This window comes from Saccopteryx bilineata, chromosome 1 (genome assembly GCF_036850765.1).
Source record: "Saccopteryx bilineata isolate mSacBil1 chromosome 1, mSacBil1_pri_phased_curated, whole genome shotgun sequence".
NCBI classification, from domain to species: domain Eukaryota; kingdom Metazoa; phylum Chordata; class Mammalia; order Chiroptera; family Emballonuridae; genus Saccopteryx; species Saccopteryx bilineata.
Window position 1 is genome coordinate 324,364,503 of NC_089490.1, and position 288,358 is coordinate 324,652,860.

Here is a 288,358-nt window from a genome sequence, read left to right on the forward strand (position 1 = left end):
GTCCACCTGCCTTGACCTCCACCCTCCTGGCTCCACTACCCCCGTTATGCAGGTCCTCGACACTTTCTTTCCTTGCGACCCCCGTCCCCTGTATTCCCTTAATACTCTCCCTTTCTTCAATTCCCCATCCTTCCACAGGCTCCTGGGGAAGAGGCCCTCGCGCCCCTCTGGACCCTCTCGCCGCGGAGCCGCCACTCCCTTGGCGGGCGCCCAGCGGCCGGCGTCCGCGGGGCGCCGCGGGGTCCCGGTGCCCAGGCCCCCGTTCTCCGCAGCCCGAGCGCGGTGCAGTCTGGGGGAACATGGCCGCTTCCGGTCTCCCTCCCGGGCCGGCGCGGGCCTGACCGCGGCCCCTGCCCGGCGCACTCCGCCCTCCGCTCCTCCCGTGCGCGGCGCGGAGGTCGCTGGAGCCGCTCGCCGCCGCTGCCCGGCCGCGCCATGGAGAAGAGCTCGAGCTGCGAGAGCCTGGACTCCCAGCCGGCGGCAGCCCGGCCGCCCAGCGTGGACTCCCTGTCCAGGTAACCGGACGCCTCGGGCCCCGCCCAGCGGCCGCGGGGTGACGGGGCCGGGGGCCCGCGGGGCGCTGCCCCAGCCGGCGGACTCGGGCTCTCCACGCTGCGCCGGAATTCCTGCCCTGGGACTGGAGAGCCACCTCTTCCCTTTCGGGGGTTGAGAGGCTGGAAAAAGAGGTTAAACTCATTGCTTCTCTGTCGCCCCTCCACCTTTTGTATTTCAATCTAGCTGGGTCCCCGGTTGTGGTAGCCCCAGTTCACTTTCTGGATCCCTCATTTCTTCTCAAGTCGTTTTTTGAGACAGCCCTTCCCCCCCTTCTCCCCCCATTTCCTCCCTGCCTTTCTGTCTTTGGTACTCTTTCCCCAAACTGTCCTCTGGTCTTGCTTTCATCAATTTCTATGTCTTTGGGTTTTGGATTCTTGCCCACCCCTTTCCTTTCCTTTACCAGCACTTCACTTCCTAATCGGTTTCATGATTTTCTCTCTGATCCCCTCCCCCCACTTTGGCTAAGGCTGTAATAAAAATGCCCACTGTGCTTCTCTTTTCTAAATCTTCAAGCTGAAAGTCATTGTCTGGGAATCTGAGTAATCCTTATCCCTGAATGAATAGTGAGTGGTAATTTTCTTTCTTCTTGGGTTACCGGTTCTCCAGGTTATTTCTCTTGTACCTGATAAGATGTTTCCCCCCCTGTAATTTTGAGGCGAATTTAGTATGCGGCTTTGGAGAGAGTTCTTGTGACTATGAACTAGACAGGTTTTAGGTGCAGTTATTTTCTTTGATTTTAAAATAGTGACTTAAAATTTTATGAAGAAATAATTAGAGATCTGTATTTGTTATATAGCTATAATGAAATCAGGTTCTTTTCCATTGGAAAATAATGCACACACAATTTACATTTCCCCCCGAATATATTGAAGTTGCTTTATCTTTTTCACTGGTAATTCATTTTGGATTGCGATAAATACGGGTGATGCTGGCATTTTTCTTACTGCTATTAAAGACCTTATTGGGAAATTACTAGCTGATCATAGGCACCTGCCCATCCCTTTTTTGAAGTCCTTAACAAGCGCTGTGTAATTGTTGGTTTAATTGTCTTTTCTGCTAGGTAATAAGCTACTAAATGCAAGGACATTATCTTACTTAGCTTCATATCCCCAGTAGTTAATAGAGACCCTGCATGTCAGAGCTTCTCAGTAAATGTTTTTCTGAATTTGTAGATTGAATTACCTAGAAGAGAATTTTTCTTTGCGTTTAATTATGTATATTGTGCATTTGTTTCAAACATTTTGTGAAATCTGTGCTATTAGTCTGAAATTTACAAAGCTGAAGATTTAGAGGTTCAACTGTAAAGCTAGTCAGAATAGATTGGAAAATTAGAACTTTATGGGAAAGTTACAAATGACAACTATGGTTCAGAACAGAATGTAAAGAAAACCAGTGAGGCAGCCAGTAATCTCATCTAAGCAAGAGGATTTAGAGCCATAGGAGGCAGCATGGTCTTTTAGAAAAAGGAAAGTACTGGAAGTTAGGAGACCCAGGCTTTAAACTTCTTGTCCTAGGTAGCTACTGTATTTGGCCTGTATCACTTAACTTCTATAGTCTGCAGTTTTCTCATCTTTTAAAATAAGGAAATTGATCTAGCCACACCAGCAGTCGTGTTGTGGATAGACAGACGGTCATCCTGGGATTCTGAGGTCCCGGAATGAAACCTTGGGGTTGCTGGCTTGAGCAAGGGGTCACAGGCTGGCTTGGTTGGAGTCCTCCCAGTCAAGGCAGGAATGAGAAGCAATCAATGAACAACTAAAGTGCCGCAACTTGAGTTCTCTCTCCCTTCCTGTCTCTTTCAAAAAAAAAAAAATTAAATAATAAAATAGGGGAGTTGATCTAGCAAATCTGTGAGGTCTTTTAGAACTCTAAAATTCTGTCGTTCTTTATCTTGATAATACTAAGATGAATGCGTTCTTGTCATTCTTTTTTTTTATTTAATTTTTTTAATCAAATGTTTTTGGGTTGACGCTGGTTAACAAAATTATACAGGTTTCAGGTGCAGAGTTCTACAACAGGTCTTTTTTATCAGTCATTCTTAATCTTACTTATCAATTACTTACAATTATGAATGCATTCTTGTTGATTACTGAGTGTATTCTTATCAAATATACCCTTTACAAATAACTTTTGTTATGGATTTCTGAAATTACACTAATAAATGTTGCCTGTTATTATTATAAATTAATGTACCTAATTGTGCCACTTAAGCACATTTGTTTTCTAAAGATAAAGGAAAGTGCAGCCACTGCAGTTAGAGTTTACAGATCTATTTTAACTTTTTTCCCATTGATTTGAGAAAGAGAGAGAGCTCATGCAGATCATTTCACTGTTCCATTTAATTGTACACTCATTGGCTGCTTCTCATATGTGCCTTGACTTGGGATTGAACCCGCGTCCTTGGTATGCCGGGTTGATGCTTTATCGACCAAGCCACCTAGCCAGATCTTATTTTAACTTCTTAAAAAAAATGTTTTTGACAGAAGAATTTGAGAAAATTAAGAACTCCTTGAAAGAATTTTGACTATCAATGTTAGCCTCATCTCAGCCTCTCTGGACAAAGATATAAGTATGGCTTTCTACTTTCCACATGACTGCCAGCTTTCATTGCTTTCTTCTGGAAGGTAGATACCATTTATTGAATCTCTACTGTATAGAATCCACCCTTGCTATATTCTTTTATATGTTTTAGTTCATGAATCATTACACATACTGGTGGCACTCTCGTTAATCAACAATATAGAACAGCTGCATTGTGGACACTTGTTGGAAAGCTTCTATTTAAACTTAATCTGCACTAACAATCACAGGTGATTCTAATACAAAAGCAGAGTGGGCAGCCATGGTAGTTATTAGTGGTTATCCAGATTAAGTTTTTACTTTTGTCAGCATGTGATTAATCAGAATATTGATGTTTGATCTCAGCCTTTTGCAGGAATGTTGCTGTTAAATTGTTGTTTATTTTTATGCTTTCTGTTTTATACAATTAGGAAATATTTAACTTTAGATTTTTAATTGGACAATTGCCTTTTGAATTTGTTTATTTACTTTTTATTTTAGTGAGAGGAGGGGAGGCAGAGACAGACGCCATATGTGCCCTGACAGGGATCCACCCAGCAAGCCCACTAGGAGGTGATGCTCTGCCCCATCTGGGGCCGTTGCTCCATTGCAACCAGAGCCTATTTTTAGTGCCTGAAGTGGAGGCCACGGAGCCATCCTCAGCACTATAGGCCACTGCTGCGAACCAGCGCGTATAGTAATTGTCTAGGTCCTGAGTGATAATAGTGCAGAATGAAAAAGTAAGCTCAGAGAGTAAAAGGATGGGATTGGGAGGTCTCTGCAATGCTGATAGCTTGCAAGAGAAGAGCAAAGCCCCTCCTATCTGCTTTATTATACAGTACAGAGCCATATACAAATAAGGAAGTCTCTGATACAAAGTTATACATCTCCAAGGCAACCCAAGAATTCTCCCAAGTGCAGAAAACCCTCCACACCAGTGGTCCCCAACCCCTGGCCGAGGACCAGTACCGGTCTGTGGGCCATTTGGTACCAGTCCGCAGAGAAAGAATAAATAACTTACATTATTTCCATTTTATTTATATTTAAGTCTGATGATGTTTTATTTTTAAAAAATGACTAGATTCCCTCTGTTACATCCGTCTAAGACTCACTCTTGACGCTTGTCTCGGTCACGTGATACATTTTTCCATCCCACCCTAAAGGCCGGTACGTGAAAATATTTTCTGACATTAAACCGGTCTGTGGCCCAAAAAAGGTTGGGGAGCACTGCTCCACACTACATAACTGAAATCAACCAACATAAGAACAAACAAAAGGTGAGGGGAAGGGCATGTGAATTGCCTCTAGCAACTTAAGCAAGCAGGTGAGGTGGGGAGTGGGATGAGTACAGATACTCAGCTTCATAGCCAATATGGAGTTGTGGAGAAAGAGTTTATTAGCCTTTAGCGTAAGCCTTAAACTGCGAGAGCTTCACCAGCTTGCAGTCTCCAACAGGCTACCTCGCTCCAATCGAGCCATGGCTGAAGAGGGGAGAAGAGAGAGAGAGAGAAAGAGAAGCAAGAGGGGGAGTGATGGAGAAGCAGTTGGGTGCTTCTCTTGTATGCCCTGACTGGGAATCAAACCCAGGACATCTATACTCTGGGCCAATGCTTTACCACTGAGCCAACCGGCCAGGGCTGAATTTGTTTTGATATTTCCTGCAAAATATAGTTGATAGTACTGTTCCATGTGTTATAGATCGCCTTTTACACACTAGGTTTACATAAATTTCTGCTGAGTTTAGCTCCAAGGAAATTGTTTATGCAAAAAATTTTGTATGCTTCCTCTTTGTTTGAAAATGGAAACTGTAACTGCATCATCCTCTTCAGTTTGGCAAAAATACTTCAGATTTGTAACTGAAGTGGGTAATACTCATCTGTAATTTTTTCAAGTACTTCTATTAGATGGATTCTGTTTAAATACTATGTTATGTTTAAATAAATGAATTTGTAAGATGTTTTGGGAAGTATATAAATCTGAAAAATACTACACAATCTCATCTAGTTGCCCTTTCTTTATTTTTGACAATGACATTACATTGAAGTTGGATAACTGCTTCTTGTGAGATCTGCAGTTCACAGTAAACATATGTTGGGTCTTGAGATGTATAGTTATCTGACTTCTTATTGCTTTTAGCTTTGTCTTTTAGGTTGTCATAGACCTGATGCCTTTGGTCACAAAAGAGCAATTTCATTCTTTCTCTTGATTTAAAAAAAATGCAGTTATAGTTGACATTCAGTACTATATTAGTTTCAGGTGTACAACATAGTGGTTAGATATCTACATAACTTGAGAAGTGATTCCCAGTAAGTGTAGGACCCACCTAGCAACATACATAGTTATTACAGTATTATTGACCCTGTGCTATACCTGACACTGTCATGCATATCATTCTTTATATGGTTCCAGATAGCAGTTTCCCAATCAGCATTCTTTTTTTTTTTTAAGATTTTATTTATTCATTATAGAGAGGGGAGAGAGAGAGAGAAGGAGGAGGAGCAAGAAGCATCAACTCCCATATGTACCTTGACCAGGCAAGCCGAGGGTTTTGAACCGGCAACCTCAGCGTTTCCAGGTTGACGCTTTATCCACAGCGCCACCACAGGTCAGGCCCAATCAGCGTTCTTAAGAAGAAAATTAATTTTCTTTGGTGCATCCTGCTTGCTATTGCCCTGCTTCAGTGAGCTGTTCAGCAGCTCTTTTATATCCTGCTATTTATTGTACATTCTTCAACATGTTCAGTCCCACAGAGAGAGTTGTGAAAAAATTCACTTCAGCACAATGATAATCTGGCTGTATTTCATAATTTTATTCTTGTTGCTCTTGCTCTGGTTCTTTTTTTTTTTTTTTTTTTGTATTTTTCTGAAGCTGGAAACAGAGAGAGACAGACAGACTCCCGCATGAGCCTGACTGGGATCCACCCGGCATGCCCACCAGGGGGGCGATGCTCTGCCCACCAGGGGGTGATGCTCTGCCTTTCCGGGGCTTCGCTCTGTTGCGACCAGAGCCACTCTAGTGCCTGGGGCAGAGGCCACAGAGCCATCCCCAGCGCCCGGGCCATCTTTGCTCCAATGGAGCCTCAGCTGCGGGAGAGGAAGAGAGAGACAGAGAGGAAGGAGAGGGGGAGGGGTGGAGAAGCAGATGGGCGCCTTTCCTGTGTGCCCTGGCCGGGAATTGAACCCAGGACTTCTGCACGCCAGGCCGACGCTCTACCACTGAGCTAACCGGCCAGGGCCAGCTCTGGTTCTTGATATAAGTGTGACTTATCCAGGCTATAGATAAAACAATACTGTAGGATATATATGGGAGCTGTCTGAGAGAGCATCAGAATTGTATGAGTTATACAGCAGGATTGACCACTATATTGCTACTGTTTGGCCTTAGTCTGGTTTTTGATTTTTCAGTTTGTACATTGTTAAAAAATGTACTGCTTGAGTGTTTTCTTTACTTTTTAGTATGGATTTTCAAATGCTAATATAGCTGACCCTTAAATAACAAGGGTTTGAGCTGCACTGGTGTACTATATATGCATTTTTTTTTCAAGAAATACCTGTACTGTTTTGATCGTAGTTGGGAGACCACAGATGTGGAGGACCTCTGTATACATTGATCTACACCATTTTATACAGGAAACTTGCCTCTCCGTAGATTTTGGTATCTGTGGAGACTCCTAGAACCAATCTCCTGCAGATACTAAGGGACAGCTAAGTTTTTGGAGAGTCAAAAGTTATACTTGGATTTTCAACTGCTTCTGGGTCAGCACCCCAACCCCTGCATTGTTCAAGGGTCAGCTGTAATATCTAATGCCAAGTATGTATGTGTCCAGTGAACATTTGAATAAATAAATGTTGACTAAATGTTCACTGCTTGTCTTATTTGTTGTTTCCATTGAAAGGATTAAAAAGGATTTCCTTCTGTTGATTTTGGCATATAAAGTCAAAACATCAGGTTTAAGCTGAAGTTATTCTTATATGAAGCTTCTTGACACCCTGGGCCGAGTATATTGGCTGTGTTATGTTTTCTGTGTCTAGTCCTATAGATCTTCATGATACTATATTCTCTTAGGCTATTTGCTTTTCCACCTGCTACTGTTGATTACTCTGTTCTCTTTATCTCAAGTTATTCTGTCAGTCATTTTATTTAATATGTATTTCTTCCGTTCTTTATGTAACTCATGCTGTAGTTATTCTGGGCACCACTGGTTTATTTCAGATTATTTTGGTTTCCCAATTCATTTTTAGTTTATAAATTTATTAGCATTTATGAGCATTCTATATTTACATTTAACTTAGATTAAAAAATCAAAGGAGAGGTACCTATAATATACTAAAAATAATAGCCTCCCAAATGTTTACATTTTTAAATGGCATGTCTTCCTTAAAATGATCCTCATTTGAAAATAGCATATCCTGGATTTCTTTTTTTTTTTTTTTTTTTTCCTGAAGCTGCAAACGGGGAAGCAGTCAGACTTCCGCATGCACCCGACCAGGATCTACCCAGCATGCCCACCAGGGGGCGACGCTCTGCCCATCCGAGGCGTCGCTCCATTGCGACCAGAGCTAGTCTAGCGTCTGAGGCAGAGGCCATGGAGCCATCCCCAGCACCCAGGCCATCTTTGCTCCAATGGAGCCTTGGCTGTGGGAGGGGAAGAGAGAGACAGAGAGGAAGGAGAGGGGGAGGGGTAGAGAAACAGATGGGCACTTCTCCTGTGTGCCCTGGCCGGGAATCGAACCCGGGACTTCCGCACGCCAGGCCGACGCTCTACCACTGAGCCAACCGCCCAGGGCCGGATTTCTGTTTCCATAAATTTTGATGGTATTTATAGCCTGAAGAGGTAGAAGAGTTTTTAAGATTTCTAAGACACCTTTCATTGCAGAGTCTTATCTCTAGTTTTACCTTCCAGGTCACTTAGAGATGTTATTGGTGGGAAGTGTGGTATTGGATTGTTTTTCCAGTAGTGGTGATGGATTTGTGTTCAGTCATACATTCTTACAGGCCTGTTGGCCTGTCTTCTGAAGCAGCTGGCCAGCATGAGTGGTAGTAACTCGAGTTACAGAACAAAGTGAAGCTAACAGGTCGAACCTCCAACCTCGGCCTTATTATTAGCACCTTGAGTTAGACATTGAACATGTTGGTATCTAATAATTACTTATTTTTGGATTTCATTATTCCAAGCCTCTTAAAGAACTTAAAAGTTCTATAAATGAGATCCAGTATTACTATGAACTAATCAGTAATTATTGTGTAGATTTTCTGAAAGCACATTTAAAAAGATTAATTATTACTAATCAAAAGTATGTAAGTTAACGCTAAAGCTGAGAATGGGGCCCATATGTATTTTCTTCTTGTCTCCTCATGCTATCATCCATAGTCTGCTGTTAATGCAGATCCGTAGTTCCTAGATCAGTAGCATCAGCATCTCTTGGGAATTTTTTAAAAATATCTATTCCCTGGACCCACCACAGATCTAACTGAATCACAAACTCTGGGGGTGGAGCCCACAGCTAGTGTTTTGCCAAGCCTTCCAGATCATACCAGCCGATGAAGGGTAATGTTTGAGAACCACTGCCTTCAATCTTTTACTGGTTGTTCCTAGTAACTCAACCAGTATTAGTGGAAATGGACTAAATTAAGATCTATGTTAGAGCTACCTAATATAAGCCTATTATTTGAGAGAGTTTTTGTAAAGCATTGACTGAAGTAGCAGAAAGTAGAAATCATCTCTTGTAGTAGATTTATTATGTCTGCTGGGGAATTTCCCAAGACTTTTTATTTCTCAGCCATGAGTAACACAAATCAAGAATATACAACCTGAGGCTTTTTCAAAAAATAGATCATTGGTGAGATACATTAGTGTGGTAACATGCATTTTAAAAAAGTGTTAGGAAGAGGTAATTCAGGCCGGCACCTGAATGAGTCAAGATTAGGCCCAGAGGGAAGGAAATCGCTCAGATGCAGATGTCCAGAAACCAGAAAGTTTGTTTGGGAAAGCTGCCAGGTTAATGCTATTGTATGTAGACTGTCCAGGGCCAAAGGTGGCTTGTGATTCAGGAGTTGACCAGTAGAAGTTTCTCTAGGTTTCACTATAGAATATTTTTTCCTTTTAAGGAAATTCGTTTTGATAAGTAAAGCACTTTGTGCCCACTCTATGATTTAGTTAAGTTAGTGGGTAGGATTAAAAATTATGGAGGGGTTATAGTTAAGATTGGGAGTGATTTTATAAGCTGCTTTACACAGTATGTCAGGTTAAAATGGAACTATAAAAAGAAAAGATTGGTACAAGGTTATTAAAATGAAAGGGACTAGAGAAGGTGCCCTCTTAATGAAAATAATAACCTCAATTCCCTTCCCTGTAATTTTATTACACAAAACTAATTGTGTTTATCCCTCTTAATGTGTTTCCGTATATGTATTAACACTGTCATCACTACAGACCTCTAATGAGCAAACTTTATAATTCTTCCCCTGCTCAAGTACGTAGTACCCATGGAAATGATTGCTGATGAATGTTCATTCTTTCAAAGACTCTTGCTGGATGTGATTAACTCTTAGGCTTATTAAATACTTTTTAGTCTAGATTAAATAAGGGTCGGTGCAAATTTTCTTATTTTGTTTTACTTATTTTTAATTTAGAAAATAAATTTCATGGAGTGACATTGGTCAGTAAGAGTACATATGTTTCAGGTAAACATCTCTATAGGATTTGAACTGTTTCTTGTGCTGTGTACCCATCATCAAAAGTCAAAGTCAAATCATTTTCTGTCTCTGAATGTTTGTCCCTCTCTACTCCTCTCCCCCGGTAACCACTTCATTTTTATCTGTGTTCATGAGTCAGTTTTATATCTCACCTATTTTTTTTTAATTATTCATTTTAGAGAGGAGAGGGAGAGACAGAGAGAGAGAGAGAAAGGAGAGACACAGAGAGAGAAGGGGGGGAGGAGCTGGAAGCATCAACTCCCATATGTGCCTTGACCAGGCAAGCCCAGGGTTTCGAACTGGCGACCTCAGCATTTCCAGGTCGACACTTTATCCACTGCGCCACCACCGGTCTCACCTATGTTTTTAATTGATATAATAAAAATTAACTTTTAAAATATGTTTTAATCTGTAGATTTCAAAAAAAACCCCTAAATATTGGTACTTGGAAAATTCTTTTTTCTTCTTTATATTATTATTATTTTTGTTTGTTTGTTTCTTCTGAAGCTGGAAACGGGGAGAGACAGTCAGACTCCCGCATGCGCCTGACCGGGATCCACCCGGCACGCCCACCAGGGGCGAGGCTCTGCCCACCAGGGGGCGATGCTCTGCCCCTCTGGGGCGTCACTCTGCCACAACCAGAGCCACTCTAGCGCCTGGGGCAGAGGCCAAGGAGCCATCCCCAGCGCCCGGGCCATCTTTGCTCCAATGGAGCCTTGGCTGCGGGAGGGGAAGAGAGAGACAGAGAGGAAGGAGGGGGGGGTGGAGAAGCAAATGGGCGCTTCTCCTGTGTGCCCTGGCCGGGAATCGAACCTGGGTCCCCCGCACGCCAGGCCGATGCTCTACCGCTGAGCTAACCGGCCAGGGCTATATTATTATTTTTTTAGTTAGGGTTTACATTTATCAGAATATAACAAAAAATCTGAACTAACTGTGGCTTAAAATATTTTTTTTTTATACATGAGAGCCCACAAATAGTATAGATTTGATAGAGTGGATTTGAAGGATCAAGGGCACAGATTCTTTCTAATTTAATGTATCTTATTTTACATTTCGAAGTTACCTTATAAACCAAAATTGTTGTTGGAACTCTAACCACTGCATCTTCATTCTAGTCAAAAGGAAGGAAAAAGGTAAGAAGAAAGGCATGTTCTCTCTCTTGAAAGGATACTTTTTGAAGTCATACATAGTCTTTTAAACTTATACGTATACAGTTGGCCAGAACATGGTCCCATGGCCACACCTAGCCACAAGGGAGGCTAGGATATGTACGTAGTCTCTTCTGGGAGGCCTTGTGCTGAATTAAGAGTTGGAGGCTCTGTGGAATAGGAGAGACTGGTATTGGAGACGAGCAGCAGCTTCGCCTGTGGTGTACTAAGCAAATCATTTTAAAACAAGGAAGGCATTTTCCAGTTAAAGTCTACAGCACTTATGCCGAGACATTGTAAATGCAATGACCAAAATAGAAAATACACTGAAAGAGATGATATTTTGTCCAGACCAAAAAAGAGAACTGTATTTTGGAACACTCTAAACTCCCAAGTTTTTAAATTTCTACCTTTTGTGTGTGTAATATCCTGGCCCAGATTTTTATGATTCTAATCTAGGACCAGAATATAAAAGGGACCCATTTAATAATTGTAGATCATTAAGTAAAAGGCAAGTAGAGAGCAAATGAAGATTGAGCAACTGTGTTATTTCATTTGGAGAGATCAAGGAATTGGATGGTAACTAGTGGTGGTGCTGAGGACGATGGCCAGCAGCCCGTGCTCCTGGGCAGTTGGAGGTTCACTTCCAGGCCAGGTAGCCATTTGTTGTATTTCCCGCAGAACATATACTCAGGCTCTAAGCTATTTTCTCTCATTTCAGTTCTGAAAGTTTGGTCTCCATGAGGGAAATGAAGCTGTTCATTTTGGACCGTCTTATTTTATGAGTGCTTTTGCCAGTATTTTGTGTTTTTATGTCTTTGACCTAAAAATTTGATTGAAAATTCAGAGAAAGCGTTTTAAGTATTTTTATTACCTAACAAATACTAATATTTTAAGCATGTAATGCCAAACATGAGGAGTTGAACATTTGAGAGTGAGTAGAAGAGGGTAGAGAGGCCTTGGTCAGAATTGATACAACATTACTCATCAGCTCAGAGGGCTTAACAGGCAGGAGTCACACATCCATCTCCTTTGTTAACAGAGTTGCCATTACTGATAGCTGCAAGTGAGCAGTTGCTCAGGCAGGACTCTGTTAGGCAGTTGTGCATCTGCAAAATGAGTGATAACTTTGATGATGGGCTAATGATTACAAGACTTAATTCTCTTGAGCTGAGCCAAGATGCTCAGCATGGTTCAAAAATGAGATTTTATATCATATTGATGTCTTCAGTTACTGGTATTAGATAATATTCTTCAATTATAACCAATGGTAGTAGTACTTAAAAATATAAACACCTGAGATAAGTTTTGCTTTTCAAGGAGTAGATTGTTATTGTAGTAATAAATTAATAATAATAATATAAATGATAGCACTGTACATTTATTGAGTTCTTGCTGTATGCTGGGCACAGTGCTAAATTCCTTCATATGTAATATTCTCCTATAATCCTTATAATTATATAAAATAAACAGTATTATTGTTTCTATTTTTCAGATGAGAAAACTGAAGATTAGGGTGAGCAGTTTGGTATTAGACCCCAGACTTGTTTACCTCCAGGCTCTATGTGCTGTGGGGAGCCTGGAGATCTGGTGCTCCAGGCCAGGCCAGTACTTGGTAGTTAGAGGGCCACCCCAGCCTTGGGTGAGTGGGTGAGGGAGACAAGAACATAAGTCTCCTTGACTGATGCACGGCTGAGGAGGAGAAGGAGAAGGTGCACAACACAGTATTGAGTTCAGTGTGTCCGTGTTTGGAGAGACTTTTCTCTAGCTTTGTATTTTTCTTCTTCCCACAGAAAATAGGTTGATTTTCTTTGCTTCATGATTAAGAGGACAGTCTCATTGCCGTTCAAGAGAAGAGTTTTACATCAACTGTCAGATAAATTGTGAAGCAAGTGAACACAATGCCAGAGTTCCTCCCACTACCCGCCCCTGCCTCACCCTCACAGGGTTTGCAGAGTAGTGCAGAATATTTTTTGTAGGGTTCCTTAAATATCTGAATTCCCCTAAGTTCCTTTGTGTTTGTTTACAGTTAATGTGTTAAGAGCCATTGACATTTGAAGATCATCAGAAGTGAAGATAAAACATCTCAAAAATTATAATGTAAGTGAATGGGAAAATTGAATATAAAAAATGGACAAAAGTTAATATTGCCAACATATTTCTGGAATTCATATATTACCATAAATGAAATTTATATGTGTGAATAACCAGTAATTGCAAACTTTCATCCCAAGTTCAAGTACCAGTTCTTAAAAGTTTGTATTCTTTTCTTCCTGGGAAAAACTGAGACTAAGTTTTAGTCATTGGTAATTTTCCATTGGAATTCTTTGGCTTCCGTGTACTGTTTTTTTCCTTTTCCTCATCACATTGCAGTTTGACAAGGGCTCATGCTATATTTAAAATTGTATGTGTGTAAAAAAAATTGTATGTCTGTAGGGCCTGACCTGTGGTGGCGCAGTGGGATAAAGCGTCGACCTGGAACACTGAGGTTGCCGGTTCGAAACCTTGGGCTTGCCCGGTCAAGGCACATACGGGAGTTGATGCTTCCTGCTCCTCCCTCCCCTTCTCTCTCTCTCTCTCCTCTCTCTCTAAAAATTAATAAATAAATAAAAAAAAATTGTATGTCTGTAGAAACTGAAGTATTTGCTTTCCAGCTGCTGATATGTATTTTACCCAATTTTAATTTTACTACCATTTGTATATTTCTTAGTTAAAAATATGACCAGTTAGCTTGCTGGCCTTCTCCCTTCCTTCTCTTCTTTCCTGATCCCCTCCCTCCCTCCCTTCTTCCTCTCTATAAATATTTGTTTAGCATCTACTGTGTTCTGCACAGTATGGTAGATCCAGAATTCCTAAGATCTTGGCACCAAAACAAATTATGTCATCTTTTTATACAGTTAAAGGCATAAGAGATCATTTACTGTGACTAGGACTTGTCATGTCCTCAAGTGTGGCTGAGGATCACCTGCATATTTCAGTCATCTGTGGTGCTTGGTAAACATTTAGTTTCCTAGATTCCAGCACAGACATTTTAAATCACTGAGAGTGGGCCCCAACATCTTCACTTAAAGTGAAAACCACTCATCTAGATACTTTGGGATTCTAGTCCCAACTCTGTAAGTTTGTAAATGTGGGAACAGTCCTAGAGAAATTTCGTAACTTACCCAAAGGCACAGTGAGGGTTAGAAGGCCAGATAAGATTGGTATTGTTTCCTCCAAAGTCACAGAGCTATTATATTTAATGCTGTGTAAGTAGTGATCTCCTGACTTCAGTTCTAGACTTCACTAAGTTACGTACTGATTTTTGTTGGTTGTGACAGCTTCACTGTATGTATATAAAGTCATAACTAATTGATCATTGTTTCCTAAAAAAATTAATTGAAATCACATACTGGTTATCTGCATGAAAAACATGTACTGTTTCTTCATCATGAGTCAGCTATGTGACTGATTTTGATTTTGAAATCATTGGGTGGAAAAAACCCAGGTAGTCCAGGTAGAGGAAAAACACTTTTTCTTTTTACTCCCCATTGCACTATCCTTGCTTGACCTTTACGTTTTATGCTGTTAATTTTATTTTTGAATGGTGGTAGTAGCTAGCATAGTGCTTTGTAAATAGGTGTTTGGTAAATTCTAGTATGAATAGTATATACCGTAGTATGAAAACATATGGATATAGGTAGTATAAAAAACTTTGTTTTTTTCTTTGGAGTCTATGAAATACTATTTGGAGTGGTTTTATTTGCTTGGTACAGAATCTGATGCTTTATATACCAAGCCAGAGACCTTAAATAATTCGAGCTATTTTACATCTTTAGTACTACATTGTTGTGGTTTGTATTCACAATATCACTGAGGGACTGCAATATTCTAAAGTATTTCCTGATCTTTAGGAGTGTGAATTAATTTTGGTATTGTGTATATTTTTTTTACTATACTGTATATAGTAATTTGATAGGTATTGAATTATAACCTTACATTAGTAAATACAGTTATCCAATTTTATTTAACATATTGTGCAATTCTGAAATTTACTGAGTTTAACTATATAATACAATTACCCAATTTTCTGGATATTTTGGATATGTTTTAATTGTAAGATTTAAAAAAGTGACATTTTAAAATCATTTTTAATAAGTTTATTATATATTATAATTACCATTAAAATTTTTTGTCTTTTTTGTAATCACAGACTCAAAATTATAAATATAATAGCTCTAAAAAAGGACCTTACCTCTTATGTTGTCTAATTACTCCATTTTGATGTGAGGACACTAACATTAAGGGATTGCCTGAGAGTGGAAGTATTATGGATGCTAAAATACACTTGAGGTAAAACAGAGACATTGATTGTATTTCTATAATGATATATGTGAAATGCTTTGAAAACCATAGTGTCACACAAATATAATGTGTTATGATGATAATATGTCCACTAGGTTTCCCTGTGATTTAATTAAAAATGTTTATTATTGTTTAAAATCAGAGAGAAAAATACACTGTCACTTGGTTTGTTCTCTTATTTTTGTGGCTCGGATTTACTGCATTTCCTTTAAGCATATGGTATTAGAATAGGTACTTTGCAGATTACTTAAAGTTCTTTCACTGTACTAGTTCAATCCAGATTGTCACTTAATACAGTGTCTCCGTAAAGTCATGGTGCACTTTTGACCGGTCACAGGAAAGCAACAAAAGATGATAGAAATGTGAAATCTGCACCAAATAAAAGGAAAACTCTCCCAGTTTCATACCTATTCAGTGCAGTTCAATGTGGTCTCATGCAGATTTTTTAGGGCTCCTTAGGTAGCTATCCCGTATAGCCTCTACAGACTCGTCACTGACTGATGGCCTACCAGAACGGGTTTCTCTACCAAACTGCCGGTTTCCTTCAACTGCTTATCCCACCGAGTAATGTTATTCTTATGTGGTGGTGCTTCGTTATAAACGCGCCGATATTCACGTTGCACTTTGGTCACGGATTCGAATGTAGCGAACCACAGAACACACTGAACTTTCCTCTGTACCATCCACATCTCGACTGGCATGGCTGTGGGCTGCTCCGCTTTATACACGGTGTTACATCATCATCCGCACATGCGCACATGCTGCCACATCATCCTACAGAAACTGGGAGGGTTTTCCTTTTATTTGGTGCAGATTTCACACTTCTGTCGTCTTTTGTTGCTTTCCTGTGATTGGTCAAAAGTGCACCATGACTTTACAGACACACTGTACAGTGTAATACACAAAGTACCAGAATGGTACTTTTATTTTGGAAGAGTTTTGTCAGCAATTTTCTAAGTAAAAGGATGATTAATGAATGAGTAAATGAGTGATCAATGTAATCAAAGTGGCTAATAGTAATGTTATCACATTTTGGCATAGTTTTTGTAGTTACAAAGCTGTTTAACCTACATCATCTCAGTTATTTATTATAACAGCCTTGTGAGCTAGGTCCTCATTTGACAGATGAGTAAATGAAGCTTAGAGAAGTGACATGGTCCAATGTCCCCTGCTTGAAAAGATGGAACTGGAACTTTGACTCTAAATGCCATCCTGTTTCTACTGCCCAGCATGAATCAAAACATGGAAGTTTCATGGGATAAATGTGTTGGTATTTAAAAGAAATTCTAAATACTGGAAAACTGATGAAAGGTTCATCTTGTCTAGCCAGCCTAATTATTTCGTGTGTGCTTCTCTTTAGAAGACTGACTCATTTTGCTACTAAAAAAATACTTAAAAGAGATGCAGGTATTTTTTGGATAAAATTCTCATTCTTAGCATGGCCACCAGTGTTTGGTGCCTAAAATTATTTGAGTGTTTAAATGTTTAAAAGAGTTATGATTTTGGTCTTTAGAGGTATACTGAACTATAAAGACTCGGAACATAAACTGTGTGATATGATGCAACACAGTGTAGTGAAAAGTCTTGATGATTTCTTAGTCCTGAGTTCCTTAGTTTTGATTCTGCTCCTTACCTGTGACTCTGGATTAGTCACTTGATTTCTCTGAGACATATTTCCTTGTCTGGGAAAAGAGTAAAGTGCTAACCTGCTATTCTGTCTCTATAGGGTTGTTAGCAGACCTAAACATAATGGTTGACGATGACGGCAATAATTTAAAAATCTAACAGCTATGTCGTGTGTACCATGTGGTAGGCACTGTTTTCAGTAGTTGACATTTATTCACTTAAATTGTTATAACAAGCCTGTGAGGTATAAGAATGATCAGTATCCCACTTTACAGATAAGGAAACTGAAGCACAGAGAGGTTAAGTAATTTCCTTAAAGTCACAAAAGGTGGTTAACCAGAATTTAGTACAGGCATCCTAGCCCCAGAGTTGGTAATATATTTTTATAAGGAAGATAATGTATATGAAAGTACTTTAACATTTGTAAAAAAAAAACATGGCTAATGTTAAGTATTAATACTTTAATATTTAAAAAGACAATTTCTTTATCCTTACACAGGTAGCAAAAAATATAAGAAAAAAAGTAGCATCTTTTTATGATTTTACTAAGTATAATGCTCACAATAATTAGAGGATACTTCAAAATGACTATAAAGCGATAAAATATCCCCTAATTTTTGTGAACAGTATAATTTGATAAATAGGGAACAGTATTCAAAATTATGGTGGGATAGATCACTGACTGATGCCAATGCTTTGGATTTTTAACCTAACCTTCCAGGCTAGAGAGAGAAAGAGACAATGAATGATCTTTTTTTCCTATAGAATGTTTTTTAACTTAGTGTTTGGGAACTAAACAAAATACCTGTGTTACCTTGACTTACATGGTTTCAGGTTTGTGCAGAAAAGTTATATCTCATTATACTAAAATGGGAGTGACTGGTTAATAGTAATAATTAGGGATAACAAAAATATCTTTCGGATAGTTTGAAGAATGGCTCTATGACTTTTTCATTTTAATAATGAATTTAGATTTGCATGATGGGTTGAGAAAATTAAACATTTGAGATCATTTATCAAAACATGAATTTCCTTTATTTTCTGTGTTTGTCCAGGTAAAGTGTTTGTTGAGCAAGTGTTGACTGAACAGGTCAACCCGCCTCTTTTAGTGTTTCTGACCTTACATTTCAATTTGGGTTAGAAGTGTTTGTACAAGAAAATGCAATGTCAGAGTGTGTGCTTTGATCTGACCAGTTTAGTATGACATTTTCTCAGTTAAACGGATATGTACATAACATCCCCTCCAGGCTACTTATGAATCCATATGAATTTTCATTTTTGCTCTTGTCTGAGTTTGAGTCGGAGATTTCTGAAGGGGCTCTGAGAGACTCTTTTAAGGGTCTGCTGACAGGGTTGGGATTGATTGTTGCTGGGACCCAAGCTCCCTCCTGCGCTGCCGTTGTTACCCGATCCTCTCTGTACACACTAATTTTGGCTAAAATACTTTGAGTTTTGCCTGTTTTCTTTATTTATGTTTTCAGATAAGATCTTTGAAGAAGCAGTGCTGTTGTAGAAAAAGACACATGTACACTATTTTTTATACAACCTGGTTTTTCAGACTTGCTACTGCATTACCAAATCATATACCTTGACTTTCAGTTTAGGAAATGTAATAGAGTAGATAGACCTTAAAATAATACAACTTAAACTGTGCCCAAGGTCATGTGTACCTCAGGATCTTGGGGTTTTCCAGACTAAGTGTCAACATGCCACAGCTGTCCCAGAGATCAAATCCCCTTTGTTTCTCTGAAGAATACAAAATGTCTCTCATCTCTGTCAGTGATAAGATCATTCATGCCTTCTCTCTTATACTATAGATTGGTTAAGTTAAAAAATTCAGGTTTCTGGGGTAACATTTAAAATTAAGTGTAAGCTGTAAATTAATTTGTTTTGGGGAGTTACTTTTCTATTTTGGGGATTCTGCAAGTAGTCCAACAATAAGTCTTTTGTATTGCAAATGCTTTTACACACTACAGGCCTTTTATTATTTTTTTAAATAAAATTTTCAGCAGAGTGACTAATAGCACATCAACAGTGCTTATGACACTAGTCCATTGTGTAGTATTGAGAGCAAAATTTGCATTGCTGGAAAAGCTTCTTCACAGTCAGAATATAGAACACATGCTTTAATGTTCATCAGCAGACGCATATGTATGTATTCAGGACATTACTTCCAAGAGACTACTTTTTAAAAGAGCCTTTTCTTTCTGTGGAATACTGATGAAAAATTAAATTGGCAGTAGGAGTGAAGCGGTTTAAGTAAGGCAAGTGGTTGGGATCTTACTGTAATGACTAGATGGTCAGTAATGACTGTAAATTGGAGAAATGCAACCTCTCCCAAGTCCTCTGGAGGCATTGGTTTACTATGGTATGAAATATATATGACTTGTTTCCAGATTGTTTTGAATTAAGAGTGTCTAATGCTAGTAATATTTATCTGTATCTCTAATTTTCAGAAATACTTTTTCACTTTTACTAGAAATGTTTTTATTGGATTTTGAGTTGTATCAGAAGAGGAATATAAATATATTTATGGCATCTGTTAGTGCTTGGAATTTATTTTTCTTTCCATTACTGTGAAATACCTCCAAGTGTTATTGGGATTGACAGACAGTAAAGTAATTCCATTAAACATCCAGCCAACCAGCAGAGCCAGACAGGGTCCATGCTTTGATAATGGTTACACTGAAAAATAGTGGTGGTAGAACTGGTTTTGTGATTGAAGCTTTGGGTCAGGCTTCTGCTTGAATATATTAAAAGTTTCATGGAGTATATGTATGTATGTGCTTGGGGGTGTGTGTGTATATGTGTAACATATTTTTTAAAATTTTATTCCTGATTTTTGTCCTTTGTATTAAGTGGTTCCTCCATTAACTAAAATTTTTTTTTTAAGTTAAAAAAATTGTACATTCGGTTTTCTTAGTTAGAGGAGGACATTTTACAGTACAGATTTAAGGAAAAAGTACTTTTAGGGCCAAGTACTTACCTTCGTTTTAATTTAATTAGTGGATTCCTTTTTAAAAGGAGACCTTTATTTCTGTTTTGCCCTGTTTTCTCTTCTGAAGAGGGTGCTCTTGTATTTCTACAGAGCTATTTGTTGAACACTTTCTTCCAGTTAAGTATTTAGTGCTAATTACTTTCTATAGATCATGCTTTTTGATCCTTATTTCAGTCTAATTTTATAAGAAAGAACTCAGATTAAATTACTTACTTGAACTATTATTTGCTAAATGAGGAAACTAAGTCTCTGTGACCCTAAAGCTCCTGTTTCAGCCCCTGTGTGGTCTGTGCTTCGTGCTCTCTTCTGTGTTTCTGGGGCAGCTTTTATATCCCTTCATGCCCACACTGCAGAGTATGAGATACTTAACATGTCCGGTACTGTCATTGGACTGTAAGTCCCTTGAAGAAAATGAATCAGTTTTTAACTCGATCTCTGGTGCATAATACGTTGATGATACTAGTAAATGTCTGTGGAAGAGTATGAAAAAGGAGAGTTGGGAAGTTCCTGTTCCCCAAATGGAAGGGAAGAGTGGGAAGTACAGGGGGGAGGGTGCCTAAGAGGGAGTTGGAGGAAGATGTTCTTAGTCTCCACCTTTCCCCGGCAGCTGAGGGGTGCTGTGAGGCATGGGAGGATGTGGAGATGATGCGTGAATCCCTAATGTCTGGAGACAGACTCTCTCTCTGCCTTGCAGCTTGATGCTTGTAAGGTCAGTAGTACTGAGTCAAGAAATATGCTGTAGTAGGTACCCAGATTCATTTATTAAGACACAATTTTCTTAATATTCAAGATTTTAGCTTGAATAATTCTTAGGAATAAGTAGAACTAAGAAATAAAACTAACTGAAACAAAAAAATAGAAATATAAAAAGTACTTTTATAGTATAGTATCTTAATGATACTATTTTGAAAAGTTTATAATTTTTCTCCTGCTACCAATAATTTGTTTGTATAACTTCACCTAGCTAGTACACTTCAAAATAGTAGAAGTGAGACCAAAAGGGTGGAACATTGCTCATAGGAATAGTGAGCAAAGGGAAAAAGACGTTCTGTTATAATAACAGCAGGCCAGTAAATGTGTGGGAATGACTAAGAGATGATGGGATTTCTGTTTTGATCTTGTGGTGGAAGAAAAACTGTGTCATCGAGGCTGAGATAGTGGAAGGCCTATGAAAAAAGAGTGTGACTAGTGCTGGCCTATATTATGCCTTTCTTACTATCAACCTAAGTTCTGTTCTCTCATATCTAAGTGTGCACCCAGAATTTAACATTTAAGTAATATTGACTTGATTCTTTTAAATTAGGAATAAAGAGAATAGAGGTTAGGATGGAATAGAGAGTTGGTTGAATAGAGGGGAAATCTAGTGAGAGTGACTTTCCATTTACAGGGGCCATGGCTTTGCACATTGGAGTATATGCATTTATGACTGTAAATTGTTTGAATGCTTACATACTTTAACTGCTCTACCTAGGAGTTGATAATCAAAATTTAGTACATTGGAATATAATTGCAGTTTTAGTCTAAGAGATATTTTGAGCCTCTTGGGAAAAAGAGTCTACATATGAATAAATATACATATAAAGAATAATTGATTATTCTTAACAAGAGTATTCCACAGTGCTAGTTATATTTTTTTATCAGTTTTGTTGCTTTTGAGAAAATATTCTCTATAACAACTTCATTAGTTTCTAAAATGTGTTTATTTATAATTTTATAATTTTGTTTGACATAACACACTTGACTAAAACTAATACAGCTATTACTGCTCTTGATGGCAGAAATTAGGTTTTACCTGCCTGTGAGGAATTACCGTGTGATTGTTTTTGTTTCAAAGTACACTTAACTCTTCATTATTCTTATTAACTACTCTTAAATTACCCAGGGCCTGGGGATTTGCTGTGTATTTATGGCTTACATATTTGAATGTTGTCAGTGGGTATTTTTTTTTTCTGGTACCTCTGTTAAAGGATTTAAAAGAACACAAGGGAATCATAATTACAATTTTATTTCTTAATATCGATTAAGAATCGATAAATTAATATCAGATTAAAGGTTTGGGCAGAAAAGTGCCCACACTAAGTAAAAATGAGAAAAGTTCGTGCTTTTGCAGCTGCATGAGGGCCTTTCTGTGGGGAAGGTTTATGGGGTATAGCTGAGAAATGATGTTGAAGGACACGTCTTTGAATCACATTTTCAAATGGGACAATAGTTTATTTGTTTAAATGTGTGTATGTTGGGGGGGGGAGAGTAAATTTAGGGCATTGACTCAAGAGATAAAATGGATATTAAAAATTGTAAAAGCCAGTTTAGCAAGTGTTTCCAGTATTTAGAACTAGAATGCTTCGATTCATTTGTGATACTAGAATTTTGTGTCTGTGCTCTGAATCATACAATCTTAGATTTGAACTTCAACACCGTCTGTGTAACAGTTTCACCCTTCAGCTCTTTCTGACAACTTGAATATCATCATGGCATTGAGTTTACTGAATGTTAACCTTCACAAGGCCCTCACCTCTGGCAACACTCCTGCTCTGTTTTGGAGACCACATATGATAAAAAGCCTTGGATTCAGGAGATGATCCTTTTTGTAGCCTGTCAATTAAAAGGAATATGGCTAATAGAGAATAATTTCTTAGTTTGGATTCATAGCTATATTTTTCAACTAACCATATATTGGGGAAAAAATTATTTAAAAAATTTTTGGTGGCAGGGGTTTAGAGGGAGGTGGCATTTAGTGATTAAAGCAGATATTATGGAAAGGTTATGAATTTAATTTGAATAGTAATACAGTTTTTAACATCTTTACTGTTTGAAATCTCTCTGAAACTTATGAAACTAAGAACTATTTAAAAAAGAGTAGTTGAAACTAATTCTTTATATGTCATCTTTTCATTTGTGTGGCCAAAGTTTATCCACTTTGGCTTTTGTCAAAAATGAGATTATTTGACTTTTGTGATTTTTCCACAAGTCTTTTTTTTCTTTGTAATGATGGATTTGATAATCTCAAATATATATTTCTTTATTTAATGTTTTTCCTTATAAATCAGTTATTCCTTTAACTTTAGTGTGAATAGATCTGGCCTACTAATTTACTGCTATTTTTTAATTTTTAATTTTATTATTTTATTTTATTATATAGTGAGAGACAGGAGGCAGAGAGACAGACTCCTACATGTGTCCAGACTGGGTTCCATCCGACAAGCCCACTAGGGTCAACACTTTGTCCCTCTGAGGCCATTGCTCTGTTGCTTGGCAAAGGAGCTATTTTAGCACCTGAGGCGAGTCCATGGTGCCATCCTCAGCTCTCGGGGCCAACTTGCTCAAATGAGCCATGGCTGCAGGATGGGGGCGGGGAGAGAGAGAGAGAGACTAGAAAGTGGTGGAGAAGCAGGTGGTCGCTTTTCCTGTGTGCCCTGACTGGGAATCGAACCCAGGACATCCACATGCCCCACATGCCGGGCTGGCACTCTACCACTCAGCCAACCAGCCAGGGCCTGTTATTGCTATTAATGTAATGAATAGGTTGTAAAATGCTAATCTCTAAAGAATTCTGATTTTTATTTGGGAAGTTTTGTTGATAAACATTTATTGTTTGTCCATTTTATCAAACTAGAACACATAAACTTGCTTGAAAACATTAGCAAAGAATCTGTAAGAAATAGCTATTAATTAAATAGTAGTGTGGTGAGGGGGACATATTTTTTTCCCTTTACATTTTTCTACACTTTTTTTTCCCTTTAAGTAAGAAGAAGAAGAGATAGAGAGACAGACTACTGTATGCACCCTGACCAGGATCCACCTGGCAACCCTTTCTGGGGCCAATGCTCAAATTGGCTGAGCTATTTTTAGTGTGTGAGGCTGATGTGCTCAGACCAACTGAGCTATCCTTAGTGCCTGGAGCTGACACTCAAACCAGTTGAGCCACTGGCTGCCGAAGGGGAAGAGGGACAGAGGGGAAGTAGGAGAAGGAGAGAAGCATATGGTTAATTTATCTTGTGTGCCCTGACTTGGAATTGAACCTGGAATGTTCAAATGCCAGGCTGAGGCTCTGTCCATTGAACCAACTGGCTAGGGCCAACTCCTACACATTTTAACAGTAACTTCATTTTCCACATATATCATGTGATTATTTGCAGGATGCTGGCTCCTTCCCTTCCCTGACCTCTGGGTTTTTAAACAGAGATATTTACATATAAGAGAATCTTATGGTTTAGATAGCATTTGCATTTGGTTTTTATAACTACCCAATGAGATAGGGACAGAAATATTTTTATCCTCACTTTGCAATATGAAATTGGGGATCTATGAGGCTAAATGACTTTCCATGATTTATGATACCTAATTTTCTTTCTCTTCTCCTAGATTAACTTTACATGTCCTGGTTGGAGTGGGAGAGTCGTTTCATCTGTTAGCATTTACCAAAGTGTCCCTTGCATCATTGTGAAGATGGGTTTTACTTGGTTACATTTAATAATGTACATATTAAATGCTTAGCTATAGTCATCCTTTTTGGTCATGAGATAAAATAGTACACAGCGTTTGCCATGGAAACAGAAAGGATCTGAGTTTCCAACAGAGATTTAATAATTAAAACTGGTTGCTAGAGGGGAGATAGGAAATTTACTTTTCTAGAGAGTATTTTGTTTTCTTGTTTTTAAGAAATTGCATTAAATTTTCTCTGGCAGAGATTTTCTGATAATGGATGATTTAACACCTTTTTTATTTTATTTTTTATTTTTTTTCAGAGACAGAGAGAGTCAGAGAGAGGAATAGACAGGGACAGACAGGAACGGGGAGATGAGAAGCATCAATCATTAGTTTTTCGTTGCGCGTTGCAACGCCTTAATTGTTCATTGATTGCTTTCTCATACGTGCCTTGACCACGGGCCTTCAGCAGACCGAGTAACCCCTTGCTCGAGCCAGTGACCTTGGGCTCAAGCTGGTGAGCTTTTACTTAAACCAGATGAGCCCTCGCTCAAGGTGGCGACCTTGGGGTCTCTAACCTGGGTCTTCTGCATCCCAGTCCGATGCTCTATCCACTGTGTCACTACCCAGTCAGGCAACATCTTTCTTCTTTAAGCATCGAATTGTTGGAGTGCTTTACACTGTGTTGGCTTTTCTGATTGTCAGATAATATATTAAACTCTATGCATTCATTATTTTATTTAGTCTTTATAAGTATGCAAACTGTTGCTGGTATAGTAAGCACTCAGTAAGTGTTAACTAAATGCAGGAGTCAGAAAATAAGTAAAACAAAAAGTATGTCAGATGGTGATAAGTATTATAGGAAAAAATAAAGGAGGAAGGGAATGGAGAATGAGTGGGTGGCTTTGGAGTGGTTTGCAGTTATAAATAAAAGGGCCAGGGAAAATCTCATTAAGAAGGTAACATTTCATCAAAAAAAAGCTGAATAAAATGAAGGAAAAATGGAGATATCTGTGAGAAGAGAATTAGATAACAAACATATTAAATAGATCTTGAAGTCGGCACTTGTCTGGTGTGTGTGAGGAACAGTAGGAGTCCTGCGTGGTGCCAGGCAGTGGAAGGGAGAGTAGGAGAAGGTGAGATAGGTAGGTAAGGGTGGGGGCAGATTGCAAAAGGCCTTAGACTCCATTTTAAGGACTTTGGCTTTTCTTCTTAGTGAGATGGGAAGGTAGTGGCAGATTTATTTTTGCAGAGGAGTGACTATATCAGATGTTTCAAAAACAGTCACTGGCTGCTGTGTTAAGAACAGACTGAGATGCAGAATCTTGGAGACTGGTTTACAGGGAACTGGAATCATCAGGAGGGAGAGGGTGGCGGTCGTGGCTGAAGGGGTAAAAGTGACTGGATACTGGGCATATTTTGTAGCTGCGGACCTCAGGATTTCCTGACTGATTGAACATGTCATGTGCTAAGAAACTTTGAAGATGACTCCAAAGTTTTTGGCTGGAAAAGTTTAGGAAGATATAATTACTATTTGCTAATATATAAGAGCTGGTTTCAGGAAGAAGAGCAGGAGTTTTGTTTGGGGCATGTTAGACTGCCAAAGGAGGTGGTATGTAAATAAATTATTGGAATCTGGAATTCAAGAGAGAAGTCTGGGTTTATCAAGTTAAAGATGTTCAAGCTGAATGAGATTATTAAGAAGGGGTGCTGTACATAATGAAGATAAGAAGTTCAAGGACTGAGCGTTAAGGCTGCTCCACTGTTACAAGGACAGAAGGTGAGAAGCAGTTATTACAGGAGACCTGAGAGAGTATCTGCTGACTGGTGAGGTAGCCATAAGTGTTTGGAATCCAAGTGTAGAAATGTTTCAAAGAGGAAGGATCAGCTGTGTCAAATGCTACACAGAGATGAGGACTAAGTATTGACAATGGAGTTTAGCAAAGTAGAGGTCCTTGATGACCCTGACAAAAGCATTTTGTTGGCCTGATGGAAGTGGGTCCCAGGTGAGGAGTTGGAACCAGTGAACATAAACATCTTTCAAGACTTTCACTACAAACAAATAAGCTCAGAGAAATGAAGTGGTATTTGGAGGGGTTGAGAGAAATAATAGCATGTTTCTATATTGTTTCGACTCCTTGATTGAGTAGAGGGAAGATTTTATGATGCAGGAACCAGAGGGAAAAATCACTAGAGAGATCTTGTGCAGAGTAGAGGAGATGAAGCTTAGTGAAGGAGCTGGCTTTCAGTGAGAGCATTTGTAATTTCTCCCCAGTGAGAGAAAGGAAGGCATTGTAGACGTGCACCAGGTGTGCAGAGCTTATCGTTGGTAATGCTTGGAAGATCTTTGATTCCTTCTGTATTTTTCAGTGAAATAGTCTAGATTATCTACTAAAATTCAGGATGGAGAGGGTAGTAGGGGGTAAGGAGAGAAAAAAAATCTGAAATAGTTATGTAGAAGAATGAGAGGGTATGTGGACAAGGGAAATGTGTGATTGCTGGGCACTGTTAAAGGGAAATGATCATGAATTCAAAGTAAGTCCAGGCCAGATGAGTGTATGCTTCTTTTTTTTTGGGGGGGGACTCTTCAGCTGTGTGGGTGCAGGTCTAGAGTAGGCAGAGTTGGCTTTAGCTAACATTTGGGTGTTGTCAGGTAAGTACCATGAAGCAAAGGCAAGGGAGTTCTTATATTGACAGGCTGTGGGACTGAATAACTGAGGGAAAGAGAGAAGTGAGCACATGAAACAGTCAATGAAAGGTAGTAGAAAAAAATGGAGGTTTTTGTGGGATTGAACAATTAAAGATGTTGGCTGTTATACTAGAGAGAATGAGCTGCTGGTCAGCCAGTAGAATGCTTGAAATTTTAATTAAGGCGGGCTTGCAGTTAATTGGAAATGCCAGTGTTAAGGGGATGATCATGGCCTGAGGTAAGAGTGGAGGACAAGATTGCTGGAGGAGGGTCAAGGAGCTGAGAGGCAAGGGTGTTTGATGCTCATGCTCATTTATATGCATATTGAAATCATTAAGAATTATGGCAATTGTATTAATATTAGAAAGAATGATGATGAGCCTGAATAAGAGAGAGTGACTTAGATGGTGGATCGATGACTTCACCAAGGAGGGTAGTGGGTAGTAAGTCTGAGGACATGAGATTGAATGCTTGGGATTTTTAGACAAGGAAAGGAAGAACAGCTTGGAAATTTGGTAATGAGATACAAGACCTAATTTTCAAACCCACTGGTTAGAGAGGGTCTATGAGGGAAAATGAGGACTTATTTTTTCATTTGAAAGAGCTGTGGGAGAGTCGTGCCCTCAAGGGAAAACCAGGTTTTAGTTAAGAGGGAAAGGTAAAGAGACCACTTAGGAAAGAGGGAGAGCAGAGGAAATTTTGCTGATGATTTACCTTGAAATCTGGAAGCACAAGAGTTGGGGGGAGGGAGGTGGTTAATTGAAGATGGGATCAGAAGAGGGGTTAGAGTCTGATAGTTCTGCCCTCTGGTGTGTGGTGAGACTGAGTGTTGAGGGAGAGGTAAGGGGGAGGTCCTGTAAGGTGCACTCACAGTTCTGGGATTCTCCTCTTCACTTTTGCCAGTGGTGATGGGGAGACCAGGGGAGAGATGGAGGGACAGTCTTACTCCTCTAGAGCACTTGGATGTCTGATACTCCCTCCTAACTTTTGCTGATGGAGGCTGGGTACTGGGCAGGAATGAGTGGCCTTATTTGGAATGCAAGGAGCTGAATAAATGACCAATGATAGGTAGATTCTATCATCTCCATTTTTTACATAAAGAAACTGAGACTTAGAGATGTAGAGCATCCTGTCCAAGGGCTCTTGGCCGCTGAATAGTGGAGTAAGAGGAAATGAGTAGTCTAAAACAGTACAATAGATGAGGAGTTGGAACGGTAACATTCTATGAGATAACAGATTGTCATTGGAACCTTCATTTACTTTGAGATCCTATGGTATCACTTCTATTCATACCGAAGTCTAAATGTGGGATTTGCCTGACCTGGTGGTGGCGCAGTGGATAGAGCGTCGGACTGGGATGCGGAAGGACCCAGGTTCGAGACCCCGAGGTCGCCAGCTTGAGTGCGGGCTCATCTGGTTTGAGCGAGGCTCACCAGTGGTCGCTGGCTCCAGCAAGGGGTTACTCGGTCTGCTGAAGGTCCGCGGTCAAGGCACATGTGAGAAAGCAATCAATGAACAACTAAGGTGTTGCAACGCACAATGAAAAACTAATGATTGATGCTTCTCATCTCTCTCCGTTCCTGTCTGTCTGTCCCTGTCTATCCCTCTCTCTGACTCACTCTCTGTCTCTGTAAAAAAAAAAAAAAATAAATAAATAAAATAAATAAATAAATGTGGGATTTAAAAGTCTTCTCATAAAAAATCTGTTCCTCATGTTTGTTGTTCAGAAACTTAAAAAATCTTGGAAATGGCCCTAAATGTACTGCTTTCTGGTGGGCCTGCTTTTTAACCCACTTCTAAATCCACTAGAGCTTTATCTTCTCTGGGGAGCATTCCGTGCCCTTTCTTAACTGAACTTCGTCTTTGTACAGTGAGCATATGTGATAGAAATCTTTGGGGGTAGTGTGTGTGTGCCTAGTGCATGCACACATTTTATCTCCCCAGTTGGATAATTAGTCTCCTGAGGTATTTCTCCTTTCGGTTCTGTTCTCCCTATCAGAAGCAATGTAATTTAGACAAAAGGGGACCTACTTCTATAGCTGATTTTGCCACTAATTTGATATTATTTTTCAAACCATTCACATCACTTCTCTGGGCTGTACTTTATTTGTAAATGAGGGGAGTTTCACTAGAATGATCTCAGAGGTCCTTGAGAGTTATAATCTGTAATTCACTGGCTGGCTATCAGAGTAATTGGTTAGCTAATGCTGATGCTTGCATTTGAAAGGAATAATTTAAAAAATATTATTCGATGTAATTCTAGTTACTTAGAACACAGCTTAATGACATTGTAAGGGCTGGACTGTAGACAAGCAGGATCACAGACAGAAATAGGGCTGGAGAGAGAAGGTAGGTCAGATGGTAGTAGTAGCAAGTATTTGTGAATGTGGGACCAAGAAGACTAATGATATGTTTGACAATCATCTGCTCAGATATGATAACTGAAGCTATGGGAATCCATGATATTTCGAAGAGAATAAATGCAGAAAACAGCCAAGGTCAGAACTTTGAGTTAAGAGCATCTATATTTAGAGAGCAACTGGAAAACAAGAACTTAGAGTATAAAGAAAGCTAGTACATTTTAATGAAAATGGAAGTTTAGAGAGAAAAGAATCCCAAGAGGGAGGTTGTAACAACAGTATGAGATATTGTGGAGAAGTTAAGGATAAGCATCTGGAGAAATGATCCCTGGGTTTGTTCCTGAGGTCATCAATGACACCCAGAAAGCAGTATCAATAGAGTAGTTAAAGGTTGAATTAAGTGTGTTATTAATGATTTTGACATAGATTCAGCAAATCACTATTGAGTTCTCTCTTGATGTCCAGTGTTGTGTAAAGTGTATGCATGTGTATATAAACACACACCTCCATACTTCTCAAAGGAGACTGGATGGGACAGGATGAAGAGCATAGGAGGAAGGACTGTCCTTGAACCTGAGAAGGGACACGATATCATCTAAGGAAGAAAGAGTAGGTTTGGGTGTAGATCACTTTACTGAGAGAGAAGCCAGAAGTTGAGGAAGTCCATGCCTCATTACCTCAATTTCAAACATTCATATGAGGGTCTTGTTTCTAAAACATTATATAGATTGCATTGACATAATAATTGGTTTATCTTATCCAATAAATCCATGAGATTTTTCTCTTATTTTCTTTGCTCCATAGCAGTACATGCTGTTGGTTACTTATTTGAAACACTCTTCTGAGCTTTCACTAAATGTTTCTCTTGGTACTTTCATCCTGTCTACTTTCTACAGGTCTACCTCCAGTAGAAATGAAAATGAATTTAGTTCTAGTCACTAAATCTCATATCCCTTCTTGCTTTGTATCCTGTTCCTGGGCAACATGATTCAGTCTAATGGATTTAGCTATCACCTAGCTATAACCTCTTCAGGGAATGCCAAACGGGAAAAGTTTTGTATTTCCACTTACTTGATGAACACATACATCCGCTTGGATATTTTGTGAGAACCTCAAATTCAACATTAAAATCTATTGCTGTTTCCGTGTACCCATTTAAAAACGTTTCCTTCTATATTTTCTATCTTTATCATTATGTGGTCTAGTCAATAGTCTATTAAATGAACTAATTCAGTAGCCTATTAACTGATCTCTCTTCCTCTAGAATTTTTTCCCCAATTGATACTCCATAACTGCAGCAGAATATATGACAGTTCTGTTCAGAAATGTGTAATGGCTTTCCATTGCCTACTGGATACAACTTGAACTCTTATCATGGAATTCGTTTCCCCAAATAATCGATTTACTTACACTGTTCTTTCTGGTATGTTTTTACTCTTTCACTCTACCACCAAATCTTACTAACAGGACACTGTACATCAAAAATGACACACATTTCAGTATCTCACCTTTTCCAGTTGCAGTCAGTCTTCTCCTCTATCCCACAGTATTTTTAAACCACTCTTATTGTATTCATCGCAATCAGTTCTGTAGATGGTTAACTAGGAGTCTGCTTCTCCTGAGTCAATAATTTGGGAACACACCTACTATTGCTGTATCACGTGTATATTCACAGTGCCACTCATCCAATATTGAGTAAGCAGTAAATCAACACTGCCTGCCTGCCTGCCTGCCTGAATGAATGAGTGAATGAATGAGTGAATGAGTGAATGCATGATCAGGTAAAATCTAAAACCCTTTGGTCTACTCGAACGTGGGAGCTGCACATTGTCCTCTGGGTGCTTTGATGCCACCTCCGGCTTAAGAATTCCAAGATGGAACTTATTACCTCTTCCAACTACTGACTTTTCTTGTTTTCCTTGCTAACTTAGCACACTGGTTTCTCCCTCAACTGAACCTGGGATCATATTTTGTCCCCTTTCTCTCCCGTTCTCATTGTGTCAAGTCAGTTGCCAAGTTCTGTTGGTTCTGTCTTCACAGTGTCTCTTGTATCCTATTTCATTTTTACTGCTCGTTTGGGTCCCTAGTACCTCTGACTTGAGGAGGTCTCCTCGCAGTCTCCTAACAGGTTTGCTGCTCTTACCACTCATTCTTTGACCTATTGTTAAAATAATCTTCCTGAATCACAGAAGCTTTCAGTATGTCTCACTGCTTCCAGACCTATCAACTTATTTTTCGGGACCTACTTACCTCAGTGTAATCAAAACCTACCTTTTTAGGTTTATCTCTGATTGTGTGTTTTAAGTACCCTGTATTTCAACCAAATTGGTTTACCCCTTAAAGTAGCTTTAATATATGCTCTGAATTTTCCACTTACATCTCCCATGCTGTTCATTTGCATAGTGAAATTGTTGAGAAGGTACTGAAATGTCTACATTCTGACTAACCTCAAGTACAATTTCTTTCTTAAAGCCTTTCTTAAGCCCCTAAATTAAAGCTGTGTTTAAGCTTTTCAGTTTCCAAACCTCGAGGTGCTTTATTTCTCTCTCATTCACTTTTTGTATTTTACATTGTGTTGTGTTTTTTTTTGTGTGTAATTAAGTACATTGGAATGAAAGCTCACCAGAGGCAGCAACTCTGTATTTTTATCTCTGTTTCTCTACAAGTTCTGAGAACAGTAGTATCTTGCATATAGTAGGCGCTAAAGAGTACTGATTAAATTAAACTGAGGTATGGGATAACCCAAGTAATATGCTAGTGAAGGGAATTGAGAATTTATAGCGATTTCAGAGGAATGGTAGAGGCAGAGCCAGGTTGCAATTAAGGAGTGAGTGGGCACTGAGAAAATGGAGGTGGTGTGGAAGGTGACTAAACTCTTAAGAAATGGAATACAGTCCGCAGATTTGGAAGGCAGTTTGTGAAGAAAAACCACATGTACTGTTTGAAAGAAAAATGAGTGTGCTGTCCGAAATGCAAGTGCCACGTTTTACTGCAAGTCATGTGTTTTCAGTTTTCACCTTGGCAGATGAGAAGTACTCCAGCTGAGTCAGACCACTGAAGCTAATATGAGTTCCAGTGTGCTGAGGTCACAAGGTTAGAGACAATGTGCAGATCCCAGAATAAGAAGCTTGTGAACATAACCCTACTGGGCACTGGAAAGGGTGATGTTCCAAGCCAGTTGGGTTTATATTCCTCTGTTCCAGTTAAATCTGATGAAATTATTTAGAAAGAAGAGTTACTGAGCCAACCACTATATCTATATCTATCTATGTCTATATCTATGTACGTATCTATATCTATACCTATACCTATATCATCTGTATGTATCTATAGTTATATATCTATCTACATAGTTATATATATTTAGAGGGTCTGTTCCTTTATTACAGGTATATTTTGAAATATAAATATAAAAAATTATTTACTTACCTTAATTAGAATATTTTTCAAATGTATTTTGAAAGTTATATATAATTTCTAGTAAAATCTCAATATGAGGACAGTGAAAATATTTAAAGAAAGTGTGGCTTATATTTCTCGATAGGATGTCATTTATATTTATCTAGAAGCAGGGGTGTTGTATTTACACAGTGATAGCCCAGAGCTCCTGAAATAAGTGTAGCTATTGGGTTTAGTTTCCTCTTGACTCTATTGTAAGAAACACAACATTGCAGTATTTCTATTTAGTCTTCGAGTCTTCACACATATTCAACTAAGGTTGTGATTACATAATTAGAAAAATACAGCTTAGTGCAAAAGTAGCTTTACAGTTGTGAGTATATGAAATAGTTTATTCTTATATTAATTATTGTATTTTCCATACAAACAACTGTAAACCTCCTTTCGCCCCTCCCTGTATATATAAACACAAACACATATATACATACGCATATACTTTGTGGACAGTTAATTTCAATTTTCAATATTTATCCAGATATTGTGTGAATATTACAAAAGGTAAAATACTCATTTCAGAAGCCCTGAAGTATGTTAGAACTAAAAGGGATCATATAGGCTAGGGTTTTTTTAAAAAAATTGAATTTATTGCCTGACCAGGCGGAGGCGCAGTGGATAGAGCATCAGACTGGGATGCAGAGGACCCAGGTTTGAGACCCTGAGGTCACCAGCTTGAGCGCGGGCTCATCTGGCTTGAGCAAAGCTCACCAGCTTGGCCCCAAGGTCACTGGCTTGAGCAAGGGGTTACTCGGTCTGCTGGAGGTCCATGGTCAAGGCACATATGAGAAAGCAATCAGTGAACAACTAAGGTGTCACAACGAAAAACTGATGATTGATGCTTCTCATCTCTCTTCGTTCTTGTCTGTCTGTCCCTATCTATCCCTCTCTCTGACTCTCTCTGTCTCCGTAAAAGAAAAAAAAATTGAATTTTTTGGGGTTCACAAAAATCATAGGTTTCAAGTGTACAACTCAACCAAACATCATCTGCACAGTGTATCATGTGCAAAGTCTCTTTCTGCCCCTGTTTATCCGCCCCGTTTATCCCCTGCTTTGTGCGTCTCTGCTTACCTCCATCCCCCTTTCTCTTTGGCTATCACCACAGTGTTGTCCTTGTCTATGTGTTATATGTGTTGTGTGTTTATATATATATTATATATATGTGTGTGTGTTTGTATATATATATGTGTGTGTGTAAATGTATATGTATGTATATATGTGTGTGTTGTTTGCTTAATCTCTTCACAAAAGGTAAGATTTTTTTTTGTAGCCAAGTAGTATTCCATGTGCCACAGCTTTTTTATCCATTCATCTGTTGATGGGCAGTTGGGCTGCTTCCAGATCTTGGTTATTGTAAATAGTGCTGCATTGAACATAGGGAAACATATATCCTGTTGAATTAATGTTTCAGGTTTCTTCATACATATTCCCAGGAGGGGGATTACTAGGTCAAAAGGCAGTACCATTTTTAATTTTTTGAGGGAACTCCATACTGCTTTCCACAGTGGCTGCACAAGTCTGCATCCCCACCCATGTGCATAAGGGTTCCCTTTACTTCACATTCTCACCAACACTTCTTGTTTGTTGATTTATTGATGCTAGCTATTCTGACAGGCATGAGGTGGTATCTCATTGTGGTTTTTAATTTGCATCTCTCTGATTAGTGATGTGGAGTATTTTTTCGTAAGTCTATCGGCCATCTGTATGTTTGATTTGGAGAAGTGTCGATTTAGGGCCTTTGCCCATTTTTTAATTGGGTTGTTTGTCTTTTTGGTGTTGAGTTGTACAAGTTTTTAATATATTTTGCATATTAACCCCTTATCAGTTGTATCATTGACAAATATGTTCTCCCATCCAGTGGGTTGTCTTTTCATTTTGTTGATGGTTTTTTTGGGTTTTTTTGCTGTGCAAAAGCTTTTTAGGTTGATATAGAATTGTTTTTTTTCCTTTGTTTCACTTACCTGAGGAGACATATTGGCAAAAATATTGCTACAAGAAATGTCTGAAATTTTACTCCATATGTTTTCTAGGATTTTTATGGTTTCATGACTTACATTGATGTCTTTAACCCATTTCCAGTAACTTGAGTATGGTATAAGTTGGTGGTCTAGTTTTATTTTTTGGTATATATCTGTCCCATTTCCCAACCCCATTTATTGAATAGACTATCTTTACCCTATGTATGTTCTTGCCTCTTTTGTCAAATATTAATTGATAATATAGGCGTGAGTTGATTTCTGGCCTCTCTATTCTGGTCCATTGATCTGTATGTCTGTTTTTATACCAGTCCCAAGCTGTTTTGAGTATTATGGCCTTGTAGTATAGTTTAATATCAGGCAGCATGATACTGCCAACTTTATTTTTTTTCAAGATTGTTGAGGCTATTTAGGGTCTTTTGTGGTTGATATAAATTTTTGGAATATTCTAGATCTCTGTGGTATCCTGTTGATATTTTAATAGGAGTTACTTTAAACCTGTAGATTGCTTTGGGTAGTATGGATGTTTTAACGTTAATTTTTTCTATCCATGAACATGGTAGATGCTTCTACTTATTTATATGTTCCTCAGTTTCTCTCTTCAGTGTCTTAAAATCCTCTGGGTATAAGTCTTTTACTTCCTGAGTTATATTTATTCCTAGGTATGCCTGACTGGTGGTACAGTGGCTAGAGCATTGATCTAGGCCACTGAGGTTGCTGGCTTGAGCACAGGCTCATCTGGCCTGAGTGCAGGCTCACCAGCTTGAGTGCAGGGTCACCAGCTAGAGCATGGAGTCACCAGCTTGAGGACGGGATTATGGACATGATCCCAAGGTTTCTGGTTTGAGCCCAAAAGTTGCTGGCTTGAAGCTCAAAGTCATTGACTTAAGCCTAAGGTCGCTTGCTTGAGCCCTAGGTCACTGGCTTGAACTCCCCCTCACCCATCAAGGCACATACAAGAAACAGTGAACAACTAAAGTGACCCAACTATGAGTTGATGCTTCTTATCTCTTTCTCTTCTTGTCTCCCTTCCCCTCTCTCTCTCTCTCTCAAAAAAATTTACTCCTAAGTACCTTATTTTTTTTGTTGTGATAGTAAATGGAATTGTTTTTTTAATTTCTCTTTCTGATAATTCATTATTGATGTAATATTCAAATGCCACCAATTTTTGAATATTAATTTTGTATTCTGCTACTTTGCCAAATTCACTTATTAGGTCTAGTAATGTTTTGGTGGAGTCTTTCAGGTTTTCTGCATACAGTGTCTTGTCATCTACGAATAATGACAATTTCACTTCATCCTTTCCAGTTTGTATCCCTTTTATTTCTTCTAATTGTGTGACTGTGTGGCTAGTACTTCTAGTACTGTGTAGAACAAGAGTGGTGAATGTGGGCATCCCTGTGTTGTTCCTGATCTTAAGGGAAAAGCTTGTAGTTTTTGCCCATTGAGTATGATGTTGGCTGTGGATTTGTCATAGATGGCCTTTATTATGTTGAGGCATATTCCCTCTATTCTCACTTTGCTGAGGATTTTTATCACAAATGGGTGCTGGGTTTTATCAAATGCTTTTTCTGCATCTATTGATATGATCATGTGGGTTTTAACCTTCATTCTGTTTATGAGGTGTATCACATTTATTGATTTGCAGATATCATACCCACTTTGCATGTCTGGAGTAAATCGCTCTTGATAATAGTATATGATCTTTTTAATGTATTGCTGGACCCAGTTTGCTAATATTTTGTTGAGAGTTTTAGCATCTATGTTTATCAGGCATATTAGCCTATAATTTTCTTTCTTTGTAGTGCATTTATCTGGTTTTGGAATTAGGATAATACTAGCCTCATAAAATAAGGTTGGAAGTCTTTTCTCCTATTGAATTTTTTGAAATAGTTTGAGAAGTAATAGGTGTTCTTTGAATGTTTGGTAGAATTCACCTGTGAAGACATCTGGTATAGGACTTTTGTTTGCTGGGAGTTTTATTGTTTGTTTTTTGTTTTTGGTTTTTTTTTGTTTTTCTCTGCCAGGCTTATTTCATTTAGCATAATACCCAGGTCTATGTATGTGCTGGGAGTTTATTTGATTACTGCTTTGATTTCATTAGTTATAATTGGTCTATCCAGATTTTCTGATTCTTCCTGATTCAGTTTTGGAAGATTATATGTTTCTAGAAATTTATCCATTTCATCCAGATTGTCCAATTTGTTTGTATATGGTTGTTTGTAGAATTTTCTTAAAATCCTTTTGTATTTCTGTGGTGTCAGTGGTTATTTCTCCTCTTTCATTTTTTAATTTTATTTGGGTCCTCATTTTTTCTTCATGCATCTGGTTACAGGTTTATTAATCTTGTTTATCTTTTCAAGAACCAGCTCTTGATTTTATTGATCTTTTGTCTTATTATTATTATTATTATTTTTAGTCTCTATTGTCATTTATTACCACTCCAATCTTTATTATTTCCTTCCTTCTACTTACTCAGGACTTTGTTGTTCTTCTCCTAGTTCTTTCAGTTGTAAGGTTAGAGTGTTTATTTGAGATTTTTCTTGCTTCTTGAGGTAGGCCTGTTAAGCTATGAACTTCCCTCTCAGACTGCTTTGCTGTGTCCCATACATTTTGGGTTGTTCTGTGTTCATTTTCATGTCTCCAGGTATCTTTTGATTTCTTCCTTGATCTCATTGTTAACCCATTTATTGTTTAATAAAAGTTATTTAGCCTCCATGTGTTTGCATGTTTTTCATTTTATTTTTTTTATTGTAATTGAGTTCTACTTTTATACCATTGTTATCAGAGAAGATGTTTGATATGATTTCAGTCTTTTTGAATTCATTGAGATTTGTTTTGTGTCCTAATATGCGGTATATCTTTGAGAAGAATGCATTTTTTTTGCTGCTTTGAGATGAAATGTTTGTAAATATCAATTAAATACATCTGATCCAATGTGTCATTTAAGGTTGCTATTGCCTTGTTGATTTTCTGTCTGGAAGATCTATCCATTGATTTCATTGAGTTGTTAAAATCTCCTACTATGATTGTATTTTTGTCGATCTCTCCTCTTAATGTCCACCAAGATTTTATTTATATGTTTAGATACTCCTGTGTTGGGTGTATATATGTTGACAAGGGTTATATCCTCTTTTTGGGTTGTTTCCTTTAGTATGATATGGTGACCTTCTTTGTCTTTTGGCCTTTGTTTTGAAATCTGTTTTGTCTGGTACAGGTAATGCTACCTCAGCTTTTTTTTTTTATTTTGTTTTTGTTTGTATGGAATATTTTTCTCTATCTCTTCAATTTCTGTCTGTGTCTATTTTTGTTCTGAGATTCTCTTGTAGATACATATGTATATGTCATGTTTTCCTATCCGTTCACCTTCGCTGTGTGTTTTGATTGGAGCATTTAATCCAGTTAGATTTAAGGTTATTATTAATAGGTACTTATTTATTGTCATTTTATTCTTTATATTTATGTTTCTCTCCCTCATTCCTTTTCCTTTTTACTTCTTCTTAAAGCAGACCCTTTAACATTCCTTGCAATACTGATTGTTATACTGGTTTAGTGGTAACTAGATTTATGTATGTATGTAGGTATATATGTATGTATGTACGTATGTTTATCTGTCTTGGAAGCTCTTTCTTTCACCTTAAATTTTAAATGATAGCCTTGCTTGATAGAGTAGTCTTGGTTATAGGTCCTTGCTTTTAATCACTTTGAATATTTCATGCTAATCTCTCCTGGCCTAAAATGTGTCTGTTGAGAAATTAGCTAATAGCCTTATGGGAGTTTCCTTATAGGTAACTAACTGTCTCTTGCTGCTTTTAAGATTCTTTGTTTGCCTTTCACCTTTTCCATTTAGACATGATGTGTTTTGGTGTGGGCCTCTTTAGGTTCATCTTGATTGAGTCTCTCTGTGCTTCCTGAAATGGTGAGACCTTTTCCTTCTCCAGGTTAGGGATATTTTCAGCCATTATTTCTTTAAACAGGTTCTCGATTCCTTATTCACTCTCTTCTCCTTCTGGACCCCTTTGATGTGGATGTTGTTATGCTTGATGTTATCCTAGAGGTCCCTCCAGGATTCTAAACCTTCAAGTCTCTGACATTGTAAACAATTCAGGAAATAGGTTTCATGAGATTCTCAAGTAGGTATGTGCTCATGACAAAGCTAACATAAAATAGTCTAATCATTACTTTTCACAGATAATGAAACTGTAATGGGAAGTGGGGATTAAGTCACTTGGCCAAGGATACTGCTGTTAGCTAGATAGGACTAAAAACCTGTTTTTGTTTTTGTTTGTTTTGTTTTAATTCCTAGCTGCTGCTACTTTAACCATCCCAGTGGAAATAAAAAATAGATTTCCACCAGTTGTATAACGATTATTTGTTATTCACTTAAGACATAGTCTCTTTAAAGGATTATTTTCCCAATTGTGATAAAAGGTTTTAAAATGAAAATGGGACATTATATATGTGTATAATAGAATACATACTCTATAACTCAAGAAAGAAAATTAGACTTTCTATTTATCTCTTTACCCTGTCCTACCCTTTCCCTTCTACCATGTTTCTTTTTCTGTTGTCTTGGATGTTCTTTCCTGGCTTCTGATGAATCTGATTAGGATAATCCCATTTTGTGATCATTCTTTCTCACATTAGTTAATTTTGCAAGTATTTCCATAGTGCCTGTTCTATGCCAGGCACCATGCTATATCCTAGGAATAGAATGATCAGCACATTTGACACGGTTCCTTCTTAAAGTTAGTAGTCTTGAGGAACATAGATATTAATCACACATTTGCAAAGAAATGTAAGAATAGATTTTGGTAAGTGGAAAGAGTGAAGAGCACAAAGTGATATGAGAATGACACTGGTCTGGGACATCTCTCAGGATGTGATGTTTCAGTTGATAAATCAGGAAGGAATTTGGTAAAACAATGCTCCCTGAAGAGAAGCCAGCTAACTGAAGGACTTCATAGAAGGCTAGTGTAGTTGGGCTGAGGATAACAAGGAGAGAGAGATGCACAGGAGGCAGCTAGAGAAGGAGACAGGGAACCACAGTAGCGACTTGAGGCTGTACTAAGGTAAGAACAATGAATGAGGAGAGAACCTTTGAAGGACTTGAAGCAAAGGAATGACTTGGCTCTTTTAGACGTTTTGGCTATTATGAATAGTGCTATGAACATTTGTGTAAGTTCATGTGTTTTTTCATGTGTGGACATTTATTTTCATTTCTCTTGGTTATATATTTAGAAGTGGAGTTGCTGAGTCATTTGGTAACTGTTTAACTTTTTAAAGAACTGTTTTCCACAGTGCCTGTACCATTTTACATTCCCACTAGCAGCAGTGTATGAGAGTTCCAATTTCTCTACATCTTTACCAACATTTGTTATTTTCTGTCTTTTAGATTATAGCCACCCTAGAGGATGTGGAGTGGTAGGTATCTCACTGTGAGCTCCTGGCATTTAGGATTTTCAGTGATCTGGCACCAGATTACCTTTATAGCCTTTTATTTATTTAGTTTGAGTAAACTACTTATTAGCCACAAAATATGCCCTATACTTTCCTAAGTTAAAAAAAAATTTCTTGGCCCTGGCTGGTTGGCTCAGTGGTAGAGCGTTGGCCTGGCGTGCAGGAGTCCCGGGTTTGATTTCCAGCCAGGGCACACAGGAGAAGCGCCCATCTGCTTCTCCACCCTTTCCCCTCTCCTTCCTGTCTCTCTCTTCCCCTCCTGCAGCCAAGACTCCATTGGAGCAAAGTTGGCCCGGGCGCTGAGGATGGCTCTGTGGCCTCTGTCTCAGGCACTAGAGTGGCTCTGGTCGCAACAGAGCCACGCCCCAGATGGGCAGAGCATCACCCCCTGGTGGGCGTGCCGGGTGGATCCCGGTCGGCTGCATGCGGGAGTCTGTCTGACTGCTTCCCGGTTTCTGGCTTCGGAAAAATACAAACAAACAAACAAACAAACAAAAATTTCTTTTGAATGTGTTTGCTTGTGATTTGCAGAGCCTTGATATATGCCTTGTAATCCTTAAAAACCCATCTAAGTTTCTTCTGTCTCCTTCATTTTATTACCTTGAGCTTTATGGAATAGTTGATATTTGACCATTTTAATTTATAAAAGTAGCAATTTCAAGTGGTTCAACCTAATGTATTTCTTGCTTTCATCTTTAAATTACTACCATTTCCTTTGAGTTTTTTTTCTCTATCCCTTGTTTGTCCCTTTCATGGTATTATTGATGGGCTTTTGTGGTATACTCTCTCATATAGTGCTTAAATCCTCAAGGGCAGAGGCCATTCTATAACACAGTGTTTTGTACTTAGTAAGAGTTGGCAATTGTTAAACTTTTTGAAGGAATAATATATAATGAATCAATATAAATAATAAAGAATCACTGTAAACCGAGGACATAAATATAAACATAATTATAACTGAATACAGCTAGACCAGGCAGTGGTACAGTGGATAGATAGTCGGACTGGGATGCGGAGGACCCAGGTTTGAAACGAGGTTGCCAGATTGAGCACAAGCTTATCCGGCTTGAGCCACAGGCTCACCAGCTTGAGCGAGGGGTCACTGGCTTGAATGTGGGAGCATAGACATGACCCTATGGTCACTGGCTTGAGCCCAAAGGTTGCAGGTTTGAAGCCCAAGGTCACTGGCTTCAGCAAGGGGTCACTTGTTCTGCTGTAGCCCTCCGCCCCCTGTCGAGGCACATATGTGAAAGCAATCACTGAACAACTAAAGAGCTGCAACGAAGAATTGATGCTTCTCATCTCTTTCCCTTCTTGTCTGTCTGTCCCTATCTGTCCCTCTCTCTGACTGTCTGTCAAAAAGAAAACAAAAACAAAAAACCCCACAAAAAGTGAATACAAATGCAGACATGTTGAAAAGACTAGACTTACTTGTCAGAAGAGAAGTGTTTGGAGAATAAATTAAAAGGTATTCAAAATAGAAGTGAGGAGAGTCTGATTCTCATGACCAGTGGCAAGGAACAGACTGTCTAGCTGGAGTGATGTATGAGCCTGACCTAGACTTAGGCATTGTAGAGAGCCTTGGCACTCTGAAAGCTGTGATTGAGATTTAATTTGATTTGGTGGCAGTTGGGTGCCAGTGCCAGTTTAAGCACCTTCTATAATGAATACAAATACTAAGTAGTCATTGAACTGATGCTTAAAGAATTTTTTCTTGTAGATTTGAATATAATTTGTTAGATGAGACTAATATCCCTGAGTGAATCTAGGTGAGAGCTGGTTTCATCTTTTTTTTAAGCCAATGCCTACTGAGTTAGAATGAGGCATGAAATGGGAAATAAAAATAATGTTTATTGCAAAAGAAAGAAAGAGGAAAGAAAATATAGACTTGTTTTATGGAAATTACTTTGTGCAATACGAGTGCCTATTAAGTTGGGATAAACAGTTTGGAAAATGTAGTTCCGTAAAAAACAAAAATAGGCATTGTGCCTAAAGTTTGCTTATTTTACCTGTTACTCTAACACAGAGGCATTTAATTAATCAGAAGTTGTCAACAACAACAAAGAGAAAACATTCTCAGCCCATCAGCTTCTCTTTCCTTACATTTTAAAACTAGATAATAGAATTTCTTATGACTGCTCCTTTTTATAATATTATGGGTTATTTGATATAAATAACCATAATCATATTTTGAAATAGTTAATAAAATAAAGAGATGTTTTTGTTTGATAAAAAAATATTAAGTTTTCCTACTGGAATATCCTTTTATCCATTTAAGTAAATTTCTTTTGGGGAAGATGATTTTCATATTATATAAGTACATGAAACATTTTGTAGATGACATGATCTTATATAGAGAGAATTGTAAAGATTAACAAAAAAACTGTTAAAACTAATAAGCATACAGTATTTAGGAAAGTTGAAGGGTACAAAAACCAACATGAATTCACATTGTAGAAAATGCATCTCTATATGTTAACAACAAACTCTTTGACAAAGACATTAAGAGAACACTGATTCAATTGTAATTGCATCAAAAACAGTGAAATAATTAGACATAGAGTTAACCAAGGAGGTTAAAGACCCATGGAAATAAAACTAGAAAATAGTAATGAAAGAAATTGAAGGAAAACTCAAATTAATGGAAGGTAATCCCATATTAATGGATTGGTAGAATTGATCTTGTTAAAATGGTCATGCTACCCAAAGACATTATAGATTTAGTACATTCTCTGTAAAAGTTCTAATGGCATTTTTTTACAGATAGAAAAAAAACGATTTCTAAAATCAGTATGGAACTGATAGAGACTCCAAATAGCTAAAGCAGTCTTGAGTGCAAAGAACAAAGCTGGTAGCATCGAACTTCTTCACTTCAAACTGTATTTCAAAGCTAGAGATATTAAAACAGTATAGTACTGGTATAAAAAACAAACACATAGACCAATGGAATAGAATAGAGAGCCCAGAAATAAAACCACATATATACAGCCAACTTTTCTTTGATAAAGTTGCCATGAATACCCAATGGGGAAAGGTTAGGTTTTTCAAGAAATGGTGTTGGTGCCCCGTCTGCCCCTGCAGCCCACAGCCAATGGACATGTGAATGCAGTAGCTAGAAGTTTCCCTGCCTGTGCTCGGGCCACCATTCCTCTCTGGCACTGGACAGGCGCTGGCTGGGGGGCTGACCCATGCCCTCCCCTGTGCCGGCCCTAGCTCCCATTCTTGAATCACTGCTCTGTCCTCACTCTCTCCTCTTGACCACTATGGTGCATGGTGGCCTTTGCTGCTGCCTGGGACTTGCCCTGGGGCTGGTGCTGGCGCCCTGGGTGCTGTGGGCTAAGTCCATGGTGTGTGCAAGAAGCTCGTGGTGCAGCTGACTTGGAGGCCGAAGATAACCAGAGCTTCCAATACAACCAAGAGGCCATCCTGGACAAGGACAATTTCAAAACCTTTGATTTTCTCATCTCAGAGGAGAGCGAGGGAGAGGCTGGAGAAGACTGTCAATCAAATTGACAGTGATTGTGGAATGACTTTGTCACCAGTGGGGCCCTGAAAACCTGGATTCAATGGGTGCAGAAAAAATATGCCTGGAAGGATTAGGATGGGACAAAGGTGATAAAATTTCCTGGGAAGAACATAAACAAGCCACCTATAGTTACTGCGTAGAAAACCCCACAGAGTTTAATGATTCTTCAGATTATCACACCTTTAAAAAGATGCTGCCATGTGATGAGAGAAGGCTCAAAGCTGCAGACCTCCATGGTGACCAGACAGCCACTAGGGAGGAGTTCACACTACCTTTCTGCACTAAAGGAGTTTGAGCATGTGAAGGAAATGGTGGTTTTGGAAACTCTGTAGGTCATTGACAAGAATGGAGATGGGTTTGTGGATCAGGATGTGCATATTGTAGGTATGTTTTCCCACCAGGAGAATGGTCCTGAGCCAGGCTGGGTTTTGTCAGCAGGAGAGCAGTTTAATGAATTCCTGGATCTGAACAAGGATGGAAAGTTGGACAAAGATGAGATTCACTGCTGATCTTCCTTCAAGACTATGACCATGTGCAGGCTGAGGCCAGGCATACGACGAGTCAGACAAAAACAGGAATGAAAAGCTAACTAGAGAGGAGATAATGGAAAATTGGAACATAGTTGGTTCCAAGCTACCGGTTAGGGGGAAGATCTCACAGAAAATCATGATGAACCTTGTAAATACTCACTGTAATATGGCAGACTGTCATCATTGGTATTCTTTTTCTTGGGTGGATGAAATGGTTGTCTTATTTATTGCACTAGTGTTCCCCAAAACAGCAAGTTTATAACCTCAGATAAGGGTTAAAATTGGTTTCCACTCAAATATTACTGGAAAATAGTCATTGCTATTCCTTCAGTAAAATTTCTCTCCAAGCACATTAAAATCTTGGTAAATCATAATGCCCTGTTGGGAATACATTGCTAACAAATAGCATTTTTCATTAAGTTTAAACTAAAGGTGGAATAACATTTGAAAAAGCCCTATGTAGAAGTTGGGTGGATTGGGGGAGGGAGTATATGGAGTGACTGCTATGTATTTTAACTGCAAATTTTTTACATTTGCCATATTGAATAGTTAGTGAAGGAAAATTCTGATGAAGCTGTAGTGGTATCATTCTACATAGGGTTATTTCAGAACAAGTCTAGTACTTCATTTCCTTTTTAACGTACTCTGAGCTGATACTGTAAATGGTATACAAAATGGTATGCAATTTTCTGTATGGATGTGCTAATATGCACAACAAATACACATCATTTATCTATTTCTTTATTTATTTAGTTAGTTTTTACAATAAGAGCCAATTGAGAAGGATAATGTGAAAAAGAAAGGAATTTTAGAAGTAGGGAAAAGATGAATGCCAGGCATTTGAAGAACCTATTGGAAAATGGTACACACATGATTTACTTGATTTTTGGAGAAGTGAATAGAAATACAATTTTTCCTCACTTATTAATAGGAATGAGGGAGCCTAGGAAAGGCTGCCCACTGGGGTTCTGTGATCATCTTGTCCAGTCCTGGTGATTCCACAACCCTCAGATCTGCTCAAGGACCACTTACATAGTGGAATTAGGACAAGATGATGTTCCAAGCCACTGGCTGACTAGAAGAAACAGCTTTTATAGGTTGAAATGCTGCCTTATAAATAGAAAGTGAAAGAAACAAAGGATCCCCCTGAGGATTTTCTATCGTGAAAAAAAATGGTGTTAGTAAAAAATGGATATCTACATATAAAAGAATGAAATTGGACCCTTATATCACACCATACACAAAAATCAACACAAAGCGAGGTGAACATTTAAACGTAAGACCTGAATTTATAAAACTCTTAGAGAAAAATGAGGGGACCATCTTTGGCACTAGTCTTGGGAGTGGGTTCTTGGATTTGACACCAGTAGCACAGGCAACAAAAGCAAAATAAAGACTACATCAAACTAAAAAGTTTTTCCACTACAAAGGAAACAGTCAACAAAATGAACAGGTGATCTACAGAATGGGAGAAGATATTTTCAAACCATCTATCTGATAAGGGGAGATACTGATCAAAAGGGACAAATTTTCAGCTATAAAGTAAGTTCTGGGGACCTAATGTACAGTATGGTGACTGTAGGCAGTAACGCTATATTGCGTTCTTTTTGGGGGGGGTTATTTTATTTATTCATTTTTAGAGAGGAGAGAGAGAGGGAGAGAGAGAGACAGAGAGAGAGAAGGGGGGAGGAGCTGGAAGCATCAACTCCCATATGTGCCTTGACCAGGCAAGCCCAGGGTTTCGAACCAGCGACCTCAGCATTTCCAGGTCGATGCTTTATCCACTGCGCCACCACAGGTCAGGCCTATATTGCGTTCTTGAAATTGCCAGGAGCGTAGTAGATCTTAAACTCTCTCATCATCCCCCCCCCATGCAAAAGATAACAGGTGATAGATGTTTTAATTAGCTTGATTGTGGCAGTCATCTCACAATGTATTGATATATTATCAAAACATGCTATATACCTTAAAACATAATTTTTATTAATCATATCAAAGATGAAAGATAACCAAAGTGAAAGTGACAGTTTCTTTTGGGGGAGGGACTTTATGGTGGACAAATTTTAAAATGAAATGTTCTTAAATATTATCACAACCTTAAGATGGATTATTTCATCAAAATTACTGAAAATTTTGACTTTTGTTGTGAGGAAGACAATATATTGGGAATGAAGCTTTAGAAAAATATAGTATAGCCCTGGCTGGTTGGCTCAGCGGTAGAGCGTCGGCCTAGCGTGCGGAGGACCCGGGTTCGATTCCCGGCCAGGGCACATAGGAGAAGCGCCCATTTGCTTCTCCACCCCTCCGCCGCGCCTTCCTCTCTGTCTCTCTCTTCCCCTCCCGCAGCCAAGGCTCCATTGGAGCAAAGATGGCCCGGGCGCTGGGGATGGCTCTGTGGCCTCTGCCCCAGGCGCTAGAGTGGCTCTGGTCGCAACATGGCGACACCCAGGAGGGTCGCAACATGGCGACGCCCAGGATGGGCAGAGCATCGCCCCCTGGTGGGCAGAGCGTCGCCCCCTGGTGGGCGTGCCAGGTGGATCCCGGTCGGGCGCATGCGGGAGTCTGTCTGTCTCTCCCTGTTTCCAGCTTCAGAAAAATGCAAAAAATAAAATAAAAAAAAATAAAAAAGAAAAAAAAAAGAAAAATATAGTATATTTTATTATTATTTTTTTTCATTTTTCTGAAGCTGGAAACAGGGAGAGACAGTCAGATAGACTCCCGCATGCGCCCGACCGGGATCCACCCGGCACGCCCACCAGGGGGCGACGCTCTGCCCACCAGGGGGCGATGCTCTGCCCATCCTGGGTGTCGCCATGTTGCGACCAGAGCCACTCTAGCGCCTGAGGCAGAGGCCACAGAGCCATCCCCAGCGCCCAGGCCATCTTTGCTCCAATGGAGCCTTGGCTTCGGGAGGGGAAGAGAGAGAGAGAGAGGAAAGCACGGCGGAGGGGTGGAGAAGCAAATGGGTGCTTCTCCCATGTGCCCTGGCCGGGAATCGAACCTGGGTCCTCCGCACGCTAGGCCGACGCTCTACCGCTGAGCCAACTGGCCAGGGAAAAATGTAGTATATTTTAGACTTCAATTCAGTGTCTGAGATTTTTTGTCATTGATCTTCCTTACCTTAAAATTTTTTTTTATAATATCTTCATTTGTCTTTTTTTTTTTTTTGTGACAGAGACAGAGTGAGTCATAGAGACAGATAGGGACAGACAGACAGGAAGGGAGAGAGATGAGAAGCATCAATTCTTTGTTGTGATACCTCAGTTGTTCATTGATTGCTTTCTCATATGTGCCTTGACCGGGGGGCTACAGCAGACTGAGTAACCCCTTGCTCGAACCAGCAACCTTGGGTTCAAGCTGGTGAGCCTTGCTCAAACCAGATGAGCCTGCGCTCAAGCTGGCAACCTTGGGGTCTCAAACCTGGGTCCTCCACGTTCCAGTCTGACGCTCTATCCACTGCACCACCGCCTGGTCCTGCTCCTTACCTTAAAATTTAATTTTCTCTTACTGATAAAAGGAAATGATGTAAATCATTCAATTTGTGACATAGCTATATTGGCACTGTTTTTGAGTTTAGCAAACAGTGCATATTAACAGTATACACAGGCACTGAAGTAGATTTTGTGGAAAATAAAGACACAATCCTTCCTCTCAGGGTATTTAAAATTTAGTCAGTGAGACAAAAATATATCTGTATCTGAGATCAATAAACATTAAGTGATAGTATGTGAACAGGTATTGAAAGTTTTATAGGAATTTAAGAGAATAAAAGTAACTGTAGAGTATTATTACTTGGTGGGATGGAAGAAGTGGATATTTAAGATAGGCATGTTAAAAATAAAGAATTTGATTTGGTGGAAAAGTACGAGGTACCAAGACTGATTTTTCTTTCCATCTTTATTTTCTGCTGTTCTGCTCATCCAGATCTGTTGAACTAGTTGTAGATTCTGAAACGTTCTGTGCTCTGTGATAATTCTGTAACTTTGCAGTGTTGTGTGTTTTTTGTTTTTTTTTTAAGTTCCCTTACTAGTTTGTCAGCATGGTAATTTCCTCTTCCAAGAGTTGAAATATCATCTCCTTTGTGAAGTCTTCCCTGAACTTTCGAGGTAGAGTTAGGTGCTTCCTTTTCTTTTCTCCCATAGAGTGTGTGTTCATTCTCTTTCTGGAATCATAGTCATTATTACGTTGCATTTATAAAGTTACTGTCTGTCTCAGGCACATGCTGTGAGCTTCATGAACATGGGGATTATATCATATTTATCTCCAGATCATAGTGCCTGGTATAATGGTTTTGCACACTGACCATTCAGTGTATGTTCACTGGACGAAAGAATGGATGAACTGGATAAAAAGAATTAGCCAGGAATGTATTGATGAGGTTCCTGGGAGGTCTGTCCAGAGGGAGCGGGGTTGGTAAGGATACTTAACTATACAGGAATACAGAGTTTGCAGTTTATCAGTATTTGGAGATAAGATTGAATGGGCAAAGTATGTCTAGTTGGCAATAGAAGTTTTGATAGATAATGGAGTTATAATTAAAATTTCTGAAATTGGTTTTTTAAAGCCCCAATTTTTCAAACATACTATGCCTTTTATTTTGTAGTGCTTCCACTTCTCATTCAGAGAATTCAGTGCATACGAAGTCAGCTTCTGTTGTGTCATCGGATTCCATTTCAACCTCTGCAGACAACTTCTCTCCTGATTTGAGGGTATGTATACTGTTTCTTTTTTTTTTTTTTCTCCATTTTTCTGAAGCTGGAAACAGGGAGAGACAGTCAGATAGACTCCCGCATGCGCCCGACCGGGATCCACCCGGCACGCCCACCAGGGGCAACGCTCTGCCCACCAGGGGGCGATGCTCTGCCCATCCTGGGTGTCGCCATGTTGCGACCAGAGCCACTCTAGCGCCTGAGGCAGAGGCCACAGAGCCATCCCCAGCGCCCGGGCCATCTTTGCTCCAATGGAGCCTTGGCTGCGGGAAGGGAAGAGAGAGACAGAGAGGAAAGCACGGCGGAGGGGTGGAGAAGCAAATGGGCGCTTCTCCTGTGTGCCCTGGCCGGGAATCGAACCCGGGTCCTCCGCACGCTAGGCCGACGCTCTACCGCTGAGCCAACCGGCCAGGGCTGTATACTGTTTCTGAGTGCTGATGAAGTATTCTCTGCTAGCTGTTAGTGACCAACACTATCATTATAACCTTTAACTGGGTAAGCAGGAAATATTGATGGATTGTTCTTAAAGACCTCACTCAGTTTTTATAAATATCCCAGAACAACCCAGCAAATTTGGAAGTCTTATTTATTTGTAAAAGAAAATGTGTAATTCATCTCTAACTTTGATAACTTTTTAGTTCTTAGACAAAAGACAAGTAATGAATTTCATTGCGGTATAAAAGATTTTCATGATTACTCCCATAATGACGGTCAGTAATAGCTAACATTTATTGAGTATCTTCTGTGTACCAAGCATTATTCTAAGTGCTGTAATGAAATACCTCTTACAATACTCCTGCCACTTCTGTGTGGTAGGGACAATTATTACTATTTTACACTTGACAATAAGTAAGATTAGTAACATGTCTAAGGTCTCATAGCTACTAAGTTTTATTGCCAGTACAGGCAGTCCCTAGGTTATGAATGAGATAGAGTCTGCAGGCTTGTTCTTCAGTTGGGTTTGTATGTGAGTAGGAACAGGTATATTTCACTATGAAATACACTTGAAACAGATGTTTGTCTTGACATAGTATTTATTTTTACCTTTCTGTGCCTATGAATATTTAAACATTTTCAAATACAACCTTAAGCAATCTTGGATGGTACTGAAGATGGTGGACTTGTTGGAGTGGGTGGGACTGGTGTTAAGAGTCAGGGTTTGATTCTGCTGCTGGAGTCAGTTTCTTGAAGTAGGCATCAAGGGAGGTTTGTACAGAGCTCTTCTTTTTCTCATCTCAAACAGCCCTGTAGCATCTCAGGCCTTTGGTAACTGTACGGAAAACTTGTGAACCTCTCTGGATCAGGATCTTGTTCCTCTAACTTTACCATTCCTGCTTCAATGATACGAGTTAGCATCAGCTAACTCTTTTATAGAAAACATTTTTGGTTCTAGAGTTTCTAGGTCACTGTTTTCCTCCCTAAATGCTATCATCTGCTCTAGTTCCATAAGGTCTTCTTTGGTTAGTTCTTTGCCATGGGAGTTGATGAACTCTATGATATACTGTATTTCCCCATGTATAAGACAAACTTTCTCCCAAAAAACTTGGGGTCTAAAAACTGAGTGTGTCATATACAGTCATTGTAGATTTTTTTACTTGCATTTCCCGCTTTTTCATGTTGTTTCTGCACTCATTGTTGAAGACATGTACTTCATTTTCAAAGGATAATTTCATGTATTTCATTTTCAAAGAATAATCCAACAAATACATATAAGTAGACAGGTTAGAAATATCTGTAAAGGCTTCTACAAATTTGTCATTTTTTGTTAAATGACATAAAATATTAGGTTGGGTATAACATGACTTTAAGCATCACTAAAAATGATAAAAAATTATATTTGATGTTTTCTTTTTCTTCTTTTCTTTCTATGGTTATTTTTTTAATTTTTATTTTCAATTTATTGTGTTGACATGGTTTCAAGTGTCCCAGTCAATATAACACCCTCTGCCTGCCACATCATGCCCCCAGGCCCCATGAAAAGTGTCTTTCCATTCCCATTACATCTATTTTGCCCCCTTCCCCCATCTCCATCCTCCCTTTTCCTCTGGGATTTGCTGTCCTGTTTTCTGTATCTGTGTGTTATATATTTATAATTTGGTTAATCCCTTCACCTTTTTTTTTTTTCAGAGACAGAGAGTGGGATAGACAGGGACAGACAGACAGGAGCGGAGAGATGAGAAGCATCAATCATTAGTTTTTCGTTGCATGTTGCGACACCTTAGTTGTTCATTGATTGTTTTCTCATATGTGCATTGACTGTGGGGCTACAGCAGACCGAGTAACCCCTTGCTTGAGCCAGTGACCTTGGGTCCAAGCTGGTGAGCCTTGCTCAAACCAGATGAGCCCACGCTCAAGCTGGCAACCTCGGGATCTCAAACCTAGGTCTTCTGCATCCCAGTCCAACGCTCTATCCACTGCGCCACCACCTGGTCAGGCCCTTTACCTTTTTTGATCCTGTCCCCTCTTTCCCCTTCCCTCTGATAGCTGTTCATCTGTTCCCTATCACCTTGCCTCTGTTTCTGTTTTGTTCCTCAGTTTATGGTGTTTATTAGATTCTACATATAAGTGAGATCATAAGATGTTTGTCCTTCTCTGCCTAGCTTATTTCACTTAGTATAGTATATGTGCTGCCAAAGTGAGCACGTTCACTTAGCTTAATAATCTCCAGGTTCATCCATGCCATCACAAAAGGTAAGCTTTCCTTCTTTTTCACAGCTGCATAGTATTCCATCATGTATATGTACCACAGCTTTTTAATCCATTTGTCCTCTGATGGACACTTGGGCTGTTTCCAGATCTTGGCTATTGTAAACAATGCTACAGTGAACATGGGAGTGCATATCTTCTTTTGAATTAGTGGTTTGTGATTCTTAGGATATATTCCTAGATGTGGGCTAGCTGGGTTATAAGACAGTTCCATTTTTAATTTTTTTGAGGAAACGCTGTAATGTTTTCCACAGAGGTTGCATGTATCTGCATTCTCACCAGCAGTGCAGGAGGGTTCCCTTTTCTCCACATCCTCACCAGCACTTATTGTTTGTTAATTTGTTAATGAGTGCCATTGTGACAGGTATGAGGAGATATCTCATTGTAGCTTTAATTTGCATTTCTCTAAAGATTAGTGATGTTGAACATTTTTTCATATGCCTATTAGCCGTCTGTATGTCCTCTTTGGAGAAGTGTCTATTCAGGTCCTTTGCCCATTTTTTAATTGGATTATCTTTCTGGTGTTGAGTTTTACAACTTCTTTATAAATTTTGGTTATTAACTCCTTATTAGATGTATTGGCGAATATATTCTCCCATTGTGTGGGTTGTCTTTTTATTGTGTTAATGGTGTCTTTTGCTGTGCAAAAGCTTTTTAGTTTCATATAGTCCCATTTGTTCATTCTGTCTTTTATTTTACTTGTCTACGGAGATAAAATCAGCAAATATATCGCTATTAGAGAGGTCTGAGAGTCTACTGTCTATATTTTTTCCCAAGATTTTTATAGTTTTGTGATTAACATTTAAGTCTTTTATCCATTTTGAGTATATTTTTTGTGAATGGTGTAAGTAGTGTTCTAATTTCATTTTTTGCATGTACCTGTCCAATTTTTCCAGTACCATTTATTAAGGAGACTGTCTTGACTCCATTGTATGCTCTTGCCTCCTTTGTCAAATATTAATTGACCATGAAGGCATGGGTGGGTTTATTTCTGGGTTCTCTGTTCTGTTCCATTGTTCTGAATGACTGTTCTTATGCCAGTACCAGGCTATTTTGATTACAGTGGCCTTATACAATAGCTTGATATCAGAAAGTGTGATACCTCTCACTTTGTTCTTCATTTTCAAGATGACTGAGGTTATTTGGGTTCTTTTTTGGTTTCATATAAATTTTTGGAATATTCTAGATCTGTACAGTATGGCATTGGTATTTTAAAAGGAATTGCATTGACTGTGGATTTTTTTGGGTATTATGGACATTTTAATGATGTTAATTCTTCCTATCCATGAACATGGTATATGCTTCCTCTTGTTTGTATCTTCCTTGATTTCTTTTTCAGTGTCTTATAATTTTTGCAGTACAAGTCTTTTACCTCCTAGGTTAAATTTATTCCTAGGAACTTATTTTATTTTATTTTTTGTTACAATAGTGAATTTGATTGTTTCCTTAATTTCTCTTTCTGACAGTTTATTGTTGGTGTAAAAAAATGCCACTGATTTCTGAATATTAATTTTATGTCCTGCCACCTTGTCAAATTAATTTATCAAGTCTAGTAGATTTTTGTGGGTTTTTTTTTTTTTTTGTATTTTGTATTTTTCCAAAGTGAGAATTGGGGGAGACAGGCTGACAGACTCCCACATGCTCCTGCACAGGATCCACCTGGCATGCCCACCACGGGGTGATGCTTGGCCCCTCTGGGGCGTCGGCTCCACTGCATTTGGAGCCATTCTAGTGTCTGAGGCAGAAGCCATGGAGCCATCTTCAGTGCCCGTGCCAACTTTGCTCCAACTTAGCTTTGACTGTGGGAAGGAGGGAGAGAGAGAGAGGAAGAAAGAGAAAGAGAAAGAGCCCTGGCCGGTTGGCTCAGCGGTAGAGCGTCGGCCTAGCGTGCAGAGGACCCGGGTTCGATTCCCGGCCAGGGCACACAGGAGAAGCGCCCATTTGCTTCTCCACCCCTCTGCCGCGCTTTCCCTCTCTGTCTCTCTCTTCCCCTCCCGCAGCCAAGGCTCCATTGGAGCAAAGATGGCCCGGGCGCTGGGGATGGCTCTGTGGCCTCTGCCCCAGGTGCTAGAGTGGCTCTGGTCGCAACATGGCGACGCCCAGGATGGGCAGAGCATCGCCCCCTGGTGGGCAGAGCATCGCCCCTGGTGGGCGTGCCGGGTGGATCCCGGTCGGGCGCATGCGGGAGTCTGTCTGACTGTCTCTCCCTGTTTCCAGCTTCAGAAAAATGAAAAAAACAAACAAACAAACAAAAAAAAAAAAAAAAAAGAGAAAGAGAAAGAAAGGGGGAAGGGTGGAGAAGCAGATAGATGCTTCTCCTGTGTGCCCTGGCAGGGAATTGAACCCGGGACTTCTGCACGCCAGGCAGACGCTCTACTGCTGAGCCAACTGTCCAGGGCAGGTCTAGTAGTTTTTCTTTTTACCTAAGACTTTAGGGGTTTTTAGGTACAGTATCATGTCATCAGCAAATAATGATAGTTGTACTTCTTTTTTTCCAATTTGGATGCCTTTTATTTCTTCTTCTTGTCTGATTGATGTGGCTAGGACTTCCAGAACTATGTTGAATAAGAATGTTGAAAGGGGACACATATGTCTTGTTCCTGATCTTAACAGGATTGCTTTTAATTTTTGCCCATTGAGTGTGATGTTGTCTGTTGATGTGTCACTTATGACCCTTATTATGTTGAGGTATGTTCCTTGTATTTCCACTTTCCTGAGAGTTTTGATCATAAAAGGGTGCTGGATTTTATCAAATGCTTTTTCTGCATCTATTGATATGATCATGTGATTTTTATCCTTCATTTTCTTTGTGATGAATCACATTTGTTGATTTGCGAATGTTGTACTAGCCTTGCCTCCCTGGAATCAATCCCACTAGATCATGCTCATATTTTGTTGAGAATTTTAGTATCTATGTTCATCATGGTTATTTGCCTATAGTTTTCTTTCTTTGTAGTGTCTTTACCTGCTCTTGGAATGAGGATAATGCTTGCCTCGTAAAATGATCTTGGAAGTCTTCCTTCCTCTTGAACTTTTGGGAATAGCTAGAGAAGGATAGATGCTAGTTCTTCTTGAAGGGTAAAATTTGCCTCTGAAGCCATGTGGTCTAGGACTTTTATTTGCTGGGAGATTATTTATTTATTTATTTATTTATTCATTTTAGGGGGCGGGGAGCAGGAAGCTTCAATTCCCATATGTGCCTTGACCGGGCAAGGCCAGGGTTTTGAACGGGCGACCTCAGCATTCCAGGTCGATGCTTTATCCACTGCGCCACCACAGGTCAGGTTGCTGGGAGATTTTTGATAACTGTTTCAGTTTCATTTGTTGTAATCAGTCTTCTCGGGTTTTTCTTTCTTTTCTTAGGTTCAGTTTTGGAAGGAATTTATCCATTTCACCTAGGCTGTCCCATTTTTTGACATACAATTCTTCATAGTATTTCCTTACAATCCTTTGTATTTCTGTGGTGTCAGTTGTTACTTCTCTTTCATTTCTAATTTTATTTATTTAGGCTCTGTCTTTTTTTCTTAAGTCTGGTTAAAGGTTTGTCAGTCTTGTTTACCTTTTCCAAGATCCAGCTTTTGTATTCTTTTTTTTTTTTTTTTATTCTCTATGTCATTTATTTCTTCTCTGATCTTTATTATTTCCTTCCTTTTACTTCCTCTGGGCTTTAATTGTCATTCTTCTTCTAGTTCTTTTAGGTGTAGGGTTAGATTGTTTATTTGAGCTTTTTCTTGCTGTAATGCTATGAACTTCCCTCTCAGAGCTGCTTTTGCTGTGTCCCATAGTTTTTATTGTTGAATGTTTATTTTCATTTGTTTCAAGGAAATTTTTGCTATCTTCCTTGATCTCATTGTTAATCCATTCTTTATTTAATAACATGTTATTTAGCCTCCAAATATTTGAATGTTTTTCAGTTTTTCTATTTTAGTTGATTTCTATTTTTGTATTTTTGTATTTTTCTGAAGTGAGAAGCATGGAGGCAGGCAGACAGACTCCTGCATGTGCCCAACCGGGATCCCCCCAGCATGCCCACTAGGGGGCGATGCCCATCTGGGACCTTGCTCCATTGCGACTGGAACTATTCTAACACCTGAGGTGGAGACCATGGAACTGTCCTCAGTGCCCAGGCCAACTTTCCTCCAATGGAGCTCTGGCTGTGGGAGAGGGAGAGATAGAGAGAAAGGAGAGGGGGAAGGGTTGAGAAGCAGATGGGTGCTTCTCTTGTGTGCCCTGGCCGGTATTGAACCTGGACTTCCACATGCTGTATTGATGCTCTACCACTGAGCCAGTCAGCCAGGACTGTAGTTGATTTCTAATTTCATGCCATTGTGATCAGAGAAGATGCTTGATATGATTTCATCTTCTTAAATTTACTGAGATTTGTTTTTTTATCCTAAAATGTGGTTACCCTGGAAAATGTATCATGAACACTTGGAAAGGATGTATATTCTGCTGCTTTATTGAAAAATGTTTTGACGATATCAGATAAATCCAGTTGATCTAGTGTGTCTTTAAGCCATTGTTTTCTTGTTGATTTTTTGTCTGGAGGATCTATCCATTGATGTTAGTGGATGTTAAAATCACCTACTATTATTGTATTGCTGTTGATCTCACCCTTTATGTCCATCAAAATCTGTTCTGTATAATTAGATGCTCCCTTATTGGGTACATGAATATTTACAATGGTTATAACCTCTTATGGTGACCTTTGTTCCTTACTATATATAGCCTTTTGTTTTAAAGGCTGTTTTGTCAGATATAATTATTGCTACCCCAGCTTTTTTTCCATTTGCATTGGCATGGAACATTTTTTTCCATTCCTTCACTCCCAGTCTATGTAAATCTTTTGTTCTGAGATAGGTCTCTTGTAGACAACGTATATATGGATCTTGCTTTCTTATCCATGAAGCTACCCTATGTCTTTTGATGGGAACATTTAATCAATTTTCATTTCAGGTTATAATTGATATGTACTTATTTATTGCTATTTTATTCTTGAAACCTATAATCCTCTTTGTCTTTATTTCTTCTTTTATTTCCTCTTCTTATAGGAGTCCCTTTAATATTTTTTGCAGTAGTGGTTTGGTGATAATGAACTTTCTGAGCCTTTTTTTTTGTCTGGGAAGCTCTTTATTTCTCCTTGAATTTTAAATGATAGCTTTGCTGGATAGAGTAATCTTTTTTGTAGCTTCTTGTTTTGCATCACTTTTAATATTACTTTCTAATCCCTTCTGGCCTGGAGTATTTCTTTTGAGAAGTCGTCAGCCTGATGGGAACTCCTTTGTAGTTAATTGCTTTTCTCTTGCAGTTTTTAGTATTTTTTGTCTCTTAACTTTGGCATTTTAATTATGATGTGTTTTCATGTGTGCTTTGGTTCATCTTTGATGGGACTCTGTGTTTCTTGAACTTGTGTGACTTTTTCCTTCATCAGTTTAGGAAAGGTTTCAGCTATGACTTCAAGTTATCTTCCCTTGTTCATTCTCTTCTCCTTCAGGAACCCATATGATGTTGATGTTTCTCTTCATGTTGTCACAGAGGTCTCAGAGTTTCCTCAGCCTTTTTGATCCTTTTTTCTTTTTGCTGCTTTGCTTTTGTGCTTATCTTTATCTTGTTCTCTAAATTGCTGATTCAGTCCTCTGCTTCGTCCAGCCTGCGATTGATTCCTTCTAGTGCGATCTTCATTTCATTACTGTATTTTGCCATTTCTGACTGGCTTTTTTTATGGTTTCAATGTCTTTTTTAATGCCTACTAAATTCTTACACTGATTATCCATTCTTACTCTAAGATCCTTGAGCATTCTAATAACCATTATTTTAAATTCTGCGTCTGGTAATTTGGTTACTTCCATGTCATTGAATTCTTATTCTGGGGATTTCTCTGGTTGATTCATTTCGGTCATATTTCTTTGTCCATTTTGTCTCTATATTTTGTCGCTCTACTCTGACTGCCAAATTTGTTGCGGCATCTTTATGAGGAAGGTGAGCTCAATGGTACTAACCTCCAGATCACCTGAGCTCCTTGCTCTAGGAATGTTTCTTGAGGCTTATATTTATCCTCCTGTTGTATGTGAGTCTTGAATGCTGTTGGCCCTTTTGTGGATGGAGTTACCCTTTCAAGTTGGCTGGCTCTAAGGGTCAACCTTGATCATGTGTATTAGATGCTGTGCAGTGTCTGTCCTATGGGTTGTAGTTATTTTCAGCAGGGTCTGGTGCCTGCTGAACTCCTTCTTTGAGTGTGCCACTTGTGTGTCTAGCTGAGTCTAGTATTGGTGTGATCTGCCACCACTACTGGTTGTGTTTGTTCTGGGTCCTTGTTGGTGGGGTTTAGATACAGGTTGATATTATATGTTGTTGTTTGTTATATGCCTTGGGCTACCTATCTGGAGCTACCACTCTGTTCCTTGTGTCTGCATTTTCTGTGCCAGAGTGTGTGTAGGAGGGGCCGACCTGTATAAGGATCAGCTTCCTCCTTTAAAGGGCCCAAGTTCCTTAAGATTTTCCTCTACTTTTCAGCTGCTCCACCTCTTCTTGCAGCTGGCTGGTCTTTCCACAGATTATTCTGTAGAAAGACTAGTGTGGGTGCAGACTGGCCTCACCCCACCAACCCTTCCACTGGTTACAAGCTTAGTGGGTTAGGGCAGCTAAGGTCGGGTTGATAATGTTAGCGGGACCCTCTACTTTGGGGGTCTGTTGGTCAGGAGCTAGGTATGGGGACAGTGACCCCTACTTAGAGCCTAATCTTTCAGCCACTGCTGGATACTGCTGTTAAGCCTAATCCGGAGGGTCTCGAAACATTGAAGACACGAACAAAATCCGTCGATTCCACACTAAAGCTTTATTGTCTAGCTTGGCCAAGCGGCAGCAACTCTGACAGAAATCTGAGGGAGAGCGTGCCAGCCCTTTGTTTTACCTAGTTTTTATAGTTTTGCAAGTGGGAAGTACAGAAGCAAAAATTGTAATTAGGTGCCCTTTATACCACTATTGGTTATAGTCATATACCCTTTAACATGATAGGACTATGTTTAATTTGCAAGCCATACATCATTTTGGAGAAAAATTTACAAGTCAATACAATGGTAGAAAGATGTCTCTTCCTGCACTTGGCTAGCCTTTCACCCCTTTCCCCACAGGTGTGGTGGAATGTCAGGGAATCCATGTTTTCCTTCCCTTTTGCATTTACAATACAATGCCAAGGGCCATCCTGGTTTTATGCCAATCACACAGTACAGAGATTATTCACAAAATTTCTCTGCACACCTTAACCCAAATTAATAAGATGTTCTTCAAGCCTTTTAAAATATTAATATTGATTCTGTAGCTTTTGGTACTTTATAGCACCTGCAGGTGAGGTGGCGCAGTGGCTTCTCACTGCAATTTTATTTCTCCCCAGCAAGGTGAGCAGCAGGTTCAGATTGAGTGGGGCTGACAGTACCCTCTGCAGAAGTTCTTTCAGCTGGTAAGACCCTTGACTCAGAGAGGACAGTTGAGAGAGTCTTCCAAGGGCTGATTATGTCCCCCAGTAGCTGGTTAAGCCTCTCGATGGTTCCCAACAGTAGGCTCTAAGAAACTGACAGTTTGAACGTCTATGCTCTAAGCCTCTCTCTCTTTCCCCTGTGGAACTTAGCCAAGGGGCGCATAATATCCAGGACTTGGGCCGACTGACTATGAAGTTCTATCTCATCTAATGTTTGCGAGCCACTGAGCAGGTGTTGACCACAGAAAGCAGAATTCACGTCAGCTGGGTTTGGTGCCTCATGCTCTCCTTTTGGATGTGCTGCCAGAAAGACTAGTTGGTATTGCTCTGATGTAATCTGTAACTGGCCACTGTATGTGTCAGTTCTGGGCCTCTTAGGAGGGAACCTGTGCACACCAGTGTAAGATACTGCCCATGACTGGCCCTCAGCAACCTTTTTGGAGTTATAACCAATCCAGAGTTTTTGGCTGCCTTTGCTGGGCTTAGGTGCACATGCAAGGACCAAGCTGCATACGTAGGCTGGCCTTTACCTGGGCCTGGAGGCAAGTCAGCAAAAGGCCCAAGGTTCCCTGAGAATCTTCTCCTGCTGCCTCTGTTTGCTGGCTGCTTGTTGGGCTCAGCCACTGAAAAAAAATCTCTGGTAGAATCGAGACCCTGGGGTAGTTCAGGAATTAGGAAAGGTGGTGAGTGTGGCTCCCACCTCAAGGCCTCAGGTGTCAGTCTGTCCTGAAGTTTTCACAGACCTCAGTAGGGTGTGGTTATCAGGAATTCACAAGTGAGCCTTCTGAGACCCAGAGATGTGGTCTGCCCACAGTCTGGACGGATTCTACTGCTGAATCTCCTGTCTCCGCGAGGCAGAAGCACCAGTCATATTCTCGGGAAAGTGGGGGAAAAGCTCTGGCCTCAGTGCCAGACAACTTCTCACCTCCTGCTTCCTGGCTGGGGCTGCTTGCTTCTCAGCAGGGCCCATTCTCCATAGGGTGGAGCCGGAGAGATTCCCAAGGGTGGGGCAGTTGCTTTCCCCCAGGCTAATGACGCACGGAGGGAACTGCTCCACCCAAGAAAGACTGTGACTGCAATATTGGAGAATGACTCAGCACAGGGGTTCCGGTGGCTGTCCCCCACAGTGTCTCTCCCTGGGCTGCCAATTTCACAGTTTGATCAGCTGACTATAGTCCTCTTAGCTCTCCCCACCGGAGTCCTGGGTAAGTGTCTGTGAATGAGATTTTCTGTGTGGGCCCTTCAAGACAGAGCCTGTGTCTCCCATCTCCTTCTCACAGACAGTACCCTTGCTGCTTTTCACCTCAAATTCTATGTGGGCACCTCTTCTAGGCTCTAGGGCTCTAGGCTGGGGTGCCCAGCCTAGGGGTTAGGACCTGCACCTTTCAGGGCCAACCTCCTCACAGCCAGGTGTCCTGCCAGACCCTCTGCCGCAGCTCACTCCTGGGAGCGGGGCAGCTCCTTCTGCATTTTCACCCTTTTTACCAGTCTTGGTGTGGCCCTGTGACTCCTTGGTTGTAGACTCTTCATTTAGTCCAAAGTTGGTTTTTCAGGATGATTGTTCTTAAATTTAGTTATAACTACAGTTTTGTCCCAGGGGGTAGAAGTTAGAACATCCACCTACTCTGTTGTCATCTTGAAATCCCTCAAAGATTTATATTTGTAATCTGGATATATGTTGTGCTAATTATGAAGGCTTCAGAATATCATTAGCTATTATTTTGAAGCATACACCAAGGTTAGGGCCTCTTGTTAATAGTAGTGGATATAAACTGTTGGGCAGATAAAATATATTATGCTCACTTTGTTAAAGATGGCACCGCCCACATGGAAGCCCTTCGCCCAGGTGATTGCTTTGGGATAGGTGTGATTGTATTAATGTGTGTTGGGGACGGGCTGTGGGCAGGCAGGATCCTTGTAGCTGGGGCTTGGTTTTAGTACTAAGCCTTTCCCACCTTTTTTGATGTGGGGTGGTGCAATCCCATCATGCCCCAGATAAGTGACTTTGTATTAGAGATTTACCTATTTTGTATATTGGATTAAAGGTTTTGATTTCTACACTGTAAAATAGAGGCAGAACGGGAGCTTGTTCTCTCTTGGTTCCTGAGAGTAGCATTAGAAGAGAGAGCAGAGAGGAGAGCAGAGAGAGGCCACGTGGAGAAGACCAGGAGAAGCAGCCAAGATGGTGGAGTGCTGAGTGAGAAGCCACTTATTGCAGAGTTTATGCAGGGAGAAGGAAGGAGATGGGGAACAGAGGTGAATAAGTCTGGTGAGCTAGAAACCTTTGATTCCAGGAAACTCGGATAAGTCAGTAGCTTTGTGAGCACTGAATGAGTGGGTTTTGGAGCCCAGTGTGTGTTTTTACTTGCCTGCTGGGTGCAAGCTAGGATTAAAGATAATGGCCCACCAGTTCTTGGCTCCGTTGTTTCATTACCGACTGTCCGAATCTAATGCGAACCTGCATGGGCCAGGCGGCTGTGATAGTGGTCGCAACCACTGGCTTTATATAAACCCATCATTGCCTCTCATTTTTCTTACTATTTAAAAATACATATTATGCACACACACACACATAGTATATCTTTTACTTATTCATTATATTAATAAAAATTCTCTAAAGGCCTATAGGTCTTATAATAATTTGGAATATTCTTGGCCTACTTCTGGTTAGATCTTATTAGTTATAAATATCATTTTAACCTTATGTTTTTAATCTCATATTGTGACCAATAAAAAACTCATACTGTGAATGGGAGAAGTAAATGTCCCTTTAGCTTCTTACATTATTAATATTGTATTCTACCTGCTGTTTCTTGCCTGATATATTTTAATCCATTTATGTATTCTTGTGAAGGTTAGTTAACTACCCCACTGGGCACACAGGCGGATTGCAGTCCCTAGAGGAGAGGTGAGAGGAGGCCTCCTCTGTCATTGTCTGAAAGTTGACCCTTCATTTCCTTGGGACGCCATATGCCTCCAAAATAAGAGTGACTGTGTACATTGCAACAGCCTAAGGGTCATATTGTTAATCTGTGTATTAAAATTATAATTTGTTTCTTTAAAATTTTAGAGTAGTTTTAGATTTACAGAAAAATTGCAAAGATAGTACAGAGTTCTCATAGACTTGACATTCAGTTTCCCGTATTTATATCTTATATTTGTATGGTACATTTGTCAAAATTAATGAACCATTGTTGATACGTTATTATTAATTAAAGTCCATATTTTATTAAGATGTCCTTAGTTTTTAATCTAATGGCCTTCTTATTATTTGAGGGTTCCAGTCAGGATACCACATTACATTAGGTCATTGTGTTTCCTTAGGTGCCTCTTGGTTGTGATAGGTTTTCAGACTTTGTTTTTGATGACTCTGACAGTGTTGAAGAACAGTGGTCAGGTATTTAGTAGAGGGTCTGATTTTTTACCCATTACTAGATTGGGGTTATGTGTTTGGGGGAAGAAGGTAAAAGTATAGAGCCATTTTTATCACAACATATATGAAGGGTATATATTATCAACATGATTTATCACTGTTGATGTTAACTGTAGTCCATGACTGCAGGAGTTATCCTCATTACTGCCATATTGATTTAGCATCTTTCACAACTTTATGGGGCCCTCAGATCGTTTTTATTAGGGAAACGAAGAGACAGTTGTTAAATGGTAAATTAAGGAGAAGATAGGTTTGATCAACAAAGTTTAAGTACTTTCCATAGTAGAGTGCCTAAAGCGACAGAAAAAAAAAAGAAAGCTAATTGCCTGTTACTTGTTTTCTCATTCCCCCCCCCCCTTTTTGGGGGGTATTTTTTCCAAAGTTAGAAGCAGGGAGGCAGGCAGACTCCTGCATGCGCCCATCTGGGATCCACCCGGCATGCCCACCAGGGGACGATGCTCTGCCCATCTGGGGCGTTGCTCTGCTGCAATCGGAGCCATTCTAGCACCTGAGGTGGAAGCCATGGAGCCATCCCCAGCGCCTGGGCACACCATGCTCCAGTGGAGCTTTGGCTGCAGGAGGGGAAGAGAGAGGCAGAGAGGAAGGAGAGGGGGAAGGGTAGAGAAGCAGATGGGCACTTCTCCTGTGTGCCCTGACTGGGAATAGAACCCAGGACTTCTACACACTGGGCTGATGCTCTACCACTAAGCCAACGGGCCAGGGCCTGTTTTCTCATTTTTAAAGATACCTTTGATAGTTAGATATATCTTGGCTTGAATAACAGTTTTTTTGTCAGTTGTGGGAGGGCAGTGAACATTTAACACAGTAAATGTTAAAATCATTTAAAATGCAGACTATTTCAAATATACGTTTCAGAGGTAGGGTGGGAGGAAGGATGTGCTTCTAATGATTTTTAAAAATCTAGCCTGCTATTGTGATAAACACTTTTATACAACTCATCTGATTAAACTTTCACAATAACCCTGTGAGACAGACATTATTATCCCATTTGACGCAGGAGAATTCTGACCTTCAGAAGAGATGATTACCTCGTGCTTAAAGGCGCAGTTAGGTTTTGCCCTTATTTGGCCTCAGGTTGGTCATTTTTCTACACAGCACAACCTAGAGAGACTATCCTTCCATGATTGTGCTGTTATTTGAAATGCAAAGTGAGATTTTCTTAACAGGAATATCTCTTTTTTTTTTACAGAGACAGAGAGAGAATCAGAGAGAGGAATAGACAGACAGGAAGGGAGAGAGACGAGAAGCATCAATCATTAGTTTTTTGTTGCAACACCTTAGTTGTTCATTGATTGCTTTCTCATATGTGCCTTGACCATGGACCTCCAGCAGACCGAGTAACCCCTTGCTCGAGCCAGTGACCTTAGGTCCAAGCTGGTGAGCTTTGCTCAAACTAGATGAGCCTGCGCTCAAGCTGGCAACCTCCAGTCTTGAACCTAGGTCCTCCTCATCCCAGTCCGATGCTCTATCCACTGTGCCACCGCCTAGTCAGGTGGGACAGAGGTTTTGAAAATCCATCATTCACTGCCCTGGCCAGTTGGCTCAGTGGTAGAGCATCAGCCTGGCCTGTGGAAGTCCTGAGTTGGATTCCTGGTTAGGGCACATAGGAGAAGAGACCATCTGCTTCTCCACCCCTCCCCCTTCTTTGTCTCTCTTCCACTCCTGTAGCCATGGCTCCAGTGGTTCGAGCAAGTTGGCCCTGGGCATTAAGGATGGCTCCATGGCCTCTCCTCAGGTACTAAAATAGCTCAGTTGCCAAGCAACAGAACAACAGCCCCAGATGGGCAGAGCATTGCCTGGATAGAGGGCTTGCCAGGTGGATCCCGGTTGAGCCTCATGCCAGAGCCTGTCTGTCTGCCTCCCCACCTCTCACTTAATTAAAAAAATAAATAAAAAGAAAAATGCATCATTCACAGCAGATCTCCAAACTTTGCGTTTTCCGCAGTGCCTCATCGTTTAACCCTGTAAGCCTCAACATTTTGTAAGTTCCTTCAGTAATAGCAGAAAACAATACATTGAAAAGGTAATACTATTTTTTTTAAATATTAAATCAATTTTGTGTAAGTTTCTGCTACAGGTACCAAGCAGTGACACTTTCCTGAAAGGATAGTGTCTTAGTAGATTAACAGCTGAATGTGAGGGCTTCTTTTAAGGATTTCCTATGCAATCAGGATTTATTGTCTGAACATCAGGAAAGCAGAATGGAATATCACCTGGCATGTAAGACTGTTATAGATATCTTAAACTTGTATTTATTTAAGTGGAAGTCTATTCGTAGTACTTTTTCATCTTGTTAGCCTTATTTATTGTGGAAAAAGTCATATACAAATATAATCTAGTATGTGTATTTCTGAAAAATTGAGCACAAATCCAGGCTTGGTGAATTGGATCATGGTTCCTCAGTGACATAATTATTTCAATAGAATATTTGTCTTTGCTTCATTTACACTTCATTTACTCTGGTGCTTGATTTCTGAGCCCCACATGTATAATGCTTTGAATACTATATGTTTTCCGAAGGCTTTTTGTCTATTGCGCATGATTTATAAATGTTTTTGCATGTAGCAAAGGTTTGCTCTAAGGAGCCTACAAGTTTCATAGGCATCTAAGACAACCTCAGTAGTATTTCATTGATGATACAGGCTGATAAGTGGCAATTGCCCTGAGTGTAAGGAAATTTGACTTAAGATCATTGGGTCTATAATTTTCATACAACTCTTTTGTGGACTGAAACCAGTCCACAGAGCAGCGGTTGAAAAACACTGACTTAATTTATCATATCTAACTTTAACAAAAATTTACAAAGCATTCTAAAAGCCAAAATTGATATATAAGAATCAACAGCTTTCTATTAAAAAAATATCAGGGAGGGGAAAATTCTATTTATAATAGTTAAAAATATATACAGAAATAAACTTAGGATATATGGAGAAACTATATGAATAAACTTAAAAATGGCTCAGTAATATAAAATAATATTTAATAAGTGAAAAGACATATCTTGTTTTCTGACAGGCTCACAGTGGCATACTTTAATTCCTGCTTATTCTGTAAATACTGTGATTAAAATGTTAAAATTTTTTTCCCATTGATTTGAGAGAGAAAATAAAATGAGGGGCAGAGAGAGAGTGAGAGGTGAAGGGGAAGAGAGAAAGAGAGAGAGACAGAGAGAAAAAAAGCATCAACTTTTTGTTTCACTTAGTCATTGGTTGATTGCTTCTCCTATGTGCCATATCTGGGGTTGAACCCGCAAGCCACTGAGCCACTGGTCAGGGCTGTGGTCAAAACCTTGGTAAGCTGATTCTCAAATTTGTAATGACAAGAGACTGGAAACAATAGAAATATGCCTTTTGGTGGGGGGATGATTAAATAAATTATATATTTACAATCAAATACTAATGCAGTGTTTGGAAAAAAAATGTGGGTCTCCATGTGTGGATATGGAAATATGTTTAAGATAGGTTAAAAAATCAAGGACCAAACAGTGTATAAGTTTTCATTTGTTGGGAATTGGGGTGGGGGGGAGTAGATAGAAAAAGCCATGGATACACAAACAGGTGGTAGTAGAAACAGATAGAATGGAAATGAGTTAAACGTGTTTGGAGGCAATTTGAACAATTCCAAGTAAAAATTAACAAAAGGAGTGTACTAGAATAATGACATATGCAGAGTGGAGGACAGATTGAAATAATATATACGTGGATGTAATGTGTTAGAGCTGCCTGAGTGTTGCAGATTAGGGGGAGAAGGGAGTCAAAGATGACTACAAGTTTCAAACTGGTGACAGTTTTCAGTTCACTTTTCTATCTGACTGCACCTCCTTTGTGTATTTTGCTGTTCCTTAGCCGAACAAGGTGACTAATGTATCCTTCATCCCTTGCTTCTCTCCACATCCCCTGGCCTTTCTTCCTTATGCTCCTCCTTTCCCAGGACTTTAGCTGTCACCTCTTTATGGGTGATTCCCACATCTTTATCTCGTGCTGATCTTTCTCAGCCTCTGATCGCTTGTATCAGTTGCACTAGGATGCACTGATGTCATTATCATAGTCTTACTACAGTCATAAATCTCTTCAAGTTTAGCTACTGTTGTAAGGTGTATGACACCTTGGAAAAGTTGCTTAACTTTATAGGGTGTTACCGTACTACAGGGATTCATTTGCCGGTGCACATCAAAGCCCAATAAAACATGAACAGGAGTTTGCAGCAAAGAAGGTAAAGGTTTATTTAAGGAAACGGCACCAAGCCTGGAGACACAGGTGAGCAAGTAGCCTAACCCTGACTCTCCAATGGCTTGTAGGGTATAGGTTATATAGGGGGGGAAATCATTAAGCATGGTGACTACAGGAATTAGTGAGTAGTTGATCATTGAGTATGGTCCTGGTGTTAGTCATGGTGTTGCTTTGTCTGGCTTCGCAAGCAAGTGGTCAGTAGAATAATTTTGCTTTCATGGATCTGGTGCTTAAACAAGACTAATGTCAAGAAGTTATCTTTAATTTGACTGAAACTCTGTTTCTATGGTCAACAGACCTGAGGCTTTGTTTTGAGGGAGTTTAATGATGACCAGAACCTGGGGGCTTAATGATTACGATTAAGGGAGTGGACATACAGCATATGCAAAGGTAGAAGGATCAGGTGGAAGGGAAGCAAGTGAGTCACAATGCTGTTAGAATGGATGAAGCTAGTGGAGAGCAAAAAGTCATTAACAAGGAAATGAAGTTTCTGTGCAGTTGCAATCATCAGTGACCCCATTTATAAACGGGAAGAATACTTTTTCCGGGAGTACTGTGAGCTCTAAATGAAGACTGATCTTCTGAAAACAGTGCATTAACTGAGCCAGGCCATGATGATAGTTTCCCTGGTTTGAGGCAAAGTGAAAATAATTAAGATAATATTTTATCTTTCTACCTATATACTTCTATTTTGGTTTTGGCAGATACTCTGTTATGAGCCATCCTTTTTTGGGAGGGACTTTTCTTTACCACATGATTATATCCTAATTTTTTTTTTTTAAATTTCCCCCTTTTAGTGAAATTGTGTTGCTAATAGATGGTAGTTGTTAATGTGGTTATTTTAATGTTCTGAGTTATTTTTAAAAAGTCTGCAGCCCTATATTATCCCTCATCCCCAGTTCCTTCTGTTGTTTACATGTTATATTAGGCTGGTGCATTTGGTACAATAATGAACCATATTGATACATTAATAATTAAAAGCCATAGTTTACATTAGGGTTTACTCTTTGTATTGCACATTCTGTGGGTTTTGACAAATATATAATGACATGTTTCCATTTTGGCTGCATTGTACACAGTAGTTTCATTGCCCTAAAAACAAGCTGTGTTTCGCCTGTGTACCTTTCCCTCTGTCTCCCTGAAGCCTTGGCAACCACTGGTCTTTTCACTGCCTCCGTAGTTTCGCCTTTTTCAAACTGTCAGAGATGGAATCATCTCATATGTAGCCAGATTGGTTTCTTTCACTCATACCTTTAAGGGTTTTCCATACCTTTATGTTGCTTGATAGATCGTTTATTTTTATTTTTAATTTATTGTGTTGACATGGTTTCAGGTGTCCCACTCAATATCACACCCTCTACACACCACATCATTTCTTTTTATCACTTATCTTCCTTTGTGTGGATGTAATGCAGTCTGTCTATTCACCTATCGAAGGACTTGCAGTTACAAGTTTTAGCAGTTATGAAGAGCTTGCATTTTGAGATTCAAATTTGAATTTTCTCTTGATAGTAGGTGTGTGCATTTCTGAGGGCTGCTGTAGCAGCACTGCAGACACATGACTGGAACAACAGATTTATCTTTTCACACTGCTGCGGTTGGGGGTGTGGTTGGGACTTCAAAGGGCAGGAAGGAAATTCACGTGGAGGTAGAGAAGCAGATGTTCGGTAAATAAATGTTTGCTATACCATCTTTAACAGTGGGACACAGAGAGGACTTTGAACCCATGAGTCTTGCTAGACTCCTCCTTGTCTGTCACACTTAGTTCATATCAAACTGTAGTTATCTGTGATGGTATCTCCCTTCTTAGAGCAGCTTCTCTATCTGCATTCCTTCAGGCAGGTAAAGGAGGATGGTCACAGGCTCTTTCTGAGTCTTTTATTTATTAATAACCAGTTTAAAATTAATATCCCAAAAGACTTGGAGTGGCAAACTCTGCCTCCGTTACTTCTGTCTTAAGTGCTGGTGAAAACCAACAGCCCTGTGTTTTCTTGGCTTGTAGATCCATCACTTCAATCTCTGCCTCCATGGTTACGTGCCTTTCCCGTGTCTGTGTGTCTTCACAGGGCTGTCTTCTAAAGAACAATAGTCATGTGGGATTAGGTGCTGTTGGGCAGATAAAATGTATTATGCTCACTTTGTTAAAGATGGCGCCACTGCCCACGTGGAGGCCGTTGCCCAGGTGATATTAATGTGTGTCTCTGTGGATCGTTGCAGCCTGGGGCTTGGTTTTGGGATTAAGCCTGTCCCACCCTTTTTGGTGTGAGGTGGTACAATCCTATCATGCCTCATAGAAGTGACTTTGTATTAGAGACTTCCCTGTTATGTATATTGGATTAAGGGTTTGGATTTCTACACTATAAAATGGGGACGGAACGAGAGTTTGCGCTCTTGGTTCCTGAGATTAGCATGAGAGAGCAGAGAAAGTAGAGCCAGCAGCAGAAGGAGGCCACGTGGAGGAGGCCAGGAGAAGCAGCCAAGATGGTGGAGTGCTGAGTGAGATGCCAGTTTGTGTAGAGTTTGTATCTGGGATAAGGAAGGAGATGGGGAACTGAGGAGAATAAGGCTGGTTGAGCTAGAAACCTTTGATTCTAGGAAACTCGGATAAGTCAGTGGCTTTGTGAGCACTGAATGTGACTGGGTTTTGGAGCCCAGTGTGTATTTTTACTTGCCCGCCGGGTGCAAGCTAGATTAAAGACTATGGCCCACCAGTTTTTGGCTCCATGGTTTCTTTGCCGACTGTCCGAATCCAATGCGAACCTGCATGGGCCGGGCGGCTGCTCTGATGCTGGCCCTGGCCCTGCCTCCTGGCTTTACAGGTGCCCACCCTACTCCACTGTAACCTTATCTTAACTAATTATTTTGAGGTACTGTTAATTAAGACTTCAACCTGTCTGTTGGAGGGGAGGGTTCAACCCTGTAAAGCCAGGAGCCACGGCCAGGACCACTATCACAGCAGCCCAGCCCATGCAGGTTCGCATTGGATTCGGACAGTCGGCAAAGAAACAGCGGAGCCAAAAACTGGTGGGCCATAGCCTTTAATCCTACCTTGCACCCGGCGGGCAAGTAAAAATACACACTGGGCTCCAAAACCCAGTCACACTCAGTGCTCACAAAGCCACTGACTTATCCGAGTTTCCTAGAATCAAAGGTTTCTAGCTCACCAGCCTTATTCTCCTCAGTTCCCCATCTCCTTCCTTATCCCAGATACAAACTCTACACAAACTGGCATCTCACTCAGCACTCCACCATCTTGGCTGCTTCTCCTGGCCTCCTCCACGTGGCCTTTCTCTGCTCTCCTCTGCTCTCTCTTCTAATGATAATCTCAGGAACCAAGAGCAAGCTCCTGTTCCTCCCCTATTTTATAGTGTAGAAATCCAAACCTTTAATCCAATATACAAAATAGGGAAGTCTCTAATACAAAGCCACTTCTCTGAGGCATGATTGGATTGTACCGCCCCACATCAAAAAGGGTAGGAAAGGCTTAATCCCAAAACCAAGCCCCAGGCTACAAGGATTCTACCTGCCTTTAGCCCACCCCAACACACACTAATATCACCTGGGTGACGGCCTCCTCGTGTTATCTTTAACAAAGTGAGCATAATACATTTATCTGCCCAACACTGATGATGATGTAATGTTATCCAGCTCTTGCTAATTGTGGTTTCAGCTGAAAACCAAATTGTTCTTGGTGGTGGTATGAAAAGAAAAGGCTTCCTTGTGCAAAGCCAAATTATTCTTGGCGGTGTTATAAAAGGACAGGCTTCCTTGTGCTTGAGTTTGAATATGCTACTTTCAAATACATAACCAGTAAGATCCATTCCAGATGCCAGTCTTTGGCTCTACCCTGTTCGGAGTGTTATTTGTATGGTTCATTTGCCTACTTTGTGGTTTGTCAGTTATGGAAGGAAAAGAGGTTCTATGGAAAGTAACTTCACAGGGTGATCTGATCATAAATTCCTAACCGGGCCAGTCTTGTGGGTTGTCATGCCCCAGGCATATAAATTCTTTAGTAAAAGGCTTATCTTTGCCTTAAGCCAGTCGTCTTCATTGTGTCTGTGCACCTAGGTTAACACACCTTTAAAATGCAACACCCTGTTGGACCCTTCTTCTAAAGCAGGAGAGTACCAATTTTAACTATCCTATAATCTCCTGTGCTTTCTCCCACCTTCGTGTAATCTTCCTTCTCTTTCCTTAATTTCAAACGCATAAAAGAAAGTGCAAAACTGTTATTCCTTGCAGCGTTTGAGAACTTGCTACCTGGCATGTCATCAGTTTGGCTCTAATAACATTCATAAAGATTCTCTACAGGTTTAGACATTTCTTACATCAACACAGTCAAGTTGTATAAAAAATAGATTGAAGTAAAATTGATGTAAACAATTTTCTTTAGTAGGGTTATTCAATGAAGAATAAGTTCATTATTTTTTCCTTCACTGTTTTAGTATATAAAAAAACTATGGAGGATCATTTGTAACTTCTATGGACTTTTTACCCTTTCAGATGATTTTAGTTTAGTATTTTGCAGATTTCAGAAAATTTCTTTCCTGTTTTTCTGTCATCTGACATTCCATGTGAAAACTGACCCATAAACTTGCCAACTTCCAGATTATCATTACAGATAAGGTTTCTGAATTTCCTTTATAGTAATTTCCTGATCAGAGAGAAAGGGAGAGAAGGGAGGGAGGTTAAAGTCACATGGAAAGTTACAGGATTTCATAAAAGAGCGCATGGAATACAATGGGGGGAAACCATGGTTGGGGAAGAGAATATGTAAAGCCAGTAGCCACAGCCACCATCACAGCCATCTGGCCCATGCAAGTTTGCAATTTGGTTTGGACAGTAATGAAACAACAGAGCCAAGAACTGGTGAACCATTAGCTTTAATCCTAGCTTGCACCCAGAGGGCAAGAAATACATACAGTGGGAAAACACTTCCCTTTCCATTCAGAGCTCCCAAAGCCACTGACTCATCCCAGTTTTCCTAGAATCAAAGGTTTCTACCTCACCAGCCTTATTCACCTCTGTTCCCCATCTCCTTCTCTCTGCACAAACTCTGCACTAACTGGCTCTTCCTTCAGCATTCCGCCATCTTGGCTGCTGCTTCTCTCTTCCACATGGCCTTTCTCTGCTCTCCTCCTGCATGGGCTCCTCTGCCCTATTTTATAGTGTAGAAATCAAAACCTTTAATCCAATATACAAACAAGGAAGTCTCTGAAACAAAGTCACTTATCTGAGGCATAATGGGATTTCTCATGAAAGTACCACCCCATATCATGCAACAGTCATGGGTGTGGGGAAAAGCTTAGTTTGGACAAGATCTCAGTATTAAAAGGGTGGGAAAGGCTTAGTCTTAAAACTAAGCCTTAGGGCTATAACGACCCTGCCTGATTATAGCCTGTCCCCCACACCCAATGCAAACTATTAGCGAGCAAACATATATATCATATTTACAAACTTATTTGACCAACAGAGTAAAACTGAATTATGTTTTACGAATAAAAAAAGAATTGTAAATGTCTATCTGTGTTTTTTTCACCAGTAAGATTTTAATATGATCTATAGGCTTTTCTTGCTAATAAAAAAAGGATTAAATATTATATTAAATGCCATAAAAGAACAGATCTTGTATAATCTTATTTGTTAATATAACCAGAGCTCCTGAAGCAGGCAGAGGCCTAATGAATCTGATGGGAAATAGATTTGATAGCCATTTACTAACATGATTTTGGCTCAGCAAGAGAAAGGTGTTTTATGTATTCCAGGGGATTTCTCCAGGAGGGGACTGTAAGGCCAGGAGCCGCCATCGTGACCATTCACATGCAGGTTCCCATTGGATTCGGGCAGACGATAAAGAAATGGCGGAGTCAGAGGATGGGGGGCCATCCTATTTATTGGTGTCTCACCAAGACAGGCAAACCACAAAAGAAGACAAGGGAAAAGCAGAAAACCAGCTCTTCCCATGAAGGGCAAGGGATCAGGGGAGCCCCTGCAATTATGATAGCAGGAACTGTGTGTCTGAGCTCCTGGTCTGTCCCACTTTATAGTGTAGAAAACCAAAATCCCTTAATCCAATATACAAACAAGGAAGTCTCCGATACAAAGTCACTTATCCAAGGCATAATTGGATTCCTCATGAGAGTGCACCACCCAGATCATACAATCAGTCAAGGGTGTGGGGAAAAGCTTAGTCCCAAAACCAAACCTCAGGCTACAACAACCTGGCCTGCTTATAGCCTGTCCCCCACACCCAATATAAGTCACAAGCGAGCAAACATATATATCATGTTTACAAACTTATTTGACCAACAGGGACTTTTCTACTCTCATATGGGAGGGTTATGTAACATTTTTCCACTAAAGATATTTCTGTGTGAATGTGGGAAAACCAAACCTAGTGAGTCAGTCCAGCTTTGTGGCCTTAGAATCCCGCCCCTGTTGTGGAAAGGCAGGCTCCTGGTATTTCGCAGTTGTCCTCTTGCTTGATTGTGCCTCTGTAAAGCCAGTAGACAGGGCTACCATCACAGCAGCCTGGCCCATGCAGGTTCACATTGGATTCGGACAGTCGGCACAGAAACAAAGGAGCCAAAAACTGATGGGCCATCATATTTAATCCTAGCTTGTACCCGGTGGGCAAGTAAAAACACACACTGGGCTCCAAAACCCACTCACATTCCGTGCTCACAAAGCTACTGACTTATCTGAGTTTCCTAGAATCAAAGGTTTCTAGCTCACCAGACTTATTCACCTCTGTTTCCCATCTCCTTCCTTCTCCTTGCACAAACTCTGCACAAACTGGCTTCTCACTCAACACTCCGCCATCTTGGCTGCTTCTCCTGGCCTCCTCCACATGGCTTTTCTCTGCTCTTCTCTCTGTTCTCTCCTGTCTAATGCTAAGCTCAGGAACTAAGAGAGCAAGCTCCTGTTCTGCCCCCATTTTATAGTGTAGATTCATAACCTTTAATCCAATATACAAAATAGGAAGTCTCTAATACAAAGTCACTTCTCTGAGGCATGATGGGATTTTACCACTCCACATCAAAAAGGGTGGGAAAGGCTTAATCCCAAAACCAAGCCCCAGGCTACAAGAATCCTGCCTGCTCACAGCCCACAGAGACATACATTAATATCACCTGGGCAATGGCCTCCATGTGGGCAGCGTCATCTTTAACAAAGTGAGCATAATACATTTTATCTGCCCAACAGCCTCCTTTCTTTAAGCCTGCATTTCCTCCATGACTAGCATATCTTAAATGCAATTCTTCACAAGTGAAAAATTACCAGGTCTTCCTCAAATAATTGGTTGTATTTGTTTTTTAAGCCTATGGATAAATTTAACCATTTCTCCCCAAAATATTCCCATTAAATAATTTCTCCCAATCAAATATTCCTTTGTTTCTACTACCACTTTATTTCTACTACCAGACTGATCCAGGATTTTGATATTTCTCTCCTGGATCATTATTGCATCTTCATTATAACCAGTTTTGTGCACTGTTGGGCAAACAAGTGTGAAACAAGCCTGTTTAGGTTTGCTCGTTTGTATTTTGCATTGCCACGGGGAAGAGCCATGTGTGTGTGGTCTGTGGAAGGCAGGGATGGGGGGAGAGAAAGAGAAAAAGAAAGAGAAAGAAGGTGCTAAGGCTGGTTGGGATCTGTGAGTCTGGGAGAGTCCAGAGAATGAGTTGGGGTTTTGGAAACCCTGAGTGAGAGAAGCGAGCGGTCTTCCCTGCCTGTTTGCTATCTGCCATTAGGAGACTAATAAACGGAATGGCTCAACCCTTTCTGACTCCACAGTTTTTCTGCTGTCTGCCTGAATCCAATGAGAACCTGCATGGCCATTGTAAGGCCAGTAGGCACGGCCACCATCACAGCTGCCTGGCCCATGCAGGTTCGCATTGGATTCAGACAGATGGTAATGAAACAATGGAGCCAAGAACTGGTGGGGCATTACTTTTAATCCCAGCTTGCACCTGGCGGGCAAGTAAAAACACACACTGGGCTCCAAAACCCACCCATTCAGTGCTCACAAAGCTACTGACTTATCTGAGTTTCCTGGAATCAAAGGTTCCTAGCTCACCAGACTTATTCACCTCTGTTCCCCATCTCCTTCCTTCTCCCTGCACAAACTGCACAAACTGGCTTCTCCCTCAGCACTCCACCATCTTGGCTGCTTCTCCTGGCCTCCTCCATGTGGCCTTTCTCTGCTCTCCTCTCTGATGCTAATCTCAGGAACTGAGAGAGAGCAAGCTCCAGGTCTGTCCCACTTTATAGTGTAGAAATCAAAACCTTTAATCCAATATACAAACAAGGAAGTCTCTGATACAAAGTCCCTTATCTGAGGCATAATGGGAGTGTACCACCCCACATCAAAAAGGATGGGAAAGGCTTAGTCCTAAAACCAAGCCCCAGGCTACAAGGATCCTGCCTGCCCACAGCCTGCCCCCAACACACATTAATATAATCATGCCCATCCCAAGCAAGAAGGGCAACTAATATCACCTGGGCGATGGGCTTCCACGTGGGCAGCACCATCTTTAACAAAGTGAGCATAATATATTTTACCTGCCCAACAGTCATGATGACGGCCACTGGCCATACATACACTTTTTGACCATGCCATTCACCTCTTATCATAGATCTGCAGTGATTTTCCTTTACTTGACTGGTCAAGTTAAAAAATTTTAATCCCCATACTAATGTTACAAAAATTTCCAAACACACTATTGAGTTGTATGAGTTCATTAAGTATTCTGCATATTAACCTCTTATCAAATAAATGCTTTGCAAATATTTTCTTCAAGTAGGTTGCCTTTCCTCTTCATTTTGTTTATGGTGTCTTTGAGGCCAGGTGCCATGGCCATACAGGTTCTCATTGGATTCAGGCAGATGGTAAAGGAACTGTGGAGTCAGAAAATGGTGGGCCATTCTGTTATTAGAGTTTTGCTGTTGTAAAGTACCGTACCTCACTTCCGCGGGTTTATGTAGAGACACCAAGTCCAGATGAATTTTGAAGGATTTTATTAAAGGAGGAGATTTATTAAATATGCTGGCTGCATATGACTAACATGGGGCATTGCAGACTGTATGGCCAGTAGGCACGGTCACCATCATAGCTGCCTGGCCCGTGCAGGTTCGCATTGGATTTGGACAAACGGTAATGAAACAATGGAGCCAAGAACTGGTGGGCCATTAGCTTTAATCCTAGCTTGCACCTGCAGGCAAGTAAAAACACACATTGGGCTCCAAAACCCACCCATTCAGTGCTCACAAAGTTACTGACTTATCCGAGTTCCCTAGAATCAAAGGTTTCTAGCTCACTAGCCTTATTCACCTCTGTTTCCCATCTCCTTCTCTCTGCACAAACTGGCTTCTCCCTCAGCACTCCACCATCTTGGCTGCTTCTCCTGGCCTCCTCCACGTGGCCTCTCTCTGCTCTCTTACAGCATGGGCTCCTCCTAGAACGTAATCACTCTTCTCCCAGAACAACGTGATCTCTCTTCCCTTTAAAACAGGGGTCTCAAACTCGCGGCCGTGCGGCCCGCCCACCAATTTTGTGCAGCCCGCAGACTAATCAAACTTTGTGGATTAATCTGCGGGCCAGTCTGCGGGCCGCACAAAATCGCGGGCCGCGAGTTTGAGACCCCTGCTTTAAAACCTTTTGACATGAAAGCCTTCCCCCAACACATATTAACATAATCACGCCCATCCCAAGCAATCACCTGGGTGATAGGCTTCCATGTGGGCAGTGCCATCTTTAACAAAGTGAGCATAATATAAAGTCTACCTGAAAGTTCTGTTTGTTTTTATCACAACAAGTGATAGACACATAAGCACATGTTTATTTGGCGCATGGCTCTCTATTTTTATCACTTAATGCATACATACTGACATAGCAAATTAACTAAAACAAAGTTGATTCATGTTAGTCTTATGTGTGAAGGGATAGTGTACCCATGGCTACTGGTAAAGTTCATTTACGCCACTGTAATTTTTATGAATTTCAATAAGGAAGAAATGCTACAGAAGCATGTCTGTCGCATCTACCATAATCCCCGTACTTAGCACCCTCTATCACTTATTTTTGTCCTTACAAAATTTTTTGAAGGGCAAAAAATTCAAAAATGAAGAAGATATCAAACAAGCACTGGTTCAGTTTTTCGCATCAAAAGATAAAACATTTTTCAAAAATGGGATATACAAATTGCCCTCACGCTGGCAAGAAATCATTAATAACGATGGCAATTATATTATTTAATAAAGTTTATTGATGGTAAGAAAAATTTGTATTTTGTTTTATTCCAAAAACGAACAGAACTTTCCAGTAGACCTTATATATTTTATCTGCCCAACACAGACCCAAATCGTGTGTGCCAAATACATTTCAGAGGTTGGTTATATACCCCTGATCACATACGGCTGAGGAGAGCATGACATCATGACAAATTATTAACAGGCTTATAACATTTATTTAGGGGATTTATAAGAACATTAAAACTTTTAAGGTAACACAATCAAAGACATTTACAAATCTTTTAGTGTCTATCTTCCCTCCCTTGCCTAGAGGTATGTTACTCTCAGGATTCCAGGAAGGGAGGAAGAGCCAAAATCAATGTAGGATGGTGTGTAAATTCTGTCTCTTACTGAAAGAGAAAAGTTCCTCAGACAACCTTTATTATATAGTTAAAACTAAATGACCCATTGTCCTTGTAAGTCAGGAAGCTTCTACATTCTTCTCCCTCCCCTCCCCAAGGAAAGGATGGGACAGAAACCTGACCTTTCTTCCTAAAATATCAATATTAATTTTGCAACTTTTTGGTACCTTACCACATTGCAATGGTGGACAAGGAAGCAGGAAGCAGGCAGGAAAAACCACTTCCCTCTCTATCCTGACATTTCAGCAAAACAGATGTGTGTGTGTGTGTGTGTGTGTGTGTGTGTGTGGTGTGGGGGGGAGGACCCTTCCCTGGCAAACAATGGCCCCTCCCAAGCAAGCTGGATATCCAAAATTTGCTATCTGCTGCCCTGAGGGCAAGCACCCGCAGCCTTCCATAGACTATACACACATGACGCTGCCTTGTGCTCATGCACCAGTCAGGCAAAGTGCAAGCAGGCAAACCTAACACACTTGTAACACATTGGTTTGCCCAACAGTTTCCTTTGCCCTACAGAAGCTTTTCAGTTTGATATAGTCTCACTTGTGTTGTTTTTTCTTTTGTTGCCTTACCTTTTGATGTCATCCAGAAACAGTCATTCCAAAACTGATGTTCAAGGGCTTACTACGGTTTCTTTTAGTTTTATCGTTTCAATTCTGATGTTCAAGTATTTAATTCAGTTTGAGTTGATATTTGGTGCAAGACAGGGGTCTAGTTTCACTCTTGCATTTGATGTCCAGTTTTCCCAGCACCATTTATAGCAAAGACTATCTGTTAAGCCAGGAGTCGCCATTGTGGCCATTCACATGCAGGTTCACATTAGATTCGGACAGTCGGTAAAGAAACAACAGAGCCAAAAGCTGGTGGGCCATCATCTTTAATTCTAGCTTGTACTCGGCGGGCAAGTAAAAACACACACTGGGCTCCAAAACCCACTCATTCAGTGCTCACAAAGCTACCGACTTATCCGAGTTTCCTAGAATCAAAGATTCCTAGCTCACCAGACTTACTCACCTCTGTTCCCCATCTCCTTCCTTCTCCCTGCACAAACTCTGCACAAACTGGCTTATCACTCAGTACTCCACCATCTTGGCTGCTTCTCCTGGCCTCCTCCACATGGCCTTTCTCTGCTCACTGCTCTAATGCTAATCTCAGGACCTGAGAGAGAGGAAGCTTCCCGTTTGCCCCCCTTTATAGTGCAGAAATCAAAACCTTTAATCCAGTATATAAATAAGGAAGTCTCTGATACAAAGTCCCTTATCTGAGGCATGATATAATTGCACCACTGCACATCAAAAAGGTGGGAAAGGCTTAGTCCTAAAACCAAGCCCCAGGCTACAAGGATCCTGCCTGCCCATAGCCCACCCCCAACACACATTTGTATCACCTGGGCAACGGGCTTCCATGTGGGCAGCGCCATCTTTTAACAAAGTGATCATAATAAACAGTGTGTTCATAAAGTCATGGTGTACTTTTGACCAGTCACAGGAAGGCATCAAAAGACAATAGAGAGCCTGACCTGTGGTGGCGCAGTGGATAAAGCATTGACCTGGAAATACTGAGGTCGCCGGTTCGAAACCCTGGGCTTGCCTGGTCAAGGCACATATGGGAGTTGATGCTTCCTGCTTCCTCCCCACCTTCTCTGTCTCTCTCTCTCCTCTCTCTTTCCCTTTCTCTCTCCTCTCTAAAATGAATAAATAAAATTAAAAAAAAATGAGAAAACCTTAAAAGAAAAAGACAATAGAAATGTGAAATATGCACCAAATAAAAGGAAAATCCTCCCAGTTTCTGTAGGATGATGTGGCAGCATGTGCGCATGCGCAGATGATGATGTAACACCGTGTATACAGCGGAGCAGCCCACGGCCATGCCAGTCGAGATGTGGACGGTACAGAGGAAAAGTTCAGTGTGTTCTATGACTCAGTAAATTTGAATTCGTGACCAAAGTGCAACGTGAATATCAGCGCATTTATAACAAAGCGCCACCACATAGGAATAACATTACTTGGTGGGATAAGCAGTTGAAGGAAACCGGCAGTTTGGTAGAGAAACCCCGTTCTGGTAGGCCATCAGTCAGTGACGAGTCTGTAGAGGCTATACGGGATAGCTACCTAAGGAGCCCTAAAAAATCTGTGCGTGAGCCCACATCGAACTGCACTGAATAGGTATGAAACTGGGAGAGTTTTCCTTTTATTTGGTGCAGATTTCACATTTCTATAGTCTTTTGTTGCTTTCCTGTGACCGGTCAAAAGTGCACCATGACTTTACAGACACACTATTTTATCTGCCCAACACTATCCTTTCCTTGTACTTTCTTGGCAACTTGTTTTAAATTAGTTGATTATATATGCATAGGTTTATTTTTATGCTCTTTATTCTGTCCCATTGATCTGTGTATCTATGTATATGATAATTTCATACTGGTTTGATGACTATAGCTTTGCAACATAGTTTGAAACCAGGAAGTGTAATAATTCCAATTTTGTTCTTTCTCAAGATTGCTTTGGCTTTTGGAATCTTTTATGGTTTATACAAATTTTAGACTTTTTTTTATATCTGAGAAAATGTCATTGGAATTTTTATGTTTTTAATGCCACAGTTTAGCTCATTGTGTATTCATAAAGAAATTATACTGGTTATAATTATTTTTAATACTCTTTCCTTTAATTTTTATAACATAGTCAGTTAATTCAGCATCCTATTGCATAATTAGGCTTTTCTGAATCTGACTACATATTTACCTTTACTAGTGAGTTTTACATTTTCATGTTACTATTAGCATCTTTTCATTTCAACTTGAAGAATTCCTTTCTGCATTTTTTGTGAGGCAGACCTGGTGGTGATGAACTATCTCAGCTTTGTTTGGCAAAATATTTCTTTTCTGAAGGATTCCTTTGTCAAATAGAGTATATTTTCTAAATACATTAAAAGATTTTTTTTTTTTTTTTGTATTTTTCTGAAGCTGGAAACGGGGAAAGACAGTCAGACAGACTCCCGCATGCGCCGGACCGGGATCCACCCGGCACGCCCACCAGGGGCGACGCTCTGCCCACCAGGGGGCGATGCTCTGCCCCTCCGGGGCGTCACTGTGCCGTGACCAGAGCCACTCTAGTGCCTGGGGCAGCGGCCAAGGAGCCATCCCCAGCGCCCAGGCCATCTTTGCTCCAATGGAGCCTTGGCTGCGGGAGGGGAAGAGAGAGACAGAGAGGAAGGGGGGGGGTGGAGAAGCAAATGGGCGCTTCTCCTGTGTGCCCTGGCCGGGAATCGAACCCGGGTCTCCCGCACACCAGGCCGATGCTCTACCGCTGAGCCAACCGGCCAGGGCCTAAAAGAATTTTTTTTTAGCTTTTATTAATTTTTAGAGAGGGGGGCGCAGGGGAGCAGAAAGCATCAATTCTCTTATGTGCCTTGACCAGGCAAGCCCGGGGTTTCGAATCAGTGACTTCAGTGTTCCAGGTTGATGCTTTATCCTTTAAGGCTGGAGGCCGCCACCATGGCCATGCAGGTTCTCATTGGATTCAGGCAGAAGTGTGGAGCCAGTAAATGGTGGGCCATTTCGCTTATTAAAGTCTTGTAACAGCAGAGGAGCAAACAGGCAGGGGACATTGCTTCTCTCTCACTCAGGGCTTTCAAAACCCCGACTCATTCTCTGGACTTTCCTGGACTCACAGGTCCCCACCAACCTTAGCACCTTTTTTCTCTTTATTTGTCCACCCTTGCCTCTGGATTCTCTCTTCAATCCTCTGCCCAGCAAAACATGCTGGAGGAAAAATAACCCTTCTCCAGTAAACAATAGCAGAGAATCACCCCTCCCAAGCAGGAAGACAATCTGCAATTTGCGATCTGCGGCCCTGAGGGCAAGCATCTGCAGCCTTCAATAGACTATACACACATGACGCTGCCCCAATACAAGCAGCAAACTCAGAAAACATTTGTTTACCCAATATTCCACCCCTTTTGCTTGCTTCACAATCTACACCACAGGTAGAGGTGAATGAGTTATGTGTAATGAATGAGATACATTACATAAACAAACTATAGCAACAGCACAAGTTATACAATTGCAACAATTACAAAGGTGCCCTTCACAAAATCTCCCTAAGGACTTTGCCCAAGGTGCTAACTGGAGGCCCATCTCTAGCCCCCTACTCCATGAGATGTGAGAGGGCCTGTATAGTCTGGGGCTGTGTCCATGGAAACCATAAAGTGTAGTTGGTGCATCTCCAGCTGAATGAGAGCAGCTTTCCAGTGCAGGAGGGCCTCTACCAGAGCTGCCCCCACCCCATCAGGGTGTCTCATACTGTCTAAAGGTCTTGTACCCGTTGCAGTACAAGAGTCAGTCGGCCATGATAGACAGCCCAGTTGTCTGTGCAAATCACCAAAGTAAAGGTCTGTCCCAGTAGAGTCCAAGCTCTACCTTGATCAGGCATCCCTGATTCGACTTCCTTGTGCAGTGGGACACTGCTGCTTATTAGCAGGGCTGGCAGCCTCTTCGAGACTACTCTTTTTTTTTTTTTTGTATTTTTTGTATTTTTCTGAAGCTGGAAATGGGGAGAGACAGTCAGACAGACTCCCACATGCGCCCAACCGGGATCCACCCGGCACGCCCACCAGGGGGCGACGCTCTGCCCACCAGGGGGCGATGCTCTGCCCCTCTGGGGCATCGCTCTGTTGCGACCAGAGCCACTCCAGCGCCTGGGGCACAGGCCAAGGAGCCATCCCCAGCGCCCGGGCCATCTTTGCTCCAATGGAGCCTCACTGCGGGAGGGGGAGAGAGACAGAGAGGAGGGAGAGGAGGAGGGGTGGAGAAACAGATGGGCGCTTCTCCTGTGTGCCCTGGCCAGGAATCGAACCCGGGACTTCTGCACGCCAGGCCAATGCTCTACCACTGAGCCAACTGGCCAGGGCCTCTTCGAGACTACTCTTGAGGTGGCTATGAGGATGCTACTGTTAAGTGCCACCAGAGGAAAGACACGACCGACACACAAATTAGTTGCAATAATCAAATAGGCAGTTTATTACTCACAAATCCTTTTGGCATGCCTGGATACAGCTTAAGGGGGCCCCGTTGGTGTGCCCCTCTCGGCTGGCTTTGGTCAGAGCTCAGAGCGGTGTGGAGACAGTCCACATCAACGTTGGAGTTTGGGCGACTACTGCAGCAGGGGGCCCCTCAGCTTTTTTTTTTTTCTCCGTATTTTTCTGAAGCTGGAAACGGGGAGGCAGTCAGACAGACTCCCGAATGCACCCATCCCGGATCCACCCAGCACGCCCACCAGGGGGTGATGCTCTGCCCATCCAGGGCTCGCTCTGTTGAGACCAGAGCCACTCTAGCACCTGAGGCAGAGGCCACAGAGCCATCCTCAGCACCCGGGCCATCTTTGCTCCAATGGAGCCTTGGCTGTGGGAGGGGAAGAGAGAGACAGAGAGGAAGGAGAGGGGGAGGGGTGGAGAAGCAGATGGGCGCTTCTCCTGTGTGCCCTGGCTGGGAATCGAACCTGGGACTTCTGCACACCAGGCCGACGCTCTACCACTGAGCCAACCGGCCAGGGCCCCCTCAGCTTTAGTACCCTTTCTGGACAGCGCCTTCTAACAGGTGTCAATCTACAGGATTATCACCTCAAACCACCTTTTTGGGAGTTCCTCACAGGGAATCCCCTCTATGTCAATCTACTGAAATGTTTACGTTAAACCACTTTTTAAGATGTTCTTATTTTCATTAATTTACAAAGTTAATGTAAATAACACCAAGCCACTTCTTATTTATGTATAACTTCACACACATACTAACTGGGCTCTGCTTGTAAGTCAGAGTCTGTTTATCACATTACAGTTATGGCACTAAGCCACTATATTAATTCCTATCCAAATTTATTTAATTTTAATAATTATTTTTAGTGTCCTTTTAATTACTTTTATATATCTTCCATATTTTTATATTTCTATATATTTAATTACTATAACCTTATATTACTACAATAAGGTCCATTACAGGCAACTAGGTTTGCATAGGCCCTCGGCCTCCCCCTCATCCCTGCTGTCATGGCAGCTCTGAAGATGCTGCCCCAAGGAGGAGCATGTGCAAGAGTGGCCAACCTCTTCATCTCTGTTCTGGAAAACATGATGCTGTCCACCCCTATGCCCCACAATCAAAGCAAGCCTACCAGGGGGAGGTATTCTTTGCTGCTGGATTTTTACTTTCTGGACAACCATTGGCCAAACTGTGAGTGTGCAGATGGCAGCTTCAGCCCAAGCCTCCTCATCCTCAGAAGAGGAGTTGGAAACACCTGCTCCTACCAACTGAGCGCCACTCCGCCACCACAGTTCCATCTTCAGCTCCTGTGGCTGCTGGCTCTTGGCCTGAAGTTGAACCTGCATTTGTGCCTCCAACAACTGCTGCTGCCTACGTTCAACTTCCAGAGCAAACTGCAACTTGTGAATTCGTTCGACCTCCTTCTCCAGAGACTTTTTCAATTCCAGGCGCTGTTGGTGATCAGCCTGCATGTGCAGCTCTCGATCCCGGTCGGCCTCCTTCTCCAGCTCCAGCTCCATCTCCAGTTCACGCCGTACCTGTAGTTCTCGAATCTGCAGCTCTTCCTGGAGCTTTTGACTTTTGCTCTCGGTTTCCTCTCACAGGGCTGTAAAAAGCAGCCAGCCTACAGTCCCCAAAAGGACTGCCATGGGGAACCATACACTGGAGCAATGACCAGTCCTCTACCCCACTCCAAGGGTGGCTGCGGCTCCATACCAATCTGATCTGAGTCCTGCCAGCTGCGCCAGATGTAAAGCAGTGGCTGCTGCCATGCCATGCAGGTTCTCATTGGATTCAGGCAGACAGTAAAGGAACTGTGGAGCCAGAAAATCGTTGACCATGCGGTTTAGTCAAGTCTCGTAAGGGCAGATGAGCAAACAGGCAGAGAAGATTGCTATCCTCTCACTCAGAGCTCTCAAAGCCCCTACTCATTCTCTGGACTTACCCAGACTCACAGGCCCCCACCAGCCTTAGCACTCTCTTTCTTTCTCTCTCTGGATTCTCTCTGCACTCCTTTTTCTCTTCCTGCAAAACCCAGGCTGGGGAAAAAAAAAACCTTCTCCAGCAAACAGTAGCAAACAATTTTGCCTCCCAAGCAGGAAGGCAGTTTGCAATTTGCAATCTGCAGCTCCGAAGGCAAGCATCTTAACAGCCCTCCAGAGACTATACACACAAGGAACTGCCCCAATACAAGGAGCAAACTTAAAAAAAAATAACATTTGTTTACTCAACAATCCACTGTGCCACTGAGCGGATCAGGCCAAGATAGAATATTCTTGTCTGGACAGCATTTTGAATATATCAATTCATTCTCTCCTGGTCAAGGTATCTGTTGAGAAATCTGCAGATACTTTCATGGAGGTTCCTTTGTGAGTTAGAGGTTTTTTTTTTACTGCTTTTATGATTCTCTATTTTTGAGTTTTGATAGTCTCATTATAGTGTGTCTTAGGATCGTTTTTAATTGAAATAATGAAGTGATCTATGAGCTTCATGCACTTGGATTTTATTTATTGATTTTAGCCAAAGGAGACGTGAGAGGAGAGAGCGAGAGCGAGAGCGAGAGAGAGAAAGAGAGAGGAACATCAATCTATTCCTGTATGTGCCCTGACCAAGGATTGAACCAGCAACCTCTGCATTTTGAGCTGCTGCTCTAGCAAATGGAGTTCTCCGGCCAGGGCCTGTTTGGTTCCTTTTTATGATTTCTCTCTCTGTTGTTTTCTCATTATGTTTATTTACTGTTTTCTTGATTTCATTGAATTGCCTTTATTTTTTTGTAGTTTATTGAGTTCCCTCAAAACAGCTAGTTTTAATTTTTTATTGGATAAAAGATCTTTGTCTTTAGGTTCAGTTATTGGAAGATTATTGTGATCTTCTGGTGATATCATGCACGCTTGATTCTTTATGTTCCTTTTAGTTTTGCATTGCTGATTTGAAATTTGAAGTAGCTGTCACCTCCAATTTTTACTAGTTACCTTTATGTGAGACATTCTTTTTGTTGAGTTAGCTTATATTCTGCAGCTTTCTCTGACCTTGTATGAATACACCTGTTCTACATCTCTTTTTTTGTGGCAGGATTTTTTTTTTAAGTTTTTTTTTTTTAAGTTTTTTTAAATTTTTATTTATTCATTTTAGAAGAGAGAGAGAGAGAGAGAGAGAGAGAGAGAAAGGGGGGAGGAGCAGGAAGCATCAACTCCCATATGTGCCTTGACCAGGCAGGCTCAGGGTTTTGAACCGGCGACCTCAGCATTCCAGGTCGACGCTTTATCCATTGCGCCACCACAGGTCAGGCTGTGGCAGGATTTTAAGCTGTGTCTTATGATCATCTTACAGTGAACTAGGCTAGCTGTTGGGAACCTTTTTTTCATTGTCCCAAAAGTGGCAGTACAACCCATGTTATGGTTTCTCCCTTGCCCACAGATGCTGGCTCTTCTGCACACATTTCCTTTACCTGAGCTGGCTCTTGCTATTTCCCTCTGGAACATGTACAGGAGCTGGCTGCAGAGTGGGGAGGGTGTGAGTTTGGCATTTGGGAATTTGGGGGTTCCCATGGGTCAGGTTAAGGGCTCCTTGAGTGAGGTTTTTCCAGCAGGTTATGAATGGGCTTTCTCCTGGATTCTGGAACACAGAAAACTTCATCTCTTTAATGCTTTCTGATATTCTCTTCCCCCCCCCCCCCCCCACTTTCTGATATTCTTATCTGCCTCTTTCCAGAATCCATACCTTTCCCAAGCAATGGAGCTCTTGCTTTAATACTCTGGGTGCTGTGGGTGAGAGATGGAAGTTCCACAGCTGGGGGAGTTGGGTGCTGGCTCACTACTCGCCCTTTCCCCCCACATGAGGCATCCCCAGTTTCCTCTTTCTCTAAGCTGTGCTACCTCACAGGCAAGGGTGATGCTGGTAAAGTTCTTCTTATCCACGGTGATGCATCCAAACATGTGTATATTTTTTGCTCCATTGGGAGTGCTGGAACTTCTGTAGAAACCTGGGTTTCTATTAAGGCTTCCTCATCTGTGAGTAAACACTCACTTAGTGTTTCCAGGTGCTGTAGGCAAGAGGGGTTGGAGTCTGTTCACAGGCTCCTGCCGGTTCCACAGCACTTACCTGGGTTTGTCTGCCTATTACCTGATGCACTGGTCGGTAAGACTCCTCCTGGACCCTATGGTGCTAGATTATATAGCTCCTATGGAGATCCTTTTGTTTATGGATAGCTGCCAAATTTTAAAAGTTAAAGGGCAATAAAAATGAGGGACATCTTATTGCTTTCTTTAGAATAAGATGCTCTCTATTCTATAGCTAAATCTAGAAGTCAGTAGTTCAAGAGTTAGAGAGATTTATGGTTCTCTTTATGGCACGTTGTTTTAATACTAATCCCTGTGTATTTTATATTATGGAGTATATGTAATTGTTTAGGGCATGTGGAGGTATTATGTTTATTACTATTAGATGAATGCAATTCAAGCATTCATAAGGTGTATTAATTTGTTTATTTTAGGGCAGAGAAACAAAGCACCATGTGAACAGGCCATTGTGAGAAAGATAATGAAAATTTCTGTTGATGCTTCTCTTTTTTTTTTTCCTTTTCCTTTTTCTTTTTACAGAGACACAGAGAGAGTCAGAGAGAGGGATAGATAGGGACAGACAGACAGAGAGAGATGAGAAGCATCAATCATTAGTTTTTCGTTGCGACACCTTAGTTGTTCATTGCTTGCTTTCTCATATGTGCCTTGACTGCAGGCCTTCAGCAGACCGAGTAACCCCTTGCTCAAGCCAGCGATCTTGGGTCCAAGCTGGTGAGCTTTGCTCAAACCAGATGAACCCACGCTTAAGCTGGCAACCTCAGGGTCTCGAACCTGGGTCCTCCACATCCCAGTCTGATGCTTTATCCACTGCGCCACCACCTGGTCAGGCTGTTGATGCTTCTCTTAAGTGATTGTTTCTTACATTTTAGTTGCACTTTGTAAATCCCTTTTTTTTGCAGCTGTCTCATTTCATACAAACCTGTAAGGCGGTCATTTATTTATTTATTTATTTATTTTCCGAAGTTAGAAGCGGGAAGGCAGTCAGACTCCTGCATGCCGCTGACTGGGATCCACCCAGCATGCCCACCAGGGGCCAATGCTCTGCCCATCTGGGGTGTTGCTTCGTTGCGGCCAGAGCCATTCTAGCACCTGAGGCCTCCATAGAGCCGTTCTCAGCGCCTGGGTCAACTTTGCTCCAATGGACCCTTGGCTGTGAGAGGGGAAGAGAGAGATAGAGAGGAAAGAGAGGAGGAAGAGTGGAGAAGCAGATGGGTGCTTCTCCTGTGTGCCCTGCCCGGGAATTGAACCCGGGACTTCCACACACTGGGCCAATGCTCTACCACTGAGCCAATCAGCCAGGGCCTGTAAAAGGGTTATTAATACCTTTTTTTTTTTTTTTTGAGAGAAAGAGACAGGTAGGCAGGAAGGGAGAGAGATGAGAAGTGTCAACTCGTAGTTGCAGCACTTTAGTTGTTTGTTTATTGCTTCTTATACGTGCCTTAATCAGGAGGTTCTAGCTGAGTCAGTGTCCCCTTGCTCAAGCCAGAGACCTTGGGCTTCAAGCCAGAGACCTTGGGCTTCAAGCCAGCAACCATGGGCTTCAAGCCAGAGACCTTGGGCTTCAAGCCAGCAACCTTTGGGCTCAAGCCAGCAACCATGGGGTCATATCTGTGATTTCATGCTCAAACCTGCAACCCTGTGCTCAAGCTGGTGAGCCAGTGCTCAACCCAGATGAGCCAACACTCAAGTCAGCGACCTAGGAGTTTAGAACCTGGGTCCTCTGCATCTCAAGCTGATGCTCTATCCACTGCACCATTGCCTGGTCAGACTCTGTTCATTTTTAAAAAAATGGGACCATGGTAAATTATTTTGATCAATACACTTAAAAAATTATTATTTATTTCAAAAGTATGTCCTTCACTTATATATTGGATCCTATTCTGTTTTAACATTTTCATTTAGGAAATATAATTTTTTTATTGGTTATTATCTTCTCTTATGATTTTTTACTTCTGTTATTTTTCTACATATTTTTAAAGCATTTTTTATGATTGCCCTCAACATAAATACTGTTTTCTGAAAAATCAGTTCAGTTCTTTTTTTTTTTTAATTCAGTGAGGGGGGAAGCAGAGACAGACACCCGCATGCACCCTGACTAGGATCTACCCGGCAAGCCCACTAGGGGGCGATGCTCTGCCCATCTCGGGCTTTGCTCCGTTGTTCACCAGCTGAGCTCTTTTTAGCACTTGAGGCGAAGGCCATGGAGCCATCCACAGCACCCAGGGCCAACTCGCTTCAGTCAAGCCATGGCTAAGGAGGGGAAGAGAGATAGAGAAGTGAGAGGGGAGTGGTGGAGAAGTCAAGACGTTTCTCCTGTGTTCCCTGACTGGGAATCGAATCTAGGACATCCATATGTCAGGCTGATACTCTACCACTGAGCCAACCGGCCAGGGTCCCAGTTCAGTTCTTACTGACTTCCAACACAGATTTTATTTCTGCTATTGCATTTAAAAAAAAATTATTCCTTATCTTATTTCTCTTAGTCTCAGAGCATCTCTCCTTATGGCTTTTGTTCTGTTTCTTAGCGAGCATGGCTCATTTCCTTTTGGTTGTGCCAGCCAGTTTATAAATGTAGAGAATTATTTTCAGAAGACTGTTCTTTTATTGAGCTTCAGGATAATACTTCCTTTTCCTTGTCAAATAATCTTTATTTTAGGCCCTATTTTTTCTCTTATGTTTGATGAAAGATAAATGTGTTCAGAATCAGTGTTTGCCCACGTACTTAGGGTCTGGATCGACCTTGGCTATGTTCTGTTCACTTGTTTGAATTATTTTTATATCTTAACTCTAAAGTGAGTTGTTTATATATAACCTCTAGTGAACCTCTATTGTTAAAAGTCTGTCATCTGGTGCAGCTTTTCTGGACAAAGATGGGATTTTGTCTTGCTTCTCTTCTTTGCCCTTCCTCTCTGACTTTCTGGCCAGAAAGCATATAGGAGAGCCTGTGGTTTTCAATATGCACTACTTGCATGAGTTCCTGTCTCTTCTCACTTCATAAAGCTTTACTTATAAACCTCTTAAGTTACCATGCGTCTCTTCCAGAAGTATCTTCCTCTCCACTACTGTATACAATATATATATATACACATATACATACATATATATGTATATATACATACATATATATATATACATATATATATTCTTGGGTTTGTAATTTCCTTTTAGACATAGAAATACAGAAAGAAGAGGTCATGGTGAACAACGCTGTAGCAGCTACAAGAAGGCATACCTGTGCGGTATAGGAACTGATACTGATAAATTTGGGTTCTTGTCTCCTGATAAAAAATAACTTAGACCAGGTACATTGATAAAAGCACAGGCTGATTTATTGAGGCTCTTCAGAGGATGAGAACACTGAGATAGGGTCCCAGGTTCTGTGCCCTGAATGTGGGACTTAGGGGTTTTTATGGCTTGAGGATATGGAAGTTGCTGGGGTTAACCAATCATGGAGTAGGTTAGCAAGCTTCTCCAGTTTTGGAACATAGATATCCGGGTATATGTCAGTGAAACAAAGCATTCTAGGAGTGTTTAACACTTACTATGGGATGCAGGAAGGGACTTTCCCAACCAGGTACTGAGTTTGTGGCTTGACTTTAGATCTGAAAAACAAAGTTGAGTTTTTAGTTCTTGGACCATGTTTTGTAGCTGCCTGTTGGTAACTGCCATAGTTCTAGCAGGGCTTGACTAGGTGGAGCAATTTGTTCTGGTGAGGCTTGACTTGATGGATTGATTTTTGGGAACATTTTATTCTGCCAGTTTTATTTCCGCCCTGAGAGATATTATACTCATAATTCTAATGGTTTAGTGGATGGAGATCTCTTCTTGCTGAGAAGGGACACTGGCATGCCTAAGTAAGCAAAAATTTCTCTTTTTCTTATCTAAGCTTATATGAGGTTCTCTACCTGAATTTGGTCTTTATTCTCATATTACCATTAATTTGGTTTGGCATTTTAGTAATCTAGAAGAAATGAACTTCACTAGACATTGCAAAATGCAAGGGTCGAAGATTAATAGCAGAAGGATAATTGGGAGAGGTCCTATGAGTGGAATAAACCAGGACCTGATACCTTGTAAGAATCATGATAGTTGGGATTTCTCTTTTAGGTTATGAGCCGTTGCTAATAGTTTTTAATGTTTTCTTGGAGCTGTAAATTGATATAAAGCAACGTTCTTCCTGTAGTAAAGATAGCCTATCCCTGACTGGCCATTAGCAAATCTGAGGCTCTCTGGTTCTGCAAGACTGCGGAGGCTAGAGAGTCAGTTTGCTCTTGGGCTCGGGTTGAAGAGTTAGCAATGATTTCTAGGGATGCGGCTGTTTCCTGAGCCAGGATTCTGCTATCATATGTTGATAATCCTGCCAAGCCAGCTCCAGTTGCTGCTGCTCTGGTTGTGAAGGCTGTAGCAAGAGGCATGAGGCTTGTATTTAATTTCTAGAGAAGTAGCGAGGCTTTGAGTAATTTGAGCTATAATAGAAGGCCTGGCATAACTCAGGAGAGACTTCGGTAGTTCAAATGTAGGGATGACTTCCTTCAGTAAGCTTTTGCAGACTTCTATAGCTTTTTTAGTTCTGATCAAGTAGGTTTCTACCATCCAGTAAAAGTATATAAAGACTGAAAGATATTTTTGTCCCTTGCAGAGAGGCATGGCCATAAATCAGTCTGCCAGTCCTCTCTCTCCCGGTGCACTCCTAGTGCTGCACTGGAGGAATGTGTGGTGGCAGACAGCGATGCTTAAGACCTCACAGACCCTGGTAACTTGCCTTATGGTTGAAAATAATTCAGGGTTGTAAATAAGGCCTTAAAAATGTAAGTAGGGCTTCCTGACCATAGTGTGTGCTCTGGTGTAGCCCTTTAAGAATTTTCTGCAGTTGAGCATTTGGGATCAAAATTTGGCCATGTTCAAAGTGTACCTTTCTGATTTATTTAATTTTAAGTTATAGGTAGTTTCAAGTTTATGATCTAGAGTTTGGTAATCAGGCTGAGTTTCAAGATGGGAGAAAGGGGGAGTTGGAGTTGGAGCTGTGTTTCCTCCACTCTCAAAAGCAGTCAGTCTAGCTGCAGCTTTTGCTCTTCTGTCAGCCTGGGAGTTTCCCTTAGCAATTTCCGAGTTTTCTCTTTGATGATCCTTGCAATGTATAAAAGATACTTCTTTTTTTTTTTTTAACAGCTTCTAATAGTCAGAGGATGAGGTCTTGATATTTAATGCTAGAATTTCTAGCATTTCATAGACCTCTTTCTTTCCAGATTGTGGCGTGGGCATGTAAAATAAGGAAGGCATATTTGGAGTTAGTGTAGATATTAATCTTTGGCCATCTCCCATTCCACGGGCTCTGACTAGGGCAATAAATTCAGCCTTTTGAGCCGAAATTCCCAGAGGCAGAGAGGTTGGGCTTTTAGGGTTTGGTGTATGCTAACAATATTATTTTCAGCCTTCCTAGTTCCCGTTTCTATGAAGCTGCTCCCATCTGTGAACTATATTTTATCAGGATTTTCTAAAGAAGTATCTTGGAGGTTAGGCCTTGAATAAATTTCTTTGATTATTTTTGTTGTTGTTAATTTTCTCATTGATTTGAGAAAAATGGGAGATAGAGAGAGATGGGAAAGGAGAGATAAAGAGGGAAAGGGGGAGAAAGAGAAAGGGGGAAGTATCAATTTGTTGTTCTGCTTAGTTGTTCCATTTTTTATTTGTGCACTCATTGATTGCTTCTCATATGTGCCCTGACCAGGGATCGAACCTGTGACCTTGGTGCACTGGTACAAAGCTTTATCCACTGGGCCACCTGGCCAGTGCCTTATTGATAATTTCTAAACAATTTTGTTCTAGTTCAGGGTTGGGCGTCAAGGAAGTAGGGATTAAGGTAGCTGAATTGAGGGTTTGCTCAGTATTACAACATGTGCTGCTCTGAGATCTTGGATGAATCAGTAAATTCTGTCAGGCTTTTTGACAGGCACAGTGGGGTGTTACGAGGGGCTGGCAGGTCACAGGGGCTTTTGCTGTTATGGGCGCTAGTCCCGATACTGTGGCTCTCCCCTGAGAGTAGGAGTGATTTTCCAGAGCCTGGCGAATATTGTTTAGAAGAGCAATATAAGTCAGGTCTTATAGGGGATACGTCTCAATTTCCCCTTGTAGTGCTAGTTCCCAGATAAGTTTTAAACTTCAGTTCTTTTCTGAGAACTAGACAGATGTTCTGTACCCTCTGGGTCATATTGAGGATGATAAAACTATTGGATGAAACAACAAAGATATGAACAGAAAGAACCCAAATTTACCTTGGGATCTAAGAAATATAGACGGATACAGATACAACGGTGTGACACCTAGTGGAATCAAGCACACTGGATCTGAGTCTAAGGAAAGCATCTTGTGGTCCCTCAGGGACGAGGTGGGGGAGGAGGGTGGAGAAGAGAAGGACGGAAGAAAGGGAAAGGCAGACCAAGTGTTGCCCTCCAGGACAACCCACTTCCTAAAGCTGACTTAAGACCTTAGATGGCAGAGCTCCCGTGGTGGCCACTGAAAATGGAAAAACAAATCAAAACCCAAACTTCCCAAATAGATATAAAGTCAGAGACAGTCCCAAAACCAGATTAAGAGAAAGTGAATCTTACCAAGGACTCTTTGGTCCTGAGGCACCAGCGCCTGCTCACCTCAGGAGAGGCTGGAGGGAACTGCCCACCAGGGCTGCTCAGCCTGCTCCTGAGAAGTACCCTCTCCTGCCTCCAGGTCCTCAGGCCCTGTCTAACCAGTGGCAAAATTGCAGTTCCCTCTCCCCCGCCAACTGCTACTGATAAATTTGGGTTCTTATATCCTGATATAAAATAACTTAGACTAGGGACACTGATGAAAGCACAGGCAGATTTATTGAGGCTCTGCAGAAGGCGAGAACACTGAGATAGGGTCCCAGGTTTTGCGCCCTGAATGTGGGGCTTAGGGATTTATATAGCTTGAGGATTCAGAAGTTGCTGGGATCAACCAGTCATGGAGTAGTTTAAGAAGGCTTCTCCTTTTTAGAACATAATCAGTGAAGCAAAATGTTCTAGGATTGCTCAGCACTATGGGATGCAGGAAGGGACTTTCCTAACCAGGTATTGAGTTTGTCTCTGTGATTTGTGGCTTGGCTGCCCCATGAGTTGGGGTAGCTCATGGACATGTTTTGTAGCTATCAGTAGATGACATAGTTCTAACAGGGCTTGACTCGGTAAAGCAGTTTGTTCTGGTGGAGCAATTTTGGGGAACATTTTATTCTACCTGTTTCAAAACTACTGCTTGGCTTTCTAAGTGATTTAATTCTTATATTTCCAAATCACATGTTAGAAAATGAGCAGAAGATAAGGCATCTTCCTTTATATGATATTTTACATGTGTAGAAGCATTGTTTGATTTTTTTAGTATTTTATATTATCTGTGTCTTTTTTTCTAAATCTATTTTTTTTTTAAGATTTTATTTATTGATTTTACAGAGAGAAGAGGGGTGGGCAGTGAGAAATATCAAATCATAGTTGCTTCACTTTGTTGTTGTTCATTGCTTGCTTGTTGTATGTGCCTTGACTGAGCAAGCCCAGGGTTTTGAACCTGCGACCTCAGTGTTCCAGGTTGGTGCTCTAGCCACTGTGCCACCACTAGGCCAGGTCAATTCTGTTGTTTTTATAGATAGTAGAAATTCTAATCTGGTAATCAATTCAGTTGTTATTCTGAATTTGTATTATTATTAGTAGTAGAAACACTAAGTACATATATATCAACACTGATATAAATGCTTTAAGTATATTAACTAATTTTTATAAAACCATTTTGTGAGATATAATTATCATTTTTCTTTAAGTGAGTGAAAAAGAGAGGTAAGAGGGAAGAGAGATGAGAAGCATCAACTCATTGTTGTGTTACTTTAGTTGTTTGGTGATTACTTTCTCATATATGCCTTGACCAAGGGGCTCAGGCTGAGCCAGTGACCCCTTGCTCAAGCCAGTGACCATGGGATCCTATACTCAAGCCGGAAGCCCCGTGCTGGTGAGCCTGCACTCAAGCCGAATGAGCCTGTGCTCAAACCAGCGACCTTGGTGTTTTGAACCTGGGACCTGAGTGTCCCAGGTCGATGCCTTATCCACTGCACCACCACCAGTCAGGCAATTATTATCATTTTATAGATGGGAAAAATGAGGCATAAAGAAGTTGAATACCTGGTCTAAGAGCACCTAGCTAGTATGTAGCACAGTCAGAATGGAACCAAGGTAGTCTACATATTTGCATATTACATTTTTATCCTGCTTTTCTGTGTCCTCACAGGTCCATTCTTCTTCTTCTCTCCCTGCCTGCCCCTTCCTTCCCTGGTTCTGTCTTTTTCTTTCTTTCGTGACTACATAAAGTATCAGGAACAGACAACCAGATGTCATTCAAAACTATGACTCTTTTTGAGTTTTAGAATGTGGAATATAAAAAATACAGGTCTGCATATATATTTTAGTTCTTTAGGTATTGCAGTTAGGTTACATTATGAAACAGATTATTAAACTTTCAGAAGTATGAATTTATTTAGTACAAATTTATTGAACAGAATTTGTTCTTTGTAGGTCTTAGTTTGTTAGCATTAGGTGAGCATTGAGCTGTAACAGTGATGTCTAACCCTTTTCCTAATCCTTCCTAAATCCCTGACTTAAACTAAGGTATACTTTGATTATCAGGAAGAACAGGACTCCTTAGATTAGTGCTGCCCAATATGGTATCACTGGACATATGGCTGTTGAGCACTTGAAATGTGGCTGGTCTGGACTGAGATGTGCTGTAGGTATAGACTCTCTGAATTTGAAGGCTTAGTTCAAAGAAAAGAATATAACATGTCTAACTAATACTTTACAAATATTTTTACATGTTGAGATGACAGTGTTTATTTTTGGATTAAATAAAAAGTATATTAGAATTAATTTTGCCATTTTTACTTATTTAATGTGGGCTTCTAGACAAAGATTACTTATGTGGCTCATGTTATATTTTTGTTGAGTATTAAAAAGTATATAAAATAGGGTGCCTCTTCTTTAAGAGTGTGTTGGGAAGAAGATAGACAGTTACTTCGAGCAGGTGTGAGCTGCCAGATTGGGTTCATGCACAGGAGACCTCTAACCCACTTTTGAGAGTCTGTAGAAGTGTCATTTAAGGCAATTAGTACCTGTGTTTTCATCTTTTTAAATCTTCTGTTGAGGACTCTTAAATTTGCTTTTTGGAACTAAAGCAAATAAAAGTCAAAAGCTTTTTAAAAATGTTTGAGAATCTTTTATTTTAGGAGTATTGGTCCTTAGTCAAAATCAAGGTTGAAGTAGATGGCTTGCGCCTGCTCTCAGAGACCAGTGCTTGGCCCTCCCCAGACCTGGCTGAGACAGCTAAATGGATGGTAGTGCTACTTGCTAAGTATGGAACATTGGTCAGTTTCAGACCTGTTGGGTTTGAGGTATCTGTGAGACATCTAGTGAGGAAGAACATTAGTCAGTGGACGCTTGGAGCTAGAGTCCAAGAAAAATCTCTGCTGTCAATATAGATTGAAGTTAGGTGAAGTCATAGATAAAGAATGAGATCATCAGGAAGTGAGTAAAAAATGGGTAAACCTCTGAGAAACAAGAAAGGTTAAGGAAAGAGAGTATAAGGATCTTTGTAAAAAAATGGCCAGAGAAGGAGATATTTAGCAAGGCTAGTGTGCAGATAGGGTCAAAAGTTGCTGAAAGATAAAAATAAAGACTGAAATGTCCATTGTCTTTAATAATTATGAGGTTATTGAGGGAGCAGGTGGGTTCCCTCCTGGAAGGGCTTCGGCTAGGTAGCAAAGCCAGATCACAGAAGGTTGAGGAATTAATGGGAGGTAAAGAATTGTTGATAATGAAGATTATTGTTTGGGAGTGAAAGAGGTGGACTGAGGAGGCTTGTGGTAGCTAGTGGGTGGATTTAACATATGGCCAGTGTGTGTGTGTGCGCTCACATGTACATGTATGTTTTCTCTGAGTTGTAAATCCATGTGAAAACTGTTTCTATATCTTTACATTCTTGGAATCAGTGTGGTATCTTTCATAAGGTAACTGCTCACTAACATTGTTGATCAGGATTTAATTAGTATCTTTTCCCAACAAATTCTTTAGCAACATTGTTTCCAAATGCTCTAAACATTAAATCTACACAAGAGCTTGATTTTTGTGTAAGTTAAGTGTAGGCCTTTGGACACAGCCTAATGGAAGGAAAACGGGCTTTGTAGTTTACTAAGAATTGTAATTCAAATCTAAGTTCTGACAATTTTTAGCTATATGATCTTGAACTAATTGTCACTTCTGACCCTTTCCCCCCTCATCTAGGATTGAGGATAATAACACCCATCCTTATACCCTTATAGGGCTGTTAAAGGATTCAGTGAGAAAATGTATAAAGTGCTTTGTATGTATTAATAGTAGCTTATATGTAGTAGGCACTCAGTAAATGCTTCATAGAAAAATAGCAACTTCACATGTTATACATGCCAACACTGCAGTTTTTATGATTTTACTTAAAGTAGTTTGTGTAATATAGTGTTATAACTTTTTATAAAGAGCAAGCATATTTGGTTGATATTTGAGTGAAAAATTAACCTTTGAGTAAAAAATGTTTCTTTTCTTGCCCCTTTCTCCCCTTTCCAATACAGGTCCTGAGGGAGTCAAACAAATTAGCAGAAATGGAAGAACCACCCTTGCTTCCAGGAGAAAATATTAAAGACATGGGTCTGTAATGGCATTTTTTGTTGACTTTCCTCTCACTGTGTGAGTGCGCGGACTGTTCAGTGCTTCTGGCGCACCAAGCACAGCTCACTGTGGGGGGCCCTCCTGTCGGGATGCCCCCTGAGTGTGCGCGGGGAGCCTCGCTTGACGCCTGTTGGTTCTGGGTGCATTTTGGACTGCTGGGAAACATACAAATAGAATACTCTGCTGCTTCTCTGGTTTGCTTTACTTTCATTGAAAGTAGGTAAGATATTAAATCACCTACTCTCCAGTCTAGATAAACATTTATTGAACAGAATTTGTTCTTTGTAGGTCTTAGTTTTTTGGCCTGAGGTGAGCATTGAGCTGTAGCAGTGCTATTTAACCCTTTGTCTAATCCTCCCTAAGTACCCGACTTAAACTAAGGAATAATTTAATCATCAGGAAGAATTAGACTCCTTAGATTAGTGCTGCCCAATACAGTACCACCGGACATAGGGCTGTTGAGCACTTGAAATGTGGCCTGGACTGAGATGTGCTGTGGATATAAATTACACTCTGAATTTTGAAGGCTTAGTGCAGATAAAAGAGTGCAACATGTCTCACTAATCCTTTTAAAATATGTTTTACATGTTGATATGACAATATTTTTTTATTTATTGTCACTTTATACAAGTAATTTTTCTTAGGACACATTCTCTTCTTTTCCTTTTTTTTATTCTTCTCTGAAGTAGTTCAGGTTAATTTTTGGATGAAAATATTTAATCTCCATTGCAAAGCAAGCCATTCACATGAAGGTGCCTTTCTTTACCCAGCCTGTAAAACTAAGCATTGACTTACTGTGTGGACTGGGAACTAGAAGCAAGCATTTAAAGTACTTTTCTTGTCTTCCTGCTTTTACTTTAAAATACCCATAGCGTTTGAAAAAGTAATATAGTAGGGGAATAAAGTAAATGGTTTTCTAGCCCAAGTAAAACCACTTTTCATTTTATTATCAATTAAAAATTTGAAAGGACTTAGTAAATGCTTAGTTTCCCCGGCAGGTGTCATTTCCTTGTATAAAACTAAGCAAGCCAGAGGGGGACTACCCCCAAAGAGTTGTTTTTGCTTACATTACATTTGGTTCTTTCACACTTGGTGTGGTATTTATCTCTCCTGGCTCTTGACTACTGATTGAGTACTTTTACAGTCTCTCTTTTTTTTTTTTTTTTTTGCCCCCACTCAGCCTCATGTAAACCCTACTTTATTGTTCTGCTGAACTACTTACTGAGTTAGGTATTATATACTGCTCACAGAAATTAGGGAATATTTTAAAATTAATATGAAGTGATAAAATATCCCTTAATTTTTTTTTTTTTTTTTTTTTTTTTTTTGCATTTTTCTGAAGCTGGAAACAGGGAGAGACAGTCAGACAGACTACCGCATGCGCCTGACCGGGATCCACCCGGCACGCCCACCAGGGGCGACGCTCTGCCCATCCTGGGCGTCGCCATGTTGCGACCCTCCTGGGTGTCGCCATGTTGCGACCAGAGCCACTCTAGCGCCTGGGGCAGAGGCCACAGAGCCATCCCCAGCGCCCGGGCCATCTTTGCTCCAATGGAGCCTTGGCTGCGGGAGGGGAAGAGAGAGACAGAGAGGAAGGCGCGGCGGAGGGGTGGAGAAGCAAATGGGCGCTTCTCCTATTTCTAGTGTCAATGTCTATCCTAATACATATAAACAAATGCCTGCATCTTAGACACATGCCTGTGGGTATGTTATAGATATCTACACCCAACATCTCCTAAATTATTGCTGAGTTTACTCCTTTTATTCTCTCCCTCAGTTAACAACAAGAACAGTTATCTATTCATTCACTCAAGGCTGAAATCGGGGAGTCAGACTGCTGTTTTCCTGAACTTTGACATCCAGTCAGTTACCAGATCCAGAGGAGTCAATCTCTGAGAATTTTCTTTTTTCCCCTGTTCTTTCTGGTGCATTTCATTTATTAGGAAACAGTGTCATTATCAAGTTCCTTCCCTAAATACAGACAGGTTGTATATAGCTCCAGCCCCTACCTCTTATCCCTGAGGCCTCCCAGGGGCCTGCAGCCCCTTCCCACAACTTCTCTGGGCTGATAGACACTTAGAATATGTGGATCTGTGATTGGTGGGATCCCACACTTCAGACACTAGAGTTGAGGAATTGTGTAAGAATTTCTTGAATTTGTCTTTTCCTCTCAAATTTTATGAGCCCTTCGTATCATATTTATATATATTGAATTTTACGTTCCTATGAGAAACTTTGAGTGGAGATATCTGTCTGGGCAAGATAGCTAAGGAGCTTAGGGGAGAGATCAGGGCTAGAAGCCCATATTTTAAAATAATCAGAACATGGATATCAGTTGAAAAATGAGAGGAGGAAAATAACCCAGAGAGTGTTGGGGTGGTAGCAGGGTCAAGAGCATAGCTTCACCTAACATTTTGTAATTAATTACATGGTAGAAAAGGAACCGGGGTAGGGGTGGTGGTGGTGATGGCAGATATTGGGGAGTGAACAGTGTGATACAGTGTAAATTACAGAGAACCAGACTATATATTTACCTTTGTCCAAATAGGTACTTTACTTTCCCACTTCTTTATATTGGATTAGGTTCTTTCTCTGCATCGTGTGCTGTCTTACTATCTCTGCCCATCCAAAGGATACCAGCCATTGGGGCTCAGCTCACATGCCTGTGTCCTTGAACCTTCTCTGATCTCACAGCTGAATGACTTTCTCTCTCTAACTTCTCTGTACTAGAACATGCTTTTTCTGGCTTGCTTTCTGCACAGATTGCATGTTCTCATGTATTACATTTATATTTTATATCCTTATAGATGTGTATTCTCAAGGTCATTATGGTTTGCCTCACAGAAATTATTATGGATTCTTCCTCTTATAAACTCAGTGAAAATTTGAGAGGATTAGTAAGTCTAAGCTCCTTTGCTATGACTAGGTAGTATTAGTATTAAAAATTTAGACAAATATCTAATATACTAAATAAAATATTCTATTCAGAATCATCTATCTAGACTTGATTATTGTACAAAAATTAAATTTAATGCATTACAGTACAAAGCTAGAGTAATGTTGAATATATATGTAGAAAAGATGTTTGATTTTTAGTTGGTCTAATATAAATCTATGGTTTATGTATTTTTTAAAAAGTTAAAGTAGTGTTAGGAACGTCAACAGAATGTTTTGGGAAGTAACAGGTTCAGATATTGTGGCCTGGGCCCATCCTCAGCAGAGGTAGCCCAGACTGTTTCAGCCTTTGGCACAGGAGACAGACTGGGCTGCTCTAGTGGGAAAGAGGTTTGCGTTTGTAGTCAGAGGAACTGCATTCAAGTTTTAATCTTAGCAGTTACAGGTTCTGAAACACTAGGCAATTTGTTTTACTTCTCTGAGCCCTGGAATTCTCATCTAAAAATTATGTAGGTACTTCTAGGTCTTATATTAAGGACGTAGTCAGGTGGAAAGTACTTTATAAAGTCTGAAGTGCTAGGCCAGTGGTTGGCAAACTCATTAGTTAGCAGGGCCAAATATCAACAATACAACGATTGAAATTTCTTTTGAGAGCCAGATTTTTTAAACTTAAACTATATAGGTAGGTACATTGTTATTAACTTAATTAGGGTACTCCTAAGCTGGCCTTTGCTAAAAATGTCCTCAATCTGATTGAGGTACGTTCGCTGAGGTCGACCCTTCCAACTCTCCCATCCACACTCTTCTTGTATACTTGTTTCGTCTATCTCCTTTTATTCATCCTCTCTGTATGTCCAAACCATCTCAACATACCTTTCTCAGTCCTCAACACTACATCTTCTCTCACTCCACAACGCTCCCTAAAATTAACTTAATAAACTTTACTTAAAGTTTGAAGTCTTAGTTAAACTATAGGTACATTGAATAAAACTTGGTATCATACTTAATAATGATATTTATTGATAAAATTAAATTGTAAAGTATCCATAAAATTAAATTATGACAATGACTGACAAACACTGATGTGAACAATGGCCTTGCATCTCCTTGGAAAGTTTGGGTAAGTCAGGGTTGTATGTTGTTGTTTTTAATTTTAGGCACGATTCCAGGTTCTCATCAATAAGACGACTTCTCAATTTACTTTTTTTTTTTAATACAGAGACAGAGAGAGTCAGAGAGAGGGATAGATAGGGACAGACAGACAGGAACGGAGAGATGAGAAGCATCAATCATTAGTTTTTCGTTGTGACACCTTAGTTGTTCATTGATTGCTTTCTCATATGTGCCTTGACCATGGCACGGGCCTTCAGCAGACTGAGTAACCCCTTGCTTGAGCCATGGACCTTGGGTCCAAGCTGGTAAACTTTGCTCAAACCAGATGAGCCTGCGCTCAAGCTGGCGACCTTGGGGTCTCGAACCTGGGTCCTCCACATCCCAGTCTGATGCTCTATCCACTGCACCACCGCCTGGTCAGACTTTTTTTTTTTGCTTGTGAGAGAAGACAGAGTCAGAGAGAGGAACAGACAGACAGGAAGGGAGAGAGATGAGAAACATCAATTCTTCGTTGCAGTTCCTTAATTGTTCATTGATTGATTTCTCATATGTGCCTTGACGGGGGGGGGGGGGGGCTACAACAGACCAATTAGCCCCTTGCTCGAGCCAGCGACCTTAGGCTCAAGCTGGTGAGCTTTGCTCAAACCAGATGAACTCGTGCTCAAGCTGGCAACCTCGGGGTCTTGAACCTGGGTCCTCCATGTCCCAGTCCGACTCTCTATCCACTGTGCTACCACCGCCTGTTCAGGATTAATTTACTCTTGATAAGGTTCATCCTTGAAAACGATTCTTTGCATGAATATGTAGACCCGAATAAGGAAAGAACAGCAAACGCTAGTTTTTTCAGCTGATTTTATGAGTCAGGAATACTATTCCAAGTGTTAAAAATCAGCATATCTTCCTTCTTCAGGTCTTTCAAAGCAGACCACTTGTGCTGTGAACTAAGTTCACATTTGTTTTTCTCCAGTATTTCTATATCAGCACAAAGATATTCAAATTTTGATCTCCATAATTCTTTATTTTTTAAATCCAGCAATTGCATTTCAAAGTTGCCAATGTCAATATTAAAGGGAGAAAAATTTAATTCTGTTACAGTAGCATTAAGCGTTTTTTTTAACAAAGGCTTGGCTGTTTCTGAATTCCTGAAACCTGTTGAGAAAAGCTTCCCTCATATAGAAAAGTGTTGTTTTGAAATAGCAAATGTCAATATCAGAATTATTTTCTTGGTGATGTTTCAACAGCCTTGGAAAGTGAATCAAAATTTCTCTTTCAAAATCTTGAGCAAAAAGAGATAATTTGTTTTTGAATGAAATAACTTATTCTAACATCGAAAAAATTGTGTTTCCTTTCCCCTGTAGTTTACGATTAAGCTGATTTAGATGAGAGGTAAGGTCTACCATGAAATAAAATTTTTGGATCCACTGATCGTTTGTTAGTTCTGGATAGTGAACACCCTTCTCAAGGAGAAATGCTTTAATTTCTGTTAATAAGGAAGTGAAACATTTCAAATCATTTTCTGTTGATAACCAACATACCTTGTTATGCAGCAGAAGATCTGCATACTCACTTTCCATTTCAACAAAAATTCTTTAAATTGGAGATGATTAAGAGCTTTAGCTATAATGGAGTTGATAATCACCAATTCCATAACTTTGCAAATTTCTTCTGGAAATGTCTGCGCACAAAGCGCTTCTTGATGAATGATGCAATGGTAAGTAAGTATCTTGTGATTAATTTTTTCCTTTCAAAATAACAACAAACTGGTTTCTTATGCCAGTCATTCTTTTCGCCTTGTCTGTTGAAATTGAGACAGTTTTATCGAGTGGAATATGATGTTTTTCAGTGCATTCAGTTACAGCATTTGGTATATCCTCTCCACGTGTTTGACCTCTTAGTGGCAATAATCCTAAAAGTTCTTCTTTAGGACCTGCAGATGAAATAAATTGTACAAAAAGTGAGACTTGCGCTGTATCATTTATGTCACAAGACTTGTCAACTGCTATTTATAAAGCTGAAACCAATTTGTATCTTCGACTTGCTGGTTGGTTATATTCAAAGACATTTTGACTGTTCTATTTTTCACTGTTTTAGCAGACAATGTTAACTCTTTAATTTTTTAAGAATATCTATCTGCTTTGTTCTTAAAATCTCAAAATAGCTTTTATGGATGCATTTATAAAACAACTTTTTACGTATTCGCCGTCTGTATATGGTTTTCCTTTCTTAGCAATCTCTTGACTAACCACAAAACTTGCAATGTTAACATTGTTGGAAGATTACATCCAGTAATTAAATACAGAACTTGATTTTTCTTGACTCTTCTGAAGTTCCTCAACTGCTTTCTTCCTTGCATCACCGACAGTATATTTAGTACTAAATGACACGTGTTTAGTTGTAAAGTGTCTCTCCAAATTTGATTTCTTGTTATGCGCCAATTCTTCCTGACAAATAAGACAGGTTGGAAGGCCATTTGAGTTTTGAATAAATGCGAAAGTCTCGGTCAATTCAACTTTAAATTCACGGTTTTCATCTTCCGTTTTTCTTTGCTGCTTCTTTGTAGCCATGTCAGACAGGGCACCTAAAAAATGTTTCATTTTATCATAAAGCCACCAATACAAAATAATTATAATTCTTAAATTGATTGAGGACAAAAATACCTTTAGGATTTGCAGCTGGTTGGAAAAATACAGGTAACTTTATGCTTTGAGTAGGTACTTTTGTCACCTGTGTGTGATTTGTGGACGTGACTAGCACTAACCACTGCACAATGAGACTGTTGACTGACTGGCTCAATCAACTCGTGCATGAATCGCGCATGCCTCCCCTGCGCTGCGTATCCCGAGGCCCGCTTGTGTCGCGTCTCCCCTCGACCAGCCAACACCCCTGGCGCGTACCTGCACGCCAGCACGTGGTATTTTGTGGAAGAGCCATACTCAAGGGGCCAAAGAGCCACGTGTGGCTCGCAAGCCTGGTTTGCCGACCACTGTGCTAGGCTATCAATGCTGGTTGTTGTTACCATCATTTCCTCTGATAAGGTATCTAGTCATAGTCTCCCGTCTACTTGGAACAAACCCCACTAAGCATAAACTCTTTCTTTGGAGTAACTAGCTGCCACCAGCCTGAGGAGGGAAGATAAAGTAGACAGAACAAAGCAGAGCGTAATGATAATACTAACATAGGTATAAACCTTTGTATAATACTTTTAGTTTTGGAAACAACTTTCATGTGTATTATCTCATGATTTTAGAATAATGGGGAAGGTAAAATGAGAACATTGGACAAAGAGGGACATATCCTGTATTGGAATATAGAATACAATAATAAGGTTGATTTTCTTGTGTAGTAAGGAAATTGGCTCTGGACAGAGTCCAGAAATGATTTTACTAACATGAAAAAAACTTTCATAGTTGAAGTAAAAATTCATAAGGGTGAGAAAATGTGTGCAAGGTAAGTTTGTGTATCTTTCTGTAATGATGGCTTTATTTAATTTTAAAAGCTTTCCTCTAAGTGAAACATATATTAGAAGCAATTATTTTAAAAATGGTACTCATACTTGGACATTTCCAAGGGAAGTATTTTGAAGGTTAGAAACGTTTGTTAGAAGATCAATCTCATTTCAAATTCCATACAAAGCAGTCATTTTCAAAATGATGACTGAAAAGCAAAATGAGGAAGCTGCACTTCCTTATTAAATGCATTTCATGTCCCTAAGTTTTCCCAGAAGCCCCTTGAAAGGTTCTTAGGAACTTGTTACTCCTAATTGTGCCTTACTTCCTTAGAACAGTGAAGATATTTCTTTATTTGCTAATTTGCTACAATACTAACATTGTAGGCATTTATGAATATTTTATGATGTAAAAAAACTCTGTATTGGGCATTATGAGCTTTACTATATGAAATATTTTGAGGTAGTTTTAGCTGAGTGAATAATGCATATTTTTTAAAAAGCCTAATGCTGTATTGATTTCTCATTTAATAAATGCTTGTGATTATTTCTCTACAAAGTTGGACATCAGTTACTTGCCAGGAATAGACTATCCTTGTATTACACTATTACTTTTCTAAGAATTATATTTCATATGCACTTCTCTCCTACAGTATTTTCCTCATAAATATAAGCAGGTCAGAAGTTTCTGATCTTAATATGTTTCAGGTATTGGATTTTTAGAGGTATGTTGCAAGACTAGACTGACCAGAAGACCACAGATTGGGGAGGTGATCTTGAAACTATAAGATGACTGGTGACTGTGACATGAGACATTTACTGTTGTTAACCACCATTATCATCACCCCTTCACCCACTACAACTAGCACATCTGTTTTATCCAAGAGGGATAGTGGCCTTTTTTATCTCCTTCTGTTCTGTCTCAGGGGCAGGATGTCTCTCTGTCTCTGTAGTCTTTCCCATTTATATTAGATTTCTTTCCCAGTTTACTGCTTGGTTGGAAGCTTGGATTTGGCTTCTGAGTTTAATTTGAATCACTGATTCCGTGATTTTTGAGCATAAGTTCGAATAGCAGTCAGAATTCTGTTAAGTTTTATTTGGGAAAGGGTGAGAGTACAATTTTTAGTAGTGTGCAGTATATAATAAAATGTGACTCTTTGCCTTTTCAGCCAAAGATGTAACTTACATATGTCCATTCACTGGTGCTGTACGAGGAACTCTGACTGTCACGAATTATAGGCTGTATTTCAAAAGCATGGAACGGGTAAGACTTGTTGGGTTGCATTTTGATGTGTACATGTCTGTTCTTTGCAGTTTTAGTCATTTTTGATTATTTTTAATTAAAGTGTTACTAATTAGGATTTTTATCAGCTATAATTGTACAGTATCCATTGCTCAGTTTTGTTTTTTATTTCCTTCCTTAGGATCCGCCATTTGTTTTAGATGCTTCTCTTGGTGTGATAAGTAGAGTAGAAAAAATTGGTGGTGCTTCTAGTCGAGGTGAAAATTCGTATGGACTAGAAACTGTTTGCAAGGTAAATGTCATCATAATATGTATGTAGTTTTATTTGGTTTGAAAAACTTTCTATTAATTAGACCCTCTGTTTAGGAACTGGTTTCTAGATATCAAATGGATTTGCACTAGAAATGTCATCCTAGTAGAAAAAAACAATGTTTAGGTGTAATAAATAGCTGATCTGCCATGAATTAGACTTGAATTTCTTTAGATCCAATAAAAGGTACTTTCACATTCATTATTTCATTTTGAGCCTCATAAAAATCTTGAAATAAGCATGATAGACATTTTTACCTTTAATTTACATGTTAGAAACATAAGGATCTGAGCAGTTAAGTCATGGCACTTTGTGATGGAAGAATCGGTAATGATATATTCATTATCACTTGTCCTTCCTCTTTTTAGTTCTCATAATTTTTTGGCTTCTGAAACAGAGGTTGGGAAAATTTGATATTATCGACCTTCCTGCTTTCTTGTCTGATGTGCATTCTTTAAATGCATGGATACTTGAATAAAACTTAGATTGTTACAATTTTAACAGTCTTAGATATTTAATCCATGTGCCACTTCTACAGACCACTGTTCTGCTTATTGGGGCTTAAGTAACACCTGCACACATCTGCGTTCTAGTTCCCCTTTTCCTTTCTTCTGATCTGCAGTGCCAACAGTAAAAGCAGCACTGCATGCATAACTTGCAGGATACTATTGTATGCTAGTCCTACAAGTTTTGTAAATCTGTTATTAAAGCTAATGAGTTAGTAGGTATTTTTTGCTTTTCCATTGTAGTCAGAATGGCTCTGGGTTTAATAACTGTCAACCATATGTCAAGCACATTGTCTCTTGATCACTTTTCTGTAGTGTAATAGTAAATAGAGCATAGACTACAAGAGAAATTGAAATCTTGATCATTTTAAGTAGAAGACCATTAGCAAGCCCAGACATTTGTAGGGTTTCTGCTGTGGTACTTTGAGAGATCTTTGTTGCTACAGAGTGCATATGAATATCCCTACTAGTTATAAAGATATTTTCTGAGGAAAAACAAGATATGAACTTAGGTTCCTGACCATGATTGTTTTAAACGATGGTAGAGTTAACTAGCATTCTTGTTTGGGGTCAGCTATGTAATAAAATGTTCTAATTTTTTTATGTACTGTAGGTAGATTGTGGTGGGTTGTTTCTGTGTTTAGTTTTATAGAATGGTGGGGTATAATAAAGCTATTTGGAGTTCTTCCTAGATTAAAACAAATAAAATGAAGTCTTGAAACTACTCTTTTTTGAGAGAGAGAGAGAGAGACAGGAAGGGAGAGAGGGGAATGGGAAGAGAGAGATGAGAAGCATCAACTCACAGTTGCATCGCTTCAGTTGTTTATTGATTGCCTCTCATATGTGCCTTGACTGGAGGGACTCAAGCTGAGACAGTGTCCCCTTGCTCAAGCCAGTGACTTTGGGCTTCTAGCCAGTGACTTTTGGGCTCTAGCCAGCGACCTTGGAATCATGTTGATGATCTCACGCTCAAGCCAATGACCCTGTGCTCAAGCCAACAAGCCCATGCGCTTTCAGGCATCCCCAAACTACGGCCCCTTGAGGCCATTTATCTGGCTCCCCCCCCCCCCCCCCGCCGCACTTTCGGAAGGGGCACCTCTTTCATTGGTGGTCAGTGAGAGGAGCACTGTATGTGGTTGCCCTCCAACGGTCTGAGGGACAGTGAACTAGCCCTCTGTGTAAAAAGTTTGGGGACCCCTGCTAGCAGGTGAACTCTGGGTTTCAAACCGGGCCCTCAGCATCCCAGGTTGATGCTCAGTCTCCTGTGCCACCACTGGTCAGGCCGAAATTATTCTTAATCTCATATTTTTTTCTTAGTGGTGTTAAGATATCAGTAAAGAACATGAATATCTACAATCAGACTGAACATAGAAAATTGCTTGAGGACAAATAATGGAAGGAAACCTTGGTCTTTATATCTGACTGTAGAGCCTAGATGATACCAAGCAAGCTGTTCAAAGTTTTTCTGCTGGTAGATGATTGAAGAACTTAGACATGGAGTGGAGGAAGACCTGTAGGCAGAGTATGGTTCTATTGGTTTAGTAGCAGGAGACTTACAGGGAGAAAAGCCAGTGAATTGAGTCCTGGGAAGAAAGCTGAAGTAGGAAAATAATCACCAGGCCCAATGAGAATGCAGAAATACAAAGACAGGTTTTTAATGGGGAAATTAATGACAGAAAATGGGTTTTCACAGGGAAGGGACATGTGCTGACAGTATGTTATTAGTCATGATATTAAGCTTTCAGATACAGTAGTGTCTCTAATTTCCAGTACCCACCTTCACTGACCTGTCTGGAATTCGTAAGTGGTGGTAAATTTTCTGTCCTCTGAATTCTGCCTTGTACTAGATTAGAGTATATGGTGTTTATTTTTATTTTTCTTAGTAAGGTGTTATAATTTCCTTCCTCCAGGAGATGCCTGATTTATTTTTGTATCCTCGATTCACAGATTTTAGCATTTTACAAGATAGTTCCAACTTACCTTATTTGTTCATTAAGTAAAAAAAATGAGCAAACAGTGATAGATTACTTGGATCCTAAATCTTTTCTAGGATATTAGAAATTTACGGTTTGCTCATAAACCTGAAGGGCGAACGAGAAGATCCATATTTGAGAATCTAATGAAATATGCGTTTCCTGTCTCTAATAATCTGGTAAGCTGTTTCTTATCTTTGAAAAAAAATCTGTATTTTAATTTTTGATGTAGCATAAAGAAACTTGTGTAGGCTGTCTAGAATCTCTACATTTACGATCCTGCTTTGCCATTTAACCAGATGTATAATTAAGGTTTTAGCATAATCTCTTGGACAAATTTTTTAGGTATAAGATGAGGAAACTGGATTAGCTGATTTCCAAGATCCATTTCTGTTTACTGATTTTCTATAATTATATGATCTTTCTATCCAGGGTGTACCTGTGATGAAAAGCTGTATATAATCTTCATTAGGGTTCATAATCTTCTTTTTAATTGGGATCTGACAGTTAAGTCTAGCAACTTTAAGAGGGCAGGTACTTAACTGAGTTCCTACAATGTGCTATTAATGGTGTTAGGCTCCCCCATTTATGTTTTATTATTTAAATTCCACAGTAACCCTATGGTGGTAATTATTATTTATCTTATTTTAAAGTTGAAACCAGGAGTAGGTAAGTAATTAACTCAAGGGAATAAAGTTTGGAATCAGTACTCAAGTTTGAATGTTTTTCATCAATAGGTTTCTGCCTTTCTATCTATATAAATTAAATTTTTTTTTGGCATGCAGCCTATATACCAAGAAGTTTACTCAGTATATTTTAGAATATGTAGCATAAACTTCAAAGCTGCTTAACTCCTGATATCTATAATGTCAAACTAATTATATCAGAAGACATCTTTTTGTGTGTGAAATGTCTTGCATTATTTAGAAGTAAACCTAAAATAGCTACCTATGACATTTGAAGGAAATATGGTGACATGTTAACATCTAATATGTCTTGGTGGTGGACCTCTATACTTTTCTACTAGTTTGAAAAATAGGAAAAATTAACCAATGTTTTCAAAACCATAAAACAAAAGCCAAAAGAAAAATATTTAAAAAGGACACTAATGCAAAATGTACTGGAGGTAAAGTAAATGAAAAGTCTGAATTTGTTAAGGATGCATTTCTGATTCATTGCTTCCTTAAATGTCTTTTTAGCTATTAACTTTATTTTTTTGTAGCCTCTTTTTGCTTTTGAATACAAAGAAGTATTTCCAGAAAATGGGTGGAAACTATATGACCCTCTTTTAGAATATAGAAGGCAGGTATGTATTTTTTCTTTTAATTTTAATATACTGTGTTCTTTTATTACAATGAACTAAGGAAGGAAACAGCTTTATACAGTTGTGTGGTTTTTGTTATTGATATATATATATCAATATATATATCATATATATATCATATATATATATCATATATTTTAAATGAAGTCTAATCCTGATTTTTGGGCTGCCTTTCAGTTTCTTTAAACTGCTTTTCCGCCTATGTCAATCATCTTTAATGAATCTTTACTGATCTAAGAGTTCATAGGTAAATCAGTTTACTTAAGAAATGTTTAATAATTTTTAAAATAAAGTTGTATATACATTTATATATTAATACTCTTACATATCATTAAACATTATTTACTCATTTTTTCTCTTGGGTATCCTGTAACTTTTTTGTGTATGTGTGTGTATTTTTCCGAAGTGAGAAGCATGGAGGCAGACAGACAGACTCCCGCGTGTGCCTGACCGGGATCCACCCGGCATGCCCACCAGGGGTGATGCTTGGCCCCTCTGGGGCGCTGCTCCGCTGCAGTTGGAGCCATTCTAGGGCCTGAGGTGGAGGCCATGGAGCCATCCTCAGCGCCTGGGCCAACTTGCTCTAACCTTTCGAGCCATGGCTGCCAGAGAGGAAGAGAGAGAGAGAGAGAGAGAGAGGGAGAGAGAGAGAAGGGGAGGGCTAAAGAAGCAGGTAGTTGCTTCTCCTGTGTGCCCTGACCAGGAGTTGAATCCTGGACTTTCACATGCTGGGCTGACATTTTACTGCTGAGCCAATCAGCCAGGACCACTTTTTCATAAAATATTATCAGTCATGACTAAGGTGGGTTGGTTTAATATTTGAATGCTTATTAGTCTGATTTAATTTACTACAGTAAGAGATATAGCTGAATCCAATCTTGACATCTGTGTTACAGTGAGTGTATCTTTCTCCTTATTCTTCCTCAGGACACTATTTCCCAAAGAATCCCTATTTTGCAGTACTTAAACTCTACCTGAAATAGCCTTTATTTTCACCTCCACATGTTCACTGTGCTTTCTTGATAATTTAATTGCAGATGGTATTGGTTCTGATGCCAGTTCTGATGTGGTTTGTGTACGGGGTCTTATAAAAAGCATTTTACTATACTCGCATTTGGAAAAACAGGCTGTTGTAGTAAGATTTATTCAGGTTGAAATAGAAGGTTGTTGATAGGTATTTAATGTCTCTTTTCCCTCTGTTTCACCAAGGGAAAAGTCCAGTCTTGTCCTCATTAAGCCCAGGATGAAGACCAAAGTCCAGCTAGTCTGTGCCATGGCTTAGTCCGTATCAAAGCTTCCAGTCCAAATGGTGCTCAAAGTTGGTACTTGGGAGAGTGAGGGCGGCAGCCCATGCAACATGGCTGCTTTTGGAAACAGGCAGGCTTGTTTCCAAGCAGGAAGAGAGGTAGAGTGCTTTGCTAAGTGTCCGTTTATATTTTGGGCTGGGAAAGACTAGCTTTCTTTTAAGCCAACCAAACAGTTTCTTTAAAATTTCAGAAGCTTGTGCTGGTTTCTCCCACTAACCAATCAGGTTCTTCTAGGCTAGACTGACAGGCCTCTGTGATCGCTATTCTGGCTTCTGCTGCACATGCCTTAAGGTAGAAGCACAGAAACACTTCCCCTGGCACCAGACTGGCAGTGCCTTGGTGGAATTCCTCCCAAACCTGAGTGTGGAGGGCTGAGGCTCTGGACTCTGAGGGCACAATGGGTTCCTAAATGTGCAGTTGAGCCTATGACTACTTTAGCCTTCTAGTAAACTAAGCTAAATAGGATGTTGCAGCTTCTTACTAAAGCAGGCTTTCCAAGCCCAACTAAATTTATAGAATTTAATGTCCAACTGCCTTGCCGTCTTTCCCCGTCAATATCTAGCTACCTGCCCACATTAACACAGACACATTGATTATGTCTTGGTAATTGTTAGATTTTTATATCCAGATTATTCTAGAATTCAGGTATTAAAATTATTAAGCTGTGATTTTTATATTGAGATTTTAAACATGTCATTTTAATTATAAAGCTTTTTATTTAATCACATGAGTCAAGTAAAATTTCAGATTCCTTGTTCAGTTATAAAACCATCAGTTGGCAAAATATGAAGCAGAATATAAAGTAAATGGATCAACTAAAACCAAGATTCTGCAAGTGGCATTGTACGATTTTTGCTGACCCAAACATCCATTGTCAAAATTAGCTGGAAAAAGCAACCAGCCAATCTGACAAATGTCTGTAGAATTGTAAAAATGAAGAATATTTTTTTGGGAATCTGGGCAGAAATTGCTATCTATTCTAGTAGCATTCATCATAAAACTTTGGAAAGTGGATGAGATAACTGTGTCCGGAGAAAAGAAGTAAATTATTATTGAAGAGAAAAAATAAGTTAAAGAGTAAATGAACAGCCATGCGCATGCCGAAAGAGAATTATGAAGTGGGAAATGTGGCAGTCAGAATAGCGTATTGAACTCTACATTAAATCATATGCCTTATGGTTCTTGACCTACTAGATGAATTTGATGACTTTTTTTCTGCAGAGGTAGACACTTTATTTTTCTCTGAATAAATCAAGCTAAAGTCTAGTGGAAAAGTGTTTGGTTAGAAGACTTTTTTTTTTTAAACACATTATGGAAGAAAATGAAAATCTCAGTATAAAATTTAAGACTAAAGAAAAGCATCAGAGCATTCCTTTTTTTTAACTTGAAGTTGGAAGTGGTAATACTTGCACTCTGTGTAGAGTTCAGAAGGTACTAAAGAGCATGTTGAAAGGCACATAACCTTCTAGGCCAGCCTTGTCCCCTGCGTCTCAGTTCCTTTCCATTTAGGAAATATTGTGACTGGTTATCTATATATCCTTTCAGAGATTTTATGCCTGCTAAAATTTTGTATGTATGTCTAGTATTTTTTTAATGCAGATGATAGCGTTTTGTGCACACTTGCTGTGGCTTTTTCTTTTTCTTTTAATTCAGTGAGAGGAGAGGAGGCAGAGAGACAGACTCCTGCATGCGCCCCAACTGGGATCCACCTGGCAAGCCCACTAGGGGGCGATGCTCTGCCTTTTTAGCACATTGCTCTGTTGCTAGCAACCAAGCTCTTCTTAGCACCTGAAGCACAGGCCGTGGTGCCATCCTCAGCTCCCAGGGCCAACTTGCTCTAATGGAGCCATGGCTGCAGAAGTGGGGGGAATGGAGAGGGAAGCTAGGGGGGAGGGAGAAGCAGATGGGTGCTTCTGCTGTGTGCCCTGACCAGGAATTGAACTGGGGACATCCACATGCTGGGCTGATGCTCCATCACTGAGCCAACCGGCCAGGGCCTTGCTGTGCGTTTTTGTGTTTGTTTGTAAAAAGGCTACTGGCATAGTGCCTGAACTTAGTAAGTGCTCAATAAATGTATTTTTTATTATAATATGGTTTCTTTTTCTGTAATAAGTTGTCAGAGCTCATAAAATTTAAAAAATATATATATTTAAAATTCCAACCATTTAATACAATGGCTTAATTTTCTGTAGAATGGAGGGTGGAAAATTTTAAGGGTCTTACTAGGAAATTCTGCATGTTTATGTATATAATATATATTGAAGGACCCAATTAAAGCTTAATAATCAGTGTGTTTCTAAAAAATGTTTTAAGTAGTCTTTTTGGTGTCTTCTGTTATTTATTTGCTTTTCTAATATGTTTTAGATGAGCAATAGTCTAGTACTGTAATGTAGAAGTGAAAAATTCACTTTAGGTATATAAGTGATAAATACAGGGCAGGGCAAAAGTGGATTTACAGTTGTGAGTACGTGAAACACATTTCATTCTTGTAGTAGTATTTATTAATTATTCTATTATTTCCCACACAAACATCTGTGAACCTACCTTTGCCCCACCCTGTATATATATATGGCATTGTGGTGCCTCTCCTCTCAGATATTTTTGTATAGATGAATGGAAGTAAAATCAAGCATCCAATGAAACTGAATGAAACCGTTCTTTTTAAGATGGGCAGTATTTGCAGTCTCATTGTTTCCTTATTATTGGGTATGCTTCGCACAGACTGAGCACACAATCAGTATTTAATGACTTAATTAATCTATTAACATAAAATTGAACATCAAAAAGAATACCTGTTACTACATTAGAATGTCTCGTCCTAACAGGCTGGTCACCACAGGCCCCATAACCATTCCGACAACTTAACGCTGGATAGTGGAGATAATAGAGATTGGATAGCATGGCTTCTGTTCTGATGTCTTATAATATTTTAGTTGGGCAGTAATTTGTCTTATGTGTTTTTCACATATAGGGAATTCCGAATGAAAGCTGGAGAATAACAAAGATAAATGAACGCTATGACCTTTGTGATACATACCCTGCCCTCTTGGTTGTGCCAGCAAATATTCCTGATGAAGAATTAAAGAGAGTGGCAGCCTTCAGATCCAGGGGCCGTATTCCAGTGAGTGGGAAGCTGTGATGAGACTTTGCAGATGCTTTTGTACTCTTATGTACATGCTACTGAGATTAACAAATGGGAGGATGGATGCAGGATAGTAATAGTTATAGCAGCTGACCAGGCAGTGGTGCAGTGGATAGAGCCTCGGACTGGGATGAGGAGGACCCAGGTTCGAGACCCCAAGGTCGCCAGCTTGAGCGCGGGTTCATGTGGTTTGAGCAAAGCTCACCAGCTTGGACCCAAGGTCGCTGGCTCGAGCAAGGGGTTACTCGATCTGCTGTAGCCCCATGGTCAAGGCACATATGAGAAAGCAATCAGTGAAAAACTAAGGTGTCGCAACAAAGAGCTAATGATTGATGCTTCTCATCTCTCCGTTCCTGTCTGTCTGTCCCTGTCTATCCCTCTCTCTGTCTCAGTAAAAAAATAAATAAATAAAAAAGAAATAATAGTTATAGCAGCGGTCTTTTATGGGGATATTAGAGAATTAGGCAGTGGCGCAGAGGATAGAACCTCGGACTGGGATGAGGAGGACCCAGGTTCGAGACCCCAAGGTCGCCAGCTTGAGCGCGGGTTATTTAATAAAACTAATACTGGGGAAAAGATTGATTAGAGAAGTGTCTGGAAAGTTTGACATGGGTGTTAGAGAAGTGCACAGACTCACGTGATTCTTAACTTGAAAACAGAGTTGGTTCTTTGTATTATTTACTGTTTCTTTATCTTTTTTTTTTTTTTTGCATTTTTCTGAATGTTTCTTTATCTTAATATACATTCTTTAGTCATGGTGATAAATGCTCTTTTTCTTTAAATCCTAGAAAGAAGAAAATTACAAAATCTTGATGAGTTACTGTGTGCTAGAAAGATCAGCTCAAATAATTTTACATACAAAATCCATAGGTTCTAAAGACAGGCAGTTTTGCTGATATAGTAATAAAAATTTTAAAGTGGGGCTTACTTAGCTCCCTTTTAATGCAGGTTTTCTAGAGATAACTCTTCCCCAAAATCAATGACTTTTATAAATCAATACCTTATTAATGAATTAGACCAAGTTTTCCACATCCCAGAGTTGGCTTGAAAGAAAGATGATATTTGATAGCAGCCTCATATATCTTTTCATGGTTAGGCTGCTTATCCAATTAAAAAGCAGTTTTATAGAGTAAGGTTTTTAAGAAGAATTATAGACATAACTATATAGAGGGTATGTTGCCATTTTCACCTCCTTTAGGTTTTATCATGGATTCATCCTGAAAGTCAAGCCACGATCACTCGGTGCAGCCAGCCCATGGTAGGAGTGAGTGGGAAGCGAAGCAAAGAAGATGAAAAATACCTTCAAGCCATCATGGACTCCAATGCCCAATCTCACAAAATCTTCATATTCGATGCCCGGCCAGGTGTCAATGCTGTTGCCAATAAGGTGAGATTATTTTCCATTATTTAAGGTTACAGTTTCATGAATCAGCTGAGTTTGGTGGGAGCCACAGTGTAGTAGAAAGAGTTCAGGCTTTTCAGTGATAAAGACGTAGATGCTAATCCAAGGCTCTCCTACTTGGTGGTATGACTTTGAGTTCATTATTTAGTCTTTTTAGACCATAAGTTGCTCATTTGTAAAATGAGAATAATAACTAACAAGATTGTTGGGAACAAGAATCATCTAATCAAAAATAGTGCTTACATAAAGGTGTTCAGGAATGACTAGTTTCTCCCTTCTCCGAATGACAACTGAGTAAATGACTGGCTCAGGTCTGCACAGCACGCTGTTGTAATCTTGAAGTGGTGTTCGCCTGTCCAGTGGCGCCCTCTTCTGACCGCCCTCCGCTTGTACAGGTTATTCAGACCAAAGACTTGCAGTTGTTGAGCTGGAGCAGTTGTCCTGATTACTGCTATAGAATAAATATTTGTGTTGTGGAAATAGAAACTCCTGTTTAGTTGACAAAATCTACCATAGGAAAGAGAAGAGAGAAACTTAACTTTAAGAAGGTACCTCTTTTTTTGTTTTCTAAATCCCAGTAAGTAATGTATATGTACAAGGTGGGGCAAAAGTAGGTTTACAGTTGTGAGTACATGAAGCACAGAGTTCATTCTTGTATTATTATTTATTAATTATTGTATTATTTTCCATGCAAACAAATCTAAACCTACTTTTGCATCACCCTGTATTATAGAAGAACAATGCCGATGAGGAAAAAGAAGAAAATATTTTAAAACACCTTTAATTCTGTAACTAGGAGTGAAACATGATTAAATCATGGTTATACTTATGTACTTACTCATATATTGGAAACAGAATGACATAATTGTAATTTAAAAAAAATTGACACTATATCTTTCTATCATCTATAACATTATTTTAAGGGTACAATAATACCAACTATTGTTGGATATTTAGTTTTTGGAGGGGCTTTTACTAATATTAACAATGCTTAGGTCAGTGATAGTCAACCTGGTCCCTACCGCCCACTAGTGGGTGTTCCAGCTTTCATGGTGGGCGGTAGTGGAGCAACCAAAGTATAAATAAAAAGATAGATTTAACTATAGTAAGTTGTTTTATAAAGATTTATTCTGACAAACTTAGTGAAAATCTGACATAAAGTACTTGGTAAGTAATTATTATTATATGCTTTAAGTTGCTGTAACTCTGCTTTATAAATTTTATAAAGTAAAGTTACTTCCCTATTTTATAAATCACCATTACTGTGGAACCAGTGGGAGGTTAGAAAATTTTACTACTAACAGAGATACAAAAGTGGGCAGTAGGTATAAAAAGGTTGACTATCCCTGGCTTAGGTGATCATCCTTTAAATTGTGGAGCCATGTACCTAATTTTTTCATTTTATTTAAAGTTTCAAGGGCATTGTGAGTTTTAGTCATTCTCTATGAAACTGTAAACATTCCTTCTTAACAGAGCAATGAGATAATGAGTATATGAAGCCCGTAGCCCAGGGACTGGCAGATATTTTTCCAGGAATGACTTGTCCCTCACCTACATTTTATACCTTGAATTAGCAGGAATGAGCCTTAGGAGGAGAGAGGGAGAGAGGACTGTAAGGCCAGAAAGGTGGTAGACAATGTTGTACTCATCTTAAATTTCCACATGTATTTCACTATGGAAGTCCCCTCTTTTTTTAAAGAATGAAATATTTATTTTTCTGATTCAAAATATGTATTAGAAAATGTAAAAAACTAGGAAGGCTTAGATAAAGTAATCAAAATCACATAATCAGTAATATTTTGATATACTTTAATTATTTTCTCTATGCATTTAAATTTAACTTGGTTATTTTGTTTCACTTTTTTCTTTTACCATTGTATTATAAGAATTATTTCTTTTCATGAAATATTCTTTAAAAGTAATAGTACTCATCATATAGGTATATCATTATTCATTTAATCATTCTTTTAATATTGGGCTTTTAAGTATTTGAATATTATTTAAGTATTTTATATTAAGTATTTTAATATATAGCTGAAATAGGTATCTTCTGTTGGCATCCTTGATTATTACTTTAAAATACGGAATGTCTCAAGAGGCTCATGGTTTATGGTTGATTCTCCATTTTGGGTTGTGAACAGCTGTTGATGACTCCGTGCCTAAATATGTTAATTCACTGGGACTGCAAAGTGGTGATATTCTAATTTCATGACTTCTTTTTCAGCTATTAGTTGAACTATTTCTAAAAAGAAATACTTTCAGTTATCTGTACAGCTAGTGCTCGACTTATGACCACGATTGGCTCTGACAGACTGGTCGTAACACGATTGGGTCGTAAGTTGAGTAGGCTATATGGACAGTACTGTGAAATGTTATAAAAATCTTTTAAGTCATATTTTATCATAATTTTCTTGCATTATTATATATTATAATTTTCTTTGTTCATTTTATGCCATTTGTATCTTCTCTACACCATTTTGTTTCTTATTTTTACATTTGTCAGGTTTAAGTAAAACTCTGCATTATCAGTACAACTGGTTTAATATTTGCAAAGACAGTTTCCTCTTGGTAGACATCTTGGGAGGGGTTTGATGAAAAATATCCAAGACACAAAACACAAATTGCTGAACCAAGTCTGGGATAACAGTTGAAATGGTGCACATGGAGATGGTAGCACTGTCGTATGCGCAGCTGGGCAATGCTTGCGCTGCCAGACGCGGAGCAGTGGCTAGTGATTGTGGTCATAAAGTCGAATGGTCGTAAGTTGCATAGGTCGTAAGTCGACCAATATTTGTATTTTGTTTAACTGGTAGTTCAGTTCATATAAGAAAGCCAGAGAAAATGCTTCATTGTCTCCTTTATTACCTGTTTTCCAAATAGTGAATTTACTTCCTATTATCCCATGAAGGTGACTGATTTTTTAAAGTATTATGAATGCATGTATTTAACATGCATTTTACTTAACATTTTTAATCTATTGCAGATAACATTTTTTGGAGTTATAATTTTTCTTCCCAGAGAGGTTTTTCAGATTATTTCCTTTCTTTTGACATAACTCTAGCAGTCTTTGCTATCTGGTATGACAAGATAAACTCATTAGGAAATCTTACACATTTCTTGTACTAGAATTGGAATAGCCATTTTTCTAAGAAGTTCTGGTTTCTGTTTGTAGGAAATGGTATTTTAAACCATAATCTGGGTGTTAAGGATGCTTACCTGCCTCTGAGTAGGTCCTGTTTCTAGGTCTTTTCAGGGACTAGAGCTAGGAAATATTTACACATATTTTAAAGATAAAGGATTTCATACTGATGCTTACAATTTAATTTTATTGCTAAAGAGTTTTTAATATAACTTCATCTAAATATGTGTGTATCTCCTTTCTCTCGCACCAGGAATCCTGTTTCTAGGGACACGGGGTGCTAACCTGAGTATGTTATGTAGTCTGTGCTGCCACAGCTGCAGGATAGCAACAGTAACACTACCATCACCAGTACAACTACTAAAAAGTTCATTTTTTGTATTTGCTCTCCCCATTCTCCCAGTTTTTAAAACACATTTTAATGTTTACATTGTCAGAATATATAGTAATATAAGAGCCTTTATATATTCTCCCTTTCGTACATAAACTTTACCTTTTACCTCTGACTTCTACAAGTAGCTAAATCTATATTTTGTGCTCACACCAATGAAGTGCTCTTGTAAATAATTCACCAAGGGCTCATGGGAACAATATTTTGAGTATTTACATGGTGATAGCAATTTATGTTCATTTTACAGGATGTACAAAAGGAGGTTTACAGTTGTGAGTACATGAAACAGGGTTTATTCTTGTATTATTTATTAATTATTGTATTATTTTCCACATAAACCCACCGCACACCTACTTTTGTCCTACCCCATATTTGAAAGTCAGTTTTGCTGGACATAAAACCCTTGGCTTACTCTGGCTGGTTGGCTCAGTGGTAGAGCATTGGCCCAGTGTGTGGAAATTCTGGGTGGATTGCTGGCCAGGGCACATAGGAAAAGCGCCCATCTGCTTCTCTACCCTTCCCCCTTTCCTTTCTCTCTATTTCTCTCTTCCCCTCCCGCAACCAAGGCTCCATTGGAACAAAAGTTGGCCCAGGTGCTGAGGATGACTCCATGGCCTCTGCCTCAAGCACTAGAATGGCTCCTGTTGCAATGGAGCAACACACCAGATGGGCATCTCCCCCTAGTGGGCTTGCCAGGTGGATTTGGGTTGGGTGCATGCGGGAGTCTCTGCCCCCTGCTTCTCACTTCAGAAAAATTAAAAAAAAAAAAATCCTTCGGCTTACATCTGATTTTCTTGAGTGTCTTAAGTATGTTGCTTATTTTCTTTTGGCCAACAATTTTAAAGTCCAGTGATAAAATAATTTTTTTTTCCTTATAAGTCACTGATTTTGCTTGGATGTCCATCCAATTGTTTTTCCTTTTTTTTTTAATCGTTATTTTGCCAGAATATGTCTTTATGTTGTGTGTTCTGGGTCTCTATTCCAGGTATGCATGTATGTTACTTTAATTTCCAATTTTTTTTAAGTGAGAGGAGGGGAGATAGACAGACTACCACATGTGCCCCAACCGGGATCCACCAGGCAACCCCGTCTGGGCCAATATTTGAATCAACCAAGCTATCCTCTGTGTGTGGGGCCCATGCTCAAACCAGTTGAGCCACTGTCTGTAGGAGATGAAGAGGGAGAGAAGGGGGGAGCGGGAGGGGAAGAGAAACAGGTGGTTGCTTCTCATGTGTGACCTAACCTGGGATCAAACCCAGGATGTCGGCACACTGAGCTGATGCTATATCCACTGAGCCAACCAGCCAGGGCCTCCTGCTATTGGTATTTTATGGAATTTTTTTATGGATGTCAACCTATAATGGATGAACATTCACTTTTGATTTCCTGTGGTGTATGCTTTTTTCCAGGCAAAGGGTGGAGGTTATGAAAGTGAAGATGCCTATCAAAATGCAGAACTAATTTTTCTAGATATCCACAATATTCATGTTATGAGAGAATCATTACGAAAACTTAAGGAGATTGTGTACCCCAACATCGAGGAGACCCACTGGCTATCTAACTTGGAATCTACTCACTGGCTAGAACATATTAAGGTGGGTTATTTCCTGATACTATTATAGAAAGTATGTCAGACAGGGTCTTTCTCTGCCCTTCATCTGTTTGGCTCTTACAGATGGAATCAAGGTGAAGGTGACTTTCTAAACAGTGAAAACTGAGACCTGCTTTCATAGAACTACTACGCAGTTTTGGTGTTTGAGTGACTGTCCTTTTAGTGCGCATTTGGTTTTGTTGTACTTCTTTCTTTCACTTTCCTTCTCATCCTGCCTGAACTCTCCCGTCCTCCAGGCCCCAGTTCATGTTGCATTTATTCCATGAAGTCTTAGGAGATTGCATCCATTTCCATTTTCCCTGACATTTTCACTTTACTTTTTCTTTCCATTTCATCAGGTTACTACCTTGCACTTTTATTTAATTATTTTTGTGTGTCAACCAGTGTATATTGTTAATTCAGTGGAGATCAGGGATGGGTAAATTGTAATAGTATTTTTTTTTACCCCCTCAGGAGGTAGGGCAGCACTATCTGTGTGATTAATAGGTATCCAATAGATACTTGTATGTGATTTGCCCAATATGTTAATACAGTGTTTGAAGCACCAAATGTGATTTTATTTAATATAGTTATATATTTTTCAGGTATGGTCTGAATTTCATTAACAAAGCTTACCAAAATATAGACTTCTATAACCTCATCTATTAATATTATGAAATAAAGGGAAATGAGATTTTTTTCATGTTAAGAAGCAGCAGACTCTACTCACATCAAGGTCTCTGAAATTCAGACAAATTGAAGATAAGGCCAGTTTGCTCTCCTGAGAAGTGTAGACTGTTTTTACTGTTGTTTGTCTTCTAGAAACTTCTATGTAGCAAAGTGTAAACACTCATATGCATGTGGCCCATCAGTTATGTGATGTATAAATAGCCCTAAGACTTGATTTGGAACTAACATAGATTGTCTCTTTCACTTCTATAAATTTCGGTCATTTCACTAGCAGATTCAACATTCTCTCTAAAAAGCTGGCTGTAACGAAGACATGTTTTTCGTTACACCCAATCCTCACACCTTGCAAGGCTTACCCACTTTCTTCTGACCCTTGCTCAGCTGTCACCTCTCACAGAGGTCTTTTCCCCGACCACTCCATACAAAGTAACAGTTCTGTAGAACCCGCTCAGCCTGTATGGCGCTTTTCCTCTACTACCCTCTGACACGTTATATAGTTCCTCCTTTATTTGCATCTGGCTGGTATCACCAGCCAGACTGTAAACTTTATTAATAATCTAACACTTGATTCTGTTCACTGCTTTATCTCAGAGCACTGCCTGCCACATAGTAAGGGACTCCATAAATGTTTGGAGTTTTTTAAATAAATGAATGCATGAATTAAAAAAAACCACTTTGGTTAACTGTTCCTGGTAAGTCTTAAATTTCCAAATGTTCTAATTCTTTGGGTCACTGATTTTTAAGTTTGGAGATGTGTTTAAATTACTGCTGGAAGTTATTTAAAATATTGAGTTAGGATTAGTGGAGATTGGAGCCTAGGCACTTTAGGGGGAAAAAATAGATGCTTCCAGATGACTCTGAGGCAAGGTCAAGATTGAGATTGCCTCAGGGTACCCCATTGCCAGAACATGCCTACAGTTATGATGGGAAGGAGGTTTTATGAGATTCTCTAACCTAGCTAGTAAATCTGGTTTCTTTTATTCTGATCTGTGTTTACAGAACCATGGTGTTCTTTTAACTATGATCTGATCACTGAAGAGTAGGGCTAGATTGTCCGTTTAAAGGATATTATATTTTTGTGTTTCTTTTTTGGTTACATCTAATTCTGTCTAGTTTTAACTCAAGATCAACTTCAGAAAAGGTAAATTATTTTGCAAAGAGCCTCTGCATATTTTAAAAAAAACTATTTTCAATACCAGTTAAATTGACATGTATTGATCTGATGAGAAATTTTCATTTATACCGATACAGAAAAGTAGCTTACTCTCAAGTTTTATACTGTGCTTTCTGTATGCTTTATGACTTAAACAGTAAAATAAATGCTGTGGAAGCTATAAGAGAGCAGTGTTATTGTTTACATAGTCTAATTTGCTTAAGTGAGCATTGTTATAAATAACAGATAAGACTTCAGTTAGGATATTTATTTAAATGGATGATATTTGGAATATTTGAGTATTCTTAGAAACATTTTTTTAGAACTTAGATCTTTTTTTCTTTCTCATACTGTTGATTTGTTTAGTACTTAAAGTACCTTAAATTTGAATAGTTCATTGTACAGATTAATAGGAATCTGCATTTATGAGTGTTTTCTAGTTTTAAAAACAAAATTTATATACTTTGTTATTTAAAAAAATTTTTTCTAGGAAGGGGCCAATTTTTTCCCCATATATTTTTGAGATAACTATCTAGCAAAACTCTATTTTTGAATTTTGATGGCCCTGGCTGGCTAGCTGGCTTAGTGGATAGAGTGTTGGCCCAGCATGTAGACATCCTGGGTTCGATCCCTGGTCAAGGCACACATGAGAAGTGGCCATCTGCTTCTCTCTCCCTTCCTCTCCCCCTTCTCTTTTTCTTCCCCTTCCACAACCAGTGTCTTTTCTTTTTCCCCCACAATCAGTGTCTTGATTGGTCTGATGGTCAGCCCTGGGTGCTGAGGATAGCTTGGTTCATTCAAGCGTCAGCCCCAGACCAGGTTACCGGGTGGATCCTGGTCAGGGTGCATGTAGGAGTTGGTCTATCTCCTCTCCTCTCTCTTAAAAAAATTTTTTTAAGGAGCATTTAATTTTTATTTTATTAAAAAATATCTGTTTTACAGCTTATTCTTGCTGGGGCTCTTAGGATTGCTGACAAAGTCGAGTCAGGAAAGACGTCTGTGGTGGTACACTGCAGTGACGGCTGGGACCGCACAGCTCAGCTGACCTCCCTCGCCATGGTCATGCTGGATGGCTACTACCGCACCATCCGAGGATTTGAAGTTCTTGTGGAGAAGGAATGGTTAAGCTTTGGGCATCGATTTCAGCTTGTGAGTCAAGAACCTTGACTTGATGTAGTATTGATATATGCTTCTCATCTCATCAGGCTTGTGAAAATAATGCTTTTTATTTATTAGATATTCAACTAAAATTATCATTTATTCTGGAGAGGTAATTTCTCAGAACGTTTTTGTTTTGGAAAGTATTAGGCTATCCTATTGCAGCTTTGCAGACTGGAGCCAGGGCCAGCTGTTGGTCCGGCGTCTGACCCAGGCTCTTCTGAGGGCTCTACCAGCAAACGTCAGGTAGCTTTCCATGATTTCCCGGGGTGTCCTCTCCACCTGTGCGGCTCAGGTTAGCATGAATAGTTATGGAATTACAGGGCACTTCAAGCTTTTCCTGTAGAGTTAAAAAAAAATTAGAATGGCTCAATTATTCCCAATATAAAGTAGGCCTGTTCACACAGGATCAGGGTCTAAGAAAAACTGGAATTAAAGGGGAAAAAAAAAAAGACTAACTCAGAACTGGGAACAAAACAACTTTCCATTATCCTTCTTAATGTACCAGCACAGCGATGACCATGTGTATGGGAAGTGTTCAGTTAGTTTTATGGAAATGACAAATTTTTGTGCCCTCTATATATACCAAAAATGTATGTTGATGTTATTGTTGCTATTAAATTTAAGTGTCCAGTCCGGGCAGTGATTACTGACTGTCTTCGGTGGTGTCGCCAAGGTGATTGTTTAGTTTCTTCATTAAAACCTCTAGAAATAGCCTGACCTGTGGTGGCACAGTGGATAAAGCATCGACCTGGAAATGCTGAGGTCGCCGGTTCGAAACCCTGGGCTTGCCTGGTCAAGGCACATATGGGAGTTGATGCTTCCAGCTCCTCCCCCCTTCTCTCTCTCCTCTCTCTCCCTCTCTGTCTCTCTCCTCTCTTAAAAAAAAACAAAAAAAAAACAAAAAAAAAAACCTCTAGAAATAAGCAACAGATAAAAGTTTTCCAAAATCTAATTTTTACTCAGAAGCTTGAATTTTATCCTTGGCAACAAGTGCTGTCCATTGTTTCCCTTGAGGTATCATTTCCTCTTTCAAGTCAAAATGATGTTCCCTGAAAAAGTGTCGATTCCTTCCATCCTACTTAGGTTTGCAGCAGAAGCACATTATGTGTACGCCCCATTTTGTTACATGGAATATTTTTAAAATGTATTTAGTGGGAGAGATTAAATAAAGTTAATACTTTTTACTGCTTCATCAAGGAAACTGGCTTGAGACTGGCTTTGTCCCCTTTCACCTCACCGGTGGCACATGGGTAGCAGACAACGTAACCACTGATACAGTTTAAATAAGTCCCCTGCCTTGCTTGATTCCTGCTCAGGTACCGAAAGTTTTCTCTTTCATCACTTTTGCACCATTAGTGCAAACGTCAGTGAATTGAAAAAGGCAGTTTTTTTTTTTAGCATTATGAAATAACTTTTGACCTCACAGTTTCCCCCTTTCCCGCAATATCCCCAACCCCCAGAAGTCTGTGGACCATACTTTTAGAATCAGTGGCTTTCGGATATGGAGTAGAAGTATGTTTTGGTCATCTGGGGCGAAGGTCCTCAGAGGAGGAAAAAAACTGAGAAACTTGGGTGAGTGCATGCTCAGAGGGCGGAAGTCAAGCATTTTCTAAAGGTTTAGGAAGGTTTGTGCTGTGTACTTCTTGATCAAGACAGACTAGAGCTAAGATGCCACAGGTCCCCACATGCACTGACCCAGCATCAGAGGAGGAGGGTGCTTCCGGAGGCTGTGGTACAAGTAATATAATACTCAGGAAAGAATTAGATTTCCAGGACAAACATCTGAGCTCCGAAGTCTTCCTGCCCCTGTCTTCCGTTATCAGCCTTTTAGGATCTAAGTTTTATTTATTAAACAAAGTTGTCGTTCCTATTATAGGTACCTCTTGTTAAAAATAATCTAGCAGTTTGTACTTCAAAATGTTAATAGGCATTTCATAGGTAGGGTGATGGGTGATTTCTGTTTTCTTGGCTGTACTCTTTTAAAAAGATTTTGATTTTTTAAAAATATTGAGAAAATAGTACTTTTATTGGAAAATAAAATTACTTCCGTTAAAAAATGAAAAATCCCAGAAAGTTCATATATTATTTCACTGTCTTTGCTTTAGAGACTCGGCCACGGAGATAAAAATCACGCAGACGCAGACAGATCGCCTGTTTTTCTTCAGTTTATTGACTGTGTCTGGCAGATGACAAGACAGGTAACATATGTATCCCCTCTTGCATCTCTTTTAAGCCATCCAGACAGAGTTGGGAGATTTGGTCACTGATTATCCTACATTTCTTGTAAAATGAAAATTCTTGTAAGGTTTCTAGGTATTAGAAGTATGACCTGATTATCATATTGTGAATTAAGCTAAAGAATATTATTTGGGAGTAGTATTCAACACTTGACAATTTGATTCTATTGTATTAGCATCTCAGTGGCACTGATAACAACCCCAGAGGTTTGCGAGGTGTCCTCCTTGTTTTAGACAAGTAGTGCTAAATAACGGCAGTGTCTTCACCCAGAAGCTCAGGAATGGATCGCTAAAAAGTAAAGAAATGAAGAAATTGGCAAGTAATTTTAGTGGGAAAATGGGTTAAGTGGGAAAGTATAACAAGGTAAGTATATATATAATAGATTCAGTCCCCCACCCCCTTTAGGTAGGGAGAGTTTTTTTAGACCTCCTACCAACTTTATAAGAAAATGATGTGAAATTTAATGTAAATGGATTTAGCTTTTTTGGGAATATTTATACAAAGGAGATTGGAAACCACCTGGTTTAATATGGGTCACACTACTAATGAGGCAGGGGTTTGGTTGGTGTTTTAAAAATATTTAACTCGACTCATGAAAAATCATCTCAAAACCCAGAAGTTGGGTACAGCTCATTGGTATGTCAGTAAATTATTCACCCAAGGGTTCATTAGACTGCAGACAACTGAGAGCCTATTTTTGTTGTTTTATTTTTTTCTTTCAGTTGTATTGCCACATGAATATAAGGTAGGGCAACTGCTGGTTCTGCTTTGCTTTAGGATCACATTTTAGCTTCAAGAAACTACTACTTATTTCATTAAAAGTAAGTGGTGATCTTAGGAGAAATACATCAATTATACAGCACATTGAATAGTTTGTTTTTTCCCCTGTAAGAATTTGGGTGGATTATTTTGAAACCTGCCAGGTTAAACTGTTGTACTGGGTCTGACTATAGTATATTGAGTCTGGTATTTTCACACATTTACTACAAATGTTTATACAAATCAGTTGTGTTCTGTCATTAGGCCCTCATGTGTTGTGGGGAGGGGAGATGCTACATACTTATTTTAATAATGTTTATTTCTTGTGAGTAGGTTTGATTTTTGGGGGGGGGCACGATAAACACTTTTAATTTTTATTTTTTTATTAATTTTAATGGGGTGACATCACTAAATCAGGGTACATATGTTCAAAGAAAACATCTCCAGGTTATCTTGTCATTCAATTATGTTGCATACCCATCACCCAAAGTCAGATTGTCCTCCGTCACCTTCTATCTCGTTTTCTTTGTGCCCCCCCCCCCCAACCACCACACTCTTGTCCATGTCTCTTAGTCTCGTTTTTATGTCCCACCAATTTATAGAATCATGTAGTTCTTGGTTTTTTCTGATTTACTTATTTCACTTCATATAATGTTATCAAGATCCCACCATTTTGCTGTAAATGATCTGATGTCATCATTTCTTATGGCTGAGTAGTATTCCATAGTGTATATGTGCCACATCTTCTTTATCCAGTCTTCTATTGAAGGGCTTTTGGTTGTTTCCATGTCTTGGCCACTGTGAACAATGCTGCAATGAACATGGGGCTGCATGTGTCTTTACGTATCAATGTCTCTGAGTTTTGGGGGTATATACCCAGTAGAGGGATTGCTGGGTCATAAGGTAGTTCTATTTTCAGTTTTTTGAGGAACCACCATACTTTCTTCCATAATGGTTGTACTACTTTACATTCCCACCAACAGGGAATGAGGGTTCCTTTTTCTCCACAGCCTCTCCGACACTTGCTATTATCTGTCTTGTTGATAATAGCTCATCTAACAGGTGTGAGGTGGTATCTCATTGTAGTTTTGATTTGCATTTCTCTAAAAACTAATGAAGATGAGCATCTTTTCATATATCTGTTGGCCATTTGTATTTCTTCCTGGGAGAAGTGTCTGTTCATGTCCTCTTCCCATTTTTTTATTGGATTGTTTGTTGTTGAGTTTTATGAGTTCTTGTATATTTTGGATATTAGGCCCTTATCTGAGCTATTGTTTGAAAATATCATTTCCCATTTAGTTGGCTATTTTGTTGTAAGTTTCTCTTGCTGAGCAAAAACTTCTCAGTCTGATGTAGTCCCATTCATTTATCTTTGCCTTCACTTCACTTGCCTTTGGAGTAAAATTTATAAAATGCTCTTTAAAACCAAGGTCCATGAGTTTAGTACCTATGTCTTCTTCTATGTACTTTATTGTTTCAGGTCTTATATTTAGGACTTTGATCCATTTTGAATTAATTTTAGTACAAGGGGACAAACTGTAGTCGAGTTTCATTCTTTTGCTTGTGGTTTTCCAGTTTGATTTTTTCCTTCAGAATTGCCTTTTAAGTAGTATATTAGCTATATAAATCCTTATACCAGGGGGCCGCCTCTGCCATTTTATATAAGGGACTTGAGTATTTTTGGGTTTTGGTATCTGCAAAGGGTTTTAGAAGCAATTCCCTGTGAATACTGAGGAATAACTATAGTAATTTGGGGGAAAGTCAAAATAATATGCTTATACAAGGACTTGTATAAATAAAAATTATAAATCAAAATAATATGCTTATACAATGGTCACATATGGGGATAGTCACCCCTAACCAGTCCTAGGATTAAAATAATTTAACAACCAGTTCTCTGCACTAATGATCATTTTAAGCAGGGGTCCCCGAACTTTTTACATAGGGGGCCAGTTCACTGTCCCTCAGGCCATTGGAGGGCCGGACTATAAAAAAAATTATGAACAAATCCCTATGCACACTGCACATATCTTATTTTAAAGTTAAAAAAACAAAACAGGAAAAAATACAATATTTAAAATAAAGAACAAGTAAATTTAAATCAACAAACTGACCAGTATTTCAATGGGAACTATGGGCCTGCTTTTGGCTAATGAGATGGTCAATGTCCGGTTCCATATTTGTCACTGGTAGCTGTAACAAGTGATGTGATGTGCTTCTGGAGCCGTGACGCGTGCATCCCGTATCACCGGAAGTAGTACTGTACGTGAGCGATGCTGGGCTTTGTGTCGCCCTCACTGACCACCAATGAAAGAGGTGCCCCTTCCGGAAGTGCGGCGGGGGCCAGATAAATGGCCTCAGGGGGCCACATGCGGCCTGCGGGCCATAGTTTGGGGACCCCTGCCTTATACCAATTCTTTTTTTGAATATATGACTAAAAATAGTAGACCCACTTTTTACTGTTACCGTTTTCCATTTTTAAATAACATTGACTATTGGCAAAAATCAAATATGCTATATCAAAGGACTAGGAAAGTTGTTTGGATCCATGGCATCACTGATGGTTGTGTGGCTGCTTTCCCAGAGACCTACCTCAAAGGGACAACATCTGTGAATGGATTAGTTCTGGTATGTTTAAGAGAAGAATCAGTTACCAGTTGTTTGCATAGCAGAGTATATGACAAATACGTTTCTTCCTTAGTTGTTGTGTTCACTTTCTGTATGCTATCTATCTAAAAGCAGTTTCACTTTAGTTCTGAGCTTAAGTTACTGAAAAATCAGCTTCATCTTGTTTCTTAGATAGAACTTATATTTTCTTCCTGACCATAAAATGTTTCATTGTTTATTGGCAGTCTTCAGTTTTACAAATAATTAAATGTTTGTGCAGATACTTAAATAGCACATTTGTGAAAATGGGAATTATGTTGCGATGTTCTGGACTCCACCGCTGTTCCTCCCCTCATCCTCTCCCTTCACTGCTGGGATCAGGAAGCAGTGGATGAAGGGCCCTTTAGATTTTAAAACATGTAAAAACAAAATAGCCCTCCTTTGCTGAAGGTTTTATAGCAATTCCAGCAGTTAATGCTCTATTTTAGTTTTGTTGGAGGAACTACTCACTGATTAAACTGTCTTCTCATAACTGAGCTAATAGTCTTGCCAAGATAATGAAAATAATCACAAGCTCAGTTCTTTTAGACTACTGTTTAATGAGTCAGAATGCATTCACAGTTGGCTAATAAATTTGTTAAGAGTATGTAACAATATAGGAAAGCGGATTTAGTTTGTAAATAAATGGGATTTGACCAAGTTTCTTGACAGATAATTGGCTTTTTGTTGATAGGTGCTTGACCACTTGCTTCATTCAGCTTCATGGCCACAGCATGCTAGTTACCCTTCAATGTCTGAGTAATTTGCCACATTACCCTGCTATGGCTTCCTGAAATTTAGAAAACTTTAAGGTCTTTTTACCCCCATCCCCTTTGCTTACAGTTAATACTATTTTCCTTAACTATTGGGTAGAGATCATCCTAAGAAAAACTTGCAACAAAATTTTATTTCCCAAATCTGCAATCCAGATACTGATGGAATCCCTTTTCACAATCATATAATTGGTACAATCTTACATAGAAACTTCGGAATAATCTTGAATTATTACACCGACAGGATGGATTACCTTCCTGTTGTGATCTGTAATTCTTTCTTGATTAAGTCCCCACAAGTTGTGTTGTTTGTGTAATACTAAGTAAAGCATCCAGTGGGTTACAGATAATGTTTGTCTGGATGTTCCTTGAAAAGACAAGCAGGTTGGCTTTTACACGAGCTGCACCTCTGCCTTGGGTACTTATTTTTGTACATTGCTGACATTTTCTGGAGACCTTGATGCTATGTGTGTGTGTGTGTGTGTGTGTGTGTGTGTGTGTGTGTGTGTGTGTGTGAAATTCCTAAACATAAAACAATGTTTTTGAAATTTAAAGAAAATTCTTACTATGTTGTTTATGGTCATTTTTGGCAGAGAAAGAGTAGAGTTATCAGAATTGCCCAGGTCAAAATTCACCAGCCTGAAAGTTTAGGGTTAGCAGATAAGGGGGATACAGAAACATCAAGGGCAGACCATTCAAATTCTTGCTACATGAGGAGATTTTTGGGAGAAATTTTAGAAAAGTGGTAAAGTGACCGTTGAACAGAAAACCTATCAGATAATGTCACAGTGGCTTACAAGTATAGTTTTGAATGTTGTTTAGCCTAATTTTAAGAAGTATTACAAAAGATCTACCCACATACAGGGATGAATATGTTTGAAAATGTCTTAATAGATTTGTTCGTGGTGTTTGATTTGCAGTTTCCAACAGCATTCGAATTCAATGAATATTTTCTCATTACCATTTTGGACCATCTATATAGCTGTTTATTCGGAACATTCCTTTGTAATAGTGAACAGCAGAGAGGAAAAGAGGTAAGACAGAAGCCCTGTCTTGGTCTAGCCCCAGTGCGCTTTTCCTATGCGAGTGCATTTTGTGATGGGTTACATGAACAGTTGTTCTTTTGAATGATTTCTTTGACCACACTTGATCTTATACGCTTTAATATGATTACTTCTTTGCATATATCTGAACCTGATCTATTTTAAAGTACCTCTGCTGCAAGGTTAGATGAAGATGCCAGCTAGCTGTCAGGTAAGTTGATGTGCTAAAGAGAACTGAAGTGTGCGTGTCTAAGGAGCACCAGTGCACCTGTTACAGGATGGGAATCCTTCAGAGCAGGTGCAGAAAAATGTAATTGGTAAAATATATGCCTTTGACTGAATGGAGAGATCAAATCCAAAAATATATATATTGTTAATAAGAAATTGTAGTTTTATATTGTAAAAGAATAATGTTAAACATTCAAACACACTGTGTATAAAGTTAGTTTGTTACCCCAGTTCCCCAGAGGTAGTGCTGGTGGTTGCTCTTATTTAGGACAAACCAATAAGGATTACTTCTGTTTTCCTCAAAATGCACTCATCCTGTGCATGGAATTCTGAATCATTGATTGGTGTATCCCTCTGCATCAATTTTTATTAAAAAAAGTGTTTAGGCACTGGCCGGTTGGCTCAGCGGTAGAGTGTCGGCCTGGCGTGCGGGGGACCCAGGTTCGATTCCTGGCCAGGGCACATAGGAGAAGCGCCCATTTGCTTCTCCACCCTCCCCTCCCCCCTTCCTCTCTGTCTCTCTCTTCCCCTCCTGCAGCCAAAGCTCCATTGGAGCAAAGATGGCCCGGGTGCTGGGGATGGCTCCTTGGCCTCTGCCCCAGGCACTAGAGTGGCTCTGGTCGCGGCAGAGCGATGCCCCGGATGGGCAGAGCATCGCCCCCTGGTGGGCAGAGCTTCACCCCTGGTGGGCGTGCTGGGTGGATCCCGGTTGGGCGCATGCGGGAGTCTGTCTGTCTCTCCCCGTTTCCAGCTTCAGAAAAATACAAAAAAAAAAAAAAGTGTTTATGAAGTATTTCCCCATGCTTTCCTATAAAGCACAGTGGCAAAAAGTGGTCGCATTTGTTTAAACCTTGGATTTGTCACTTACTGCTAATGGGAAGGATAGTACTCACTGTTGTGAGAATTAAATAAAATATACCATACAAAACACTACAGTAACTACCATGTAGTAAGTGCTTCTTAAATTTTTAACTTACCATTATATCTTCAGTGTCTGCTAGCACACAGTAAATATTTTCATGCATAGTAGGCACTCAAGAATTTAATACTAGATAATTAAGAATAGCTAGGTTCCAAAGATATCTTCATTTTTTGAGCCTTGACTAGGACTTACTATATTTTGACTTTAAAAAAGAGAAACATTTTTACTGAGGTCTAAGTTGCAATCCACATAATTCACTCTACTAAGTGTATAATTTACTGGTTTTTAATATATCTAGTGTTTTACAACCATCACCACTATGTTCAGAACATTAAGAAGAAACGATGTACCTGTTAGTAGTTCCCCTCCCTTCCCTTGTCCTCCCAGCCCCTGGCAAACACTGATCTATGTCTATGGACTTGCCTCTTCTGGACATTTCAACGAAATGGAGGCATTCAAGATACAGCTGGAGTGACTGGCTCCTTTCACTTAGCATAAGGCTCAATTTATAACATGTATCAATACTTCATTCCTTTTTATGGCTGAATATTCCATTATAAACTATTTTATCTATTTATCAGTTGATAGACTTTTGGATTTCTACTTTTTGGCTATTGTAAGCAATGCTACTTTGAACATCTGTGCACAAGATTTTATGTGTATGTTTTCAATTCTCTTGGGCATAAAGCTAAGAGTGGAATTGCTGGCAGTGGTAACTCCTTGTTCAGCTCTTTGAGGAGTTGCAGTTTCCCAGTATTCTCTGACTTTAGTGTAAGTGGGGAGCTACCGCTTAAGTGTCAAAGTTATCTCCCTCTAAAGAGATTTTACTTATCATAGTAAACCTCTTTACAACTTTAAAGTATAAATATTTAAAGTATAAATAGCTTACATGATGGAGAATCTTTATTTTCCTTCTTACAGAATCTTCCTAAAAGGACTGTGTCACTGTGGTCTTACATAAATAGCCAGCTGGAAGACTTCACCAATCCTCTCTATGGGAGCTACTCCAATCATGTCCTTTATCCAGTAGCCAGCATGCGCCACCTAGAGCTCTGGGTGGGATATTATGTAAGGTGGAACCCACGGATGAAACCACAGGTAAGTTGTACTGCACACAGTGAAGTACTCATTCGTGCAGTTACGTTTGTCCCCTTAAAGCAACTAAATTATCTGTGCATATTTTAAACTTTTCCTTTTCCTTGTTAATAGTTACAATTGTATAGTAGAAAACACACTAGTTGGGGGTAATCTGTATACTTGGTTCTTATCCTTCCTGACTTGACTTGGATGGCTTTGGACACATCACTTGTCTTTTCTGTCCTCCTCAGTAAAATGCACATGTCAGACTGGCTACCTTCTGGAGGTCTTGCTTTACTGCGTTGGCGAAGTAGCTTTAGGAAAGTTAAGAACCTAACAAAATTCCAGCCCACTTGAAATATGGAATACTTATTAGTGTAAAAACAGTAAACTAAATAATACATCTTTGATCATTGTCTTTTAGACTGTAGTGTTAGTTATTTGTATCTGGAAGAATGCCAGGCTCAGGATGTTCTGTGGAGATGCTGGGGGCAGCAGTGCTGGGAAGGTGGGCTTGGACTCCACAGCTGAAACGTCTGCCATGTTTAGGGAAAGAACTGACTTCGGATTTGTTTAGGGGTGCCTGGTAGAAATAATTTGTGGTGTTTTGCTCTTGTAGGAGCCCATTCACAACAGATACAAAGAACTTCTTGCTAAACGGGCAGAGCTTCAGAAAAAAGTAGAGGAACTACAGAGAGAGATTTCTAACCGCTCCACCTCATCCTCAGAGAGAGCCAGCTCCCCTGCACAGTGTGTCACTCCTGTCCAGACTGTTGTATGAAATGGCTGGGCCCTCATCATCACGGACTCGTGATTACAATGGCAGCTTTTGGTAGAAAGCTTCTGAATTTAGAACCCATCTATGAGAGAAATTCAGTTGCTTAATTTATTTTAAATCAGAATTTAGAACTGTAGCAGTGCAGGTGGCTTAAGTGAAATAACTCCATATGTAACACATGCTATTATAACACTCATTTTGTAAGTCACTTGAGAAATATTAAAATGCTTCCATCCTGGAGCCACAGTGGGAATAAGTTTCTAATTTTAAAAGGAAAATGCTTAGATATTTTGGTAAAATCAAAATACAAACCATTTCAAAAATATACCTCCTGGCAGAAGAAAGCTCACTGCACAGAGGCAGAGGGGCATCAATTTTCAAACCAACACTGAAACTCCATGGCAGATGTACAAACTTCATTCTCATGACAGATCAAACTTGATTCTGCTTTCTCCATTGTGCGTTTTCTGTTTTTTTGTGGAAAGTGATCTACTTCCATCACCTTCCAGCACCCACCTTCATCATATATGATAAGGCAGTCTCATAGTTGAAAACTGTTGTCATTATTTATGCTTAAGATGTCTTAGCTGTCTAAAGTGATGCCTCATAGGTGGGCGTGGGGGGAGGACGGAGAGGAGCAAGTACTGAGTAGCTCTCTAGGATTTCAAAGAATTCCACATCCTTCAGATTAGTTTCCGTTTAACCAATTACTAGAAACATGAACATGAAACATTAAAAAAAATCATTACCTACCCTACTTTGGATTTCTTTTGGTGTGGCTGAACACAGAAAATTGGTAAGTTTTGAGGCAATCTTTTAAAGTTTACTAGGATTGACTCTTTTTCTGGTCTGTAAATTATTTATGGCGAGAAGCACTATGCTAAAATTTTACATGAAACCTTTTACTGCTACTTACTCTCCTTTGAAAATTCTGTAATTCCATCGAATTTAAGATGAAGTCTACCAAAGAACTGACTGCACGTAAAAATGTATTACCGTCCTAATGCTGGCGAAGGGGCCCGGCCTCACTGTGCCTGCTGCAGGGCTAGGTCGGGGCTGCTGCAAACACTGGTCCATGACATCTGCCTTTCCTCCCTCCAAGAGCCATATGTATGTACTGTAACAAAGGAGCGTCCTGTCCCTTGTGTCTTTTAATAAATTAAAAGAAAATTTCAACTGACTTTTAAACTTTGTCCTTGTCCAAGTTTCTTTTGCAGAAATGTTATTTGGAAACCTTTTTTGAGGAAAGGGCTGTCTCCTATTATCTGTTTCAAAAAAAATGTTGTGGCCCTGGTCGGTTGGCTCAGCGGTAGAGCGTCGGCCTGGCATGTGGGGGACCCAGGTTCGATTCCCGGCCAGGGCACATAGGAGAAGCGCCCATTTGCTTCTCCACCCCCCCCCCCTCTCTCTGTCTCTCTCTTCCCCTCCCGCAGCCAAGGCTCCATTGGAGCAAAGATGGCCCGGGCGCTGGGGATGGCTCCTTGGCCTCTGCTCCAGGCGCTAGAGTGGCTCTGGTCGTGGCAGAGCGACGCCCCGGAGGGGCAGAGCATCGCCCCTGGTGGGCGTGCCGGGTCGGGCGCATGCGGGAGTCTGTCTCTCCCCATCTCCAGCTTCAGAAAAAAAAAAAAAATGTTGTATTTGAACCTGTTTTTCCTCTAATACACAAATCAAACAATACTCAAAAAAATACAGTATTTTTTCACTTGTTAATTCATTATGGTCTGAACCTTAGTCCGGCTCTTCTTGGTCTATGCAAAATTGGTACCAAAGTGATTTCATCATTATGTGAAATTTCTTAAGAAAATGTATCATAGTGTTTAATGGCCAGTCCCTCAGTATTCAAATTTTCTATTCCAAATATTGTTTAAGTAGCTGACTTACACTGCACACCAGGACACTGAAGAGAACCATCCATCAGTGCATTCCAAAGTGGCAGAACTGGACCTAGCAGGAGACTGCAGAGCCAAGGGAGCTGCACTGGTGCTGATGGTGGCCGGCTCCCTAGAAGTGAAAGGGAGGAGACAGTCTGCCCAGCTGCGTGGACTGCTGCTGAGGGCCCCACTGCTCTTCAGCAACACTGGATTTCTGAAGGGAGGACAGAGAGCCAAGGGAACATTCCCGCCTTCTGCTCTTGGACTTCCAGGGCTCCCTCCCTAGAGGCGCCCTGACTGGGCTGTGGCACACCCAGAGCCTCAGGTGCGAAGCCCATACCACCTCCACCACCTGCCATCAGTCTTTCTTGTTAAAGCCATTGTTATGCACACTTTTTCAACTTTAGCAGCAAGTCAGCTCCAGCATAAGAAACAAAATGTTATGCTATAGCACCACCTTCTGGAATATGAACCTCAAATTGCTAATCTGTTGAACTGTTAGAATCAAAGTAAACAAACAAAGCCTTACCTAAATAAGGTGTTCACAACCCAGATGTGCAACAGAGGTGCACTGTCAAACACTTATGAAAAAATCACAATACGATCATAGCAGACAATAAAAATCGCAGCAAACCCAGAGACACAATATTGCACTACACTGGTAAAGCATTCAGCCATGCCCCATCTCCCTCTGTGCTCCTGGAACAGTGCCCATGCCTTCACCACCGTAGTAGCCACTGAGTCTTCGGATGTCCTCAGCTACCTGTAAACACACCTTATTCAGGTTGGTATCCACGTTGGCATTTTACACAGATGATTCTTGTATTTGAAAGGTACCGCAATAAAGCTCTCATACAAAATAACTGGATGAATGACACCATAATCCTCTGCTGTTGGCTCTCAGACAAGCTGAAGCAATATTTCCTTTTCAGTTTTCACCTAAGGGAATCAAAAGCTGGAGTGGATTTCCATTTGACTCCTAGCTGAGGGATGGGTGGGTTTCACTAACATTAAACCACTCTTTTAATTAGGACTTGGAGCCTCTACAATGCAAGTGAGGGTTACACAATCTAATGACCTGACATTCAAACACAGAGGTAAGAAAGGTTTTAATAGCTGAAATGGTGGTTGAGACAAGAAATATTTTCCATGGCAGGGACGGTGATTCCTTGGGTCTACTTGACTCATTGTTATGAATTTGATGAAGGTACAAACATGCTCATCAGAAAAATGTACATGCATGTAAAAGTTTACAGACAATTTCAAGAGATTCACAAATACCCTCAAATCTAAAGACCCTAAAATAAGAACTCTGTAGAAAAATAATTCAGTAAGTTTAGTACCAGACAGCCACTACAATTCATGCTGGTTATCTAGATAAATTCCTAGGACTCTGTATCAGTCCCAGGGGAGGCATAAAAATGAACCTCTTTAATAAGGGGTTAATGTGTTCCTTAGTACTTTTAACAGTTTATATCTCATGAGAAAATTTAATTTTCTTGGGCTTAGTTTCCATGTAAGCATGACAAAGACAAAGTACTAAACCATAAATTATTTCTCAGAATATGCTCATGTTCTTAGAAATGCATTGTTTGGAAAGATTACATTGAAGCCTCTATTAACAGGCTGTTAAGGAAAATTTGTGTTTCCTTAAAAAATCTGCTTTATTGACTTAAGTGGCAAATTTATAAAAAGTTAACATGTAATTATGATTTACATTATTAACATAATGACAATTGCACATGTACAGTTAAGACTGCACCAATAAAAGTAAATCTCTAAGTGGTTCTTCATTAAGATTAAAGCCCACAATGCTCTGAGCCAAACAGCATGATTACAAACACGTACTATTTAAAAACAACACATGTATACACTTCACACCTTCCCTTCTCTCTTCAGTCTAAAACTCAATTTACTTCATTAGGTTTATTTATACTTTAAAAATTATTTTATAATCTTCACAGTTTAACTGACTTAACATGAATGCTTGGGTCTTTTAAAAAACTTTTACAGTGGATTAAAAATCAACATGGGTATATTCAATATTGATTAATGTTTGAAATATCACAGCAAAACAACAATCTTAAATATGTATAAATATTTAAATATAAAAAACTGCCATCAAAAGTCAAAAGAAAGTAGATTTAATGGTTGTAGTAAAAAAAGGGCAAGTCATGCTAGGGGAAGATTAAAAGTGAGACTTTTCCAGCAAACACTGCCTATGGGACAGCCTCAAGTTTGATAATTTAAACCTAATTTTACTTAGACATACAAAGACCTATTTTTAAAAAATCACGCCCACAAGTAAAAAATTGGTGATCTGTTTACAAAGCACATTTCAGTACAGCAACTTCATCTCAAAGGAACAGAATATTTGTGGCTTCTTAGTCTTTAAAACTGCCCTGATTTGGTTTACATTTAGTGGTGAAGCTTAACACAAGAAGCCTGTGTAATGAATTAAGCTTGGGCCCCTTACCACCTACTAATTCCAGCATAAGAGTATGAAACCTGGAAAGTAAATTGTATTTGATGGATGAGGTACAGATTATCTGAATAAAATTTATAACCTGGTCCCAGTCAGTAATCCCAACACAAGTTATTGCTTTGTAATGAACTCTGTATGGTTTGCATGTCCTTCAATAACTGAAGATTTTTCTTGCTTTTTTCTCCAGGTCTGGGTTTAGCAAAGTCCTTCTTATTTGTGGTCCCTGTGATCCCAGAAGAACGGCTGCTGCTGTTCCCCTCGTCATCAAGAGTCTTTTTAGTGGTCCTCAATCCCCTTTTCTGCTTCTCAGTATTCTGTTTATCCAGCTATACCAAATAACCAAGTTAGGGAAAAAGGAGAATTTAATGAAAACATTCTCTTCTGAAAACCACCATTAAACTCTCATATCAATTGAAATGCAATTGATATATACTGCTCACAAAAATTAGAGGACATTTCAAAAAATGAATATTAAGTGATAAAATATCCCCTAATTTTTGTGAGTTTATTATGGGTCTACTTTTAAAAAGGCTTCAAAAATCTATTGTACTAGTCACTTATTACTTAGTGCTTAAAATATACAGTGACACACAAACAAGTAAACAAACCAACTGTGGTGCAGTCTCAGAAGTTAGGACAGCGTTGTTGCCGAAGTGTGGAACGGGCTGAGTGAGAAGTGAGGTGCTCGGGGGAAGAGCTCATGGAGGAGGGAAAAAATGAGAAACAGGAAGTCAGGACAGCAGATGGAGAAGAAAAGACACTCTAGTTTGAGCAGGCAAAGCAGCATGTTCCAGATGAAGACATGTAGTGGTAACAATACTATGAAAGGAATTTTAATTTTACTATTTCACTATTATTAGAATAACTTAATTTTAAATAGGGAGCTTTATTTTTACTTTAGCTGCTGGTGAAAATGAATTACTGCTGGCAGGGCAGTATTCCATTAGAATAAAGTCAGTGTAATGCATAAGAAACAAATCATCACTCCTACAGGAATATTTTTCTTTGAAAGCAAATTTTAGAAAAAGTGCTTAAAATCTCAGGATTCAGAGTTGAAAGGACCCAAGTTTGCATCCTAGTAAGCTTAATATGTCCTTGGACAAGTTACTTAATTTCACTTAGGATAAGGATATGTCTACCTAAGTAACTCCAGTTTTCTCACCTATAAAATGAAATAATGTATATACTTCCCAAACCTTCTATGAAAAATAAGACGACATATCCAAAGCACTCTGCACTGTCCCTATTACACAGCAGCCAACCAATACATGTCAGCCAAGCCGTCCTGCTCTCAGCCTTCTCCACTTCAGTCAGCATTTACTGACCATCCTCTTGCTCCACGTCAATTCCAGCAGCAAGTAGCCCCAATGTTTCCACTTCCAAAGCACACCTTGACTTGTCTACTCCCCACCTGCAGTCACTGATAGAGGTGGGCTTACACGGCTTCCTGGTCTCCTGGCCTTTCTGCTCCATCCCCATCACCCTCCCAGCAGCCACAATAATCTCTTAAATACATGAATCATTCCGTTTCTCTCCAGATGAAAACCCTGCAGTGACTTCCCACTGTACTTAGTAGATACCAAATAAATGGTTGTTTAATATAATTAGTACCAAATATATCTAAATTTTTTTAACATACTGTAGTTATACCTGATGTTCCTTTAGAAATGAGAACTTCTATGTGCTTTTAAAAAGACTTGGATAACTTAGAAACATTTATATTCATCACAGAAATTAAGTTTATGTTAATATCAGAATAGGAAACATCCAGTATTTTAAAGATGTTATTTTTATTTATTTATTTATTTATTTTGACAGAGACAGAGTGAGTGAGAGGGACAGATAGGGACAGACAGACAGGGAGAGAGATGAGAAGCATCAATTCTTCGTTGCGGCATCTTACTTGTTCGTTGATTGCTTGTTCACTGATTGCTTTCCCATATGTGCATTGATGGGGGGCTACAGCAGAGCAAGTGACCCCTTGCTCAAGCCAGCAACCCCGCACTCAAGCCAGCGACCCCACACTCAGAGCCAGATGAGCCTCCAGCTTGCGACCTCAGGGTCTCAAACCTGGGTCCTCTGTGTCCTAGTCCGACCCTCTATCCACTGTGCCACCGCCTGGTCAGGCTAAAAGATGTATTTTAGATGATAAAATCTATTCTAAGAGACTACAAGACAGCGTCCTTTTTCCTGGCCCACTTAACACCAACTCTTAATAATAAACTGAATTAACAAGTATCTAAATAAAGACTTTCTGTGGCTCCCTATCTATCACACACTTACAATGCCATCAATTAATATATATATTTGAAGACAGAGTTTTTTGTTCTGTTTTTTTTTTAATTAGAAACGAGTGAAGCAAACCTGAGTTACCTGGGCTTGATACTTTCGAATTTTAGTTATTTGACTGGCTTTTGCCTCCATCCTTCCCACTAATGCTTCTAGTTCGCATTCTAAATTGTCTTTCAGTTCAGCGGTTGGTGATTCTTGGATAAGTTTTGCAAGCTGCTGGTGATCGCTATATAAAGACAAAAATTAGGCGTGGTTAAGTGTCCTATGTTTCCATGGTTAGGTCCATACATCTCACTCACCACAGAACCACTCTGAGCATTAAAATATGTCTCAATTTTTTAACTACTGCAACAAATAAATTTCCAAATTATCAGTGATTGTAATAGTTGTATTTGTTACATATTTGCTCAGTGGTTGGTGCAAGGACTATGCTCAACAAATATTTGTTGAACAAACAAAAGATAGGACTAATAAAGTCAAAGTTAAAACGAGATTTTACAACTAAATGTAATTTTAAGAAAACAAACAAAAAAATGGAAACTCACAAGCTCATTTGCCCAAATTCATCTTGTAAAGTCTGTAAGACTTCGGACAACTCTTCATTAATGCTGCTAGAGGAGGGAGGCCTTACTGACTTCTTACTTTTACCACTCCGTGAAGGTACTTGCTTTACCAAAGGAACACTGTTGACCACTCGATCATTGCACAAAACTTTACTGTGTTGTTTCATTAGATGCAAGACATGCTGAACATTGGCAACCACAGCATGACTGGGACTGGTGGACTGAAGAAAAATGAAGAGAATTTAAAGCCACATCCTTTAAGTCTGTTTTCTCTTCACTCCCTAATCTGGGTAAAAAGACCTCCCCCACCAAAATACTAGCCTATGATTATGTCTAGCCTATGATTAAGTCTCCTACTCTACTTAAATCAATTAGCAACACCTATGGGCTTAAAATTTTAAATATCTCCAATGTAGCTTTTATTTGCTACCCCCTACTGTCAATTAATTCACTTGGTTTATACACCCCCCTCTATTAGCCAAAGGAAGAACACCCTAACTAGTCTCTGCTCCCGATCTCCTTAGTCTCTAACTCCATAGCGCTGTCAGTTATCCTAACACTATTCTGATCATTTTGTTCTATTTGAAATCCTCTGATGTTGAGCTTTTTCATTCGAAACTCCTCAATATAGAAAATAAGGCCCTATATCAACTGAGCTGCAATTTATGCTCCCTGGCATCCTGGTCCCATCTCCTAATTTCTCTGCATTATGTGAATAAACTTATTGGCACATACCATTTTCTTTTGTGTGATGACTTTTATACCATACTTTAAAATCCAGTTCAAATATATAATTTTTAAATATTTCCTTAAAACCTCCAGGTAATTTGTCTACACTCAGATTCACTTATGGCCTTTATCTCTATCCCAGTATTTATCACAAGATATTCTAACTGTGTTTGCACATCTATTTCACCTATTAAATCATGTTTGTCCTTCTAGGTGATAGAGATGGCTATTCATTTCTCAAACCTTGACTAGTAGAAAGCACAAAAGTCATGTTTGTCACATAATCAACAGGAAAAACCCAGTAGCCTCAACATTTTTATGTTTTGAACACTAAACAGTAATCTTAAAATGCTATTTCAACTCTCAAATGGCTGAGCTACCTTGGCTCCAAAAGGACCATCCAGACAGCTTATTTAAAATACAGATTCCTAGGCAGCACCCCAAACTCAATCAGTGTGGGGTCAGGGGTTGGAAATGTTTATTTTTAAGCCTGCCAAGTAGATTCTGATGAGCCAGATTTGGAAACCACTGTGCTAAGCTAAACAGATATTCTTTTTATCATAGTTTCTATTGTTAGGGAGTCAACTGAATTTATACAAAGAACCACATCCAAGTGGACTTAATTCCGGGAGTGCAAGGCTACTTCAATATCCAACAATCAATCAATGAAATCCAGCTCTCAATAGGTAAAAATAAAAAACTGTATAATCATATCATTTGATGAAGAAAAGCATTTAAAAAAATCAAACACCCATTCAGGACATTAACACTCAGTAAAGTAGGAACAGGGAAGTTGCCTCAAGTTGATAATGTGCTCTGACAAGAACCTATACCTAATATCATGCTCAGTGGTGAAAGACAATGCCTTCCCCTTAAGATGAGGAAAAAATGCAAGAATGTCCATTCTATCACTCTTACTCAACATAGTAACTGGAAATCCTAGCCAGTGCAGTAAGGAAAGAAAAGGAAATAAAAGGTATACAAATTAAAAAGGTAAAGTGAAAACTGTCCTATTTATAGATATGATTCTCTACATAGCAAATCTTAAGTAATCCAAAAAATAATTCCTACAACTAATAAGTGAATTCAGCAAAGTAAGAGAATGTAAGACCAACATACAAAAACCAAATATACTAGCAGTGATCATACAGACTGAAAACTACAATTTACAATCACTCAGAAAAGAAAAATGAGTATAAGTCTAATAAAACACATGTAACTAATATATCAACAACCATAAAACCCTGATAAAAGAAATCAACTAAATAAATGAGAGATATACTGTATTCATGGGCTGGAAGACTCAAAAAGGATGTCAATTCTCCCCAAATTGATCTATAGATGTAATACAAATTCAATCATAATCCAATAAGATTTTTTTCCCCATAGAGCAAGTTTATTTTAAAAATATAGAGAAGCAAAGGAACTAGAAAAGCTAAAACAATTTTTAAAAAGAATAAAATAGGAGGAATCACTTTCTCTTATGTTAATTAAGATTCACTATATAAATGTACAGTAATCAAGAAGGGTATACTAGCAAAGAGGTAAACACATATATTTCTATAGCTTTATCTGCACGTTCTTAAGTCAGTTAAATCTATCTCTGTATAAATTCTATTCCGGTCTTTTTCTACTCCTAGGGATTCACATGGACCACTGATGTCTCATCAGTAAATAAATTTAAACAGAATATACAGGTTTCTGTATTAAAAGACTGGACGAGGACATGTGTAAGAATCAAACTGCACATTAGACTGGGACCAGGCAAGAGTTAAAAATACTTTCTAGACCCCACTCCTAAAAAATTCTGACTTAGTAGGAATATGGCTGGGCTCTGTAACCTGCTTTTTCAAATGCATACTCAGTGATTCTGATGCAGCTGGTCATCTCTGAGAACCTCAATTTCCAACCTAAATCAGAGATTCTATGGTCAAATGAAAGAAGCCTGACAGGAGTAAAATATAAGGGAAATCACAGGTCAAAGAGGATGTGCAATGCAACAACAGAGTGACTCAGGGAGAGGGCAGCACAGAGCCAACAACAATATTTTTTCTTTTCAAGTTATCTGTGTTTCACACATCCACAAAGGGCAAGTGGAAAAGCTAGGAAATAGTTCATTTCCCAAACTTTCACTGAAGATTCCATGGGGGGGGGGGGAGTTTGAGGATAAACATAATGTGATATTTATTTTAATATCCATATCTAAATATAAATCAACAGGGTTGATGCTAAAAATTCAATGCTACAAACATACTATTTCTTATTCCCTGGACCCTTCTCTGCAACTACACCTTCTCCAAACTGGGGTCTCTAATCAGGTTAGTAACTTCCCTTCGCAAATACTTTATCTGCTTACAAGTGTCCTCCTACTCCTCCAATCCCATAAAACCTTTCTCCATCCACTCTCACATCACTGTGATCCACACTGACAAAAGAGCAGAAAATGTTTCCACCATTTATAGGTATACAGTAGGCAAAGAGGTGAATTTAATTCAAAGATCTAAAATCTAGAGTTCAACCAACTTACCTTTCCAGCAACAAATGGCATGTCACCCAAGCATAATCTATAATGTGGCTGTACAGCAAAATAGTTCCTAGAGCCTTTCTGAATGGAAAGAAAGAAGACAATTTCACTCACATGACAATAAAACTAACTATATGCAACTACCCTGAAAATGGAGCTTCCTGCCAGGCTACTAACTTGCCTCATCTATACTGGCATTATGGTCTTAAGCTCCTAATACTTGTCAACATGCATCCTAGCCGAGGAAAGAAAAAATGGTACCTGACAAAACAGCAGTGATAGTCTAGTGGTGTGTGAGTGTGTGTGTCTAAAACATTTTAAGAGCAAAAGGTAATTAATGCAATACTGGACATTAACAACTAATATTTATGCAGTGTTCTGTAGTTCTAAAATGCTTTCATATACATTATCTCACTATCAGGGTAAAAATTTAGAAGTAGGTATTACTTATCCCCATTTTCCCCACAGAATGAAAGAGATTTCATTTACTCATCAAAGGTTATAGAATCACGTGGTTTACAAGTGTTTTCACATAAATTATGCCCAACAATAATCAGCTCTTTGGCTTACTGGTGGTTTTCTTACCTTCTCTGGTGGTTTTGATTTCTTTTTTTTAATTCTTCTTGCACTGGGAACACAAAGAGTTGCCTTATCTTCATAGATAAGTCTATTTGTTTCTAGACCTGTCTGCAACTAGGAAAAAATATGAATGCCTAAAGTTAGTGCTGTAGAAATAAAAGCTATTATACAATGTGAAATTTGTAAAATTAAAGCCTATAAAAACTTACAGGAGTATCTAACTAAAAAAATTCATCATAGTTATATAACCCTGTCTTGAACCAATATGTCAGCATTTGTCAAACATATTATATCAAAACCAGCATCTCAATTTATCCTGAAATGCAGTGTTAAATTTGTCCTTGCTTTAGCCTGGAACCTGTTAACTCCATTATTTTTATTTATTTATTTTTTTGTATTTTTCTGAAGCTGGAAACTGGGAGAGACAGTCAGACAGACTCCTGCATGCGCCCGACCAGGATCCACCCGGCACACCCACCAGGGGGCGACGCTCTGCCCACCAGGGGGCGATGCTCTGCCCCTCCGGGGCATTGCTCTGTTGCGACCAGAGCCACTCTAGTGCCTGGGGCAGAGGCCAAGGAACCATCCTCAGCGCCCGGGCCATCTTTGCTCCAATGGAGCCTTGGCTGCGGGAGGGGAAGAGAGAGACAGAGAGGAAGGAGAGGGGGAGGGATGGAGAAGCAGATGGGCACTTCTCCTGTGTGCCCTGGCCAGAAATCGAACCCGGGACTTCTGCATGCCAGGCCGACGCTCTACCACTGAGCCAACCGGCCAGGGCCTTAACTCCGTTATTTATAGTTGCTCCATAAATTATAGCTGATGAGTTAAATTCACTATATCTAACTGCAAACCAATGCCTCAGTATTTTCTTCCTTCTGCACACAGAATTTACAGCAGTGCCAGAAACAACAGCAGCTTGAGAGCAAAATACATGTCTTCTTTGAAAAACTCATAGACTTACAATATAGGAAAATGAAACTGGAAATTGATGTCTAAACGGGAAGGTTTGTCAGCAAATGTCATCAAGCTGCTTTCTCTAGAAGCTTAACAACTAACTACATTAAAATTTCCCCCCTAACTATATGATTGAAATTCTACAAGCAATTACTAAGGATTTCAAACAATAACAGCTATTTTCCCTAAACCAACTCACAACTTTATTTAAAAATAAAAAATTTAATATACACATACACATTTACAAGTTTATTAGTCTAGTGGTTTTCAAACCTGCCTATATATCAAAATTGTTAAGTTTATGAGAAAAAGTCACATTGCTCCCCTCCAGACCTCATGTTTTTGAACCTTCGAGGTTGGGGAAATTTTGTATTAAAAAGTATTCTAAAGTTCCCCAGAAAATTAAGATGGAGCTAGAACATTAAGAACCAATATGGTTTAGTTAAAAGGAGTACTGAGATCACTACGAATATCTTCTACAATGGCTGAATTCTCTAGGAAAAGAATCTATTTAGTGACAAAGAAATAAAGGCTCTTAATTCTCAGGAGAATCAAATTCCCACACATCTAATAATGCTTTATACAAAGAATAACTGAGTAAGGATAATTCGGTGAACATGAAATTACTATTCTGGAAGACCTAAGAAGCCAAAGAGTTTTAACAGTATACAGAAGAACAATTTTTTTGGAATATTTTAACTTCCAGCTTTTGAGTTCTTCCCAGTAGATGTCATATATTTGTGTGGCAGATTTTAATGTTTCAAAGGTGCTATCATTATTTTTCTCTATTTTGATCTAACGACTAAGATATAAAACAAAGATCCATTTATCTATAGTAAAATTCAAGCTCTGAATGGTTAAATATCTTGCCTAAGGCTACAAATTAGGGTCACCCAGAGTTGGAACCACTTATCATACTGCCATTGTTGTTCCACTACAATAGTGTTCACTATCAGAACTCAAAACCTTTTCTGACACTACATTATCAATAATCACTGATTTGGTCCCTATGTTGGACTGCTAAATAAAAAAGCAAAATGATCACAAAATAATTTTTATAGTAAGATAATGAACTTGTTTAATTTTGTATTTCATGTACAACAGAACTTACCACCACAATGTATATAAAGCACAATCTAGAAGTTCATGTTACAAGTGAGGAAATGTAGACACAGTAAAGTGGCCCACCCTAAAGTGGAATAGGCAGAGAAACCCAAGTAATTTCAATATTTGTTGATAGTCAAAAATAAAGCTACAGGACTATATAACTCAGAAAGCACACTGAAGGGAAAAAATAGACAAATCGATCAAAAGGTAAATATTTGAGAAAATATCAGGTTCAAGAATAGAAGTCAGTGAATACTGGAAAGCATGGGAAGGAACAGACAACAAAGATGAGAGGAACAGAATGGTGACAGTCTGAGAGCTGACTCAGAAGTGACCCGGGGTAGTGCTGGCACCTGGCCACAGCCACAACTACAAAGCCTCTACTCCCAACCCAACTGTTTTGGAATCAGGACCTGTTTCTCATGTTAAGATTATAATGAGAAAAGACATTTAAATGTTATAAAAGAGTCTAGAATGAGGGAGGGAAATACATGGGAGATATCTGAATAACTAAGCTCATAAGGGGAGAGTCAACAGTTATAAACGTTAAGTCTTTTATTTTGAGCCTGTAAGTAAGACTTATTGGGTACAGAAGTGTTACTCCCTCTAAAAATGCAGTTCTGGTTGTTGTATATAAACTCAATATTTTTGTGAATTCACACTGACTTACCTGTTCTACCTAGTGGCCATTAAATGGGATAAAATTCAAGACCAGCCCTGGCTGGATGAAGCCTCGTCCTAAAGTGCAGAGGTTGCCTGTTCGATTCCTGCCTGGTTCAGGGCACATACAGGAGCAGGTCAATGTTCCTGTCTCTCCCCCACCCCCAAATCAATACAATAAACATCTTTAAAAAAAAAATTCAAGACTAGTGAGCAAAACTCATTTTCTGAAAATGGCAGCTTTTGTAAATTTGCATGTCAATAGCTACTGGGGCAGCCCACTATCTCAACTGCTGTCTTGAGTCATCATGAAAAATAAAGCACCTATAAATAGGATGCTGAACAATGGCTTTCCAATACTTCTAATAGAGCCTGACCAGGCAGTGGTACAGTGGATAAAGCATCGGCCTGGGATGCTGAGGACCCAGTTATTTTTTTTATTTTTTTTGTGGCAGAGACAGAGAGAGGGACAGATAGGGACAGACAGGAAGGGAAAGAGATGAGACACATCAATTCTTCGTTACGGCTCCTTAGTTGTTCATTGATTGATTTCTCATATGTGCCTTGACGGGGAGGCTACAGCAGACCGAGTGACCCCTTGCTCGAGCCAGCGACCTTGAGCTCATGCTGGTGAGCCTTGCTCAAACCAGATGAGCCCGCACTCAAGCTGGCAACCTTGGGGTCTTGAACCTGGGTTCTCCACATCCCAGCCCAACGCTCTATCCACTGTGCCACCGCCTGGTCAGGCAAGGACCCAGTTTTGAAACCCCAAAGACACCAGCTTTAGCAAAGGCTTACCAGCTTGAGCACTGGATCATAGACATGACTCCATGGTCGCTGGCTTGAGCAAGGAGTCACTGGTTCAGCTGGACACCCCCCCTCCGGGTCAAGGCACATTTGAGAAAGCAATCAATGAACAATTAAAGTGCTGCAACTATGAGTTGATGCTTCTCTACAATTAATCATTTATTTATATAAAAACAGTAAAAATATGAGGAGCCTAACTGTTCCCATCTCAGTTTACCTCGGCCGCTTTAGCCTGCATACGCTTTCTTTCCTGTTCCTCTTCATGAAGTTTTGCTTCCAACTCCTGCATTTTTTTCTATTTAAAGAACAAAGTGGTAACAGTGAAAAACTCTTATTGTCTATTTGTAAAATTTTAATATAGCAACAGAGGAGTATGTGTAAAATTTTCACATAGTAACTATAATCTTGTTAGTTTACTCTAGTAATGGCTGTGGATTTGCTAGTTTCCATGACACTCCCTTGTGATTCATTATCAGTCATTTGGGAGGTAGCTGTGATGTTCAGGAAAATTATGAGTAAAACCTAGGGCCAAAGAACACAGCTCTGTATGAAGGCACTCAGGTTAGATGGAAGTTGAATCCGAAACGTCAGTGGCAGCATTATTCAGTACTTCCCAAGAGAACCAATTAGCACTAAAATTAGGTCATAGACAACTTAAACCAAGTGATACTACAAGCCTTAGGAATACTCAAATATATTATATTTAATCTTCAAATATTAAAAATGCCAAAAAAACAAAAAATACCCTTCATGTACATCAAGATTTTAAAATATGGACATTCTTTCCAAATTACATTTCTTCCTTTTAAAAATTAGTATTTCGTTGTTATAAAATCACTTTTCTATAAATATCCAATGCTACAAAATTTCCCCATTTACATAAGAATCACTATTATACATTGATGAGTAAAAAATGCATTCACTGACTTCTGCAAGGGCCTGCATTGCAGTCAGTTTGTTATACTCTTGCTCAAGAAGGTCCAATTTTTCAAGCTGGCTTTGAACATGTGTTTGATCATGTTGTCGTTCTCTTTCTAGGGAAACCTGGGAAACAATATTAAATACAACATGGTAATTTGACCACAACACAAACCAAAACAAAAACCCTGAAAAACAACATTGAGTACAACTTAGCATACCCTGTATGCTATTTTTTTCTGGCCTTTCATAAAACTACTTTGATACCGCAGAGGAATTCTAGAAAAGCAGTATTAAGATAAAACCACAGGAACATAAATTAATATCAGCGGACTCCTATCCTCATTTTATACTATATATTTAACATTTGGTTCAATTATAGTGAGATTGTCATTATGCTTTGAGATAGCAGGGATTTACTAGACATATAGACACACACACTTTCAATTAGTCTGGTTCTCTTAAATAATTAATCTCTTTATTAAGGCAATAATTACGGCTTTGATATCTATTATTTACATGTCCTCTGAATTTTATGTCAAACATAAATTTTTTTCAGGTTTAGGATTATTTAAAAAGACTGCCACCTATCAGGTTTAAGAACTGACAATCACACCATGAACTATTAAACAAACTAGGATAAGAAGTGGAAATATGCTGCCCTGGCTGGTTGGCTCAGTGGTAGAGCGTCAGCTGGCGTGTCGGAAGTCCTGAATCCAATTTCCAGCCAGGGCACACAGAACAGGTGACCACTTATTTCTCTACCCTTCCCCCTCTCTCTTCTCTCTCTCTCTCTCTCTCTCTCTTCCCCTCCCACAGCCAAGGCTCCACTGGAGCAAAGTTGGCACAGACTCTGAGGATAGCTCCATGGCCTCCACCTCAGGTGCTAAAATGGCTCCAGTTGCAATTGAGCAACGCCCCCTAGTGGGCATACTGGGTGGATCTCAATTGGGTATATGCTGGAGTCTGTCTCTCTGTCTCCCTGCTTCTCACTTCAGAAAAATACAAAAAAAAAAAAAAAAAAAAGGAAAAATGCTAAATTGAGGTCTACTAGTAAAAAGCCAAAATATCATATACTTGAATTTGTAAAGAGTGTACCTTCTTATCATTCAAGTCTACAGCAATAGGTAATATATTATTGTAAATTCGAATTGACAAAATAATATAAAGCAATAATTTTTTAGGAATTTATGTGAATTACTAATTTCCTTCTGTCCACCACAGTAGATAATTTAATGCCCTTAAAAGACTACATCAAGATAAAAATTGGCAAAAATCATATTTTATTGGAACCATTCCTATTAAATAGAATATTTAAAATTTATTGATGAAATGGAGCTATAACTCAAAGTCATCTATTACCAATAGTCATGCACCACTTAAAAACAGTGACACATTCTTAGAAATGCATCATGTTGGGCAACTGTGTCATTGTGCATACAGCAAAGAGTGTTCTTACACAAACCTACATAGTATAGACTTACACTATACTGTATAGACTATACTGTATAGACTAGTGCTCTTAGGTTACAAACCCATACTGCATGTTACTGTACAAAACAATACAGGGGTAAATCAAGCACAAGAGAAAAAGATGCCATCAGGAGAAGCAGTAAATGTGGATGTATGAGGGTGCTGCTGACATAACGCAGCATTTGTTTTACAGTACAGCGTTTTATAAGTAGAAAGACTACAATTTAAAATAAAAAGGATAGTACAGTAACTTCACAAACCAGTAACACGGTTGTTTATTATCAAGTATAATGTACTGTTCATAGTTGCTGTAGTTTTATATGACCAGAAGGATAGTAAGTTTGTTTAGACCAGCATCACCACACACACTCAAGTAATCTGTTGCACTGTGGTGTTACAACAACTATGTCACTAGGTGCTAGAAAATTTTCAACTCCATTGTAATCTTATGGGGCTATCATCGTATATGTAGTCTGTAGTTGACCTAAATGTCGTTATAACGTATGTGACTGTGTCTAACAGGCATTCCTCGGCAACACTGCAGGGCTGCTTCCCTACTTCAGCAACAAAGCAAATATCCCAAGACAGAACTGTTTGTTTTACCAGTGCACATAAACATCATGTTTATACAAAACTGCAGTCTATTAAGTGTACAATAGCATTATGTCTAAAACATGTATTTAATAAAAAAATACTTTATTGCTAAAAAATGCTAACCATCATCTGAGCCTTCAGCAAATTGTAATCTTTTTTCTGGTGAAGGATCTTATCTTCAATTTGTAAAACACAATAAAATAAAGTGCAAAAATAAAAAAGGTATTCCTGTAATAGTGAAGACATCTTACTGTTGTTTTACAACTGCTTTCTAACTTGAGAACTGGAATATTTCTTTTTCATTTCCAGGTGAGGAGGGAAATTGATAGAGGCAGACTCCTGCATGCGCCCCAACCAGGATTATCCACCTGGCAACCTGGTCTGGTGCCAAGGGTTGAGTACTGAGCTATCCTCGGTGCCTAGGGGCACGCTCGAACCAATCGAGCTACTGGCTGTGGGAGGGGAAGAGAGAGTGAAGGGGCAGAAGCAGTGATTGCTTCTCCTGTGTGCCCTGACAGGGAATCGAACCCGGGATGTCCACACACCAGGGCGCTGCTCTATCCACTAAGACATTGGCCAGGGCCAGAACTAGAATATTTCAATGAAAAGAATTAATTCCTTACTGTATATGTTTTACATTTCTAATCATGTGGCAGACTAACTGAATACCCCCTTCCCCACCCAATCTACCAAATAGAAGTGTTAGACAAACTACAGCAATAATACATTGTTACATAGTTAGGTTTGAAAGCATGAAAGAAAAATCTCCAGATGCAAAAATAGGTAAAGGAACTCAGAAACAGTGAAGATATAGGGAAGCAAATGATCACGAGGCAATACTGGAGCCTTGACTTATTAAATATACCAGGAACATGACAAAAAAGCTCACGCAATGTACCATCTGCATGATGTAAAACCTCCTCAGGCAACAAAGAAACATAAATCTGGACCAGAACCACTGAAAACCAGTAACTCTCAGCATAGGCAAATCTACAACTGCCTCCTAAGATTATAACACAATTTAGAAATATGAAATTCCCAAAGGCAGTGGGGAGGTAACCTCAGAAGAATGTAAGTTCACCATTAAAAAGAAAAAAATTAAACACACACACACACACTTCCTCTAGAAAAAATAAAGATGCCATAGGTGAGATTCAGCAGATGCAATAAATGACAGACTGATACTCTGAAGACATCAGCCAACTAAGAAGAAATTGAGAACAGTCTCTATAGTGTATAAAGAGATAAAATGAAGGAATAAATACCAAAGTGATGGCACATTAAAAGAACAATAAAAAAAAGATGAACTAAAGAAGATCCAATTGGGAACCAAAAATATGGTCACTGAAATATACTCAATGCCATAATTAGTAAACCATCTTCTCAAATATTGTACAATTATTCAGTATTTCTTTTAGGTCTAATATCTCTAACTTTGACTAACAGCTGAATAAAGGTAAAAAGCATAAAATTTTTCATATTACAGAGCATCTAGCAAATTGTTAAGCATACAAACCTTCAAATTTTGCATAAAAAAGTTAAGATGACAAGAAATTGTGGTATTCGTGATGAATTCAAACTCTAGATTGATAATAGGAACAAAATGTACTTTATATATATATAAATTAAGACTGATATTACAGATGTCTTCTCACAAAGGTGTAAGTTATTTAAATAAAAAATACCTGTGGTATGATAAGTATATTTTCCTTAAAATAACAAGTGTAGACAGTTTTTCAAAGTATGGGTGTGTCTGTGGGGGGGTAGGTCCAAGATAGTGGCTTAGAAAGACCCTGAACTCACCTCCTCATGTGGACACACTGAATATATATAGACACACCTATATAAACAGCTACTCCTGAAGAGGCTGACTGAGCAACTTCTGCACAACAAACAACCACAAAGACAAGGGTAGGAGAGACAGAGGAGACATGGCAAGGATGGGGACCCCACCGCAGCTGCTGCAACCTGCAGAAGAGAGGAAGATCTCCAAGAGGCCCCTGCCCTTTACCTACCCTGGGACACAGTCAACAAACCAGTGGTTTAAAGGGCACGTAGGCTTTAAGAAATCCATTTATTAACCCTAAAGCAACTGCCAAAAGGGTGGGGAACTGCTAGAAGTCTCTGGGATGAGGCCAATTTACATTCTCCCTCCACCTGGATAGCATGACTGGGACTTCAGGCTAAGTACTGTACCTGGCCTACAAGGCCACCCAGCACACTAAGAACCCCTAGTTGACAACAGCTCTCTACCCCTAGGCAGCCACCCCATCAGGGCAGCTCTGAGCTCAGCACACCAGGACACCTCCGCCCAGGCCTACCCAGCTCCAACCTTGCCACCTGAAGGGATTTGGAAATGCAAGTCCCAGAACATCTCAGCACATTCCTGTCACAGTTCTAAATACCCATCCCACTAGGACAGACCCAGGACATGCCGACTGTGCCCACTCCAGCTCTAGCCAGCTTGCCAGAGCCACTGGCATGCACAGTCTAAACAAGGGTCATGCCTATACAAGGCCACTCCTCTACAACTGAGAGAGGTAGCTGTTTCACCTACTTCACAGAAACAACAAGATGAGGAGACTGAGGATTATGTTCCATATACTGAACAAACTCAAACCCAGGAAAAGAAAAAAACCTAGTGACACATATCTAGGTAACTTATCTGAAAAAAAAAAAAAAATCAAATAGCTATAAAAATCCTCATAGAACTTGGAAGAATAGAGGTACACAGTGAGAATTTCAAAAAATAAAAAGTATAAAAAAGAATCAACCAAAGCTGAAGAATACAACAACTAGAAGAAAAAATACACTGGGGGGGGGGGGGGGAATCAACTGATTAGATGATACAGAAGAACAGATTAATGATCTGGAAGACAGAATAGTGGAAATTATTCCAATCAAAACAGCAAAAATAAAATGCTTTTAAGGGAGTTTTAGGATAACATCAAACAAACTAACATTTGCATTATAGGGGGCCCAGGAGGAGAGGTTAGGGTAACAAAAGAAAAACTAAGCAAAGGAGACTATATCAAACTAAAAATCCTTTGCACAGCAAAAAAACCATTAATACAATAACAACAACAAAAAAAATCTGAATGGCAGAAGATATTTGCAAAATGTATATCCAATAAGCATTACAATCCAGAATATAAAGCTATATAACCCAGCACCAATAAAACAGAGTCACAGATACAGAGAGTGGTTAACAGAGGGGAGGGTGGGGACAGGTGGGGAACAAAAAAGGTGAAAAGGGATTTAAAAGTAAAAATTCCAGTTATAAAATAAACATCAGCCCTGGCTCAGTGGTAGAGCGTCGGCCCGGCGTGTAGAAGTCCCGTGTTTAATTCCCAGCTAGGGCACACAGGAGAAGTGCCGATCTGCTTCTCCACCCTTCCCCCTCCTTCCTCTCTGTCTCTCTCTTCCCCTCCCGCAGCCAAGGCTCCATTGGAGCAATGTTGGCCCGGGCACTGAGGACAGCTCCATGGCCTCTGCCTCAAGTGCTAGAATGGCTCTGGCCGCAACAGAGCGACGCCCCAGATGGGCAGAGCATCACCCCCTGGTGGGAACGCCGGGTGGATCCCGGTCAGGCGCATGTGGGAGTCTGTCTGTCTCCCCACTTCTAACTTCAGAAAAATACAAACAAACAAAAAAAAATGAAAATGAAATAAACATAACGGGGTTGTATTATACAACATAGGAAATATAGTCAAATCTCAATAACTGTATGGTGACAGATATATAAATGTTAAATCACTATTTGTAAACCAAAAACTGATATAATATTGTATGTGAACTATATTTTTTAAAACCATAGTTTTTTAAAGTATAAAGAACCTTGAAATCTGCTGCCTTGAGTTTTTACATAAACTGAAGAAGTAGGGATATAAAATATGATGTTATACTTCTTATAATATAGACTCTAAGAAGTTAACATGACTTGAAAAGATCTCACAACTTACTATTAATCTTTTTCCAATTTAAGTAAAACTTTACCAGATATAGCAGGAACAAGGCCAATAAAATCTTCAGACACTACATAGATCCCAAGTAATTTGTCTTGTGCTTTTAACTGTTAAAAGCAGAAGCTATCAAAGCTGTATGTAGAAGACACAGCAGTAGGTAAGTGGCTCATCCAAAAAAGAAACCCCTCTTTAGAGCTACGTTGGAAAAAAACATGACATTTTTTCTCAAAGCTTACACTAGTTTTTCAAAATGAACTACTGGTACTATTGCCAATGAACACTTTAAGATAAAAGGAAAAATGATTATTATAACAGCATCATTAGTTCTCACTGAGAACAAAGGTCTTTAATGTCAATCTAATTTTCCCCATAACTGTCCTTGAGAATGAATCTGTGAGATAACCATACCTGTTTCTCCAAGACAGATGTCCTTTCCATTTCTGCATGCTTTATCATATTACGCATGTATTCCAACTGTTTTTCTAAAAGATTACATTTATTTTCTGCAGCTAACAACTGAGATGTCAATTCTAAAAAGAGTATGTAAGAAAAGCAGATTTTAGGTCACTCATAGAACAGTTTTAACAACCTACTAAAAGAAATGAAGTCTACTTAATTTTCAGTAGCCCTCAAAGCCTTTTCCGATAACCTAAAATTAAATCACTCCCTATATGCTAGTCTAATCTGCCTAGAATTCAGTCAGTAAATATAATTCATGACATCGGCACTTGCTCCTAAAAAAATACCAGAGAATAATTCAGTTTTGGGTGCCTGAAGACTGACCACTAAAAAATGTTAATGTGAAATTTAGGAGTAATTTTACAATTCTTATTTTAATAGTGTTCCGTTTCCTAATAATTAAACAAACCTTGATTGTGCTTTGATTCCTCATTTTTTGAATTCTCCCTTTCTTGTATCTGTTCATCCAATACTTTCTTATATTCAATTGTTTCTCTCGACAAAGTTTTCACACTTTCTTCTGCCTGAATCCTTTCAAGTTCTAAGCGTCGAATCTTATCCTGAAGATTCTTCAGAGCAGAAAATATGGCTGCCAAACACAAATATGGATACTATAAGATAATAATATATACATATGGAGAAAGTTCACTTAGAATAACCTTACCTAAATAAAATATAAATTTCATGGGTGGGTCCAGTGGAAGATCACTCTTTGGGAACAGTAAAATGTCAGTTATCATCATATAATTGTTTTTTTTAAAAATCCATTAAAAATATTTTTCGAGTTTTTATAATTTGCTACGTACTGTATTGTAAAATGATTACTACAACAGGTTAACATCCATTACTCAGATACAAAAAGAAAAAAATATTTCTCCTTTTGATGAGAACTCTTAAGATCTACTCTCTTAACAACCTTCCCATACAGTAAGTCCTCACTTAAAATTGATAATAGATTTTGCAACTTTAAGGGAAACATGTAACAAAACCAATTTACCATAGGCTGATTAGATATGAACAATTAAGTTCCTGGGGCATCTCACCAATATTATAACAAAACAACTTTGAAACGACATTAAGGACCTACTGTATATCATATAGCAATAGAAATTAAATTATTCACATTCTTTTCTTACTCAATAATGAAAAATATTGAAGATTATATTAATTTCCTTCCAAATAGTGCAACACATAATTGTAAGTATGCAATGTTTTGTTTTCTTTTGCAAAAAGTCATTGAATTTAGAAAAAACAGGAATGACAAGGAAAAATATGACATCCATAATCCTATCATCTCAGAATAATTAGTAATATTTTGCTGAAATCCTTTTCTATTTTTATTTGTGTGTGTGTGTGTGAGAGAGAGAGAGAGAGACAGACAGACGGACAGGAAAGGAGAGAGATGAGAAGCATCAACTCATAGTTGAAGCACCTTAGTTGTTCACTGATTACTTTCTCATGTTCTTTGACTGGGGGGGGGGGGGTGCCAGCTGAGCCAGTGACTGCTTGCTCAAACCAGCAACCTTGGGCTCAAGCTGGTGAGTTTGTGCTCAAGACAGCGACCTCAAGGTTTCAAACCCGGGTCCTCAGTGTCCCAAGTCAACACTCTATCCACTGCGCCACTGCTTGGTCAGGCTATTTTTTCTATGCTTTTATGTTAGTGGTATTACTCTCTACAATGGCATATCACAACTTACTCATATGAGCCACTGTTTTCCATGTCAACATATGCATTTTTAGAATTCCATCCTTATATACATTTGTGTCTATGAACTTTTTGTTTTACTAGTATCTAGTTCTGTAACAGTTCTACACTTCCTATTTTTATAGCTCTATAACCTGTTATTATCAGTTGACAGAGTGAGGCCATCCTTTATTCAGAGCAAACTCTTCTATTAAAGAAAAAAAATGCAGCTCTCCCATATTATTCTTTAAATGCAACTCACAATATTACGAGTTTCTACTGAGTCAACACTGTACATCTCTATTCATTCATCCATGTATGTACCTCAGTGAGCACACAGAATAGCCCTAAGCTGATCTATCAGAGATGACTTTTCTATCCACAGTCTTTTTCCCAGGCCAGGGGGATGAACTGTTCTAGTTCTCTTTCTCCATTAGTCTCATCACACAGTTTTCCAAAGAAAGCATTACTCCAGGAGCTACCTCACATGGGTCTAAAGTTTTGTTCTCCAGTTCCTACCTACATTTACTGTCCTAACTTGTCCTCAACTGCATCCTAATACCTAAAGCTTTTATATATATCTAATACCACGACTCCTCGGTGTTCCTGAGGCTTTTGGGTTTATTTCCCTCCTTACTGCCTCAGGCTTTAAATTTCTTTTTTTTTCTGGTACCTGGGTATTATTCACTGTTATTATTCTATAAAACTATTTCTGTATGATATTAATCTATCTGACAATAATACCACCCATCTTTTTTTTATATGTAATATCCCTAATATGTCTTTGTCAATCTTTTATTTTTAATCTGTGTCATTGTGTTTCAGCTTTGGCTTAAAAAGCATATATTGACTTTTCTTTTGAGTCTTATAATCACATTTTTCATCATACCCAATGTCATCCTATTCTTTTTTTTTAGATTTTATTTATTCATTTTTTGAGAGAGGAGAGAAAAAGGAAAGAGAAGTAGAGAGGAGCCGGAAGCATCAACTCCCATATGTGCCTTGACCAGGCAAGCCCAGGGTTTAGAAGCAGTGACCTCAGTGTTCCAGGTCGATGCTTTACCCACTACACCACCACACGTCAGGCCTATTCTTTACCGTTGTACTTTAGGCTTTCTAATTTTGCTTCCTTGACTTGTTATTACTATATTTATTATATGAAGCATAGCATACATCTTTGAAACTACTGGCCTGGTTTACATACCTGGAATTTTCCAGGAAATTTCCCCTTACTTCAACATGGCTATAACTACAACTTACATATACTTCCTTTTAGTAGCCTCTCACAAAACTGGCGCCAGCTAACTGACTTCAACACAGGCTCTCTTTTTGGGATTTTTAAACTTTGTCCAAAAAGTTGAAGCCAGAATTACTTCAACTTAAAACTTACACAGAAAAAAAAGAGAGGTGAAGAGAAAGTATGGGTCATATGTTCTTAAAGTCCACCTGTATATCCATCTGCCTTCCTGTTGTTGGTTTTTCAATCTTACCTTGCATGTTTGTAAACCAAAAGATTCCTTTATGCCAAACCTAGCTCAGACTGGGAGTTTCTATCACTAATAGCTAACTGCATTATGTTTTCTAATTTTGTCTTAAATAAAGAGTATCATAAAAATACTAACTTTATTCTACCAATGCCTAACATCTTTTTTTAAAATATATGGGCCCTGGCCAGCTTGCTCAGTGGATAGAGCATTGGCCCGGCATAGGGATGTTCTAGGTTTGATTCCCGGTCAGGGCACGCAAGAGAAGCAACCATTTGCTTCTCTTCCTCTCCTCACCCGTTCCTTCTTCCCCTCTCGTAGCCAGTGGCTCCTCAACTGGTTTGAGCACTGGCCTAGGCACAGAGGATGGCTTGGTTGGTCCCAGTGTCAGCCTCACGCACTAAAAATAGCTTGGCTGATTCGAGCATTGGGGGTAGCTAGAGGGTGGGGGGGATCCCAGTCAGGGTGCATGTGGGAGTTTGTCTCACTATCTCCTCCCTCACTTAAACTGCTCACAAAAATTAGGGGATCAGGGAATGTGCAGATACTCCATTACTTTCAGCCTTTTGTATAGTACTTTTCACCAGTGAAATAAGTTAGTTTTGCATTTCATTTGCATAATAAAACTTTCTTTGACTTGTCTGCTTTTCTTTTTCTTTTTACAGAGACAGAGCCAGAGAGAGTCAGAGACAGGGATAGACAGGGACAGACAGACAGGAATGAACAGAGATGAGAAGCATCAATCATTAGTTTTTCGTTGTAACACCTTAGTGGTTCATTGATTGCTTTCTCATATGTGCCTTGACCATGGGGCTACAGCAGACTGAGTAACCCTTTGCTCAAGCCAGTGACCCTGGGTTCAAGCTGGTGAGCTTTGCTCAAACCAGATGAGCCTGCGCTCAAGCTGGTGACCTCGGGGTCTCAAACCTGGGTCCCCCGCATCTCCCAGTCCAATGCTGTGCCACCACCTGGTCAGGCCTGTTTGGTTTTCTGATGTTCTTGTTTAATAAAAAAAACAAAAAACAAATGCTTTTTTATTGTTTCATATTCATTTTGAAATATCCCCTACTTTTTGTGAGCAGTATACATATATACATATGAATACATACATACATATATACATGAACACATCTCTGAATGCATTTACTATGTCAAAAATAAAATTTTATACAAAACAAAGTTCTTATAAGAAGTATAGCAAACTTTCAATTCATCCCCTTATTCTCTTATGTTTAAAAAGTCTTTTAATTTATTGATTTTAGAGAAAGGGAGGGAAGGAGGAGAGAAAGAAGAAGGGGGAGAAGGAGGGAGAGAGGGAGGAAAAGGGGAGGAGAATGAGAGAGCGAAAGAAACAATGAATTGTTGTTCCACTTTTTATGCATTCATTGCTTGATTCTTGTATGTGCCCTTACTGGGGATCAAACCTGCAACCTTGAGTTATTGCAAACACACTCTAACCAACCGAGATACCCCAGCCAGGGCCTATTTTCTAATGTTTTAATGGGAGATTTGGGGGTCCAGATAATTAAATAAATTGCTTTATAAATTTTCATTTCAAAAGTTATACTTGGCATAGCTTTTTAGTTTCACAAATACTGACTTTTCATACTAACATGCTCACTTTAAGTTGAAAAACATTCTAGATGACCAAGTAAGTGATAGACCTTGCGCTCCCCCCTTTGAAAAGTATGTGAGCAAATCCTTGCTTTTTCTTCCCTTCTACTGCCCTCACATCTATGAGGTCATGCATCACTACGCTATTTATATTAAAGTTGCCACATTTCTTCTTCATATATTAGGGAGAGATACTGTGGGAAATATATTTCTAGAACAAGAAGCAAACTCTAATATTGAAAAATGAAAAAAAGTCAGTGAAAAATAATAATACTGTACATGTTAACAGACTTCAGAGCAAACATTAAATTTCAATGTACTAGGATGAAAATGTTTACACAGCATGCTTGAACCTTGGCTAATTTATAAGAACTTGGCTTTTAGAATGTTTCCTGGATTACTAATTGATAAGATGCTTTGTAGGCCAAAGGCTCTGAATTCTGCTGCACAGATCTACCTAGACTATATAAACAACGTGTTTTATGGTGAATATCACAAATAAAAGCTGTACTCTGAACCTTAACTGAGCTTCCCTGGGCAGAAACACTACAAATGCTGTATAGTTAGTTCATTGTTAAAGAAGGAAGTGTGTTTCTGTGTGTCCTTCATGAGGGAGAACTTTTGGAAGCCTGCGTCTAGATTTCTTTAGATTCCACTGTAATAAATCAACCATAATTACAACCACTTCTTAATCTCGTGTGTCACAGAGTATAAAAAATTCACTGATATTTTCAGAGTACATATTGCCAACTAAATTTTAAGAAACTATCATGTGCTAAGTTTTGGTGTATAATCAAAGAATATCCAAATTGTTGGAAATGCTATTAAAATATTATTCCTTTTCCAACTACATATCTGTGGAGATTTTTTTCACATACTTTAATCAAAATAACGTACTACCACAAATGAAATGTAAAAGTATATATGAAAATCAAGTTGTCTTCTAAGTCGGAAATAAGAGGTTTATAAAGTATAAATTAAGAAACATCATTTAGACCACATATTTAAAAAAAAGGAAAACAATTATTCTTCATAAAAATATTTATGTAAACATTTAATGGGTTTATTAGGGTTTCCTAAACCAAAAAACTGAGAGCCAATGCTTTAAAAGAACAGATGGGCAATAAATTTTTATCAATACCTAACACAATTGCTATAACTGCCTTAGTAATCTTACTTCGAATGTTTATTCTCCACATCACTGTCATTTAAAATGTATTCAACAAATAACATGAGCAGTGGGTGATATGGGAAGTCTTTGGAATGATGTTACAATTTTTTAAATGGCTCTGAAGACATTAACATAGTTTTTAAAGGCAGTAATAATTTCCAACTGCTTGTTCATTTCTTTTCTAACTAAAGTTCAAAATGAATGAGAATTACAAGAAACAGTTTAATTATCTCTTTTCATAGCATAGCAGTAGTTAAATTAATTTTCAAGGTGATTATCATATAGCAATGTAAAGTGGCAATTTATCAATGAAAATATATTAAACCATAACTAAACTAAATAATAATGTCTATTATTAGCGAGAAAAAGCATTTACTATGTATAAAAAAGAAAAGTTTATCATAGGAGTAGCTATTCAAAATAAGATTTTATTCATTCAATGAATATTTAAGGGTCCACTTAATGAATCGGAAAAAAAGTAGAAAGAGGAAAAGGTTTTGATAAGTTAAAGAGATCACCTTTAGGCTGTTTCTTCATCTGTAAATTTTGAATATATCTACTGTATACAACTTTTCTGTGAAGAATAAATAAAATGTATTTGCTTTACCTGAAATGCTACTGCATTTCATTCTTCTTTTTAAAAACTGTGTTTAATCACTAGACCTGTGGCCGATTATATTTATTAAAAATTCGCTAGATTAAAAAAAGTGTTATATTTTAACTACATATAGATTAATCAGGCAGTTTAAAATTAGTTTAGGAAACTTTTTGTTTCAACTGGGAAAAGCATTGCAAATATCTTAAATATTAACCTCAGAATGATACTGTTTCATATACTGTGGACTGATTGTATAGTAGAGTATAAAGTAGATAATATCATAATATCCAAGTATAGTTTCCAAAGTAAATCCTAGCTCAAAATGGTGCCTCAGAACTGTTTGCTGAAATAAATTTAACCTGGTGCCTGATATCTTTTACGAATTTTAATTTTCAATATTCAATTCCCTAAGCAGAAACTTATATACAAGATACTGTGACTCTAAGATAATGATGACAAAGAAAATTATAATTAATTTAATGGTTCATAAAACAACTGATAAAGTGGTACTCATCAGAATACAGTAGATAAAAGACTGGCAATTCTGAAAAGTAACAAAAGTTGCATAACATTCAAACAACTTACCATAGGTTAAAAAAGTAAACAACAAATAACTAAGCCCATAGTGGAATAAAGTTAAGTTTAAGTAATAATTCCTTCATATCAAAAAGTCCAAAATAAAATAAGCAACAGAGTTCTAGGAGAAAGACAAGGTCTAAGAATTAGATGTTAATCATTCTGTTACAATATTACATCTAGTTTTGATCTTTACATATATGTAAAAACTCTTTTTTAAATAAGTTCAGAGAAAAGAAAACTACTAAAAAATAAAGTAAGAATGATGATGTTTAACAATCAGGAAACAAACCAAATAATGCATTATATTTCAGGTTAAAAACAGGAAGAGGGAAAATATATTCTCCTCTAAATTGAAAATAAATAGAAGACACAAGTGTGTTTAAGCAGTGAGTAAACACAAAATAAGATTTTGCTAGGCTCTATTACCTCTGCTGTTGCTTTCTGGATAGGCAAATGTAGGTTTATTTGGGGAGCGTCGTAGATCACTATTAAGGAAAGGCTTATCAGGTGGATACACTACATATGAAGAATGGTGAACCATACTTCCATTAGGCTTTGACTGTTTGGTTAAGATGTTCTGAAAAATAAAAGCACAGAAATTACCTTTCAAAAATATAAACGTAGACACCAATAAGTATATGTATGTATGTATTATATATGTGTGTGTATGTGCATATATTAATGTTCATGATTGAGAACTGAACAGTTTGTATGTTCCACTGGTAGAAACAACAGAAACAGTAGAGTCGATTGATCACATACCAATTTAATCATTACTTTAAAATAATAAAACTTTTAAAGTGTTTCATATTTGTGCATATGCCAGATAATCTATAAAGAAAATAATGTTCACACAACTTAATTACAAATGCTGCACAAAAATATTTAAATATGACATTCACAATAAATTTTATTTTTAAAATATTTACTGTAAAATATACATTCAAAAAAGTACATATTGTCTTTTTACAGTATCAGAAACTGCTATAAATTGACTGAATTAATCTATCCCTACTCAACTAAATACTTCGTGAATAGTTATCAAATGTCCAAAACTCTGTGGCATACATAAAGAGAATAAGGGCATAGTCCTTGCCTCAAAAACTTTACATTTAGTTAGGGTGAAAATAAAGCAAAACAAATAAAAAGTTTAAAGCTTATGAAACACCTAAATATAAAGATTTATTTACACACACACACACACACACACACACACACACACACCTTCCGTCATGAATGGGATTCTGTCCAATTTGGGATTATGTTCCATATGATAATTTTTAGTGCAGGGGATGCTAACTGTGGAGGTTTTGTTTGTTATATAGATCAGTGGTTTACAACCGCCAGTCAATGAAAGAGTTAACCACCCTGATCTTGTATGAAGATTATAGAGTCTATAATCATTGGGTCCATAATCTTCATAGGTGACTTCCTGTTGGTAGAGAGACCTAGAGTGGGGAAAGTAATGGAGAAACTGAAAGCTAATAAGGAGGAAGATACGATTTCTTTCTTTCTTTTTTTTTTTTTTTGGCATTTTTCTGAAGCTGGAAACAGGGAGAGACAGTCAGACAGACTCCCGCATGCGCCGGACCGGGATCTACCTGGCACGCCCACCAGGGGCAATGCTTTGCCCATCCTGGGCGTCGCCATGTTGCGACCAGAGCCACTCTAGCGCCTGAGGCAGAGGCCACAGAGCCATCCCCAGCGCCCGGGCCATCTTTGCTCCAATGGAGCCTTGGCTGTGGGAGGGGAAGAGAGAGACAGAGAGGAAGGCGTGGCGGAGGGGTGGAGAAGCAAATGGACGCTTCTCCTGTGTGCCCTGGCCGGGAATCGAACCCGGGTCCTCTGCACACTAGGCTGACGCTCTACCGCTGGGAAGATACGATTTCTTAAAAAAATATTTTTTCTACTCCCTGAAGTTTATAACTTTTTCTCCATTGTTTTCTCACTTGGAAAGACCCAGCTATTAGAAACTATATATATATATATATATTTTACTAGTGTAAACATCTCCATTTTACGAATAAAGAAAAAGGAGTTTCAAAAATGCTGACTTGCCTACTTCTCTCTATTATTAACCCCTACCACAACCTCATCCCCCATAGTCAAAGGAATCACATTCTATGTGATTAACTGAACAATTAACTAGTTCTCAAAAGAGAACTCACCAACCTATCTACACTGTTCTCTCTGGGCCTTCCCTCACCTGAGCTTTGTATACTGAACCTGTCTCCAAACCTACTCAATTCTTGGTTCCTATAAAACCTCTCTTCTTCCTGATGCCATCTACTTCTTCCTCCCTATTGGAACTTTCACACTGCTATTAAGAACAAAACTTAACCAAACCAAATCAAATCAAAAAAGAAAAAAAAAAGAAAAAAGAAACTCATCTTAACTTTAAGACTCCCCTCTAGCTCCTACTTTATCTCAGCTTTAAATAATAATAATAATAATTCCTCAAAATAACTGTAACTGCTGCCATATCTTAATCACCTCTCCCTTTTACCCCTTCCAATCAGACTTGAGTCCTCATCAGTTCAGAGAAACAGCTCTTAAGCTCACCAAGGGCTTTTACACTACTGAATTCAGTGATGTCCCAGAAGCAGGAGCTAGAGTAGACCACTTCATTCACTTTAGTGCAGGGGTCTCAAACTCAACTCAGCATGTGGGCCGCAGAGCAAGATCACAGCCATTCGGTGGGCCGCACTAGGTCTACAAAAGGCGACTGTTACGCAACACTTTTCTCACTGCAGTTGAAAACAAAAAAAAATCAGTACAAGCACAATCGTACATGCAGTTTACTCAGTGTCACAAAACGACCAGAAACTGTAGTTCGCATCACAACTGCTGTTAACTAAGCTAATATCTAGCTAGGATGCTAGAGAAATGAAAAATACAAGTAGGCCCCTAGGCTTACTTAATTTTATCCAAAATATTTTGAACTTCGTGGATTAGTCTGTGGGCCGCACAAAATTGTTCGGCGGGCCGCGAGTTTGAGACCCCTGCTTTAGTGAAAGGAACACCACACTTCTTTGCTTTCCTCCTAAAGCAGGTTCCTCCCTCAGAATCTCCTTGGTACTCTTTTTTTTCCCTTTCTAAATGCTGGAGTTCCCCAAAGCCTAGTACTCCACCTCTTCTCATTTTCACCTACATGAATTCCTGATGATGTCATCTACTCTCAAGGCTCTGAAAAGTCTCTATTGGCTAGAAACCATCAAGTATAAACATGAAATCCAGAGCTCTCCTCTTGAACTCTGTACTGAAATCAACCTTCCCACTCATCTCCACTGGACACCCCAACTTCACATGTCTATAACCAAATTCTAGAATCTACCAAAACCTACTTCTCTCACAGCATACTACAGGCCAAAATCCTTGGGTGGAGTCATTTCTCATACATTCCACATTCAATCTTAAGGTAAATTTTGTCAGAATATATTGCCAGGATATATGAAGAAACCCCCCAACTTCTCATCAATTCTACTACTAATACCTTGGTTGACAACATTGTGATATTTTGTCTAAACCAGTGGTGGTCAACCTGGTCCCTACCGCCCACTAGTGGGCGTTCCAGCTTTCATGGTGGGTGGTAGTGGAGCAACCAAAGTATAAATAAAAAGATAGATTTAACTATAGGAAGTTGTTTTATAAAGATTTATTCTGCCAAACTTAGTAAAAATCTGACATAAAGTACTTGGTATTATTATATGCTCTAACTTGCTGTAACTCTGCTTGATAAATTTTATAAAGTAAAGTTACTTCCCTACTTTATAAATCACCATTACTGTGGAACTGGTGGGCGGTTAGAAAATTTTACTACTAACAGAGATACAAAAGTGGGCAGTAGGTATAAAAAGGTTGACTACCCCTGCTCTAGACTAAAGAGAAGAGCTCCTAACCACTCACTCTATTATTCCACATCCCCTTAGTCTGTTCTCCAAACAATAGTCCTTATGAGTCTTCAAAAAAAAAGTAAATTAATTCAAGTTATACGCCTAATCAAAACCCTCTCACAGCTTTCCATTACAGAAAAAAAAATACAAAATTCTTACCATTGCTTACAAAGCCACATAACCTGAGCCAGGCTAACCTGCCTAACCCCATTTCCCTACCACTCTCCCCCCACACCACCACTGCCACTTCCCAGCCACACTAACTTCTGGATTTCTACAATGCACAGTACACTCTTTTTTCATTGGCTAAGTTTACTCTGCTTGGAAAGCTCCCTTCCTATTCCCTTCCTATGCCATGGAGTCAACTGTGCAAGACTCTGCCAGGGAGGCTTTTCCCTGACGGCCCATCTAAAGCAGTGCCCTTCTGTCCTTCAATCTCCTTACTCGTTTAAAAAAAAACTTATCCCTACCTGATATATTTATTATCTGTATGCCCTGTGAATATAAAATATATATATATTTGGTTTCTGTCCCTGGTTCCTGACAGATTAAAAACTCTTAAAATTTCTTAAGTGATAGCAATGTCTTTGTTATGCTAATAGCAGGGCCCCCAAGATAGCTTTGGGATGAGGGCTGATAGCCAGAAAAACCAACCAGGTGATTAAAGGGTTAGAAATTTCAGTCCTATACCCAGACCTCAGAAGAAGGGAGAGGAGCTGGAGATCATGTTCAGTAACCAATGGACAATAATTTAACTCAACTCAGGCCTATATAATGAAACCTTCATAAAAACTCTTGAACAGTGAGGTTCTGGGAGCATCCAGGTAGGTCATGAAAGCCCCTTTACATCTTGCCCTAGGTGCCTCTGCCATTTACCCATTTCTGAGTTGTATTTTCTGTTATAAAGCTGTAATCATAAGTACAGTATAGTGCTTTCCTAAGTACTGAGAATCATTCTGGCAAATTATTAAATATAGAAGGGGAAAGTTATTAACTCTTTAATTTGCAGTTGGCTAGGCAGAAGTGTAGGTACCTTGGGGACATCTGGGACTTAAAGGTGATAACTAAAGTAGGCTTGTGGCATCTAATCCCTTAACCTGTGGGGTCTGCACTATTTCCAGAAAGTTAGTGTCAGAAGTAAAATGAATTACAGGGTACCTACTTGGCATAGAACTAATGGGGGTAAAACACAGTCGTCCCCAATATAATTTAAGTTCTAATAAAGACAAGTGTTTAATAAGTCTCTTGAATAAATTACACAATTTCCCTGCGAAACAGAAAAAAATCATTGTTTATAAAAGTAAATTATCCTATTTAATAGTTACTATAACCCACTGAAATACAATAAAAACTTTTCATTTCCTTATATGAAAAAAACAAATAGCACAAATGTCATAAGAAGCAGAGTTAACAGCAGACTTAAAACTGCTATCCTTGGAAATATCTGCTTACAAGGTTGGTTTCTGACTAGTATCTAGAAACTTGAATTGTGGGAAGGTTCCAACTACTGTCACCATGAGAGTTAGGGATCCCCAAGGCCTCAGCCCCAAGGTTCCATAACTTGCTAGAATATACTGAAAGGACTCAGCAGATAGTTATACCCATAGCTGTCATTTATTATAGTAAAAGCATACAGAACAAAACCAGCAAAGGGAGAAGATGCATGAGGTGATGTCCATAAAAAATTTGGTGCAAGCTTTCAAAAATCCTGTACAGAATGTATGTCATTTCTCCAGCAACTAATGACAATTTATGTGAAGTGTTATCTATCCAGAAAGCTCATTAGATTTAGCAGCCAATGTTTTTACTAGGGGCTGGTCACATTTCTGATTTCAAAAAAGAAAGCAGACAGCATATATCACATTGTATAATTTAGTCACAGTGAACCACTCTAACTATTTAGGCTGAGGTTTTATATCAGCGTAGAATTGTTTACTATTAAGTTCACAGGTGTCAACCAAAAGTCAACTTTGTAAACAGGCCTTTCTAAAGATAGCAAGCATGTAGGATGATATATCTCAGGTGAATTATTTTTCTTGCCTTCAATGCCATATGCCATCTGACCATGGGCACCTGAAAACTGAAGGAGGGCAGAAGAACCTTCAAGCAGAATGGTTATGCTCACTCCCTCCACACACACACTAAAAACAACCCATAAACCACAAATTTGCACTGCAATTAACAATTTACACTTCTAAGTCTGGGTTGATCCCAACAAAAATCGTGGCCAGTAAGAAAGCATCTCCACTTTCCAGTTCAGGAAGACACACTTGGGTCTTATTCTCAAAACACTGAACATGGTATCTTAAGATTTGTTAGCACTTTTTTTTTTTAAGCACACTCACATTCTCCTGCAATTATCACAAGAACCTTACAAAATAAATAAGCATAGCAAATATTACTGTCCCCATTTTATAGATGAAAAAACAGGCTAAGAAAACGTAAAAACCATTTGCTTAAGGTCTCACTGCTACTAAGAAGCCCAAGTCCAACTACATTACTATTTCTATGACCCCAAGCATTCAATAAATATTTTCCAATTAAAATGGTAAGATTTTAGGAAAAACTTGCAGGATTAAAGGCAAAATGTTTAACCTGATAACTTATTTACTGGTAACTTTAGTTGTTAGAGCAAACATTATACCTAGAAACACTTATGATTCAAATATTTACTTAATGACTTTAACACTGTTCAGTGTAAAGTACAACTAAAATTTTGTATTATTTGTCTCATTTTCAAATAGAATGTGCAACATGGCTGGAAAAAAATCAAGTAATAAAAGTTTAAATATAATTTAGTATACCATGCCCAACCCTATGGTAACATCTTTTAATGCAATCCACCCCATTAAATTGAAAATCCATATAATCATCAACAAATGCAAGAAAAGCACTCAATAAAATTCAATATCTAGTCATTACTAAGAACGATTTTCTTAAAAAAAAATTACAAAGAAAAAAGAAACAAAACCCATGGTAACATATTTAATGGTGCAAAATTTAAAATATTCCTCATTCCTTTTAAATTCAGGAACAAGACAAAGACATTTACAAGGTAACTTCTGCCCAATACTGTGCTGCATCTCTGAGCCTGCACATTAAGATAAGGGAAAGAACTAACATGTTAAGATTGAAAAGAAAGATTCCAAACTTCATAGATTATTATCCTACAGAAAACACCAAAGAATCCTCAAATAGTACTAAGAATTCAGGAAAGTTGCTGAATAAAATTGATATGAGAAAATCAATGCTAATGCTATATGATAGTTAGAAAATGCAACTTATGAAAACATATTAAAAAAACTAAATATTTATATAAATGTAAAATATGAACTCCAAAACCTGAAATCATAAAACCATACTGAAAAATGATTCAAAAAATCTTGGAGTGACATAACATGTTCAGACAGCAGGCTCAATATTCTAAAGACATCGGTTATTCTCAAATTGAACTTGAAATTTCAATCAAAATTCCAATAGCTGACTATAGAATTTCAACGGAAGAAAAGCAAAGGACTAAGTATACTTAACATTTCTGCTGAGGAACAAGGAAGGCAATAAAAAGGAGAATCATTGAGACAGTGACTATAGACAAGTAGTCACAAATGCAAAGATGAAACAAAGGGCCTATAACACACCCATCACTTATGAAAATATATTGATAGCTAAAACTGCACATTAGGAAATGGGTGAGTTTTCTACCAGTAATGCTGGAACAATTGAGGATATTAAATAAAAATATTAAACTGCATGTCTACTCCACAGCACATAAATTTCTAGCAAATTAACAACTTAATAGGTCCCAACTTAAATATTTGTAGAGAAAAATATAGAATACCAAGGCCTTGGCTGTAAAGAAGAATTTCTTAACCAAAAAGCACAAGTCATAAAAAGAAAAGACTAATAAACTTTACTACATTAAAATTAATAACTCCTATGAAACAAAGATTATAGAAAGACAAGCCAGCCTGACCAGGTGGTAGCACAGTGGACAGAGTGTCAACCTGAGACACTGATGACCCAGGTTCTAAACTTCAAGGTCCCCAGCATGAGCACAGGTTCAGTGGCTTGAACAAGGGGTCACTGACTTGGCTGGAGCACCACCCCCTCCAGGCTTATCAAGGCATGTGTGAGAAAGCAATCAAAGGCCCTCACCGGTTGGCTCAGTGGTAGAGTGCTGGCACAGCACGTGAATGTCTGGGGTTCGATTCCCAGTCAGGGCACATTGAAGAAGCAACCATCTGCTTTTCTACCCCTCCTTCCCCTTCTCCCCCTCCCACACCATGGCTCAATTGGTTCAAGCGTATTGGCCCCAGGCGCTGATGATGGCTCTATGGAGATTTCACTTCAGGTGCTAAAAATAGCTTGGTTGAGAGCACTGGCCTCACATGGTTGTTGCTGGGTGGATCCCAGTCAGGAGGCATGAGGGAGTCTGTCTATCTCCCTTCCTCTCACTTGAAAAAAGAAAAAAAAAACAATTAATGAACAACTAAAGTGCTGCAACTACGAGTTGATGCTGCTCATCTCTCTCTCTTCCTGTCTGTCTCTCTTAATTAAAAAAAAAAAGAGACAAGCCAAAGAATATTTCAAAAACTGCCTGAGTCCCAGGTGGTCTTATGGCTAGGATTCACAACTCTTATCAGATAAGGATTAACCACCAGAATATATAAATTATGGTTATAAAAATCAGAAAAGATAAACCAATTGAAAATAGGCAAAAGATAGTAACAGGTTTTTCACAGAAGAAAAACATAAGAGACTAGCAAAGTTATGGAAATAAAGGTGTACCTTGACCAATGATCAGGGGAGCACAAATCAGAATAAGACAAGGATACCATTTCACATTCACCTCTTAACAAAAATTTTTAAGTGAGACAAGATCACCTGTTAAAGAGGATATGGATTAAAGGAGACTGTTTGTAGGAATGTATGCTGGTACAACTGCTTTGCAAAACAATTCAGCATTACCAAATAAAACCAAAGATGCACATACTCTATGACCCAGCAATTTCACTCACAGGTATATCTGCTGCATTTACTATTTTTCCTCTCTCCTTCCTTTTTTTATTTCTTGGAAAATGTGTCCTGAGTCACTAAACATATTCCACAATTCACTAATGAGCTGTGACAATCCATCTGCAGTTAGAAAAAGTTACTGTTGCAGACCTGATTCTTTATTTTTTTTTTTCTGAAGTGAAGAGCAGGGAAGCAGAGACAGACTCCTGCATGCGCCCCCTACCGGGATCCATTGGCAAGCCCTCCAGGGAACAATGCTCTGCCCATTGGAGCATTGCTCCATTGCAATTAGTCTCATTCTAGCTCTTGAGGTGGATGGAGGCCATGGAGCTATACTCAGTGTTCCAATGGAGCCTTGGCTGCAGGAGGGAAAGAGATAGAAAGGAGAGGGGGAAGGGTGTGGAAGCAGATGGACACTTTTCCTGAGTGCCCTGGCCGGGAATTGAACCTGGGACTTCCACAGGCCAGGCCGATACTCTACCACCGAGCAAACCAGCCAGGGCCAGACCTCATTCTTTCTCTTTTATTTTTTAACACTTTATTCATTTTAGAAAGGAGAGAGAAAGAGAGAGAGGGGGGAGGAGCAGGAAGCATCAACTCCTATGATCCTTGACCAGGTAAGCTCAAGATTCTGAACTGGCAATCTCAGTGAACTGGCAATCTCACGTTCCAGGCTGACCGTTGATCCACTGTACCACCACAGGTCAAGCAACCTGATACTTTCAAACATTTTCATCCTGGAACTCATCTATACTCAAAAATTATTGAAGATCCCAGCTTTTGCTTATATGGGCTATATTTATTGATATTTACCACGTTAAAAATTAAACTGAGATTGTATTAAGATTTCACTAATTTAACAAATAAGTCCATGCCTGACCAAGCAGTGGCACAGTTGACAGAGCACTGGACTGGAACTCGGAGGACCCAGGTTCGAAATCCTGAGGTCACCTGTCGGGAGCCAATCAACGACTGCTGACTGACAAGGTCACAGCAGCAGAAGACCCACAACTGCTGGCTGACAAGGTCACAGCAGAAGAAGACCAAAAACTGCTGATTGACAAAGTCACAGCAGAGAAGACCAATGGCTGCGGGGTGACAAAGTCACTGCAGTGAAGACCAATGGCTGCGGGGTGACAAAGTCACCACAAAGAATAGGCACAACGATACTTCCCCCTTTGACTTTTTGAATTAATCTGGCCTTATATCCCCCCTTTTCTGGATGTGTGCTATTATTTGTGGCACAGGGATAATAGTACCGTGCTTTCCCTGTAGATTTGTAGTAATTTCTTTGGAAATGAGACAGAAGGTGTAAGTTCCACAGAAAAGCCTGTAAGCCCCTTGAACTGGGCTCATAAACATAAGAGGCTGGCTATGATATCCCTCGTAAAGGGTTAAGTTTGTAGGAGAATTTCTTCTTAATCATGTTAGAAAGAATAGATTGTGACTTGTGAATGGGTAGAAGGCAGTGGCTGTGCACAGAGCACCTTTCGGCCTTCACTTAATTCATCATTTTTTCTCCCTAGCCTTTTCATGTGATAGAGTAGAGAAACTTTCCTTTCTTCTTGCTTATTTGATCTGCAGATAGTGGTACACTCTAAGAAGAATATAGTTAGAACTTAACTAGTGTGTGAATATAGTAAATAAAGTTTAACTAGACATTAGAATCTTAGGTAAGGTGTAATGGAATGGCCCGTTGCATGGCTTGGGATGGGAATGCAGTCAGCAAGAAAAGAATGTTTTGCTAAGAGAATTGTTTTATGACTGAAGGCAGTTACTGGGCTTTCTCAGTGAGACATTCTCATGAGATTTATATACTTTCCCAAGGTTTTTCGTTCAGATAATAAAGAGGAATATGGAAGAATCCATAGAAGCAATAGCAATTAATGCCTTCTGATATTATGTTGCTACTAAGCTATCTTGCAGGTGCACTCTATATATCTTTAAGCAAAAGTTACTCTTGATGTTATGACAATTTCTTAATAAGCAAGCCTTTTGAAGTCTTGTGAGAAAAGTTAGGACACTGCATAAACTCAAGGCCATTTGCCTGAGCAAGCGGTGGTCCTTTGCTAGTCCTTAATGATTTTGTCTGTTAATCTCTCTCTGCCCCTTGACTCACAACAACAGTAAAGTTGAGTTGTTAGTTAGTACTAATCCTTTAAAGCTTTTACCGATGTTATCGCTATTCAAGTTATTTTTTAATTGTACTTTGAATGATTTGCCACCTAATTTGTAGTTTATAGATATAAATTAACTGTTATCTGGAAACATGTAAACATAGTGAAACAGAAGCAATGATTAATACCATGTAATTGTAACTTGGTGTGTGTGTATAAAAAAGGAGCTGTACTAGCATTTGGTAGAGATGCCTGGCAGTAAATGCTAACTAGAGAATAAAGAGAAAGAAAAGAATTCGGCTCTCTCACTCGATTCCGCCGACGCCGTCTCCTCCTGTGGGACCCCTGAATTCCCCCCGGGGCTGGACCCCGGCAGTCGCCAGGTTGAGTGCAGGCTCCCCAGCTGGAGTGCAGGGTTGCTGGATTGAGTCCAAAGTTGCTGGCTTGAGCAAGGGGTCACTTGCTCAGCTGTAGCTCCCCCGGTCAAGGCACATATGAGAAAGCAATCAATGAACAACTAAGGAGACTAAGGAGCCATAGTGAAGAATTGGTGCTTCTCATCTCTCCCCCTTCCTGCCTGTCAGTCCCTATCTGTCCCTCTCTCTGTCTCTGTTACACACACACACACACTCTCTCTCCATGATGGAATCAAATATAATTTTTGAGTAAAAAAATAACTATCAGCCAAAAAAAGTGAAAAGAATGAAGAGCAAGAAAAAAAAAAAAAAAAAAGAGACCAAAACAGGAAGTAGAGGAGGGCCCAGAAAGAAGCATCAACTTGTAGTTGGCTTCACTTTGTTTCATTGCTTGCTTCTCATAAATACCTTGACTGGAGGGCTAGGCGGAGCTGGTGACCCTTTGCTCAAACCAGTGACCTTGGAATCATCCTGATGATTCCATGCTCAAGCCAGTGACCTCAGCATCACAGGCCAACACTCCATCAATTGTACCATCACCAGTAAGGCCTTTGATTTCCATTTTCGTAAAAGTCTTAATTAAATCTTTGGCTTAAAAGAAGGATGCTGGATTATTACACATACTTGCTTCTGCATTCATTCTGTTGGATATGTTTCCGTTATTGTATGTGAAGAAAATCTAGTCTCTCACCAAGTAGGTGGCTGACAAGGAACATTGTTGACCTCCTGAGTAGGTCTCAGGGACTCCCCCCCCAAAGGCCTTCAGAACACTCTGTGAGAACTGCTGCTTTAGAGAAATTTTTGCACATGTGGAACATACCGGGATGATCACAACAGGGCTGTTTGTAAGCGCTAGCAAACAAATTAATGAATAAACCCTAAAACCCAAAGACCATCAAGATACTATACTATACAGTGTGAATGATAGAGGGGCTATGCAATAAATCTGACAAGCTACCAGGAGTGCCACATAGCGAGCTGACAAGCTCCGTGATGAAGGGTAACCAAATAGGATGATCTTACTATAAACTCCTAACTGCACAGGCCATGGTAGGTAGTCCCATCCCAAGCCTACAACTTCCTTAGCAAGTATCAATCATCTCTTTAAGTGAACTCTGTCCATTGTTCTTATACATCTAGGATAAAATACCTTTGAAATATCAGAGTAATTCTTTTCTAGACTCCTTGAAGGCACAGTGGCACGAGACCAGAGAACCCCTCACTGTTATCTTGTTCCTCGCATACCGCCTCTATGTGCTTTTAATGTTAATTATTAGCTATCCTGTACCCACCAATGTAAAAATACATTTCTCCATTTTGCTTTTTATCCAGCCTACTTAAGCTGCCACCAATGGATTTCACATAATCCTCCTTACGTCTTCTCCTTTGATTCTAGAGTATGGGACAGACTACAAAACTGCCATTCTCCAGGACATTTTCTCAATCCTATGAGAGTTTTTTTCTGGGCAAGTTCTCAAAATTTTGGCTCAAAGAAACTCAGAAAAAATGTTTCTATAGACTAGACATTCTTCTCTCAACAACAGAAATATAAAAATAACCTTAACCTTTCTTTACCTAATTTTGTTCATTCAAAAATAGAAATAACTAATGCCAACCTATAAGATTATTGAGGATTAAATGAGTTATGAAAAGTATTTAAAACATGACTGCCAGGTAGCACTAATAACTACAATGTATTACTATAATCTCAAAATGCAGTTGTTTGTGAAAGGTCAATGCAAAAAGAGGCATGAAAGTATTCATTTTATTCTCAAAAACAAGTCTTTTATATATTTAATGTTATAAAGTCTATGATATATTCATAAAATATTTTAAAAATATGTAGCAGGTTGGTTAAAGGGTTTGGCTAAAATGTCAAGGAAACCAGTTAGATTAGCTTAAGAATTAAGTCCAAAGTGTCCTAAATGTTGACCACAATTACTAGGAAAAGAAAAAAGGAATGACAAGACTATGCTGCTTGTATTTCTATTTTTTTTAGAAGGAAGGAAGGAAGGGGAGAGAGATTGGGAGGGGAGAGGGGGAGTAGAAGGGGGTGAGGGGGAGAGAAAGATGAAAAGCATTAACTGTGGCAATTTAGTTGTTCACTGATGGCTGCTTCTGGTATATACGCCTTGACTGGGGGTGGGGTAGGGGGCTTCAGCCGAGCCAGTGACCCCTTGCTCAAGCCAGCAACCTTCAAGTTTCAAACCTGGGACCTCAGTATCCCAGCTCAACACTGTCCACTGTGCCACCAACAGTCAGATTCTATTTCTATTTTATATTATGCACATTGACTGCTGTTTTCCTACTGTTCTCCACCAGAGTTGATACACAGCAATCACTCAAAAAATGTTGTTACCTGCTGTTGTTAAAGAACAATTCAAATGTATCACTTTGAGATTCAAACCATAGCTGCTTCTTAAAGACTGTGTTATTTGTGAATCTACCTATTAAAAATCCTTGCCTGGTAAAAACACTTCTATTTACTTTATCTAGTTCCAAGCTGGGTTTATCAATGTTGAGAAAGTTATGACTTGTTAACTTTCACAACCCTGAAAACTGAGTATGAATAGCATTGAGTTCATGTTGTAGTTTTGAAAGGTCTTTTTGTTGTCATATTTTATGGCCATCTGTTTAAGCTAAAGTGCCTTTTAAATTCTGTTGGAATTGTCAGCCCTATTTCTAATATGATAGTTAAGGAACCTAAGCAGGGCCATTTCTTATGATAAACTAAATTTTGTCACTTTTGTTTTGAGACATAGTGATTTGCAATTTAGATATTCTGATGTATCAAGTCAAGGTAACTCAGGTTGGTTATGCCTTGATTTGTAAAGGTTCTAGATAGTCTTACTGTATTCTTGATATTTGGAATCCACTGAAAGTTGAGCTCAGCATATAAAATATATATGCTCTCATATTAAACACAAGGAAGTTTCTGACGAGGTTACCTTAAAAGACTAAGGGTTGACCACATCCCGGTCAGTACCAGTGCTCACCTGGAAGGCCTTGGCAGAGAGTAATTCAACACTGGCAGGCGTATCTCATTTTATTGTGCTTTGTTTTACTGTACTTTATAGATGTATTTTACAAATGGAAAGCAAGACCTTCCCCCAGCAAAATGATTACTACTTGTTTTATTGTTAAGGTCTGGAACCAAACCTGCAATATCAACAAACTGACCAATATTTCAATAGGAACTATGGGCATTGTGCTCCTCTTACTGACCACCAATGAAAGAGGTGCCTCTTCCTGGCCTCAGGGGACTGCATGCAGCCTGCAGGTTCAACCTCAGTATCTGACGTATGCAGTATAAGAGTATTCCTTGCTCAGTCTCCCACTGCTAAGTTTTGAGAGCAGTGAAAATCCTTCTTGTCCCATTCACTTTAATTAACTACAATTCTTAAATACAATCTCATCCACCTACTTACTGACACTTCTGTCTAGGTTCCTCTTTTACCGACCTAATTCTGATTCAACTCCAATTGCTTCAGTCATTCTTTCTCCTTACTCTTCCTTGACCTTGCAAACTCATTTCCCCCATTCTGAAACCCTTAAGGTTATTTCTGGCTTCATTAACACAGATTCTAATAGTTGTCACCAAAAATGAAAACTGAGAAAAGTGTGCTTTATCAAGGTGACTGTCCTCTTAGTGTTCCCTAAACACTTTACACCAGGGGTCCCCAAACTACAGCCTGCGGGCTGCATGCAGTCCCCTGAGGCCAGGAAGAGGAAACTCTTTCATTGGTGGTCAGTAAGAGGAGCACAATGCCCATAGTTCCTATTGAAATATTGGTCAGTTTGTTGATTTAAATTTACTTGTTATTTTATACATTGTATTTGTTCCCGTTTTGTTTTTTTACTTTAAAATAAGATATGTGCAGTGTGCATAGGGATTTGTTCATAGTTTTTTTTATAGTCCGGCCCTCTAACAGTCTGAGGGACAGTGAATCGGTGTAAAAAGTTTGGGGACCCCTGCTTTACACCTGTTTCTACAGTTTAACTTTACCTTGATATTTTCCCGTCTTCTTCTTCCACTATCCCCCCTTTTTTCCGTGTTTCCTACCTTTTTAAATTCATCTAAATAAAACTCTATCCCCACACTACCTCTGCTCATCCCAAATTATTTCAAGTTTACTGAAATCAGTTGCTCTCCTGGCACATACACCAAATGCTTGTGGTGCCTTTTTATCTTTCCTTTTTTGCCCTTGCGACAAGCCTTTAGAATTCCTTCATCATCCAGCTTGCTCCATCTTCCCTTATAGGAAACTGTCTCCAGCCTAACTAATAAGCCCTGCTAATCACTCTCACCCAGGTTATTCCAGTATCGTGGCACATTTATGATGTAATAATCTAAGTGTGGTTTCTCTTCAGTGCTCTGCTCCTTCAGAGCAAGGATTCGTATAATCTTAAGAATCAAAAGGTATGCGAGGCACTCAGCATTTTGCTAATAAAAAGATAATGTCTCGAACCCGGGTCCTCCGCACGCTAGGCCGACGCTCTACCGCTGAGCCAACCGGTCAGGGCACACAGGAGAAGCGCCCATTTGCTTCTCCACCCCTCCACCGCGCCTTCCTCTCGGTCTCTCTCTTCCCCTCCCGCAGCCAAGGCTCCATTGGAGCAAAGATGGCCCGGGCGCTGGGGATGGCTCTGTGGCCTCTGCCCCAGGCGCTAGAGTGGCTCTGGTCGCTGCAGAGTATTGCTCCGGAGGGGCAGAGCATCGCCCCCTGGTGGGCAGAGCGTCGCCCCATGGTGGGCGTGCCGGGTGGATCCCGGTCCGGCGCATGCGGGAGTCTGTCTGACTGTCTCTCCCTGTTTCCAGCTTCAGAAAAATGCAAAAAAAAAAAAAAAAAAAAGATAATGTCTCTAATTTGGCCTCCTCATATTTACTCTTCATCTACAGTATTCCTAAAGTGGCGGTTTCCAAAACGCTGAGCTGGACAGTCCAACTCGACAAATATTAGTGACTTAACTGGCTGGTGACCTTTGTGAAGCCAAAACCAATAATTAACATCAGCTCCCCGTGTCGCTTCTCTAAAACAGCATTTACACACATTGCGGCATTAATAAGGCAGAAGCGAGGAGGCGCGAGCTCTGAGCAGGATAAGCACAGAACAAAGTCACTGGGAGGCTGGGAGGGAAGGCACTGTAGTCAAAGTAATCAATTTGGCAATGGCTGGTATGCACTCCAGACTGCGGACCATTCAACAGCTGCCAATAATTCAACCGACTAGGGCGCCTACCTGGTTTGGACAAGATGCCTACCCGGGCCCTTACACCCACGTGACCAAAGGAGCAATGATTTCGCAGGCCAGGGTTCGGGTACAGTCATCCCAGCGGTGCTGGCGACATTCGGCGACCTGAACTGCTAGGCCTACAAGCGAGGGGGGCGTGGGAAACAGAGACGAGCCAGGCCTGTTTCAATGGAGAGGCGCAGCCTGGCCGGAGAAGCAGTGGACGCCCGCGGTAACAGGGGACGCTTTCGGCAGGGCGCCGTGCCCAAGTGTGGGGTAAGACGACTGGCCGAGGGCGCTCTAAGGATGAGGGAAAGCAGAGAAGCGCCAGGACCGCCCCCGGGCCTATTTGGACGTCAACCTCTTCTTACCGAGAACTGAGAACCAGAGGTCGTAGAGACCGATGCTGCCGCCATCTTCCTGCCTGCCCAGCGGCTCTCCCCAGCCCCGGGGCTTTCCTCCAGCTCTTATTCAAGATTTAAGAGCCGTCCACCAGGGGCGACCCTAAGCCGAGCCCCAGGTGGAAGGGGCTAGGGTGCCGGTGCCGGGTCTAGAAACCCCCTACCCCACACCCCTTAGGGACGCCCACGCTCAGAGCGCACGAGGAGAGGGCAACGCGTCCTAACGGACGTCTTGAGTAGCCAATCAAAAAGGCGGACGTCTTCCGTAGGCGCGCACACGCCCCTCCCCTCGGTAACGTCACAGGGTAGCGCGTAGTCCGGAACGCCGAGGCCGATTACAGGGCAGGCTACTTAGCTCGGTACGCAGAGGTGGGCCTTCTCGAGGAATGGAGGCTAGGGGATGTTTCGTCTCCTGAGACAACTCAATGGAATGTTTGAGTCGACTGAAGCTAAAGCAAATGCGAAATTCACACCATTAATTCTCTTGGACTAAACGCCAAGGAGAGCGTTGGCTTGACTCCGGGACGCTTCTCTTGGTGAAGTACTCACCTTTTGGCCAATAACGAATAGGGCGGGGAGGGGCTTAATGATTTGCTCCAATACAAGTCCAGTGAAAAGGAGAGGCAACCTTCGCGAACACTTGCCCGGGGCCTTTGGGCGGGGCGAGTTCAAAGCGGCTTTCGCGCGCACAGAGCGGCAGGCTGTGATTGGCCAGCGACTTCCTCCCTTTGTGGGAGCTCCCTGCGTAGCGGGGTGAAGGGTTGGGAGGGGCGGCCGCGTGACGCAGTAACTTCCCCAGCTAATCAGGGATGGGGAAGGGAGGCCGAGAAGGAAGCGGATCCGCTGCCGCGCAGCTAAACTGCAGCGAACTGCCCGCTTCGTCTCCCTCCGCCGCTTTCGGGGCCTAAGCGGGAGCTGCTGGGACGGCGTCACTGGGTGGGCTGGGGCAGAAGTGGAGGCGGAGGGAGACGGCGGCGTCCACCGGGACTTGGGCTCTCGCGGCGAGGCCCTGGTGGGCGCGAGGTAGGGGGAGGGGGAGGAGGAGGAGCCCGCGGCCCGGGCGGCGGAGCCGACTTCCCCGTAGGGCCCCGCCTCGTAGCGGGCGGCGGTGGAGGAGGAGACTGAGGAGCAGGATGGCGGCCTCGGCCCTGTACGCCTGCACCAAGTGTACCCAGCGCTATCCCTTCGAGGAGCTCTCCCAGGGCCAGCAGCTCTGCAAGGTCCGTGGGCGCCGGGCGGCGGGCGGGCGGGGTTTCCTCGGCCAGAGCCCGAGGGAGCTGGGTGCCCGCTGCAGTGCAGCCCCGCTCTCTGCCGGCGCCTTGGGGTACCGGCGCCCTCGCCCCCTCAACCCGGGACCCCTCTATCGGATGACCCGGGCAGCAACTGGGAAAGGCCCCTGAGCGGAAGACAGTTTCGTGTCCTCTTCGAGGCGGCCCCGTAGGGGTCCGGGCCCCAACAACGTTCGGGGTCCTCGGGTGGGGCTGACTGAGGCAGCCACCTGTCTATGCCGCAGAGACCCTGTGGTGGAGATGTTTTCATCTCTCTCTTTTTTGTTTTCCTTTTTTGCCTGGTCTGCCCTCTCCTTCCACCGGGAGGCAGGGGACGGTTTTTGCACTTTCTTGCTAGGAACCTGAAGCAGCAAAGCTGATGGCATCCTTCTTCCCTGTCCAGGAAAGCGAAGCGACTGGCTTGGGAACAGAATGCTCTGATTTGGAGCTCCTCCCATCCCAATAAAGCTGGGCTGCTGTCTGTGAGCAACGGTGCAAAATAAGTAGTTACACATTTAACCAATTCTTGAAATCGGCCTTGACAGCTTTCTTAATTTATCTGTACCATACCCCCCACATCTAATAAAGACAAAGATACCTAAATTCCCTAAGGGATTACACTGTAATTGGCCACTTACATGATAAATCACCCAATTGTCTACGTTGGGGAACGGATTTTATATATTAATGTTTTAGACATTGAGTAGGTTAGGCAATAATTTTAAACCAGGATAGTGAAACTTGGGACTTTGAGATAGATACTGATTAATTCACTGTCTTATTACAGGAATGTCGGATTGCACATCCTATTGTAAAATGTACATACTGCAGATCAGAATTTCAACAAGAGAGGTTTGTATACTGATCAGTTTTTGATTGTTAAAAACAAGTATTACCTGTAAGGAATACTTGGGTGTTATAACTCTATGTTTTTATTAAAGTATTTTTTTAAATATGGTTTAGCTTCTTAAATTTTAAGTTGTAAGCCTTTTAGATGGGGTGGAAGAGAGAATGTTGATTAAAAAATTACATCTATGCTTCAGTTTGAACACGAGGAAATAAGTAAATTATTGTATGGAAATTGTATAGCTTTGCCAGCGAAAAATTCAAAAATAAGCAGGTACTATAAAGCTAACAAAAGTGCACAACATGAGTGCTAACAGGGACCCCAGGGGAGGTCCTTAGTGTTACTACTACTTTCCAAACTGAAATCTTATATATACTATTTTTAATAGGATGGTTCCTGTTATAAAATTAGAGTACACACAATAGAGTAACCTAAGAGAATCCTAAGTTGGTGTGGGCATGATAATAGTGGAGAAGGCCCAGTGGAAAGTTAGGTAGGCACTGATAGGTAATGCTGTTATAAATAGTGGCAAGTGTGAGGATCTTGCAACAAGATAGGAAACGTTAAGACTTTTGTTTACCAAAAATACTCAATGAAAATTTTCAACCTTTTTCATCTTATGGCACATGTAAACTAATTACTGAAATTCTGCAGCACATCCAAAAAATGTGTTTTGCTGATTTAACAAAAAAGAAATAGGTATGATTTTGATTCTTTCATACCAGACAGTTATTGTTGTGTTGGCTGTCATTTTTTTTATTTGATAGTTTTAGGGAAAAGAGGTCAGTGCCTCTGACTAGTCATGTAGGACATGTTTAAAAAATTCTTATGGCACATAGGTTGAATATTGCTGTCTTACATTAATGGAAGAGGAGTAAATTTGAATAATAGACAATGCTAAACAATTCTTATTTGTATTTTTTTTTTAAATTCTTGGTTTATATTAGAGGGACTTTTAAGAACTACTAAAGCAAGTCGTTAAACTCTATTTAGTTCACTATTATGTTGATTATCTTAGAAAACTATGTAAATTTGATCACTTACAATTTCCTTTTCAGCAAAACTAATACAATTTGTAAGAAGTGTGCTCAAAATGTGAAGCAGTTTGGCACAGTAAGTATGTCATATATTTTTGTTACCGGTTATTGTTATTGGTCAATTAATGTTTTTCACAAAGAGGGATCTTTTAAAAAATATGTAGTTCTTAAATATTGTGACATATCAAAATTTTTCAGGAAATGAGTTTTCTATAGACAGTCTATGGGGAAGGTGACAACATTTAAAAACAGTCATGTGCATATTGTTGAACTACAGGGTGTAATTTATGATTTTACTCATTAAAGACTTACATACAACAAAACGAACTCCTGGTTATAGAGAACCTACTTACCCATAAAGTTTGCATAATGATGCTTTTGTCCCTTGTTCAGAACCTCCAACAACTTTTATATAGCAGCACAATTCAGGCATTTATTCACAAAAGGCATGATACTGTTCTAGTACAAATTTTCTTCTTACATGTATATTACAGTCATTATTGGTCTGTTACAGTCATGATTAGTCAAAGTGTTGGCCTTAAGGCTCTATAAAATCCTGAATCATCTTTTGAATATCATAAAGTGAAGGTATGTTTGTTACAGTTTATATTGAAAATGCTTATGCCAATTTTTTAAAGTTGAAAACTCACATATAGTATATATTTGTTGGCATTATCTGTCCCTTGTATGATGAAAAGTTGTTAAATATTCTTTTGAATAAATGATAGTGATTAAGCTAACCAGGATATAAAATTTGTAGTTCCCCCTTCATATACTGGATACACGAAAATTTTCAATGAATGTATACTTTTATTTTCATTTTTTTAGGACCTTTTATCCTAGTAGCTTGCATTGCAAATCGTAAATGTTTCTCATCATCTTATTTAACTATTCAATAAACAAAAGAATGTCATGACTAGAAATGGATTTTACTAAATAAATATAAACTTGATAAATGTCACTGAATATAACAGGGCAACATAAAGTACGTCCTCAAATAACATTGTTTTGTTATGACATTGATAAGATGCATTAGGACCTTAACTCTCGTTTATATTGATTATCTTGTGATAAAATTGGTTTTGATATGTATCATTTCGCTTAAAGTCACAGAACCTATCAACAATGTTAACTGAGGACTTGCTGTATTTGACAAAAGAAAAATTTCTTTTATCTATTAGTTTTATAATTCCAGAAAACTGTCTGTGTGTATATTTTATACAGCAAATTTTAAATATTTTTAAGGAAAATATATATCTTTTTCAGCCTAAGCCTTGTCAGTACTGTAATATAATTGCAGCATTTATTGGTACAAAGTGTCAGCGTTGCACAAATTCAGAAAAAAAATATGGACCACCTCAGACTTGTGAGCAGTGCAAACAACAATGTGCTTTTGATCGGAAGGAGGAAGGCAGAAGAAAGGTATGCTTTATGTTATGACTTATTCTGGAAATTAAAACATCAAATCAGAAACCGTTATAATTAATACACTACTGAGATTTGAGGTAGTGTTTGGGTCCCTGAAAGGGATTGATGTAAGTGTAGGAATAGTGCATTTTCTCTTTCCTTGCATCTTATGTAGCTTCATGTTGAACAACTGAGATTACAATACTTTGAAAAACATTTTATGATAGCTATTCTATTCTGCTTACCATATTTCTTCATGTATAAAGATGCACATTTTTTTGAAAAATTCGGAGTCTTAAAAATTGGGTGCGTCTTATACAATGGTTGTAGATTTTTTTTACTTGCATTTCCCACTTTTTCCGTGCTTGTTTTTGTGCTCATTGTTGAAGACATGATTCGTCATCAGACACAGATGAGGACAAGCTAATGGATGGGAGTTTGGATAGTGTTAAGGAGTTGTATGAATTTTATGATGAATAAAACGAGTCCAATAACTTTATGTAATACATTTTTTTTTCAAATTTTGGGCCCCGGGATTAAGGTTCGTCTTATGCATGGGAGTGTCTTATACATGGGGAAATATGGTAATTATCTAACAGTTGGTTTGGGTAAATTACTGCTTTTAAATCCTTTCAGCTACTTACAATTTTGGTGATTACTGATATAAAAAAATACCTGATGGCACATTAACATATATAATTCAAAGTAAGTCTTGTGCCTATTAATTTTGGGATAGGGATTTCTATTTTATTTTTTTATTTTTTTAAGTGGAGAGGAGGGGTGGCAGACTCCTGCATGTGCCCTGTTCAGGATCTGCCAGGCAACCTCCCATCTGGGGTCCATGCTCAAATCATCCAAGCTATCCTCAGTGCCCTGGGACTGGTGCTCGAACCAGTTGAGCCATTGACTGCAGAAGGGGGAGAGGGAGGAAGAGAAGCAGATGGTCACTTCTCTTGTGTGCCCTGACCAGGAATCAAACCTGGGATGGCCAGTACTTTTTTTATTTATGAGCCAATTGGCTAGGGCCTTGTTTATTTATTAAGATTTTATTTGGTTTTAGAGGAGAGAGAGATAGAGGGTAAGGTGGGGGCAAGGGTGGGGAACGGGAAGCATCAACACATAGCTGTTTCTCCTGTGTGCTTTGACTGGATAAGCCTGGAGTTTCAAACTGACAACCTCAGTATTCCAGGTTGATACTTCATCCACTGTACACCATTGGTCAGGCGAGGCTCGTATTTTAAATCATTGTTTTTTTTCTACCTACACTTAAAAAGTATTTGTATGTGTTTGGCATTCCTCTGCTAATGAGCATTCACACAGCCCTGTTGTCTCAGTTTCAGTTGATTTGGAAAATGTCTCTTTGAGGAACCCCCCCCAGCTGCTCTTTCAGCAATAATATGCACTCTAGTTGTAAGACATGTCCCTCTAGCACTTTTTGGGTGAACCAGTAGGGGCTAGAAACTTACTTTATTTTTATAGGTTTAGTTCTAATAATTTTGGAAAGAAGTCTTTTTTCCTCTCCCTTGACATCCAATCGATTCACATTATTTGTAGTAGTTATGTTCTATAAAGCTGCTGCAAACGCTGAATTAGTGATCACTATTGCTTCTCAGGGCAATTACAAGATTAGGTTTCTGCTGCTAGTCACAGCCTGATCTGTATATAATCTTGTTTTATTTAAAGACACCTTAATAGATACTGTTGATTGGTTAAATTGAACTCATAACAGCATTATAACTATGCCAGAATGAAGCTTGTCTAACATGTATTTTCTGCATAACATACATCACAGCCTTCTTGTGCTTAGGAACATCACATATCATGTCATTATACCTGGGAACCATTTTAAACAGTGAAGTTACTGAAAAAAAGCACAAAATGCAAAAAACATGCACTAATAGACCATGAGAAGGACACTTATTTACAGTATGAGGGTTGAAAGAAGAAGGCAGCAGAGGGTCACCTTGTTCACCCTGAGCGAGAAAGGTTCTTCCCAACTGCACAGTTGTTTGCTGCTCTGTGCATGTGCATAAATGATCCCGAAAGCGTTGTAGGTTGGTTTTTGAAGTTAGAGATAAATTTTAGCAAGTAGATGCTGAATTTACAAATGTAAAATTTGCAAATAATGACAACCAACTGTGTATGTCATTCAAGCTCTCTTTCTATAAATTAGTGGGAAATGCTTTCTCATTTTAGTAATTGCAGTGATTTAAGAAATCAAGGCCCTGGCCAGTTGGCTCAGTGGATAGAATGTTGGCCAGGCATATGGACAGTCTGGGTTCAATCCCTGGTCAGAGCACACATGTGAAGTGACCATCTACTTCTCTTCCCCTCCTTCTACCCCTTCTCTTTTTCTTCCTCTCTTGAAAGGCAGTGACTTGGTTGGTTTGAGCGTTGGCCTCAGGCGCCAAGCATAGTTTGGGTGATTTGAGCATCAGCCCCAGTTGGGGGTTGCCAGGTGGATCCCGATCAAGGGCACAAGTGGGAGTCTTGTCTTTTATCTCCCCTCCTATTGCTTAAAAAAAAAAAGAATTCAAGCTAGTGGCTCGGTTTCTTTAAAGTATATGATCAATTCATTCTCATTTTCAAAATAATAAAATTTTCTCTCTTTACAGTAAAAAATGCCTCAAAACTAGTGGAAGTCTGTATGTCATCCTCACTAATTTTATGATCCACCAAACAAGCATTTTCCCAAGTGTCAGAATAGTCTAATAGTTTAATTTTACTTCATTTTGCAACCGTGTGTGTGTGTGTGTGTGTGTGTGTGTGTGTGTGTGTGTGTGTGAGAGATAAGGCTAGAAGTTGAGCACTTTTATTTTACCTACTTTGACCTATGGCCATTTAACAGGTATATTTAATCTAATACACATATTTTCTTTACAAAGGTTGATGGAAAGTTACTATGCTGGCTCTGTACTTTATCATACAAGAGAGTTTTACAGAAGACAAAAGAACAAAGAAAGAGCCTAGGATCTTCGCATTCAAATTCATCTTCTTCATCTCTTACCGAGAAAGACCAGCATCATTCAAAACATCATCACCACCATCATCACCATCACCATCACCATCGACACAGCAGTAGCCATCACAAGTAAGTACTTTGAAAATCATGTTTTCTAAAATCCTCCCATGCATTTAATGCCAAATACTAGTATGCTAATTTCCATTGTAGATGGTTAACTTCTTAGTGTCTAGAGCTGTTTCCCCACTTTATTCAGTGTATAAAATTACACACATAGAGTGTGGTTAGCTATTTACCTTAATAATAAAGATAAGACATTTAGGGGATTACTGTATAAAATTATGATCATATTATGGAGTCAAAATACAAGTATATTAGAGTTAACTAATACTTTACTGACTTTATCAAAAGCCTTGGTTTTCTATTTTATTTAAGTAATTATGACTACATGTAAAATTTTTTTTACAAGTAAAGTCCTAACAGTGATAACTTACGATATCAAGTGATAACTAATATTTACCTAGTTATCATTAATTTTAGTTAAAACAAAATTAAACCACTGACTAAGAAATGTACATTCAGTATTTTTGAGAAGAGATTGTAACATTATCATTGTGACCACGATAGAAACATTCTGCATCTTCAAGGTTCTCAAAGTATGAGAAGTAATTTTTTTAACTCATGGTGTTTTACTATATTTTTTAAAAAACACATAGGCAGGAACTCTTTAAATATAAACAACTACTTGGTTTTTAGAGTGTCAGGTGGGGAGTTATACAGTAGTAATATCTTAACTCTTATGTGTTTAGTGTAAATGTTTTTAAGTGTAGATTTAGTCATCAGGGAAAAATAAAAAATAATGAAACACACATTTAAATGGAGAACTCAGAAACATGATACACACAGATTTTCAGAAGAATTATTGTTTTTTCCCAGATTGATCCTTTAAGAGTTCAAGATCAGTAAAACAATTTTATTTACAGAAAATTGATGCCTATCACCATTAGGAACACGGTGAGTGCTATTTTGGAAAAATAATAGAGTTTTAATTAAAATTTGACTCTAGATCAAGGAAAGCCCGTATTAGATTATGGGGTGTTATTGAAGCACACTGATGGTGATTACTTCAGGAGCATTTTTTTCCACTTGCTTTACTGTGCTGTGCTTCCTGGGTATAACAGTGGTAGGCCAAATAGTGACTTCTAATCTGGCTATTTTGAAGAAATTTAGTGGTCTTTATATCAGAGGATCACAAGGGGAAAATGAACATAAATCTTCCTTGTTTTTGCTTCTTGCTTTAATAAAAAATATGACAAATGGTATCCGGCAGACCTACTCCTCAGACTCAGCTAAAATGTACATTTCCCTTGCCCTTCAGGGAAAATAAATTTATCTTAGGGTGATGTGAAAGGGCACACTCAATATGTTTAAAAGATCAAATTCTGTGACAGGCACTTAGTATTTTTAAAATGACAGGTTTCAAACATAAAGAGAAAGGGGGTGGTATTGACTTTTTTTCCTTTTGACTAATTAAGAAATACAAATACTGTTTTATAGTTGATGAGTAGACTGTTTGACAAGTCAATCCATTAAATTCAGTAGATTAGACGGATTATGGGGAGCATATATATTATGATTTATAGTGATGGAAGAGGGGAAGGGAAGAAATTCTTGTCAATCTGGATCCAGGAATGCCTCACCTCAGAAAGTAAGGATGAGAATTCTAAATGTTCCTGTTTAACCATTATTAATGTGATTCTTTTCACTTGGAGATCAGGATAGTGCTATTCATGTGTGCTTATATGGCTTACTAATGCATAATGAAACTTTTTAGAGACAAAAGAGCAACTGAATTCGTTAGTAGGGTTGCTATATGTTGCCACAAACAAAGAAAAACTCAGGTTCATGGATTAGAGAATTCCCCAACTTGATATTTACTTGGAAGTGATTTTTAAGAACATGATTTTTTACTTGGAAAAATAAAATAAAATACTATAGCTAAACCAATAGTAAATTTTGTACACACACACATACATTTATGTTTTTAGTTATTATATATATGTTAGCACTCTACTTATACATTACATAACCTATTGAATCCTCATATATGTTATACCCACTTTATCGATGAGGGAACTGAGGCTCAGGAATTTTAAGTACATTGCAAAAGGTCGCACACCAGGTCTTCTGACGTCTCATATATTGTATAAATATATGATATCTGGTACATAGGAAATGCTGTGTACATGTTGAGTCAGTAAACTATGGCTTAATGAAGAATTGACAAAAGGAGTTTGTAGGATATATAGTGCATGATAAGGTGGTTATATTAGTATTATGGCATAATGGAAGAGCAGTAGTATAGTGTTAATTATAAGTAAAAGGTAAGTCAGTTGTTACTATGAAATTTTCTAGCATAACTTCTTCAGATTATGGACTAAAGATCTAGACTTTGGAGAGAGCTCATAGGATAAGTAGGAGAGAAACAAAGAAATTAAGATATTTCTTGGTTCAACCTGACATACTATTTTGAGCAACTTGAGTTTACTCCAAAGGAAAAATCTTCATGTAGAATTGTTAGGAAGGCCTTGACTTTAAAGGTAGAACATGTATCTGAAATAGTAAGGGCAGCCTAAATATAGGACAGACTTGATAATTATAGAACCCTGTTGTGGTGTTTCATGGTCACATACCCCAACCCTTACTGTGATACTAAATTAAATTTGGACGGCCTCATTAAAATAAAATTCATTCCCTATCATAATACTTCTCTTGAAGAACTTAGAATGACTAGTAGTCATTCTACTTAGACTAGTAGTCATCTGATTAGAACTTATCTTATTAGTATGTTATTTATTTATTATGTATTTGCTTACTCTGAAAACTTAATTGAGTATGTCTTTCTCTGAACAAAAGATTATAATAAACATGTATAATTTGATTTCATTGGGAAGACTCCTGTTAAATGTAGATGTATTAAATAAATGTTATTAGATATCATTTATATATTTTTCAGAATCAGCAATTTGAGTCCGGAACAAGAGCAAGGACTATGGAAACAGAGGTAAATATGTTAACATATTTTCTGAAGTATTCCAAAAAGTATTTTTTAAGTGAGACATCCTTTCAACCTTGTCACGTAGGCTTTTAAAAAATCAGTGATGTTCAGCAATATTTTAGGGGAAGGAGAAATAACTTATCATTTGGTGTGTCAGCCTTTTTTACTCTAATTATTCTTATTAATGTTTGGTTTCAGCCATAAATCTTCTGCAGCAATTCAGAATGAAACTCCAAAGAAAAAGCCCAAATTGGAATCTAAGCCATCTAATGGAGATAGGTAAAAATGAATTTCTTTAGCGAAAATTCAACTTGGTTGAACAGTTCTGGTTGATTGCTAGTTATTACTAGGTGAAAGAATAGAAATGTGTCTTCTACATTGACCTTTTGAGTCATCCAGAAGAGAATACATAATCAGTTAAAATTTTTAACTTAATTTTGGCAAGAAGAAAGTGGCACTGAACTATGTTGTTCTATTTGGGGAATAAATTTGGGTTTAAAAAAAAGGAAAACAATTCTGAGTAGAGAACATTCTATTTATCTTAATTCTTCTTCAATGAAACACAAATCTAATTGTGATATTTTAAATTGACCTGCTAGGAAAATGTTTTTAGATTTAAAGTATATGAGCGTTACTTTGTTTTAGTTCATTAGCCAAAAGTTTGCTGATGTTACTGTACAAATTGGCTGCCTATTGCTTTACACTAGAAGTATTGACCCCCTAAAAGCTAATACTGAATTATATTTCTGCAGGTGTATGTAATGTGTGCCATTAGTAAGGTAATTTGCCAGTTGCATCCATTTCTGTCAGGTACATATTTTTTTGCATTAGCCTTAAGGATGTTTGTGGAATTGTCTAATTTATGCAATTTGAACACCTGCTCATTTTCTTTCTACTTCATGTAACTGTGTTTTACTTTTTTCTTTTTAGTAGCTCTATAAATCAGTCAGCAGATAGTGGGGGAACAGACAATTTTGTCCTTATAAGTCAACTGAAAGAAGAAGTGATGTCACTTAAACGTCTCTTACAGCAGAGAGACCAGACCATTTTAGAAAAAGATAAAAAGGTAAGAACATGATTTACTTAAGCTTGGTAAGATTTACATCTTGACTCTTGCTTGATAATTGCTAATTTTATTAGACTTTCTTTAATAATTTAGTACTGTTTATTGTGCATGATTTTGTTTTGTTTTTAAGTGAGAGGAGGGGAGATAGATATACTCTTGCATATGCCCTGACTAGGATCCACCTGGCAACCCCCTGTCTGGGCTGATGCTCTCGGACCAAGCTATTTTTAGTACCAGAGGCTGACACTTGAACCATCCGAGCTACCTTCAGCGCCCTAGGTCCAATGCTCTAACCAGTCGAGTCACTGGCTGTGGGAGGGGAAAAGAGAAGAGGGAGAGGGAGGGGCAGAGAAGCAGGTGGTCACTTCTCGTGTGTGCCCTGAGTGGGGATTGAACCTGGGATGTCCATATACCAAGCTGACGCTCTATCCATTGAGCCAGTTGACCAGGCCCTGTTGTGGCTCTTAATAGGACACATTACAAAAGCCTAAATTGGAACCTATGCCATCTAATGAAAATAATAAAATAGTCTTTCAGAATTTTTGTTCTGATAGTTAATTGAGACCTAATTAGAATTGTAATATTTTCTGAACATTAGTTTTCAGTAAGCCCTTAATTTGAAAATGAGATATAAATGGTATATTATATGAATTCTCATGATTTAATAAAGTACTTGAATATAGCCTTTTATATACCAATTATGTATTTATTTCAGTTGAGATCTCATAACTGGTGAGAAGTAATGCTATGGGAATCTCCTATGTTTTAGTCAATGATTATTTAGCAATAGATGTCGAAGATTATTTTGTACAAAGTAAGTGTATTTATTGGGACTTTATCAGTGAGATCAAAAGAATATCAAATATGTTGTTGCTTTAGTGAAAAATTATAACTTGCTGTGTGAACTTGAGCAGATGCTTTCACTTTGGGCCTCAATTTTCTCATTTTACTGATTTGTTGATTTTTAGAGGGAGAGAGAAGCACTCATTTGTTTCACTTACTTAGTAGTACATTCATTGGCTGCTTCCTATATGTGCCCTGACTGGGGCTCAAACCCACAACCATGGCATTTCAGGACGATCAACCAACTGAACTAACCGACCAGGGTCTCAGTTTTCTCATTTTAAAAAGGAGAGTGTTAGTGCTGTCTCATGGGGTTGTTGTTATGATGAAATGAAATTGTACTTACTGTAACTCCTGGTACATGCTCATAGAGCTTATATCTGCTACTATTAATGTTTGGTCATCTTTGAGAGTAGAACAGGCGTGGCCAACAGTTTTTGCCCTCGGGCCAGATTAGAAAGAAAACTTTTTTCACGGGCTGGACAAAATATTAAAATTAAAAAATGTTAAATATGCCTGACCTGTGGTGGCACAGTGGATAAAGCGTTGACCTGGAAATGCTGAGATCGCCGGTTTGAAACCCTGGGCTTGCCTGGTCAAGGCACATATGGGAGTTGATGCTTCCAGCTCCTCCCCCCTTCTCTCTCCCTGTCTCTCTCTCCTCTCTCTCCCTCTCTCTCTATCCCTCTCTCTCCTCTCTAAAATGAATTAAAAAAAAATTTTTTTTTAAATGTTAAATACAAAAACGATTCGTTTAGCCTGACCTGTGGTGGCGCAGTGGATAAAGCGTCAACCTGGAAACGCTGAGGTTGCCGGTTCAAAACCCTGGGCTTGCCTGCTCAAGGCACATATGGGAGTTGATGCTTCCTGCTCCTCCCCCCCCCCTCTTTCTAATGAATAAATAAAATAAATAAATAAATAAACCGATTTGTTTAAGTAAACAAAACTTTATTATGTAATTTGTTTATGAATAAATGTAAGTGAATGAAAAAATATTTTAGTATACAATATTATTTTAATAAAATATAACTACATACCGTATAAATATCCAAACTGTATCGCATTCGAAACAATATTTAATTAATAGAATGAGCTTGAAGGAGTTATATCGCAAATAAAACAATTATTTCGTTTTACAAATAGCCTGGACACGTTTTCAGTTATCAACTGCAGCTATTGTCTATGCTACAATGCCACTTAATTCAGCACACTTGACTACAAAAGTAATGAATTATTTGACCTTGGGTGCACACTAGCAAACTCCGCCAAAAAGAATGTGGGTTTCACATCACCGCTAAACGTCAAACAGTTTATATTGAGTACAGACAAGTACAATAGTTGTAAATCTCTTTTTTTTTTTTTTTTACAGAGACAGAGTCAGAGAGAGGGACAGATAGGGACAGACAGGAATGGAGAGAGATGAGAAGCATCAATCATCAGTTTTTCGTTGACTACCCTCATATGTGCCTCGATCATGGGCCTTCAGCAGACCAAGTAACCCCTTGCTCGAGCCAGCAACCAAGCTGGTGAGCTTTGCTCAAACCAGATGAGCCTGTGCTCAACCCGGCAAGCTTGGGGTCTCGAACCTGGGTCCTCCGCATCCCAGTCCAACGCTCCATCCACTGCGCCACCGCCTGGTCAGGCTGTAAATCTTTATAATGGAATTTTTTTAAAAAAATAAAGAAGTATCGCAAATACATTCGACCAATTATTGGAAGTTAACCCTAGATTAGTCACATGTGGAATTCTTTTCCGCATATCACCATCTTCTTAAATATCTTGATTTCCAATAATCAAAGATGCTTCAGCTTCTGAGTAGCTGAGATTTTAAAGTAGCGGAGAATATTAAAAATTTAATTGTGGGCCGCATAAACTCATTATGCAGGCTGGATTCAGCCTGTGGGCCGTGTGTTGGCCATGCCTGGGTAGAACCTACTTTTGTACTTGTTTTATGGTCCTAGACTATTTTGATCTAGTTTAGACATCTTATGCAATAGGAATACATTAAAAACATTTATTTTAAAGTTGTAAACAAGACATGATTATAAATATGTATGTGAATTACCTGTTCCCGAGTATCTATAGAGCTTTTACCTCTGGCATTCAACAACTTTTATGTTACGTTTTCCCAAACTTTGATGGTTTAGCGGATTAAGTTTAATACCTTTGTACCTTACTTTAAACACATTCAGTATAGGAAATTTTGGATTGATATAAGGTAAAAATAGGATAGTTACAAGTATCTTATTTTTCAGGGATAATTTTGATTGCACGATTTTTTAAAATGTGCTTTTATAAAAATTTATGCACAGAATTTTAGAGACATTTCTATTGTACTAAGACAAGTATACCTGTATTAACCTAGATAAAAGTTGAATAAATGGTAAGTTTACTATAATAGTGATTCTAAAATCAAGTAGTAATGAATCTTGGAATTTTTTTGCTTTTTAGGTATTTTCTAGCATAACATATTTACTTCATTGAGTTTTCTGATTTTGTTACTGCTCCTTTTTTCTTAAAAAATACTAGTGGATATGGGCATTAACAGTGTTGTAAGGAAAGTAATAATTGTAAACTTATAGCTGCATACAGTGGGGGTCAAAAGTAGGTTTACAGTTGTGAGTACGCAAACACAGAGTTTATTCTTTATTAATTATTGTATTAGTTTTCATACAAACAACTGTAAACCTACTTCTGTGCCACCCTGTGTTTGCAGTTTTTTCTTATAATGTAAATCTCAGACAACCAAGTTTTTTTCTTTGATTTATTTCATTATATTTAGTTATTTCTAGAGCCAGTCATGTACTAGCTCATGAGGATACAAAGATGAATAAATAAGAAACAGTTCTTATCTTTCAGAAATTCATAATCTGGAGGCAACTTATAGTGTAATAACAAGAAAAATTATCTTAGCTGATTGATGTGAATTGGCATTTTGGAACAGGAATTCCTTTGTGCTATAGCAAAGAGAGAATTCAGTTTGTATTTTTCTGAAGCTGGAAATGGGGAGGCAGACAGACTCCTGCATGCGCCGACTGGGATCCACCCGGCATGCCCACCATGGGGCGATGCTCTGCCCATCTGGGGTGTCGCTCTGTTGCAACCAGAGCCAGTCTAGCGCCTGAGGCAGAGGCCACAGAGCCATCCCCAGCGCCTGGGCCATCTTTGCTCCAATGGAGTCTTGGCTGCGGGAGGGGAAGAGAGAGAGAGAGAGAAAAAGGAGAGGGGGAGGGGTGGAGAAGCAGATGGGTGCTTCTCCTGTGTGCCCTGGCCGGGAATCAAACCCGGGACTTCTGCACACCAGGCTCACGCTCTACCACTGAGCCAATTGGCCAGGGCCAGTTTGTCTTTGAATTTAACAAAGCATTGGCTTTTATTCAGAAAATAAGAATGGAAGACACTGTGACTTTCTTCCTTTTTGCGGTTGTATATCTTTGATTTACTAGCTACTGGATAATTACAAAAAAGAACTGCAAACCTTTAAAGCAGGGGTCCCCAAACTTTTTACACAGGGGGCCAGTTCACTGTCCCTCAGACCGTTGGAGGGCCAGACTATAAAAAAAACTATGAACAAATCCCTATACACACTGCACATATCTTATTTTAAAGTAAAAAAACAAAATGAGAACAAATACAATATTTAAAATAAAGAACAAGTAAATTTAAATCAACAAACTGACCAGTTTTTCAATGGGAACTATGCTCCTCTCACCGACCACCAATGAAAGAGGTGCCCCTTCCGGAAGTGCGGTGGGGGCCGGATAAATGGCCTCGGGGCCACATGTGGCCCGCGGTCCGTAGTTTGGGGACCCCTGCTTTAAAGCTTATATTATAAAAACCATGTAAAATTAACCAGAAGCTCTTTTATGCATGGCTCTGATAATCTAATGACATAAACCAACATATTTTTTAAAGTCATGAGATTTTATGTTTTGTGTCATTGGGTTATATGAAAATTGCCATGTTACCTTCTTTGCTTTCTCAAATCACTCGCTCTTTTTTTTTTACATTTGTCTAATTTAGCCCCCCCCCCCTTTTTTTAGGGCACATGAGGTGGAGGCAGACAGGGACACAGAGAAAGGAAGGGAGAAAGATGAGAAGCATCAACTCATAGTTGGGGCACCTTAGTTGTTCATTGGTTGCTTTCTCATAGTGCCTTGATGGGGGAGGGAGGGCAGCCAAGCCAGTGACCTCTTGGTCAGGCCGGTGGCCTAGGGGTCTTGTCAGTGATCCCATGCTCAAGCTGGTGAACCCAAGTTCAGGCTCACGACTTCAGGGCTTTGAACCATGGTCCTCAGCCTTCCAGGCCAATGCTCTAGTCTCTGTGCCACTATCAGGTCAGGCTAATTTAGCCTAAATTTTAAACTAACCCATTTTCCTTTCTTATTACATATTTGTTATATTTCTCTGCTTTGTTCTCCATCTTTACCTCATATCTTAGTTGGAATTGGATACATAATTCTGTCATATATTTTTATTTATTTATTTTTTTTGTATTTTTCTGAAGTTGGAAACGGGGAGGCAGTCAGACTCCTGCATGTGCCTGACCAGGATCCACCCAGCATGCCCACCAGGGAGTGATGCTCTGCCCATCTGGGGTGTCGCTCTTTTGCAACCAGAGCCATTCTAGTGCCTGAGGCAGAGGCCACGGAGCCATCCTCAGCGCCTGGGCCAACTTTGCTCCAATGGAGCCTTGGCTGCAGGAGGGGAAGAGAGAGACAGAGAGGAATGAGAGGGGGAGGGGTGGAGAAGCAGATGGGTGCATCTCCTGTGTGCCCTGGCCGGGAATCGAACCCGGGACTCCTGCACGCCAGGCCGATGCACTACCACTGAGCCAACCTGCCAGGGCCCTGTCATATATTTTTAAATAAAAGCAATATAGCTTTTGGTTCATAAGATCACTCCTCTTTGTACATGTACTGTGTTAAAAGGTTTTTTTTGATTCAGTAAGAGGAAGGGAGGCAGAGACCGTCTCCCGCATGTACCTCAACCAGTTTCCACCTGGCACTCCCACTAGAGGGCAATGCTCTGCCCGTATGGGTCATTGTTCCTTTGCTCAGCAACAGAGCTCTTCTTAGTGCTGAGGCGGAGGCCATGGAGCCATCCTCAGCACCCAGGGCCAACTTGCTCCAGTCAAGCCATGGCTGCAGGAGGGAAAGAGAGAAAAGTGAGACAGGGAGGGGTGTAGAAACAGATGGGCACGTCTCCTTTGTTCTCTGACCTGTAATCGAACCAGGAACATCACATGCTGGGCCAATGCTCTACTACTGAGCCAACCAGCCAGGGGCGAAACTTTTTTCTTAATCGTTGAGAGATTATTTTTAACTTGAAACCAGTGTTTACTTTGTTATATATAGTATATAACATAATGTACATTTTAATAGAAGCATTTTCAAGATAGTAAGCCATTAAGCTTTTCTGTTGGCACACCAGTTGCCAAACTGTTCAGTGAAGTCCCTTAAATAGAAATAAAAAGCCAACTTCCTAAAAGTTTTACTGAGGGTTCAGTATTATTTAACATTAAAATTATACTATACCAAATTAGATAGAATTCATAATTTCACAAAACAGAAATTCTAGATGTTATAAAACTCAGAAAACCACTATTAACATCTTTCGCTTTTATAATGAATTGTGAGTTTATTATAAAGAATATTTAAAATGTCCTATTGTGTATGTCCACATACTTACATATATATATGTTTGTTTGTGTTTTAATCAGTTAACTGAACTAAAGGCAGACTTTCAGTACCAAGAATCAAACTTGAGAACAAAAATGAACAGTATGGAAAAAGCTCACAAAGAAACTGTGGAACAACTTCAGGTAAATAACCTTATTTATGTGAAGTATTAGGCAAGAAAGGCTAAACTTTGTTAATAGTATTCACTCTCTTAGAATGGTATTGGCATCTCTATTTTATGCATATTTGGTGCATTTTCAGCTTTGATTTAGACGTTGCAACAGTAGTAGTTTTTAATCCTGCTCCCGTTAAATGTTATTGCTTGCAGTCACTTGATAGGGGATTCAGTATATTAATTCTTAAAACTGCCTAAACTTCAAGTGAGGTTTGAGAAAAGGATGTCATTGCAGTATGTTCAATTGATCAAAACATTAAAAATCAGATTTATGAAAAGAAGTTCTTTAGTATATTTTGCAATCATTCTTCCTATTTTCTCCCAGGTAATTTGGGAAGGGAAATGGGTGTACAAAACCAATTTTCAGGGACCTCAGGTGGAGGAAATGCTTGAAGAGATGCAAGCCATCTAGGTCAACCTCAGAGTGTTGCCAAGTATATATACTCAGTAGGATTTTTTTTTTTTCATTTTTCCGAAGCTGGAAACGGGGAGGCAGTCAGACAGACTCCCGCATGCACCCGACTGGGATCCACTGGGTATGCCCACCAGGGGGTGATGCCCTGCCCCTCTGGGGTGTCGTTCTGTTGCATCCAGAGCCATTCTAGCGCCTGAGGCAGAGGCCACAGAGCCATCCCCAGTGCCCAGGCCATCTTTGCTCCAGTGGAGCCTTGGCTGCAGGAGGGAAAGAGAGAGACAGAGAGGAAGGAGGGGGGGTGTGGAGAAGCAAATGGGCGCCTCTCCTGTGTGCCCTGGCCGGGAGTCAAACCCAGGACTACTGCATGGCAGGCCGACGCTCTACTGCTGAGCCAACCGGCCAGGGCCTCAGTAGGATTTAACATAGAGAACAAATGAATGGTGAAGCCAAGAGTCACCACAGTTACAAAGAGGTCAGTATCTGATTTCTGGCACACAGAGATGGAGAGCATCCAACAGGGATATAGATTATTTCTTTATTTAAGCTTTTCTCACCTAGGTTTCAGAAAGTTAGAAATTAGACTACATTAAATTAATTATGAATTAATTACATTCTATTGATTTATACTCTTACATTTGTAGAATTAATCATTGGGTAGCAGGGTTTTCAAAAGTTTTAAAAGCATAAAGGATGCCAGCACACAGACTTGACTCTTAATGGGAGGGTACAGCTTGGGAAGGAAGGATACTGCCTTGTTTTTTGTTTTAAACAGTGTAGCACCAAGGGATATTTGCTATTTCTATCTTTTGGCATTGTATTCTTCATACTTCTTTTAAAGTAGTTTAAATTGAATGAGATTAGGAAGCTGTTGGAATTTGAGGTATTGGTTGCCTACTCTTAATGCTGTCTTTTTTTTTTTTTTAATGTACTCCACCCCTCCCACTCCCCCCCCCTTTTCACTCTTAACTCATAAGTCTTTACACTGTTACAAAGAATTTTTAAGAGAAACATTGTGTAGAACCTGGTACATAGTAGGCATTCAAATAATTTGTTGAATGAGTGTGATTTATGGAACTGCCCATTTTCCTTCTATTTTGAGAGATCGCCCATGTATTGGGTTTCTTATACATTATTGTTTATCATCTACCCACAAGTATTAGTTTTATGATACTCTTATTTTTCTCATTCAGTTATTAATGCTGAATAATTACCTGGGGACAAAATCTTCTGCATGATGATCTCTGATTTAATGTGGGATAATCAGAACTCTGGAGTACATCCAGAGTGAAGTAACAAGAACTGTGAGCAGCACTTAAACATGATAAAACTTAGTACTTCTCAGTGTTCAAGTGAGCAGCCTGTTTTATTTTTTTAGTGTAAGCACAGGAGAACCTCTTATATGTCTAAGTCTGATGGACGTCTTAAGCCTGTTTCCACTTGTTTGGTAGCTAAATTTTCATATGATAGAATAGTAACTTAACATTTATATAGAAGTATGACATTTTCAGTATAACTTTACATAGTCTGATTTGCTCCTTAAGATAAGTTTGATTTATGTGGTATGAAACTGTTCACATAACTTAGAAGTGTCATAGAATCCTACATCTTCTGGCTCTGATTTGACTATACTTTCTCCTGCCATCTCAGGTTACTAGGTTTTCTATTCATCCTCATTATCAGACCATTTTCCTGTATCTTTTGTGTTATTGCTGGAGACATTCTGTTACAGTTAGGTACCCTTTTTTAAACCCATTCCCTTTAGCAATAGTGTACTAGTCGGTGAGTAAGCATACTTAACTATTTGTCTTACCTTTTTGTGATAAGAAGTTGAATCCTGTAGCAGGAAACTTACCTTGCTCTAATACAGGGGTCGGGAACCTATGGCTCGCGAGCCAGGTGTGGCTCTTTTGATGGCTGCATCTGGCTCGCAGACAAATCTTTAATAAGAAAATAGTAACGTTAAAAATATAAAACATTTTCATGTATTACAATCCATTCATTTCCTACCACTCATGTTCATGGCTGCAGGTGGCTGGAGCCAATCACAGCTGTCCTCCGGGACAACACCAAATTTTTATTGGATAATGCATAACGTACACGGGTTGTTGTATGGCTGTCACGGAATTACATTTTAAAATATGTGGCATTCATGGCTCTCTCAGCCAAAAAGGTTCCCGACCCCTGCTCTAATAGCTCATTTTAACTATCAAACCTGAGAGAGAAGCACTGAGCATCACAAGAAAAATTGTACAAAATACCCAAAACCCAAAACACCTAAATTATCTAAAGTATCAAGAATACCAGATTTAAAAGGCTACCTTTCATTTAGGAGATAAGTTGATAAAAGAAAAGGTTACTAACATTTGAGTGCCTACTATGTATGGGCTACTGTGTTTGACTGTTTTATATATTTGATTAGCTCTTTCCATTTCTGTTGTGGGGGTGAAGTTTCTGTTTACATAAGAGAAAATAGTCTCCAGGTTACATAGCAGGTAAGGAGCAGCGCCAGGGTTCAGAGCAGGATGTGTGGTTCTTAATCCAGTTACTCTTTCCAGCATTTCTAAACATTTTTAACTTGAATTGCTTAAGAGTTTTTAAATAACTTAATGGATTTTTGAGGGTTTGTAATGAAGTAATATTAGTATGAGAAATTTTTAATGTACAGTGGTACCTTGAGATATGAATTTAATTCATTCTGTAACCGAGCTCGTAAGTCAGTCAACTCATATATCAAACTGCCAATACTGGATCCGTGCATGTGCCAACGCACCAACTAGCGCCAGCTTCCCGAGTCATGACTCGTATCTTGGAATTTCGCTCGGATCTGGAACAAAAATATGGACTGAGTCACAGCTCGTATGTTAAAAAATTTGTATGTTGGTCTGTTTGTATCTCAAGGAACCACTGTATTTATATTTAAATATTACATTATAAAATCTATTTTTATTGTATATGTATTAGAATAGACAGATTTGGGCTTGTCTGCACTTGACAACGAATGTGCTTTTTTCTTAAATAATTTATCAGCAAATAAATTTATTAGTAGCATGATTGAGAGACCAAATATATAAATGCAGATTGAAAATTAGCTGCTAAAGAAATAAAAGGAAAAGTTGCTTTCAGTACCAATTGTTTGAGTTCTGGTACTTCATACTTAGAATATGAGAATTATACTCATTTGTGTATTTCATAATGATTGAGAAAAAATAATTTAAGATTAACTTTTTTATTATTTGGTATATCATTGTAAATGCTTGTGTATAAATATACACAGCTTACAGATTGCTAAGCGAAATAAGTCAGATGGAAAAAGTCTAGAACCATATGATTTCACTCATGTGAGATGTAAAACTGAAAGGAAGAAATGAACAAACAAGACAACCCACAGGCAGAGACAACATGGTGATTACCAGAGGGAAAGGGGGCTGGGGGGAGTCGTAAAGGGTAAAGGGATCAAATAAATGGTGATGGAAGGAGATTTGACTTTGGGTGGTGGGTACACAGTGCAATGTACAGATCATGTATCACAGAAATGTACACTTGAAACCTATATGATCCTATTAACCAATATCACCACAGTAAATTTAATTTTTTAAAAAAGGAAGAAAGTTCAAAACTACCACGCTAACTGGGACTGGTCAGTTGAGTAATAGACCAGTTGATCATGAATGTGTTCACTTGATTTCCACTAATTGCTAGGCATTCCTAATGATTTGTTCTCTGAATTTCTCAGAATAAAAATTCTTTTAAATAAATGGTTTTCTAAATTTGCAATTGAAACTCTTAATTACCACCTTAATTATTTAACAACCACAAACAAAATGCTGCTAATTGTGCAGTGGAACATAAAAAGAAAGATTTGATTTACAAATTAAGATTACTTTAAGAATATTTGCATTTTGGAGGTCATAGTTATTAATTAGGGAGTTTGATTGCAGAGGAGTAGGGGAGTGAAGATACAAAGCTTGCAAAGCTTTATGTTTCAGAAACTGCTTTGAAGATAGTATGCAGAGGCAGGGTGTTATGTTGCCATAGAAAGGCTAAAATTAGAGTAGAAGGTGAAACACTGAGGTTAAAAAAAAAGTCTATGTAGATAAATTTTGGCACCTGTGAAGGAAAATGGTTTTCAGATTTAAGCCAGAGGTTATCTTTTAAAGTTTTCTTATTTTAGAGCAGCACTCACTTTCCAAACCCTTGTAAACACTCCCCAATTGGCTCAAAAACTCCAACAAAAGTGTTTCATCATTAATGTACTTATATATATGGAGGGTCCTTAATATTTACATTTCCATGGTTAAGATATTGCATAGGGAGATAGGGAATCAAAATATGAAAATATTCTGAATACTGAGGGTCCCTATTTATACATTCCTTACTACACACTAGTGATTGTCACATCGCACTGGCTCAAGGACAGTGTCTTTGTTGATGGTGGATGGAACATTTGAATGAAGTGCAGATTTAAGATAGATGACAGAGTGAAATTTTGAATCTTTGAAAAACTTTTAGCCTTTCCTGAAACTAAAAGGATGATGTAACTAACTCCTGAAATTGTATCGGTCACTACCAAATGACTGTATGGCAATTAAAAGAACAAAAATAAGATCAGAAAGGGTGGTTGTAATGGGCTTTAAAAAATTGAGTATCATTAAGTTAAGAGAAGCTCTTTGGCAAAGTGATAATGTCACCTTTTTGCCAAAAGGACTAATGCTTGTTCTGTAAGTAGGTGCACATGAAATGAGACTGTACAGTTTGTAGGGAAAGATTCCTCCCAGATCATCACTTGAGTCATTTGATTTTACTCATTGTAAAATAAAGCTATTTTCATTATAGGTTTTCAGGATAAAGAGCCACACATTTTTTTTCCTAGTTAAAATTTTGACCCCCTTTTAAGCAGACTCACTTTTAGGTTGCCATTTTTTGTAAATGATTATATCCTTGGACAATCATTTTATTGACATTTATAAGCCAATCTAGGATTTTCCTTCTATATCTCTATAGGTAAAGAGATGAACCTAAATATACTCTTTCCTTTAATTGTTAGTGTTTCAATGAAATCTTGTTATATAAGTGAATTAAAAAAGCATTAAAGAAGTAGTATTCATCATAACTTAATATTTCAAACATTATTAATCTTAAATGTTTTTGTCTCCCACAGGCCAAAAACAGAGAACTACTCAAACAGGTGGCAGCATTGTCAAAGGGTAAAAAGTTTGATAAAAGTGGAAGTATACTAACATCCCCTTGAGAAAGTTCATGATTTAATATTTCTGCTGAAAATGTAAATTTGAAAAAATTCTGTGAAGCCCTTAAATTCTGTGTAATGGAAAAATATTTTTGCACACCAAATGAATTGGCGTGTTTCCTATTCACTTTTGTAACCAATATACAGCATTTTTTAAGTTGTAAAACATTCAAATAAAACTTCAACTGGTTTGAAGTAACTTTTTAATTATTTGATATCCAGGAACTTTTTTGCCAGCAATAGTATTAAACAGTTGTACAGGAGTGCATGAGTAGTGCTTTTTATAAAATGCAACATGCAATAATAGAGTAGATATGGTTTTAAGAAATCAGAGCAGCAGGGTTTTTGTTTTTGTTTTACACCATGCTAACTTCAGATAAATAGTTTTCAGTTTAGAAATACAAAAACAAAATTTATTTTTTCCCTTGGTAAGAGAGAGAGACACACACAGACAGACAGGAAGGGAGAGAAATGAGAAGTATCAATTCTTTGTTGCAGCACCTTAGTTGTTCATTAATTGCTTTCTCAAATGTGCCTTGACCGGAGGGGCTACAGCAGACCGAGTGACCCTTTGCTCAAGCCAGCAATCTTGGGTTTAAGCTGGTGAGCCTTGCTCAAACCAGACGAGCCCGCGCTCAAGCTGGCGACCTCAGGGTTTTGAACCTGGGTCCTCCACGTCCCAGTTCGACACTCTATCCACTGTGCCACCGTTTGGTCAGGCCAGTAACTTTTAAATAAGGAAAATGTTGAACACTGGTTTTTTTGTTAATTATGTTTTCACTTTGCATCAACATTAACTTAGGAGAGAATTATGGTGCTTTTAGTAAATGAACTTCAGAGATTATGTAAATGTTTTTAAATTTTACATCATTAACATTAGTTAGTAAACAACTAGTATGTTCATTACTGGCATAGGAATTAATGTTTATTGTATAGTATCCCAGGTAAAATGTGTTTTGTTTTGTAAAAACTACTGGATTTTTACTTACAAGTGCCTTTTTGCCACCTAATGTTTTTATTTATAGGAATGCTGATCTTTTGTATATAGTTTGTTTTAAAATCATGTTTAATAAATGTTTGTATATAAATGCCTATGTACAGAAGCCTATTTCAAAAGGAAATCAAAGTTGCTAGTAAAATGTTTGAGGTTTCATTAAGAACTGATAATGCATATAGACTTGATTTTGTGGTTTGTTTTTGTGTGATATGGGAAGCTGTTGGTCATTGAATTATGTCAAAAATACTTCCCCAAAGATTTAATTTTAAATCACTTTTGATAGAGTAATTTTATTTTTTATGTGATATGGCTTCATGTTCATATTTTGTAAGTTACGTTTTGCTTTATTTTTTTTATAAAAGTTTTTAAAATTTATAATTTTTTTGCGGTGGTCCATGTATCTGCTTTCCTTATAATATGTGGTTATCTAAGTTAATATTTATGTGCACCATACTTAATTTGTAAGTTTAAAGCAAATCTGGAAAAAAATAACTTTTAAATCAATTTCTGACTATCTTTGAATAAATTGGAATTTATTGTTTTAAGATTCAGGTACTATTTATAAGAAAATTATATAAGAGTCTTTAAAATTGTCTATAAAAGGTTAAGGTAGTGTTGGATAGCTTATGGAAGTTATTGACTAATTATATTCTGATCCATTGTTTTCCAGCCTGTAATGGAATTGATCTCCTTCTTAATATATATGCCTGCTCAGACTTTTAGTTGAATTTTAAAGCATCAGCCATTGCTAGATATACTGGATAGAGTGAGAGAGAGTTCTTTCTCTTAGGAATTTATGGGCAAAGGTAAATATGAAGTAAACTACTAAATTTACCAGTTTTGGAGAATTTTGTTTTTAAAGAAGCATTAGTTATGAATGTCATCAAAGGTCATTTTTTCTTAGAACACAGGATGATTGTAATTATTTTTAGTATGACTCGTGTTTCAGTACATTATTTCTATGGTTATTCATTGTAAAATATCAAATGATCCTTTGTCCAATTTGAAAACAACCTAGGGTAATTTTCAAGTGATAGCAAAAGACTGAATCAGTCAGACTTGGAAGAACTAAATCAATTTATTTTTATGAGATATTCATGTAATTTCCTAAATTTAGTACTTTCAACAATGCTGGATACTGCCTTCTTAACACAGATTTTAATGTTTGCAGGGTTTGCAAAATTCATAAGATATGTAGTCATTACCTTTCTTTAAAATTTTTAATGTTTTATATTCTGGTTTCCTAGTCATTTGTCAATCCATAGTGTTTATTATGGTTTTAAAATAAGCCGTGTAATAGTTATTATACCTTTTTGGAGCTGCTAAAAAAGAAAGGTGTCCTTTCCCACTTTTTTAGGTAACAGAATGAAAATTGAAAATCGGTCTAAATAATGAAGCTTTATTAAAATCTTTTAGGGGCTTCACAGTATTAAGTACTAATCAAATTCCCTCCCTCTATTCCATAACCTTATTTTGTAACTTAATATTTTGTAATTGTATAAACTAGCAATTGAGTCCCAGTCCTGAATCTATAGTGTATTGACATAATGAGCTGATATTCTTTAACGTGGGCCTGTAAAGAGGTAACTATGGTGTGCCGTATTGTGCTTTTTTTAGCCTGTTTTCAGCTCTTAGCATTTACCAGTGAGGGTCATTTTGGCTCAAGTTATTTATGTATTAATAGCCTGTGAATATTACAGTCCTTTTTAGATTGTATTGGTCTAAGTATGCATTCTGCAGCAAACCTGTTAAGCTGTTCACATGTATAGACTTGAAATACTGTACTTGTACACATCTGACTGTTGACATTTTGTACCTTTTTCTAAATCCAGTATTTCACAATAAAACCTTATCAAAAGCTTTGTATTTGTTTCTTATTGCTACTGTAACAAATTACCTGAAGCATAGTGGCTTGAAACAGCACACATTAATTTTCTTAAGGTTCTTTAGGCCAACAGCCAAAATCAGTGAACTGGCTCAAGTCAAGGTTTTGGCAAGGCTGGTTCCTCCTACAAGCTTTAGTGGAGATCCTTCTGGAGCTGCAGTCCTTGTATTCTGCCCCTCTTCACCCTGCCTCCATCTTTATAGCCTGAAGTTTAGCATCTTTAAGCCTCTGCCTCCATTATCATATGGTCTCAGATATCACTGGGCTTACCTGGTGATCAGGCTAGGTCCCCCATTTCAAATCTTTACATCTGCAAATTCCCTTTTGTCGTAGAAGGTAACATTCACAGATTCCAGGGATTCAGACATAGACATCTTGGGGGAACATTACTGAACCTACCATAAGTTTTACATTTTCTCAGTTGAGGCCGTAAAACAACAGGTTTGAGATAATTGGCTCAGGCTAAACAAACTTTATTTTCTCATCTGTTCATTCAAACTGCTTTAATGAAATATTTTCCTGGGGGAAAAAGTACGTATATAAATCTTATTGCGCTACTTTAAAGCAACAAATTGAGCTACATATAATTTTTTGAAAACTTTGTAACAAGATTAAAACCATGCTAGGTTGTTAAATAGGATAAAAGTTGAAGACATAATTCTTCATAGTCTACTTGGGTAGACAATATACATGAAAAACTATATAGAACTTCACTTTGATATTATAAAGTGCCCTTTTAGAAAAGGTATTCTGCCTGATCAGGCAGTGGCACAGTGGATAGAGCATCAGACTGGGATATGGAGGACCCAGGTTCGAGACCCCGAGGTCGCCAGCTTGAGCACAGGCTCATATAGTTTGAGCAAAGCCCACGAGCTAGGACCCAAGGTCTCTGGCTTGAGCAAGAGGTCACTCGGTCTGCTATAGCCCTCCAGTCAAGGCACATATGAAAAAGCAATGAACAACTAAGGTGTCACAACGAAAAACTGATGATTGATGCTTCTTATCTCTGTTCCTGTCTGTCCCTATCTATCCCTCTCTCTGACTCTCTGTCTCTGTAAAAAAAAAACAAACGAAAGAGTATTCCAAGAATCGTGGTAAAGATTAAAGGTTAGTCTCATTGCTTTCTCAAACCTGAGCATGCATCAGTCACTGAAGTGTGTGTTGAGGGGAGAGCAAGAATGCTTGTTCTGGGCCTCAGCTACAGTATTTTGAGTCCATATACTCAATATGAACTCAATGTAGAATAGAACCAAAAAATTAGTATTTCTAAGCTCCAAAAAAATGCTGGTCTATGGCCCACAGTTTGAGAACCAGTGGTATTGGGTAGAGTCCCGTTTTAAAGGCAGTTTGAGTATAGATTACTAATTTTTTGTAAAAGAAGTGATATAAGACCAGATACTTTTGCACTGGGAGATTAGAAAATTGAATCATTTTCTTTAACTGCTTTATGTTAGAGCCAAGGAAACAGCAGGAACGGTGGGTAAGTTACTTAAAATTTGACTTTCATTTAAAAGTTCTGCCATTTTTCAAAAAGAATTTGAGGTAGCTTGGTTTAAGTGACTGAGACAGTTTACCACACATAAAGATCAGTTTTAAAGAGGTATGTGTATAGTCATATCAGCCATTGCTAAGAGGTTAAGGATAAAGAGAAAAGTCAATTGGATATGACATGCTTATGGGCAGAGAAAAAACTAAATTCTCAATAATTCCTTGAGACATAAGATGCAAAATTTGTTTTTTAATCGACAAGGAGATAATAGACTCAAACCCAGTGTTTTTTTCTCTCATGCTTAAAATGCTGTTTGTGACTGCATTTGGAATATGTAGTGCTAGTCGTCACTTCGTAAAACTGAGAAGTTATATAAGAGGGTCAAACTGTATTTTAACTAAAAAAATTAACTTGTTAAATAGAGAAGAAAAAGACCGACAACTCTAAAAAACTGGGCTGAAAAAATGATTACAGTTCATAGGAAAAATGCTAATTATTCTTAACCATGTGAAAGGGTGCTCAACCTTACTCATAATAAGAAAAAATATATATGGTATATGGAGTTTTTTTTTTTTACCTATAGATTTGATAAATTCCAAATCTGGACAAAATTTGGAGGAAACCAGCACTCAAACATTCCTGAAAGTCATTGCAAATTAGACCCTATAGAGGTAAATTTTGTTACTGATAAAGTTATGTTATGCATTTATGCTTTGACCTAGCAATTCAGTTTACAGAATCTATCTCAAACACTAAGAAATGAAAATACATATGCACAAGGCTATTGCAAAATTACTCTTAATAGCAAAAATCAGAACAATTGAAATCAATAAGGGATTGGATAAAAGTCCATGGTATAATCCAGGGGTCGGGAACCTATAGTTCGCGAGCCAGATGTGGCTCTTTTGATGGGCTCACAGACAAATCTTTAATAAAAAAATGTTAAAAATATAAAACATTCTCATGTATTACAATCCATTCATTTCCTACCGCTCATGTTCATGGTTGCGGGTGGCTGGAGCCAATCACAGCTGTCCTCCGGGACAACACCAAATTTTTATTGGATAATGCCTAACGTACACGGGTCGTTGTATGGCTCTCACAGAATTACATTTTAAAATATGTGGCGTTCATGGCTCTCAGCCAAAAAGGTTCCCAACCCCTGGTATAATCCAGCGGTTCTCAACCTGTGGGCTGCGACCCTGGCGGGGGTCGAACGACCGAAACACAGGGGTCTCCTAAAGCCATCGGAAAAAACCACTGGTATAATTCATACAATGGATATGATGTAGCTGTAAAAAAACAAACTCAGCTACTACTCTGACATTGTTAACTGAGAAAAGCAAACTAGAGAAAAGTGTTATATTACTGTTTAGGAAGGGTAGGCTACACACACACACATCTGCTTATATTTTTTAAAAACTGAAGTTTAATCATAATTTAAAAAAATAGTTACTAATAGGAGAGATAAGGGAATAATGTTAGAAGCTACAGTTCATTGTATATACCATATTTTGTTGATATGTAGTCATTTAAATATGTTTTAGAAATTATAAAATAAAACAATCTTTTTTAAAAAAGTAAACAAATATACCTAAATATATAACAACATGGAGAACTATTCTTGCTAAAAAAAAAATCAATAATGTGTACCTTTCTAATGGAATATGTCTTAAAAAAGAAAGAAAACCCACAAAAATCATCTTACACTGTCAACAATAATCATGTTGGTGGCAGTGTTAGTCTTGTTATTCTGAGATTGTTGTGTGGAATAAGGCAAGTGAGTAATAATGTGATATTCTAATTCTATCATTCCATTTGTTGCTTAGGATTGGGATTCTTAGCAAAAAGAGACCTATGTTTAGTAAAATCTGCAGTCTTGTTTTTAACTAGAATTATCAGAATAAATTCAAGCTCTTTTATCTAAGAAAAACAGACATATTCATCAGGAAAAGTATGGGAGCCAGCAGTATCTTGTCATTCAAGATAGCAAGGAAGCTATCAAGGGTCATTTAATATGCTCACAAAAGGACTCATGAGCCAATCTGAAGACAGCACAGTCTGAATATCAATATAGAAAATAATAACTACAACGATTGAAACACTGGATATGTTTAAACACATGAGTCCAAATGACACTAAAATGGACAAACATCATATAAAAACCAAAGTACTAATTGCTCACTATTGGAGGATGCCAGTGAGCTAACTCATTATTTTATTTTGAAAATTGGTAAGTAGAAAAAAAATCAGTATTTCTACAGTTTCCATACAAACTGTACCTCTAGGTAAGTAAGTAGTAGCTGAAGGTAGTTTCTCTTAAAAACACATTCCAGTTGATTAATGAAGAAGAAACGATGAAATTGCAGAATCGCTATTTTGCAACTTCTAATGAATTAATGGAGATAAAAAATATTGATAAGCTGTTAAAAGCACACAAGAGAAACATTTCTAACATCACATGCTTTCTGGTGGAAACACACTGCTATCCATAGAGTAATTTTGCCAAAAAGGATTGCACCTAAATCTGATTAAACATCTACCAAATTACAGGAAATAGGACAGAATATCATGTTGAATGCCACTGAAGGGATGCAATTGGCATGATAATTTCTTCAATAACTTACAAGGGGAAAGCAGTGATGAAGGGGAACGTATAGAATGAGAAGTACTAAGAAGATGTCAACCAATCACAATGTGTGGACTAACCTGGATCTAGAATCAAAGAAAATGAAAAAATGAAAAAAAGATCATTTCTGACAACCAGAAATATGACTACTCACTGGTTAATGGTATTAAGGAGTTACTGATAACTTTTCACATGTGATATGGTAGTTTAGTTATGTTTAATTTTTTATTGAGATATAATTGACATATAATCTATAAGTTTCAGGTATACAACATGATTTGATATTTGTATATATTGCAAATATGTTTAATTTTTTAAAGAGTCTGTCTAGAGATATTCACTAGAATATTTAAATGAAATGGCATGATGTTTGGTATTTGCTTCAAAATATAATATATGGAGGGAGATGGGTCGGAATATAAATGCAACAAGATTGTGAGTTGTTAAATTATTGGAACTGAGTGATTTATACATGGAAGTTCATCATACTATTTGGTTCAACTTTGTGTATGTTTAAGTTTTTTATATACTAAAAACTAACCATTGTCACACCATCATCACTGCCAAATTATAACTCACCTTAAACATTACATGCTTATCGAAAACAAAATAGAAACAATATTTTAAAAGTAGAAATAAATGAGGGCAGAGACCACCCAGAATTCTACCACCAGGAAACATTCATGTTTCTATTTTGTATGTTTTCTTTCAGCATCTTCTGTGAGTAATACCTATGGTCATACCACAATGTTATTTTGATTATTATTTCCATCCATTCTTTCTTTCTTCACCTCCATAACAAAAGCAGCCCCTAGATTATACAAAACTATTTGTAGTAATTTCATAGCTATACATGTGAGGCACTAGAGCCTAGTATTTGAGACCACTATTCTTGGAATAAGATCTAATTTAAAATTCAGCTCTGCCATTTGCTAGGTAGGTACATTAGGGTATATTTGTTAACATCTCTGAGTCTCAATTTCCTTATCTGTGTCATTAACAATGTATAGAGTTTTAAATGACTGTTAAATAAGATAAAGTACTAATAAAAATGTATATATTTTACATACTCTCTGGCACATAGTAGATTTACAATATGATTAAGCAATTTTTTCACTTAATCAACTAAAAATCTTTAAGATAACATGCTAACTGCCTTTCAGCTTTAAGTATGTTTCTTTGATGGGTCTGATGACATTAGAATATTAGGGTTGATTAATGGCTTTACTGTTATTAGTCATGAATCTAATTTTCTTTTGTTAAATATAATGTTACCAAGAGTCCCAATACATAAATGCTAGACACTGATTGAATTCAAGACAAGAATGGTATTCCTTTATTTTTCTTTCTTTCTTTTTTTTTTTTTTTTTTTTTTTTTTTTTTTTTTTTTTTTTTTTAGCAAAAGACACAGAGAGAGACAAAGAGGAAGAGAGAGAGACGGAAGTATCAACTCGTAACTCGTAGTTGCAGCACTTTAGTTGTTCATTGATTGCTTCTCAAACATGCCTTGATCAGGGGTTCCAGTCAAGCCAGTGGACCCCCTTGCTCAAGCCAGTGACCTTGGTCCTAAGCCAGAAACCTTGGGTTTCAAGTCAGTAACCTTTGGGCTCAAGCCAGTGATCATGGGGTCCTGTCAATGGTCCCATGGTCAAACTGGAGTCCATGCTCAAGCCAGATGAGCCTGTGCTCAAGCCTGTGAATGAGCTCCGGGTTTTGAACCTGGGTCCTCAGCATCCCAGGTCAATGCTCTATTCATTGAGCCACTACCTGGTCGGGCAAGGTTAGTATCCCTTTTATACGGATCCAACATAGCAGATGTTGGTGGCTATAAGGCCTTGATAATACTACTTAATTTAAACATCTCAGTTATTTGAATTATGTCTGACTTATTGTTAATTTTGAACCTTTATTGTTAATTGAGAACCTCACCTGAATTGTACAAAGTAATTTCATTTCAGAGAGGTGAATTTCCTAATAAATCTCAGTATCAATTGAACATGTATTATATAATATGTGCTAGTTATTGTGATAGTTGCTACAAAGATACAAAGAGATCTTCATTTTCAGAATCTCACAATCTAGAATAGAAAGCCAGGAAGATAAATTATTGCAGAAAGTATAATAAATTATATATATTCATAAATGATAACATTAAGAAGGATGTTACTAAGAAGAGACCATTCCATGTAAACAGAAAAACTGTGTACGAAGGCTCTTGACTTTCAGAACATTACACTTGCCTGTTTTTTTCCTCCAACTGTGCTAGTTGCTTCTCAGTATCTTTTGCTGGTTCTTTCTCACATTCCTTACATCAAATAGTTGGCGATTCATATATATATATATGAATATATATATATATATTCACTTTCTAGATAAGCTCATAATTATCAATAAGATAATGAATCCCAAACTTATAACAACAGCCTGGACCTCCCCACTCTCCTAATTTCCAGACTGAATTTCATCTCTATTTGGGTATCTAAAAAGCCTCTCAAGTGTAACATGTCCACAATTGTGAGCTCCTGACCTGCACCACCAAGTCCAGAATGGTCCCAAGTCAGCTCCTCTTTGCTGTCTGCCCATCTCAATTAATGACAATTCAATTCTAGTTGTTCAGCCTAAAAATCCTTGATGTGATCCCTTGACTCTTCTCTCTCTCCCTTGCCTTCCTTCTTGTCCCCTGCTCCCCACCCCATCTGTCCTTTCAAAATTTCTGTCAGCTATGACTTTAAAATATATCTAGAATTTGACCACTTTTTTCACCCATCTCCGTTCCTATCTAGTATGTCCGCTTTCTGCAGGCTATTATCAACAGAGAAGCAGGGAGTGATCCTATTAAAAGATGTCATATTGTGTCATCCCTCTACTCCAGTGGTTCTCAGCAGGGGGTTATATTGCTCTCCTGGGGACATTGACAATCAATGTCTGGAGACATATATTGATCACCATGACTGGTGGGAGTGTGTGTGTGTGTGTGTCTGTGTGTGTGTGTGTGTAGGTGCTACTAACATCAACGGATGCTGCCCAACATCTTATAATGTACAGAATGGCCCTGCACAAGAAAGAACTGGCCTATAATGTCAATAGTGCCAAGGTTGAGACACACTGCTCCCCTCAAGCCCCTAAAATGACTTTACATCTCAACCTTTATGATAGCCTAAAAATCCTTGACTTTAACATATTTCTACCATACTAAAGCTTATATGACCAATAAGTGAAGCAGCTATTATCCCACTTTTTTTTAATTTGATGATTTAAATACTAAAGAGGAACTGAAATGTTTTAAAAGATTTTTCTGTTTTTGTTTGAATGCCTACTTATGTTCACAAGAGGGAGCACTTCACTGCTAAATAATACTGCACCAACTTCATCTGCTGAGCAGCCTCTGGAGTCAAAGAGGAAGCATGCTCACAGCTACTTTGTTCCAGAAAAGTATTGTTATATAGAGAATATATATTGTTATAAATGTGAAAACTTACTTGCAAAAGCAATTGGTTATGCGTAATTTCAGAATGCAACTTTTCAATTTGGTCAACAGATTAGCTTATACACACACAAAAAAATTTAAAAATGTCTTTGGAAGAATTGATTTTGAATTCAGCAGTGTTATTTTAAAAAAGAATTGATTTCAATACTTCTGTCTTGAAGTTCTGTGCACATTCCTTTCTCTCTAGAGCCAGTCCTGCTGCTGAGGCACTAGGTGCAACATTTGTTTGGTTTTCCTCCTTCTGCTCTGAGGAAATTCCTGGACCCACTTGACGCTGGGCAGCATGATGGGTCAGGGAATCAGCAGTCTTAAGTCAGAAGCCCACCATCTCCAACTAAGCTATGTGTCCCAGAGGGGCTTGACACGGACATAGTGTTATTGACGTTGTCTGTGTCAACAGTACCCCTGAAGTCCTGAAGTTATACAATACATAGCCCATGAATGATGGCCTGAGACTTGTAGTATCCCCTAGGCTGGAATGGTATGCTCTGAGTCAAATGATTGTACATACTGAATACTTTCTAAATGACCATTTCTTTATAGATTTTGCTTGTTTTTGTATATTTCCTGTGGCATGGGTTTTTCTTTGAGAGGGTCGTTAAGGGTTCCTTTATTCATTAGTAGTGGAATAGATCTGCCAAGATATCAGGAACTAAGGTGGATTAGGCAATTCAGCTGATACCAAAAGGCCCTCTTTTTATATTTTTTTATTTTTTTCTTTCTTTTCTTTTTTTTTTTAGAGACAGAGAGAGAGTTAGAGAGAGGGATAAACAGGGACAGACAGACAGGAACGGAGAGATGAGAAGCATCAATCATTAGTTTTCATTGAGCGATGCAACACCTTAGTTGTTCATTGATTGCTTTCTCATATGTGCCTTGACCGTGGGGCTACAGCAGACCAAGTGACCCTTTGCTTGAGCCAGCGACCTTGGGTCCAAGTTGGTGAGCTTTGATCAAACCAGATGAGCCCGTGCTCAAGCTGGCGACCTCGGGGTCTCGAACCTGAGTCTTCCGCATCCCAGTCGGACGCTCTATCCATTGTGCCACCGTCTGATCAGGCTCTTTTTGTATTCTTAATTGTTGATGCAGCTGGAAAAATCATTTCTTCCTTGCTCATATAACAAACAACCAAACTGCCAGCTATTTCTAGTAAAGATGGGGCTTGTGAAGTCTCTTGTTGAATACAATTACTAACTTTTTTGAGTGCATGGCTAACATCTTTGAGGCATTGGGCTAAACATATTATACAAATTATTATTCTTAATAATAAACCTAGCATGTTTCAAGTTAATTCAGGATACAGTTTAGGAGAGTCACTGAAAAGAAATGGAACTTAGATTTGAGGAGGTAATCCAAGAAGCCTGGAGTATATAGCTAGGAGGAAAGTGGAGCATTAGGAAAAGTAGGGTTCAGATAGAAATCAACAAAGATTTGTTTATATTAAAAAGGCTTCATGTAAGTCTGACCTAGTCTGGGATACAACATAACCACCCTACAAGCTGGGTGCTTTTATAGTTATAGTCAAAATTAATAATTGGTAAATATATATGATGTGACATATATGTGATATGTATATTCACATCTGTATTATTATTACTTTATATTATTTTCAAATTATCTTTTTTCTACTATAAATTTTATTAATACAAGCTGAAGGTTTAGAAATGGCTGCAGGAATTCAGCTACTTCTTTCAGAAATCATTCCCATGTATATCTCTCAAAAGGAATCAAAAGCATTTTATATAATGTTTTGTTTATATCATCTTGTGATTTTGTTCAACACAGTGGAATGGACCAAACAGGAGCCACAGTGCTGGCTCTGATGTCATTGGCTGCCTGCTCCTCTGGAGCCCACAATTCCTGATGATTCACGCGAGAGAAGTGGCCTGGTTCCTAGACTACAAACACCTGTGTGGCTGCATAGAGTAGAGGAAGAAAGGGCATCTGTGAGTATTAGTCTCTCGGGCGAGTGAAGATGAGGATGTTGTGATATAAATTATTTTTAAAGCAAAAGGCACATTTGCTATGTTCTCCAAATAACTGTGCTCTCCACCTATCTGTCTCCAAGTACTGATAGGAGGCATCTTTGGGAGCATTTGAAAAGAAGTGCAAAAGAAACATTTCAATTAGGAATAGGGCTGTGATTTCAACTGAAGCATACTGATTGTTTGTAATAGGCTATGAAACTGAGAGTTGTGACTGAGACAATCACAGTTTCAACAAGCTACAATGTTAGTAGATACCAAAGTGAGATGGGCCACTCTCCGGAAACTTGGGAAAGGAGGTAACTGAAAACCTAGGACACAATTCTTAAACCCCTCACCAACACTGAGTGTCTAGAAAGGTTGAGAGTGATACCTAGAAAAAAATTTGTTTGGAGAGAGCTTTCTCTGCACCCAAGTTAACACCTCATAAAAAGATAGAGTCTTCAATGAATTCACTTGAAGCTCAGTTCCCTGCCACTGAGGGGACAAGATGCCCTGGTATCTGACTTGCCCCTGGAAAATCTAAACTCTGGCAGATATGGCTAGCTTGGCTTGCTTCTCTGATGGAACCAACAAAGGAAACGTTGGGGCAGCGAGATTGATTTCCATTTCCAGGACTTACCGGGTCCAAGATGTGTGAGTAGTGTTTCTAGTTGTGGGAAAGGTGATTCAGCCAGTGTGGAGTTGTTCCAAATTTTGGCCAAGAGGACTGCTTTGGTTTATTTAGTAGGAGATGAGTAGTGAGGAGTTTACAACAAAGAGTCTTCACCAAATAGTCAAAAGAAAAACCTGGGCTTTAAGGACGTGCAGAGTGCCATAGAAAGGTGTCATGCCCACGTTGTGGGAAAGTACAATAAAAGGTTCCCAGGGGTATGTAGGAAGATCTCAAAAGAACCTGTGAAAGCACCAACTCTGCCACAGCCATTTGTCCCATCACAAGAGGAGAAATCTTCTCTAAACATTTGCCAAATCTAGAGGGTGAATATAACAAAAGCTTTAAAGTAAAAACTCCCATTTTGCTTACTGTTCTTGCATTTCTCTCTTTGGTATTAGCTGATCAGACACACTGGCAAGCTGGCCAAAGAGGACAGATGCTAATGTGGCAGGAGCAGGATCATGACCTATCCACCCTCTGCAAATGTCTGGTCCACAGCACTCCTTGGGTGGAGAAGAGAGGACATCTTAACTTGAAAACTTTCAAGGTTCAATTAATACATACTGTAAGTGTGATAGATGTCTCCAAAAATTAGCCCATGGATCACACTTTCCTGTATTTATACCCATGTGTAGTCCCCACCTACACCGAATCCAGACGGCCCTCTGTCTCCCTCTAATCAGCATAATGCAAAAAAAAAAGCAATATGCCTGTTCGGAGCCTAAGCCTTAATAAGGTTGTCAACTTCCGACTTTATGCTCCTGGGGAGACTTTTATATAAGAAAGTCAATTTAGCTGCTAAGGAGAGCACATGGAAAGGTCACATGAAGAGGAAAAGGCTGAGACTACGTGGAGAAAGAAAAAAGATCACTTAGGTTCAAGGCCAGTCTTATTTTATCTATATTTATATCTGTTTTTTTCCCCCAATTATCTTGAAGCAAATCCTAATGATATGATCTCATTCATAAATATTTTATTTTAGTGTGTAAAATAAGTGAAAAAAAGTTTATTCCACTATCTCATTTAAAAGCTACAATTTCTTAATATTATCAAGTATTGGTGTTCAAATTTTCCTAATAGATAATTTTTTGTCTGTTAAAATTAAGATCTATAGGAGATCGATCCATTGCATTTGTTATGCCTCTTACACTTCTTTTTGTTTCTAACTTCTCCTTCCATTTCCCTTCCCACACCCCATACCTCAAGGATAAGAATTTTAAAGCAGCAGATTCTGAGAAGAGCTTGTGGGACAGACATTACTTAGGGTTCTTCTCCACCAATTCCAAATGAGCTCCGGTGAGCTAACAAAGGACACCACCCCAGTGAATGGGGCCCCGTATTCAGATGGGGTAAAATTAGCCAGAACAACTAATACATGCACAGTGAAGTAAAGCTACTGACTCAGATAAATAAAGGTTTGAACAGAAAAATAATAAAGAACACTTGAAGACTGGCAAGTATAAGGGGGGAGGAGATTTACTAGACTCCAAAAAAGGTGATATCTCAAGCAAACATTTCTGTAAATGGAAAGAACAGTCATTGTTAAGATTTGACAAGTAGAATAGGAGAAATATATACAAAATGCAAAGCAGAAATAATAAAAGATATATCAATTTTTTGTAATACAGATTCAGGAGTCCTAACATGCAAAGCAATAATAATTTTAAAAGGAGTTCAATTTTTTCTAAAAGAAAAAATTTAAAAGGAACAGAAAAAAATAGAGACATAAATTACAGTAAGAAATCATTCCAGAGCTATGAAAGGCTCGAGTCTACATATTAAAAAGAATCAATGAGTTTCTAGTAGTATTGATTTAAAAAATGTATCCTGGTAAAATTTCTATATTCTAAGGTTAAAGAAAAAAATCTAATAAGCTTCCAGACAGAAAAAAACAGGTTTCTTGCAAAAGAAAAGGAATTAGACTTCTCATCTGTAACACTAGAAGCTACAGTGAACGAACATCCCACAAACTTATAGGAAAAGGGAGCTAACCAGGATTTCTACTCTAGTCAAGTATCATTCTCCTGTCAAGAAGAAAGAAATCTAATTGCTAATGTGCTAGTAATCAGAGACTATATCCCCTATGTTCTCCATGTGAAAAAACTAGTCTAATAAAGACAATAAATGAGAGAACTAGAAAAAGAAATTCAGTATGGAGATGTGGTAGAAAGGAAACCGTGGTGAGCAACGAAGCTTGCAAGGTATGTTTATCTTTAAATCTAAACAGATAATATTAGACTGGGGTTTTTCAATATCAGGAAGTGATAAAAATGAACTCTTGAAAAAGAAGGAACTACAAAATTTCAACTATCTCAGTTAAATCTAAGAGTTGGAGGTAGGAAAAAGGAATAAATGATTTCATTCCCAAAGTTGTATTGTAAGCAAGGTAGACAGCAGATGGCAGCAGAAGAGGGAATGAGCATATTTCAAAGGATTGATCTTATTGGAATCAGAAGACAATAAAAAGATAGAGTGCCTGGGATGGGAGGAATTGATGGTATCTTTTCTTTAAATGAAATAGGAAAACATGAGTTTGATTGTGAGCACAGGAAAGGGATGGCAGGCCCTGGCTGGGTGGTTCAATGGATAAAGCATTAACCCGGCATGTCAGAGGTCACGGGTTTGACTCTCAGTCAGGGTGAGTACCTGAAGCAATCAATGAGTACACAATTAAATGGAACAACTAAGTGAAACAAGGAGTTGATACTTCTCTCCCCATCTCCCACCAAATCAATGAACAAATTAAAGAGAAAGAAAGAAAGAAAAAAAGAGAGAAAGAGAGAGAGAAACAAAGAGAAAAGGAAGGAAGGAAGGAAAGAAGGAAGGAAGGAAGGAAGGAAGGAAGGAAGGAAGGAAGGAAGGAAGGAAGGAAGGAAGGAAAGAGAGAAAGAAAGAAAAAGGAAGAAAGGAAGAAAGAAAGAAAAAAGAAAGGAAGAAAGGAATGGTAGCCAGTAATGAAATAAAGGGAAGGAGGAACTTATAAAATATCAGAAGAAAAATTGGACTGAAAGATCAGTTTGATTAAATCCATAAAAATAATGAAAAGGAAAAAGGAAGCATCATTTAAAAAATAGCTATAGGAAGGGAAAAGTGGCAAGTCATGTGGAGTGGTTGAAGGGAACGCCACAGGAAAAAGACTGTGCCATAAGAAGTTAGCATGACTAAAACCTTGTTTTTACATATACAAAAATATAGACAGGAAATTATCTTTTAAAATGATCTTATCCTCAAGAATTTTATTTTTAGGAAAAAACTGTTCTGCTTTATGAAAATCAAGATAATTGTACATTTAAAATAATAATAAAGATAAACTTTAGCAAGGGTATACAAAATAAAAATGGAATAACAACCCATGTTATCTTGAACTGCAGGGAACAGAGTAATTCAGAAAAGTAATTTCTCTTGAAATTACTTTTAAATTTAAATTTAAATAAAACAATTTAAACTAGTTTTTAATGAACCCTCCTCTGACTCCCCTCAAAAATAATAAACACTTTCTGTCATTCTTATATGGCAATTGTTGAAAAGCATTTAACTCTTCCTTAATCCAAAGACAGGACATCTCTCATCAGACTTAGCACAGTGTTGCATACAGACCACAAAATGTGATGGTTAAGAATAGAGGCTTTAGAGTTAGATTGTGGCTCAAACTCAGATACTGTCACCATCCAGCTATGCATCCCTGAAAGAGTTGCTTAACCTCTCTGAACCTCAGTTTCATCATTTGCTAAAATAAAGGTTAACCACACGATACTGTCAAGTGTAAATAAAGCACCTAAGATGCTGATCCCATTGCCTGGCATGTAGTAAGTACTCAATAAATGAGCTGTTACTATTTTCTAAAAAGAAATCTAGGTCAGTTAGCTCAGTCAGTTAGAGCAGTGATCCCCAACCACTGGGCCACGGACCGCTACCAGTCCGTGGGCCATTTGGTACCGGTCCACAGGGAAAGAATAAATAACTTACATTATTTCCATCTTATTTATATTTAAGTCTGAATGATGTTTTATTTTTTAAAAATGACCAGATTCCCTCTGTTACATCTGTCTAAGACTCTCTCTTAACGCTTGTCTCGTAAGCTCAACAATTATATTTAAAAATACCACAGTTTTTACGCCGGTCGCATAATTTTATTTTGTGCATTTATTCATCCCACCCTAAAGGCCGGTCCATGAAAATATTTTCTGACATTAAACTGGTCCATGGCCCAAAACAGGTTGGGGACCACTGAGTTAGAGCATTATCCCAAAATGACAAGGTTGTGGGTTCATTCCCTGGTTAGGGCACACACAGGAAGCAACCAATGAATGCATAACTAAATGGAACAAAAAAATGAATGCTTCCTTTCTCCCTCCCCCTCTTGCTCCCTTCCTCTGTCTAAAAATCAATCAATAAATTAAAAAAAAAATCCCTGGCCGAATTGCTCAGTTGGTTGGAGCATCATCCAAAAGTGCAGAGGTTGCCAGTTCAATCCCCAGTCACAGCACATACAAGAACAGCTCGATGATTCTGTCTCTCTGTTTCTCTCTCTCTCTCTCTCTCTCTCTCTCTCTCTCTCTCTACACACACACACACACACACACACACACACACACACACACACACAAAATAAACATAAAAAATAAAGAGGAATCTGATTGGACAACTGAAACGTGCTCACTTGAAAAATTCCTTACCTTACTTGCTTTTAAATTACTGTATTTGTCTCTTTCAAATAAAGAGAAGAGATACCAATGCCATTGCCTAACTTCCAGTGCTAAGTTTCTGTTACATTAATTACTGAATCAAAGTCTGTTGTGATGCAGGGAAAGAAATGTGAGATGAAGAGTTAGGAAACCTTGAGAATATAATTTTTTCTTTTTTTGCATCTAATTTTAACCCCTCACTTGGTTTTTTGTGTTTTTTTTGACAGAGACAGAGAGAGAGAGACAGAGAGACAGAGAGAGGGACAGATAGGGACAGACAGACAGGAGGGGAGGGAGATGAGAAGTATCAATTCTTTGTTGTGGCTCCTTAATCTCCTTAGTTATTCGTTGATTGCTTTCTCATATGTGCCTTGACCAGGGGTGGGGGGTGGGCTGCAGCAGAGTGAGTGACCCCTTACTCAAGCCAGCGACCTTGGGCTTCGAGCCAGTGACCTTTGGGCTCAAGTCAGCGACCATGGGGTCATTTGTCTATGATCCCACGCTCAAGCCAGCGACCCCATGCTCAAGCTGGGGAGCCCATGCTCAAGCCAGATAAGCCTGTGCTCAAGCTGGTGACCTCAGGGTTTTGAACCTGGGTTCCTTGTGTCCCAGTCCAATGCTTTATCCACTGCATCACCATCTGGTCAGGCTAACCTCTCACTTTTAAAGTGTCACAATAATATTGGGGTAACTACAGTGGTGGGATTCAAATAATTTAACAACCGGTTCTCTGCCCTAATGACCATTTTAAGTATAAAAAAATGATATACCAAAAGGTAATTTATTATTTCACCCATTTAATACTTAAATCAGAATAATAAAAGAGGTACACAAAACTAGATTGTTTATAAGAGTTTTAAGATATTAATGAAAAATATTAAATAATACCTGACAAAAAACAATAAAACTGTTAATATATTTCCATATGGCTTCTTGATCAGTGTCCTCACTTGTAATTTTTTTCACCTATGGACAGAATGAATATTACTCCGGGCACTTAGAATACACTGTTGAGTAGATGAACATTGAAAAAGAGTAAGGAATGTAAATTTGTGATTTCCACATTGGGCGGCTGCCCAGGCACCCACCTTAGAGACAACCCCGATTACAAGCACCATTTTAACTACTGATTTGCTGGACTCAACAAAAAATTAGGGATAGGTTCTGCCAAATTGGTGCAAAATGGCTGAATCCCACCACTGGGTAACTATCAATCCTCAGGACTGCAAGGAGCAAATGAGATCATCATTATGACAATTACTATACATCATGGATTGTCATCAAATGTTGTTGTTATTAAAGATCATCTAGCAAACTTTACTTTGCCAGCTGAGTTGAGCTGAGTCCACTCGGGTACCTTAAACATGACACAATCTGAATTCTGCCATGCGCAAGGAAGCTGCCAAAGTTGACAAGTTTAGCTGCCAAAGTTGGCCCTTTCACTGAATGTCTACAAATTCTCAGTAGAGTACAGAGATATCTAAAAGAGCTGCCCTTATGTCACACAATCGTTCTGGTGTTCTTCACATACAGGTTCTTTAAAAAAAAAACCTAAACTTTAATCATTTTTTTATTCTTCAATTAGAGTTGACATATAATATTAGTTTTTGATGTAACCTATTAAGTGATCATCCTGATAAACCCAGTACCCATCTGACACCATACATAGTTATTATAATATTACTGTATTGATTATATCCCGTCTGCTGTACTTTACATCCCATCACTATTCAGTAACAATCAATTTGTACTTCTCAATCCCTTCACCTTTTCACCCAACTCCCCAAACCCCCTCCCATATGGCAACTGTCAAAATGTTCTCTGTACCTATGAGTCTGTTTCTATTCTGTTTCTTTAGTTTTTTAAAGACTCATTTGTTGATAGATATGTATTGCCATTTTATTGTTCATATTTTTTAAATCTTTTTTTCTTCTTAAGGAAAACCCTTTAACATTTCATGTAACACTGGTTTGGTGGTGATAAACTCCTTTGGCTTTTGCTTGTCTGTAAAACTCTTTACCTGTCCTTTGATTCTAAATGATAGCTTTTCTGGGTAGAAATTTTGGCTGTAGGTCCTCACTTTTCATCACTTTAAATATTTCTTGCCAATCCGTTCTGGCCTGCAAAGTTTCCGTTGAGAAATCAGCTGACAGTCTTATGGGAACTCCCTAGTATGTAACTAACTACTTTTGTCTTGCTGCTTTTAAAATTCTGTCTTTAACCTTTTTGCATTTTAATTATAATGTGTCTTGGTGTGGGCTTCGTGGGTTCATCTTGTTTGGGACTCTCTGCACTTCCTAGATTTGCATGTCTATTTGCCAGGTTAGGGAACTTTTCTATCATTAGTTTTTCAAATAGGTTTTCAATTTCTTGCTCTCTTTTTTCCTTCCCGCATGCCCATGATGTGAATGTTGGCACAATTAAAGTTGTCCCATAGGCTCCTTAAATTATTCACATTTTAAAAAATGCTTTTCTCCTTTTACTGTTCTGATTGGGTGTTTTTTGCTACCTTCTATTCCAAATTGCTAATTTGATTCTGGGCTTTATCTACTCTACTATTGATTCCCTGTAAACTATTCTTTATTTCAGTTAGTGTATCCTTAATTTTTAAGTGGTCATTTTTGTATTTCTATGTCCCTTTTTGTGGTTTTCATGTTCATTTTTATGCTGTTGAAGTTCTCTCTAAATTCAGCTACTCTCCTCCAAAGTTCATTGAGCATCCTTGTAACCAATGTTTTGAACTTTGCATCTAGTAGATTGTTTATCTATGTTTTGTTCAGTTCCTTTTCTAAAGTTTTGTCCTATTCTTTCATTTGGGACATGTTTTTTTTGTCTCTTCATTTTGGCAGTCTTCCCATGTTTGTTTCTATGTATTAGGTAGAGCTGTTACATCTCCTGGGCAGGGTAAAGTAGCCTAATGTCATAAGTGCTCTGTAGCGTCCAGTGTCATAGCCGCCCCTATTACCCAAGTTGGGCACTCCAGTTACCCTTCTCCTAGTGAGGGCTGTGTACACCCTCCTGTTGTAGCTGAGCCTTGATTGCTATTGGCATATCAATGGGAGAGATTTAGCCCCAGGCTGATCTGCTGCAAGAACTGGCTGCAACGACCAACACCTGTGGATCAGCTATGCAGAGGCCTACTACACAGAGCAGGACTTACTTCAGTGGGACTCTGGTGCCGAGTCTTTCCCTCGAGTATGTCACTGTGGAGGTGGCTGGATGGGGTTTACCATGGTCTGAATCTGTCTGTTGGATATACTGGCTCTGGGGTCTCCTGGGAAGTAAAGGTCAAGGTCAGCCACCATCTGGTTCTGTCCAGAGCCACCTGGCTTGAGCTACAAAGCAATTTGTAGCTGCCTGCTACTTGTGCTAGATTTGGAGGTATCCAAGAGAGGCCAACCTCTGAACCAATGCAGCTGACACTACTGCTTGACCTGGGGCCACATAGTGAGAGGTCAGAGGCACTCTGAGGCCAGACACTGGTTTCAGAGATTTTTAGAAAAGTCTGAAGCATGAGCTAACACAGGCCATTTGTATGGAAAAGGAACTGGAAACAACTTGGATGGACCCACAACTTTGGTGCAGCAGGGTTTCAGGGAATCACCAAGGTGGGGCAAAAACAGTGATAGCCAGGTTGATGGAGACTCAGATATGGTGCCTGTCTGCAGTCACTTGGGGAGAGGGTTCAGAAAAAAAACAACAGTGGCTTTTTCCAACCTTTCTGTTTGGCAGAAAGATGCCCTCAGCTCTTATCCTTATGCCAGACACTTCTATTCCTCCTCATATGTACCTGATGACTTTTGAGCTGCTATCTCAGTACTGGAGCTCAGAAAGAGAGAAAGTCTGTGTGGACCCTTTAAGAGGAACTTCCTGGGACTCCAGCAGCCCTCCATCTCCCTCAGCTACAATCCCTGCTGGCTTTTATAGCCAGAAGTTATGGAGACTTCTCTTCCTGGTACTGGAATCCTGGAATCCTAGGATTGGAAGCCTGGTGTGGTGCTGAGACCCCCACCCCCCACATTCCTCAGGGGGGACCTCCACAGCTCTGAGATATTCCTCCCAATTTTTCAGCCACATGTGGGTGTGGGACTAGCTCATTCTGGGACTCAGCTCCTCCTACCAGTCTGGATGTGGCTACTTCTTTATATCTTTAGTTGTGGGACTTCTATTCAGCTAAATATCAGGCAGTTGTGAAAGGTGGTTGTTCTGTACTTTAGTTGTACTTTTGATGTGGTTGTGGGAGGATGTGAATACAGTGTTTATGTACATCACCATCTTGATTGGAAGCCCCATATTGGATTCTTTTCTTCTTTCACACACCGATAACCCTCTGTGTGCTGCAGCTTGCTGCCCAGTGTCAGTGTCAGTCAGCTCCATCTGACTCTCCTTTTCTTTCTTTTTTTTTATAAATACATTTTTATTAATGTTAATGGGGTGACATCAATAAATCAGGGTACATATATTCAAAGAAAACATGTCCAGGTTATCTTGTCATTCAATTATGTTGCATACCCATCACTCAAAGTCAGATTGTCCTCTGTCACCCTCTATTTAGTTTTCTTTATGCCCCTCCCCCTCCCCCTTCTCCTCTCCATCCTTCCCTCCCGTGCCTCCCCACACCCCTGGTAACTACCACACTCTTGTCCATGTCCCTTAGTCTCGTTTTTATGTCCCACCAATGTATGGAATCATGTAGTTCTTGGTTTTTTCTGATTTACTAATTTCATTCCGTATAATGTTATCAAGATCCCACCATTTTGTTGTAAATGATCCAATGTCATCATTTCTTATGGCTGAGTAGTATTCCATAGTGTATATATGCCACATCTTCTTTATCCAGTCTTCTATTAAAGGGCTTTTTGGTTGTTTCCATGTCTTGGCCACTGTGAACAATGCTGCAATGAACATGGGGCTACATGTGTCTTTACGTATCAATGTTTCTGATTTTTGGGGTATATACCCAGTAGAGGGATTGCTGGGTCATAAGGTAGCTCTATTTTCAGTTTTTTGAGGAACCATCATATTTTCTTCCATAATGGTTGTACTACTTTACAGTCCCACCAACAGTGAATGAGGGTTCCTTTTTCTCCACAGCCTCTCCAACATTTGCTATTACCTGTCTTGCTAATAATAGCTCATCGAACAGGTGTGAGGTGGTATCTCATTGCAGTTTTGATTTGCATTTCTCTAATAGCTAAAGAAGATGAGCATCTTTTCATATATCTGTTGGCCATTTGTATTTCTTCTTGGGAGAAGTGTCTGTTCATGTCCTCTTCCCATATTTTATTGGATTGTTTGTTTGTTTGCTGTTGAGTTTTATGAGTTCTTTGTATATTTTGGATATTAGGCCCTTATCTGAGCAGTTGTTTGAAAATATCATTTCCCATTTAGTTGGCTGTCTTTATTTTGTTGTCAGTTTCTCTTGCTGAGCAAAAACTTTTTAGTCTGATGTAGTCCCATTCATTTATCTTTGCCTTCACTTCTCTTGCCTTTGGAGTCAAATTCATAAAATGCTCTTTAAAACCCAGGTCCATGAGTTTAGTACCTATGTCTTCTTCTATGTACTTTATTGTTTCAGGTCTTATATTTAGGTCTTTGATCCATTTTGAATTAATTTTAGTAAAAGGGGACAAGCTGTAGTTGAGTTTCATTCTTTTGCATGTAGCTTTCCAGTTTTCCCAGCACCATTTATTGAAGAGGCTTTCTTTTCTCCATTGTGTGTTGTTGGCCCCTTTATCAAAAATTATTTGACCATATATATGTGGTTTTATTTCTGGGTTTTCTATTCTGTTCCATTGGTCTAAGTGTCTATTTTTCTGCCAATACCATGCTGTTTTGATTGTCATGGCCCTATAATATATTGAAGTCAGGTATTGTAATGCCCCCAGCTTCGTTCTTTTTCCTTAGGATTGCTTTGGCTATTCGAGGTTTTTTATAGTTCCATATAAATCTGATGATTTTTTGTTCCATTTCTTTAAAAAATGTCATAGGAATTTTGATGGGAATTGCATTAAATTTATAAATTGCTTTGGGTAATATGGCCATTTTGATTATATTTATTCTTCCTGTCCAAGAACAAGGAATATTTTTCCATCTCATTGTATCTTTTTTGATTTCCCTTAACAACGCTTTGTAGTTTTCGTTATATAGGTCCTTTACATTCTTTGTTATGTTTATTCCTAGGTATTTTGTTGTTGTTGTTGCAATCATAAAGGGGATTATTTTTTTGAGTTTGTTTTTCTAATATTTCATTGTTGGCATATAGAAAGGCTATGGACTTTTGTATGTTAATTTTGTATCCTGCGACCTTACTGTATTGGTTTATTGTTTCTAGTAATCTTTCTGTGGAGTCTTTGGGGTTTTCGATGTATACGATCATATCATCTGCAAAAAGTGATACCTTTACTTCTTCTTTTCCGATATGAATGCTTTTTATTTCTTTCTCTTGTCTGATTGCTCTGGCCAGAACTTCTAGCACCACATTAAATAGAAGTGGAGAGAGTGGACAACCCTGTCTTGTTCCGAATTTAAGGTGGAAAGTCTTCAGTTTTATGTCATTTAATATGATGTTGGCTGATGGTTTATCATATATGGCCCTTATCATGTTGAGATATTTTCCTTCTATACCCATTTTGTTGAGAGTCTTAAACATAAAGTTGTGTTGTATTTTATCAAATGCCTTTTCTGCATCTATTGATAAGATCATGTGGTTTCTGTTCTTTGTTTTGTTGATATGGTGTATTACGTTAACCGTTTTATGTATGTTGAACCATCCTTGAGATTCTGGGATGAATCCCACTTGATCATGATGTATTATTTTTTTAATATGTTGTTGTATTCAGTTTGCCAGTATTTTGTTTAGTATTTTAGCATCTGTATTCATTAGAGATATCGGTCTGTAGTTTTCTTTTTTTGTGCCGTCCTTGCCAGGTTTTGGTATGAGGGTTATGTTGGCCTCATAAAATGTGTTTGGAAGTATGGCTTCTTTAATTTTTTGGAAGACTTTGAGTAGAATAGGAACCAAGTCTTCTTTGAATGTTTGATAGAATTCACTAGTATAACCGTCTGGGCCTGGATTTTTATTTTTGGGAAGGTTTTTAATAGTTTTTTTTTTATTTCCTCCCTGATAATTGGTCTGTTTAGGCTTTCTACTTCTTCATGACTCAGTCTAGAAAGGTTGTATTGTTCTAGGAATTTATCCATTTCTTCTAAATTGTTGAATTATGTGGCATATAGTTTTTCATAGTATTCTATAATAATTCTTTGTATATCTATGATGTCTGTGGTGATTTCTCCTCTTTCATTTTCGATTTTGTTTATATGAGTCCTTTCTCTTTTTTCCTTGGTGAGTCTTGCCAAGGGTTTGTCAATTTTGTTGATCTTTTCAAAGAACCAGCTCCTTGTTTTATTAATTTTTTCTATAGTTTTTCTGTTCTCTATTTCATTTATTTCTGCTCTGATTTTTATTATTTCCTTTCTTCAGCTGGTTTTGGGTTGTCTTTTGTTCTTCTTTTTCTAGTTCCTTAAGGTGTGAAGTTAAGTGGTTCACTTGGGCTCTCTCTTGTTTGTTTATATAGGCCTGAAGTGATATGATCTTCCCTCTTATTACTGCTTCTCCTGTATCCCAGAGATTCTGATATGTCGTATTGTCATTTTCATTTGTCTGTATATATCTTTTGATCTCTGCGCTTATTTCTTCTTTGACCCATTCATTTTTTAAAAGTATGTTGTTTAGTTTCCATATTTTTGTGGGGTTTTTTCCCTCATTTTTGCAGTTGAATTCTAGTTTCAAGGCTTTATGATCAGAAAATATGCTTGGTACAATTTCAATTTTTCTGAATTTGCTGATATTATTTTTGTGGCCCAACATATGGTCAATTCTTGAGAATGTTCCATGTACACTAGAGAAAAATGTATACTCTGTTGCTTTGGGATGAAGTGTCCTGTAGATGTCTATCATACCCAATTGTTCTAGTGTTTCGTTTAAGGCCAATATATCTTTATTGATTCTCTGTTTGGATGACCTATCTAGAGCCGTCAGCAGTGTATTGAGATCTCCAAGTATGATTGTATTTTTGTCAGTTTTTGTTTTTAGGTCAATAAGTAGCTGTCTTATATATTTTGGTGCTCCTTGGTTTGGTGCATATATATTAAGGATTGTTATGTCTTCTTGATCCCCTTAATCATTATTGTCCCCTTAATCATTATGAAATGACCATTTTTGTCTCTGAGTACTTTTTCTGTCTTGTAGTCAGCATTATTAGATATGAGTATTGCTACACCTGCTTTTTTTTGGATGTTATTTGCTTGGAGTATTGTTTTCCAGTCTTTCACTTTGAATTTGTTTTTATCCTTGTTGCTGAGATGTGTTTCTTGTAGGCAGCATACAGTTGGATTTTCTTTTTAATCCATTCTGCTACTCTGTGTCTTTTTATTGGTGAGTTTAGTCCATTTACATTTAGTGTAATTATGACACTTGTGGGTTCCCTATTGCCATTTTATAAATTGCTCTGTTAGTTTTGTATCTTGTTTGATTCTTCTCTTTTGTTTTTTTATCATTTGTTTTTGTTTGTTTGTATTCCATAATTCTTTCCTCTGTTGCCACCTTTTTTAAGTCATGTGCTTCTATGGTGTTTTTTTCAAGTGTGGTTACCATTAAGTAATAAAAAGGGTATCTACCATATTCATTGTAGTACCCTATGTTATGAGTGTTTCTGCACTTCCTTGTTCTTTGCTACTGTTAATCTCTGTCCTCTGCCCTTTTTTTTTTGCTTTTGTCGTTACAGTTTAAATTTGGTTTTATTGTGTTCTTGGTGGAGCTTTTACTTGTGGTTTTGTTTTGTTTTGTTCTTTGAATCTGGTTGGAAAACCTCCTTTAGTATTTCCTGGAGTGGGGGTTTTATGATGATAAATTCCCTCATCTTTTCTGTATTTGTGAATGTTTTTATTTCTCTTTCATACTTGAAGGATAGCTTTGATGGGTATAGTATTCTTGGCTGAAAGTTCCTCTCTTTTGGACCTTTAAATATTAGGGTCCACTCTCTTCTAGCTTGTAGAGTTTCTGCTGAGAAATCTGATGATAATCTAATAGGCCTTCCTTTATATGTTGTATTCTTCTTTTCCCTGGCTACCTTGAGAATTTTTTCTTTGTCATTGGTTTGTGCCATTTTCATTATGATGTGCCTTGTAGTAGGTTTGTTGTGGTTAAGAAAACTCGGTGTTCTGTTTGCCTCTTGAATTTGAGGCTTTTGTTCTTTCCACAGGCTTGGGAAGTTCTCATCTATTATTTGTTTGAATATATTCTCCATTCCATTTTCTCTCTCTTCTCCCTCTGATATACCTATTATTCTTATGTTATTCTTTTTGATGGAGTCAGACAATTCCTGTAGGGCTTTCTCATTTATTTTAAATTTTTGAGTCTCTCTCTTCTCTCTGTTGTGCCTGAAGTTGCTTGTCTTCTATGTCACTAATCCTACCTTCTATCTGGCCTGTTCTATTAGCTAAGCTTGTTACCTCGTTTTTCTGTTCATGAATTGAGTTTTTCATCTCTGTTTGTTTTTATAGTTTCAATTTCCTTGGTAATATATTCTTTGTGTTCATTGAGTTGTTTTCTGAGCTCCCTAAATTGCCTTTCTGTGTTTTCTTGTATATCTCTGAGTATTTTTAGGATTTCTATTTTAAATTCTCTGTCATTTAGCTCCAAGGTTTCCAATATATTAATTTTTTTCTCCATAGATTTTTCCACATCTATCTGTGTTACTTCTCTATCTTTTGTATCCATGATATTCGATTTCCTTTTTCTTAGTGGCATCTGAGGGTGGTCTTATTGATAGCACTAATGAGAATTAATAAAGAATAAAAAAATGGAAAAAAATTTGGAAAAAAAAACAGAAAAAAATCCAATAATAATTTATTATCCCCCACCCTTTTCTTTCTTCTCTTCCCCTCCTCTCCCCTCCTCCTTAAAAAAATATCATGATGAACTGTGAATTATATTATGCTAAATGGAACAAAAACTGCCTATAACAGAGGGCCTGAGTTGGGGGGAAGTGTTCAAGGGGCAAAAAAGGAAGTAGGGACCCACAAAATGCAAAATGGGAAAAAATTTGGGTCAACTATAAAATGATTTGCTTGTAAGTGATGGTTGACTAAGAGATATAATGAGAGGAATAAGAGGGAAACAGGAAAAAGGCAAAAAAAAAACTATTGTATTAAGTGGAGCAAAGACTAAATAGAATGAAGATCCTGGGTTGGGAGGAATGCTAATGAGTGAAAAAGCAAAGTAAAAAGCACCCAAAATGCCACAAAAAAAAGCTTGAGTCCCAAATTAAATAATTTGTTTGTGATTGAGGATTGAATGAGAGGAAAAGTAAAAGGAGAAAAGAAGAAACTAATAGAAAGGGAGAAATAAGAAAAAGGGGAAAAGGAAAGGAAGAAAAAAACCCAAAAAGAAATAGAGAGAGTTAAGGGTTTTGAAGTGTAACCCTCATGGAGAGTAAGGAAGAAGAAAAGAAATAAAATGTAACACTTATGGGTAGTGTAGTTCAAGAAAATGAAAGAATAAGATGGGCAGAGAATAAAAGGACCAAGGTGGAGGAAATAGAAATAATAATAATAAGGGGAAGAAGATGAAACAAAAAAATAATAGAACAATTTATAAAGTCTGTGGATTTTTCTTGATTTTGAGAGGTTAACTTCTTCTTCCTTTTTCTTTCCTCTCCCTCTTCCTGGTTGGTGACTCTGTACCCTAGGTTCTGCCCCTGTGGCATGCTTAGGTAGGGATTTGCAGTTGATGAGACTCTATGGCAATGTCATATATTTGGCTTCAGTCTCGTTAGTAGTCAAGGCTTGTTAGCGTTTGCAGGCTCCGACAATGAGAGAGTCCGTTTTCCTGGAGCCTCTCTCCTACTCTCTACTTCCTGAATTAGCAGCCTGATGATCCAGCTATGAGGCTGCTGCTGCCTCTTCCTGGGGAGTAAGAGGCTCAAAGAGCTGGCAAATCCTCACTCTATCCCCACTCAACGCAGGGCTCTGGGTAAGGCTCTGGCAGTCAGAGCCGCCAGTGTAACCAGGCAGGGTTGGGAGCCAGTTGCTCTCAAGGTGACTTTCTATGAGCCTCCAGGCCTGTTCAGCACACCTAGCACTCTGTGGGACCACTCTCCTCAGGCTTTCTGCTCTTTGTAACCTGTTTTGGCTGGGAAGAAGATGCCCTAGTCGCTGCCTGCAGTACAGGAAGTCTTAACATCTGCCACGTCCCTCTTTTTATTGTATATCCCTGAGTATGAAAGCTCTGCCAATCAGAAGTTACCCCCACCCCTTTAGCAAGAGGCACTAAAAAATATCATGCCTCTTGTCTTAGATCACTGCACTGAGAGAGATCTTGTCAATTAGAGCCGCATAGGTCAGTTGGGAGGTGAGCAGACTGTGGGTTAAGCTAATTTCAGCGATTGGATCCACCAATCTGCTCCAGAAAGGACTGCAAGCTGCCTGTGCGTCCCTCCCCTTGTTAGCTTGAATGGCTGGGTGAGGCAGTTCACCTGCCTAGAGAAGCTCGGGCATAGGGAAGTTCGCTTTGGCGCACTCCCCACGCGCCGCTGGCAACTGTTGCTCATGGCGCGCGGGCAGTTGACTCTCCTTTTCTTTAGTCTTCAGCACCAGCTATTCTCTGACTGTTCCTTTTTGGTCTTCATCTTTCTCCTTTTCTTGTTCTTTCTTCCTAACATTTTTGTTTTATTATTTTATTGTCTTACATTTGCTTTGTTTTAAGTTTGCTGTACTAATAAGTAGCTTGACTTTTCTGGCCATCAGAGACCAATGAAAACACTTTTTGCACTTTTAATCTCCCAACCAGCCAGCCATCAGATTCAAGTCAATAAAAGTCAAATTGTGAGACAAAATGATTATGAATATGACTGAAAAAATCCAGATTTGGAAGAATATACCATGTGCCAAATTATTTTGTTGATGCCATGGAACTAACTATGTGACACCTTGTAGTGAGGAAAAGAATTTCCCTGAAGAAAATGGATATTCCTGCTTTTAATTTCCTGGGGATATGTGGTGGACCAAGGTATAGAGGAGGGAAGGCTTCATCTCCTCTCCAGCACTGAGCCATGGCCTCTGAAGAGTGGGGTCAAAGCAGCTCACGGAATGACCTGCTCCAGCAAAGAGAACAAGTTAGGAGAGACCAGTGCCAACAAATAACTGCTTTCCCAAGACAGAGGCAGGAGCAGCAGCAGCAATGAGGGCAGGGGCAGGGAGAGCCTGCAGTCCCCAGGGTTCCTGTTTGAGTCATGCTCAGCCAAAGCAGCAAAAGATAACCCACCAGACAGAAGACATCCCCAGAAAGACTAAATCTCTTAGTAATTGGATCAAATGGCAGCATGGTTTTTATAGCTTGCCAATCGGGAGATGTTTGTACTTCAAACGCTCAAATTCTTTTATTTTTTTAATTAATTTTAATGGGGTGAAATTGATAAATCAGGGTACATATGTTCAGAGAAAACATCTCTAGGTTATTTTGACATTTGATTATGCTGCATTCCCATCACCCAAAGTCAAATTGTCTTCCGTCACCTTCTATCTGATTTTCTTTGTGCCCCTTCCCTCCCCCAGCCCCCTCCCTTTCCTCCCTCCCACCCCGTAACCCCTACATTCTTGTCCATGTCTCTGAGTCTCATTTTTATGTCCCACCTATGTATGGAATCATATAGTTCTTAGTTTTTTCTGATTTACTTATTTCACTCAGTATAATGTTATCAAGGTCCATCCATGTTGTTGTAAATGATCTTATGTCATCATTTCTTATGGCTGCAAACAGTCAAATTCTTTATTCCTGTTGCAGACTCTTTAGCAGCCAAAGACTAGAGATGTTCAACCCTTATGTGCTCCACAGAATGGAGCTTATATGCTCGGCAGACATGATCAAAATTCATTTAAAACATTTCAAAAACTAATAAAAATTAAGAACCATATTCACAGAGAAGGTACAGGGATTAATGAAACTATATATGTATAACACAGAGATATAAATAACAGGACAGCAAATCCCAGAGGGAAGAGGGGAGGGAGTTAGGAGGAGGGGGAAAAGGGGGTATAAAAACATAGGGGACATAGGGGTGAAGGTGAGGGGGTTATATTTAGTGGATCACTTAAATCCATGTAAACACAATAAATTAAAAATTAATAAAAATTAAAAAAAGAAGCATATTCATTTACTTGTAATAAATTTTAACACTTGGGAGGCCCTGCAAGGTAGGATTATGGTTTCAGGTTATAGCAATCAACTGTAACTAGCTGAAGCAAAAATGTTAAATTTTATTTGAAGGACTTGGGACTCTATCATAGACCAAGTACTGGAATGTAGCCAGGTCTCAGGAAGGAACTGAAACCAAAGGTATCAAAGATTAGCATTACTCTCTGTTTCTCATCACTGTGTGTTTCTTTTCTCTGAAGACCTGCCTTCTATGCTCCTTAGGACTTGTGGCCAAAAATATTGCCACTGCATACCTTTTGGGGCTATATATCTGCAGAGGCCGACTCAACTTTCAGTCCTTCTAAAAGTTAAGAGAGAATCCAACTGGCTAACTTGAGCCAACTATCAACTGTGACTCCAATCAACCATGGCCAAGGGCACAGAATCATGTAGCATAAGAACAGCTACCAGGGGACTGTTTTTATGGGGGCAGGGCTCTGTGTGTGCTGTCACTGGGACCCTCTGAGCTAATAATACAGGGACCACACGGTATGTGTTGACTTCTGATACCTAGTTTAACTTGCTTTGGTGTAAACTTTGGAATAAACATTTTGTGACAGCTTTTGTATTTGTACTTAAAAAAAATGGATTGGATAGGAGATTTGTAAGTCTACTCCAGTGTTTTATTAGTTCAGTGGGTTGCACGTTCTCCCTCTCCCTCATAAAGTTATATAAATAAGCTAGCACACAAAGCAACCCACGTATGCTATGCTCAGGCAAATGTTAGGCAATGCTTAGATGCTTCCCCTGGATTTGAACACTTGGGAGGCACTGTAAGTTAAGATTACAATTTCAAGTGTGACATTTTCATGAAGAAATAGTAATTTTTAGGAAATATGTGAATGGGTCATATGTTATGATCCATTTATACATATTACAAATATTTAGATTTAGCTTTGTAAGTTTGTAGTACTTTCTGGCTAACTTTTAACAAGCTGAATAAGCTCAATTTTACGATGTAGTTTTCCAGTGCTTTCCAGCTTATAAATGCAGATAAAATATCAATAAAATTAACCTTAAAGTTTGAATTCTACATGCAAAACAAAATAAATATAGCCACTTGTAAACAGCCACAGTATGTCTGAGTAGCTATAAGATTTTGGAGATAAATTGCCTAAGTTCTACTTGTAGGTTTACCACTTAAAAGCTCAGAAAATCTGGGCATATTACTTGATGTTTCTGTGCCTCGATTTCTTCATTTATCAAATGGATATAGTGTCAATTTTATAAGGCTTTTTTGAAGGATTAAATAGGATAGCACCCAGCAAGGTGCTTACAGCATTATTTAACATGTAGGACGTGCATAATAAAACTCCGGAGAATTATCATCTCCTGACTGTGGTGGCCATCATTATGGAAGTTGACCACCACTCTGCCTCAGCCATGTTGGGACATGCTCGCAGCTGGAGGCCCACCCACTTTTACTTATCTACTAGTATTGTATCATCTAATTGGTAGGTTATGAAGCCCATTCTCTGCTCTTTTAGGAATTTCTCCCCTTCCTTGCTTATTGTTGCTTCAAGGTGCTCTGAAGAAGACTGGGAGGGAAGCGAAGCTTGTGCTCCATTTACAGTCTTGAACAGAAGTCTTTCTAAGATTTTAGGAGACATTGTTAGACATTTGTTAGATATTTCATAATGTTTCCAATTATGTGCTGCTTAAAAAAATGTCCCACCATTTATTCCAAACTGAATATTTACCAGTGACAAAATGTGAATGTTTGGCGTTAGGAGTTAACTTTGAATAAAACAGATTTCTTATAGTGTCCCCTTTGAGTTTTGAATCATTTATACTGAAGAGTGTCAGAGATTGCTGGGCAACCTGTTAAAACATTATTGTTTGCAACGACTTTTCTCCATGAAATAGAAGTATCTCAATATTCTGCAACCCAATAAAAATAAAGAAGTAAATTAGACACCAAGGCTGATATAATATAGCCTCTGTTATCCATGAATTCTATAAATCCTAATTTTTATTTAAGCAAAATCTTTATTATTCATTGGTGACTTTCTAAGTGAATATTGGCAATTTTTCATTTTTATTAAACTTGATATGTTAACCTCATAGGTTTATATCTTCTTCCAAGATCTTAATAAAACTAAAGAAATTTCAAAGTTACAGACCCAGGAAGAAAATGGTACCTCAGAAGAGGCAGGGAATTGAACCATATTTGGGAGACAGAAAGAGGACAGAGAGATGATGATCAAATGGCAGAGTAGAGAATAGAAAACACAAAACTTACTAGTGGTAAGCTTGTCCACCACAGAGGGACCTTCCAAAGCTCAGAACTTAGAGGTGTCAGGTACTGTGGAAGTCAGGGATGAGGTCCAGGGCTGAAAATAAGAAGATTGCTTGAAAGTTTGCAACCAACAAAAGCTCAGCACTGGCCAGTTGGTTCAGTGGTAGAGCGTCAGCCCGGCGTGTAAAAGTCCTGGGTTTAATTACCAGCCAGGGCACACAGAAGAAGTGCCCATCTGCTTCTCTACCCTTCCCCTTCTTCTCTCTATCCCTCTCTTCCCCTCCTGCAGCCAAGGCTCCATTAGAGCAAAGTTGCCCCAGGCACTGAGGATGGCTCCATGGCCTCCACCTCAGGTGCTAGAATGGCTCTAGTTGCAACAGAGTGACATCCCATATGGGCAGAGCATTGCCCTCTAGTGGCTTGCTGGTGGATCCCGGTCAGGCACATGCAGGAGTCTGTCTCTCTGCCTCCCTGCTTCTCACTTCAGAAAAATACAAAAAAAAAAAAGAAAAAATTTTGAGCTCAGAACTCAGTGATATTATATATATTGTATGACTAGGATGAGATGCAGGCCAGAAAGCAGGGACTGAGGGAGAGTCCACATTCATAAAACAAGAGCAGCCTGTCAACCACTTGCCCTGACCTGCTTCTAGTAGATCAAACACCGAAGAATGAGTAAAACAAGATACAAATACACAAGGATAGAAAATCGGGGTAGGGAACCACTGCTGGTCAGCAAACTGTGGCTCGCGAGCCACATGCGGCTCTTTGGCCCCTTGAGTGTGGCTCTTCCACAAAATACCATGTGCGGGCACTACCTCAATAAGGAATGTACCTACCTATATAGTTTAAGTTTAAAAAATTTGGCTCTCACAAGAAATTTCAATCGTTGTACTGTTGATATTTGGCTCTGTTGACTAATGAGTTTGCCGGCCACTGCATACCAACAAATGCTGTAGATGAGAGAAAGCTGGTTGATTCCAATTTCGCTGTGTGAAAACAGCTGAAACATTAGTGTCTACAGGGAGAGTGCCGGCAACGAGGCTTTGCTCTGCAGGACCCAAGACGACTTGGGAATTTGAGGAAGGGTGAGGATGGACTTAATGAAAGAAGGTTTATTGGAATGTGAACCATTTGATCTCTTCTCCAACCCCCATAAAGCCAGGCATCTGGAGGTTTCCTGTCCAACAAGATTGATTCAAAACACTCTGGACTCAGTGGTGACAATAGCCTGGGGTCAACTTTACTAGAGTCACTTTACTAGAAATGATGATTTATTAAATTCTGCAGAGTGAAAGGTATACTCTCTTAGTCTGTTTCTTTAGCTGGTCTCCCAAATCATAGGCACTCATTGTATTGCACTGAGACAGGAGTTTAGGAAATATTTAGTCCTCTAAGGAAACAAGTATGACAAGAACTAGGGTGGTCATTAATGCTGTATATAACAAACCACCACACAATTTGGTGACATAAAATGTAAGCCATTTTATTCTGCTGATGGACTCTGTAGGTCAGGCTTTCAGACAAGGTGCTCGCTAATAAAACTTAAATGGGGATGGCTTGTTTCTGCTTAATCATACCTTGAGTCCCAACTGGGAAGACAAACATCTGGAGTGACTCAAGTGACTAGGAACTGAAATCATCTAGAAATTTCTACAACCACAGGTGTGATACCTGTGGGATAGTGTAAATATTGGGCTTAATCAGGGCTGTCGAGTGGAATGACCACACATGGCCTCTCTATGTAGTTTGAGCTTCCTAATAGCATGGTGGAGTGGCCTAGCAAATAAGATAGAAGCTCCCTGGCCATTTATGACCCAGTTGTGTAAGTCTCATTGTACCACTTCTGCTATATTTAATTGGTCAAAGCAGTAGAATCTCATCCAGATTCAAGTAGGACATAAACACTATTTCTTACAAGAAGTAGTGTCAAAGAATTTGCAGCCAAGCACTACCACCACCATAAATAGTCTGAAGAGTAGTAGTCAAATAGTCAGAAGCTGATCAGAGAAATCAAAGCAAAGCTCAAGGGACAATCAGATGAGCCCTAGTTCATAAGGGATATGCCAACAAAGATAAACCTTCCCAATCCACCAATTGGTGGCTGAAGCTGCTGCTAGAGTCCCTGGCCTGATCAGCCCAGGCTCTAAAGCTGCACAACAAGGGTATCTAGGGTCTGGCTAGGAGGGCCTGGGGAGATCAGCATGGAGTGAACCTCTGTAGCTTTACTCACCAAAGGCTCACCATGAACTTTGTTTGAACCTGACTGAGGAAGAAAACCAGGGAAATTTGAACACTGATGATACTGAAAATGTAGTTATTTTGGGGTGTGATAGTGATGTTGTTATGTTAAAAATGGTAATGTCATTTTCTTTTTTTTTTAAAAAAAGTATTGCCTGATCAGGCGGTAGTACAGTGGATAGAGCATCAGACTGGGAAGCGGAGGACCCAGCTTCAAAACTCTGAAGTCACCGGCTTGAGTGCAGCCTCATCCGGCTGGAGTGAGGGTTACCAGTTTGAGTGTGGGGTCACTGGCTTGAGCGTTGGATCACAGACATGACTCCATGGTCTCTGGTTTGAGCCCAAAAGTCGCTGGCTTGAACCCAGGGTCACTGGCTTGAGCAAGGGGTCACTTGCTCTGCTGTAGCACCCTCCCCCCTGTCAAAGCACCTATGATAAAGCAATCAGTGAACAACTAAGGAGACTAAGGAGCCGCAATAAAGAATCGATACATCTCTCTCTCTTCCTGTCTGTCCCTATCTGTCCCTCTCTCTGTCTTTCTGTCTTTGTCACAAAAAAGTACTTATTTTTTAAGAAACATGCTAAAGTATCCAAGCTATTGTAAAATAATATGATGTACTAGATTTACCTCAAAATAATTCAGTGAGTGGAGGAAGAGGGAATGGAGGTATAGACGAAACAAGATTGGCTCAATGTTGATAATTTTGGGAGCTAGTACATAGGGGTTTGTTATATTTTCTCTTCTTCTGCATATGTTTGAAAACTTTCACACTGAAAAATTTTAAAAAAGTTTACAAGCACACATATACATACAGAAAGGAATTTCTAGAGATTTGTCATATGTAATTGAGCAATGAGAAACTTCTAATAAATTAAATTTGCATTACTTAATTTTTATTTTTTTAGATAACAATAGTGTAGCAATTTATATTTTAGGAAACACTTTGACTTTCACAATTCTACAAGCTAAAAAAATGACAGCTTTAGACGTATAGAGATAAAGGGACATGTTCAAGGTCACAAAGCTAGTCTGTGGAAGGACCCAACTCTCAAACTTGAATCTTTTGGCTTTATGACTTGCTGCCATTATATGATAATTTACTAGGTAACAGGGTTTAACATTTAGGTGTTCTATGATACTTGATAATCTGATCAAAACTAAGGAACTTCTTCCCAGAAAAAATGCATATGTGCGCATATCCAAAGATAAAAAGACAGTTTCAGGAAAAGAGAGGATTACTGTCTCCAATACATCTGAGGCCTGGTTGTGGACATTAGGTTAGGTATTACTGCTCAATAGAGACCGTGCTTGTTAGTCAATTATATTTCTCCTTTACTTGGTATCATTACTCAGACTTCTAACAGAGTTCTAGCTTGGTAATAATCATTACATCAGACCTATTCTCTTGATTTCTCTCCTCTCTGATAACCTGGGCATTGAGCACTAGGATATCCTTACTCAGCTTTAAATCAGCAGTTCCTAACACACAGCTAGTTTGTTTTGTAATGATTAATTTGCTGCTCCCTGTATCTTTTACAATGTTTTCAGTTCAAAATGATCTCAATTCTCAGATACAATATATTGACCATAATCTACTACTGAAATAGCACCTGCTCTGGGCAGCTTTTCTCATGGCATGATGACAACCCCCTCTGTGTTCCTGGAGCTCTGTGAGCATGCCTCACCCTGTTAGACGTCACCCTGCTAGAACAATGCAGTTACATACCTTGCTCCTCCAGGAGACTGTGAGGCCCTGGGGAACAGCAGCCACAGCCACTCATCCCTAGAAGATGGCTAGCACAGCACATGACACTCATTAAGACTGAAAGAAATGCTTCTAAAGTAATAAATGAATGACTCCAAAAATACCACTTAACAAACCATTAAAAATAATAAAAATAATATATAAAACATACAAGATAAAGCCCAACCTGTAAATACTTGACAAATATATCTGTGTCATTCGTTAGGAGTCAATTAAGTAGAAATTGTTTTGAATGCTTCTTTCTATTGTTTTTGACAGACTGATTATATATGTGTTATATAAAGTTCTCCAGTCTTATTAATTACTTACCAGGAGACTTACTTATTTAAAAACTTGATCTAATTAAAATGTTCACTCCCAATGACTGGCCAAAAAGCCTTTCCTCCTACCTGGACTGATTAGATGTACTCTTTTGAGTTAAACAACAGAGGCGAACTATTGTTCCCAGAAGGTGCCTGCTGAAAAGAACAGATGTTACCTTGGTCAAAAGCAATAAACCCTGAGCCAGTCTCCAACCATACTGAAGTGTAGCCCACATATATCATCCCTGAATGGCAAGCTGGGCTCTGAACAGATGGATAATTCGGCAGAAAATTTTGTTGTAAGTTATTTAGTAAAAAGTGAAGGGCATGGTGTACTACAGCGTGAATCTAGAACCAAGAGTGCAGATGAAGAAGGGTGAGGGGCACAGGTGAGGGGCACAAGTGGGGGCAGTAGGGTATTGCTAAATGGAGTACAGACCTTTGGTATGAAAATCCTAACATATCCAACTTCAATTTTCTTTGACCATTTATTCCTTTTTAAATTTAGAAATTAAATTTAATAGAGTGACATTGATCAATAAGTGTACAAAGATTTCAGGTGAACATCTCCATGGCATTTGAACTGTTGATTGTGCTGTGTGCCCATCGCCCAAAGTCAACTCACTTTCCATCACCTTATATTTGTTCCTCTTTACTCCCCTCCCCCTAGTAACTGCTTCACTTTATCTATGTCTATAAGTCTCAATTTTATATCCTACTATGTTGAAATCATATAGTTCTTAGCTCTTTCTGATTTACTTGTTTCACTTAGTTTAATATTCTGAAGGTCCATCTATGTTTTCATAAATGGCAATATGTCATCATTTCTTATGACTGAGTATATTCCACTGTATATATACGATATGTACCACTTCTTTATCCAATCCTCTGTCAAGGGACACTTTGGTTGTTTCCATGTCTTTTCTTTTTATTCTTTGTTCTTCTTCAAATGCAGTCTATGATTAAAAGGAATTACTGTGGTCTTGGAAAGAGAAGGTTAAGTCTTATGTAGATGAGTGTAAATTTTACTTAAATCAGAAAAAATCATTTAACCTAAAGTATAACAGCAATTAAAACACAGTGTTTGACTTTCACTTCCAGATAAGATAAAATAACTGAGCTTGGACCTCCTGTCCACCAAAAACACTAGAGAATTGGACCAAAATACATTAAACAACTGTCTTCAGATTTTGGACAATAGGCAGCACAGGCAATGTGAGGTCTTTCTTTCGATGATGCCAGATTTCAGTACTTTCCGGGTAGCAGCTCATGGAGGGAGAGACCAAGTAGAACTCAGTGGTCTTGTTGTGCCAAGGATACAGAAATCAGTAGTGGAGGAGGTCGAGGTAGCTGAATTTGTACGTCAGTGAACTAAAGACTAGGGAGCCATGCAGAGAAAGAGTGCCAGAAACTTGCACAGAGATCCTTGTTAGTCCACTGCTGAGAATGAAGCTATCTATTTATGCAGAGCATGGAAACTTCTTAGAGCCAAGCGAGGAACCACTAGAACCACTAAGCAATTTTCATCGATTACACCTGACTGAAAGCTATTTAAGTTCCAACTAGCCAGAGCAGTGAGGCCTTATTGAACATTAAATAAAACCCAGAAGGTTCACACGTTAGTAGTAGAAATAGATTAACCCTAGAGTAAAGGCTACTCTAGACATTTCTAAAGATTTAAAAACTAGCCTCAAATAGATCAAACTGATCCACAAGCAATTGCCTGACAAACTTAAATACATTTTAGTGGAAGATAGCAATATCTAGGAATTTAAGGTGTAACAACAATTCCCAGCACCCAGTAAAATTCACAGGACCTGTAAAAAACAAAACAAAACAAAACAAACAAACAAAAAAAACCAGGGAGGAGAAATGTGACCCATATCGAAGAAAAAAATTAGTCAATAGTACAAACCTAGAAATGATATAAAAGATGAAATCAACATATAACAATTTTAAAATTGCTATAACAAATATGCTCAAGGAATTTAAAGCATTAAACTAGTGAGGAGAGAAATAAAAAATATTTTTAAGAGAATTTCTAGGAATAAACCATCAGTATTTAAAATGAACACATTATAGGATGAACACAACAGAAGATTAGATAGTATAGAAAAAGGCATCAGAGAAGTTGAAGATAGAGGAATAGAAACTATACAAATGGTAGCAAAAAACTCAAAACAGACAAGAGAGCCTCAGCAATCTTTGACACAGTTTCAACTATTGGATTATATATTTGGAATCCAAGGAGGAAGGAAGGAAGGGAGTAGTATTTGATAAAATAAAGATAACAGGCCCTGGCCGGCTGGCTCAGCGGTAGAGTGTCGGCCTGGCGTGCGGGGGACCCGGGTTCGATTCCCGGCCAGGGCACATAGGAGAGGCGCCCATTTGCTTCTTCACCTCCCCCCCCCCTTCCTCTCTATCTCTCTCTTCCCCTCCCGCAGCCGAGGCTCCATTGGAGCAAAGATGGCCCAGGCGCTGGGGATGGCTCCTTGGCCCCTGCCCCAGGCGCTAGAGTGGCTCTGGTAGCGGCAGAGCGACGCCCCGGAGGGGCAGAGCATCACCCCCTGGTGGACAGAGCATCGCCCCTGGTGGGCGTGCCAGGTGGATCCCGGTCGGGTGCATGCGGGAGTCTGTCAGACTGTCTCTCCCCGTTTCCAGCTTCGGAAAAATGCAAAAAAAAAAAAAATAATAATAAAATAAAATAAAATAAAGATAACACATTTTCAAATTTGTTAAAAGCCATAAAATTATAAATTCAAGAAACTCAATGAATCCCAACCAAATTAACAATCACATAAACAATAAACCTACCAGAGAAGCATATCTTAATCAAATTACTGAGAATCAATGATAAAGATCTTAAAACTGTCAGAGGAAAAGAAAATATATTATACAAAAGGGAACAAAGAATGACATCAGACTTCTTATCAGAACCAGAATGAGGGCTGGTGCTCAGCATTGAGCTCCTGTGCCCAGAGCGGGAGTGCCTGCTTGCCTCCGCTTGGCCTTGTGCACCAGGTAGCTGGCCCAGCCTGGGTGCAGGTGCTGCGGTGGCTCTGAACAGGGGCCTCGCAGGGGCAGCTCTCCTTCTACATCTTTGTGGCGCTGCTTGCAAAGGCACACACACCTGAGATTCTGCTGTGGCTCCAGGTGCTCTGCAACGCTGAGCACCCGCACCATTTTACTGGAGAATGCTCCTGTCCCTCTGAAACTTGCCGCCATCTTCCCAAGGGCCAATGACATTGGGGCCTAACCAGCCAGGGAAGAGTTTGCGTGGGTGTGGCCGAGCATGCGCACCCAGCGCCGCCCCAGCCCCAGTGCTGACCCGCTGCAGCCTGACCGCTGAGCCTGACCCCGCGCCTGCCACTCCGTTTCGGTCCAGCAGTGCTTTCATCGCTTTTCCAGCCCCTAGGAAAGCAGTCTAGGCTGCTTATATTTTATTTTTAGCTAGATTCACCTGCTGCAAATCTTATAAACATTTTACCATTTATATATGTAAACAGAGATGGTTATTACAGATAAGATAATGCTATTCCAAGATGGCGATGAAGTAGGCGGACCTTCCAACTGCCACCCCCTGAGACCAAATTGGATTACAACTCCGTTTAATGATAATCACATGGAAAAACCATCTTTAAACAAATCAAAGAGGAGTCTATAACTAAGGATCACAGAAGCCACAGTGAGACTGGTAGGAAAGGCGGAGTGACGGAAAGAGCTGCCCCTCTCCTAGAAGGGAGCAGTAGCTGAGGGTGGGAGGGACTCTCACTGCAGGAGGGTCACCCTGAGAGGTGAGGGTCCTCAGCCCTAGGCTGGATGCCCCAGCCTAGGGCCCCAGAGCCTAGAAGAGGCACCCACACAGCAGTTGGCAGTGAATTGAGCCCAGATTTTTGTTTTCCAGGAAGAGACTGGAGCTCTCAGACATGCAGGCTCTGTCTTAAAGGGCCAGTGCAGAAAATCGCATTATGGCCACTTACGCAGGGGAAGGGGGAGAGCTGAGAGGACTAGAGTTGTGTGAGTGCAATGTGAAGTTGCTGGCTCAGGGAGAGACACAGTAGGGGACAGCTACTGGAACCCCTATGCTGAGTCATTCTCTAGTACAGCAGTCACCATCTTTCCTGGGTGGATCAGGACACTCTGAGCATCATCAGCCTGGTCAAATGCAATTACCCCACCCTCAGGACTCTCTCCTGCCCATCCCATGGAGGCAGGGCCATTCAGAGAAGTTAGCCAGAAAGCGGGGGGTGGGGGGGGTGAGTCAGGGACTCAGTTTTCTGATGTTGAGGGCGCAGCTTTTCCCCACATTCTCTCGAGTCTATGACTAGTGCTAATGCACCTTAGGGGAGATTCAGTAGAAACTGTCCAGACTGCAGAATGCAGGAGGACTATACCTCTGGGTCTCAGAGCCACACCCACCAGACTCCTGGGGGCCACACCCTGCTGAGGTCTGTGAAAAATGTCTGGACAGACTGATACTTGGGGCTGAGCCACATCCACCACCCTTTCTAATCCCTGAATTGCCTCAGGCGCTAAACTCTACCAGAAGTTTTTTTACAGTGGCTCTGCTAGACAGAGGCTGCAGGAGACAGGGCTCAAGAAACCTTGGCCTTTTAAGTGGACCTTCCCTCAAGCCCAGTGTGGGTAAAAGCCAGCCTAGGTGTGCAGCTTGGCATTTCCATGTGTACCTGGGCCCAGTAGAGGCAGCCACAAACTCTGGATTGCTTGTAGCTCCAAGAAGGTTGCTGAGAGCCAGTCACAGGCAGTGTCTCCCACTAGTTTGTGGCAGGTTCACTCCCAGGAGGCCCAGGGCTGGCACATTCAGTGGCCAGATACGGGAGCATTGCTTCAGGACCTAACAGCCCTTGTTAGTGGAGTGTCCTAAGGAAGGGTTCCTTATACTTGGCCCAGGTGAGTGCTGCTTTCTGTGATCAACACTGGCACAGTGGCTCATGTGCATTGCATAGGGTGGAACTTCATGGTCAGCCAGCCTAGATGCTGAATATTCTTCCCCTCTTGGCCTAGGTTCCATAGGGGGAAGGGAGAGAGAGGTTTGGAGCACAGACATTTAAAGTATGGATTCCTGCGAGCCTGTTGTTGGATCTGGTCAAGGGACTTAGCTACTTTGGGGAGGGGCACTGTCAGCCTCAGGAGAGGACTCTCTCAGTATTTCTCCCTGAGACCAGGCTCTCACCAGCTGTAAGAACTTCTGTAGAAGGAACTGTTGGCCCCATTCTATCTGAACCTGCTGCTCACCTTGCTTGGGAGAAATAAAATTTGAGTATTCAGCAGTGGCTGAGGGATTAAGCTCTGGAGTAGGGGCCACATTCCCCATACTGGGCTCCTGACCAAGAGACCCCAGAAGTAGGGGGTCCCACTAACATTGTATTTCCAACCTCTGTTGCTTTAACCCAGTGGTCAGCAAACTCATTAGTCAACAGAGCCAGATATCAACAGTACAACAATTGAAATTTCTTTTGAGAGCCAAATTTTTTAAACTTAAACTGTATAAGTAGGTACATTGTTATTAACTTAATTAGGGCGGAGTACCCTTTGTGGAAGAGCCACACTCAAGGGGCCAAAGAGCCGCCTGTGGTTCGTGAGCCACAGTTTGCCGACCAAGGCTAACCTACCAAGGTTGTAACCTGTAGAAGGGTTTGTTGGGTGAGACCAGTCTGAGCTTACACTACAGTCTTTCTACAGAAGACTCTGTAGGAAGACCAGGCAGCTGCAAGAGGCAGTGTGGAGCAGCTGAAAAGCGGGGACAAATCTTATGGAGCTTGAGGCATTTAAGGAGCTGCTGTCATCTCTAAGCAGGAGAAAGCTGATTCCTATATGCAGACTGGCCCCTCCCATACTACCCAGGTACAGTAGATGCAGACAGAAACAGAAAACAGAGCAGTAGCTCCAAATAAATAGCCCATGGCAGGTTACAAACAACAGCTGACACCAACCCAAGAAGACCTAGAACTAACGCAACCAGTAGTGGGTGGTAGATAGCACCAACCCTAGACTCAGCTAACTACATAAGCAGCACTCCCAACGGAGGAGTCCAGCAGGCACCAGACACTGTGGAGAATAAATATGCCCAACAAGACAGACACTGCACCATGTCTAATATACATGATCAAGGTTGACCCTTAGAGCCAGCCAGCCTGAAGGGATAACCATACACACAAAAGGACCAATTGTATTTAATACATACATCAAGAGGGAAAGGAGTATCCTCAAGAAGCATTCCTAGAACAAGGGAAACAGGTGGCCTAGAGATCAGTACTACTGAGCTTATCTTCTTCATAAAGACACCACAAAAATTTCAAAGTCAGACAGCACTACCTAATACACACAAAATGGGCAAAGAGAAACATGCAACCCAAATGAATCAACAAGAAAAATCCCCAGAAAAAGAACTGAGTGAGATGGAAGTAACAAAACTACCCTATGCAAAGTTTAAAATAATGATTTTTAGGATGCTCATGAATCTTAGAGCAACAATGGATGGTCATAATGAGCACCTAAATAAAGAGATAACTAGAAAAAAAAGGACCAGTCAGAAATGACAAATACAATTTCAGAAATGAAGACTGTACTAGAAGGGATCAACAGCAGGCTGGATGAAGCAGAGGATCAAATCAGCAATTTAGGAAAAGATAAATGAGAAAATTGAAGCAGAGCAGCAAAAAGAAAAGAGGTTCTAAAAGACTGAGGAACCTCTAAGAGAGCTCTGTGACAGCATGAAGAGAAAGAACATCTACATCATAGGGGTTTCTGAAGAAGAGAATGAACAATGGGTAGAGAACGTATTTGAAAAAATCATAGCTGGGAATATCCCTAAATTGCTGAAGGAATGAAGGAAAAAGTCACACAACTTCAAGAAGCACAGAGAGTCCCATTAAAGAGGAACCAAAGGAAGCCTACACCAAGATACATCATAATTAAAGTGCCAAAGTTAAAAGACAAAGAAAGAATACTAAAAGCCACAAGAGAAAAGCAATTAATTACCTACAGAGGTGCCCCCATAAGGATAACATCCAACTTCTCAACAGAAACACTTGAGGCCAGAAGTGATTGGCAAGAAATATTCAAAGTGATGCAAAACAAGAACCTACAACCAAGACTTCTTTATCCAGCAAGAGTATCGTTTAAAATCGAAGGAGAAATAAAAAGCTTCCCAGACAAAAAAAGACTCAAGGAATTCATTACAACCAAACCAGTACTATAAGAAATGTCAAGGGGCCTGCTATAAAAAGAACAAAAGAAAAAAGGAATCAAGAGAAAGAGGATTGTAGATTTATAGAATAAAATGACAATAAATACATATTAATAATAACCTTAAATGTAAATGGATTAAATGCTCCAATCAAAAGACATAGGGTAGCTGCATGGATAAGAAAACTGGACCTGTACATATGTTGTCTACAAGAGACCCACCTCAGAACAAAAGATACACATAGACTGAAAGTGAAGGGGTGGAAAAAAAGTATCTCATGCAAATGGAAATGAGAGCTAGGGTAGCGATACTTATATCTGACAAACTAGCCTTGAAAACAAAGGCTATTGTAAGGGATAAAGAAGGTTACTACATATTGATAAAGGGAGCAATCCAACAGGAGGATATAATCATTGTAAATATTTATGCACCTAATATAGGAGCACCTAAATATATAAAGCAGATTTTGATGGACATAAAGGGTGAGGTCAACAGCAATACTATAATAGTAAGGGATTTTAATATCTCACTAACATCAATGGATAGATCCTCCAGACAGGAAATTAATAAAGAAACAGCGGCCTTAAATGACACACTAGATCAACTGGATTTAATAGATATCTTCAGAACATTTCATGCCAAAGCAGCAGAATATACATTCTTTTCAAGTGCTCATGGTACATTCTCTAGGATAGACCACATGTTAGGACACAAAACAAGTCTCAGTAACTTGTTTTAGGAAGATAGAAATAATATCAAGCATCTTCTCTGATCACAATGGTATGAAACTAGAAATCAACTACAAATAGAAAAACTGGAAAACACTCAAACACTTGAAAGCTAAATAGCATGTTATTAAATAATGAATGGGTTAACAATGAGATCAAGGAAGAAATAAAAAATTTCCCTGAAACAAATGAAAATGAACATACAACAACTCAAAATTTATGGGACACAGCAAAAGCAGTCCTGAGAGGGAAGTTCATAGCATTACAGGCATACCTTGAGAAGAAAGAAAAAGCTCAAATAAACAGCTAAACCCTGCATTAAAAGAAGTAGAAAAAGAACAACAAATAAATCCCAGAGTAAGTAGAAGGAAGGAAATAATAAAGATCAGAGCAGAAATAAATGACATAGAGGCTAAATAAAAATAAAGAGGGTCAATGAAACCAAGAACTGGTTCTTTGAGAAGGTAAACAAGATTGATGAACCTTTAACCAGACTCACCAAGAAAAAAAGAGAGAGGACTCAAATAAATAAAATTAGAAATAAAAATGGAGAAGTCACAACTGACACCACAGAAATACAAAGTATTGTAAGAAAATACTATGAAGATTTATATGCCAAAAAATTGAACCTAGGTGAAATAGATAAAATTTTAGACACATACAATCTTCCAAGACTCAGTCTGGAGGAATCAGAAAACCTAAACAGACCAATTACAACAAATGAGATTGAAACAGTCATCAAAAAACTCTTAATAAACAAAAGTCCTGGACTGGATGGCTTCACTGGCTAATTTTTCAAAGAAGAACTAACACCTATCCTTCTCAAACTATTTCAAAAAATTCAAGAGGTGAGATTTCCAAGCTCCTTTTATAAGGCAAGCATTATCCGCATTTTAAAACCAGGTAAAGACACTACAAAGAAAGGAAACTATAGACCAATATCTCTGATTAACATAGATGTTAAAATTTTCAACAAAATATTAGCAAACTGGATCCAACAATACATTTAAGAAGTCATACATCATGATCAAGTGGGATTTATTTTGGGGAGGCAAGGCTGGTATGATATTCACAAATAAATTAATGTGATTCAGCGCATAAACAAAAGGAAGGATAAAAATCACATAATATGAATAGATGCAGAAAAAGCATTTGATAAAATCCAGCACCCATTTATGATCAAAACTCTCAGTAAAGTGGGAATACAGGAAACATACCACAACATAATAAAGGTTGTCTATTATAAAACGACAATCAACATCATACTCAATGGACAAAAATTAAAAGCAACTCCCTTGAGATCAGGAGCAAGGCAAGTGTGCTCCCTTTCACCACTCTTATTCAACATAGTTCTGGAAGTCCTAGCCACAGCATTCGACAAGAAGAAGAAATAAAAGACATCCAAATTGGAAAAGAAGAAGTAAAACTATCATTATTTGCTGATGACATGATACTGTACATAGAAAACCTGAAAGTCTCAGTCAAAAACCTACTAGACCTGATAAATGAATTCAGCAAGGTGGCATGATATAAAATTAATATTAAAAAATTCAGTGGCATTTTTATACACCAACAATAAACTGTCAGAAAGAGAAATTAAGGAAACAATCTCTTTCACTATTGCAACAAAAGAAATAAAGTACCTAGGAGTAAATTTAACCAAGGAGGTAAAAGACTTGTACTCAGAAAATTATAAGACATTGTAAAAAGAAATCAAGGAAGATACAAACAAGTGGCAGCACATACCATGTTCATGGGTAGGAAGAATAAACATCATTAAAATGTCTATACTAACCAAAGAAATCTATTAATTCACTGCAATTCCTATTAAAATACCAATAGCAGGCCCTGGCCGGTTGGCTCAGCGGTAGAGCATCGGCCTGGCATGCAGGGAACCCGGGTTCAATTCCCGACCAGGGCACATAGGAGAAGTGCCCATTTGCTTCTCCACCCCCCCCTCCTTCCTCTCTGTCTTTCTCTTCCCCTCCCGCAGCCAAGGCTCCATTGGAGCAAAGATGGCCCGGGCGCTGGGAATGGCTCCTTGGCCTCTGCCCCAGGCACTAGAGTGGCTCTGGTCATGGCAGAGCGATGCCCCGGAGGTGCAGAGCATCGCCCCCTGGTGGGCAGAGCGTCGCCCCTGGTGGGCGTGCCGGGTGGATCCTGATCAGGCGCATGCGGGAGTCTGTCTGACTGTCTTTCCCCGTTTCCAGCTTCAGAAAAATACACACACAAAAAATACCAATAGCATACTTCAAAGATATAGAACAAATATTCCAAATATTTATATGGAACCAAAAAGAACCCAAATAGCCTCAGCAATCTTGAAAATGAAGAATAAAGTGGGAGGTATCTCACTTCCTGATATCAAGTTATACTGCAAGGCCATTGTACTCAAAACAGCTTGGTACTGGCATAAGAACAGGCATACAGATCAATGGAACACAACAGAGAACCCAGAAATAAACCCATGCCTTTATTGTGAATTGATATTTGAAAAAGGAGGTAAGAGCATACACTGGAGTAAAGACAGTCTCTTTGATAAATGGTGTTGGGAAAATTGAACAGGGACATTTTAAAAAAATGAAACTGGACCACCAACTTACACCATTCACAAAAATAATCTCAAGATGGATAAAAGACATAATTGTAAGCCAGGAAACCAAAAAAATCTTGGAAGAAAACATAGGCAGTAAACTCTCAGATATCTCTCATAGCATGATTTTTTCCAATATATCTCCATGGGCAAGTGAAATAAAGGACAAAATAAACAAATGGGACTATATCAAACTAAAAAGCACAGCAAAAGACAACATTAACAAAATAAAAAGACAACCCAAACAGTGGGAGAACATATTTGCCAATACGTCTGATAAGGGGTTAATAACCAGAATTTATAAAGAACTTTTAAAATTCAACACCAGGAAGGTAAACAATCCAATTAAAAATGGGCAAAGGAACTGAATAGTCACTTCTCCAAAGAGGACATACAGATGACCAATAGGCATATGAAAAAATGTTCACCATCACTAATCATCAGAGAAATGCAAATTAAAACCACAATGAGATACTACCTCACACCTATCAGAATGGTGCTTATTAACAAATCAACACACAATTGCTGGCGGGGGTGTGGAGAAAAAGGAACCCTTCTGCATGGCTGGTGGAAATGCAGACTTGTGTAGCCACTGTGAAAAACAGTGTGACATTTCCTCAAAACATTAAAAATGGAACTGCCTTTTGACCCAGCTACCCCACTTTTAGGAATATACCCTAAGAATACCAAATCACTGTTTCAAAAGAAGATATGCATTCCCATGTTTATTGCAGCATTGTTTACAATAGCCAAGATCTAGAAACAGCCGAACTGTCCATCCGTGGACAAATGGATTAAAAAGCGATGGTACATATACACAATGGAATACTACATGGCCATGAAAAATAAGGAAAGCTTACCTTTTGTGATGGCATGGATGGACCTGGAGACTATTATGCTAAGTGAAATAAGCCAGGCAGAGAAAGACAAATATCATATGATCTCACCTATATGTGGAATCTAATGAACAAAGTGAACTGAGGAACAGAAATGCGGCAGAGGTGGGGTCACAGGGAGCAGAGGAACAGGTGTCAGAGGGAAGGGGAATGAAGGGATGAAATCAGAGAAGGTGAAGGGATTAGTAGAATTATATGTCTGTGTATATGAATCTATTTATGTTTGTTCTTTGTTGCTTTTTGTTTTACATCTCACATAGGTGAAATCATATGGTTCTTGTCCTTTTCTGGTTTATTTTGCTTGGCGTGATGGTCTCAGGGTCCATCTATGTTGAAGCAGGTGACAGTGTTTTATCTTTTGTTGCAGCTGAGTAGTGTTCCATGGTGTGTGTATGCCACATTTTTTTTTATCCAACCGTCTATCAAAGGCCACTTCAGTTAGAAATGGGTGGATTCAAGCCAGAACTCAAACAGATACAGGAACCAGGTAATACCTGGCTTCCAAGTGGAATAAACAAATTTGATGATAGTCTAGAAGTTGGAGGAGAGGGGTGAGATGAAGCCTCCTAGCTGGGTGGGGCTGGGCTTTGGGGTCCAGCCTGCTCATTTCTGCCCCTCCTACACAGTCAGGAGCCCTTTGTGATCAGACCTCAGCTCACAGATGCGGGTGGGCTTTTTGGCCACAGGCCTTTCCCTGTGTTCAGTTGCCTGAGGGCAGCATTGCAATTCAGATGATGAACAACCCTCTCTTTTCCCTGCAGAGTGTTAGTGCTACCTGGTAGAGCTCCAGCCCTTCCTGGGTGATTGACGCCATCTTTGCCAATGTGTGTGGACTTCTGCTTTTCCTCCTATTACTCCCACGCTTGGAGAGTAATCCGTCCTTAACACCACCTAGGAGACCTAGAAACATCAGGGAGTGTCCACGGGAGCCGAGATGGAGGAGCAGAAGCAGGAAGAAAAGTGGAGCTTTGAAAGCCTGCAGAAATTGCCTGCAAGAACTGGAAGAGGTTTGGAACCTGATTTCTCTTCTTGGAAGCCATCTGGGGAGGCCCCCTGACAAGGGCAGCTCTTGCCAGTGCTTGGATCAAGACCCTCCTGGTGAGGCGTGCACTACAGCACCCGAGGGAGCCCATGGTACCTGCTTGGTGCCTGCGAAAGAGAGTGTGCCCGCCATGTCCTTGTCTGCTTCCCCAGCTCCTCTGACCCTGTGTCCTCTACCTCTGGCCTCCACCCACTCAGCAGAATATCCAGACCAATATGACTTGGAGGGAATCCCCCTGGGCACCACTGTGACAAGCTCACCTCCAGGGAATGCCTTCCTGGTGTCTCCCATCTTAGCCATCTCGGCCCTTGGCTGCTCAGGCTGTCCTACTAAGTTCCTGTCCTGGCGGTGGGTGACTAGCAAGGCCTTGTTCTTCCCCTCCTCATCACAGCATGAGTTCCAGCAAGAGCACCCGTCCCACCACCCTGCCTGGGCCTTGTTCTGGGGGAGACCCCACAGACAGGTAGGTAGAGACTGGTAGCCTCTCCTTTCTTCACCCTGATGTCCAGAGCTGCTGGAGATGCTAATCACCAAGAGAGTGCCACTGAAATTGTGGGAAGAGAAAGAAAAGGAGGGTCGTTTTCAAATCATAAGAGCTTGGACAACCACCTAAACTTTTTGGGGAACAAGTGGAAATCGCTGGGTGCTGACCAGAACACTACAACCCCCCAACCCTTCTGGAGCATGAAAGACAAACGAGCCAGTGCCCAGTCCTCAGCAGTCCTCTCATCTCAAGTTTCTGGGCAACCATCTACAGCAGAGATGCAGCCAGCTCTTCTGGAGCCTCCCCTTTCTGTAGCAAGTCCCTGGTGGCTACATTCTGGGTGTCTAAAAGCTCTTCTTACCAACAGCCTTTTTCAACTGCATTCAATGGGCTCTCTAACAATGTTCCAGGTCCAGTTCAGCCCAGAACACCTTCAGGGCTTTCTCAGGCCCCAGCCTTTTCCCTCCCTGGGGCCAACCTCAACCTTTGACTGGAAACTTTGATTCAGTCCCAGCCCCCATCTCCAGCTCAGATTCAGACCCAGACACATCTCATATACTCCCTCCCAATCCGACTGCCTTCTTCTCCACCCCAGATGAGGACTTCTGGAGTATCTTGCTCTACACCCCAGCATAGGGTACAATTTTTTATCCTAATTGAAAATCAATATCTGGAGCTGCCCTTGTTGCAGAAGCAACTGCAAAGGGAGAGGCTGTCAACCTTTGTCACTGAAAGACCTCAGGGAGGCTTTAGCCAACCCATTCCCAGCCTTCCTCAGGGTAGTGGGGCCTCCAATGGCCACAAGTCAGTGTCCATCCCTCACAGAGATTTTATCAGTTCTCATCGCCAGAAGCAACATTTCACAAGAGGCTCAACAAAGATGAAAGCAGGATGGCCAGCACTTCAGGGTCCAGGTGTCTCTGAAACTGGTGTAGGCTCAGGGCCAATGTCCAGGGGTGAGTTGGGCACACGACTCAAGAAGATGGAGCCCAGATACCAGAGAAGGTCTCATCAGAAAGACCAAATAGGGCAAGACCTCAGCAGGGGTCAACGGCAATGTGTGAGGATGATCCCAAAAGGTCTCTCTAGGTCTTTCTAGATGCCCAGCCAACTTCGCAATGGAGTTTCTAGAAATGAACTCCAGGAAGTCAGAAAGACACTTGAAGCCTTCAAAGAGTTACCCAAGAACTTGCTTACACAAAGACCCAAATAAGAAATATCTAGAACAACTCTTATAAGACCATTTGGGCAGGAAGTTCAAACAGATCAGAGTTTGATTCCTGTGAGTGTGTGTCGACCTTGGCTTACTGCCAACCATACTCTTCCCACGTGCCACAGTCACATGGAAACCAGGATTCTAGCATCTCTGAAGGGTCGGGAACATTATGTGACACCTTCTGTGGGCTTTTATTCTTCGGTCCATGTTTTAGACAGGTGCTGGGATCACATTATAAGGTTTCAGGTGGGACATAAGTGGGACCTGCCCCTCCAGGCCGTTGAGACCATAAAGCTCAAGCTATGTGAGGCTCAAAATTTGCCCATTCCACTGTCCCCCTCCTCCCCTTCAGATGTCTGTGTATCTGGGGTCCACTCAAAATCCAACTTCAAGTTCTTGCAAAAAGCTCCTCAGCCCTTATTGGGAGAGAAGGTGATAACAAAAGAGTCATTTCTCACCTGGGAAGGTCCTCTCCCCACCACCTCACCTGAGATTGAGGAAATCTAGAAAGTCATGGGAGGGTCACTGTCTGGTTATGGCCATGGGCCCTCAAAGGCCCCTTTAACTAGGCAGGAGAACAGACCACCTTCTCAGTCTGTCACACTCAGCGTCATGGGAAAAACCCAGCAGATTGGGACTGTCGTGGAGGTTGAGAAAAGGAGTCAAGAAGCCAGATCCAAGTTCAGCAGTAGCCAGGAATGAGCCATGGGAGGAAAGGGACTCAGAATTCAGGAGATCCCCGCCAGAGGGCAGCAGTACTAGAAGAGAACTTAGGGTCCCAATCATCAAGGGTTGACAAGGCCAGGAAGTCAGTGAAAGCAGAGGAGACCGCTCCTTTGGAAGTCTTTGTGGGTCCTAGTGTGCTGGCTTGTCCCTAAACCATTAAGTGAGTATGAGGAGATCAGGCTCTCCAGGGCCCATGAAGCTCCTCACCACCTACAAAGTCAGTTGCCTGGGACCCAGAAGAGCCATTCCTGAAAACAAAGATTGCCAGTAAGATGGAGCCCCAAGGGAAGGTAGAGTCAGAGAACTGGCTTCTAGGCCATGCCACTGGTGTGCTCCTTCAAGACTATGCCACCAGCATACTCCTCCAAGACTCTCAAACTGATGTGCTCCTTGCTGAAGACATCTTGGCTTCTCACAGTTCACTGACCATTTCCCAGAGGGAAAGTAACAGTGGGGACATGCCAGCTGCCCAAGTGTTACACGACCTCATATGGAGTGGACAGAGCAGCCAGGGGCAGCAGGTACCCAGGGTATAAAAGTTAAAGACCTGTGTGAGAGCCAAAGCAAGATGTCTTTCTCTTCTGATAAGAGGGGGGGTGTAAGGGACCCAACCCAGGAAAACACAAAGAAGGGCTGGTGATTGTGACAGCTGTTGGACAGATCCTGGTGGAGAAATTAGGACTTTATGAAGAACTTTATGCCAAGGAGTTAAATCAGCACAGAAAACAATTCCAGGCCCCAGTAGGCGGGTGTTCCTCTTACCACAAGGCTTTCTCTTCTCCACAGCAGAGAAAAGTGATGGAAGATATGATCTATACTCACCAAGTCACCCCCAATGGCCACAATTGTCCTAACAAGAGTGGGTGGACCAGAGACAGGGGCAGAAAGTGAGCCTTCCTACCCATGAAGCCAGGGTTCCCAGGTAGACCCTCCCAACGTGGGCTGAAGGCAGCAGAGGTCTCAGACCACCTCCATTGTTACCCTACGTACTGTTCCTCCTCTGGTCAATCAGAGTGTGCTTCTCACACCTTTCCTGGTAGGAAAGTTTTCTTTAAAATGAAAAGGATAATGTGCAGAAACCTTCTCCTCCTGGTAGCACATCACCCTCTAGGTCCTAATGGCTTCTGCCACAAATTTAATTGTTTCCAAAAATAAAAGTTCTTGCTCATGAAAAAACAAAACAAAAAAAATGTGAGACAATACATAATTTAAAAATTTTCCCATTGATTTGAGAGAGAGAGAGAAGCATCAACTTAATGCTTCACTTACCATATTCCCCCATGTAAAAGATGCACCATTTTTCAAAAAATTTGGGATCTAAAAACTGGGTGTATCTTATACAGTGGTGTGGCATTTCAAATGCCGTAGATGGAACTGAGGACAAGGCAATATATGAAGACAGTGATTCGTCATCAGACACAGATGGGGACAAGCTAATGGGAGTTTTGACAGTGAGGAGGAGTTGTATGAATTTTATGATGAATAAAATTGGACTTTAATAACTTTATTTAATAGATTTTTTTTCAAATTTTGGGCCCCAAAATTAAGGTGCATCTTATACATGGGAGTGTCTTATACATGGGAAAATATGGTAGTTGTACACTCATTTGCTGCTTCTTTTTTTTATATAAATAAATTTTTATTAATTTTAATGGGATGACATCAATAAATCAGGGTACACATATTCAAAGAAAACATGTCCAGGTTATCTTGTCATTCAATTATGTTGCATATCCATCACTCAAAGTCAGATTGTCCTCCGTCACCTTTCTATCTAGTGCCCCTCCCCCTCTCCCTCCTTCCCTCCTCCTGACCCCCGTAACCACCACACTCTTGTCCGTGTCTCTTAGTCTCATTTTTATGTCCCACAAATGTGTGGAATCCTGCAGTTCTTGTTTTTTTCTGATTTACTTATTTCACTCTGTATAATATTATCAAGAGCCCACCATTTTGTTGTAAGTGATCTGATGTCATCATTTCTTATGGCTGAGTAGTATACCATAGTATACATGTGCCACATCTTCTTTATCTAGTCTTCTATATATATATAGATTTTTACAGTGATTAAAACCTTTAAGCAAACTCTTGGCCAATACAACAAGAATCCATAAAAGAGTAGTGTCCTTAACATGTTCACCAAGTCCAAGTTGGCACCAACACCATTCCAAATCCCTGCGAATGCAACCCAACCCCAGTTCAGTCTGTTAGGAGCTGTTGCAAGGAGCAGGAGTCTAGGAAAAGTCCACATCCAGGAAAAGGCCGCATGGCACTGGGATTGTTGTCACAATTCTATATTTTGCAGCTCACGTGCAAGTCCCAATGACCGCTGCTTCTAGCTGGTAATGATTCAGGTAGACTGGAAAAGCCATCTGCAGCATGTGTGGAGATGGAGTTTCTGTTCTCTTCTGCCTGGAGAGATGAGACCAGGTTGTTTTCCCTGGAGCTCTGCAACTGTGGCGTGGTAAAGAGAACCTTGGGGTACACTAAGCTGGGTGGCAAAGGTAAATTCACAATAGAAGTTGGCAAAAGGGGGAGAGAGAGCTCTAAATTAGAAGTAGGTCCCAGCCTGAAATATAAGTGGGGCATTGAGGTAGGAGGAATAAAGGAAACATTATATATTGATATTAAACAAAGCAGCAGAAAATAGGACTATCAACACTCACAACAGAGATCTTTGAGGGAAGAATAAAAAACCTGACTATTCAGGCAAGACATAGTTAAGTGGCCCTTGTGCAAATGAGATCAGTTTATCTGCTTCTTGGAATAAATACCCTAGGCTCATCCACAGTGTTGTAGATGGGGCCGATGGCCCTGGGCACCTTCAGCCTTCAGTGGCAAACCCCAGCTTTCTGGGCAAGGTTAGGTAATAGGTGGCTGGAGCAGGGCTGGAAGAGTCTGAACCCTCCCTTAAAGGAGCGAGGGGGAAGCCTACCTTCCAGTGTCCCTTTTTCCTCACAGCAAAGGCATGTAAACCTGGCAGGCTTTAGCTCAATGACCTTCCTTTTCACTATTGAAGCAGGACCCAGATGGAATCCTATGAGACCCCTTTGGGGCGTTGGAGCCTTTAAGGGTGTATCCTAACAGTTGGTAGTTCCCCTGATCTCTATTGGGCTTTTTCTGCCTCTTGGTACCTTAAAAGCCATGCTCAGAAGATCTCACTGAGGGGTTTGAGGATCCCCATCTGCCTATATAAACCTTTTCCATATATCTGGTCATTTGCTGCTTCTTGTATGTGCCTTGACTGAGGATTGAACCTGTTACCTTGGTGCTCTAGGACAATGCTCTATCCACTGAACCACCCAACCAGGTGAGCCAAGACTAGATTTTAAATTATGAAAAAAGGAAACAAAGCCTGGTGAGCTATAATTACTATATATATTAAGCAAAAATATCTTTCAGAAGTAAAGGTGAGAAAAGGACTTATTCAGATAAACATATAAACAGCACATAGCAAGATAGTGGGTTTTTACCCAACCATATCAATAATTCAATAATTCAACCATATCAATATTGTCAAATTGGTCTTTTATTTAGAACTTTTAGACCATTTACATTTAAAAAGCAATAATAAACTGTAATACTTGCAAGAACTTACTTTAAATATCAAAACCAGGGTTAAAAATAAAAGAATGAAAAAATCCCAAGAAAAAAATAAACAAACAAAATCAAAACAGCGGCTGTATTAAACTAGATTCAGAATTAGGAATATTATCTAAATAAAAAAGGACATTATGATCTAGGCTACCACTTTACGAAGACACTATTGGATGTGATAGAGTAAACAAACCCCAAAATAAAGAGAAGGGAAGGAATAATACAGATAAGAACAGAAAGTAATTAAATAGAAAACTGGACTAGCAGAGAAAATCAATAAAACCAAAAGCTGACTCTGTGGAAAGATCAATAAAACTGATAAATCTCAGCCAAGCTGATCAGAAAAAAAAACAAAAAACCAACTTACACAATGTTTAGAGTAAAAGAAGATTTATTAATATAGATCTTTCAGCATTAAAAGAAAAATGAAAAATATTATGAACTTTATTCCCCCAATTGACATTTTAGATGAAATAAACATTCTTGAACAGCACAAATTATGAAAGCTAACATAGGTAAAAATAGAATATCTGAATAGCCCTATATAGAAGATATTGCATTAAAAATTAAAAGGCTTCACAAAGAAAACTACAGATTTGCTGGATTGTTTCATGGATGAATTCCATCAAACATTTATAGAATAAATAATACAAATGCTACACAAACTGTTGGCAAACAGCAGAGGAGAAAATATTATTAACGCATTTTATGAGGTCAACCTTACTCTGATAGCAAACCAAACTAAGACACTATAGGAAAATAATTGACCCATGTCCCTTATAAACATTAAAATAAAACTGTTCCAGAAATTATCAGCAAATGGAATCCAGCAATACATTATACAAATAATGAAAAATGAACAAGTAAGATTTATCTCACAGATGGTTTATATTAAAAAATATCAGTCACCATATCAATAGGATAAGAACAAAATAATATGTGTTTTCTTAGATGCAGAAAAGACATTGCATAATATTCAACACATATTCATGGTAAAATATCTGTAATCAAGTGGGTTTCACAAGGTCATGAGATACCAGGTAGACCAAAAAAAAAAAAAAAAAAAAAAAAAAGAAAAAAAGAAAGAAATTGTATTTTTATTCTAGCAATGAACCTATATTCAGGAACATGCAATAAAAAATGATTCTGTTTAGAATAATATAAAAGACATAAGATAATTAGACATAAATTTAACAAAGGATAGTAAGACTGTACATTATAAGACATGCTGAAAGAAAGAGAACATCTAAATTAGTGGTAAGATATACCACCTTCATTAATTGAAAGATGCTGTATTATTATCAATTCACCTGGACCTGACCAAATTTTAACTCAAACACAGCATGATTTTTTTTTGTAAAAATTGTCAAGCTGGTTCAACAATTTATATGTAACTACAAAACATCTAGAGTAAACAAAACTATTTTGAGAAAGAAGAACATTGGAGGATTTATACTACCTCCTTTTAAGATTTACAAAAGCTGTGTTTTCAAGACAGTATGGTATTGATGTAAGGACGGACCCACAGATTAATAGAACAGAAGACTGTGTGTGTGTGTGTGTGTGTGTGTGTGTGTGTTTGTACTGAATTGCCTTTGCACCAAGTCTTTTTCTCACCAATAATTCTGTAACAACTGGATATCAGTTTATTAAAAAAAATGAACATCACACCTAACTGAACATCATTGTTATGTAGTAACTTGAAATGGTTCATAGACCTAAATGTAAATACTGAAACTATACAATTTTTGAAGGAAAATATGAAAAAATCTTTGCAACCTTATGTTGGCATACATTTTTTAGAAACAAAAAAACCCCCATAAAATGTTAAGAAAAAAATTGAAAAATTAAACTTTATCCAATATAAATGTTCTGCTCTTCAAAAGATAACATTAAGATAACAATAATAGCCTGGCCAGGCAGTGGCACAGTGGATAGAGTGTCGGACTGAGATGTGGAGAACCCAGGTTTGAGACCCCGAGGTCATCAGCTTGAGTGCGGGCTCATCTGGTTTGAGCAAAGCTCACCAGCTTGGACCCAAGGTCGCTGGCTCGAGCAAGGGGTTACTTGGTCTGCTGAAGGCCCATGGTCAAGGCACATATGAGAAAGCAATCAATGAACAACTAAGGTATTGCAACAAAAAACTGATGATTGATGCTTCTCATTTCTCTCCGTTCCTATCTGTCTATCCCTCTCTCTGACTCCCTCTCTGTCTCTCTAAAAAAAAAAAAAAATAAGCCTGACCTGTGGTGGCACAGTGGATAAAGCGTCGACCTGGAAATGCTGAGGTCGCCGGTTCGAAACCCTAGGCTTGCTTGGTCAAGGCACATATGGGAGTTGATGCTTCCAGCTCCTCCCCCCTTCTCTCTCTCTGTCTCTCCTCTCTCTGTCTCTCTTTCTCTCCTCTCTAAAATGAATAAATAAAAAAAAATAAATAAATAGAAAACAAAATAAAAGGTAAGCAGAGGAGAAAATATTTTGAGAACATACCTAGCAAAAACGTATATCCTGAACATATAAAAACTCTTAGAATTCAATAAGACAAAAAAAAAAAACCAAAAAAAAAAAACCCCCCTAAAAAAACAACTCAAGTAGAAAATGGGCAAAAGATTTGAAGAGATACTTCATTAAAGAAGATAGACACTCTGGCTGGTTGGTTCAGTGGATAGAATATTGGCCCGTTGTGTGGAAATCCCAGGTTTGATCCCTGGTCAGGACACATATAGGAATCAACCATCTGCTTCTCTTCCCGTTCCTTTCCCCCTTCCCTCTGTCTTCCCCTCCTGCAGCCGGTGGCTCGGCTGGTTCGCACATCGGCCCCAGACGGGTGTTGCCATGTGGATCCTGGTTGGGGTGCATGCGGGAGTCTGTCTCATTAAATAATACTAATAATAATACTAATAGTAAGTTATACAGAAGGGCAATATGCGCATGAAAAGGTTTTCGACATCACCAATCACCAAGGAATGAAAATGAAAACACAATGAAATATAATCACACATCCAATAGAATTTAAAAAGAAAATGATTGGCAACATCAAGTATGGACAAGAATGTGGAGTACCAAGAACTCATGTAAATTACTTAGAAGACTATGAAATGGTAAAACACTTTGGAAAGCAGCCTGACAGCTTCTTACATAGCTAGATACATACATAGACCAAGCAATCATACCTAGGCATTTATTTACCCAAGAGAAATGGAAGCATATGTCCACATGAAAAATTATCCTTCAATCTTCATAGTAACTTTATTCATTATAGCCCAAAACTTCAAACAATTCAAATGTTCATCAACAGGTGAATGAATGAACAAATTATAGTATATCCATATGAACTACTTACTTATACAAACTACTGAAACAAATACACCAAAGTGAATTTCTATGAAAATCTAGCAAAAGTAAAATTCATCATAGTGGTAGATGAGTGGTTACTTGGTGTTGGGGTGGAAATTACTTACTATCAAGGGCACAAAGGAACTTTTTGGGGTGATGGAAATGTATTGATGATTATGTTATCTGTAAAGGTATATACATTTGTCAAATTTCATTAAATAACACCTAAAAATGGGAACATTTTTATTATATATATATATTTTACCTCAATTAAGTTGATTTTTAAAAGGTGTTTTTTTATTGGGAAAAAAAGGTTACTATGAAGCATGATTCCCTGAGATGACCACTAGTCAGCCAGCAACAATCATCCTACTAGTTACATGAATTCATGTTGCACTGATTTAATAGCTAAGCTAGGATATGAATATAATTCTGTAGGTGGAGATATAGAGGTTTTGCATTATTAGAATTTATCACAGGCTCTGGGTGATGGAAGGTGTGAGCAAGAGACCCCAAGAATACAGGAAAGGGAAGGCTAAAAGGCACAAATCTGCCTTGTACTTAATGGTGTCCTGGACGAGACACCACTTCTACGAGGTCCAAGAGAGATCTGAGTGAAGGACAAGGCCATACAAATACACACTCCATCTGATCAGGCTTGTTCTATCATGCTGTATCAGCCTGGTGAGAAGTGGATTCTAAGAGATGCAAAAAAAGGAAACAGAACCTTAAAAGAGGGCAATTTACATTGGAGCAATAAACTCATTACTGTTTTACTCTTAGACCCTCACACAGTAACATTCCAGGCTTAGGGTCACACCCAATGTTTACTGTGTACCAGACATTAAGTAAATAGATAGGCAGGCAAACAGACAGAAAGAGATGTAGATACAGATGCAGATAGATAAAATTTATTTACTCCTCATGACAATCTTCACTATTATACCCGTTTGATAGTTTAGTAATTAAGACACAAAGAGGCTAAGTCACTTGCCCAAAGTCACACAGCCACTATGAGGCAGATCCAAGATTGAAACCCATATAGTATGCTATAGAGTCTGTGCTCTTTTTTAATTGTTACGTTATTCTATAGTTGTACCCAAATTATAAGCACTTCAGAATTACTCCTCAAAGGTAGAATTAAAGAAAGATGGACTTCAACTCCACCTTCAAATCGAGGTATTAAAAAAATCTCTTCTTTGCTGAAGGTAACTGCTGAGGGTCACTTATTTGATCTTTCATTTAAGAAATATATGTTGAGTGATCCCTATGTGCCTGACATTATACCTATAACTGGAGATCCAGAAATAAGTAAGACATACTCCTTGCTCTCAAAGGACTGGCTGTTCCTCGGAGATGATTTGGTGAGTGACATTAGTGGAAATGAGAGTTTGGAACACCTGCCATGCTAGTGTAAATGAGGCACTGAGGCAGCACTACTTGCATCCATGTTATCAGGAGACTGTCTGCACTTGACTAACTGAAGGTCACACCTGGGCATCCCTGGGGTCCTCTTAGCTTTACCATTAAGCAATCAGAAGCCATAAAATGATTAGGGTTGGCACACTTTTAGAAGATTAGTGTTCTAACAAATTGCGTGATTTTGCTTGGGTTGGCTATTGAGGGATAATATACTGTAAATTTACTGAGCTCATTTATGACCAGATTTCTCTGCAGAGTAATTGAAAGTGAGTGGAAATGACTATTTATGTATCTGCAGCCATTAGATGTTGCTCTCATCTCTGATTTCGTTGGATGATGAGTTAAAATATATACCGAGATCATTGCCTGTGGGTAACACTTTGCACGTTCAATTAAGTAGGGCCTATGCACACTACTGGTCATAAAAAGGCAGATGGTGAAGAGAAGTTGCACTCTTAGGGTTAAGAAATGACTCATCGGTGGCTGGGGACTCTCACTCGCAGTGCGCGGGCCGCTGGGAACGTTAGCGGTGCTCGCTCTGCAACCTGACTGGGCGCGTGCCAGCAGCTGCTCGCCGCTCCCAAATGTGGGCTGACTCACCACAGGCGCACTCCCTCCGCGGCTTGAATGAACGTCCCTGCGGTAGTTAGCTTCCTCCACACCCTCGTCTCTCAGATTCAAGTGATAACAGTCCTTTCGCTTTCAGTTTGTGTGGAACTCCGGAATGCTCCTAGGATAAATTTTTCTGTTTCTAGTTGATAAATATGTTGTATATACCCAGTAGAGGGATTGCTGGGTCATAAGGTAGTTCTATTTGCAGTTTTTTGAGGAACCACCATACTTTCCTCCATAATGGTTGTACTACTCTACAGTCCCACCAACAGTGGATGAGAGTTCCCTTTTCTCCGCAGCCTCTCCAACATTTGCTATTACCCGTCTTGTTGATAATAGCTAATCTAACAGGGGTGAGGTGGTATCTCATTGTAGTTTTGATTTGCATTTCTCTAATAACTAATGAAGCTGAGCATCTTTTCATATATCTGTTGGCCATTTGTATCTCTTCCTGGGAGAAGTGTCTGTTCATGTCCTCTTCCCATTTTTTTATTGGACTGTTTGTTTGTTGTTGAGTTTTATGAGTTCTTTGTAAATTTTGGATATTAGGCCCTTATCTGAGCTGTTGTTTGAAAATATCATTTCCCATTTAGTTGGCTGTCTGTTTATTTTGATATCAGTTTCTCTTGCTGAGCAAAAACTTTTTATTCTGATGTAGTCCCATTCATTTATCTTTGCCTTCACTTCTCTTGCCATTGGAGTCAAGTTCATAAAATGTTCTTTAAAACCCAGGTCCATGATTTTAGTACCTATGTCTTCTTCTATGTACTCTATTGTTTTAGGTCTTATATTTAGGTCTTTGATCCATTTTGAATTAATTTTAGTACACGGGGACAGGCTGTAGTCGAGTTTCATTCTTTTGCATGTGGCTTTCCAGTTTTCCCAACACCATTTGTTGAAGAGGCTTTCTTTTCTCCATTGTGTGTTGTTGGCCCCTTTATCAAAGATTATTTGACCATATATATGTGGTTTTATTTCTGGGCTTTCTATTTTGTTCCATTGGTCTGAGTGTCTATTTTTCTGCCAATACCATGCTGTTTTGATTATCGTGGCCCTATAATATAGTTTAAAGTCAGATATTGTAATGCCCCCAGCTTCATTCTTTTTCCTTAGGATTGTTTTGGCTATTCGGGGGTTTTTATAGTTCCATATAAATCTGATAATTTTTTGTTCCATTTCTTTAAAAAATCTCAGAAACATTGATATGTAAAGACACATGTAGCCTCATGTTCATTGCAGCACTGTTCACAGTGGCCAAGACATGGAAACAACCAAAAAGCCCTTCAATAGAAGACTGGATAAAGAAGATGTGGCACATATACACTATGGAATACTACTCAGCCATAAGAAATGATGACATCAGATCATTTACAGCAAAATGGTGGGATCTTGATAACATTATACGGAGTGAAATAAGTAAATCAGAAAAAAACAAGAACTACATGATTCCATACATTGGTGGAACATAAAAACGAGACTAAGAGACATGGACAAGAGTGTGGTGGTTACCAGGGGTGGGGGGAGGGAGGACATGGGAGGGAGGGAGGGAGAGAGTTAGGGGGAGGGGGAGGGGCACAGAGAACTAGATAGAGGGTGGCGGAGGACAATCTGCCTTTGGGCGAGGGGTATGCAACATAATGTAATGACAAAATAATGTAGACATGTTTTCTTTGAATATATGTACCCTGATTTATTAATGTCATCCCATTACCATTAATAAAAATTTATAAAAAAAAAGAAAAAGAAATGACTCATCAGCCAAATAGGGGTATATTTCTGAATTGCTTCTTCCTTTTTTTAGGACTTGATGGCTACAAGGGATGTGTGTGGTTCTCGGCTATATTCAAAATAGTGCTATGGCACTGTTACCTAAAGCTTTTGCATGAATGTTAAGAATAATTTTAAAACACACACACACACACACACACACACACACACAAAGAGGTCATGGTGAAATACATTTAGGAAGTTCTGCATTGAACAAAATTCAATGCATTTCTTTAGTGAAGGATATTTGAGCATTGCAAATCTCTAAGAGAGGGAGGAAATATAATTATCAGTTATATATAAAGAAGTCAAATATTATTGAGCACCTATTTGTTACACATATGGATTACTTTATAGGTTTATGTAGCTCTACACAGAGAACTTCACTTTATCTATATATGTATTATATGATATATCTTTATTTTTTGGAATGATGGCCCCAAGGCCTGGAATGCTTAAAAAACTTTTTTAAGGTCATAATAAGCAAGTGGCTTTGCTCAGATTGAACCCAAGTTTGGCTGCAGAACCCATACTCTTCACCACAGTGCTCTATTTTCTTCCTTTTTTATTTTTTATTTCCCCCAAGAGCATCTTGCTCAAGTAGAATCTCGGATCACACTTTGGGTAAAAATATCAGGTATTGCTGGGACATGCCTCAGTCTGGGTCAATACATTAATGATACAGTGGAGACAAGGACACAGAAACAAATTAGACATTTTCCCACTCACCCAGGCCTGATCTTATTCCCTAGAGTACCACATATATTAATGACTCTTAGACTTTGAATGAGAGTTGACTCCCATTTTCCTGAGCATTGAGAATGCCCTGTGCTTATCAAGGTCATTCTTCACATGCCCATTCAAGAGTCACAGAGACCCTGACAATAGTATTTCATTAATCTCATTCAATTCTAAGTGCACCTCATGAGCCAAGCCTTGTGCTAATGGTGGCATTCAGAGCCCATTCAGGCATTGATGCAAGAACTCTAACAGAAATGTAAATCTGGCTTCTTGGTAAGGCTGAGTAGAGACTGTGGTTTAGAAATAGAATTACCAGTGGGCCACTTAAGACTTTACTTCTGAAGTAGGCAGTTACCCAGCCAGGCCATGGGAGAGCAGTATAACTCCCTCACTCTCCAGCTTACCTCATGGCAGCTACAAGAATAGGACCTCCTGGGGGGGGGGGAGTGTTGAAAGTGGAGGTGGGTGGGCTGAGTTGAGTACATATAATTTCTTCTCCAATATTTCCCAATAAAATGAGCAGCCCAGAGAGGAGTGACAGACAACTTGGAGACACATTAGACGTTTCTCCCAGCATCTCTCTTCTGAGGAGGAACATAGACATTCCTGCTCTTTTCTGGCTGGAAATGTGTAAGGTTCACTTAGCTTGGATGTTAATGACAGGAGATAAAACCAGCATAAATACAGAGTCTCTCAAGGAATTCCAGTTCCAGTGGAAGAGCTGGGCAGACAAACAGACAAATGTAACTGTGAAATAAAATAAGAGCTTGTATGAGCAGGGGATGAAACAGATGGTTATAGGAGAACTATAGCCCCAATGTCAATTGCTTCAACAAAATTGACATTGTTTCTTTCCTCTGTGTCAGGATTACGTTCTCATGTATTAATGTTGTTCATTCATTTATACATCGAACGCATACTGAGTACAAATATGTACTGAGCCCTGGAGACACAATGCTGAATAAGAAGAAGCCAGAAGCATCCCCTGTTCCTTTAAAAAATATTTATTTTACTTAGATAATGTAACTGTGTGAATTAATGTATTGCCAGCCATTGGTTTACCAGTTATGTGGAGAGTCCTCAAAGTGCTGCCACACAGGTGTAGGTGTCAACTAAGGGAATGTGTTATGCAGGGAAGAGGCACCATCGGAGGAGTACCTATTGAAAATGAGGAGAAGAAAGAAAGTACAGCAATAGGCCCTCACCAGTAGATCAGTGGATAGAGCCTCAGCCTAACATATGGACATCCCAGGTTCAATTCCCAGTCAGGGTACATAGGAAAAGTGACCATCACTTCTCTCTCCTTCTCTCTTCCACTTCCCTCCCTCTTCCCCTCCCGCAGCCATGTTGGCCCTGGGTGTTGAGGATAGCTCAGTTGGTTAGAGCATGTCAGCCTTAGGTGCTAAAAATAGATTGGTACTCAACATCGGCCCCAAATAGGATTGCCAGGTGGATCCTGGTCAGGGTGCATGTGGGAGTCTGCCTCACTATCTCCCCTCCTCTCACCTTTAAAAAAAAGGTACAGGAACAAATGGGTTAAAAGCCTTAAAAATGAACGGTGGAGGGGCTCCTTTACAGGCTTCACTGGCTTCACTATTTTGCCTAGAGCCAGTTTGTCTTTTCTTGAGATAGGCTTGTACCCATGCAAATTGGAATAAGGTCCAGGGAATCACAGGAAAGCCTTAGAATTGAATTAGTAAAATGCTGAGAGTGGTTGGACTATTCTGACATCAGAGGACATGAACTGATAATTATTCTATTGCTGAAGGGAAGATGGAAAGATTGAGGGCTTGGAGAGGAGACACTAAATTAGCTCTAATGAAATATAATGAATAGAGATGCCAGGGTATCTTAATACGTGTCATTCCACAAGATCTGATCTGGAAATTAAAAGCATAAAAACGACAGTGTAAAATTCCATTACTGGCTTGCAGGGGAAGGGAACAAAGCTATTACTTTCCCAGGATGATACTTGCCAGCCTAACACCTTGTTCCAGAGGGAAGAACGTGTCTTCACAGAATCCTCACTCTTTTGAATGCTGATTGTTGAAAGGATAGGGGAGAACTTTAGACCTCTCTCCCCTTTCTTAACATCGGCAGACTGGATTCTGCTGATTTGGCTCTATGGTTCATTTTTTAATCCATAATAGTTATCATTAGTACATTATATAATTTACTTCTTTTTTATATTGCTTATTTATTGTCTGTCTCCCACACTAGAATATAAGCTCACAAGGACAGGGATCTTTGTTTATTTCTGAACATATCCCAGTGCTTAGAAGAGTGCATAACAACTGTAGGTCTTTAAATACTCATTACATAATGAATTATGTGCTGAATTCCTCCAAGGGATGAATATGGAGGTAGTTTTATTAAAAAAATAAAAGAAAGTAGTTTATGAAGGAAAGGATCCTTTAAAAGGAGAGTGAGTGGGTTGTAACAGCTCATTCCTGGGGTCTGAAGAGAAGATAAGCAAAGGAGCTGAAACCAGAACTTGGTGAATGCATGCCAAAATTATTTAAATAAGAATCCTGCTGCAAGAAACTTAGATTTACAAAACTATTTTTTCCTACCTTCTCTGTCAATTATTTTGAGATACAAATATCCAGGTGAGCTTTATTTCTTTTGACTAATTAATCCACTGTTTTGTATAAAACCACTGCTTAGCTTGTTTAATAGCATACCAGACCCAGGTGAGCCCTACACATCTGGCATATTGAGGGCTGTGAAGATTCACTAACACTGCTGCGTACCATTGGTGAGTTTGACAGGTTTTCATTCAGCTGTTGCAACTGAGGAGGCACTGAAAATCATCTGTATTTTTCCTTCTCTATCCTGTAGTTGTTTTCTCTTCTGAAGACTGAGTTAATTATATAGTGGCTATTTCAGGTTGCTTTTGGCTACATAATGTTTGTGTTCTGTGTTGGGTTTTTTCATCTGATAAAAGGAAGGCTTGTTCTTGGGTTACTGAGATAAAAAAGAAAACAATGTCCAACATTTGTGCAGTAATAGTCACCAACTTTATTTCATTAAATTATCACAATGAAGCCCTGGCTGGTTGGCTCAGCAGTAGAGCTTCAGCCTGGCACGTGGAAGCCCCAGGTTCGATTACCGGCCAGGGCCCACAGGAGAAGCACCTATCTGCTTCTCTACCCCTCCCCCTCTCCTTCCTCTCTATCTCTTTCTTTGCCTCCCACAGCCAAGGCTCCATTGGAACAAAGTTAGCCTGGGCGCTGAGGATGGCTCCATGGCCTCCTCCTCAGGTGATAGAATGGCTACCTGTGCAACAGAGCAATGCCTCAGATGAGCAGAGCATCGCCCCCTGGTGGGCATGCCGGGTGGATCCCAGTTGAGCGCATGCGGCAGTCTGTCTGACGGCCTCCCTGCTTCTCACTTCAGGAAAAAAAAAATCACAATGAGCCTGTGAAATGGTGACATGACTAGAACTACATTATTTCAAATGCCTCGAGTCTCAGACTTGTTTAGCTCTTTGCCCAAAAATACAGCTAGGAAAGTACTCTAGTGGAACTCAGACCTGGGCGTTGGAACTCAAACTCCATGGCACTCTCTACTGCTTGTAAGTTATCCCAGTCATAGCAACAATGGCCTAATTGTTCATCTTGTCATAACATTCTGCCTAGTACAGGGGTTGGGAACCGTTTTGGCTGAGAGAGCCATGAACCCCACATATTTTAAAATGTAATTCTATGAGAGCCATACAACAGCCTGTGTACGTTATGCATTATCCAATAAAATTTCTTGTTGTCCCGGAGGACAGCTGTGATTGGCTCCAGCCACCCGCAACCATGAACATGAGCGGTAGGAAATGAATGGACTGTAATACATGAGAATGTTTTTTTTAATTTTTAATGTTATTTTTTTTATTAAAGATTTATCTGTGAGCCAGATGCAGCCATCAAAAGAGCCACATCTGGCTCATGAGCTATATAGGTTCCCGACCCCTGGCCTAGTAAATTATAGACTTAAGTATATGTATGAATCTTTGATCTTTAGGGGCACAATCTTTTTTCAGACTCTAGTTCTTTAACTGTCGAAATAACTTTACAAAGTCAAAAAGAAACTTATCTCTCACTTTTATTTATTAGTTTCATTTCTCTAAAAATATCCAAACTTTTGAGATAAATATCAAGATAAGATCTGAACCACTCCTGTTAGCCTTTATTTTTTATTTTTTCCCATGCTTCAATGGGAGTGACCAGGAATTACATGGAAACTTCTCATCTTTTCTTCACCTCACTACCACAATCTCTATGCTGTAAAAGGCTAAGCAAACAGGATAGAATCCAACAAGACCTCGATTTTAAGCTCTGATGGCGTATTAATCTATTTTAATAATGTGTTACCATTAAATAGTCCTTTTTTCTTTCCTTCTTTTCTTCCTCCCTTCCTCCCTTCCTTTATTTCCTTTTTTTCTTCTTTCCTTTTTTTCCCTTTTTGAAACTAAGAGAGCATAAACCATTTACCCTGGCTTATGTTAATACATGCACTTTGAAATGTTTGGCAGGACGTCATACAGATAATCATCTATTCTGATAGAAATTATTGAATGTTTTCTGAATTCTGCTACATGTACTTATTCTAGCTTTGTCCCAGTGCTGACTGCTGCCCTCAGATCTATCCCTCATCCTTCCTCAGCCTGAGCAGCTGATCCCTGTAGGCTGTTCCCCAGGTTCATGTGCAGTTGGCCTCTGGCTCAGGTGGCTAATGGGAAGTCCTGCAGGAGACTGAAGATGCGATGGTATTTGTTTCTCTTTGTTCATCTCTACCTTGTGTGTATTTCTGGTGGAGCTATATATTGTCCATGACACCAGTTCCTGTCTGACAGTTGTGCCACGAAACCAGCTTATGCTTAGTGACTCTGGCACTTGGGCTCTGGTAACTTTGTTCCTCCCTTTAACTTTTCAGCTTAGGGATAGTAGTGGTGTCCTGAAATTGCAAATTCTGGATTCTCTCTCATCATTCCTTTTGGCTTCTTAGCTCCCTCATCAGCCATGTAACCAACTTCCTGCATTGTGTATTCTCTGCTGTAGATAGTTTAAGTGATTTCCTGGTTATACCCTGACCAGAGCAGGTGCTGATAATCACTAAGATTTCTGAGACAGCTTGACCAGGCGGTGGCGCAGTGGATAGAGCGTCGGACTGAGATGCAGAGAACCCAGGTTCGAGACCCCGAGGCCGCCAGCTTGAGCTCAGGCTCTTCTGTTTCGAGCAAAAGCTCACCGGCTTGGATCCAAGGTCACTGGCTCGAGCAAGGGGTTACTTGGTCTGCTAAAGGCCCATGGTCAAGGCACATATGAGAAAGCAATCAATGAACAACTAAGGTCTCGCAACGAAAAACTGATGATTGATGCTTCTTATCTCTCCATTCCTGTCTATCTGTCCCTGTCTGTCCCTCTCTCTGACTCTCTCTCTGTCCCTGTAAAAATAAAATAAAATAAATAAATAAATAAATAAAAGATTTCTGAGACAAGCAGCTTTGTTAAACTGTAATAGTAATAAACATTGACTTAATTGATGAGAAAAGTTGCTTACAAGGTGAATTGAGATTCAGTATGCTTGACCAATAGGAAAACAAATAGGCAGTGACTTTTACATAAATTCATTGTTATTTGTAAAGCAGATTTGTCACTTTTTAAAAAAATTAAACTTCATTTTTTAGAGAAGTTTTAGGTTCACAGCAAAATTGAGTGGAAGATACAGAGGGTTCTTATATGTCCCCTCTCTCCACACATGCTTATCACTTTTTTGTTGTTGTTTTCCTCAAAAGAAGATTTAATAAATAAATAGCAGTCCTAGTCTCATTGTTCTGTTTGTACGCACTTATAGTGAGAGGGTGAAAGAAATGCAGTATTCTAGGGTTTTCTGCCAGATAACATAGTATGTAATAGCTACTTTTATGGAGTGAATGCTCTGAAGAGAAACAAAAGCCAAAAATCTGTTCAACTGCAGGAATTCTGGAAATGGGAGTATATGAGTGTCTTCCGAATTGGAGAAAATAGAAGAGAGGGTGGGGATGAAGCTGGGTGCTGCCTATGGGAGAGGGGAAGGGAGTCTGAGATCTCCTCACAGTTAGATGGTGTGTGCCGGGGTGAGGCTGAGGAGGGAGACCATATAGACAGACACATTTAGACACACCAAAGCCAAAGCCAAGCAGGTTAGCTCCTGATGAGTGAAACATCTGAGTAACTCCATCTCGAGGCACAGAACCTTTCTGCACAAGACAACACCTTGCATGTGCTAAAGAGAAGCAGGTTGGGGAGACCATGAATAGAGCCATTGGGATGGGAATGAGTGCTGAAGGTCATTGGGGACAATTTGGCAGTGCCTCAGCAGCTTGGGAGACCCGAGACATCACAGAAGGAAGAGACAATCTGGCATTTTGAGAGACCTCTCAGACCTTGTCCCCTTATTTCTGACATCATTTCCCCTTCCTTCCTTCCTTCTTTCCTTCTTTCCTTCTTCCCTCCCTCCCTTCCTCCCTCCCTCCCTCCCTCCCCCCTTCCTTCCTTCCTTCCTTCCTTCCTTCCTTCCTTCCTTCCTTCCTTCCTTCCTTCCTTCCTTCCTTTGAACAATTATTTATGAGTATTTATTTGTCAGGTACTGTTCAATGGTGACATATTAAATAAATAAGACAGACAAAATTATTTATTATATGATAAACAATGATTATATAATATGCCAAAGGGTGAAGAGTGCTATGGGAAAATCTAGAGCTAGTGAGAATACCAGGGTGGGGTAGAAGATAGGGTAAGATTGCCTAGGGTAGAGCTCACTGAGGTGACTGTTAGCAAAGACTTGAGGAGTGAGCCATTAGGTACCCAGAGGAAAAGCATTCCAGGTAAAGAGAACAGCAAGAGCAAAGGTCAGAAGGCAAGGGTTGTCTTATAAAGTTAAATACACATATAGCTTACAACCTGATAATCATACTTGTAGGTATATACCCCAAAGAAATAAAAACGTATGTTCACACAAAACACTGTATGCTAATGTTCATATCAGCTTTATTCATTTAAGTCCCAAATGGAAACCATTCTTGATATCCACCAAGAGGAGAGTGGGTGAATGTATTGTGTATATTTATACAATGAATACAATGGAATATCAGCCATCAACTAAAAAACTATGAATACATGCCACAACAGGAATAAATCTAAAAAAATTGGGTTGATTCAAAGAAGCCAGATACAAGAACATATGCTATTCGATTCTGTTTATAGTAAATCTAAGAACAGGTAAAACTAATCTATGGCGACAGAAATGAAAGCAATTGTTGCCGATGGAATGGGTAGAAATTGACTGGAACAAAAAAACCACAAGGAAACTTCATGAGGACATAAAGATGTTCTAGATCTTGATTCGGGTGCTGATTACATGGGTGGATATAATTGTTAAAATCCTATAAACTGAAAACTAAGATTTATACTTTTCATTGTATGTAAATTGTACAGTTAATAAAATAATGTGCCTGGAGTATTAGTTGGAAAAAAAGCAGAAGACGAGGTTATTTGGTGTGATTTGAACAAGGAAGAAAAGAGCAGGAGATGACATCACCAGGATAACGGGATGAAATGTATCATGTAGGATCTACTCACCATTGTGAAGTCTGGCTTTTGTTCTGGTTGAAATAGAGACCCTTTGCAGGACTTTGAGCACAGGCTTGAAATGATCTGTTTCATGTTTTTTGTTTTTTTAAAATTTATTCATTTTAGAGAGGGGGGGAGAGAGAGAGAGAGAGAGAGAGAGAGAGAGAGAGAAGGAGGGGAGGAGCAGAAAGCATCAACTCCCATATGTGCCTTGACCAGGGAAGCCGGGGTTTAGAACTGGCAACCTCAGCGTTCTAGGTCGACACTTTACTCACTGCACCACCACAGGTCAGGCTGTTCATGTTTTAATAGGATCACTCAGGTCGCTATGTTAAGGAAGATGGTGGGGAACAAGGCAGATCCATTAGAAGACCATTAATATAATCTGTCCTAGAGCTAACACTAGCTTGGATGAGAGAGGCTGCAGTGAACATGGTTAGAAGAATTTAAATTCAGATGAATTATCAAAGTAAGGATGATGGAATTTGTGGAAATATTGGCTGTGGAGTTAGAGAGGAAGAAAGAAATAAAAAGATTCTAAATTTTGGTTTGAGCAACTACAGGGATGGAGGTGCTTCTAGCTGAGCTGGGGAATACCCCAGGTGGAGCAAATTTTGTGGCATCTTAAGTTTGAGATGCTGACTGAACATTCAAGTAGAGACAATGAACAAGCAGTTAGATATTTGGAGTTTTTTATGTATAAAAGTTATTAAAAGCCACCACACTTGGTGAGATCAATGAGGAATCAAGTGTGAATAGAAAATAGGGTAGACTGGCAGTGTGGAATGGAGTGGCCAATGAACCACAGAACAACATGCTCAAGTTTTGTTGTGAACTCTGTGATACATACCTCGCCCATGACTCTTCATCTGTGAGAAAGGCACACTGCAGTGGTAGGAAACACAAAGAGAATGTGAATGATTCCTATGAGAAATGGACAGAGGGCAGGCTCAGAACCTGATTGACAGAACAACTTCAGCATTTCAGCAAGGAAAGATACCTCCTACTCCATTCTGTGTTCCTTCTCCTGCTGGGGCAATGATCCCATCTTCCCCTAGTCTTCGGGGTCCTCCTCAGCCTGGTATGATGACAGCACCCTCTCCTGATGCCAGTGATGGACCCTCTTCCTCTTGAGATGATGCCAATGGGACCTGCTCCTGGAATGAGGCCACCTATGGCCTCATTGCATATGGCACATGCCAATGATGCCTGATCCTCCAATGATGAGACCTCCCGCCCATCCCATGATGGCCAGGGATGACTCAACCAGACAGATAAAGAGAGAGAGGAGCCTCTTTCTATCAGTTTTACATTATTTTTCCTACTTCACCAGGAGATCATGGTGCTTTGACTCGCGGTGTTCTCTAACTGCATGACAAGGAAGACTCACTCCCTCTTCCTATCAAAGAGAGAATAGCTCTGGGGGGAAGTAGTGGGCCAAAAAGCAATTTTCATTTGTATTGTAAAGTGTGAAAATAAAATCGTCAATTTGTTTGGTTAAAAATTAAAAAAAGAAAAAAGAGGTTCATGAATATTTGGACGTGAGCCCCAGGGAAGGGATTGCTGGCCTGCCCGCGGTAGGTGGAAAAGAAGACTCCAGCTGCAGCAAAGGGTTGGCAACCTCCTCCTGTGTAGGTTCAGAAGAGGAATCTCCTCTCCATTTCCCTCTTCCCTGCCTCAACACCAGAGGAGGATCCAGTGGGGGCAGGATGGGAGGGTAAAGAGTGACCACGTGCCCCTCCCTCTCTTCAAGCTTCTAGAGTCATGAGTTTAGCCAGTGCTAGGGCAATAAGAAAAAGGACTTTGGAGTTGAAACTAAATGAACAGCACTCAGGTTTAAAGATCCGAAATGGAACTGTTTTTAGTAACCAATGTGGTTACAAATTTATGGAGCCACATGAGATACCTTAATGAGCTTGCTATCCAGCCTGGAAAATAGTGTGGGGAGAGCAGAACTAGTTTCTGTTATTATTTATATCCTGGGTGTTGAGACTACTTGCAAAGCTGGGTATTGTCGATATTTGATACTGTGAGATCTATAAGAGAACAGCTCAGGACATTAATCTGCTTACCTATAAAATAAGTAGGTTGAAAATTATGGTAATCTACAAGGCTATTTTCAAATCTCAGATTCTATTATTTGATTTGAAGCACTTGATATTGGTCATAGAACATTGGCGGGTGCGAAGCCAACATATTGCAAAATAGTAAATTTTTTTTTCCCTTTGAAACTTCATTTGTGATAACAGCATTTAACCATCTGAGTTTCAGTGAAACTAAAGAGCTTTTTAAATCCAGTTATTAAAACACTTTTAAGATTCTGCTTTTAGGGCAAGTGTTACCAATAATAAGGAGTAATGTAATTTCTATCTCTATGCAGAGCAAGCACATCAATGAAATTTCAGTTTATGTAAACACCTGCTTTACTGGGTTTAATGAGAAACTAAAAATATGAACTAATGTCCTATGCAGAGATAAACACACTGACAGATTTATTTGACACAAAGAGTTCCCAACATTGAAGAACATACCTGTTGGAGACCGAATAAATAAACAGGGTATTTGGTATTTTTGCAATCTGGACAGAGGTGCTGGGCCCAAACCCCACCTCATTTGCCTAGTTAACAAAGAGCTACACCTGATTCTCATCTGTCTCACCCATGTTCTCCGGAGGAGCCTGGAAGCTAGTTTCTTGTTAGTGAAAAGTAGATTTGGATGGTATGGTGGGGGTTGTCTTTAAGTTGCCTTGGAAACTTAATTGAATTGCTGATGGACCACATTTTTTCTGTGAATAAAAGTGGATGTGTTTCTGAGAGCAGGTACGTTACAGCTAAGGAACAGTAGAGACCGTTTGCCGTGGCGTCCTCCTGAACCCATCTGTGTATGTGTGTGTGTGTGTGTGTGTGTGTGTGTGTGTGTGTATATATATATATATATATATATTTATCTTTAAGTCCTGTCTATCATTTATTTCAATTCCATACCTTTTCCCGTTCAGGACCCCGGTATATACTTGTTGTGGTTAGACCCTGACACATACTCTTCCAACAGCTATCTTCCAGAATACTTGATGATGAATGTGTTCTAGAAATGATTCCTGTAATTATTCCCCATTAGTGTAGAGATCAGCTACGGTTGCGGAATGTAAAGCAGTGATTTATCATACAAAATTTATTCTAATTTTCCTCTTGGGAAAAAAACTTGCATTTGAAGCATGTGATTTTGAGCAAATTTGAGGCCCATTTTGCAACTTCAAATATACAAATACTGAAGCTCTCACAACAACCAATAGTCATGGCATCTGTATGACTGTGTATGTGATAAAACAAGAAGAGCCATTTGAAGTTGACTTGGAATTCACTGCTATTTTGAACAGACATATTTTTCCTAAAATATAAAGGATCAATAAAATTACAAAAATAAGATTTGGGGAAGCTAGATATATCATTCCCATGGGAAAAAAAAGAGCACTTAGTAAGATCTTACCTGATTTGCTCAATATAGTCCTATACCCACGGCAGATACTGACTTATGAGGTGAATGGGGTTTTCATCGTGATAGAGGGATTGAATATATATAGATAGAAAAGGCACATCTCATACATTTGTTTTTTCATTTTATAAAAGTTAGGGTGAAGCTGTCCATTTTAAGCAGTAATAAAATATTAGGCTAAAATGCTAATTTCAGTAAAATTTAAAAATGGCTAAAAAGGTGAAATTTAATAGTTTTTATCCAGAATATTCAAGACTTGTGACAGTTTGTCTGATTGTGTTGTATATTTTTTAACTTCTATTTCTGTGTATATACTTTAAACATTCTAGAAATGCTTTTTTTAGGAAACAGAAATGTAGGTATCATTATATATAAATATTTATACATGTAATTTATATATATAAAGAAAAATATAAAATATGACATAGATACATGTATGAGTAACTACTATGTACAAGTTCTTTACACGGTCCCTCTGAGAAAGTTGTGAGGTCAATAATAGTTGTACTTGAAAATGAGAAAATAAGAGACTCAACAATGGCCGATATAGACTGATTCTTTACAAATAAATTCACTCTAGAATTTTTTTTAATGACCAATTCTTAAAATACCATTTGTCTTTATATGTAATTCATTACAACATAAAGGCTTTTTAGGAATGTAAATATTACATAATATAAGACATGTCTTCTAAAACAAATGTGATGGATATGTCTGGGCTGTAAAAGATCTCTGTTGCTATATTCCATATGCATTACTTCCTGACATCATGACTAATATCAGAAGTAGCAAGGACATGGCACTGAAAGGCTCCCATGTGTGTGAAACAGGCACCAACAGAAACAGCAAAGGTTTATTGAGTTCCTACATTGTATAGAAAGTGTTCTGACATTTTCTCGCCGACAACTTCTCTACCATCAAACACCATGAAGTAGTATGGGTCAGAGGCAATAATACTCAGGGAACTCCATAAATATAGATAGAGAGATATAGCCACATATTCCTAGTGATGTACATATCATGTTTTCCAAGCTACATTAAGAGGTAAAAATAAGAGGGTCGGAATAGCAGTACAAATATATTTTTGCTTTGGCTCTTCTTCATTCACCCCAGACTCCTTTAAAATCTTTACTGCTGACTTCTTTGCACAATGTCTCACCATTATACACACACCCAGACACCATCATTTTACTTCTTTCCAGCCCCAGCTTTGCTGCTGAGCAAAGTTCCCGATGCCACGGAGCAGATGCTGCTGCCCAAGGCACTTGCCCAGGATCCTTTCTTTCCCCTCCTCCACCCTCCTCAGTACTAAAGCTATTTCCTTGAGCCAAGAGCACTGACGGGGGCAGCTTTGGTGCAGAAATCTCATGCTGTGTTCTCTGCTGGCCTGTGCAGAATCCCTCTTCCCTCTTCTGTATCACACCCTTTTGTAGGTGTAATTCATGTCCTCACGCTTCTCCAGTCAGTGGGTAGAAATGAAATCACATTAGCGTAATGCCCAGAATTTGCTGGTTCCTTCACTCCCATTTATAAAACTGTAGGCACTTACCAATCCCCACCCTTGCCCGAGTCTCTCCACTTATGTGAGACAGTGTCTCTGTGTGTGCAGAAGCAGTTCTGTTCAGAGTTTTCTACACACTGAGTCGACTGTAGAGCCATCTCTTACACTCGAGACTTTTCCCTTTTCCTTCAGACAAGAAAGCAAGCCTTTACACAAAGAATGCTTTAAAATAAAGTCTTTGTGGTCACAAGCTCTAGATACACGATCTTGAATTCTGAAGCAGCACAGTGTCCTTGTAATAAATTTTCATTTTTTGTTTAAGCAGGCCTGAGTTAGTCTGTCACTTCCAACAAAAGAATCATAAGTGTGGAGAGAAAGTCTTGTCTGTTCATCTCTGAACATCATCATTTTTACTGTTGTGAATTATTTCAGCTCTTCAATATTCCCCAAATTATCCAAAAATATTCCCTCATTAGTTATATCTTACAGGCTCTCTCAGGTTTATTAATGTTGAGGCCTCACCTTGTTTTTCTGATAGGACTTGTTGTCAGTGTCTATTAACTGAACAGATTTCTTGAGTAATTTTATTTTCTTCTGATTTTACAAAGTTTAACATTCTCAGTGTCATTATTTATTTATGTTTATAAATAGTTAAGTTAAAAAATGTCCTTTTGATAAACAACTCTCATTGCAGCTGTATTGTAAATAATATGGACTCAATAGTCAGGAGACCTGCAATTTGGTCCTAGGACTATCACTTATTTGCTGTATGACTTTAATTCATCCCCTTAATATTTCTGAAATGATTACATCACCTATATACTGATCAGTGATACAATCTTGTAAAAAAGTATTGAAAAATATAAAGCTTATAAAATGTAGAGTATAAATAATCAAACAAAAGGACATTAGAGTTTTATCTATTTTTCTGTAGAAGATAGGTATGCAACTATTTTTTATTTGAACTCTTTTCATAATAGTTTTGGAACTACTATAAGAAAAGTACCTCAGGCCCTGGCTGGTGGCTAAGTGGGTAGAGCATCAGCCTGGCATATGAATGTCCCAGGTTTGATTCCAGTCAGGGCACATAAGAGAGGTGACCATCTGCTTCTCTCCTCCTCCCTCTGCCCCTTCTCTCCCTCTTCCCCTCCTGCAGCCAGTGGATTGATTAGTTTGAGCATAGCCATGGGCCCTGAGGATAGCTTGGTTCATCTGAGCACATCAGCCTCAGGCACTAAAAATAGCTCAGTACTTGAGCATCAGCCCCAGATGGGGTTGCTAGGTGGATTCTGGTTGGGATGCATGTGGGAATCTCCCTCACTATCTCCCCTCCTCTCACCTAGAAAGAAAGAAAGGAAGGAAGGAAGGAAGGAAGGAAGGAAGGAAGGAAGAAAGAAAGGAAGAAAGAAAGAAAACATTTCAAATTATATTCAAGCTAAAATTAGTGGAGAAATAATGACAATGTATTTGAATGAATAAAGACTTTTGGTAGGATGAAATATATATTTGTGAATTTAAAAGAATGAGATAAAAATATTTCCATCAGTATCTTCTTTGTAGTTTTTTTAGTATTTGATATGGGTGATACCTTGTTCTCTATATATACTCTCATCTACTTAGCTAAATAGTTTTTAACTAGGTTTTAGGATGGGAAGATGAGAGGCAGGGATAACATGTGTGTGTTTGTGTGTGTGTGTGTGTGTGTATGTTTAATTGATTAATTTTAGATAGAGAGGGAGAAATATTTTTTTAATTTTTTTATTTTTATTTTTTATTTATTCATTTTAGAGAGGAGAGGGAGAGACAGAAAGAGAGAGAGAGGAGAGACAGAGAGAGAGAAGGGGAGGAGGAGCTGGAAGCATCAACTCTCATATGTGCCTTGACCAGGCAAGCCCAGGGTTTCGATCCGAGAAATATTGATTTGTTGTTCCACTTATTTATGCATTCATTGATTGATCCTTGTATGTGCCCTGGCTTGGGATTAAGTCTGAAATCTTGGTGTATTGAAACAGTGCTCTAAGCAACTGACCTTCCATGCCAGGGAAGGATAATGTTTGTTTTAGGGCTGGTGAAGATGTCAAGACACAATAGGTACTAGAAATCATTACCTCAATAGGTACTAGAAATCATTACCTGAATTAGATTAAAAGATTGACCAGGCAATAGATTTGGACTTAACTATAATTGTATAAATTCGGATGACTATTTATCTCAAAGACATCCTCTTATTAGAACTTCCAAGTATTTATTTCTCCTTTTATTCCTATTTTAACAACATAGTTTCCAGCATTATTTTACACACAGTTATTTGTATGTTTGCTGAGACTTTGGGTTCAGTTACAGCAGCCTTGGTAATACTAATATAATACAATATCACATATCCAGAAAAATTGTGACTGAATTTTCCAATACATTAAAAAATCTTAAAAAGTGCACTTATATACATTTAATATAATTTCACATGGATTTGTTTTTATCAAGTCAATTAATGTAAATAGAATATGCTATTATATGCATTGTACTGTAGCTGTTAGCTTTTATTTTTATTCAGTAGAACTACACGCATTCTGTCTGAACTGTCAAAAATTTCTGGATTAGTGATATACAAATTACAGAACATTTCCTAGATCTTAAGTTCAAATGTACTCTCGTTTTTTCTTTCTGTATAGCATATTTCCTGCTTCCAAAAGTAAATTGAATGAAGCCTCCTTTCACTCCCTGCAAGATAAATTGAGTTTCCTTGTGTGAAAGCAAAGCAACTAGAAAAATAAAAATTTCTGTCTTGGACAGCTCTGTTGAGTTATAGCATCAATGCACAGCAGGCTTTTACCGATAGAGAAGTCAGGTGTGAAGAGACAAGAGTTCCCAGGAAAGAGGCATGTTTGGGGTGAGGGGGGAAACTAGCATGGGTATCATTACTTCTAAGCCCTCTCAGGTGACAGAGCAAGGGAAAACATGTATTTTTACCTGTGCTAATGTACAGATTGATAAATATCTCCATATGTAATTATTTGTATCTATATTAAGCTAAACATTAGTTAATACTGAAACCTACAACTCTTAACTCATTATCATGTGGATCACTCTTGGCTCCTCCCATGGCTCCTCTGTAACCTCCCACTTCAGTAGTGAGAAATCTGGCGTCTACCATCTGCCACTCATTTATTTAATTGTCTAGTTCTAGTATACATGTATAATGTTTTCAGAATTGTTAATCCACACATTGTGGGAAACAATTTGATCAACTTCCAGCTTGCGTACGTGTAGAATCCCCTTTGCCTTTAGACTTACGGACTCCACTGATTTCCAAAGTTATTCAGGACAGTACCTTCATCCCCCATCCCATTTGGTGAGGTTGTCTGATACAGTTGTAATATATTTAGATTTATTTGTCACACTTTGCATTCAATCCCGGGATATACTGACCTCCAAAATGATTTTTTATAAACATCTGCATACACTGAAGTCATACTTTGTGCTATAATATTCTGTAGGCTTTGACAAATGCCTAGTGTTATGGATCCACCATTACAGTATTGTAAAGAATAGTTTCACCACCCTAAAATTCTCTGCACTTCACCTGTTCAACCCTATCCATCTCACCTGAACATCAGGCCATCAGTGATTTGTTTACCATCTTTATAGGTTTGCCTTTTCCAGAAAGTTACATAACTGGAATTTCACAGTATAAAGCTTTTTCAGATTGGTTGTTTTCACTGATGCTTTTAAAATTTATTCACATCCTTTTGTGGCTTGATAGCTTATTCATTTTTATTACTGAATGATGTTCTATTTTATGGTTGTAACAAGGTTTATCCATTCACTGATCGAAGGGCATCTTGACTGCTTCTAGTTTTTGGCAATTATAAATAAAACTGCTATGAACATTTAAGTGCAGGTTTTTGTGTTAATATATGTATTCAAATTAGTTGAGTAAATACCTATGATCACAACTGTTCCTAAGACTGTATTGGTTTTATAGAAAACTGCTAAACTGTCTTCCAATGTGACTATTAATTTGTATCCCCACCAGCAATAAATGAGTTTCCCTATTGCTCCATATGTTTGTCCACACTTAGTATTATTAGTGTTTTGAATTTGGGGCATTCTAAATGTTGTGCAGTAGTATCTCTTTGTTCATAAATGGGTCCATTATTCACAGAAAAGGATGCCAGACACTCATATTTCCTGTAAATGTACAATGTACAAATCATCTTCTGGACCAAAACCTTATTTTACCAATCAGTAAATTAAGGACCAGTAAATTGCAAAGTCCCTATGGAGTCTGGGCAAACGAGAAATCATGAGGCCATCAGTGTAACCATTCTTCTTTATTAAAAAAGGGAGGCATTATTCTTTTACAATAATAAAGCTAGTTTAGTTGGTAGAACTAAAGGAACTCACAATGGCAAGAGATGTTTTTAAGAAAGTAATTAAACTTCAGAAACAGAGACAGGAACTGTGGGTATGAGCAGAACTTTGAGGCCAGGCATTATGGGAGCTCAGGTGGAAGGGGGCTGTGTTTATGAGGCTGAAGGGGACAGTTGTTTTATGTCCAGGCCTGTCAGCTTTGTACTATGGACAATTCAACTTCCTGATTCTGAGATTACATCTTTTAAAGAAACCTACAAGGATTAAAGTAAATATATGGGACACTGGAGGGGGAAATATACACCTCTACCTATTATATTTGGGTTTTTTTGTAAAACATAAAGATAAAATATGACCATCTGTTCCTGACCTAGACTTTTTGTTTAGATACAAGAAAAATTCTAGTGAGGTTTTACTAGATTTTTTTTTACAGCAAATTTTAGTGAGGTTTTCTCCCAGTTCAGAAATTGTTATGTAAAAACTTCTAGAGGAGGTCAGAGTAATGGCGGGGTAGGAAGCAATACCGATAAATCTCCTCCAAAACTCAACAAGATCTTCAACCAGAAACAGAAAAACCTATCCTTGGAGCCTCCAGATGTTTCGCAATACACCAGAAGGTATGGTTGAGCGAAAAATTGGCTAAATATATAACCAAACCCCGAAGGAAATAGGGAGTAAGAAATGTTCCACCTTCCTCACTAACCTAAACAGGGTGGCTTTCTCTGGGATCTGTGAATATAGAAACTGAGGCGGGCAAAGGGGGTGAATAGATCCAGGCCGTGGCACAAACGGCCGAACCAGGCTGTGGCACGGAGATCCAAGCTGAGGAAAAACTGTTCCTGTGGCAACCCGGGCAATACAAGCTAACACTCGCGCCAAACCCAAACAAACAAAGACAAGTGGGGCAGCCATTTTAACCAATCTCCTGGTCGGCGCACGCAGATAGTGGGCAAGAGATTTCTTCCTAAGCCCCGGGAGTGGGTGCCCGTGTTACCCCACAGAGAGGCAGAATCAGAGGCCTTTCTGTGGGCCGAAAGCGGAATCTCTGGGCAGCCTCAGCGCCCTGGGAAAGCCGCGCACGGGAGTGAGAACTAATTCCAAGGGTGGAACTTTTCCATGCTGGTAGGGGATTCACTCAGAGGGAAACACGGCCGGCCTCATATCCTGGTCTGCACGCGCAGATAGTGAGTGAGAGATTCCTTCGAGTGCCTCGGCAGTGCGTGCCCATGTTATCACACAGAGGGGCAGAGTCAGGGGCCTTTGTGTGGGCCAAAGCGGAATCTCGGGCGCCCCAGCGCCATGCAAAAGCCATGCACGGGGACGGAGCGAGAGCCAATTCCAATGCTGCAACTTTTCCATGCGGTTAGGGGTTTCACTCAGAGCATGAGACTGCTGCGCGCGCAGATAGTGAGTGAGAGTTTCCTCCAAGCGCCCCGGAAATGGGCGCCCGCCTGTGTTACCGGACAGAGTGGCAGAGCCAGAGGTCTTTGAGGGTGCGGAAACCCCGCCTGATTATGCTAGCAGCTCTGACTGACTGAGCCTTACCCAGAGCCCTGTGCTGAGTGGGAATAAAGTGGGGAGTGGCCAGCTCTTTGAGCCTCTTACTATCCAGGCAGAGGCAGCAGCAACCCCATAGCTGGATTATCAGGCTACTAATTGAGGAAGGAAAGACTAGGAGAAAGGCTCCAGGAACATGGATTCTCTCACTGTCGGAGCCTATAAATGCTAATGAGCCTCGACTGCCAACGAGACTAAAGCACAATACATGACATCACCATAGAGACTTATCAACTGCTAACCTCTACCTGAACGTGCCAAAGGGGCAGAACCCGGGGTACAGAGTCACCAACCAGGAAGAGGGAGAGAAAAGAAAAAGCAAGAAGATAACCTCTCAAAATCAAGAATAACCCGCAGACTTTATAACTTATCCCATTTTATTATATTTGTTCATTTGTTTCTCTTATCTTCATTCTTGATATTTTTTTTCCTCCTCCAATTTGGCCGATTAACTCTCTGCCGGTCTTACTCTCTCCTCTCCTTGAACTACACTACCCATAAGTGTTACATCTCTCATTATCTTTTCTCTCCTCTTCCTTTCTCTCTATGAGGGTTGCACTCCAAAACTCTTAACTCTCTCTCTCTCCTCTTTTTTCTTTTTTCTTCTTTTAGTGGTTCCCTCTTTCTTTCTCTCTCTCTCTTTCTTTTCTCCCTCTATATTAGTTTCTTCCTTTCTCCTATACATCTCCTCTCATTCAAACCTCAATAACAAACAAATTATCTTATCTGGGACTCAAACTTATGTTTGTGGCATTTTGGGGGGTTTTTACTTCACTTTTTTAACTCACTAGAACAGCTCCCATCCCTGGCTCTCCATTTTATCTAGTTCTTGTTCCACTAAATACAATAGTAATTTTTTAATTTGTCCCCCCATTTTTCTGTTTTCCTCTTATTCCTCTCATCATAACTCTTAGTCAACCAACACCTAAAAGCAAATCATTTAATTCTTGACCCAAATTTTTTCCTTATTTGCTTTTTGTGGGTCC

The 288,358-nt window shown here is 39.3% G+C and overlaps 3 protein-coding genes and 4 pseudogenes across 11 annotated transcripts; 6 read left to right on the forward strand and 1 right to left on the reverse strand.

Annotated features, from left to right (window-relative positions):
* Positions 1-263: 263 nt before the first annotated feature.
* On the forward strand, positions 264-135,865 carry MTMR2 (myotubularin related protein 2). 4 transcript variants are annotated; one of them, XM_066248092.1, is made up of 16 exons: positions 309-515; positions 12,988-13,058; positions 48,949-49,054; positions 97,332-97,407; positions 106,051-106,145; positions 106,306-106,416; positions 108,991-109,092; positions 110,136-110,219; positions 114,516-114,665; positions 115,885-116,073; positions 121,028-121,213; positions 123,995-124,201; positions 126,319-126,411; positions 131,550-131,663; positions 133,744-133,920; positions 134,519-135,865. In XM_066248092.1, exons 4-16 carry the CDS (start codon positions 97,362-97,364, stop codon positions 134,678-134,680), a joined length of 1,716 nt encoding a protein of 571 aa, XP_066104189.1. In that variant the 5' UTR covers positions 309-515; positions 12,988-13,058; positions 48,949-49,054; positions 97,332-97,361; the 3' UTR covers positions 134,681-135,865. The 4 variants fall into 4 exon arrangements, with proteins under 4 accessions (XP_066104178.1, XP_066104189.1, XP_066104198.1 ...); XM_066248101.1 differs by lacking the exon at positions 309-515 and adding an exon at positions 552-686; XM_066248081.1 differs by lacking the exon at positions 12,988-13,058 and having other exon boundaries at positions 264-515.
* On the forward strand, positions 43,560-44,510 carry LOC136318858 (reticulocalbin-1 pseudogene; annotated as a pseudogene).
* CEP57 (centrosomal protein 57) lies at positions 124,312-181,081 on the reverse strand. Of its 4 annotated transcripts, XM_066248143.1 has the most exons (12): positions 180,832-181,081; positions 164,214-164,364; positions 157,067-157,246; positions 156,607-156,728; positions 150,176-150,292; positions 149,466-149,543; positions 145,727-145,834; positions 145,145-145,222; positions 141,871-142,109; positions 141,407-141,551; positions 139,642-139,730; positions 139,222-139,359 (listed from the first exon to the last, which is right to left on the reverse strand). In XM_066248143.1, exons 1-11 carry the CDS (start codon positions 180,874-180,876, stop codon positions 139,665-139,667), a joined length of 1,329 nt encoding a protein of 442 aa, XP_066104240.1. In that variant the 5' UTR covers positions 180,877-181,081; the 3' UTR covers positions 139,222-139,359; positions 139,642-139,664. The 4 variants fall into 4 exon arrangements, with proteins under 4 accessions (XP_066104230.1, XP_066104221.1, XP_066104248.1 ...); XM_066248133.1 differs by lacking the exons at positions 139,222-139,359; positions 139,642-139,730 and adding an exon at positions 124,312-124,550; XM_066248124.1 differs by lacking the exon at positions 139,642-139,730 and having other exon boundaries at positions 137,639-139,359.
* On the forward strand, positions 180,635-206,892 carry FAM76B (family with sequence similarity 76 member B). 3 transcript variants are annotated; one of them, XM_066248172.1, is made up of 10 exons: positions 180,635-180,736; positions 182,917-182,981; positions 184,035-184,089; positions 185,280-185,435; positions 188,306-188,511; positions 191,399-191,446; positions 191,639-191,719; positions 192,371-192,506; positions 199,072-199,173; positions 204,779-206,892. In XM_066248172.1, exons 1-10 carry the CDS (start codon positions 180,650-180,652, stop codon positions 204,866-204,868), a joined length of 1,026 nt encoding a protein of 341 aa, XP_066104269.1. In that variant the 5' UTR covers positions 180,635-180,649; the 3' UTR covers positions 204,869-206,892. The 3 variants fall into 3 exon arrangements, with proteins under 3 accessions (XP_066104269.1, XP_066104261.1, XP_066104277.1); XM_066248164.1 differs by lacking the exon at positions 180,635-180,736 and adding an exon at positions 181,661-182,081; XM_066248180.1 differs by lacking the exon at positions 180,635-180,736 and adding an exon at positions 181,661-182,081 and having other exon boundaries at positions 192,374-192,506.
* Positions 206,893-254,638: 47,746 nt separating this feature from the next.
* Positions 254,639-256,671, forward strand: LOC136319552 (spermatogenesis-associated protein 31E1-like; annotated as a pseudogene).
* Positions 256,672-256,775: 104 nt separating this feature from the next.
* Positions 256,776-258,015, forward strand: LOC136319553 (spermatogenesis-associated protein 31E1-like; annotated as a pseudogene).
* Positions 258,016-277,265: 19,250 nt separating this feature from the next.
* On the forward strand, positions 277,266-277,729 carry LOC136320505 (U1 small nuclear ribonucleoprotein C-like; annotated as a pseudogene).
* Positions 277,730-288,358: the final 10,629 nt, after the last annotated feature.

Excerpts from the sequence above, each read along its gene's own strand:
- MTMR2 (XM_066248081.1), top strand. The coding sequence starts at position 436 with ATGGAGAAGAGCTCGAGCTGCGAGAGCCTGGACTCCCAGCCGGCGGCA. Across the intron at positions 106,417-108,990 it reads GACTAGAAACTGTTTGCAAG|GATATTAGAAATTTACGGTT; the intron begins GTAAATGTCATC and ends AATCTTTTCTAG. Across the intron at positions 121,214-123,994 it reads ACTGGCTAGAACATATTAAG|CTTATTCTTGCTGGGGCTCT; the intron begins GTGGGTTATTTC and ends TCTGTTTTACAG.
- FAM76B (XM_066248172.1), top strand. The coding sequence starts at position 180,650 with ATGGAGAGGCGCAGCCTGGCCGGAGAAGCAGTGGACGCCCGCGGTAAC. Across the intron at positions 188,512-191,398 it reads CACAGCAGTAGCCATCACAA|AATCAGCAATTTGAGTCCGG; the intron begins GTAAGTACTTTG and ends TATATTTTTCAG. Across the intron at positions 191,720-192,370 it reads AAGCCATCTAATGGAGATAG|TAGCTCTATAAATCAGTCAG; the intron begins GTAAAAATGAAT and ends TTTTCTTTTTAG.
- CEP57 (XM_066248124.1), bottom strand. The coding sequence starts at position 180,876 with ATGGCGGCAGCATCGGTCTCTACGACCTCTGGTTCTCAGTTCTCG. Across the intron at positions 156,729-157,066 it reads GGAATCAAAGCACAATCAAG|AATTGACATCTCAGTTGTTA; the intron begins GTTTGTTTAATT and ends TACTCTTTTTAG. Across the intron at positions 145,223-145,726 it reads AATCAAAACCACCAGAGAAG|AAAGGCTCTAGGAACTATTT; the intron begins GTAAGAAAACCA and ends CTTTCCATTCAG.